The 288,358-nt window shown below is 41.9% G+C and overlaps 3 protein-coding genes across 5 annotated transcripts; 2 read left to right on the top strand and 1 right to left on the bottom strand.

Moving 5' to 3' along the window:
- Positions 1-11,038: 11,038 nt before the first annotated feature.
- On the top strand, positions 11,039-42,441 carry LOC126412677 (DNA repair and recombination protein RAD54-like). The gene is made up of 4 exons (XM_050082381.1): positions 11,039-12,484; positions 19,809-20,147; positions 24,027-24,223; positions 41,856-42,441. The coding sequence occupies exons 1-4, from the start codon at positions 11,177-11,179 to the stop codon at positions 42,226-42,228; spliced, it is 2,217 nt and encodes a 738-aa protein (XP_049938338.1). The 5' UTR covers positions 11,039-11,176; the 3' UTR covers positions 42,229-42,441.
- Positions 42,442-69,889: 27,448 nt separating this feature from the next.
- On the bottom strand, positions 69,890-171,443 carry LOC126412680 (protein lethal(2)k10201). 3 transcript variants are annotated; one of them, XR_007575329.1, is made up of 5 exons: positions 171,342-171,443; positions 135,553-135,704; positions 106,734-106,935; positions 94,708-95,176; positions 70,020-70,035 (listed from the first exon to the last, which is right to left on the bottom strand). XR_007575329.1 is itself a non-coding variant. In XM_050082386.1 (4 exons), exons 2-4 carry the CDS (start codon positions 135,699-135,701, stop codon positions 69,985-69,987), a joined length of 402 nt encoding a protein of 133 aa, XP_049938343.1. In that variant the 5' UTR covers positions 135,702-135,704; positions 171,342-171,443; the 3' UTR covers positions 69,890-69,984. The 3 variants fall into 3 exon arrangements, 2 of the variants coding, with proteins under 2 accessions (XP_049938343.1, XP_049938342.1); XM_050082386.1 differs by lacking the exon at positions 94,708-95,176 and having other exon boundaries at positions 69,890-70,035; XM_050082385.1 differs by lacking the exon at positions 70,020-70,035 and having other exon boundaries at positions 94,534-95,176.
- Positions 171,444-171,457: 14 nt separating this feature from the next.
- LOC126412676 (signal peptidase complex subunit 3) lies at positions 171,458-247,550 on the top strand. The gene is made up of 5 exons (XM_050082380.1): positions 171,458-171,744; positions 171,839-171,913; positions 219,494-219,581; positions 246,495-246,598; positions 247,035-247,550. The coding sequence occupies exons 1-5, from the start codon at positions 171,602-171,604 to the stop codon at positions 247,192-247,194; spliced, it is 570 nt and encodes a 189-aa protein (XP_049938337.1). The 5' UTR covers positions 171,458-171,601; the 3' UTR covers positions 247,195-247,550.
- The last annotated feature ends 40,808 nt before the right edge of the window (positions 247,551-288,358 follow it).

The raw sequence follows: 288,358 nt of genomic DNA, 5'->3' as shown, positions 1-288,358 counted from the left end.
TTGGGTCCCATTTTCCTCTTAGCTGTTTTGGAATATGTGCCATTGCATCACACCCAAAAACCCTTATATTGCTTAGATCAGGATTCTTTCCTATCCATATCTCATAAGGGGTTCTATTCTTTAATGCTTTTGTAGGTGATCTATTGTTCAAATATACAGCTATTGTCACTGCCTCAGCCCAAAAATCTTTGGATAATTCAGCATCAGTCATCATGCTCCTTGCTTTCTCAACAATGGTCTTATTAGTCCTCTCAGCAACCCCATTTTGAGATGGGCTGTACCTTATGGTAGTTTGATGCCTGATTCCCTTTTCTGCTAGAAGTTTCTTCAATTTCTGGTTAATATATTCTCTCCCATTATCAGACCTAATGATCTTGATCTTCTTTCCCGTCCACCTTTCAACCATATTGCAATATTCCTCAAAGATATCTCTCACTTGGTCTTTAGAACTAAGATAATAAACATGAGTATATCGTGAGTAATCATCAATAAACGTAAGAAAATAATTACTCCCACCTATGGATTCACACTCCATCAGGCCACATACATCTGTGCGGATTAACTGTAAGACTTCTGTGGATTTACTCTTACTAGTCTTGAAGGGTAGCCTTGCTTGTTTTCCCTTTATACATGTCTCACAAGGATCCTTGGACACACTAAAATTCTGTATTCCCTTTACCATATCCTTTATTATAGACATACTCTTTCTATTTAGATGTCCAAGCCTCCGGTGCCATAAAAAACCTTCTGCTGAATGTACTGAATCACTAACATTTTTATGATTACTGTCAAAGGTATCCAACTTAAAAATACCCCTTTCGTTACTTGCTGCAGCTATAACTTCACTACTTTCACTGATTACTCTTGCACCCTGCATGTCAAAAGTGACTGTATTTCCTTTCTTGACAATTTCCCCTACAGACAGCAGGTTAGTTGCCACATTTTTCACATAATGAACATTGTGTGCTGTAACCATATCTGATTCACTTACATGTAGATCTAGTTTCCCAGCCAGGTGACACTGGAGCTTGTTGCCATCAACAGTAGATATTCCCATATGAGTCTTATCTTTGATGTCATAAAGAAGTGATTTATCTTTAACAATATGCACAGATGCACCTGAGTCTAAAATCCATTCCATATCACGATTACTCATCCCACCAAAAGAATAAAAACATGAGAGTGCCTTACCTTTGTTATTGGTCCTTCTCTCTGGGCTATCAGTAACATACCTCTTTTGCTGAGTGTCTGATCTTGGGCTTACTTTTTCTTTGCACTGAGACGCAATATGTCCCATCTTCTGACATTTATAGCACCTCACCAGTTTCTTCTTTTTGTTTTTTGAGTAGAGAGCAGACGCACCTTTCTTCTCCAATGTACAACAGCTTGGAGCACTCTTTACGTCCTGCAGGATTTTCACCTTAACACTGTCGCCTGTGATTGGTATACCCAATCTTTCGAGTCCCATAATCATAGGTGCATACCTTTCGGGCAGTCCTGCCAACAGCAATGTTCCTATCCATTCGTCAGCGATCTCGAACCTGATGTTTCTCAGTCGGTTCGACGTGATTATTATTTTGTTAACGTGTTCGTCTACACTCTTACATTTGTCCAGACGAGTGGTAATTAACTCGCATAATAATCCTACTTTTCTCGTAAGACCACCATCCTCGAATGCACTTCGTAAATTGTCCCAGACTTCTTTCGCTGTAGCAGCTTTTTCAACGTGAACATAATTCACCGAATCAATCAGTAATATCAATTTTGATTTTGCTTTCCTATCCTTACTTGAATAATTCTGATCTGTGGATTTCATTGTCCCATCTACCACGTCCCATAGGTCGTCTAAACGTAAATACGCTTCTACTGCGAACTTCCAGGTTGCATAGTTTTCGCGACCTATAAGTCTTTCAATCTGTGGAATTTGTGCCGCACTCATTCTTAACGGTAACTTGCTTTTTATTGCCGTAAAGAACACCGAAAAATAATGCGGAAAAAAATTGCGATCGTCTTGTAACTTGGAACTTTTCCAATACTTTCTCCCTACTATTTTATTGATATACTTATTCCAAATGCAGACTGGGCCCATAACCTATTGGAATTTGCGCAGCTGAATAAGTATTAAGGAGAAAAAAGGACATTTTGCTAATAACTATATTTGCACATTCAAGAACAAAAAAAATTTACAGCGAACACAACAGAATAATTAGCGCACACAAAGAGCGTTAGACAATGCCAAAGAGGTCTACTTCACACAGTGCACTTTGCGCCATCACACACGAAATATATTGTTCACACAATTCCAACAGTAATTTACAAAGCTGAAGACAAATACCATTTTTGCCATGACGCTCGTATTCATATTCATATTTATTTATCAATCATTGAATTTGTACATGACATGGATTTTGTCAGTTTTTTATTTATTTAGTTGTGGCTACATCACAAAAAATATTATTTACGGTTATCTCCCATTAGAAACTGATATGCTGGTCATGTATGCAGTCTATTGATTCCTCTGTCATCATCAGGAACTCTTCTGAAGCGCCATGGAAAGCTCTCAGAGGACATTCTTGAACTACTTGACGAGCAATCTGCTTCTCAGCGCCCAGTCACAACTTGGAGAAATTATTTTCTTCCACTTTTATAGAGAATTGGCACAATCTCTAGTGCTGGTTCTTATTCAGTTAAGAATTTACCAGGTGTTGTGTGACAGCTCAAAGCCAGAAACCTTGTTTGATATGTGTGGCATCAAAATTGTTCATTGTAGCATTAATCTGCCCTGTGCATCTCCAGCAGTCATTCTTATTAAAGCCTTTGCCAAGTAACGTCCTTGTAGGTTCCATGGGTGGGTGATGAGAGCAAAGTTGTCCTTCTCTGATGGTTGGAATGCATGTTTTCTGTCATGTAAGTGCACTTCCCTGCTATAGAGATGAAGGTGTCACAGGGCTAAGTATGGGTAACCAGAAACTAAGTGTAAGTCTTGTTGTGCCAGTTATTAGACACATGGTATGATTGAGTTATGTCTCAAAAAGTCTGTGTGAGTACTATTCATCTAAGTTGGGGAGTAATATTCCACAACAGAATACACTAATCTCAGGACTGCAATTCGAAGTGTCAATGCAGAGGAACCACACGATGTGACATAGAGTTTCTGGAGAATGTTATTTTGTGTTTTGATTTCGACAGGTGTTCTTAAGAGATGCTGTTTGTAATTGACCGTTCCATCAAGAGTGACCCCTATATATTTTATGTTTTTCTTATGTCTGAGTAGCCTTCCTTCAAAGGGATACCGTGAGTTCTCTGTTGCCCAACTTGTTGTTGGGTATATACGTGTAACAAGTAAAGACAGTTGTATAATTCATAAGTGACAAATATATGTAGTGTATAACATAATAAACAATATTAGTAACTAAACAATATTAATAACTAGCCAGAGAAATCAAGGTAATAAAAATATGTGATACATTTTAATTTCTGTCCAATATACAGGTTCCCATTTACCTAAAAAAGTTGCCAGGACTTTAATTTTCCACATTGATGCTAACTACTCATTATAAATCTCTTTATTCATCTGTTAAAAATATACTTCATACAGATGTAGTCAATTACAATATAACTTTTTATATTTAATTTGTTTCAAAAACTTGGACAAAAAATACAAATATTTTATATCAGTACATATAAATAATATTACTTTTTCATATTCTGATATTCTTCAATGCCATAAAAACTATGTTTTAGTAAAAATTGTTTAAGAGCTACCTTGAATTTATGAAATTATTTAATTTTCTTTATTGTAGCAGGCAATGCACTAAAAAGTATTTTGGGCTGGTTGTTTACACTTTTTTGGCAGAGCACTCCTTTGTGGGTATCTCTGCGAAAATCATCTCGTTTCCTTGTTTCATGGTTATGAACCTGATTATTTAGTGTTGAAAATTCCTGGTGAGTTTTCAGAAAGCAGACACATTCATAGATGTATAAGCTAGGAAGAGTCAATATTCTAAATCTTTAAATATTTCCCTGCATGACACTCTACAGGGAACCACTTTCATTATTGTAACAGCCCTTTTTTGAAGTTTGAAAGCTTGTTTTGCCATATCTGTATTTCCCCAGAAGATCACACCATATTTAAGCAAACTATTCATATATGCATAATAGGCACGCTGCAATGATTCAGAGTTGCAACAGTCATGAAGCATTCTTAGCACATAGCAGCATTTGCTTAGTTTTATACTCAAAACTTCTAGATGCTTTTCCAATCTCAAGTGCACATCCAACCATATATCTAGGAATTTTATGTATGGAGCTTGTGCAATAACATAGTTCCCTAACTCAGCTATTACTCGTCTTCTAGCATTACTTTTAATATTACTGAAATTCATCAATACCGTTTTAACCTTATTTATGATCAAAGTATTATCGCTAAACCATTTTCCTGTCTCATTTATCATCCTAGAGACACTCTGCTGTAGATTATCCTCAGCATATACTTTTATGAAAATGATAGTGCCTTCAGCGAACATCACTGCTTCTGCAACTGTCAGATGGTTTGGCAAATCGTTGGTATATACCAGGAACAACAGAGGGCCTAACACGGAACCCAGGGGCACACCATAGCTAGTTTTTTTTTCTTTAATCTGAGAGATAGTCTTTGCTTTCATGACATATTTGTGTTTTTGTTGTCTATCAGAGAGATAAGACTTGAACCATTTGAATGAAAGTCCTCAGACCCCATAAAATTCTACTTTCATAAACAATAAATCATGGATTATTAGACCAAATGCTTTAGATAAATCTAAGAATATCCCACACCTTAATTCATTCTTGTCCAAGGCAATAGGACCATTTTCATGAGTTGAAAGACTGCCATTCCTGTGGATTTATTCTTTCTAAATCCATTTTGAGCATTAGTCAGTATTTTATTTTTATTCAGGAAGTCAGCTAGCCTTTCATTCATTACTCTGTCAATCACTTTACAGAAACGTGACAATAATGACGTTGGCCTACCATTATTTATGTCAGCCATACTATCCTTTTTGTGAAGTGGCTTTATTATGGAGAATTTTAGTTTTGATGTGAACACCCCTGTCCTGAAAGAAGTGTTAATAATGTAAGTTAGTTACTGGTAGAACTATGTTTGATAACCTTGTCTGGAATTCCGTTAATACCACAAGACATTTTATTTTTTAGTTTATTAATAGCATTTCTAACTTCACATTCTGTTACTGGATACAGAAACATTCTCTTTTCACACATTTTACTTTTACGTTTTTGTTGTTTGAATTGCACAGACTTTTAATTAGGTTTGGTACTATGTTCACATAATGTTCATTGAATATATTGGCTATCTGTTGAGCATCTTCTATCACTTTACTCTCACTTTTAATTTTGAAATTATGGGTATTGGTTTTACATTTTCCTATGCTATTGCTTAGAACCTTCCAAATCGATTTTGATTTATTGCTTCTCTTGTTAATGTATGAATCATTGCTTAGCGTTTTTGCCGCCTGTAAAACTTTCCTATATACCCTTCTATATTTCCTATAGTATGGTTTTATTGTTGTATTTATTTTAGCATGTTTGCTGAGGTTTATAAGGGTGATTGCAGATTTTTTAATCCCTTGTGTTACCAACGTGTTAGTCTTATCACTGACTTTAATTCTTTTTAACGGGGATGCCACATCATAGCAATATTTATAATCAGTAAGAAAAGTGTCATACTTTTTGTCTACATCATCAGTTTGTTCTATGCCTTACTGCACCCTTTTTAACATATTTTTAAAACCCCTTATGTTGTTTACATTAATAAGTCTTCTTTGTACATATTTTTCAAATGTTTCAAATGACGCTGAGCACTATGAGACTTAACATCATCAGTCCCCTATACTTACAACTACTTAAACGTAACTAACCTAAGGAGATCACACAAATCCATGCCCGAGGCAGGATTCGAGCCTGTGACCGTAACAGCTGCTTGGTTCCTGGCTGAAGCACCTAGAACCACTCGGCCTCATTGGCCAGCATATTCAGTGACTGTGCATTTCTTATTGTTGTCATTCCTTATCATCATTTTTAAAGCCATATGGTCAGAAAAGCCTCTATCTGCTACTTCAATATTGTACTCACAGCTTTGTTTGTTGGTAAATTTCTGATCATGTGTTGTTTCAGATCCATCCCCATATCTGGTAATTATCTGCACAGTAGGTTGCATGTTGTATGAGTTAAACAGATTTAATAATTGTACCTTGTCTTATTGCTTTTGTTAAAATTAATGTTAAAGTCACCAAGAAGTATTATGCATTTTGACCTGCATCTCAATTCATTTAAAAGATCATCTATATAGTATGAGAATTAGGTACAGTCACCTGACAGGGACCTATAGATGCAAGCAATGATACTTTGACAGTCTGTAAGTTGACAAATACAACATTCAAAGTCTTTTTCTGCACACTTCACCTTGCTAAGTTTTACCTCTTTAGATTTGCCATTACTTCTAACATAGATGCATACACCTCCACATTTATAAGTTTCCCTGCAAAAGCTACTTATTAAGTCAAACTCTGGTATATTTTCTGCATAAATCTAAGTGTCCCAAAGCCATTGTTCATTGATACACAGCACAGAAACCTCCTTAAGATTACAGTTTAAAATTACTTCCAGCTCACACATTTTATTGCGTAGTCCTTGTACCTTCTGATACAGCAAAATCAAGCCATCTAGATTTGGTGCACAGTTCACCTTAATGTGTGAGGGTCTTGTCACTCTTCTTCTGACTGGTACTCTACTAATCGCTTCAACTGGACCGTCTGCTGTTGTTGACGATAGTGGAGTGTCTGTTGCTGCTGCTAAATTTGGCAGATTCTCTGCTGCTATTTCTTTTTCAATACTTCCTACTATAATCGATTCTTTTTGTTCTACTACTGCTGTAGCAGGAATTATTTATAGGGAAGATATTTTGCACATCTCCTTTACAGTTGGCAGTGAAATTTTGTCATATTTCTGACAGTCATAAAAAACACTTTTCACTAAGGCTTTGATTTTCTGGCTGAGTTGCGATTTGCCCCATTTATTTAGATGCATTCTGTGTGTTGTGAAATACTTTCTTTCTAAATCATCAACAGGGAGAAAGAAAGCATTTGAAGTGGTCTTGCAGATCTTTCTGTAGCTCCTGTTTGCTTTTTGAATCTCTTTTTTTACACAAGAAGATTCTATAAGGTCATGCCTGTAAAGTATACTGGTCACAATTGCTTTTTGATCACTTAATTTAAATAGTGCATCTCTTAAGAGTCTGTTTGCTACTTTTAGTTCATTTTTATACATGTAATTTGAGCCACTTAAAATTACAACATACTGATCCTACGGCACACAACTACTGATTTGATACTCTTTTAGAACTTCTTGCAAACCTGCTCCAGGTTTCACAATGCTTGAAACATTTAAATCTGCTGATAATGAAGAATTTGCGCAAGTCCTCTTCCGTGGCTGTCAGCAAGCAAAACTGCACTAATATCGGTATTTTCTCGCTTCTTCCAAGCACTTCTTGGAGATGTGATATCATTTTTCTTATTTCCCTGGTTGACTGTATCTTCATTTTTATCTAGCGGATCATATTTATTCGTTGTTTTCAGTTCGAAACGTTTTTCGTTTTGTTTCACACGCCATCTTTCTTTAGGCCCAAAAACGGCTCATTTTCCACTTTCTGTTCTTGTTTGAGTTCATTTATCGCTGGTTCCAGATCACTAATATATTCCAGAATGAAATTTTCACTCTGCAGCAGAGTGTGCACTGATATGAAACTTCCACCAGCGATGGTGTTCTATAGTTTTCTTTGTTTTCCTTGTTATCCATTTCGTGCACTGGCGAAAGTCTGGCTTGCTTTAAGTATTCAGGAAAGATACCTGGACTGAGTAATTCATTTGCAGAACTTGCTAAGGGCCCCTTTTTGCTGTATTTGGATTCCTTGAGCGCACACATTCGAACTGCAGCTAAGCCTGGAGGTTCTTAATTTTTTTAATCTGCACACCACATTTCTGACTTCCCCCCTCTGTAGTAGGTAACGATGCCACTCAGTCGGTTAAGTAGCTTCTGGTAAGTAGTGTGTATGGTTGGTTCAAATGGCTCTGAGCACTATGGGACTTAACTTCTGAGGTCATCAGTCCCCTAGAACTTAGAAGTACTTAAACCTAACTAACCTAAGGACATCACACACATCCATGCCCGAGGCAGGATTCGAATCCGCGACTGTTGTGGTCGCGCAGTTCCAGATTGTAGCGCCTAGAACCGCTAGGCCTCTCCAGCCGGCGTAGTGTGTATGATTGTGCTGTTTTCCCCCTGAATTCTCCTCCCCTGTTTCCTTTCTTATTACACGTGCAAACAAAGTTGACACTTGGGCGGTGGCCGATGGGAGCGACCGTAAAGCCATTTCCCATTTACAGTTGCGCCCAGGAACCGCTGTGCGAGTGTCAACTTCGTTTGCCCGAATAATACAGCTGCCCTAATTACTTTCCTTTTACAATGTAAACTGCACATGTCGCTGTCATTCATTGCTTCCTTTGCTGCTAGCAACACCTTCCTGTATATTCTTGTATATTTTTACAGTAATCTAGATACTCTGCGTCACTTTGATTTCTCCATTAGGGAGTAAACTTATTTAGGGGTTCAAGAGATTTCATAGTCCTTTTGGGGACATACTTACTAATTTTCTTAAACAGAGCGTAATTCTTTCAGAAAAGTTTCCTCATATTTTAGTTTAAACATTGACGAAAGCTTTCAGTGGTTAGCCTCTACATTTCATTCGCCATACACTTCCTCCTAGGTCTGATGATATAGTTGCTTTACAGAATCACACACTGCTTTCCTTGAAAAAAAAACTCTTTCATAAACCTGCTTCCTGTGATATTCTTCCATGTTTAAATTAATGGCTTGACAGAAATGATTTGAAAGCCCTATATCTTTTGCAATTACATCAGACTTCATGTTTCAGTGTCCGTTATTTAATGACCTACTGTTGACACCACTGTTTTGGTTATTCTTGTAGCACTTTTGAGCAATGATGTAGTACCAAATCCATGCAGAATGTTCAGGAGATTGTTACTAACTTTATTGTTAACACTTGCATCTATATTCTTATCCACATACAAAATAACATTATCCTTAATGATAGAGCTCATATCAAGGGCTTGAATCAATTTACTGAAGAAGACATACAAATTATCACCAAGTGACCTGTATCCACATGGTATGGTTAATTTGTTTCTCTGTCCCTCTGTTACAGAGATTTCAAAATGTTTATCTCCACTGAGTAAGCTAATGCCAGCGCTGACTTTAAACTGTAAAACTTTTTTTTGCACAGATACAAGATGTTCTACGATAACAACACTGTGTTTCATAACAGGTTAAAGCTAGTTCCACTGTCTCTGCTTTCTTATACCAAATATCTGTAATGCATACTACTGAGATATAATTGTTAGAGCAGTAAGCTTTTCATTATTGCTCTCCCAGGAGGTTTCTTTTTTTCTCTTGTCGATAGAAATCCTTTGGTGTACAGTAAACTCTGTTTTCCTTTGCCTTAATGCACTTATTCCTCCATTTTCAGGCACAGCTAAAGTTCTGTGTCTGATTCCCCTACTAATCATTCAATCGATGCTGCCGATTTATCACTACTTTTTCATTTGATCATTTCCTTGCTTAATCCTATTGTATTGATAGCTACATCTGACACCATATGAGTAGGTCCCTCCGGAACTATATTCAGCTCTGCAGAATTAGATTCAGATCTTTTGTCTGCTGTTTTGGTTGATGATTTCTCTGTCCTTTCATGTGCTGCTGATGTTGATTTTTACATTCTGAAAACCATTTTTCTGACTGGTAATGAAACTAGGGTCGACTATGTTTGCAGCTGTAAGGCTTGGGGCGCTTTGATGCTATTTTCGCTGATTACTTTTAGTATTTCTTCACATGTGTACCTCTTTTCTTCCCCACTCCTATGAACCATGAACCACATGCATTGTAAAATGACCTCACTGAATATGTTACTTGCATTATGCTGTATTTGACACACTGCTAAATACGTTCTTGAGTTTTCTGTTAGTTGTAACCGTCTCTGCATTGACACACGAATTTTCCATCACACCATCTTTATGAAACGTTTACTACGAACAAGTTCACCACTGTGTTCCCTGTACCATATCTTTTCGAAGTCTTACTGCTTGTACGCTTTGAGGGCAGAAAAAATTATTTGAATCTTCCATTATTACGCAGTTTCATACTGAGCTGCCTGAGATTTTACAATCCTTTTACATTTCATTTCACATAGGTCCTGATTTCGCAAGTCCACTCACTTTCAATTTGGCATCTTTATTTCACATATTGGCAGCAAGCTCCTTTCCATCGCTCTCTTCAAGTAAGATTATTTCTATCTTGGATTATGTTTTCTTGTTTAAACTTAAGATTTATTTATTTCTTCACTGGTAATTGTAAAAATTCATTTTTTCCTTCTTCCTTTATGATGCGCTCACCTCGCAACAGAGGCCTGAATCTGTTCAAGGTTTTCAGTTCATGGATACGAAGTGATTCAAGTGACGACTATTTTTTTGTCTAACAAAACTGTTGAAAGTTTGTTGCTAATTAACTAACTAACTTAAAAACGATTCAAGACCTGAGCAGTCACCTCTTGGGTCTTACGAACGAAAGCAGAATAGAGAGCATTTCCACATACCTTTGACAATTACTGTCTTGCTTGCTGTCACGCCAGTACACAAGTACGACGTTCCTACAGACAAGCTGAGTTGCACGTGCAAGTTTTCAATGACTCTGGATAAAGGACTTCGGACACACACCACAAGGCATTAAATGTTTTGGCACAGTAGAAAATTCATTAAACTTCGAAAGAGGTGTTAATCTTCACAACATAGCTTGGTTCTCACGTTATTGAGTGCCATCTACCAAACGATTTTTGAAAGTGTCCGCTAGTTGACTTGCCGCAACAAACTCGCAGGAAACGCTTGCTTTTTTTCTGTTGTGGGTGGTAGCACTGTCTCTGTTTGCACTTTCAACATGTTTACGCGCGAAAGTAATGAAGTAGTAATGTTTAGATTCGTAGTTTGACAGTAAAAACGTGTGTGTAATCTGTTGTGTACATAATTCTCAGTCTTAAAGTCTAAGTAATGAAGGCATGCGTCGAAGTCTTGCACCTAGTCAAGCAGCTAAGAGACAGCCTCTCAGCGCAGTTCCCGAGATACTTCAAAACCAGAAGAAAATAAGGTTAGATAAATCGAAAGATGAAACGTTTAGTAGCAAACTAGCACTTAAAAAGACATGTATATCGCAAGAAATCACCCTCGTGACCGTGTCTGCACATGAATCTCTAATCCGTAAGCTACTTTCAAAACCTTTTAAAATACCAATCCCGAATTACCAGGGTTCTAGTCTGTCTCGCGCACTTGGAGTCGGTCGACCAAAATGTCGTAGACCACTGCACGATCCTTTGGAGCCGAATGCTTTAGTTCTCTACGCACCCCCGGAACTTTCGGCTCACGAAAAGCTGAAAACTGATCCAGATAAACAACCTGTCCATGTTGTTGTGGATCCTCTTCTCTCAGCTGTATTAAGACCTCATCAAAGGGAAGGAGTAAAATTCATGTATGAATGTGTTACTGGTAAGCGTATAGATAATGCATACGGTTGCATTATGGCAGACGAAATGGGACTTGGTAAAACCTTACAGTGTATTACACTTATGTGGACTCTTCTGCGACAGGGACCTGATTGTAAACCAACAATTGATAAAGCTATCGTTGTAGCGCCAAGCAGCCTGGTAAAAAATTGGTATAATGAAATAAATAAATGGTTGGGTGGCCGTGTTAATGCACTCGCTATTGACAGTGGAGGCAAAGAACAGATAGATAGAGACCTTAATTCATTTATGCAAACATTTTCAAAAAGACCTGTGAATCCCATATTAATCATATCATATGAAACATTCCGTCTGCATGCTAAAGTATTACATCAGAGTGAAGTGGGACTTGTACTTTGCGATGAAGGACACAGATTGAAGAACTGTGAGAATCAAACTTACCAGGCTCTCATGGGTCTGAGAGCCAAACGAAGAGTATTGCTGTCTGGAACACCTATACAAAATGATCTTCTCGAGTACTTCAGCTTGGTTCATTTTGTGAATGAAGGAATTTTGGGGACAGCACAAGAGTTTCGGCGTAAGTTTGAAAATCCAATCCTGCGAGGTCAAGATGCAGATGCAACACCCGAGGAGCGCCAGAAAGGACAGGAACGTTTAGATGAATTAGTTGCAATTGTGAACCGGTGTCTTATCCGGAGAACATCAGCTCTGCTGTCTAAATATTTGCCTGTTAAGATTGAACAGGTGGTGTGTGTCCGTTTAACTGAACTGCAGCATAAGATCTACAGTGATTTTATTAACAGTGATGCAGTAAAGCGCACTGTTGGAGCTGAATCTTCAAACAAGGTAATAGCTGTAAGCATTTATAATATTTAACTTATGGTACACCATTTGTAATGTATTTTTTTCACTTTGTTAATTATAATGTAAATAAGCCAGTAGACCTGTAATGTAAATAATCCAGTAGACCTGTACTGTACCAATGGCCTTGCCGCAGTGGTAACATCGGTTCCCGTCAGATCACCGAAGTTAAGCGCTGTCGGGCTGGGCTAGCACTTACATGGGTGATCACTCGGTCTGCCGAGCACTGTTGGCAAGTGGGGTGCACTCAGCCCTTGTGAGGTAAACTGAGGAGCTACTTGATTGAGAAGTAGCGGCTCCGGTCTCGGAAACTGACATATGACCGGGAGAGCGGTGTGCTGACCCCATGCCCCTCCATATCTGCATCCAATGGTGCCTATGGGCTGAGGATGACACGGCGGCCGGTCCACACCGTTGGGCCTTCATGGTCTGTTTGGGAGGAGTTTTTTTTTTTCTAGACCTGTACTGTAAATATATGTCGGACTGTAACAAAAGGTCATTCATCTTCATAGTATTTTTTGAAACATTTGTTTGGTGTTTCTTTGGCATTTACATAAATCAAAATGTATGTAATGAATTTGTCCAAGCTTTCTTTGGATGTTATAAAGATCAAAATATTTGTAATGGTTTTGTTGAACACTGCTTCAACATGTTAAAAATTCTTTAAAGACTATCTGTGTCTGTGATTGTAATGCAACAGAAAGGTAAAAGTTATCTATAAAAACTATGATAGGCACGAAAAGCAGCAGAAAACTATGTCTGCAAACTTGAACAGCAAGTGACGTTCCACTTTCAAGTACTATGAGATATACTGTGTTCTTAAACATTAAAATGACCACCACTCCAGACACACATGAACATTCATAAAAAGTGCTCATTGTTTCAAAGGAAGTAGGCTATATGGGATGGATGTATGCAAAATGCTCCGTATATTTTTATGTATAAATGTTTAACTTTTGTTGAAATGAGTTTGGTACTCAGTCTGATTTAACCATTTCAGTTAATTTCTTTCTAAGTGCACATTCTTAAGTAAACATGCAAACATCAACAGCACACTGTTGCCCAGGAAATCTTGTTTGAGGAGGTTAAAGGATTGTGGCATGGGGGTGCACTACAGTTCTGACAGTAGACTTACATCTGAACAGAGTGTATGTCCATTGGAGTCAGACCTCGTAATTCACATTCTGTTGACAAAAATCATAGAAGCCAGTTGTGATCACATTTTGATGCAATACAGCCTTTCATATTTTTCAGTTCCATTGATACTGGAAATGTTTATGTGAAATTCTCTGTGGAACATTTGTGCAACACTGAGAAGTCAAATGAAGTCGTGTTACTAGTTGTTGCCATGTATTGCATACAGTGAAATGTATGTAAATTATCTATTTATCAAACATATGTTAATTCCCTATAATGCTAAATCAAATAAACATGCCAAGCTTCTCCATGCAGTAAACACTGCATTACCCTTTTATAGTGAGTATTACTTATGTTGTCTGTGATACTCCAACTGGAGTCAGACCACAAAGCAAAGATTCCAACAGATAGTGTCCTAGAACAACCTTCTTGTCCTTTGTCACTGCTATTGGTAACTGCATAAGTGACCTTTGTTACTACAAACAATACAGGATAGACTCAGGGACAAGACAGGTATTCGTTTGACAGTAACAAGATATATGTATGGAAAAACATCTTTTAGCTTTAGCAGATGTCAACAACCCATCTAGCTTCTAGCACACTGCACATTCAAGCTAGTATAGTGGAACTTCATCGCAAATGGGTAATCCCCCAGGGTTCTCGCACATCTTTTGTGAGTACTTGCATGGCAAGCATGGGGCTCCAAGACATTGCAGTACTTCATCCTTTCCTGTGCTGCAGTATTGCTCTCCGACTATATCTTTTCTCAGTCTTTGTCAGTAAGACAGATTCCCTGTTGAAAACCTAGCTTATTCATAGGTCAGAGAGTATCTTTTTCCACTTTCTTTTTTTCACAACACGTTCTTCAGTTAATTCATGTTAGCTCCCCTAGCCTGGTTTGACCTCCACTTTTTCGAATTTGCGTTTCATACAGTAGTGCAGGCTGTGTGGGGAAGGTCACCCAATACCCAGACTGGTTGCCAGTACATGTGGAGGGATCACTAGGTGCCTGCAGAGTGGTAGCCTCCTGGCTGACTACACAGGGAACACACTGTTGGTGCCAGAGCTGTAACCTCCCTGTTCATTCCGAGGAGTAGGTGCGTGACAGTTTGGGGGCACCAGGACTCCAAGCAGTAACCATTTAGTAAGGGGCTAGATAATATTGAAAATATATTAGGAGAAATCTTTTCACTCAGTGAACTGTGAAGTGGTTCTGCCTCATCATTACCCAGCTCCAGTTTCCCGAATGTGATTTAAAAGTGCTCACCATCTCCTCCTCTCGTCATAAATCTTCTGTTCCTGGTCCTCTTCCTACTGGAGTCTTCTCTCGTTGAAATCTGATTTCACTGTATCCGTCCAGCATTTCCCAGGTTTTACAGATGGTCTTTTTCCTTTGATATTTCAAAATATTTCTGGCTGGTCTTTTCTCATCCATTCTCATAACATGCGCATACCATTTCAGTCTTCATTTTTTCATTACACTGGTATTGGAAACTTCGATGCTGGTTACATTCCTGTTCACCCCATTTTTAGTGTTCCAAACCACAGTCAGTGAAAGTGGAACCCTTATAGGATAATTTTGTTGTCTGTATGTCTGTCTGTGTTACTGACTGTTAAAAATCAATTTTATTAGGAATGGTTAGACACATCAAGTCATGTGACAGTGTAAAAAAATTAAGCGTGTAAGTCAACACAGTCAACAGATATGGCCATTTGTATCACATATTTTGATACTCGCACTCTCACTCACCAAAACTTGTAGGATACATCCTGTTGTTCTAGAATCATGAAATTTAGTAAGGATTAAGATTTCACAGTACAACAAAAGTAAAAAATTCGAAAATGGTTAATTTTTAATTATATCACAGAAAAAAATTCTCATTTGTTGTCTGTCTGTCCATTTGTCTGTTAAGATCGATTTTTCTCAAGCATGAGTAGACTTATTAAGTTAAAATTTGTCACATACTAAAGTCTGGTCCCCTGCCTGTATATTAAATGTTAACATGTAAGTCAATGCAACCAAAACTTATGGCCATTTACGCCACACATTTCGATCCTTGCAAGCACAGTCATCAAAATCGATATGGTACTTCCCATTGGTCTAGAATCATGAAATTTGGCAAGAACCAAGGCTTGACTGTGCAAATAAAGGGAAAAATCTGAAACTGTTAATTTTTAATAATATCACACAAAAAAATATTATTGTGTCATTTGTGAGGCAATCTATCTTCAGACCCAACTTCAGGTCTTAATAACTTTGGAACTATTCCACATAGTCCAGTTAAATTTTTACAACCCAGTAACATCCCTTTAGAGAACAGACTCCATGAATCAAAACACCAACAACATATTTCTGAGGGGAAAATAAAAAATTCCAAAGTGTTATTTAAAAAATGTAATACGTTAAAAGGTACATATTGTAGGTGCCCTCTATGCCAAATATAATTTACTCAAAAAGGGTATAAATTTTTTTGTGGTAGGCATAATGTGGCCTAAACACACACAGAACTCATGTCCATATCAATCACAAAAACTGAGTTACCTGCACACTTCAAAATGGAAATTGAAACATCTTCGGATGTCTTGGACTCCCTGGGACCGATATCTTGCGATATCAGTGCTGATAATGGGCAAAAATCGTAGAGATTCTTGATTCCCATATTGGATGAACAGTCTACATACATAATTAAGTCTGTACGGAACCATCAGTGTGCGAGTCCTACTCCCATCTGGCCAATTTTTTTACTTTGTCCTTTCTAGTGATTTGGTTCATAGTTCTTATGAATCTCATTTCTGTCATTTGGATTCTGCTGTAGTAGATTATATGTCCCTAAACTGTAAGCAAGAAGTGGCACAAATACGTATGGTGCATGGTTGTTTTTCCTTTTTTCTGGTATTTTGCATGCCCCTGGAAGGTTTGAGACTTGACTGTAAATGTTGGATGCTTTCTGTTTTCTCTGAATATTTCCAGGTTGATACTGTTGTTTTATGAAGTTGTGCTTTTGAGGTGTTTGAAAAGGGAAACTGATTCTGATTTTGTCCTTTCCAAATATTAAATTCAAGCTTTGCCCTTTCCTATTGATGGTCACATGTATGGTCTTGGTGATGCTATCTTCAGTCCAAAATTTTTAAACATACTGCTTCAGCCCACCAGCTTTTTCTGCACCTCAGCTTCTTTTTATCCACCCAGCAAAGTAGGACATTGGATTCATTGATCATTTCTATAGATTTTTATAAGCTTGTCCATCACTATTATGAAAAAGAGTGGCAATAGGGCACCTCCTTAACAGACACTTCTCTTTCTCTCGGACAGATTTTGATCCTCCAGTGCCTATCTGGACACAGCTGTAGCAATTTTAGTATAATGTTCTTACTTTTCCAATTAAATATTTGAGCACTTCAAGGTCTTCCCAGCTATCTCAGCTTGAGCATCGTATAGGGTCTAATTTTTCACTGGAACTTAACACTGCAGATGGATGAGGAATTATACAAAAACTTGGAGAAGTGAGGGGTCTACCTTCATACATTGTGTGATACACGACGGAAACAAAGTGGACACTGGAACTTCCATTCTTGATTTTGAGGATGATTTGGTACTTCAGGGAGGATGTAATGGAAACTGTAAACATTTATTTTTTTTAAAAAAAAGAAACATTACACCCATATTTAGTAATGTACAAATCTAAAATTTTGCATGTGTAAAGCAAAAGAGCTGTGTTTTAATGGAAAAATAAAATATGCAGGATTAATATTTTACCAGATATTTCAATTTTTAATTTTTTTATTGCCGTAATCTAATCATAATTCTAATCATGCAGTTAATCTGAAAATTTTATTGTAGTGTCCTGATAAGGTTACAAGACCATTGAACTACAGTTATTAATTTATGGTGCAAATTGTATCTTTAATAAAGTTTTTATTTTGCACATCCATTTTTTTCCCTACATATAATCATCTAAAAATCAGAATGTAATTGCAGGATCTCGTATTTTATAGTTTCAGGGAGACAGCAACAAGTTGCGAACAGTTCCTGAAAATTTCATAGCATTAGCGCATATACTTTTTGAGAAAAGGCTTCTCATAACGTAAAAAAAATGTAAAACATATAAAATGAGGTTCAAAGATTTTCTTCATACTTGTACATGTAATAGGCTTATCTCAATTTTAAAATCTTTCATACTGATATTCCTCATCCACCAGGTTTCTCTTCTCTCCTCTAACTGTTTACCTTCACTGAAATACGTTACAAGAATTAAATGTAACCTGAGTGTAGTTCATTGTTCATCTGTAGTTTAGTTATTGTCACCAGTTTAATCCTCTGTTGTGCTACAAATATAAAAATGGGTAGATTCTGCCCAGTCTCTTAACAATGACTGCACAGTCCAACCCAGCTAAGAGAAAGTTGACACTAAACAGACTGTTTCGATTGTAATCATTACCCGTTCCTGGGCTGTCTGCATGTGTGCATGTTACTCATACTTGTTAAAAGTTCCCAATATTGAACTATTCATTACGTTAAAAGTTCCTGCACTCTTACATCACTGTTCCAAAAACTATAGGATCCATAAAAAGGACGATGCAGATGAACCATTCTGTATGCATATACAGTTTTCTGCTCTTCTATACAGTGCTGCTGAGAGAGTTATTTAAGATTTGACCAACAGGTTACAGTATTACTGTTCCTCTAAGCATTCTGTATTGGACTGAAATACGTCCCAACTCCTGTGCTTGTTAGAATGTGATTCTTTACTTGTTTGCTTTATCGAATGGGTAAAATGTATCCTTTCCAAAATCTTGTTAAACCTTAATAATGATTCTTGGTTCCATTTTATTATAAACAGCTGTTGTGTCCTGCATGAAAGAAATTGGACCTACTTAAAATTATGGCTGGTTCTTCTCATGACACCTAATTTTCTTGACTGTTTTCATAATTTGTTTCTTAAGTCTTCTGCAAGAGTATAACTGTAAGCTTTTTGTTGCTTGCCAGTTAAAATAACAGTAATTTTTTACATCTTTTACCACATAATGGAAGTGTTCACCTTAGTGCTGAGTCATTAGTGAGAATGTGTGTTAGTGAAATTAAGCTTTTAAATGCATCAGAGGCTGTAAATACACAGTTATAATCTTTATTTGTAGCTTACCTTTCTTATTTCTGATGCTCACACTGTTTCCCATGCAGCCTCAGTTTTAGTTTCAGCATTCTTAATTTTCTTGTCCACTGCAACACGTGCATTGTACTTAAGTTCTAGATACAGTTGAATCCAATATTTAAATGTTATCTGTTTGCTGTTTCAGGCAAGTTTTCATGCCAATTGCTGTGAGAGTCCCACTGACCTCCTTATGCCATTGCTCTATCAGTGTTTTGGTGCTGATTACAAACACAACTAATACAATATTTTAGTGAAATTTATTAGTGTTTAATGTCTATATGTATGAACCATTTGCATTCATTTATGTTAATTAGACAGCACCACAGATTGAAAAGAGAAATACGAGAAAACTGCTGATTCTCCTACAAATTCATAGCTACCTAGATAGTTGACTTTTATGCTTACTGTGTACTCTGTTCATGGAGAGGCAGTCTACAAAAATAAAGCATGAGAAAGCTTATAAAAGTAAGGTTAAATGTGCAGTATTGGGAGGAGAAGAGGGGTTGGGGCGTCTGTCATTTAAATCTGTAAACATTTAAATGTGATCAGTTTGTGACTTTGAAACAACAACAAAAACCACAGTTCCACTGTTTAAAACATAGTTACAGTTCATTACATTTCAGTGAAAAATCCAGTGGAGAGTTTGTGTAGGCGAGGATAGATCACTCCTCACGAAATAGGAATGGCGCTGAGCTGTGCGTAGGTTCTAAGAAAGGACAATGAACTGGAAGGGGAGGGGGGGGGGGGGGAGTATAGTGTTAACACTGAAGAAAATCCAGCAGTTCATGATTGTTTCTGTGTCTCATTTCTATTAGATGAATTGTTTTCTCTCCTCATATACATAGTTATATTTGATTTGATCATTTTGCGTAATTATTGCAGATGGTCATTTTCTTAATTTTAATGAGTTTTTGATTATGATTGTGTAAGATTCCTTGAATCTGTGTGTGTTGTTCAATTATCATATATTAACTGTCACCTGTAAAACAATGCGTATTTTGGGCATTCTTTCTGTTACAAAGGTGAGTCTGTCAGCACTATCTTCGATAACATCACTGAAGAAGTTATGCAATCATCCTGACTTGGTGCTTGACAAAATACAGTCTCAAAGTGAAGGTTTTGAAAAAGCACTTGAGCATATGCCAGCAAAGTATGACGGACGGACTGTAATGCCAGAGTTGTCTGGCAAGCTGATGCTTCTGGATTGTCTTTTAGCTGTTGTGAAGACAACAACTAATGACAAAGTGGTTCTGGTATCCAACTACACACAGACATTAGATGTGTTCGAGAAGCTATGCCGGCTCCGCAATTATCCGTATGTTCGTCTTGATGGGACCATGACAATCAAGAAACGAGCAAAGGTGAGTAAACAGATTTTATTTATGTTCTTATACATATACTTCCATATACAGGGTGTCCCACCACCAATATCTCTGGAACCACAATAGATATTGACAAACGGCTTATGGCAGAGGCTCACGAAAGTAAATACTCTGAGACATTCTAAACCACATGTAAATATTTCTTTCAACACTTTTTTTTTTGGGCACCCCATATTATCCCATACACAATCAATAACATGTGTAATAACAATAATAATAATAATGGCACTGGTTGCATTGCAATACCTCAATTACATCTCGAGAAATTGGAATGTGAAATTGACGCATGAAATGAATGAAATGCACTGCTATTGCACTTCCTACGATCCAAGCGTGACCCACATGTTGCTTGTAATTGCGATGTGGTTGACGCACATATTCTTACTTTCATGTTATCACGAGGGTCGAAAGTAATAATAGGGATTCCTGCCACAAACATTGATATGTACATAATGGTGTCCCTCATGCATGTTGTATTTATCTATGTACAGACCATCAGTTCTAGACATTTGACATGGTATGGAAATGGTTGATATGATATCACTGTATGGAGAATGTCACCAAAATGGCACATGTGCCAGCCCGGTGCTACCCTAATAGACATAATCTGACGCGCCCTGCCTTCATGAATACTGTTAAAGGTCTTCGCATCACAGGGCAGTTGTCTCCACAAACCCGGATCCAAACCAGAGGTGTAACACATGAAGCAGCAGAGGTGGCTGTTGTGTTGGTCGCTGCAATAAACCCTCATGCAAGTATTTGTGATACAGAGATACAGATGGGAATGGTTCGAACAAGTATGATGCATATTGTGTGCAGGCATAGATACCACTCATATCACATGGCGCTACATTAAGGTCTCCATGGCAACGGCGTTCAGTCGTCTGGAATATTGTCAATGAGTTCTGCAGTAAGGCCATGACTTTATGCGTAGGGTACTGTTTAATGTTGAGGCCACATTTACAAACAATGGGAACATCAACTTACACAATATGCACTAATGGCGACCAGAAAACCCACACTGGATTCACCAGGTTGAACATCATTGTCAGTGGAGTGTCATCACATCATTGGCCCACATTTCATTGATGGCACTCTTTAACAGAAGACAGTATGAGCTGTTCCCCAGATGTACCTTATCTGGACTGATGAAAGACCTACCCCTTCATTTGCATCAAACAGTGTTGTATCAACACCGTGAGTCCCCTGCATATAATACCTTGATGGCACAACAGGTGCTAAACCAACAATTCCCTCATCGATGGATTGGACAAAGCAGTCCCATTCAGGTAGTTCCAACACAGTTGCCAGACCTCACCCTCATGGACTATTTCTCTGGGAACATGTGAAAGATGTAGTGTATCAGCAGGTCCCAACAACAATGGCCAACATGAAAGCCTGCATTTCTGCTGCATGCGCTGCAATGACACCACAAATACTGACAGCTGTAAGTGGATCCATGATGGAGAGTGCACTGCGATTTTACCAAGCAAATGGTGATCTCTTCGAGCATACGTTGTAGCGTTTAGGCTACGAGACGTGATTGCACACCAGCGTACATTTTGTCTGTTACAGAGGAGATGTATGTTTGTTTTGTTGGTACTACTGTACATTTATGTATGCATTGCCCCAGCTGCAATGGTCCAGTTGTGTCACAGTCATTAAAGAGTTCAGTGTCATTTCCTGTACGTGGCATGTACCGTTTTGTCATTGATGTACAACTACGTACAAGTAGCATGTATCCCTCTATGGGACCCTTTGATAGCCATTGACTTTTTTTACACTGGCCAGTGGTTATCGGTATTTCGCTACTGTTATGCCCTTTGTAATACTGTCAAAAAGTCCTACTCCAAATCCCATGCCACTTTCCTTGATGTTGACCTCCATCTGTCCAATGGCCAGCTTCACACGTCCGTCCACATCAAACCCACCAATAAGCATCAGTACCTCCATTATGACAGCTGCCACCCATTCCACATCAAACGGTCCCTTCCCTACAGCCTAGGCTTTCGTGGCAAACGAATCTGCTCCAGTCCGGAATCCCTGAACCATTACACCAACAACCTGACAACAGCTTTCGCATCCTGCAACTACCCTCCCGACCTGGTACAGAAGCAAATAACCAGAGCCACTTCCTCATCCTCTCAAACCCAGAACCTCCCACAGAAGAACCACAAAAGTGCCCCACTTGTGACAGGATACTTTCCGGGACTGGATCAGACTCTGAATGTGGCTCTCCAGCAGGGATACAACTTCCTCAAATCCTGCCCTGAAATGAGATCCATCCTTCATGAAATCCTCCCCACTCCACCAAGAGTGTCTTTCCGCCGGCCACCTAACCTTCGTAACCTCTTAGTTCACCCTTATGAAATCCCCAAACCACCTTCCCTACCCTCTGGCTCCTACCCTTGTAACCGCCCCCGGTGTTAAACCTGTCCCATGAACCCTCCCACCACCATCTACTCCAGTCCTGTAACCCGGAAGGCGTACACGATCAAAGGCAGAGCCACGTGTGAAAGCACCCACGTGATTTACCAACTGGCCTGCCTACACTATGACGCATTCTATGTGGGAATGACCAGCAACAAACTGTCCATTCGCATGAATGGACACAGGCAGACAGTGTTTGTTGGTAATGAGAATCACCCTGTGGCTAAACATGCCTTGGTGCACGGCCAGCACATCTTGGCACAGTGTTACACCGTCCGGGTTATCTGGATACTTCCCACTAACACCAACCTATCCGAACTCCGGAGATGGGAACTTGCTCTTCAATATATCCTCTCTTCCCGTTATCCACCAGGCCTCAATCTCCGCTAATTTCAAGTTGCCGCCACTCATACCTCACCTGTCATTCAACAACATCTTTGCCTCTGCACTTCCGCCTCGACTGACATCTCTGCCCAAACTCTTTGCCTCTGTATATGTCTGCTTGTGTCTGTATACGTGTGGATGGATATATATATATATATATATATGTGTGTGTGTGTGTGTGTGTGTGTGTGTGTGTGTGTGTGTGTGTGCACGCGCGCCTGTATACCCGTCCTTTTTTTCCCCTAAGGTAAGTCTTTCCGTTCCCGGGATTGGAATGACTCCTTACCCTCTCCCTTAAAACCCACATCCTTCCGTCTTTCCCTCTCCTTCCCTCTTTCTTGACGAAGCAACCGTTGGTTGCAAAAGCTAGAATTTTGTGTGTATGTTTGTGTTTGTTTGTGTGTCTATCGACGTGCCACCGCTTTCGTTTGGTAAGTCACATCATCTTTGTTTTTAAATATATTTTTCCCACGTGGAATGTTTCCCTCTATTATGAACAAAGTTATCCTCTTTGATAAAGAGCTTATTAGATGTACTGACTGGAAATGATAATGAAGACGAAAACTTCAGCAATTTCTTGGAAGGAAAAGACATTTACGTCATCCTATAACAAATGGAGAGTGGTTGCAAATGTATTCAGTTTTGAAATAAAAAAATTATAAGCCAACAATGAAGTTGATGGGAGTTACATGTTACACTTGACACTGAAAAAAGCTTTCATGGTTGAACAGCAAACACATGCAGTACTACCACAGCACTGTGGTAACAATTTACCCACTAGACTAAAGACAACAAAAGAGTTACATATGTAGATAAGGGCCAAGTAATAAGCACATCAGATACAGTTATTGAAATGTATTTCTCAAAAATTTTTAAACATAAAACTTTCTACAGCTGCTTTAACAAATACTTTGCTATCTTTTATATATTTAGCAGCTGTCTTATTTCATCTCTTTCTATTGACTCTACATTAATTAGAAGACTATTGCGCCCTTCGAATGCTGTGTGATTATGTAACAAATAATAATGTATTTACTGATTCAGGTGGTAGAGAAATTTAATGACCCGCTGAGTCCTGACTTCATATTTATGCTTAGTTCAAAAGCTGGAGGATGTGGGTTGAACTTAATTGGTGCAAATCGCTTGGTAATGTTTGACCCAGATTGGAATCCTGCAAATGACGACCAAGCTATGGCTCGTGTTTGGCGTGATGGGCAACGAAAGCAATGTTTTATATATAGGTATGTGCTACCTAGATAAGTATAAGAATTATAAATATGTCAAAAATCATATAAAATGTACTTTTTTTGTAAGTAATGAGAACTGTCATTGTGTACAAAGAAACTTATATAATTTATTTATTTCTGGATGTTTACCACTTACAAAATATTCACCACTTACAAAATATGAGACTGAAGATAACAAACTGGAGAAATGAAACATGAGCATCAGAAAATTAATACTCTATAACCATTAATGACACTAATTACATTTTGATGAGATCTCTCTTAAGCCGAAAGATGAACTGACGGTACATTAAATACAACTGAGTTGATAGCTTCTTTGCCTTATGAATTCATTAACCCAAGCAATAGCAGTGGGGGTACATTATGCCCACCTTTTGTAAATATTGTAATCTAGTCATAAACTAAAAATTTTGAAAAATATTTCTTTAATGAATTCTTCTACCAGATTCTATCATTGTTTTACGGTTTACAATTAAAATTAATCCAAAGATTGATGTAATTGAGATAGTGCAATGAACGTCTTATTCAATAAATAATAGCACTGAAAGATATTTCCAGGTTCTGAATCTTACTTGCACATCAGTATCTCTTGAAAATGCACGTTGTTAATAACAGTCAGTTACAATTAACAGTTTTTTATGTGCTCCTATTGGTGGTATACATTATTGAAAATGTTTTGGTATTGCTAGGGTTAATGTTTATCAACATTAATTACTGTGTGCCTATATTGTGGTTAATAATAAGACAGTTTCGTTCTGACAACAATCAGTATTCGTGGTATGCAGCAGAGCAGTAATGTTATCTGGTTATTTGCCGCTGCCTCCAAGTAGTTGTCAGGGGCAAGCACCTTGCGAAAATAAGCAACTCTTGGCTGGGTCTAGGTCTAGCAAATAACATTACAAGATTGAGAACTGGTCAGTCCTGTCTCAAAACATTTTCTAGCAACAAAAGTCTTTAGAAGTAGGAACAGGTGGACATTGGAGGATGCAGCAGGATAAATGTTTCAACATTTCACACCTCAAATTCCTCTGTTTTCCTCCTCCAGAAGCATCAGTGAGGGCAGGTGCATTCTTGTGATGAAAAAATTTCAATTCTAGGATCCCTTTTAATGTACTGTTTCATCTAGTTGTCCCAGGAGACTGATGTAGTGTTCACCAGTTATTTTGATCAATAAGACGACTTCCTTTTGTGCCTCGGAAAACACTGACCAGATCCTTTCCAGCCCATGAATGCAACTTCCCCACGTCTTACCCACAATAACAGATTTATGCACAGTCCAAACATACACTATGTGATAAAAAGTATCTGGATCCCCAAAATCATACTGTTTTCATATTAGGTGCATTGTGCTGCCATCTACTGCCAGGTACTCATATCAGTAACCCCTCTAGTCATTAGACATCGTGAGAGAGCAGAATGGGGCACTTCGCAGAACTCACAGACTTTGAATGTGGTCAGGTGATTGGGTGTCATGTGTGTCATACGTCTGTATGCGAGATTTCCACACTCCTAAACATGCCTAGGTCCACTGTTTCCAATGTGATAGTGAAGTGGAAATGTAAAGGGACATGTACAGCACAAGTGTACAAGTCGACCTCGTCTGTTGACTGACAGAGACCGCTGACAGTTGAATAGGCAGATATCTATACAGACCATCACACAGGAATTCCAAACTGCATCAGGATCCACTGCAAGTACTATGACAGTTCGGTGGAAGGTGAGAAAACTTTGATTTCATAGTCAAGTGGCTGCTCGTAAGCCTCACATCATGCCAGTAAATGCCAAACGATGTCTCACTTGGTGTAAGGAGCGTAAACATTGGACAATTGAACTGTGGAAAAACATTGTGTGGAGTGACGAATCACAGTACACAATGTGGCAATCCAATGGCAGGGTGTGGGTATGGCGAATGCCTGGTGAATGTCATCTACCAGTGTGTGTAGTGCCAACAGTAAAATTTGGAGGTGGTGGTGTTATGGTGCGGTCATGTTTTTCATGTAGGGGGCTTGCACCCCTTGGTTTTTTTTGTGTGGCACTATCACAGCACAGGCCTACATTGATGTTTTAAGCACATTCTTGCTTCCCACTGTTCAAGAGCAATTCGGGGATGGCAATTGCATCTTTCAACATGATCGAGCGCCTGTTGATAATGCACGGCCTGTGGTGGAGTCGTTATATGACAATAACATCCCTGTAATGGACAGGCCTGCACAGAGTCCTGACCTGAATCCTGTAGAACACCTTTGGGATGTTTTGGAATGCTGACTTCATGCCAGGCCTTACCGACCGATATCGGTAGCTCTACGCAGTGCAGCACTCCGTGAAGAATGGGCTGCCATTCCCCAAGAAACCTTCCAGCATCTGATTGAATGTATGTCTGCAAGGGTGGAAGCTGCCATCAAGGCTGAGGGTGGGCAAACCCCAGCATTACGAATGGAGGGTGCCATGAACTTGTAGATCATTTTCAGCCAGATGTCTGGATATTTTTGATCACATAGTGTTGCTGAGATACGTGTTTTTCATCTGCTTTTGGTTGGCACAAAGCTCTCTCAAAATTAAACTATTACAGATTGACCCATTCTTCATCTAACGTATGCTTTCTTCAAATAAGACATCACTAAAAAACACAAAATGTTATTGGACACATTCTAGATATCTTCATCTAAGGTTGCACTTTTGGGATGTTCTTCATGCGGATTTTCAGAATGAAAAATATGACCACATTTGAATTCAGTTCCTTTTTCATAACAGTTGGAAATGAAAGGGCAGACTCCTTATACGCCTTCACAAGCCTTAGATGAACTTCCATAATGGGTAAGCCATCTAAAACAAATCATTTTGATAAAAGCATAGTACTCCAAATTATTCAGCTGAAAGAAACACAACATGGTTACTTTTAAAAAACCACATAAAGAAAACTATAATAAAAAGCAATACTTCACCCATGTTAACACTGCCTCTGTGCTAGGGTAAGAACTCTTCACTTTGCCTATAGGACTTAAGTTCTCTGCCACTGTTCGTGGTGAAGGGAGTAAGTTTGCAACAAGTACTTTTAATAACTATCCCATATTTAGTCTTCGGAATCAAGATGGTGAAATGAACTACCAGTTCTGTCTGGTAGTGACAATCTCCTGCATATTGTATTGTTGCTCCCCTTTCAATGAAATTAAGTCATTTGTAACTCATATACTTATACAAAATGTTGTTCCCTTCGGTTTAACTATCCAGAGAGATTTACTTTCACCTTGGAAATTTTAGAGGCCAAGAATAATTTCCCACATGCAAGAACACCGAAGGTACCATAATCCACATCAAATAAGTTATTGGAAAGTCCGTGGTGGAATATAAATAATCTAAGGAGTAACAGTAACAAGTCAACAAATTGTTGATGTGTTGAGTCACTGTCAGGCTCATAAACAAGATGAGGAATCTTGTTAGTTTTCTCCTTCAGAGCCACAGCATACAAATACACACACATACACCTGCATGGCTACATTGATGCAGCTGACTACATTGATCCAGAACTGCAGCTCAGCGGATGTGCAGGGTTTGTGTCAGGTTAAGTGGGTGAGGGGAGAAAGGAGGTGGATGCAGGGTGTGAGAGCTAGAGAAGTGTGGCTGATGGTTGGGAAAGAGAGGCAGTAGGCACCTGAAATAAGAATGTGGCTTCTTATCCCTCTAAAGAGCGGAAGTTGTCTGTGAAGCTCGCTGTGGATTGCGAGCAGAGGGGACATAAAATGTTGGGAGATGCAGACTATTCATATGAGAGTGTGAACGCAGAATGAATTAAATTAGGGTCATAAGATGAGAGGAGGTGGGTGTGGGGCAGGGGCTAACAGAGATCAAGGCCAGGAGGATTACAATATCAAAGTAAATGTTGCAAAGACAACTCCCATCCATGTAACACAGACATGCTTGCTTTGGGACTGAACAGTCCAGATGACAGGTTGTGAAACAGACTTTGAAATCAAGCATGTTATGTTCAGCACTGTGCTTCACCACTAGGTAATCAACTTAGTTCTTGATTTCAGTTGGGCAGTGGCTGTTCATTCTGTTAGACAACTGGTTAGTGATATGCTCACATAAAAAAAATTACATCATATCATGACTGCTGTCACATGTGTCCCTACCTTTGAAGTGATAGGATAGATTGGAGTCAGTTGTATGTATGTATGTATTTATTTATTGGACAGGTCTTGTGCTTGGGTGTTCTGCAGAGGTATGGGTTTGGGAATAAATGTAACATAAGGGTGGAACAGTATATTATTTAGTCTGGGTGAGTTGCAGTATACTGTATTTGCAGGGTTGTGGGTAGGATGTTACACATTTCCTGGCACAACACGTAGGCAAAGCCCCAGCAAAGGATATGGTTAAGTTGTTCCTGTTAGAGATGATATTCGGTGGTGAGGGGATGCTGCTTCACAGTTTCCTACTAGGGTGGTCACAGAATTATGGTCGTATTTAGGTAAAGCCAGTCTGTGAAGGCCGTAGTATGATCTTCAGCATTCTAGGCAAGAGATTACTTATCACTGCAGAATCACATTCACAAGTAGACATTCTATATGGGAGAGACTTTTTAATGTGAGAGGGATGGCAGCAAGTAATGTTGAAAGTGGTCTTAATATGAAAAGTTTGGATGGAGCCACCAGGGGGTGGAGGTAAATGGTATGTGGCACTCCAGGCTTAGAATTACTGCATGAAGTGAGTGGAAGAGGTATTGAGGCCTTGGAGGAGTGAGGGTAGTGCATCTTGGCCCTAGTTCCAAATCATGAATGGACCTGAACCAGACAAGAAGCTTGGGATTTTTATGTGAGTAGGAAGGTTTCTTCTAGATGGCCCATAAATAGGTTGACGTAGAAGTAGTGGTTCTAGGCGCTAAAGTCTGGAGCCGAGCGACCGCTCCGGTCGCAGGTTCGAATCCTGCCTCGGGCATGGATGTGTGTGCTGTCCTTAGGTTAGTTAGTTTTAAGTAGTTCTAAGTTCTAGGGGACTGATGACCTCAGAAGTTAAGTCCCATAGTGCTCAGAGCCATTTGAACCATTTTTTGACATAGAAGTGTGCCATGCAGATTCTCGTGGATGTGCTGCAGATTTCTCAACCTTCACTCCAAGGATGAAGTAGTTACTCATAAGGATGTAGTTTGTAAGGTGTTCAAGGAAAGAGGTGGTGGGTTGGAGTCTGTAGAAAATTGGGAGAGGGCATTTCCAGGGGCAGATGTGGACTCTGACCACAATCTATTGGTTATGAACTGTAGATTAAAACTGAAGAAAGTGCAAAAAGGTGGGAATTAGAGGAGATGGGACCTGGATAAACTGAAAGAACCAGAGGTTGTAGAGAGTTTTAGGGAGAGCATTAGGGAACGATTGTTAAGAATGGGGGAAAGAAATACAGTAGAAGAGGAATGGGTAGTTTTTTGAGATAAAATAGTGCAGGCAGCAGAGGAGCAAGTAGGTAAAAAGACTAGGGCTAATAGAAATCCTTGGGTAACAGAAGAGATATTGAATTTAACTGATGAAAGGAGAAAATACAAAAATGCAGTAAATGAAGCAGGCGAAGAGGAATACAAACGTCTCAAAAATGAGATCGACAGGAAGCGCAAAATGGCTAAGCAGGGAGGGCTACAGGACAAATGTAAGGATGTAGAGGTGCATATCACTAGGAGTAAGATAGATACTGCCTACAGGAAAATTAAAGAGACCCTTGGAGAAAAGAGAACCACTTGCATGAATATCAAGAGCTCTGATGGGAACCCAGTTATAAGCAAAGAAGGGAAAGCAGAAAGGTGGAAGGAGTATATAGAGGGTCTATACAAGGGTGATGTTCTTTAGGACAATATTATGGAATGGAAGAGAATGTAGATGAAAATGAAATAGGAGATATGATCCTGCATGAAGAGTTTGACAGAGCACTGAAAGATCTGAGTCGAAACAAGGCCCCGGGAATAGACAACATTGCATTAGAACTACTGACAGCCTTGGGAGAGCCAGGCCTAACAAAACTCTACCGTCTAGTGAGCAAGATGTATGAGACAGGCGAAATACCCTCAGACTTCAAGAAGAATGTAATAATTCCAATCCCAAAGAAAGCAGGTGTTGATAGATGTGAAAATTACCAAACTATCAGTTTAATAAGCCACGGCTGCAAAATACTAACACACACTCTTTACAGACGAATGGAAAAACTGGTAGAAACCTATCTTGGGGAAGATCAGTTTGGATTCAATAGAAATGTTTGAACACGTGAGGCAATACTGACCCTACGACTTATCTTAGAAGAGACATTAAGGAAAGGCAAACCTACATTCCTAGCATTTGTAGACTTAGAGAAAGCTTCTGACAATGTTGACTGGAATACTCTCTTTCAAATTATGAAGGTGGCAGGGGTAAAATACAGGGAGCAAAAGGCTATTTACAATTTGTATAGAAACCAGATGGCAGTTATAGGAGTCGAGGGGCATGAAAAGGAAGCAGTGGTTGGGAAGGGAGTGAGACAGGGTTGTAGCCTATACCCGATGTTATTCAATCTGTATATTAAGCAAGCAGTAAGGGAAACAAAAGAAAAATGAGGAGTAGGAATTAAAATTCATGGAAAAGAAATAAAAACTTCTGAGGTTCGCCGATGACATTGTAATTCTGTCAAAGACAGCAAAGGACCTGGACAAGCCTGAACGGAATGGACAGTGTGTTGAAAGGAGGATATAAGATGAACATCAACAAAAGCAAAACAAGGATAATGGAATGTAGCCAAATTAAATGGAGTGATGCTGAGGGAATTAGATTAGGAAATTAGACGCTTAAAGTAGTAAATGAGTTTTGCTATTTGGGGAGCAAAATAACTGATGATGGTCGAAGTAGAGAGGCTATAAAATGTAGACTGGCAATGGCAAGGAAAGTGTTTCTGAAGAGGAGAAATTTACTAACATCGAGTATAGATTTAAATGTCAGGAAGTCGTTTCTGAAAGTATTTGTATGGAGTGTAGCCATGTATGGAAATGAAATGGGGACGATAAATAGTATATACAAGAAGAGAATAGAAGCTTTCAAAATGTGGTGCTACAGAAGAACGCTGAAGATTAGATGGGTAGATCACATAACTAATGAGGAAGTATTGAATAGGATTGGGGAGAAGAGAAGTTTGTGGCACAACTTGACCAGAAGAAGGGATCAGTTGGTAGGACATGTTCTGAGGCATCAAGGTATCACCAATTTAGTATTGGAGGGCAGCGTGGAGGGTAAAAATGGAAGAGGGAGACCAAGAGGTGAATACACTAAACAGATTCAGATGGATTTAGGTTGCAGTATGTACTGGGAGATGAAGCAGCTTGCACAGGATAGATTAGCATAGAGAGCTGCATCAAACCAGTCTTTTATTTATTTATTTATCTTACAGCTCGAAACATGTATTTAACATGCATGGGCAATGTTATAATAATTACATTCAGATTATTGATACACAATATAAATACATTACATGCTACTAATTAAAATATCATTGAAGTATATTTAATATAGCATTCCTGAGGTCAAATCATGTCAGCACCATACTGTATGGGCACTTCAATACCAGCCATTTTTTTAACTCGTTTTTAAAAATTCTACCAGAAAGCTGTTTCAGGTTGTTTGGCAGAGAATTATAAAATATTGCTCCCTTAATGAATGGGGTATTTGTTGTTAGATTCAATCGTCTGCTCACCATATGAAAGTCTGATTTTTGTCTTGTATTGTAATCATGGATTTCCATATTCCTGTTTGTCACTTTTTTGTCTTTTTTCACTAATAATATTGATTGAAACATATATACTGCATAGATAGTCATAATATTAAACTTAATAAACAGGTTTTTACATGAAGTTCTGGGTCTTACTTTTGCCGTAGTTCTTATTACTCTTTTCTGCAATACAAATACCCTTTTTATATTGTATTGGCTACACCCACCCCACAATACAATTCCATAAGATAGATGGGGATACACCAACCCAAAATACGCTATTTTTATTGCTTCGATATCTAAACATTGAACTAATCTCCTTAGTAAATACAGACTAGATGTTATTTTACCACAGGCATGATCTATTTGCTGATTCCATGAAAGTCTGTCATCTATATATATCCCCAGAAATTTACATTCTGAACAGGTATTTTCCTGAATGTCCTGATTTAGAACAGTATTTTTATTTGAACTACTTGTCTTAAAATAAATTAAATTAGTTTTGTTAATATTGACCCTCAGGTTTTCTTTTTCAAAATGTGTTTGGGCTTTTTCAACAAAATTCTGTACCACTGAATTTAGGTCATCATTACTACGTGCCCAGCAAACCCCAGAGGTGTCATCAGCATACATAGTAATATGATGACTGGTGTCTAATACTTTTGGGAAATCATTCACGTAGCAAATAAACAAGAAGGGGCCCAAGATAGAGCCTTGTGGCACACCAAAATTTATGTTCCTTATCTTTGATCTTCTTTTTGCAATTACCTCTCCATTATCATACACAACTTCTGTGCATTGTTGTCTATCTTTAAGGTAAGATTCTATTAAAAGCAACAGTTTCCCACTGACACCATTATAAGCAAGTTTACTTAAAAGAGCGCCATGATGGACTCTGTCAAACGCTTTGGAAAGATCTAAAAACACTCCTGCCGTTTCGTATCCCTCATTTATTTTCTCCATCAGACAGTGTACAAACTGTACTGCTGCAGATATGGTGCTCCGACCACTTCTAAAGCCGTGTTGGAAATCTCCTGTTAAGTTATTCATATTATAGTGCTCAATTAGGATTTCTAGCATTATTTTTTCAATTAATTTACCAAACACTGACGTTAAGGCAACTGGTCTGTAGTTCTGTGGTTGTTTTCTTTCCCCTTTTTTATATAAAGGTTTAACTAAAGCAAGTTTCAGTTTCTTCGGAAACACACCTTCTTCAAGCACACAATTTATTAGATGGACTAGCGGTCTGGCTAACTCACCCTTGCATTTTTTCAGTAGAAAAGGAGAGAATTCATCCCATCCAGCTGATCTTTTATTTTTTAGGTTGTCAATTAGCTCTGTTACGTCCTTGATGGTTACTGTAGGTAGCATACAAGAGTCCCTTTCCTTTTCCTTATCATATTTAAACGGCCTCTCCTGTTTCATGCAAGTATCATTTTCAATAGCATCTATAAAGTAATCATTAAATATATTGCTAACTATATAAGGATCAGAAAAATTATCATTATGTATACTTAACTCTATATTATTAATTTTAGTTTTTGAATCAGTGTTCCTCATATCATTAACTACTGCCCAGCACGACTTTGAGACACAGTCAGAATTTCGGATCTGTTTACTAATATGTTCTACTTTCCTTCTCCTTACTTCCTTGCGATACTCATATTTATATTTTTTATAATCCTCTTTATATGAATCAAGACTGGTTTCTCTGTGTAGCTTATACATATACTCCATTCCTTCTTTGAGTATTTTCGTTTTTTCATCAAGTTTTACACGTTTGACTACTGGAGGTTTATTTTTATTTACATTCATCTTCTTTGCCGGGATAGTAATATCAATATGTCTAGTTAAAATTTTTAAAAATACTTCCCATTTGCTGTCAACTCCCCTTTCTCTATAAACTGATTCCCAAGATTCTTGACCCAAAGTATTCTTTAGCAAGGTGATGTATTCAGAAAATAATCTTCTATTCTCAAATTTTTTGTTTTGTTTAAGTTTATTAAGACAACCAATCACTAATAATTGTCCTAGATGATCAGATATGTGCCCGTTTACAGTCTGTGCCGAAACAACATTTTCATAATTGGTCATCACGTGATCTATGGAACTGCTGCTTGACTCAGTTATTCTAGTGGGCACATGACCAAGTAGATCTTTAATATCATAGGATCTTATGCAGTCTTGTAAACCTTTGCATTCCTGGCTGTTGCTTAGTGTGTTTATATTAAAGTCTCCTAACATTACAATATTTACTGTATTGCCACCCTTGCTTAGCTTCCCCAATACACTATCCAGTGCTTCCAGGAAAACCTCGAGATTACCAGAAGGGGCTCGATATATACCTAGCACAGTAAGTGGGACGGATACAATCATTAACTTAATTATCACTGCTTCAAAGTCTTTCTCGATACAATAATCCTTAACCCATGATACTTTTTCTACAGAACTTATTAGGTTACATTTCCTTATGTAAGTAGTAACACCCCCTCCTTTATGTTCTGTTCTACAAAAAAACGATGTAAGATTATACTCCTGTAACTTATAATACTGAATATTATGGTTAGCTTTTTGATGCTCTGTAACCACGATTACATGTGCAGCCAGATCTGTAACTAAGGGCTCAAATACATTGATTTTGTTACCCAAGCCCTCAACATTATAATGTAAAAATGATACATTAGTACAATCATGAGAGGATATATCCTTCTCAAGGTTAACATTATCACACAAATTGATAGTTTCTAAATTGGGAACACTGAGGGACTTTTTTATCCTAAAAAATCAACAGTCTTGACACTGCAGTGAGGAATTATTTCGGTTTGTTTGCTCTGCAGGCATATATAATTATCACTTCCGTCTTTCGTGTGTATGACATCTGAGGTACAAGGTATCACATTTGAATTATCGCATTTTGTTTCCTCAATAGCTCTGTTGATGTCAGTTGCTAGAGTATTCTTGCCCAGACGATTAAGATGTAGTCCATGTACAGAGAAGCTGCTTCTTTGATAACTGTTAAGGTCCAGCAGTCACATTTTTTAACTTGGAGCAGAAGTGTTTTAATTTTTTATTTGTAGATCGGATTTCTCGGTTCACACAGGACCAGTCAGTCTCTGGACTGAAGACCACAATATCAACAACAACAACAACAACAACAAGGAAAAGGAAGCACTTGTAAATTAGTTGTGTATTTTCAGAAGTGCCTGTAGATTGTACATGAGTTTTTGGATTTGATTTAGCTTCATTTGTTTGCTTTTCCATAGAACTTGGCCTTCCTCAGTAATACTAAGCAAAGAAACCACTATGAACTGCCTGACATAAGACGTTTCTCAGTGATCTCTTAGGATTTCACGTGATGGTTGAAAATATTGCTCACTGTCATCTTCTCTAATCCTATCTCTTACATCAGTGGAGTTATGTAAAACACAATGGATTGTTACAATATTGATTGCAGAACTGATTTGTATACCTAGTGAACAATAAATAATCCATCATTTACTAGGTAAAATCTCTAAAGTAAGTTTGGTGAATCATTGAGTATGGTTTAAGCTAAAATTGAACTTATTATATAAAGGATTTGAATTATTTTCAGAATATGGATGCATCAGATATTCTAAAAGGGGAAAAGCCTCAGCTGAGGCTGGGGCCGCAATGAATACATACGGCTATGTGTAGCTCTCGCTATAGAAACTGGAGAGTTATTTTCAGTCCCTCTTCATACAGTTCAAAAATTGAAGAATCACCTGAACTTTTGACAGATCCTCAACACCAACAAAAATTAATTTGTAATTTGTGTCACAAACAGCAAGCAATGCAATTGAATAATATGTTTTGTAATTATAGTGCCGCAAATCACTATGAAGTGGCTGGCTGATACTTACTTGCTTTCTACTTTACTGCACCTGTACAGATTCAGGACTTGTGTGCACATGTCAAATGTTTTTCCATTTTATATCTGTAGGATCCTGTAACCATACATGAGTCACTTCCGTCAATATGGCGTAACAAACTTGCCATATTGTAGTGCAAACAGCATTCCTCCCAATTTTAAAATAGTGCCAAAAATCACAAAATCTGCACCCTAAAACTAGAATCCTGGAAGGAAGAAGTGTTTCCATTACTTGCAGTTGCAACTTGAGAGAAAAAGGCAATTAAAAAATAAACAAAATTGTGCAACCACTCCAAGAAAAATGTTCATATTTCTCGAACAACTCCACTTTCTTAAGATGTCAACAGAAAGTGGCACAATTGCGTCCAATATTGTGTGTCCTACTAAACCACTAACTGTAAAAATACCAGTTTTCAACTCATTGTACTCACAAACCAAAAAATATCTACACACTGAGAATGAAATTGGTGTTGAAGTAGAATCCCACTTAAAGTCAAGAGACGAGAGAGAGTATGTGCACAAAGGTTAGGTGGTTATGTTGCCACCAAAACACGTTAAAGGATGGATAGATTCGGGTAAATTTCGAAAAAACGGCGTGTAAATGTATTAAAAAGAGTGGTTTTGTGGTGGCAGATTATGAAAATGAGGCTAACAATTGTGCACATCGTTGTCTACCAACCCAAGTTCACCACAGGATCAACATAGCCCAGCTTTATCCAACACTTTTTCGCCGTTTTTCACAACAGATCTCCAGTTACTTTCTCCAGTTATTTTCATTTTCATTTCAACCTCATGTTACACTTTCCACCTTCTAATACCATGTCACTCTCACAACATCCCCACAACGACCCCATTAAGTTTTATTTACATTCCCTCCGCAAACATGCCTTCACCCTAGCCAGATTACGCTCACATATTTTATTTTCTCAGGCTTGTCTGACATTTGGCATTACCCCCAAAGACCTCACACTTAAAGTTCCCATCTCTGGCTGCAACCCTTCTTTCCATCAGTCCCTATACCAGTTGCAAACTGAACAATCCATTGCCCTCACCCACCTAATCCTTCACCTACACATCAACTCAGCCAATGAACACACCCGTCAACTCCTATCCTTAATAAAAGTCCTTAATATTTCCTCTCCCACATCCACACCGGCTGTTCAGAGCATCCTCCTACAGGCCAACTGTAAATTAGAACAGCATGCCACCCTCCACCTCAAAAAACTATCCAATCTCCTGGTTTCCCACCGCCGGAAAGGCAACTCACTCACCCTTCACAACCTTTCCAGCAAACCTAAACTTCCTCTCATTGCACACAAACCCAGTCTCTCCCGTCTACTCAACCTCCCACTTCCAGCTCCACTCCCTCCAAAACCTCAAAAATTGAATCAACACAATCTGGAACCACAACACCCTAATTCAGTAGTTAACCTTTCCTCCAAACCTCTCTCCCAATCCGAAACCTCTGTCCCATCCAAAGGCCTCACCTTCAGCCCCACTCCCAGATTCAACCAAACAGCCCTCGTCAAAGATTTACTGTCCTACACTCTTACTCTCTGCTGGAAATATCACTTTGCCACGAAGAAAAATGATCCTAATCCTACTCCTAATGATCCAACTCCCCAAGACACTATCCAAATTGAACCCTGCCTGGAACAGTTCCGTCCTCCGTCACAGCGGGACCCACCTCCTCTTCCTCAAAATCACCCTCTCCAAACCTTCCAGGAATTTCTGACTTCCAGCCTTGCCTCTCAATCCTTCTTAAAAAAAAACCTTAATCCTACTCCCAACATCACCACTGCTGACGCCCAGGCTATCCGTGATCTGAGGGGTGACCGGTCCATCGTCATTCTTCCGGCGGACAAGGGTTCCACGACCGTGGTACTTGATCGTCGGGAGTATGTGGCTGAGAGAATGCGTCAGCTTTCAGACAACACCACATACAAAGTTTGCCAAGGTAATCCCATTCCTGATGTCCAGGCGGAGCTTCAAGGAATCCTCAGAACCTTAGGCGCCCTACAAAACCTTTCACCTGACTCCATCAACCTCCTGACCACACCGACACCCCGCACCCCTACCTTCTTCCTAAAATTCACAAACCCAATCATCCCGGCCGCCGCATTGTAGCTGGTTACCAAGCCCCCACAGAACGTATCTCTGCCTACGTAGATCAACACCTTCAACCCATTACATGCAGTCTCCCATCCTTCATCAGAGACACCAACCACTTTCTCGAACGCCTGGAATCCTTACCCAATCCGTTACCCCCGGAAACCATCCTTGCAACCATTGATGCCACTTCCTTATACACAAATATCCCGCACGTCCAGGGCCTCGCTGCGATGGAGCACTTCCTTTCACGCCGATCACCTGCCACCCTACCTAAAACCTCTTTCCTCATTACCTTAGCCAGCTTCATCCTGACCCACAACTTCTTCACTTTTGAAGGCCAGACATACCAACAATTAAAGGGAACAGCCATGGGTACCAGGATGGCCCCCTCGTATGTCAACCTATTCTGGGTTGCTTAGAGTAAGCCTTCTTGGTTACCCAAGCCTGCCAACCCAAAGTTTGGTACAGATTTATTGATGACATCTTCATGATCTGGACTCACAGTGAAGAAGAACTCCAGATTTTCCTCTCCAACCTCAACTCCTTTGGTTCCATCAGATTCACCTGGTCCTACTCCAAATCCCATGCCACTTTCCTTGATGTTGACCTCCACCTGTCCAATGGCCAGCTTCACATGTCCGTCCACATCAAACCCACCAACAAGCAACAGTACCTCCATTACGACAGCAGCCACCCATTCCACATCAAACGGTCCCTTCCCTACAGCCTAGGTCTTCGTGGCAAACGAATCTGCTCCAGTCCGGAATCCCTGAACCATTACACCAACAACCTGACAACAGCTTTCGCATCCCGCAACTACCCTCCCGACCTGGTACAGAAGCAAATAACCAGAGCCTCATCCCCTCAAACCCAGAACCTCCCACAGGAGAACCCCAAAAGTGCCCCACTTGTGACAGGATACTTTCCGGGACTGGATCAGACTCTGAATGTGGCTCTCCAGCAGGGATAGAACTTCCTCAAATCCTGTCCTGAAATGAGATCCATCCTTCATGAAATCCTCCCCACTCCACCTTTGTAACCTCTTGGTTCATCCCTATGAAATCCCCAAACCACCTTCCCTACCCTCTGACTCCTACCCTTGTAACCGCCTCCGGTGTAAAACCTGTCCCATGCACCGTCCCACCACTACCTACTCCAGTCCTGTGACCCGGAAGGTGTACACGATCAAAGGCGGAGCCACGTGTGAAAGCACCCACGTGATTTACTAACTGACCTACCTACACTGTGAAGCTTTCTATGTGGGAATGACCAGCAAAAAACTGCCCATTTGCATGAACGGACACAGGCAGACAGTGTTTGTTGGTAATGAGGATCACCCTGTGGCTAAACATGCCATGGTGCACGGCCAGCACATCTTGGCACAGTGTTACATCGTCCGGGTTATCTGGATGCTTCCCACTGACACCAACCTATCAGAACTCCGGAGATGGGAACTTGGCCTTCAATATATCCTCTCTTCCCGTTACCCACCAGCCCTCAACCTCCACTAATTTCAAGTTGCTGCCACTCATACCTCACCTGTCATTCAACAACATCTTTGCCTCTGTACTTCCGCCTCGACTGACATCTCTGCCCAAACTCTTTGCCTTTATATATGTCTGCTTGTGTCTGTATATGTGCGGATGGATATGTGTGTGTGTGTGTGCACGAGTGTATACCTCTCCCTTTTTTCCCCTAAGGTAAGTCTTTCCGCTCCCGGGATTGCAGGATTGGAATGACTCTTTACCCTTTCCCTTAAAACCCACATCCTTTCGTCTTTCCCTCTCCTTCCTCTTTCCTGATGAAGCAACCGTGGGTTGAAAAAGCTTGAACTTTGTGTGTGGTTTTTTGTTTCTATTAACGTACCAACACTTTCATTTGGTAAGTTAAAAACAAAGATGATGTAACTTACCAAACGAAAGCGTTGGTATGTTGATAGAGACACAAACAAAAACAAACATTAACACAAAATTCAAGCTTTAACAACCCACGGTTGCTTCATCAGGAAAGAGGCAAGGAGAGGGAGAAATGAAAGGATGTGGGTTTAAGGGAGAGGGTAAGGAGTTATTCCAATCCCGGGAGCGGAAAGACTTACCTTAGGGGGGAAAAAAGGACAGGTATATATATACACACACACACAATAAGTTGTTCCATCTCTGAATGAGCAGATCCATTATTGGCACCTGCAAATCTGCACCTGGGACTGTCAAAGCAAATGTGGGGTGAGTAATTGCTTATCTAGTCCAATAGTTGGCCAGTTAATTCCCTGATATAACCAAATGACCTGGGACCCAGAGAAAGGCAACTGATCACACAGTACAACTAACATTAGAGAGACGGTCATCACCTGCTGTTTTACATTTTTAGTGGAACATTAAAGACTTGAAAAGAGATACATCAGAGATGCAAACTTTGCCAAATCCAGCCACGCCCTCCATTCTCTATTATGTGTAATCTGTGTGGCCACATGTTTCATGCTAGGATTGGTCTGCTAAGTCAGCAAAGACACCTTCACACCTGAACTGTGGTGCAATAAAGAAAATACAGGAGATAAATGAAAACAATGATATGAGTATTAGTCAGTGATGACTTGTGACTTAAGGTCAGTCAGAAAGTTATATGTCATCGTTTTTTCCTCTCTCAAGACAGTGAAAGAATAAGTAGAAATGACTCAAACTCAAAAAAGTAATGAACATACAAAAAATAGTGCCACATACCTGCTGTGTGCCTAAAGGGACCGGCAACCCTCAGACACTGAAGCATCACAGTTTTCCATCTGTACAAGGCCTTGCCTCCCTGGACTGCATTGACCACAACAAGGAAGACAGATGGTAGGACAAGCACTACCAGAGGTCCTCCATGCCAGGGGCTTATTTCCCCTGTCATGTTGTATGAGGAACTGGATCGACATGAATTACTATGCACCCCGGCTATATTGGGCAGCGCAAGCCAACACATCAGCAGTTCACTCCACCGGAGCCCATCAGTCAGGGCCTGGTCAGAAGCCACCACAGTGGGAGCTAAGACTTTCTAGCAAAATTCCGAGACATACCTGTCGGCCAACTACGCCAAATGCTCAAACTCCATTTTTAGGGATTATCAGTGGCATAGTCTTTATGTCCCACTGCTTTATTCACTGTGTGTTCCAGGCTTATGCCTTATTTTTTATTGAGAACAGTTTTCCTTTGTTATTAAATCTCTTTACTGTGGCTGTAATAAGCCCTTGTTTATGTTTACCTGTGCCGTACTATTGCTTATCAAGAGTCTCCTTGTGGGAGATATAGCAGATAGTAAATTGTAGAGAGAGGGAGAGATATGTGACATGAATTGAAGAATGTTCGTTTATGCAAGAAATGTAAATATTGTAGTGTCAGTATGGTAGTGTTCGGTCAAGGTGTTCACACTTTCCATTCCTGTCAGTAAACTTTGAAATGTTCCTGAATCGGCTAACTGTTTCAACGAGAGATGTTTCCTGTATGTGATTTGACTGCCACCATAGCAGACACCAAGATTAGGTTATACTCGACTACTTTGGTTTGTTGTCCTTGGAGTGCTGTATATCACCACTGTTTGACAATTCATTAACATAAATACATATATGCTAACCCTTCCAGAGCAGCTTTTTAATCATCAATCAGACAATTTAATAGTGCTTAAAAAACTAAAGGATTTTCCCAGAGTCAATGTTGCCAACACCAAGGTAGGTCAATAGATTTGAAATTTAGATTTTTGTGCACTCTTTCTTTATTAAATCCATTGTAAATTGTGGCCACCTACATTCTTAACTATTATTATTATTATTATTATTTTTTTTTTTTTTTTTTTTTTTTTTAATAATCTCTATCTCCCTGTTAACAATAATCTAGATCATGAAAATAAAGCACTGTCTTTAAAACCTGCTGAATTATTGTATTTCAGGCTCTTGTGCACAGGTACTATAGAGGAGAAAATATTCCAGCGCCAAGCTCATAAGAAAGCTCTGAGCTCCTGTGTTGTGGACAATGAAGAGGATGTGGCCAGGCACTTCAGTCTTTCGGACCTGCGTGATCTTTTCCGACTTGAAAATGGAACACTCAGTGACACCCATGATAAATTTAAGTGCACACGCTGTGTCAATCGAATTCAAGTGCGGCCTCCACCAGAGGGCACAGACTGCACATCAGATCTTTCACAATGGAATCACTGTGCTGAGAAGCGCACTCTTGTTGACACTGTCCTCAAACAATGTTGGGATGCCGGTGTGTCATTTGTTTTTCATCATCGCTCACATGAGCAAAAAGCTGTTCCTTGATTTTCAGTATTCTTTTAATCTCTACAGAAACCATGTGAAGTCTGCATTGTATGTTAAATGTCTTTATTTGTTTTCACCCCAACTAGTTTAAAATGTTCTGTGCAAATATATTTATTACTTCTTTATGTTGAGAGTGCTGGTGCATGAGAAGCAGCACACCCCTCTACAGAGTGTATGGTTTCTATATAAAGAAATAAATATGATTATGTATTTTGACAAAAACTATTGTACCCATTGGTTCATTAATGCATTAAACTTTCACAAACATAAGTGATAACAAAATGCTTTGCACTCTCTCTCTCTCTCTCTCTCTCTCTCTCTCTCTCTCTCTCTCTCTCTCTCTAGGCAATATTACACAAAGGGAAGAGGACATAGATGAATATGAGATGGGAGATGTGATACTGCAAGAAGTAAGCTGAAACATGGCCTCCTTAGAACAACTGATACCCTTGTAAGAGTGAGCCACGACAAAACTATTCCATCTGGTATGCAAGATGTTTGGGGCAGTGGAAAAACCCCCAGACTTCAAGAATATAAAATAAAGGGCAGTCAAATGAAAGGAAGACAGATAGAAAAAATAAGTAAACTGTTTATTATTCCAAAAGTAACTGCTGTAACTGTTAATACATCAATCCCACTGTCAAACAAGACAGTGACTGCTTTCATGGAAAAATGTTTTTGTCTGTCATGGAAACATGATTGTACCCAGATGTGGACCTCTTCCTGTGAAGCAAATTTATTGCCTCAAATTTTGTTCTTCATGGCTTAGAAATACGCAAATCACATGGAAAGAGATCCAGAGTATATGGAGGATGTGTAAGGGCTTGCCAGCAAAACCTTTGCAGCATAATTGAAACAACAGCACGCCAGCTTCAGGAAAGTCACAACGACCTATTTCTTTGACTGTGAGTGCTCGCGCCCATTAACTTTCCCAAACACAGTGCCACAATTGACACAAAGCAGTACGTGTCCACATTGCAAAAACTGAAGTGCACCATCAAGTCTAAACACTCAGGAATGTTGACAGTCAACATCATTCTGTTGCACGATAATACATGCCCACATGTTGCCAACATTGTTTCAAATACACTGCAGAAGTTTCACTGAGAAGCCATTACGCATCCTCCATACAGTCTCGATCTCTTCCCATATTTTTGGAGCCCTGAAGAAAGACATTCATGGCCTTTGATTTGCTTTGGACAAAGATGTGTTCACCTGGTTAAAACCATGGTTTCATAGGCATTGTCTGTCTTGTCTCACAATAGGATATATGTATTGATAATTATGGTGATAACTTTTGAAATAATTAACAGTTTACTTACTTTTTTTCTCTTCTGTGTCATTTTCATTTGACTACCCCTTATAACTCCAGTTCCAAAGGAAGTACATGCTTAGTGATGGGAATATGATTGAGCTAACAGTTTGTAACTGTAGTCTTGGTTTAGGTGTGGTTGTTCCTTCACATTTCCACTTCACAATCACACCACGAAAAGTCACCTGGGCAGCTTTGAAAGGGTTGAAATATTCCAGATGGAAATGTTACTCGGGTGACACCAGTGACATGTTCATGTTCAAAGTCACTGGGCTGTCCTGACTAGCCAGTTCTGTTGTTTCCGCGCATTTCTGCTGACAACACAATATTCCTCATCTCTCTGGAGGCTATAGCTTAATTGTTTCATAATACAGCAGAAATTATGAAGAGCAACTCTGAAATGGCAACAATAAAAAATGGTCTTGTTTTGCTAAGAGCCTAGTCTAATCAATTAAAATGATTTCACACATTAGTTTTGTTATGGGAACTCACCATTGGTTTTCTCTTTACCTGAGCATTGAAAAGGCAGTTGTGAATTTCTGATACATGGAGATCAAGCAGGTGTAAAGAAGGCAATGACTTTCTGTACACCACTTGGATAGAATTATGAATTGTGCTACAAAGCACATCACATTGTAGCTACAACTCAGACTTTGTGCCAAATACAGGGACTCCAATTCAGGATTCTGAAACACTAACAAAACAAAAAACACAGATAACGCTTATCTTCAACTACCGCAAACTAGCTTCAACTTACTTTTTGTTTGTACAGCAGGCTTAAGTTTTGTCACCAGATAATGAATTTTGTCATGAAAAATATACCAGACCATACACTTCAGATGATAAACTAGAAACTATGTACAATACATATGGTGCTTCACTGCAGGTTTTTAATTCAGTGTACTTAAAATATCATTCACAACCCATCACAGTAAAGCTCATCGTATGACTACTCTAAACTTCCTGCTTTCATACAACTTTTTTTAGAAATTAATATTTGCAGTAGTTTCTGTTCTTATTGATTTGCCCACTTGGAATGATCATTAATAATCTAGTTCCATAACAATGAAAATGAAATGCACCAAAGCATCCACTTCTTGACTGGCTTTGTTTGTGATTTACTCAGTGACCACATTCAAATTATGGAATACTTCTAGATAAGCTCAAGCAGTGTGGTATGAATGGGACAGTGCTCAAATGGTTTAAATCATACCTAACTGGAAGAGTGCAGAAAGTTGAAATAAACAGTTCACATAATATGCAAAAAACTGGTGATTTCTCAAACTGGGGAACAATCAAGAATGGGGTGCCGCAAGGTTCGGTCTTGGGTCCTCTGCTGTTCTTAATATATATTAATGACATTGCCATTCTATGTTCACGAAGATGCAAAGCTGGTACTTTTTCCCGATGATACAAGTATAGCTATCACACCCAACAGACAAGAATTAACTGGTGAAATTGTAAACGATGTCTTTCAGAAAATCATTAAGTGGTTCTCTGCAAATGGGCTCTCATTAAACTTTGACAAAACACAGTATACACAGTTCCACACAGTAAATGGAATGACCCCATTAATAAATATAGACTTCGATCAGAAATTGGTAGCTAAGGTAGGATATTCAAAATTTCTAGGTGTATGCATTGATGAGGGGTTGAACTGGAAAAAACACTGAGGATGTGCTGAAACATTTCAATTCAGATACTTATGCTATTGGGGTTATTGCAAATTTTGGCGATATACATCTGAGTAAATTAGCTTATCACGCCTATTTTCAGTCTCTGCTTTCGTATGGCATCATATTCTGGGGTAACTCATCATTGAGTAAAAGAGTGTTCATTGCACAAAAGCGTGTAATAAGAGTAATTGCTGGAGCTCATCCAAGATCATCCTGCAGACACTTATTTAAAGAGCTAGAAATCTTCACTGTAGCCTCACAATATATATATTCACTTATGAAATTTGTTATTAACAATCCGAACGAATTCAAAAGTAATAGCAGTGTACATGGCTACAACACTAGGAGAAAGGATGATCTTCATTACTCAAGGTTAAATCTAACTTTGGCTCAGAAGGGGGTAAATTATGCCGTCACAAAAGTCTTTGGTCACTTACCTAATAGCATCAAAAGTCCGACAGATAGCCATATAGCATTTAAAAGGAAATTAAAAGAATTTCTTAGTGGCAACTCCTACTCATTAGATGAATTTTTGGATATAGTAAGTGGGTAATTTCCCAATCTCCACAACAACAACAACGAAAAAAAAAAGAAAGAAAGAAATTATTGAGTGTCATGTAATATTTTGTCTAATGTAATATCTTGTACAGGCACCTTTTATTAATCTGACATATTCCACATCATTACGAAGTGTCGTATTCATGATCTATGGAACAAGTACTAACCTAACCTAATCTAATCTCTAATCAATATGGTCCCATGGTGTCCTTTACATGTAGGAGATAGCTACATGCTGTGTCAAGTGGACTGGGTGATTTTTTTGGTTAGAGGGTCGGGGAAGTGCAAAAATGCAGGTCAAACATGGGACCTGGATAGAACTAGCAAACATTCATATTATAGTTGTAAATTGTCATAGCTGTGTTGGGAAAGAACCAGAACTCCAAGCTCTCATAGAAAGCACTGAAGCAGATATCATTAGAGACACTGAAAACTGGGTAAAGCTGGAGATAAGTTCAGTTAAAGTTTACACCAAGGACCTAACAGTGTTCAGAAAGGGTGTACATCTACATCCACACTCTGCAAACCACCATGAAGTGCGTGGCAGAGGGTACGTCCCATTGTACCAGTTATTAAGGTTTCTTCCTGTTACATTCCCATATGGAGCACAGGAAGAATTCATCTGTGTGTGCTGTAATTACTCTGATCTTGTCCTAAGGAAGTGATACATAGGGGGGTTTAATATATTCGTAGAATCACCATTAAAAGCCGGTTCTTGAAACTTTCTTAGCAGACTTTGTCAGAGATGTTTACACCTATCCTCAGCAGTCTGAAGAGTTCAATCCTCCTTTCCATTGCTCAAGTAATAACACGTATGATGACTGACAGATTCAAAAATTATTTGAAGGAGAAGAAGACAATGCAGCTGGAATGAACTATCAGAATCAAGAAGCTATGCACAGGTATTCACAGGTGATGTATTCTAGAATAGTGTCTCACCTTAGCAACAATAATATCATCAGCAAAACACAGTTTGGGTTTCAAAAGGGTTGCTCACTCAGAATGCCATTTACATGTTCACTCATCAGATTTTACAAGCATTAAATAATAAAATAGCTCCAGCTGGTATTTTCTGTTATCTATCTAAGGCATTTGACTGTGTGAATCACAGTATGCCCCTTGATAAATTAAAGTTTTGTGGGACTGATGGAAAAAGCAACCAATGGATAATGTCAAATTTAACCAAAATACTGCATAAAGTTGTACTTAGTAAGCAATATAGTCTGGGGACACAATTCTGACTGTGGAAAAATCATGTATGGAGTTCCATATAAGGCTCAGTCTTAGGTCCACTTATGTTCTTCATACATGTAAACAATGTTCTGTCCAAAATACAACAAGCAGAATTAGTTCTCTTTAGAGATGACACCAGTATTGTAATACATCCAAGTGCACACACAAAAACAGAAGAAATGGTAAATAAAGTAGATAAAGTATCGATGACTAATTTTCTGTGAGTAGTCTTGTCCTCGGTTTTAAAAAGATGCGATATGTTCAGTTCTGCACATCTAGGAGTACTATACCAATGAAAAGTGTAACACATGGCAAGGAAATAATAAATAGGGTGGAAACTAAAAAAATCTTAGGTGTCAATATCGATGAGGATTTAAGTTTGGAAAAAAGCACATTATGGAGCTTGTGACGAAGTAAGATTTAAAAATTTTTTGAAGGAGAAGAAGACAATGTTTTGCCACCTGCCTCCTTCAATACATTTTATTTTCACCTTTGCCTAATTACCATTAACATGTGTGAGTATAATCTGCATTTCCAGAAAAGAAAGGTTGGCCCTCAGTCTTAAGGAATATAGCACCAGGTGTAATTTTGTGCTTAGTTTTGTGTATGTAATTAATTTCCTAATTTATTTTGACTATTCCTAGTTAATATCTCTTGTTCTGGGGTTGAAATCAGTAATTGTTTTGTGACTTAGATTCTATTGTTGATTTGCAAACTAATATAAATTTTGTAATAATTATAAACATTGGAAGAAGAACTGTTAGGATTCTTAAAGTATTTATTTGGCTCTATTCAAAAACATATTAGCAAAGCCAGCTCGTAATTAATTCCAAAATAATTACCAGGTTTGTCAAAAGTATTATTTGGATAACTATATCTGTTAATTTCATTATTTAAACAAATAATTTGGCCTAATCTTTGTGGTAGAAGGAACTGTTAAAAGGAAAGAATTTTTTAATGTATTCAGTTAATTGAATGAGCTATGTTTTAATTGTAATTTGTGTAACTTAAACATTGAACAATGTATAGTTTCAGTGCCTATTATTGGGAGGATATGTAAAGGGCGGATTTTTGGTCCCGAGGCAGTCAGTACACGGCCAATTTTCAGAGAAGAATTATGTACTATTTCAAGTAACAACAATGCATCAACTTAACAGTGCAATAAGTGTAACACAAATAGGCCATGTGTTAGATCAAGTAATGACAATGTCTGTTCAAATTATTTAAGAAATGGTGTCACATGTACCGTATTATTCTGCAAGAACTGTGAATTATGTGGTTAGGTTTTTACTGCTCATAGATGTTCAACAGCAAACTATTGTAGCAGTATGCTGATATTGCCTGCAACTTATTAATGAGGCTTATCAATATTTACCAATAGTGAACAGGTCATATAATTGTGTAGTATTGGGAGGTTGTGAACAGTGAAAGTAAAGAACTGTGAAATGCAACTGTCGGCCAAATCATTTACAGTATTCAGTGTTGAACGTCCACCCCCCCCCCCCCCCCCACCCACCCCATATTTCAGCCAGTATAACAATGCAGTACCAGTACGTCAACACCGAGGACTATCAACAAAGAAAAGAAATAAAGCAGGCGAACGTCACAACTTCCCCTGTATTCTACCAAAAAACCAAATCCTACTACCTGCTGTACCCAAAACTGAACCTAGAAAGATAGATAGATTAAATTCAGTTGGTTGTGGTGGCATGCTTTTTGCTGTTAAAAGTAGCTTATCTTGTAGTAAAACTGAAGTAGATAGTTGCCGAGTCAGTATGGGTAGAGGTTACAGTTGACAACCAAAGTAAATTAATAACTGTTTCCTTTTACCAATCTCCAGACTTGGATATTACAGTTGCAGGACATTTTAAGGAAAATTTGAGACACTCTTTAAACAGGTACCCAACTAACAAGATTTTAGTTGGAGATGACCTCAATCTACCCTTCATATGTTGGTCAAAAGTAAATGTTTAGTCGTTTGTAGACATCTGAAATTGTATAAATGCATTCTCGAAAAATTATTTTTAGCAATTAGTTCAGGAGGCCACACAAAGCATAAATGGTTGCAGTAACCTACTAGACCCCTTGGCAATACAGTCCTGAGCAAATAGGGAGCATCATGATGGTTACAGGGATTAGTGACCTCAATGTGGTAGTACTGACACTGAATACCTTGACAGACAAATTAACCTAAAATAAATGCAAAATATATTTATTTTAAAAAAAGCACATAAAAATTCACCTGAAGAATTCCTAAGAGTGTGTCTCCATTTTTTCCAAATTAACTATGTAAGTGTTTGCCACATGTGTTTTAATTCAAAGAAATAGTATAGACAACAACTGAAAGATTTATATCAAGTAAATTATTAAGAGATTGAACAGATTCCCAATGGTGCACAAAACGATTCAGAACACTGTTGCAAAAGCAACAACAAACCATGCCAGATTTTAAAAAATGCAAAGTCTCCAAGACTGGTGACATTTTACAGAAGTTCAAAATTTAGCACAGACTTCAATGTGAGATGCTTTTAATAGTTCCCAAAATGACACCATCTCTTGAAACTTTGCAGAAAATCCAAAGAGATTCTGGTTGTATGTGAAGCACACCAGTAGCAATCAATAGCTTCACTGTGTAATAGCGATGGTAATGTTACCAATGACTATGCCACTATAGCTGAGCTACTGAATATGGTTTTCTGAAATTCCTTCACCAAATAAGAGGCATTAAATATTCCAGAATTCAAATCAAGAAAGCTGCCAACATGAGTAACTTATAAGTTAATACCTTCGGTGTAGCAAAGCAACCTAAATCACTTAATGAAGGCAAGTCTTCTGGTACAGATTTTATGCCAATTAGATTCCTTTCAGAGCATGCTGATGTAATAGCTCCATACTTAGCAATCACATGCAACCTTTCAGACAATGAAAGATCCATACCTATGGGCTGGAACATATCACATGTCATACCAGTACACAAGAAAAGAAATAAAAGTACTTTGCTGAATTGTAAATTCATATCACAGACCTCAATTTGCAGTAAGATTTTGGAACATATACTGTATCTAAATATTATGGCATACCTGGAATACCTTGAAGATAATGATCTATTGACACCTAGTCGGCACAGATTCAGAAAATGTTGTTCCTGTGAAACACAAGTGGCCCTCTATTCGCACAAAGTAATGAGTGCTATCGACAATGGATCTAGTTGATTACATATTTCAAGATTTCACAAAGGATTTTCAACCCTCCCTCACTTGTGGCTTCTAATGACAATGCATGTCTATGGAATATCATCTCGGCTGTGTGACTAGATTGATTTCCCTTAAGAAACAACGCAATTTGTAGTAACTGACAGGAACTCTCTGAGCATAACAGAAGAGACATCTGGTATTCCTCAGGGAAGTTTCATAGGCCCTTTGGTGTTACTAATCTCTAAAAACAATTTGGCAGACAATGTGAACAGTCCTTCAGATTGTTTGTAGATGATGCTGTAGTTTACCATGTAGTAAAGTCATCAGAAGATCAATACAAATTACAAACTGATTTAGACAAGATATCTGTATGCTGTGAAAAGTAGCAATTGAACATGAATAATAAAAAGTGTGAGGTTCTCCATGAGAGAACTAAAACGGATCCTTTAAATTTTGATTACACAATATGTAACACAAATTTAGAGGTTGTCAATTAAGCTAAATACCCAGGGGTTCCAATTGTGAACAACTAAAGTTAGAACCAACATACAAAATTTGTAAGGAAGGCAACTGTGTTTTATTGGCAGAATGCTTAGAATATGCTACAAATCTATTAAATAGCCTCACTACACTGCACTTGTCCATCCTCTGCTACAGTACTGGTGTGCAGTATGGGATACTCAACAGACAGGATTGACAGAGGACATTGAAAAAGTTCAAAGAAGGCCAGCTCATTTTGTACTATCACAAAATTGGAGAGAGAGTGTCACAGATATGATATGCAAGCTAGGTGGTGATCACTAAAACAAAAGCATTTTTTTGTGTCTGTGAGAACTTTTCATAACATATCAGTCATCATCTTTCTCCTCTGAATGCAATGATTTTGTTGACTCCCACCTACATAGGTAGAAAAGACCACTATAATGAAATAAGATGAATCAAATCTTATGTGTTCATTTTTTCCATGTGCTATTCGAGAGTAGAATGGTATACAAATGGTTCTGTGAACCCTCTGCCATGCACTTCGATGTGAACTGCAGAGTAGTTATGTAGATGCAGATTACAAACAATAATACAAATCTCCCAGCAGAATGGTGTGCAAAGAAGTTCAGTACAGAAACATCTCGAATAAAACCTGGCCCAATTTGGTCAAGCTGTCTTCACCAATGAGTGCAAAATTTGTCTGGTGTTTGACGATCATCATAAAAGCATTTGGAGACAGTGAGGCACCAATGTGCATCTCATGCAAACAGCCCCACAAATACAACAGAAATGTGGGTCGATCATATTTTGAAGCAGTATCAAGTATGGATGTCAGATCTAACCTGCTTGCAGATTAAAGAAGGGGGCCAGAGTACTGGCTAACCTGGATGTGGTTTTTAGGCAGTTTTCCATACACACTTAGATAAATACTGGACTGATTCCCTGATTCCACTTCAGTTATACAACGCATAAATACACTGAAAACTGATACTTGCCAAGTCCTTCCTCCAGGAGACAGGGATCAGCCAAATGAAATGGTTAGATGTATGTGCTGATATGAAACCAATAGAGCAAGCTTGATATTGTTTGAAACTTGCAGTGTATCATAGCAGTAACATTCCTCACACACTGAATTACCTCACAAGGACCCCCATTAAAATGTGGGACAGGCTTGAGGGGCTACAGCATGCCGAGGAGGATTCATCCACATTAAAATCTGCTGGGTGGAGCAACTTGGCATCTAAATGAACAGACTGCCTTGATTTCAAAGTGAAACTAGCGCTTAACAACTATATTATGAAAAGGATAGATTGTTACTATAGAGGAGATGATGAGTCACAGACAGGCACAAGAAAAAGACTGTTATATATTTGAGCTTTCAGCTAAAAGGCCTTCTTCTAAAGTAAAAAATACACACATGCACAACACAGGCACACAAATGACCACTGTCTTTAACTGCTGAGACTGGACTGGCAGGCCAACTTCAGTGGCCAGAGGCAATGTTCATGTGTGCAAGGTTTGTTATTGTGTGTGCATTTTCTACTTTAGAAGGCCTTTTCACTGTAAGCTCAAATGTATAGCAGTCCTTTTGTTGTGTTTGTCTGTGCTTTTTGTTGTGTTTGTCTGTGACTCACTACAAACACCATTAAGGACAAACAGAAGTTGCATGACACTGACAAAATATGACAAATAGCATTAAAGGTGATTCAAATATTACACCAACAACCTGTCACTTTTGCAGCCTTTCTATATATAAAGGATGCATATGGTGATGTGGATATTTCTACATTTTGACAAAACCTATGTGATGTGGGTACAACACCAAAAATATTTAACTGGCGCTTGTATTTACTACAACACAGACTCTTAAAATTAAGCACGACAGACAGATGATTGATTTCCAGTACCATCAATAAAGGTTTATCAAAAGGAGATCCCTTGAGCCTGTTACTTTTTAACATGTGCACCAGGTTGATTGCTCAATGATTATATTATCCTGTCAGATTTTTACAGTGTGTGGATGACTTTGTAATATACACCACACACAAGGACCAGAAACATGCCTTGAACGACCTGAAATGAGATGTCAACACCGTGGTAACTGGGTTACTTGAGATAGGAATAGATGTGGTCCTTAGAAATGCAATGTTTTTCTGTCTTTACCACACACAGAGCAGACAAAGACACAATTTCCTTTCAAACTAATAACCAAACTATTTTAGCATCTACTTGTGTTAAGTTTTTGGGTATGCAGCTAGACATTCAATTGGCATGGCAAAAATGTGCCAACGAACTCCAGGCTAAGGTACATAACAGAATTAACACCCTGAAAGCTTTGGCTTGCACTAACTAGGTAATCGACCCCAGGACTATCTTACATCTGTATAAACAGTCAGTCAGGAGCAAGATGGAATACAGCTGCATGTTGTATCAGTACACTCCCATGTCATGATTGAAGATTCTACACCATATACAATTAGCAGCTCTGCATATTTGTGGAGGCTATATTAAAACTACTCTTATATCTGTCATGTAAGCAGAGCTGGCAATTCCTCCACTCGTTATGAGTGTTATGTTGATGGACATATCTTCTACCAGTCATCCATTACATTGGAAATTACCTCAATTACTGCATCTGATAAAAATTAAGTCACACTGGTCACAGGAACCCAAACCACTCGTACCAATATCATAAAACAGGTGAATATTCATACAGCATAACATTAACATCAGTTTCGCTTAGGTCATGTGGTGTCAAGCAAACAATATCACTTCAAAAATTCAATGAACTTTATACGGTAGTTATATATCTAATCCATATGTAACCCCAAGTGAACAGAGAGCTTTTACACAGTCAAAGTTGGTCATAACTGGCATAAACTGTGCACAAATGGTTCCAAAATGTATGTGTCTGTGGGTGCCACATTCTTTGATGATCAAACTGGGCATGGATACTTTTTCCTACTGTCTTCTGAAGCACTGATATTAACCACAAAGTTGTACACCATTCGTCAAGTTACACTTTACACAGTCGACTTACAAGTTGACAAGGTCCTAGTACATACTGACTTGATGAGGGCCATACACTATGAGGGCAGCCAAAGGAAAAACGTTTAATCCTTTGGCACATGATATAGTGCACAGTCTCAGTTGAGCAAAGGAGCTGTGTCAATAGATACCAGGACATGTTGGAATCTGCACATTTGTTGCCCCTACAACAAACGTGCAGATCAGCTCACAAATATGGTACAGAATCTATTTCCTATTGACATACCCCTACCATACAGTGATTTTTGTATTAAACTCGCCAGACAAGCAAAAACAAAACAGACAACAGTAGTGGACATAGAACGTAACATCAAAGGCACATAGTATTGGGCATTTCAGCAACAGGTTCCACAAAACCCTTGGTTTCTCGACTTGACACTCAAGAGAAGAGAAATGGTTACTCTTAACGTACTAAGATCAGGTCACATGAAAAGCAATAAAACAAGACATCTGTTGAAATTCCTTCCTTCTTCATAACTATGATTCCTCCCTCATTGATGAGGACATTGTATACAGGGTGAGTCACTAACTATTGCCACCTAGAATAACTCTGAAAGTAAGATAGTAGCTGAAAAGTTTGCTGCATGAGACAACAGCGGCCATAACATGATGTTGGTTTTTTGTTGTTAGGTGGGGTTGCACCAGAGATATGAAGGTCAACTTTTTTTTTTTTTTTTTTTTTTTTTTTTTTTTTTTTTTTTTTTTTTTTTTTTTTTTAAATGGGATGCTATAGCTTCGTACTTATTTTCTGATAGCAGCTCTGAAGACAAATCCAATTATGTGTAACAGTAGGGTCTTTCAAGGTCAAAAAGGTGGCATGGACCTCCATTTACAGAAGGTATCAGTGCAGGCTGCAATCTTCTTATCATAGATTGAGTGGTATTCCTTATCACTTCGGCACTTATCGAAGCACATGCTTTGACAATTCTCTCTTGTATATCGTGCAAATAGTAAATATTCACTGAATACCGTGTATCCATCAAACTTGCCATTGACATGTAAACACCATTTGACAGTTTCGCAATGCAACATTAATAGGAACGGTAAGACATATCGTCAAATCAGGTGAATGTGAATTATGTATTCCTGAGAAGAACAAGTCAATATGCTTCTCATTTACGGAGAATGCCAACGAAATTCAGTGAGAGCTACTGACTTACACGCTGAAAGATATTCTCAATGTACTCACCCTGCATGTTGTACATTTAAATATGTGTATGATAAATTGAGAACAATTGGATCTTTGGCGCATCGACAAAGGAAAGTTACTAATGAGGAAACGGAAATTGGTACTCTTGCCAGTCTCGAGATCCTTGTGTTAGTTTGCATCAAATCGCAAGGGAATCTGGCATGAGCCAGTGTAGTGTTGTTTGGTTCTGCATCACCCTAAATACCATCCTTACCATATCAGTCTCCACCAAGAATTAACTGGTATGAATTGTATGTATCACACTGAATTCTGCCGATGGGCTCAACTTCATATTCAGAGGGATGCCACATTTATTAATTTGATTTTATTTACTGATGAGGCTACATTCACAAACCATGGAAATGTTTATTTTCATAACATGAATTATTGGGCAACTGAAAATCCATGCTGGCTGCGGCAAGTTGCACACCAAAAACCGTGGTTGGTGAACGTATGGTGTGGTGATTCTGGAGGACAGAATTACAGGCCCCTATTTCGTCAAAGTACACCACATTCCTGCAAGAAACATTAGGTCTGTTATTGGAAGAAATACCGTTATGAACAAGGAACAGAATGTGGTATCAACAGAATGGTTGTCCAGCACATTTTTTGCTGATGGCTAGAAATGAGTTGCATAGACAATTCCCAAATCGTTGGATTGGATGCAGAGCAGATGTGTCGTGGCTGGCTTCTTTGCCAGACTTGATGCCTCTGGATTTTTTCTTGTGGGGATTCGTAAAAGACATTGTTTATAAAGATGTTCGAGCGAGAATTGTCAGAGCATGTGCTTCGATAAGTGCCGATGTGAAGGAATACCACTCAATCTATGGTAAGAACATTGCAGCACTGCATTGATACCAATGGTCATCACTTTGAACACTTTCTGTAAATGGAGGTTCATGTCACCTTTGTGACCTTCGTTGACCTTCAAAGACCTTACTGTTACACATCATTGGATTCATCTTGATACCCGCTATCACAAAATAAGTACCAAACTATAGCATCGCATTAAAAAAAAAAAAAAAAAAAAAAAAAAAAAAAAAAAAAAAAAAAAAAAAAAAAAAAACAGTCGACCTTCATATCTCTGAAGCAATCCCACATAACAATAAAAAACCAACGTCATATTACGGGCCCCATTGTTCCATGTAACTTTTGTCCCAAAAACTTTTCAGCTCCTGTCATACTTTCAGAGTTATTCTTGGTGGAAATAGTCAGTGACTCACCCTGTATATAAGGTTGGTGCATAAATCTGTAGAATTTTTCCATTTGTTTAACATACACAACGGATACACGAAACAGAGATTTTATTTATCAATAACATATTCTCCTTCACTATTTACAACAGTATGCCAATGCTGAGGTAACTTTTCAATTTCACGACTGTAGAAATCACGTCGTTCTGAGGGGAAGAAGTCATTGAGCCATGTTCAGAGAACGTTTTCATTCATTAAGGAAGCTCCTTGAAAGTTGTTCAATAGAGAGCAGAAAAGGTGAAAATCTAAGGGTGGAAGATCAGGTGAATAAGATGGGTGTAGGATGACATTCCAACCCTACTCCTGTATAGTGTTTTTTGTCAGTCTAGCAGAATGCAGATGGGTGTTATCATGGAGTAGCATCATTTCACACAGTCTTCTAGGCCATTGTTCTTGGACTGTGTCTGCAAGATGTCTCAGTTGTTGACAAAAAATGTCAGCAAAGATAGTTTACCTCTGGGAATCAATTTGTAGTACGCCACATTGTCGCAATTTCACCAGATGCATGACACTATCTTTTGTGGGTGCATGCAGGTCTTTGAACGTGGAGCTGCTACTTTGTTAGGACTCAACCATTCTCTTCTTTTCTTTATGTTAGCATAAAGGCACCATTTCTCATCACCAGTAACAACACAGGATAGGAGTGGTTGAAGTTGCTCACGAGCCACTTGATGATGAGCAAGCTGAATGCATATATGGCCACTCGCTGACTTTTGTGATTTTGGCTTAGAGCATGTGGTACCCCTGCACCCAATTTCTGAACCTCCCCAATCATGTGGAATGATCCTAGTTCATCACATCTGCCTATTCTTGAGTACACTGATGTGAATAATTGTAGATTAAAACATTTAAATGATCTTCATCAAAACCCTTCCTGAATGTGGAGAGTCACTAATGTCAAAAGATTCTCCTTAAAACAAAAACAAAATTTTTTTCTTTGCCATGCTCTGTCCAATGGCATTATCCCCACACATGGTGCAAGTGTTTCTGGCTGCCTCTCTGCTGTCACCCCTCTATTGAATGCAAACAAAATAATATATCAGAAATGTTCCAGTTTCTCCACTTGGCACTCCATTTTCTACAATCCACAGCTGTGGCAATTGATAAATAAACACATAGGATATAGAATATCAACATGCAAAACAAAAATGCTGAGAACTTACGCACCAACCTAACATATTCATAGAGTGTGATAAATACAATCATCCATGAAGAATTACACTGTACAATATTTTAAAAATAAAGGACTGTTTTTCTCTTATGGTAGCTCTTAGTTCCATAAACAGATCTGTTGCTAAATGTGTTTTCCATTTCATTTTTCTTTGTAAAATGGAATTTTAAAATTTGAGGGTATCTTTAATGTTTCATTATTTAGCATGTAACTGGATTTTATGATAAAATTTCGCAGCTTTTATTGTAATAGTGCAGTCAGACTAATGTAGTTGGTTGACTCCTTATTTTGCTTAATTATGTTTTATATTTTGTAATGAAACTGCTTTGTGTTTGTATCGTTATGTGTAATAATTGTATCTGGTGAAATGGGCTCTGTCTGAAATGAAAATAAAATAAGTTATGCAAATGTGGCTTGTATATCCTCGAACAAAAGATGCTCTGTAACTGCTTTTGTTGCAAGTTGTTCACTTCAAGTACTGGCTCTCTCACAAGAAATAATTTAAGAGACTGGCAGAGTTTGTCAAAAATTCTCTGTAACCATGAAGTGTTCTGCAACTATATTATTGAAACGTGCAATTGGAAAGCACTTTCTCACAGAACTAAAAACTAAAAATTAATGGATTATGTAACTTAAGTTCAAAATTATCAAGAACAAAAGAGGTGGAGATTGGTTTTGTTGAGGTCTTCCATTAAGAGCTGACCACAAAATGTTGGAAAATTCAGGTAATGGAAACTTTTTAGGGCAAGTAGAATTAATGACCAAGTTCAATCACGTATTAAATTATTATTAATCGTATGGCTAAACCTGGAAGAGTGGTTACTTGCTTAAGACAGAGCATACAAAATGAAATCATTGCCATAATTTCTGATGAAATTGTATCTATCAAGAAGAATACCATACTGAAAAATAATGTAATTGTATCAACAATGCACGAAAAAACAGACTGCAACCTACTGTAAAGAAGACACATCACATTGTAGACATGCACAATTAAAAGACACTTTTATATTGTTGGGGACAGCAGTCCATTATTCAGTCTTTCCTTCTCATCCTGTCCAGTAAGTTCCCCCTGACCTGGTGTTCTGGGTGACACTTTCGAAGTATACCCCTTTTCCTGAACCTTCCCAGACCTTTTCCTTCACCCCTTTTCCTTCCCCTTCAACTCCTCTGCTGAAAGAAGAAGCCACCTTTTTGTATGTGTGTGTTCTCCTGCCACTGCTTGGTGAGTAGATTTTTTTTTAACCCTTGCGTGCTCATAGCTTGAACTTGGTTGTTAGTGAAAAAGTTAAATTATCTTAATTGCGCTACATTTTCTTCAATGCAGTTCAAAGACTGTTCACATTATTTTCTGCCTCTGTGCAGTTCTGGGAAGCACTCAAGAATCACAGAATTCTAACTCTGAAGCCACTGTGTGGTACAAGATGGGAAGCTAGAATTGAAAGTGTTTGGTTTGTGAGAGCTGAGCCTAGTAACATAAGGCTTGCATTAGCAGAGTTAAAGAACACTTGCAAAAATGATCCAATATGTTCACTGAAATATCTAGTTGCTTTAAGGAAATCACAAAATTTAAGTTTTCTTCGTGTGTTGTGATCTGGCATAGTGTCCCTTACCATAGAGTCAATAAAGCAGTTCAACATGGAAGTGTGCAATCAGACACTACAGTAAAATTAATAAAATCAACACTTGGTGTTTTTGGAGAATATAGAGCCTATGGTTTTGAAGAGACAGAGAAAGAATCAGGGGAATCTGTTGCAGCTTTAGAAAATGTTGCTGAATTGACAGATCCAGATCTGCGACACTTAAAAGGCAGTTTTGTTACTCCAGGGGAAGAGAATCCCTTAAGGGCAAACTACACCTATGCTGTATCAACAACACTGTGAAACAGACAGATTGCTATTCGTCATAAAGATGACAGATTGAGCAGCAGACAAGCACTACGGAAAGGCTGTTACAAAGCCAAGTTATCCAACCTGCTGACATCCTACTGCTGCCTTATGACACCACTATCCAACTCCTATCCTATCCATAGGACTCCTCCTCATCAACCCCTCATAGCAGCCAGTCCCTGCCTAGCTGACCTTTTCAACTTTCCACATGTCTCAAAACTCCCTACCAATGCTCCACTAAATCCAGAGCCAAAACAATCCCAGAGCACTGTTGTTAACCTTTTGTCCAAACTCCTCGGCCCCACAGCAGTTTCAGTCCTATACAGAGAGCTCACCTTGAGTTCTAAGCACATTGGATTTGTCAAAGATATGTGCTCCTTGTCCCAATCCCTGCAGCGGAAACACTTCTTTGCCACTGATTCCTCCAGCCAAAGCCAATCTAATCCCAACACTGAACCCTGTCTCTTCCAGTTCATACCATACATATCACCATCCAACATTGATCTTCCCTCACTTCCTGTCCCATCTAACCACCCCCTGGTCACCTTCCAGGAATTCCTTACCTCTAACTTGGCCTCACCATTCTTCCCCAGATCCCTTCCTAAGAATATCAACCTTTTAGCAGAAGAAAGGACACTCATAAAAAGCCTCAAAACAGATCCTAACCTAATTGTTCCACCTCCAGACAAACATTCCACCACTGTCATGATGAATCACAGTGGCTACCTGGTAGAAGGCCTCTGTCATCAATTGTCTGGTGCCATCTATAAACTCTGCCGGAATGATCCCATCCCAGAAGTCCAACATAATCTCCAATTGCTGCTTAAAGTTTTAGGTCCTCCCCAGAGCCTCTTCCTTGAATCCAGTCCCCTCCTGACCCCTATGATTCTCCATATGCCCACCTCCTACTTGCTCCCCTAAATCCGCAAACCCAACAATCGTGGATGCTTCATTGTAGCTGGTTATTTTTCCACCACTGAAAGAATATCAGCCCTCACTGATCAACACCTCCAACCAATTGTCCAAAATCTAGCCTTCCACATCAAAGACACCAACCACTTCCTTTGCCAACTCCTGGGTCCCTACTCGTCACTGTTGATGGCCAGTTCCCTGTACACCGACATCTCTCATGCCCATGGTCTTGCCACTGTTGAACACTAACTCTCCCAATGTCCTTCAAACTCCGACCCAACTGCCTCATTTCTCAAATACCTTACTAACTTTATCCTAACACAGAACTACTACTCTTTCGAAGCGAAAGTAAAAAAACAAATCCACAGTACAGCCATGGGCACCCACATGGCACCCTCCTATACCAACCTGTTTATGAGCCACCTAGAGGAAACCTTCCAAACCTCCAAAAACCCCAAACCATAATCTGGTTCAGGTTTGCTGATGATATCTTCATGATCTCAGGGCCAAGACATCCTATCTTCTTCCCTTCACAACAACACCTTTTCTCCCACCCACTTCACCTCATCCTCCTGAACCCAGCATGCCATTTTCATGGATGTTGAACTTCTCTGATGCCTCTATCCTCAACTCTGGCCACATAAAACCCACAGTACTGGCATTTCAACAGCTGTCATCCCTTCTGCACCATAAAATCTCTTCCATACAGCCTGGCCACCCAGGGACATTGTACCTCCAGTGTCACAATCATCAGTTTGCTGAAGGCCTCATGAAGGCCTTCACAGACAGGCACTATCTCCCAGATCTAGTCCACATACAGATTTCTCATGCCATATCCTCACACAACCCCAATTTTCCCATCACCTGAAGAACCAGTTACAAAGGAGCACTCCATTCATTACCCAATACCACCCCAGACTGGAAGAACTTCACCACATCCTTCATCAGCACTTTGATTATCTATCATCAGTGCCCTGAAATGAGGGGCATTTTACCCACCATTCTTGCCACACCTCCTAAAGTAGTCCAAACTCCAACCCCTTGCCACAGGCATCATATCCCTGTGGAATACTCAGGTGCAAGACCTACCAAATCCACCCACCCTACATTTCCTACTCCAGTCTTGTCACAGGCTTATCCTACTCCAGCTATGTCATATACCAGATCTACAGCATCCATTGCTCAGCGTTTTATATTGGTATGGAATGAGCCATACTGGCTAGAGCACCCAGAGCTGGTTGGTTGGATGATCAAAGGACAAACTACTATGTCATCAGTCCCTTTTCCCTCGAACAGACAGGTCTACATGACTGTACATGAGAGATGGCCTACCATGCAAAAGCCAGCAGAAAAAAATCCCAAGCTCCACCAAAGGTCAATAAAGGCTGGATAAGGGACAAGAAAGAAGACAGAGAGACACAGGAAGAAAGGCAGGCAAGGTGCTCCATCTAGGGAGCAGCTGGAATCCCCAAAAAGCAGAGTGCTATGAGGGGACATACATCCCTCACCCCAGCCACTTACTGGCCGTACACTACTCAGAAATTGACCAGGAAAGACTAACAACACGGGCAAGGCTAGAGAGGCTCAGATAGGTAAAAGACAAACAAGTTGAACAGACCATGCAGGAAGGGGGAGGAAGAGTAAAAGAGCAGGTAGGGTGAGAGCCAGGATGGACCACCAAGCCCAGACAGCTGCAGTATGGCGTGGGCACAGGAGGAAACAGTGTTCTGCCAACCCCTCAATGGGCCAATAAGGTTAAGTGGCCCTCCCTTAATGAGAGTGGTAAAAGCTCCCTTCGCAAATAAAAGATAAAACTAAGTCAACTGCTGAGGCATTGTCTCCTAACACCAGGGATAGCGAGTCAGGGAGATTAACAGTCCGCCACAGGGCAGCTAGGTTGGGACTGTTCAGCAAATTGTGGACCGTCATCAAATGGGAACCACAACGACAGTGGGTTGGGTCTTCATGATGGAGGAGATGAACAAGAGTCGGCAATTATACCCAAAGCCGGGCTGGCAAAGAATGGTAGAGTCCTTGCAAGAGGCTTGCTTGGAGGACCTCCACAGATTCACAGTCTCCTTTTGTTTCATGAAGTCAAAGTGAGCCATTCCGTATTCCAGATGCCTAAACCTCTATGGCATAATACCAATGTCAAAAGAATCAGCCTACTGGTAGCCACGTTGGCCAGGCTATCAGTGAGTTCACTCCTCAGAATTCCAATGTGGCTCAGGGTCCAGGCAAAGGCCACCGAGTTTCCACATTGTTTGAGGGCATACAAGGAATCCTGGACAGCCATGACCAAGGGATGACAAGGTTAACACTGGTTAGAGCTTGCAAACTGCTCAAGGAGTCACTGCAGATGAGAAAGGACTCATGGGTGCACGAACGGATAAACTCAAGAGTACGAGAGAGGCTACCAACTCCGCAGTGAAGACACTACAGTCATTCAGTAAACAGCTCAGTTAAACATGTCCCGCATGAGTATAAGCAAAGCCTATGTGACCAGCAACCATTGAGCCATGAGTATACACTAATTCTGAACCCCAGGATGCTCCAAGGATGGAGAAAAATTGGTGGTGGTGGGCTTCAGGATGAACTGAGTCTTTCAGACCTTGTAATATGTCAAGACAAAGCACCGGCCAAGGGATGCACTATGGGAATGTACGTAAGTGGGCTCAGAAGAGAGGTAGTAGAGGGAACAACCGGATTTCAAAGAGGAGGGACCAGATGCAGATTGCAGTCATAATCTTTGATTTGGGGTGCAATAGCAGGAGATGGGTTTCCATGTTTTGAAGGAGGAGATGATAGTCCAGATGCTTAGGGAAGCTGCGAATATGTGTAGTGTGATTAAAAAGCTGTTGTTGGCATCAGATCCGCAATGGAGTGACCCCACCCTCCATGATTAAGCTGTTCACAGAGCTAGTTAGAAAGGCTCCTGTCACAAGTAAAACCCCATAGTGGTGGATTGGATCCAGTACCCTCAATGCTGAGGGCAATGCCGAACTGTATGCCAGACTCCCATAATCAAGATACGATTGTATCAGGACTTTGTAAAGCTGCAGAAGGGTATTGCAATCTGCACCCCAGCTGGTGTTACCCAGATAATGACATGTATTAAGGCACAGCCAGTACTTTCACTTAAGCTGGCACAGATGGGGAATCCATATCATCCAACAATTGAAGACCAGTCCTAAAAAGCAATAAGTCTCCACCATACTGAGTAGTTGGTCATCGAGGTAAAGTGCTGGTTGTGGGTGAATGCCACAACATCGACAGAAGTGCATGACGTGAGTCTTGTTGGCTAAAAACCAAAAGCCATGGGTGAGGGCCCATACCAGCACCTTTCATATGGTGCCTTACAGTCAATGTTCAGTGACATCCATACTAGAGAAGCAATAGTAGAGACAAAAGTCGCCAGCATGCATGGAGGGTGATACCGGGGATCCCATAGCTGCTGTTAGACCATTGACAGGTACCAGAAAGAGGAGGACACTCAGCACAGAGCCCTGCGAACCCCTTTCTCTTGGAAATGTGGAGAACTGTGGGAGGTACTAGCTTGAATGTGGAAAATATTCTGAGCCAAGAAGTTATGGATAAAAATCAGGAGCAGACCCTACAGACCCCTCTCGTGTATGGTAACAAGGATGTGGTGTCACAAGCCTTTTGCAGGTCAAAGAAGACAGCTATAAGGTGTTGACATTGGTCAAAAGTTGTTCAGATGGCAGACTCCAGGTAAATCAGATTATCAGTAGTTGAACAGCCTTGGCAAAAACCACCCTAGTACGGAGCCAGAAGACCTCGAGACTCCAAGAGCCAGCACAGCTGCTGCCTCACTATGCGTTCAAGCAACTTATCAAGAACATTGGTAAGACTAATTGAGTGATAACTGTCCATGTCTAGAGAAAGCTTACATGGGTTCAGCACTGGGACAAAGATGCTTTCTTGCCACTGCGATGGGAATTCACCCTCACTCCAGATGTGGTTAAAGATGGCAAGGATATAATGCTGACAATCCAACAATAGGTGTTCCAGAGTTTGGTTGTAGATGCGATCTGCCCCCGGGGCTGTATCAGGGCAGTGGGCTAGGACACTGACGAATTCCTACTCACTGAATGGAGCATTATATGGCTCCAGGTGGCATGTAGTAAATGATAGCTTTCACTCCAGCAGCTGCTTTAGGACATGAAAGGCAGGTTGATAATTGTCAGATGTACAGGCTCGAGCATAACGCAGGGCAAAATTTTCAGCGACGGCATCTGGGTCAGTGTAGACAGCACCATTCAGGGTAATACCAGGTACACCTGCAGATGTCTGATATCCATAGACATGTCTGATCTTTGCCCATATCTGTGAAGGAGAGGTACATACTGTTACTAGCATTCTCACTTCTGTCGTTTCATTAGGTGGTGGACACCGGCATGGGGCCACTTAAAGGCAATGAAGTGTTCCATCAATGTGTGCCACTTATGGCATTGGAGAGCCTGCCTAAGACCTCTAACAGCCCCTGCGATTTCTAATGACCACCAAGGTACGGTCTTCCATTGGATGGGCCCTAGGAACAGAGGATCGCTACAGATCCAGAAAGAATGACTGTAGTTGTATTCTGGAACGCCTCACTGATATCTCCGTGCAGAGAGGAGCCAGGGGCGACAGCAGAGGCAAAATCACTGCAGTCAACACTGTTGAGAGTCCATCTGGGAAGGCGTCCAGGGGAGTGATGCTGATGGAGGGACAGGAAGGTCGGGCAGCGGTCACTACCATGCGGTACATCATGGACTTTACTGTGGATAGATGCGAGATGACAAGGGCTGCAGATGGAAAAGTCATTGGCTGAGAAAGTTCAGTGCACCACACTGAAGCATATGGGGGGCACCACTAATCAAGAGGTAAAGCTCAAGTTGCGCCAGTAAGTTTTTGAGATCTTTACCGCAGCCAGCGATAGTGGTCCCATCCCACAAAGGGTTATGGACATTGAAATCACCTAAGATTAGGAAAGGTGATGGAGCTGAGAAACCAATGCAAACATTAGGAGGGAGGTAAACATTGCAGATGATAATATCCTGCAATGCCCTTATCCAAAGAGCCACAGCCTCCAAAGGTGTATCAAGAGACACAAGTTCACTATGTAGAGTGCCCAACACACTGTCAGAGTTACCACAATTCTTATAATGTCTCCACTATCCACAAAGGGCCAGGGTCCTCATTGCTGGAAATCAAGTCTCCTGAACAGCAATTCAGGAGGCAGGTGAAGTGCTTAAAAGATGTCATAGCTCAACCAGGTGGTGGAAAGAATTGCTACAATTCCACTGGAGAATAATGTTGTCAATGTGCTTTGAGGCCATGAATGGATCAAGGAGGCAGGTTATGCCCTAAGGTCACTTGCTGTCATTGGTTGTGGGGTTATGGCATCACCAACACACATAGGTTCTAGGTTCTGTTGTGTGGTGCAAGATGGGGCCTCAGGGGCCACCAGAAACTCCACCTTGGCCACAGGAGTGGAACAGTTGGGATCTGGTGGTGTGGGGCTACTGGAATCTCCTTCTTCTTGGAGGATTTCTTTTTATCTTTCCTCTCCTTGAAGGATTTGGATGATTGCAAGGGCTTCTCTGAATGAGTTTCAGGCAATGATGATGATCATGAGGCCCTATGACCAACAGCCTGTGGCTACGTCAGCCACTGGCTGGTGACCCGTTACAGATTGGCAGAAACCTTGGAAGAAAGTGTCCTGAGAGACCCCTTTCTGGCGAGGGAAGCCAGAGGAAGGAAGAAGATGATTTGTCTCCAGCTGGGACGTGGGGACCAATGTACTTAGTGGGTGGGAAGCCAACAATCCCAAAGTAGGCGAGGGGGAAGCAGCAAGAGGAGAGTCTCCAATCATCAGGGGGGGAGGCATGGTCAAGCGAACCTGAGAGCCCTCTGCAGAAGGTGTAATGAGTACGAGTACCATTGTCAAAGGGGATGACTTTGTTGTAGCTGTAGCATATGACAATGTTATACATGTTGGGTGCAACCACTCATACTTCTTCTTGGCCTCTTGATAAGTTAGTTTGTCTAGAGACTCATACCCTGAAAATCAGTGCAATCTCGTGAACAGAGAGAATGGTGCTTTCTACAACTTAGAGATGGGGAGGTATAAAAGGAGTGCTCACATGCAGTGGTCGTCCACAATCTCTACAGATGGGGCTATAATTGCAATGTGAAAACATGTGCCCGAATTTCAGACACTTGAAGCACTGCATTGAGGGTGGGGGGTGGGGGGGGGGGGCAGGTATTGGTGGAAAATGTTACCCTGAACCATATTAGAACTATTATGGGGAGTGACAGTCACCAGTATGCCACCCAGCTTGTTATAAGTGAGCAGGAATCGTGACTGGGCAAGGGATGCTGTTTTGACCAAAATGAACTGTTTTTCATTTGAGAGTTGGCTGCCACTTCCCCAAACTTGTCCTCTGTCTACTCCACATATGGGAACATTTTTGGGCCTCTCTATATTAAACAAGGACTTTTCTTCCACAGCAACTGCTGGGGTTGTATGGCCACCAGAGGAAGATAACCTCTTCTGCTTCATTTGCAGCTCATCCACCATGGTTCCACCCACTCTGAATGGGGGCTCCCCCCATGGATGCCACTCACCCTCAGCAATGGCTACCTGGCCAGTAAACCATTGCTCAGAGACCCATGTCCCAGACACGACGGCCACATACTCCTTGGCGCACATGGGGAGTTTTCAGCTCAGGAACCAACAGTGACATCCCTGCATGCTAGGTTTTCGGTGTGCTATCTTATTAAAGGGAAGGGTGCAAAGATGGAAAGGCACAAGGGTGGAGCGTACACTGCACTCGATGACCTTCCTTGCACAATCTGCACTTCTGGAGAATTTTGAAAAGTGTTGGCAGGCCAAACACAACAATGGGGATCATGTATTTATTTAATAAAAAGTTGTGGAAAATGCTGGAATTGGAAACTCGAATCCCTAATCACAAACCAGGTCCACAGGGTCTGTACCAAGAAAACCATCTGAAGGAGAGGCAGAGGGGGAAAGGGATTGTAGAAGTGCAAGCTTGCAGCAAAGAAAGGAAGAAATGCTGCAAAGGCTGCTCCCTTGGCGGGAGAGGTGCAAGTGGCAGCCAGAGCTAGTAGTCATGTGTGCATGAGGTGTGACACTGCTCGTGTAAATATGTGTTGTCTTCCTTTCTTTTCTGAAGAAAGCTTTGGCCAAAAGCTCAGTGTGCAAAAGTCTTTTCATTGTGTCTGTCTGCAACTCAAAGCGTCATATTTATGCTAAGTAGCAATCTATCCCTTCCACAATTGTTGATGCTGTAAGTACATTTTTTAAATACATAACAAAATCGGCATAAGTGAACTTGCTGTTAAACTTCTAAGTTAAAGAAATATTGTATCAGACATTATGATTTCAGATGTAATTTTCAAGGTTTATTTCTATTCATCGAAGACGGAGGCATTGCATTGGACATTGCAACAATGATGTTCTACTTTGTAACCTAATGTGCCCCAGAGAGGACTTTTTTTAAATGTGTAAACTATTCCGACAGATGTAAGGAAGGCCTTTTCAAAAAATTTGGAAAAGTATTTAGTAATTTACTATAACAGACACAACTAAAATTGATTCAGAATTGGTTTAGTATTACTGTAATGTTAGTAATGCCTTATAAATTGTTAGATTCCTATTTTTCCAGTTTTATTTTGTGTTGGTTTTATGTACAGGTTTTTTCATTTTAAGTTCATGTGCATGTATTTTTGATTTTTGTTGCATATTTCCCTTTTTTGTGTATATTTCTGGTCTTTTTGTATATATTTAAAACAAACAGATACACAAAAATGTTTTGAAATCAACACTACTCAGTATTCTTATAACTTGAGCTTAACACATTACACTCCACACGAAACACTGCTGAAGTGATATGTATCTTTATCAACATGTCCTAAGCCCATGTGAAGCTGCTGGTAAGCTAGTACTTAATAGTTTGTTGGCCCATTTGTACATACATTCAAAGAAACCTCAATCCGTCATTTTTATCGAAACTGTTTGAACTGTAAACATGGGCATGTACGCACACATGCACACATACGTAACGATGATTTATAATCATGTAACCGTATAAAGTGTAATCAAAATTACATTGTACAAAAAAGTAGGTGGGCCCCAAAATCAGACTTCGCTGGGGCCCCAAAATTCCTTAAACCAGCCCATAGAAGAAAATGTAACTTAACTTTTCAGTAAATTAGCTGACTGACTTTTGCAAATGCATTATCACTGAACTTCTCAAGACAGTTCTGCGCAGGAAGAACGTGAATTCAATAATAATAATAATAATAATAATAATAATAATAATAATAGAAAATGGAACACAGGCAATATCAAAAATAAAACGAGCAAGATATCTGGGTATGCTAGCTGATAACAACTTCAAATGGAAGATGACTGTACCAACTAATAAGATTTTGAAGAACATTTAAAGGATTTTGATTGTTCTTTGATGATCAATTTGTAAATTCAGACTGCAAGAATACGCAATATCATTCTTTATTGTTGCACACAACACAAGATCCCATATTGCAGACATTATTACACAACACTCAAGTTTAGGAACATTTGCTCTCTGCTTTTTAATTGATTTTTGTGATCAAAATACCAGAAAATTAGTTTTACATGCTTACATTTATTAATGAAAGACAGAATAGTAATATAGGATATTTCTACACTAGACCTAAAGTATATACAGTATAAAATATGCAGTGAAACCAATCAATTATTGACAAAATTATTTAATTGGATAGATAAAAAAGATCTACTCACCAAGCCGCAGCAGAACACACACATAAAAGACAGTTGTAACTGACAAGCTTTCAGAGCCAGTGGCTCCTTCTCCAGGCATAAGCGTTGAAGAGGAAGGAAGAGGGGTGGAGGAAAAGGACTGAAGAGGTCTAGAAAAAGGGGTAGATTTTGGGAAAGTCACCCAGAACCACGCAGGTCAGGGGAGACTTACCATACGGGATGAGAAGGAAAGACTGAGTGAGTAGACTTTTTTTTTATCTATCCAATTAAATAAAATATGCAATGAGGTATATGAGTGTTGTATGGCTTCAAGCTTCCTGAAGATAATTACGCAACAAGGCATGCCAACAACAGATTCACAACATATTTACTCTGTTATCAAGTTTGCCATTCATATCAGCTTAAATTTTGAATTATAACTCTAGGAATAAAAATGCTTTCTACTAATCTGTATTTTACCTGATACTGAAACAGAAAATGCCAACTTACACTGAAGATGTCTGCTTACCTTCATAGTAAATTAAAGGCAATGACAGACTATAAAAACAAACTGATCGTTCCTTGACAACTCCCATTACAGTATTTCACTCAAACTGGTTTGTTGTTACACACATCATCACCATTTTTCTGGTGTGGAGCACACAAATAACTAGCTGATCTTGCCTCAGACAGACCTAATAATTATGTTTAACACAAGCTTTTGATCTAGCCATACATTAACAATTAAAAATTAAAAAAAGAAAAAAGAACTGAATCTCTTCAAGTAATGCAAGAAGGAAAAATTTGATACTTAGTGTGTGTGTTGTTATTTTATCTTAACTTATACTCTGTCAAGAGACTGTTGCCATTTTATGTAATGTTATGTAATGTACTCATGTTTGCATTTATTTCCAAGTTACAGCTGTAAAAATGTCATGTACAAAGGAAGTAAATTACTTACATGCCACGGCAATGTTCTTCACCAACAATGTCACACATACACGGCCTAGTAAATGTATCGCACGCTGCTTCTCCAGGAGATGAGAACGGAACTTTCGAATATCAATGACATGCTTTGATCTGCGACAGTACTTCCAACGTCTTCTCCATTTCCTGTGAGAAGTGGTAGATAGAGCATTACCTAGTACAGACACAGCTCACTGTGTAAATGAAACCACACACTTAAATACTTTGCAACTGATAGTAATGTCAAAATGGTGTTAACATTATCTCAAAAAATTCTTCATAAATAAAGCTGTTTCTCATGGTTAATTTTCATTTTACACTTCAAAGCTACATTTAAATTACTTAAATTTTTTTCTAAATAATTGTCAATCATTAACTATTTTATTAAAAATGTGATTTAGAAATTTCTTAGCCATTAACGTTCTTTGAATTGTAACTGTAACTCACTGATTACCAGAAGCATTAGTTTTAATGACAGATAGTCTCCCTATGTCTTGTCTGCAGTAGCTGCCCTACAGTTGGCAACATTTGGGAGACTACTCCATCAAGTGGGGCTATAAACATAGCAACTGAAAGCACAAAACATACTGTGTTTTCTCGGCTGACACCAGGTATCATTGAAGTATAACCCTGTGTGATTCTAAAAACTACTATCAATAAAGAATATCAGTCCCCACTCCTAGAATCCAGTCAAAAATAGAATGCAATGATGTTCTTGACAAACTGAAATTACACTACATAGGATGTCCCTCGTAAGAGTAATCAGGCACATTTTCTCTGGTGTTGTAGCAGATACCTGCTTTGGCAGACATTTGCAATTATTCTTTTTCTTTTTTTCCTTTTTTGCAATGTATAGCTGGAGTCAGCCCAAACGAATACTACTCAGCTGGTGTTCTCCACCTAAAATTGGTAAAATTTGGTGTTGCTTGAAGTACTAACTGTTTTGGATGTCAGGTTAGAAATACTTATTTTAACATGGGAGATTTTATAAATTACATATGCCATAAAAAAGGCGAACTTACAACAAATTAGTTTTTGTTAATTTTCTGGATACAGAAAATGACATGAATGTAAAAATGTGAACTTGACATGAATATTAAAAAATTTCTGTAATAAAATTCACTAGGTGTTTCTGTCTTCTGCCCAATTTTTCATGCTCATTCATCTCTGTTTATTTTTACTGAATATGCCAATGATATTTTCAGTGTCCACATCTGTTTCTTTATGGATATTTGCAAGAGCCAATCCATTTAGTCTCACCAGCCCCATTGTGTTACACAAATAAGTCTTTATTTGACTCAAAATAGAGAAGCTTAGTTCAGGAGTGCTTGTGGTGACAGGAATAGTCCCGACTATTTGAAGTAAAACTTGTATGTTTGGGGAAAACTGCTTGTCACAGTTCTTTAAAGCTTCAGTTGCTGTTTCAGGTCTTTTACTTTCACCAACCCACTTTTTCTTTCATAGTTTCAGCTCTCCTTTCATTAAAATACATCCAATGCATATTAATAAATAATAAGATGCCCATTTTAAGTTAAATGATATTTATCAGTTTAGATAGTAAGCTATTTGCCACTCTATTGCTATATAATTTTTAAAAAAAATGATTGAATCTGTTGAAGTAAAATATTCGCTGATTTCTGAAGTCATTTTATCCAGTTTAATATGGCCAGCCTTGCCACCACCCCTGCTTATCTTTCAATTGAGTTATTTGGAACACATCAATATTAATAAACTATTGCTTAAAGTTATCACGAATATTTGTGTGGATAATATTATGCTGCAGAGTGAAAAATGTCACAGTTTCCATCTACACAAGTAAGCAGCTAAGACATCCTCTTGATATCCAATAATTTACTACCCTGTCTAATGACCAAGTAGTTTTGGTCCATGTTGTTAAGGGGAAAAATAATCAAATAAAATGGGTTGCTGGGCCATGATTCAAAATAACAGCATCCCATATTGGTAGCATTGTTCTTCTAATTGAAGGAAGTATGGATGAAGTTAAACACCTGGTTGATGACAAGGTCATTACAGATTAATCCTAAATCAATTGAGTTATTTAAAACACATCAGTGTCGATCAATTATTGCTTCAAGTTATCATGAATGTTTGTGTGGATAACACTATTGTTCTTTGTAAACCAAATTTCTGCACTCTTTCTCTGGCAGCATGTCTGTTTTTCTGTCCCCTATTAAGTTCCCACTGATAACGGAAACCTTTAAAGATGTCGACCAGTGACCTATGCTTTGTCTGATCTGAGATGTCTCATCAGTTCAATACAACTCGCGATCTTATCTCACATCCATGAACAATTTGTTGGTAACTGTAGGTCTGCTTTCAAATATCATACTCTCTATTATTCATTCACAATCTTTTGACACATTATCTTGCTGAGGATTTGTCCTTCAAATTTCACAGGTTTAGTCCCAACAGGCCTGTCATTCAGAGCCATTCACTAGCATACACACTGTTTGAATTTCTATTTTGTACTGTCTTAGATTGTCTGCCTTGAGATGACTTCTCTCTTGCATAAAGCAAGTTTCTGCAAAAAGCAGTCGCCTTTTTCTCTCACCTGCTGTTTTCAGCAACTCTTTCAATAGTTTTTAGTTGTGTGATTTCCCCACAATATTTAAAACTGTCAACTGCTTCTGCCTTACCATGCTCTCTTTCTCTCTAGATAATGACGGACTGCTCTGATGTTTGTCACACATGTATCAAAAGAAATTTGGAGTCAGGCTTTTTCTGCTTGTTGTTTTAGTATATTCACAGGGTGGTGCACAAAATGTGTTACTATTTTGTCTTTGAATATAAACTTTATTGTCAATATAATCTGAAAGGAATATATACTACAATGAAGGGCCATCCATGGAGATTTGTTCTAACTCAGCACATGCTCAATATGTCCACCATTTCATTTCCTAACTTCCTTCAAACGAACACTGAAATTAGTGATTACCCTACGGCACATGTCTTCTGTAATTTCATTGCAAGCTTGAAGAATAAGTCTTCTGAGCTCCATTAAATCACGTGGAAATTTTTTTCCTTTAGGTGCCCCCAAAGAAAAAAGTCACATGGATTGAGGTTTGGACTATTGGGGGGCCAATTTTGTCCGTCATTGAAGCGACCTGGAAACCTGAGTGAAATGATCCACATGTCGAAATGCTCGTGTAAAAACTCCAACACAGTGTTTGCAGTATGTGGCCTTGCTCCATCTTGCATGAGCCACTGCGTGTTGAAGGGCAAGGCAGTAGCTAGAAGCTGTGGAATGAAGCTATTGCGATGCATGCTCAAATAACGCTCGCTGTTCGCAGTTTCTTCAAAGAAAAAGGGTCCAATAAGTGCATGACTGGAAACTGCTGCCCACACTGTAATCCTCTGAGCATAATGTTGTCGTTCATGAAGCACTTGTGGGTTTTCAATGGACCAAAAGTGTACATTTTGTTTGTTAACCACACCATCTAAATGAAAATGCGCCTCGTCTGAAAACCTAACGTTGTTGATAGTTTCTTCCCTATCCTCCGCCCATTGAGCAAACAGTAGTCTCTGCTGCTTGTGTTCTTCAGTGAGCTTCTGTGCACAGGTCACCTTGTATGGGTACATATGGAGGTCACTTTTAAGAATGCGATGAACGGAGCGTCTGGATATTTCCAGTTGCACTGCTGCCTTTCTACATGATTTCCCGGGACTTCTCTGTACAGCAACTCATACTGCTTCAATATTCTCCGGCGAACAAACAGGCTTAGGCCGAGGTCACTTCGCTTCCAATACTGTTCCTTCCTGTACAAATTTATCGTACAATGTGTGGATGGTCTTCTTGCAAGGGACCCATCGTGTGTTAAACTGTTGTCGAAAACGCCTGAGTCACAACAAGGCTTTTCGTTTCATGAAAAAGTAACACAATTGCCGATCGTTGCTGTGTCGTCAGTCTTCCATTGTCAGCCATTGCTGCTTACTAGTCTCCTAGTGGCAGTATCGTGAATTACATGTCATTTCGTAACTCATTTGTTTTTCCAAGCTCTGCTGGTACTGCTGTAGAGATCCCAGCGGGATATCTAATGTGCGTCGTAAACTGTGAAAGAAACAGTTGGTAACACATTTAGTGCGCCATCCTGTATATTGTCTGTGGCTGTGTTAGTGTTCCTCAATTAGACCGCGAGATTGTTGGTGAAAGCAGGGCAGTTGCTCTTGATCCTTCATTTAGATACTCCAGTGTCTACGTAGCCGAGCAACCCTTTCCTGCCTAGTTCTTTTTTCCAGTCATGGATGATTTCCAAATCCAAGTTAAAGAGAAATGGTGACAGCTCATCAATCTCTCTCACTCCTGCTTTATTATTAGACTCCTTGGAGAATTGCCCCATAAAATACCTTAAAATGGGCACCTGTTAATGTCAACTAGATCATTTCTGTTGACTTGGTGTCCACTCTGGATTCTAGCAGTATGCCAAATAACACTTCCCTGCCGTCCAAATCGTATACTTTCTGAAGTGTAGAAAGACTACTACCACATCTTTGTAGAAAGTTTCCCAGTACTCTTTCCAACCACCAGTGGTCTTCCTTTTCTGTAGCCTGCTTATTATTCCTCAAGCTGATGATCTATTTGTTCCACTATCTTTGTCTGCAGTGTGTTTGATAGTAATTTATGTGTTATAGGACCAATCAAACAGCACAACAGTTGCTGAGATTGATTCTATCACCTTTTCATGCAAAGGATGAATCAGATCAGTTTTATAATAATCATCAGGGATTAATTCTGATTCCCAGGTGTTTTTCATTTCTTGCATCAATGCTGTAATTGTCATTTCCTCACCACTTTTCAGTATTTCTTCTGTTATAGGGTCTTTCCTTGAGACTTTGTGATTCTTCAGTTTTTTAACTATTTAAAGGTATTTTTCGCCTGGTGGGACCGAATTTTCATTACTTTGTTCTGGAATTATTCCTGACCATTTATCTTCCAGGTCTTCAGAATTTAACAGTTTCTCAAAGTGTCTGGCCAAGAGTCACAATTTTCACTGGCAGTTTCCCATTTTTCTTGGAAAATTTAGGGTTGAAGGTTGCTACCCATTTAAGTGCTTTTTGGTAGTCCTGTAGAAGGTTCAGCTATCTTTGTTCTTAAATTATGTTTTAGTGCTTGAATTTCCCTGGAGATTTGATTTATTTTGGTTTGCTCTATGACCTTCATGTCTGTCAGTACACTTCTTTTAATGTCTCATATTTGCTTTCTATTTTGTCTCCATATCATGCTTTATATCACCAAGGGCATAAAAATGTCGTGCCAGAGAAAAAGAAAACTGTATATAATATCCAGACAATCCAATAATCTCCTCCAGATGAACTATTATAGGACTTAATGTAAATTTTAACTAAAGTCATTTAAAAATCTAAAAGTATGTGCATAGAATCTGAAATTAATTGTTCAAATAATAAAATGAGAACGATTTGGAATGTAATAAAGAGGGAAACAGGTACTGCACCATCTGACAATGTAAAAACTGCTGTCCTAAAAATTAATGATTTGGAAATAACTGATAGTAAACAGATAGCAGACACATTTAATAACCACTTTCTAACTGTCACTTCTCAAATAGGTTGCAGTGGTGACCTAAGAGAAGCTGCAGATGTTCTGAAACTTAACCTTCCACAAAGTTTTAATGATAAAAATGTACCACGCATAACTGTTACTGAAATAAAAAAAAATAATTCACTCATTGAAAAGTAAAGGATCTTCAGGTATAGATAAAATCTCTTGTAAACTGTTGAAAGCCTGCAGTAATGATGTAAGTGTAGTACCTGCTCACATTTGCAACATGTCTCTATGTGAGGGAGTTGTTACAGAGAGAATGAAATATGCCATTGTGAGACCTCTTTTCAAGTCTGACGATGCTACAGATGTCAAAAATTATCGTCCTGACTCTCTCTTAACAACGTTTCCAAAGGTTCTTGAAAAGGCAGTGTATAACAGGATTGTGGCGCATCTTGATGAACTTAATATTATTAACCATAGACAGTTTGGTTTTCAAAAAGGGGTTTCCACAGAACGTGCCATATACTCACTCACAAATGATGTCTTGGAGTCTATTAATAGTAAGAAGTCACCAGTTAGTGTCTTCTGTGATCTTTCCAAGACCTTTGGTTGTGTAAACCACAAGATACTCTTGGAGAAGGCTATCATTACGGAATCAAAGGGCTTATAGGTAACTGGCTAAAAATCATAGCTTGAAGACGGGAAACAAAAGGTGGTTCTAAATGGCTGCAACAAAGGATCTTCTATCTAGTGGATTCTGAAAGGTGCAAAATACAGCATGGAGGTCCCCAGGGATCTTACCTTGGACCCTTGCTGTTTTTAATATATGTTAATGATTTACCCCTGTCCATTAGTAAAAATTGTGAATTCACAATGTTTGCTGATGATTCAAGCATTGTAGTAGATGGTAAGTCTACTGCTGATGTGGAGACTGATGTTAATGATATACTCAGAGAAGTTACAGCTCGGTTTTCAATTAATTCTCTTTCAGTTAATATTAAAAAAACTAATTTTATACAGTTCCACGCAAAAATAAACTTCAGAAAATATAGTAATTGCTCATGACAACCGGGAACTAGAAGAGGTGCACTCCACTAAATTCCTAGGGGTTCACATTGACAGTAGGCTCAACTGGGAACAGCATGTGTTCCTTACTCTAAAAAGGCTTTCATCAGCAACTTTTGCTTTAAGAATCATTACTCATTTTGGGGGCATCAACATTTTGAAATCAGCTTACTTTGGATACTTTCACTAATCAATGAATTATGGAATAATCTTCTAGGGCAATTCACTGGCCTCAAAAAAAAAATCGTAACTGCTCAGAAGAGAGCAGTCAGAATCGTGTGGGGTTCCTCCACAAACCTCATGTAGAGAACTTTTCACTCAGTTAGGTATACTGACTACAACATGTCAGTACATATACTCTCTGATGAATGTTGTTAATAAAGACAAAGAGTATGAAACAAATTATTCATACCATAACTACAATACTAGAGGTAAAGATGATCTACATGTCGAACTAATAAATTTATCACTTGTCCACAAGGGAGTAAAGTATGCTGCTCTAAAGACTTTTAATGCATTGCCTAATTATATTAAATGTACAAGAGAAAATGAAACGCTGTTCAAAGGTACATCAAAAAAATACTTGCTTGACCATCCACTGTACTCTTTAGATGAATTATTTTCCAGAAATAATGCACTACCTTAATAATAGATGTATTTAGTGTCTTAGTTATTAGATGGATGATACTATATTATGTTAATGTTATAGTGTTAATATTATAGTTATAATGTTATAGTGTGAATTGCTATACTAGTTAAATGACAGCTTTTAAATGAGAAAAAGTGATACTTATTAATATCTATATCATTGTATTATATTACTATTCTGTCGCATTAATTGTATTTGTACAATTGTATTGACATGTTCCACATCCAAACAAATCACTCGCATGTACGGATCCATGGAATACACATACCAAATAAAATAAATAAATAAAAAAATAAAAAATAGGCATCTGCTCATAGCACTCTTAAGTCCACTACCAGTGCCTAGGCCTGTGTTGTAATGGTACACTTTCCTTGGCTGTACTTGCCAGATTTTCCTGGATATACTCCCAGGTTTCCATTTTCCTTTTCCATAGAAGTCTTTGAAAGTCATTTCAGTTTTGTTGTATTTTTCAAAGTTTCGCTGCATTATTCAATTTACATGTAGCCTATTCTTATTTAATGGAACAGCCTTGAGGTTTATGTGTGATAAGAAGTGATCTCATTCTAGATTAACTCATTCTGAACTTTCATGTTCATAATTTATCTCATGTTTTGTGCTGAAATGGCAGACTGTCTTTGTAAATAATTATTCTTTCAAGAAAATGGAAACATTATGTTGCCATTGAGTACTGAAGAAAAATTTTTTCATGTCATGTCTCTTTAATAGCAAACAAAGGATTTTAGTTGGATAGATTAATAAATTGAGCTGTCAATCATCGTTTGACTGGTAGATAATTACATAAAATATTCTTCATAGCTGAGTCTCAGAGCAATTCCTTTTAGGCAGGTGCATTAATGACCTAACATCTGTAGCACTATCATGTGCTAAGTTTGTGTTGTCTGCAGCTTACAAATATTGACATAAACAGCAGACCAATTGAGTGTAGTTTTAGAGAGAAATGTTAATAAAACTTTCATCGACATCAACAATAAATTGTTTGCATCCAATTCCCTGTCATCGTCAAACTCTGAAAAGACTCTGAATATGTAGGTCAGAAACTGTAAATGATTCCATCCAGCACATGCTTCAGATATGAGGATGTAGAGACAAAGGAGAACAATATCACATTCTTGGGATTAAACAGTGATCTATTACATTTGAGAGCTCCAAAGTATGATAGCCACTATTACAGAGAAGTGTCACAGAAGAAGACTCTTGACTATGGCCTTAACATATCAATTGCCTACAGTGTGTATGTAACAGTGTGCAAGAAAAATAATTTTACTTCAGAGAACACAGAAAAGAAATGGTTCTACAGGAAAATTTTCACTGAAGAGTTCAGTCCTTCTTTCCATTGCCCAAGCAATAACACATATGATGACAGACAGATTTTAAAAAAAATTTGAAGGAGAAGACAATGCAGCTGGAATGAACTATCATAATCAAGAAGCTATGCACAGGTGATGTATTCTAGAATACTGTCTCATCTTAGCAACAATAATATCGTCAGCAAAACACAATTTGGGTTTCAGAAGGGTTGCTTATTGAGAATGCCATTTACATGTTCACTAATCAGATTTTACAAGCATTAAATAATAAAATAGCTCCAGTTGGTATTTTCTGTTATCTATCTAAGGCATTTGACGGTGTGAATCACAGTATCCCCCTAGATAAATTAAAGTTTTGTGGGACTGATGGCAAAAGCAACCAATGGATAATGTCAAATTTATATACTGCATAAGGTAATTCAGTCAATATAGGCTAGTCTGGGGGGCATAATTCTGACTGTGGAGAAAACATGTATGGGGTTCCACAAGGCTCAGTCTGAGGTCCACTAAAGCTCTTCATATATGTCAACAATGTTCTGTCTAATATACAACAAGCAGAATTAGTTCTCTTTAGAGGTGACACAGTATTGTAATCAATCCAAGCACACACACAGAAATAGAAGAAATGGTAACTAAAGTAGATAAATTATCATTGACTAATTTTCTGTAAATAGTCTTGTCCTCAATTTTAAAAAGTCACGACATATTCAGTTCTGCATGTCCAGGAGTACTACACCAATGATAAGTGTAACACACGGTGAGGAAATAATAAATAGGGTGGAAACTAAAAATATTTTTAGGTGTCAATACTGATGAGGATTTAAGTTGGAAAACAAAACACATTTTCGATCTTGTGACGAAGCAAGCTGGGATCTATTTACTTCCTCTCTTGTTTTGCCATCTGCCTCCTTAAATACATTTTACTTTCATTTTGGCCTAATTACCATTAACACGCGTGAGTATAATCTTCATTTCCATAAAAGAGAAAGGATGGCCCACAGTCTTAAGGAAAATAGGACCAGGTCTAATTTTGTGCTTAGTTTTGTGTATGTAATTAATTTCCTAATTTATTTTGACTATTCCTAGTTAATATCTTTTGTTATGGGGTGAAATCAATAATTGTTTTTTGGCTTGGATTCTACTGTTGACTTATAAACAAATATAAATTCTTTAATAGGTCTAAACATTTGGAAGGGGAACTGCTAGGATTCTTAAAGCATTTATTTGGCTCTATTCAAAAACTTATTAGCAAATCCAGCCCTTAATTAATTCCAAAATAATTACCAGGTTCGTCAAAAGTATTGTTTGTATAACTATATCTGTTAATTTCATTATTTAAACAAATAATTTGGCCTAATCTCTGTGATAGAATAAACTGTTAAAAAGAAGAAACTTTTTGATGTATTCACTTAATCGAATGAGATATGTTTTAATTGTAATTTCTGTAACTTAAAACATCGAACAAAGAGTAGTTTCAGTGCCTATTATTGTGAGGATATGCAGAGGATGGATTTTTGGTTGTGAGACAGTCAGTCCATGGCCGATTTTCAGAAGGGATTTATGTACTGTTTCAAGTAACAACAACACATCAACTTAACAGTGAAATGAGTGCAACACAAATAGGCCATGTGTTAGATCAAGTAATGACAATACCTGTTCAAATTATTTATGAAATAATGTCTCACGTGCCATATTATTCTGCAAAAACTGTGAACTGTGTGGTTAGGTTTTTACTGCTCATGAATGTTCAACAGCAAACTGTTGTCGCACTATGCTGATATTGCCTGCAACCCATTAATGAGTCTTATCAACCGATAGTGAACTGGCCAGATAACTGTGAAATGTGTGTGGGGAGGGGGTTGTGAACAGTGAAAGTAAAGAACTGTGAAACGCAACTGTGTAACTGTCGGCTTCGTCATTTACTGTAGTCAGTGTTGAATTTCTACCCCCCATTTTTCAGCCAGTATAACAATGCAGTATGTCAACACTGAGGGCTATTGCTGAAGGGATAAAGCAGGCGAATGTCACAAGCTCTAAAACAACTTAGGTCAGCCACTTTTGCACTTAGAATCATTGCAAATCTTGGGGAGAGAAAAATTTCATTCAATAATGTCATATGGAATAATGTTCTGGGGCAACTCATCTTTAAGAAACATGGTCTTCATTGCACAAAAATGTTCTGTAAGACGAATATGTGGTGCTCACCCACGATCATCTTGTAGACACCTATTTAAGGAGTTGGGCATTCAGACTACTCCTTCATAGTATATTTACTCTCTCATGAAGTTTGTTGTAAATAATCCACTACAGTTCAACAATGTACATTATTACAACACCGGAAGGAAAACTGACATTCAATACTCCGCATTAAGATCATCTTTAACACAAAAAGGGGTGCAAAGCAAAATTGCAAAACAAACTGAGAAAGTTTTTCTTGGATACTTCTATGCTGTAGAAGAACTTCTATTACTGTACTGTGCAAAAGGTGGTGGGTAGGACTTACTAATCCACAACATCTGTATATATTTTTGCTTTTGGGAAAAAAATACTAATAAAGAAAGAAAGTAAGAAAATCAACTCAGAAATGTTCGAATGTAACCATATGTACAAATTAATTTGCAATGTGAATGCAAAGTAACTCATTCCACATCATTATGATCTATCATGCAAAAGATCTATGGATCAAGAAACTAACTAATGAAGAGACAAAAGGAGATCATATAAATCACCTTGGACCATTAGAAATGTCTTCCAGTGCCACATCTCAACAATGGTCAGTAATTTTATTTGCACAAGCTCTAGACACTTGACTTAGTTATTCATAAAATAGCATGCAACAATGACTACTGAGTGGTTTGAGAGGAACCAATTGATTGACAGGTCAGTAATGACATATATCATGTGAGTTAAAATGGGCTGAAGATCATCTCAAACACAAAACTAGGATTCTGGTCCGATAATTCTGCTAGCCATAACAAACATTCAAATAGCATATACACACAAACACCTTTTTTTCACAAGACAAAAGAAATTTGCCTGAAATAACTCCTCAAAGCCCACACAGCATTCACCATCATAATTACCATAAAAAGGCTAAGCTTTCCAATCAGGAACTCACTGGTCCACAAGAGTGGGATAAAGTTTTTGAACATGTCTATGTATAAGATGCAATCAAAGGATATCAATGACTTCATTTCTTTATTGATGTCATCTTAATATCCTTTCATCCATCATTAAAAACGTAATGACGGTGCAATTTGTCTTATTCCCAAGGTGGCATGGTCCAAATGCTGTACAGACAGACTTGGAGATATATCTTACAAGACAGACATTTCAAATGACAGGTTTCCATGAAATTGACATTTGACAATGCCAGAGAAGGAAAGCTGCTACTCACCATATAGCGGAGATGCTGAGTCGCGATACGCACAACAAAAAGATTCACACAATTATAGCTTTTTGCCATTAAGGCCTTTGTCAGCAGTAGACACACACACACACACACACACACACACACACACACACACACACACAACCACAACTTGCGCACACGTCTGCAGTCTCAGAGAACTGAAACCACACTGCAAGAAGCAGCACCAGTGCATGATGGAAGTGGCGACTGGGTGGGGGTAAAGAGGAGCCTGGGGCGGGGAGGAGGAGGGATAGTATGGTGGGAGTGGCGGACAGTGAAGTGTTGCAGTTTAGACAGAGAGCAGGAGAGAAGGTGCGGAGGGGGAGGGGGTAAGTAGCGGAAAGGAGAGAAATAAAAAGAAATTAAAAGACTGCATATAGCAGTGAAATGACGGCTGTGTAGTGCTGGAATAGGAACAGGGAGGGGGCTGGATGGGTGAGGACAGCGACTAACGAAGGTTAAGGCCAGGAGGGTTATGGGAAGGTAGGATCTATTGCAGGGAAAGTTCCCACCTGCGCAATTCAGAAAAATTGGTGTTGGTGGGAAGGATCCATATGGCACAGGCTGTGAAGCAGTCCTTGAGATGAGGGATATACTGTTTGGCAGCATGTTCAGCAACAGGATTGTCCACTTGTTTTTAGGGCACAGTTTGTCGGTGGCCGTTCATGCGGACAGACAGCTTGCTGGTTGTCATGCCTACATAGAATGCAGCACAGTGGTTGCAGCTTAGCTTGTAGATCACATGACTGGTTTTACAGGTAGCCCTGCCTTTGATGTGATAGGTAATGTTAGTGACCGGACTGGAGTAGGTGGTGGTAGGAGGATGTATGCGACAGGTCTTGCATCTAGGTCTATTACAGGGGTATGAGCCATGAGGTAAGGGATTAGTAGCAGGGGTTGTGTAAGGATGGACAAGTATATTGTATAGGTTCGGTGGACGGCAGAATACCATGGTGGGAGGGGTGGGAAAGATAGTGGGAAGGATATTTCTCATTTCAGGGCACAATGAGAGGTAATCAAAACCCTGGCGGAGAATGTAATTCAGTTGCTCCAGTCCCAGATGGTACTGAGTTATGAGGGGAATGCTCCTCTGTGGCCAGACTGTGGGACTTCGGGAGGTGGTGGGAGACTGGAAAGATATAAAAGATACCAACCATCTCCTCGACCGACTCTCCACAATTCTTGTCCCTTTACCACACGGTGCCCTGCTCGTCACTATTGATGCCACCTCCCTGTACACTGACGTTCCTGATGCCTTACTGCTATCGAACACTACCTTTCCAGATGCCCTATGGATTCCAAATGAACAACCTCCTTTCTGGTCTCCATGACCAACTGTATCCTCACCCACAATTACTTCTCATTTGAAGGCATTGCCTACAAACAAATCCACGGTATGGCTATGGGCACCCACATGGCACCATCCCAGGCTAATCTATTCATGGGCCATCTAGAGGAATTCTTCCTAAAAACCCAGAATCCTAAACCCCTCACCTGGTTCAGATTCATTGATATCATCTTTGCTATCTGGATTGAAGGTGAGGATACCTTATTCACATTCCTCCAGAACCTCAACAACTTCTTCCCCATTTGCTTCACCTGGTCCTACTCAACCCGACAAGCCACCTTCCTAGATGTTGACCTCCGCCTCAGAGATGGCTACCTCAGTACCTCCATCCATATCAAACCTACTAACCACCAGCAATACCTCCACTTCGACAGCTGCCACCCGTTTCATACCAAGAAGTCCCTTCTGTACAGCCTAGCCACCCGTGGTTGCGCATCTACAGTGACGAGCAGTCCCTCTCTAAATATAACGAGGGTCTCACTGAAGCCTTCACTGACCATAATTATCCTCCAGTCCTTGTGCAAAAACAATTCTCCCATACCTTATCTTTCCAATCTCCCACCACCTCCCAAAGTCCCACAGTCCGGCCACAGAGGAGCATTCCCCTCAGAACTCAGTACCATCTGGGACTGGAGCAACTGAATTACATTCTCCGCCAGGGTTTTGATTACCTCTCGTCGTGCCCTGAAATGAGAAATGTCCTTCCCACTATCCTTCCCACCCCTCCCACCGTGGTATTCCGCCGTCCACCTAACCTACACAACATACTCGTCCATCCTTACACAACCCCTGCTCCCAATCCCTTACCTCATGGCTCATACCCCTGTAATAGGCCTAGATGCAAGACCTGTCCCATACATCCTCCTACCCCCACCTACTCCAGTCCAGCCACTAACATTACCATCACATCAAAGGCACGGCTACCTGTGAAACCAGTCATGTGATTTACAAGCTAAGCTGCAACCACTGTGCTGCATTCTATGTAGGCATGACAACCAGCAAGCTGTCTGTCCGCATGCCACCGACAAACTGTGGCCAAAAAACAAGTGGACCACCCTGCAGTTGAATACGCAGCCAAACATGATACCCCTCATCTCAATGACTGCTTCACAGCCTGTTCCATATGGATCCTTCCCACCAACACCAGCTTTTCTGAATTGCGCAGGTGGGAACTTTCCCTGCAATAGATCTTACCTTCCCCTAACCCTCCTGGCCTCAACCTTTGTTAGTCACTGTCCTCACCCATCCAGTCCCCTCCCTGGTCCCATTCCAGCACTACACAGCCGTCATTTCACCGCCACACCCAGTCTTTTAATTTCTTTTATTTTTATTTCTCTCCTTTCCACTACTTACCCCCTCCCCTCTCTGCACCTTCTCTCCTACCCTCAGTCTAAACTGCAACGCTTCACTGTCTGCCACTCCCACCATACTATCCCTTCCCCTCCCCACCCCAGCCTCCTCCTTACCCCCACCCAGTCACCACTCCCATCATGCATTGGTGCTGTTGCTTGCAGTGTGGTTTCAGTTCTCTGAGACTGCAGACGTGTGCAAGTTGTGTTTGCACGCGCGCGTGTTAATTGTGTGAATCTTTTTGTTGTACCTATCGCGACTCACCACCTCCGCTATATGGTGAGGAGAAACTTCCCTTCTCTGGTGTTGTTACATTCCATCCTCGATTTTCCAGTGTTTGAAATTGATATTTGTGGATGATGAAGTGTTGCTCTACAATCACTATTAAAGTACTTCCTGAAGTGAAGGATATAAATCCAATAAGTATGCAGACTTCCGGATCTGAACAGTGTGTCACATAATACTGAGCACAATTTTATAGAGCATACCCAATGAAAAGAAATATGATGATCATTCAAATTGTGTGTGAAACCCGTGAAGATGAAATGTTCAGAGCAGTGCAAGAATTCACATTATTTTGTTTCAGGATGGGGTGTTAATGTATTTTATGCAGTGATGCACATGAAAACTGTGTTGCATATGTAAATAATAACTGTCTGAACTAGTAAATAATTTATTTAACATGCTAAAATTATATAAGGGCTTCCTACAGAGTTTTGTGGAAGATACAGGCTTGCACCCTACTTTCTAGCTCCTGCGCCTAGCAATAACCAACGTTATTGTTCTGAATAATGTTTAGGTTCATAAATACAGTAGTTCCTTATTTCAATTATATTGTTATTCTCAAGGTGTACTTGACCCATTCAAAATAATATGATACACCAAATATTTTATGCTCACCCTGTAAAACTAGCAAAAAGGATTGAGTGTCTTTTTGTTGTGTCTATCTACGACTCAGCATCTCCACTATATGATTCTTTGAAAGATGAGATTTTGGATGCCAAATACAAGTTCTTTTGGAAAGCCCACATCACTTAATCTTTTAAGCACAATCACAATAAGAACATTGGCCCATGTACTCAATGACAAAAACTTATACTTGAAGGTCACATTAGCCACTGCAAGCACAGGGAGTTTTAGGCTGCACACTAGAAAGATTGTCTACAGTTTCTTTCCAAAAACTGAACTGATGCCCTGAAAGTAAATTCTTTAATTCCAGTCACCATTCTAGATGGGGTTTAATTAGCTGTTCTAGAGTTTTTTCAACTACTCCAAAAGAGGATCATCTTCTAAGATAAGTCATAGTGTCTGTGTTACCTCATGTGTTTCTACATTTGTCCAAAAACCAAACTGATCTCCCCCAGTGTCAGTTTCTATTAGTTTGTGCATTTTCTGTAAATTATTTCCATGGGTATTTTTCAACCATTACATTAAATTTATAGTTTGGTAATATCCACACATCAGCACCTTCTTTCTTTGGAACTGGAATTATTCCTTTTTTCTTGCAGTCTGAGGGCATTTTGTCTGTTTCAGCACACCATGGGAAAGAATTCTTACCACAGCACCATGTCTCCCATCTCATCTCCATTTGTTTCTTCTTGCGTTTCTATTATATTATCTGTAAGTTCATTTTACTTGTATAATTATGTCAACTATATATACTTTTGACATGATAAATACATAAATTTTACTTGTATAGCCCTTCTATATATTACTTCCACATTTCAGCTTTCCCTTCTTTGCTTAGTATTGGGCTTGCCATTTGAGCTCTCGATATACACATACATGCTTCTGTTTTCTCTCTTTAATTTTCCTACAAGTAGCATCTGTTTTTCCCTTAGACATGCATTCTTCTTTAGCTTTCTACCAGTTCATCTTCAATAGTATTCCCTTCCTCTGTTTCAGTCAATTATTGCTTAATGCTCCCTCTGTAACCCTCAATAAACTCTGGTTGGTTCAGTTTGTGCAGTACTTACCTCCTTAGGTGCCCATCTTTTGCAATTTACTGGGTTTTAATGTTTGGTTCATGAACACTGGAAATGTTTAAAATCTGGATCAAAATCTGTCTTATCTCTCTACAAGTCTGTTACAAGTATATAACCATTTTTTATTGTTATTCTTAAACCAAGTGTTAGCAACAGTTAAATTACACTCTGTGCAAAATTCTACCAGGTAACTCCCCTTTCCACCAGACTATGTTCTCCTACTATTTTTCCTTCTCTCCCTTTTCCTATTGCCGAATTCTAAGCTGCCATTACAATAAAAATTTCATTCCACTTAATTATCTGAATACTTTATTTTATCCCAACATACATTCTTTCAAACTTGTACTACTGTTGAGGGTGTTGACTTTGTGTCTGTCTTGGCTACTATGCTGCGTTCACTATCCTATTCACACTACCTTACCCACATCCCTTTTTCTTTCTATTCATTATTACACTTACTCCTGCATTACCCCCATTTGATTTTTTTACTCACCTGACCAGCACTTCACTAATTCCCACTGTATCTAACTTCATGCAATCCATTTCCTTTTTTAAATTTAACTTACCTATCTGATTAAGGACTCTGGCACTCTACCCTCCAACCCCTAGAACACAAGTTTTATTTTTCATGATGGGAACATCCTCCTTAGTAGTCGAGGGCCAGAGATAGAAATGGATGACTACTTTATCTCTGGAATATTTTACCCTAGAGGATGTCATCATCACACAGTAAGGCTGATGTCGTCAGAAAAAACAACAGCTGTGTTTTCCTCTTGCTTTCAGCTGTCTGCAGTACCAACACAGTAAGGCTATGCTGACTAATGTTACAAGGTCACATAAATCAATCATATAGACCATTGCCCACACAACTACTGAAAAGGCTGCTCCCCTAGTCAGGAACCTGAGGTTATTCAAGTTTCCCCACTGTGGTTACACCTAAAGTAAGGTTATCTGTATCACTGAGGCATGCAAACCATGCAACTTCAGCTTGGTACATTGTCTGATATACATTTGATAAGCAGAACTCAAGGCTGAGTAACAACTCAGATTCATCCTAGTTAATCTCTTAAGGCTGCTTCGCCTGCTCTTCACTCTCTTTTGCCACCTAGACACTCTGGGTCTTCGTTAAACGTAATAGCATATGTCATAATAAATATTAATATTTCTTGTTTTATGGGCAAAAGGAAACATATGATAGCTAATTTCCCCAGTACTTCCAGCCAGTTATTTTTATTTTATCATATTTCCAACACACAAAAATGAGAAACTAGTTATTACATGATTGTTCTTGCCCATCATGATATTAGCTCCATATTTACACAAATGCCCCCATGATAGACAGAGGTGGAACTGCAGGTGTAAGGCTACATAGCCAACTCTTTCCTCTCCACCATAATCAGATCTGATATTACAGAACCTTCTATGTTGAAATTCAGGCTACGAAGGATGCACTGCACCAACTTTGTGTTTGGAAAAGTAAGTTTACCTTTCATGGTAAGTTTATACATAGCTATCATCTGCAATTTCCAGCCTCCAGCTGGGTCTGTTTAGAACAAAGCTTCTCCATCTTTTCTCATTCATCCAACATGTTTCTCTCTCCATTCTTTCCCAGTCTGCTCCTCTCCTCGTCACACATTTCTTCACTCCAATGATTTATCTGTCTCTCAGTCTTCCTCTAGGTAAGTTGCCTCCTATTGTCATTTCATGGGGCTGCCTTGGTATCCTGTCAGCTCACTTCCTTTTAATATGCCCACACAATCTTAATCTTATCTTTTCTATGGTCTCTTGCATGGGCTTCTCTTTCACTATTTCTCTCACTGTCTCATTCCTTACTCTATCAATTCTAGTAAGTTCTATACAGCTGTCCTGAAATTTCATCTCACAAGACTATATCCTGCTCAACTGCCTTTTTCTTTTTTAGTTATAGTATTTGCTTACTTTTTGCTGGTACATCCACTTACTTTTTGGTGGTCCCCTGTTGCTATTCTCCTCTTATTTCTCATTGCCACCATCACTTAACAATTCTTGACATTTAATTTCAATCCATACTGTTCCACCACTTCCTCCTATGCATTTGCCCTTTCTTGTACCTCTCCTCCTCCATTTACTCACACTTTGGCTCCTACTCACACTGCCATTATCTCATCCATAATGATTATGAAAACTAGAGGGGAAAGTGAACTCCTCTACTTCACCCCATTTTTCTGTTGAATTCAGTTAGTCTTCTCTCCAGCTACTTTTACACAATTTGCAGTTCCTATTATTCTTCTCATAGTCAGCCTCTAAATTCCCCTCATCTTGCTTCTTTTCACATTATCATATGGCTTCTCAGTGTCCCTGAACACTGTTACTAAATTCTCTCATATTCGTAGTGTCTCTCTTGGAGATGCCTTGTGTCAAAAATTAGATCCACTGTCAAGCTTCCTGGTCTAAACTCATATAATTTCTTTCTCAATCCTCCTTCTACTATCTTCTGTACTCTCTATTCCAAAATCTTCGCAAATACCCTCACAGTATAACACATCAATGCAACACCCTTACAATTTTGAAATAGTTTCCTGGAACTCTTCTTAACAATTTGGAGACTGGCCACCCAGAAGAATATTTGGTTTAGGAAATCAGCCATTTATACTGTTGTTTACAGTGTTACTGGTACATATTTAATTGATGTTTCTTCAAGGGTAACACATATTAAAAAAGGGCCAAACTTCAAGATTTATTTTTCATATTGCCTTTAGTTCTTTGACAGATTACAAATTTTAAAATAATGATGATGGAAAGTACAATTATACTTCCCAGAAAAAAAAAGTGAGGTGAGTTATTGAGCAATATCTTCTTCTTGAGCTTCCAAAATTTGTTGTACATTCAACAAATGTGACGTATTTGTAGCAGAATTACAGCAAACCCCAAAAGTTAAAGCATACACACATGGAATTATGTCATTGTGATCAGATTGGCTCAGCCATTTACAACAGCAGCTGTTATGTTCACTAATGTCTCCTTTGAAATAATTCTAGAAACTGACAGCAGAAGGTAGCACCAGTCATGGGGCAGGTTGCGAGATTTCCGTACACTGTTCTCAGATGAAATGAGTCCATTTTTCAAGTGATAGGTGGCTTGTGTGTCAAGAAAACTGTAGCCTGACCTATACTTGGGCACAGTTTTTTAATTTAAAGTTGCAGCCGAAGTTATGCTCAAGCCTGGTCTCTGATGTGTTAAAAATTGGCACTATGACTCCCTTTTTTCCAGTTTTCAGGTCTCCTTTCTTTCCACACTGTTCTCATGACCTGACAGAGCCACTGCACTTCAACAATGGCAGCTGCTCTCACCTTCTCCACACTTACTTCATCCAGTCAAGGTCCTTTTGTGGTCTTTATTTCTTCTTCAACTTCTGTCCCATTTGGTCCATCTTGCTCCTCATTTCCAAAAAATGGCTCTAAGCACTATGGGACTTAACATCTGTGGTCATCAGTCCCCTAGAACTTAGAACTACTTAAACCTAACTAACCCAAGGACATCACACACATCCACGCCCGAGGCAGGATTCGAACCTGCGACCGCAGCGGTCACGCAATTCCAGACTGAAGCGCCTAGAACCACATGGTCACACCAGCCGGCTTCCTCATTTCCCTCTGCCTTATTTCCATTGTTGTTTAGCAACTCTTACAAAAGTATCCCTTCCCTATTTCCATGATTTCCTAAACACCTTCATCTATACCTACATTTTTACATAAACATCCAAAATGATAACCACCATCAAAATAATATACAGTGGAAACTCACTGAGGGAAAAAGTAAGTCTTGGAAGTCATGATAATGATGTGACAGGCCTACTAGCCATGAAAGGCACTTCAATACAATAAACAAAATGTCCAACACTATCACACTACTCTATAAATGAAAATTTTTACTAAATTTGTGGAGCACAGCTTACGTTGCAAAGTCAAAATAAAAAGCAAAAAGATTTGTTACAAAACAAACAAGTTATTCCAGAATATCCACAAAATACATCAGTAGCAACACAACAACTAATTTCAGGTCAAAGTTGCTTTGCTTAGAATTTGCATACCAATGCTAAGAAATTATTATTAGTCTTCTTTTTAAATCTTGGTCACTTCTGCTTCACATCACTATGTAAACCCTCCAATAATGCTCCATAATAAGAGCCAGTCACTGTTGTACCCTTTTCCAAATAGTCAATGATGATTATGCACCACAAGTTCCAAAGACATTTACCATCACTTTTACCAGCAAAAAAAACTACTTCCCATTTTTATCTTTGCCTAACCACTGTTATGGCTGTAGTCTTGTCTCCAGCATCTAATGATGGGCACACATTCCACATAACACCACCAGTAGACCTCCAAATTACACTCTGAGTTTTTCGAACAACATTCTGAAATGCACTTCCTCAAACATTTACGATCTGGAGTCAATATAATAGGCTTCCACTGTGCACTCAGCCTCTCCATGTGCAGAACAAAATTTAGGAAATTATGTAGCTGTTCATATATCAATATAAAAATATATCTTGTCTTCATGTGAGGGTCTTATTTTGTGACACTACAAATTATACAGGAAGTAATTTCTTCAGCAGAAAAGTGAAGGGGTTGTCCATAAAGTGCCAAGGCAATTGTAGAGCTGGGACAATATATCTCTCTGTGTGTGTGTGTGTGTTTTACCTTTCAAGAAGACTAATATTTGAAAACTTAGCTATGAGCTAAATGTTTATGTGACTATATACTGTTCAATGTGCCAACTACATGATAACGGGTTACCTTTAGTCTTTCCATGGTATCCGTTCCATCCAGGACTAACCACTATCATACCAACCATGAATACATTTACTTATCTATCAATAAATAGTCTTGAAAACTGGTGCAGAGTTCTTATAGACTCCCAATTCAGCTTCTATCTTTTTATCACAGTGTAGTACTAATTTTTATCCAATGCTGTTGTTGTTGTGGTCTTCAGTCCTGAGACTGGTTTGATGCAGCTCTCCATGCTACTCTATCCTGTGCAAGCTTCTTCATCTCCCAGTAACTACTGCAACCTACATCTTTCTGAATCTGCTAAGTGTATTCATCCCTTGGTCTCCCTATACGATTTTTACCCTCCACGCTGCCCTCCAATACTAAATTGGTGATCACTTGATGCCTAAGATCATGTCCTACCAACCGATCCCTTCTTCTAGTCAAGTTGTGCCACAAATTTCTCTTCTCCCCAATTCTGTTCAATACCTCCTCATTAGTTATGTGATATACCCATCTAATCTTCAGCATTCTTCTGTAGCATCACATTTCAAAAGCTACTATTCTCTTCTTATCTAAACTATTTATCGTTCATGTTTCACTCCCATACGTGGCTACACTCCATACAAATACTTTCAGAAACGAATTCCTGACACTTAAATCCATACTCAATGTTAACAAATTTCTCTTCTTCAGAAACGCTTTCCTTGCCATTGCCAGTCTAGATTTTATATCCTCTCTACTTCGACCATCATCAGTTATTTTGCTCCCCAAATAGCAAAATTGCTTTACTACTTTAAGTGTCTCATTTCCTAGTCTAATACCCTCAACATCACCCAACTTAATTCGACTACATTCCATTATCCTCGTTTTGCTTTTGTTGATGTTCATCTTATACCCTCCTTTCAAGACACTGTCCATTCCGTTCAACTGCTCTTTAAAGTCTTTTGCTGTCTCTGACAGGATTACAATGTCATCCGCGAACCTCAACGTTTTTATTTTTTCTCCATGGATTTTAATACCTACTCTGAATTTTTCTTTTGTTTCCTTCACTGCTTGCTCAATATACAGATGGAATAACATCGGGGAGAGGCTACAACCCTCTCACACTCCCTTCCCAGCCACTGCTTCCCTTTCATGTCCCTCGACTCTTACAACTGCCATCTGGTTTCTGTACAAATAATAAATAGCCTTTCGCTCCCTGTATTTTACCCCTGCCACCTTCAGAATTTGAAAGAGAGTATTCCAGTCAACATTGTCAAAAGCTTTCTCTAAGTCTACAAATGCTAGGAATGTAGGTTTGCCTTTCCTTAATCTCTCTTCTAAGATAAGTCGTAATGTCAGTATTGCCTCACGTGTTCCAATATTTCTACGGAATACGGAATCCAATCTGATCTTCCCCGAGGTCAGCTTCTACTAGTTTTTCCATTCATCTGTAAAGAATTCGCGTTAGTATTTTGCAGCCGTGACTTACTTACCCCTGGTGAGATAAGCCTCTACATCCTTACATTTGTCCTCTAGCCTTCAATGCTTACCCATTTTGCACTTACTGTCGATCTCATTTTTGAGACATTTGTATTCCTTTTTGCCTGCTTCATTTACTGCATTTTTATATTTTCTCCTTTCATCAATTAAATTCAATATTACTTCTGTTACCCAAGGATTTCTAGTAGCCCTCGTCTTTTTACCTACTTTATCCTCTGCTGCCTTCACTATTTCAACCCTCAAAGCTACCCATTCTTCTTCTACTGTATTTCTTTTCCCCATTCGTGTCAGTTGTTCCCTCATGCTCTCCCTGAAATTCTGCACAACTTCTGGTTTAGTCAGTTTATCCACACCCCATCTCCTTAAATTCCCACCTTTTTTCAATTTCTTCAGTTTTAATCTACAGTTCATAACCAATAGATTGTGGTCAGAATCCACATCTGCCCCTGGAAATGTCTTACAATTTAAAACCTGGTTCCTAAATCTCTGTCTTACCATTATATAATCTATCTGAAACCTGTCAGTATCTCCAGGCTTCTTCCATGTATACAACCTTCTTTTATGATTCTTGAACCAAGTGTTAGCTATGATCAAGTTGTGCTCTGTGCAAAATTCTACCAGGCGGCTTCCTCTGTCATTCCTTACTCCCAATCCATATATCACCTACTATGTTTCCTTCTCTCCCTTTTCCTACTACCGAATTCCAGTCACCCATGAATATTAAATTTTCGTCTCCCTTCACTAGCTGAATAATTTCTTTTATTTAATCATACATTTCTTCAATTTCTTCGTCATCTGCGGAGCTAGTTGGCATATAAACTTGTACTACTGTAGTAGGCGTGGGCTTCGTGTCTATCTTGGCCACAATAATGCGTTCACTATGCTGTTTGTAGTAGCTTACCCGCACTCCTATTTTTTTTATTCATTATTAAACATACTCCTGCATTACCTCTATTTGATTTTGTATTTAGAACCCTGTATTCGCCTGACCAGAAGTCTTGTTCCTCCTGCCACCGAACTTCACTAATTTCCACTATATCTAACTTTAATCTATCCATTTCCCTTCTTAAATTTTCTAATCTACCTGCCTGATTAAGGGATGTGACATTACACGCTCCCATCCATAGAACGCCAGTTTTCTCTCTTCTGATAACAACATCCTCTTGAGTAGTCCCCGTCCGGAGATCCGAATGGGGGATTATTTTACCTCCGGAATATTTTACCCAAGAGGACGCCATCATCAATTAACCATATAGTAAAGCTGCACGCCTTCGGGAAAAATTACGGCTGTAGTTTCCCCTTGCTTTCAGCCGTTCGCAGTACCAGCACAGCAAGGCTGTTTTGGTTAGTGTTACAAGGCCAGATCAGTCAATCATCCACACTGTTGCCCCTGCAACTACTGAAAAGGCTGCTGCCCCTCTTCAGGAACCACACGTTTGTCTGGCCTCTCAGCAGATACCCTCCGTTGTGGTTGCACCTACGGTACGGCTATCTGTATCGCTGAGGCATGCAAGCCTCCCCACCAACGGCAAGGTCCATGATTCATGAGAGAGAGGGGGGGGGGGGGGGGGGTGTTATCCAGTGCTACGAAATGTAAAGTACCGATCACTTAAGATAGTTATCAAGAAAACCATATGCTAAATATATTTGAAATTTTGAACAACGGCCAAACTTTTCATCCTGCACTCAGAATCAAGTTCGTGCACAAAATTATTATTTATTTATTTATTTTCTAATGAAAAATGCCACAATTCTGATATTATATCAGCTGATATTTTTTATTAACAAAGTTTTTATACTGGTAACTGAGTTACATCTGAATACATCATCTCTTAAACAATCACTCCACAACAACATTGAAACAGTACTTCCTCTAAATAACATCATTAAATTAATAATAGCTGTCATGAGAGGTCAGTGCTCACCATAAAGTTGAATACTGAATGGTGGATACACACACAAAACCTATGACAATATTTTAACTGCCTATCTGATGTTCAATACTTTTTCTCTGAAGTATCATTTGCACTTCTCTTCATGTAACTGGGAAAACTAAATTTTATTCACAGGTTATGTTTGATCTGGTAAACTGTCCTGTAGATCTTTCATCACTGTGTCAATATCAGTACTTTTCATTCTACCTCTCCCTTGGTTAAACCAGTTCTTGGAATTCCTTGCTCCTCGCCCAAAACTGAAAGTCTTTGGTTTTAGATGTGATCTATTTGTAGGACGAATATCTGTCTCCATCTGACCTCCTGCAGCTGATGTGTGCTTCTGTTTTTTGGTACTATCAAACCGGAAATCATGAGGGAAATTGTGCTGTGAAATACAATGACTGCGTCGCTCCTGAGGATTGTTGCATAACGTGCTGCACTGTTCTACAAAGCAGCGAAACTGAAATAAATAAATAAAGATATATGTAAAATATAAATAAAAATATATAATATATATGAATGGGTTTTCTGATATTGAACATCATCCACAATGTTACTTTGCTTACAATGGAATACAGATCTTTTTCTCAGTAGCACAAATTTTCACTAATTACATGAATCATTAAGAGATTTTATTCTTTCTTCTCATGATATTTCATTTAGTGTACAGTATACATGACTAACGTCAAACATTTAGACACAAAAAGTAAACTCAATTTTGACTATCAAAAGAATCTGGATTATCCAAAAATAATGCCTAATATACATACAATTTGTACAGCAATTAGGGTTCACTAGCACAAAAATCAAGAAGTAGTGACATTCTGTAATGGGGGATCTGTATATACACCTCTTTTCATCTCTTTGGAGATATTGCATTACCTTCTACAGAACAGGGGAAACTCACTGTCACTGCAATAACTACTCTGTTGTGTATCACTTGTGATAAAGTTGAATCCAAGTGTCAGGCACATAACGTGACTTAAATACAACATAAAAGCAGTTCCAGACAAATGATTTTTATTTGAACTTGAAGAATTTCTTAAGCATATAAAATCAAAGCATTGGTCTGATACAGTACAATTTTGATTGTTTTCTGTAGTTAACAGACTACTGGCAGCTTTAGTCTATAAGTTTAGTCAGTTTAGCAGATCAAGCCTCTTGTCATCAGAAGTTTCATTGTGGTTTTAAAGGGTCTTATTTAACAGATTACTATGCTTTTACTTTCTGTTTATTACTTGTATACTGCCATAACTGCCTTATTGTTGACAGTTAGGCAGAAATATCTTGTAAGGTCTTGCAACTACCCTCTAATGAGAAGAAGGAACCCGTAAATGATAGTGAAATATTCAAATAGTGTTTGTAACCTGTCAATGGTATTTACATCATTAGTGAACTGCTGCCTTACTACCAGCAACTGGCTTCTTCTCACATTATTTAGAAGCAAGTGCAGTAGTGCCTGCCTAACAACACTGTAGATAAGTACTTCAATTTTATAGCTTCTACAGTGTAGGAAGTGGGAATTCAGTTCACTTTATTTCTATGAAGAATGGTAGCCACAGAAACATCTGATTTCTATTATTTGTTGATTTTGGTGACTTATGATCACCAGTGAGAAGTGTCAGGGCTGTGAAGATTTGTGAGTAGTGGGTAACTGTGTAATCATTGGGGGAGGAGAAAGGGGGGGATGAGATTGCTGGTGGTTTTGCAAGGCCCTCTGCTGATTTTTCCGAGTTTTCAGCAAGAATAGGTCAATATAAAAGCTGCCTTGTAAGTGGCTGTAAAAACCATTACGGAAAAATATTTCTTGGTACAAAATTGCTTTATTAGTTGTCAAGTTGTCAAAACATTTTCCTTTATAATTTAAAGATTTTTGGACATATTAGAACCAATAGAGGTTGTTACAGATTATAAATCAGATAAATACAGTTGATGAGACATTAACTTGATGTTCTTCTCTTTCAAATAATGAACAGTTTGACCTGCTGCATGATAGCTGCCATTTATTTTCAAGATGAAAAACAAAGGCATTGATGTCCTATGGCAAACAAATAGTTGTATACCAATCAGAGTTAACTGTTCTTTGGTCCTCTAAAGTATTGATCATGAAATGCCCATTGTCTCTCTTTCCTAACATTTTATCTTATTGTATGGGATGGAATCTTTTTCATGATTTCACATTTTTAGCTTTGCTTTGTAACTGGCTGTCCTTCCTGCCACCCAAGTCATCATTTATCCTAAGAGAGGGAAGTCGTCTGCAACCACTTACCCTATAAATGACACTAACTTCGTTTTGTGTGTTATGATGTTTTAAATATTTGTTAATCATATTTTCTTAGATGTAGACTGGAGGCACTCCCAGAATTTGTCTAAATACGCAGGGAAAAATAGCCTAAAAACCAGAATTTGGCCAGCTGATGTACCACACCAATGATCGTTAATCCACCATGTCCATTTAATCCAGGTGTAGCACACCTCACTGCATTGTGAGCTAACACATTGCATGTTACATTACACAAACAGGTCCATCACTTGTCCAGTGTAACCAATGGGAAAGTAATCATAAGGAAGTGACATCTTTGGTGTGACGTCGTGAGTGCTGGACTGCTGTTGAAATTTCTTGTCAATATTTTATAAAGTTTTAGTCTTCAGTTACTTATTTTAAAGTTTATTTGTGTTAATATTTGCTGTAAAAGTAACTTATCAGTGGATTTTCATCAATCTCAGTCTTTCTTTCTGTGCTACTGACTCAAGTGGTTTGTTATTTGTGAACGTGCTTACGTCATTCATCCAAGTCTCACGCCTCAGTCGTGTGTTTACATTTTGCGGCATGCAGTTGGAGCTTTAGCTGTTATGAAGCCAAGTACTGACCAAGTTGTTTGCGCACTAATATACAGTTATTAAATTTAATAGTTCTCAATGGTGTTTCGCGCTGTTCGTGGTGAAATAACGATTTAATAAACTTTTGGAAACATTTGCTTGCTGTGTTTTATAGAGTTTTATGTGTGTTGATGTCATTTAGAAAATTCGTGCTTTACTTTTCAGCTCATGTTTCTTATTGTTTCTAGTGAAATATTTCGGCCAAATTTTCATTCACTGTTTTAACTTTGTTGAGCATTCCAGTAGCCGCTCGAGTTTTTAGTTTTCGCTAGTACATTTTGTGAAGTTTTGTTGGTACTGGTATTAGTTGTGGTTTAGTAGTTTAATGAAAGTTGTTGCTTTCTTAGTAGAGAGAGAATTTAGAGACTGCTATTGTTAGCCCTATAAATAGTTTACTGGTGAAACTGAACTTAGGTAATGTAGACGTTTAATTTTTTTCAGTAACAGTAAAATTTTACCATGTGTGAGAAGTGTGGGCTCTGTCGTAGGTTTGTGAGTAGTGGGTTACGGTGTAGGATTTATTCAAAGTATTTTCATTTGGGGGAATGCAGTGGGGAAGCCAGTGGGCATTCTAGTGACATCCTCTCCTGGGAATACAGAATCTGTAGCAGAAATACGTTGACAGAGGAGCAAGAGGGTAAGATCTGTGCCCTTCAAGTGCAGTTACAGTATGCTAAGGAGGAGCTAGATAGGTTGAGGAGGGTGAAGGGTGCTGGAGAATGGGAACTCGCAGTTGACAAGAAGGCAGCTACGAGGAGGAGGAGGAGGAGGAGGAGGAGGAGGTGGTGGTGGTGGTGGTATGCAGACAGCTGCACTTTACATATACACAATAGATTTGACCAACTGTCAAGAGTTGAGCGGAGAGGAGCCTCTTGTAGCTGTAGGTGCAGGTGTAGGAAACCTGCAGCAGTCCTTAGCAGTTATGAGACCTAAGTCAGTTGCAAAGCCTAACAGAAAGAAGAAGGTTCTGCTGCTAGGTAGTTCACACAGTAGTGGTGTGGTCCAGCACTGGCAGGGAGTGAGTACCAGGTCACCAGCATTGTGATGTGTAGTGCAGAGTTGGCTCAGGTGACTGACAGCATAGGGGAGTTATGTAGAAATTTTACGAAGGAGGATCAGGTATTCATAGTGGGTGGAGCAGGGAATAGTCTTGATAGGGACAGGGAATATGATGTAGATGGTGACATGGTAAAGATAGCTACTCAAACTAGTGGCACTAACGCGCATTTCGTGCAACTGTTTCAGCGTCATGATCAGCCTCATCTTAATGCCGCTGTTAGGTGCGTTAACATGGGGCTGGAGAAGGCACTGATGGCATAGGACATGGGCCACATTGCAGTGGTGCCAGTTGAGTCTATCAGCAGATCTGGTTTCACTAGGCGTGGCCAGTACCTCAATAGGTATGGGAAAGGGAAGCTGGCAAAGCTTACACAGGTGACAGTGTAGTGTGGGGTGGTGGGATCATTCATGAAAAATTCCTGTAGTAGATGGTGTTAGAGCTGCAGCTTTTTTAGATTGAAGTCAGCTGACAGGTATACCTACTTTAGAGATAAAGTTAGTTGATTCTGACATTATTGGTATATCAGAGCACCAATTAAATAATTTGACAATTCAGAGGCTTCCTTTACCAAGATACAGATTAGCCGGCTGTTTTACAACGAGTTCTTTGCGAGGCCAGATATTTAAATCTTGCGCAGGGACAGTTCAATTTAATGAAAATAAACTTAAAATTTTTGTTGTTTATAGGTCCCCTAACTCTGAATCAAGGGATCACAAATTTAGCATTGGAGGGTAGTGTGGAGGGTAAAAATCGTATAGGGAGACCAAGAGATGAATACATTAAGCAGATTCAGAAGGATGTAGATTGCAGTAAGTACTGGGAGATGAAGAATCTTGCACAGGATACAGTAGCATGGAGAGCTGCATCAAACCAGTCTCAGGACTGAAGACAACAACAACAACAACAACAACAACAACAACAACAACTCTGAATTCAGAGCATTTCTGCTCAAGCTAGAGAGGGTTCTTGATTCAATATGTAGAAAGTACCAGAAATCAGTTATACATTATGACTTCAGTATTAATTTTGTATATCATTGTGCAAGAAAAAAGATGCTGGTAGATCTCCTAAGTTCATATGATCTGATGCAGACAATGATTCTTCCAACTAGGGTGCAGGGGAACAGTAGCACAGCCATAGATAATTCATTCTTCATTACTACATGGGCATTATGTTAGTAAAAGTCTGAATGGCCTTTCAGGCCATGATGCACAGATTTTAACACTAAAGGGCTTTTGTACTCAAACAAATGTCACATATAATTACAAACTACGTGGGAATAGCAAGTTTTTTAAAATTTGTCAAGGAACAAGAGTAGCAGGATATTTGTAGTGCTGATAACATAGATGACAAATATAATGCTTTCCGTAACAGACTTCTCATGCTCTTTGAGAGTTGCTTTCCATTTTAACATTCTAAACAGGGTACTAGCTGTAAAAGGCAGCCTGGGTGGCTGACTAATGGGATAAGGATATCATGTAGAACAAAGCAGGAATGATATCAAAATGTTAGAAGTAGTCACAATCAAGCTACAGTTGCCCATTACAAACAGTATAGTAAGGTGCTTAAAAATGTTATTAGGAAGGCAAAGAGTATGTGGCGCATAAATAGAACAGCTAATTTACAGGATAAAATTAAAACCATATGGTCAGTTGAGAAGAAAGTGTGTGGTCAGTAGCACAAGGTCGATGATATAAAGTCAGTCAGTAGTAAAAGTATTTCTGTTACTGATAAATCAGATATATGTACAGTATTTAACAATCTTTTCTGACCATTGCTGGTGAATTAAATAAAAATTTAGTTTCTATAGGGAATCATAGAACTCTCTTGGCCAATGCCTTTCCGAGATTGATGTCTGAAATACTCCTCTGTGATAGAGACAAGGGGGAGATTGAGTCAATAATTAAATCACTGAAGAATGAGGACTCCCATGGATATGATGGAGTGCCTAGCAGAATATTAAAGTACTGTGCTGCACATGTTAGCCCTGTACTTAGCAATATTTGTAATTTTTCCTGAACGATTAAAGTACTCAGTAGTAAAGCTGCTTTATAAAAAGGGAGAAAAGGGTAATGTAGACAATTTTAGACCTATTTCTATGCCATCAGTGTTTGTTAAAGTTATTGCAAAGGCTGTGTATGTAAGGGTAATTGATCATTTTATATCACATAATTTGCTATCAAATGTACAGTTCAGCTTTAGAACTTGTTTAAAAACTGAGAATGCTATATTCTCTTTTGTCTGTTAGGTACTGGATGGGTTAAACAAAAGATTTCGAACACTAGGCATATTTTTTGATTTAACAAAGGCGTTTGATTGTGTTGATCACAAAATATTGCTCCAGAAGTTGGACCATTACAGAATACGGGGAGTAGCTCACAGTTGGTTCACCTCTTACTTTAACAACAGACAGCAAAAAGTCATTATTCACTGTGTTGAGAATGGCTGTGATGTGGGGTCTGAGTGGGGGATGGTCAAATGGGGGGAGTTCCAGGCATCGGTGTTAGGGCCACTCCTGTTCCTTATTTATACGAGGTGCCCTCCAGTATTAGGGGTAACTCTGAAATATTTCTGTTTGCTGATGACACTAGCTTGTTAGTAAAGGATGTTTCAAATAGTGCAGTTCATGACATAAGTTCATGGCTTGTAGAAAATATTTATCAATTGAAGACATAAAGTCTATATATGAGTCTGCGATCATTTTATTTTTAGCACTTTTGTTTTCACAAGTCCGTCTTGATCACATAGACTTCTTTACACTTTATGACCAGTTTCAGCTTATTGCCATCTTCGGATCATTAATATATTCTGATATAAATCATTGTCGAGTTAAACATGTGCACTCATGTTTAACTTGACAATGATTTATATCAGAATATTTTTAACAATCTGAAGATGGCGATAAGCCGAAACTGGTCATGAAGTGTAAAGAAATCTGTGTGATCAAGACGGATTTGTGAAAATAAAAATAGTTTATTTTCTACAAACACTAAATCGCAGTAAGACTCAGTTTTTACAGTTCCTAACATACAATTCAACAAAACCCTACATTTGAATTTCACAGAGTGGGCATATGATTAGTGAAACTCAACAGTTAAAATTTCTAAGTGTTCAGTTAGATAGTAAACTGTCGTGGAAAGCCCACGTTCAGAATCTTGTTCAAAGACATAATGTTGCCATTTTTACTATTCAAACAGTATCTGAAGTAAGTGATGGTTCAACACAAAAATTAGTCTACTTTGATTATTTTCATTCGCTTATGTCATATGGTATTATATTTTGGGTAACTCTTCCCATTCTAAAAGGATATTTTTGGCTCAGAAATGGGCGGTTCGGGCAATAAGTGGTGTGGTAAGGATCCCACACCACACAGCAGTATTCTAAAAGAGGACGGACAGGCATAGTGAAGGCACCCTCCTTAGTAGGTCTGTTACATTTTCTAAGTGTCCTGCCAATAAAACGCAGCCTTTGGTTAGCCTTCCCCACAACATTTTCTGTGTTCTTTCCAATTTAAGTTGTTCGTAATTGTAATACCTAGGTATTTAGTTGAATTTAAGGCTTTTAGATTAGACTGATTTATTGTGTAACAGAAGTTTAACGAGTTCCTTTTAGTACTCATGTGGATGACCTCACACTTTTCGTTATTTAGGGTTAACTGCCACTTTTCGTACCATTCAGATATTTTTTTAAAATTGTTTTGCAGTTTGTTTTGATCTTCTGATGACTTTATTAGTCAATAAATGACAGCGTCATCTGTAAACAACTAAAGACGGCTGCTCAGATTGTCTCCCAAATCGTTTATATAGATAAGGAACAGCAAAGGGCCTGTAACACTACCTTGGGGAATGCCTGAAATCATTTCTGTTTTACTCTATGACTTTCCGTCAATCACTACAAACTGTGACCTCTCTGACAGGAAATCGCAAATCCAGTCACATAACTGAGACGATATTCCATAAGCATGCAATTTTACTCTGAGCCGCTTGTGTAGTACAGCGTCAAAAGCCTTCCGGAAATCTAGGAATACGGAATCGATCTGAAATCCCTTGTCAATAGCACTGAGTACTGCATGTGAATAAATAGCTAGTTGTGTTTCACAGGAATGATGTTTTCTAAACCCATGTTTATTGTGTGTCAATAGACCTTTTCCTTCGAGGTAATTCATAATGTTCGAACACAATATATGTTCTAAAATCCTGCTGCATATCAACGTTAACGATATGGGCCTATAATTTATTGGATTACTCCTGCTACCTTTCTTGAATATTGGTGTGACCTGTGCAACTTTCCAGTCTTTGGACGCAGATCTTTCTCTGAGCGAACGGTTGTATATGATTGTTAAGTATGGAGCTAATGCATCAGCATACTCTGAAAGGAACCTAATTGGAATACAGTCAGGACCAGGAGACTTGCTTTTATTAAGTGATTTGAGTTGCTTCACTACTCTGAGGATATTTACTTCTACGTTACTCATGTTGGCAGCTGTTCTCGATTCGAATTCTGGAATATTTCCTTAGTCTTCTTCTGTGAAGGCATTTCGGAAGGCAGTGTTTAGTAAATCTGCTTTGGCAGCACTGTCTTCGACAGTATCTCCATTATTATTGCACAGAGAAGGCATTGACTGTTTCTTGCCGTTAACATACTTCACATACGGCCAGAATCTCTTTGGATTTTCTGCCAGGTTTCAAGACAAAGTTTCTTTGTGGAAACTGTTGTAGGCGTCTCACATTGAACTCCACACTAAGAGCTTCTGTAAAGGATTGCCAATCTTGGGGATTTTGTGTCTGTTTAAATTTGGCATGTTTGTTTCATTGTTTCTGCAACAGTGTTCTGACCCGTTGAGTTTACCAAGGAGGATCAGCTCTGTCGTTTGTTAGTTTATTTGGTATAAACTTCTCAATTGCTGCCGATACTATTTCTTTGAATTTAAGCCACATCTGGTCTACACTTATATTATTAATTTGGAATGAGTGGAGATTTCCTCTCAGGAAGGCGTGAAGTGAATTTTTATCTGCTTTTTTGAATAGGTATTTTTTTCACTTATTTTTTGAGGATTTGGGTATTACAATATTGAGTCTCGCTACGACAACCCTGTGTTCACTAATCCCTATATCAGTTTTGATTCTGGTTATTATCTCAGGATTATTTGTTGCTAAGAGGTCAAGTGTGTTTTCACAATGGTTTACTATTCGCGTGGGCTCATGAACTAACTGCTCAAAATAATTTTCAGAGAATGCATTTAGCACAATTTTGGACGATATTTTATGCGTACCTCTGGAATTAAACATGTCTATTCGCCAACATATCGAGGGTAAATTAAAGTCACCACCAACTATTATAGTTCGAGTTGGGTACGTCTTTGAAATCAAACTCAAGTTTTCTTTGAACCTTTCAGCAAGTGCATCATCTGAACTGGGAGGTCGGTAAAAGATCCAATTATTATTTTATTCTGGTTGCCAACAATGACCTCTGCCCATACTAACTCACAGGAAGAGTGTACTTCAATTTCGCGACAAGTTAAACTACTTCTCACAGCAACAAACACGGCACCACCAACTGTGTTTAGCCTATCTTTTCGGAACATCGTTAGATTCTTCGCAAAAATTGCGGCTGAGCTTATATACGGCTTTATCCAGCTTTCAGTGCCTATAATGATTTGAGCATCAGTGCTTTCTATTAGCGCTTGGAGCTCTGGTACTTTCCCAATACAGCTATGACAGTTTACAACTGTTACACCAATGGTTCCTCTATCTATGTTCTTCCTGTGTTCAACCTGCACCCTTTGTGACTGAAGCCCTTCTTATGTTTTCCCGAGACCCTCTAACCTAAAATTCCGCCCAGTCCACACCACACAGCCCCTGCTACCCGTGTAGCTGCCTCCTGCGTATAGTGGAAACCTGACCTATTCAGCGGAACCCAAAACACAACCACCCTTTGGCGCAAGTCGAGGAATCTGCAGCCTACACGGTCGCAGAACCATTTGAGCCTCTGATTCAGACCCTCCACTCGGCTCTGTACCAGAGGTCCGCAATTGGTCCTGTCGACTATGCTGCAAATGGTCAGCTCTGCTTTCATCTTGCAAGCAAGACTGACAGCCTTTACCACTTATGTTAGCCACTCGAAACCAGAGAGAATCTCTTCTGATCCAAAGCGACACACATCATTGGTACCGACGTGAGTGACCACCTACAGTTGGCTGCACCCTGTGCTCTTCATGGCATCCGGGAGTACCCTTTCCACATATGGAAAAATCTAGTTGATCTCTCCATCCAACTCCATACTGTACAGTTATGATTCGTATCAAATACCCTAACCTTAAATACTGTGAAAATTAACTGTGAAAATTATTGACCTGACCTGGATACTCTGTTTCACAGTAAATACATTGACACAAAAAAACTGCAACACCAAAAAAATAATGTAGAGTAATGAAATTAGAGGAATACATTTGTCTAGGCAACATATTTAAGTCACTAACTTTGCAAGATCACAGGTTAATGTATGTGTGAGATCAGCCACTGCAAGTGTGAAATGCTGATACATTAGTAATCGGTGTAACTGCCAGAATGTTGCATGCAGACATGCATGCATTATATTGCATAAGTGCTGGATGTCAGTTTGTGGGATGGAATTCCATGCTAGTTGCACTTAGTCAGTCAATACAGGAATTGTTAATGCTGTTTGTGGACGACACTGGAGTTGTCATCCAATTATGCCCCATATGTGCTGGACATAGGACAGATCTGTTGATTGAGCATGCACTGTGGAGCAAGATGGGTTGCAACAGTGGTATGTGGGTGAGTGTTATCATATTGGAAAACACCCCCAGAATGCTGTTCATGACTGACAGCACAGCAGGTTGATTCGCCAAAATGATGTACAAAATTTGCAATCAGGCTGCATGGGATAGCCACAATAGTGCTCCTGCTGTCACACAAAATTGCATCCTGGGCCGTTGCTCCAGGAGCAGGTCCAGTGTGTCTAGCACACAGACAGGTTGGTTCTTGGCTCTCAATTGGCATTCTTCTAACCAACACACAACCATCACTGGAACTGATGCAAAACCAGCTTTCATCCAAAAACACAACAAACCTTCACTCTTCCCTCCAATGAACTCTCACTTGACAGTACTGAAGTCACAGATGGCAGTGGATTGGGGTCATTGCTTGGTACAGGGGCATCTGGCTCAGAGTTGTCCTTGGAACCAATTTGTAATTTTTGTCTAACAGTCAGCAAGTGATAAGTGAAGTGATAACTGTGCCAAAATCTATGGATATCAGTCATTGAATTCTGGCTCCTATTTTGGCTGGAGCAGAGGTAGAAATCTTTCCTCACGTCAATCAGGGGGCTTGAAGATGGATGTGTCACAGCCATACGCCCAACTCGGTGGTCTTCTCTCTTGGTGGCGTCATGTGGCCATCCACAGCTCTATGTTCCTGCAAAGTCTTTCTGCAATATTGCAGAAGGAACATCCATGTTCTTGCAGGCCTATTACTCAACCTCGTTCAAACTCAGTGAGGTGCTGTTAATGGCGTCCTTGTCACCTTAAAGGCATTCTTGACTGACAACTCACCACATTCCATCTCAAAGGTAATTAATTCTCACAACCGTCACAGTGTGCATTGAAAGCAATCCTTATTTGCATCCTCATAGTGGTATTACCAGCATCACTCATATTGCGAACTGCGCGAAACTGTAACAGATATCAACTTTCAGATGTAGAAATGTGCCCAACAACTTTTTTTAATGTTGGTACGTCTCCTCCCCCCCCCCCTCCCCCCCCCCCCCCCAGTGTAAGTAGCCTCCTGTCAATATTGGGTAGTGAGAAACACTGTATTTAAGCTGTAATTTATTACATCATCATTTATTTTTACTGAAGTATATTGTAAGAGCTTGATGTGCTTATAATTACCCGTTACTTTCTTTGCTGGTTGTAGGCTGTTTATTTCATAATACATCAAAACATATGAATAACATATTCAAAGCAGTAACACTAGAAAAAAGGGCTTGTTTCACCAAGAACCTGTAGTCCCATCAGTTAAAAATGATTACATATTTATTATAATGAGAAACTTACCATTGGTTTCCTCTCCGCTTGAGCACTGAAAAAGGAATCATGACTTTCTGATACATGAAGATCGAGTAGGTGTGGTGATGGCAACGTCTTCCTACATACCACACATATATACCGATGAGCTGTGCTGTAATGCACATCAAATTGTAGAAGAGACTCAAACTTTGCATCACAGCCAGGGACACCACATGGGAATTCTGAAACACTAACAAAAACACAAATAATACTTATCTTCAGCTACTGTAAATTGGTTTCAACAAGCTGCTTAACTATTCAGCATGTTTAAGCTAATAATTTTTATGATGCAAAAGTATTTCAGACTATAAAAATAAGGCTACAATTCTGATGATAAACTAGAAACTGTGTACAATAGATATATACTAGTTCAGGTTTTTAATTCATGTATTTTCAAAATATCAGTTACACCCTCAAAATTGAGGAAGCAGCAGAGTTTTTCAAAGTGGCAGCTTTCTTACTCATTTACCTGATTTAAATTTTGATGATGTGAATAGCATGTGTTCGTATAGTGATAATTTATTGTTATGCAGTCTACTGATTAAGTTTCTATGACTTCCTTGTCTTCTTTTACTGTATATGTTTGAAGGTCCTTCTTCTCTATGGGATCTATGGATCCCAAGGAATGAATGAATGAATTAATTAATTAATTAATTAATTAATTAATTAATTAATTAATTAATTAATTAATTATAACAAAGTTGATAACATCACTGCTACTACTTCTTCCTACCATAGATAAAGTTTAAAGAAATACAATGCTCCATAAAATTTGAGGACAAGAGAGGTAAAGTACCAGAACATATTAACTATTTGGTGCAAATGAATGAAAGTGTGGGACCATATTGCCAGAGGTCTCCCAGTTGTGCAGACAAAGGAGGACATGAAATGGTATGACGACAAGGCGTCTATAGTGCCAAATGGGATTGGCCCTCGAACACAAGTCACCTGAAGGTATGGGAAAAGACAGGATGTTACAGAGCACTGTGGTGGTTGGATTGAGTTGTTTGGGGGAAGAGATCAAACTGTGAGGTCATCGGTCTCATTGGATTAGGGAAGGATGGAGAAGGAAGACGCCGTGCCCTTTCAAAGGAACCATCCCGGCATTTGCCTGGAGCAATTTAGGGAAACCATGGAAAACCTAAATCATGAAGGCCGGACGCGGGATTGAACCGTCGTCCTCCCGAATGTGAGTCCAACTGTGGTGGTGTTCTTCATTACAACATGACCTGAAGACAACATTTGGATGACTTGCACACTTCACGTGAGGAAGAATCACTGGGAAACTGGAAGGAGGACAAAATCTGATGAGTGTAGACCAGGAATTTGGTATAGCTTACAGCACTGTTTCACATGCACGGGGAATGTTCCAACACACAGGCACTGCTCCCTGAAGGAGAGGAGATGGTCAAACGTGGTCAACTACAGCAGCAGATGTCCACTACATTGTGCAACAGGCAAGAAGGGATCCATGTCAAACAGTAGCTGCAGTTGGTACCACAGTTAACAGGACTGAAAGGCACACAATCTCACACTCCACAGTGGTGTGGAACATGCATGGATGTGATCTCTCTGACCAGTACAATGTGCTCTTTAGACACCCACACATCGTCGACACCATTTGCACACAAATTGAACCAATGAAGGGTAGGGCCAAGTGCTCTTCTTGGATGAGACCACATTAAGACTGAGTAGCAATTCAGGATGTTCTCTCATATGCAAGAGGTGTAATCATGTAATGCACACAAGAACACTGTCAAACATAATCATTTTGGTTTGTTCTGAAAGTAGGTTGGTTATACTTAGGATTCCAATACACCACATTATTCCCCACTGCTTTGGCTGAACTGGCTAAAAAACCCTATTTTTAAACACAATACCCATTGAATGGGATGGCCTAACACCACATTAATGGGAGGGCCTACATGCCTGCATGGTATCAATCTACTGGTCAAAGTGAGAGCCACTGTCTTGCTGCATCAACGACCCCCCCTTCAGCCATGTACTACTTTCCATGGAATGCATCCTTCATTAGGCCAAGAAGAAGGTATGAGATCCGGGCTGCAGGGTGGATGAGGAAGAACAGTCCAATAAAGTTCTGTGAGCTCTTCTCATGTGCACAGACTTGTGTGAGGCCTTGCATTGTCAAGGAGATGGAATAGTTCATTTACACTTTTGTGGCGATGAATACGGTGAAGTCGTTTCTTCAGTTTCCTGAGGGTAGCACAGCTGCATGTGGCCAGTCAGCAAGTGGGAGATCGGACAGGTTTGTATGACCTAGTTGCAGTGATGACAGATGCCTTGCCCAATGACTCACTGTGCTTTTGTTCACTGCCAGGTCTCCATACACATTCTGCTAGTGCCTATGAATATATGCAGCACCATGTTTTTCCTCCAAAAGAAACTCCATGATGGTGCTCTGCTTGGACTGCAACTCTGTTACAGATGCCATCTTGGAGGCTACGTATAGCGCCGCCACCAATTGGAACATCATCAAACTACAGGGGCTGAGGCGGAAATATTCCACGATGTCCCACAAAAAATTCTGCACTTTTTCAACTGAAATTACCTCAGTACATTTCTTACTGAAAGTCCCTCATAATCTTCTTAAGTAATGGTTGACATTAGGGACAGTCCAATCGGTGTATATTGTGAACTTAAAATCTTTGAATACATTCTCTTTTTTTCTGTTAAACTTTCTATTGTTTTTTGTGTTGTTACCTGTCCATCCAATCTCCTTCTGTGTCCATACTAAGCAAGGACCCCCTGCAAGTAGGAACATTTCTGACACCTTACTTGGTCAGAGACTGAATAGCTAGGTAATCATCATTAAACTGCAGGCAACCTATTGATATTTATCACCTATGCAAATTGGGGCAAGCTGTTCTCATATCAGCTACCTAGATTGGGAGCACTGTTAACAGCTAGCAAGAGGGAGGGGTGGGGTGGGAGCACAATTTCGAGCTTAGCCCATTTCTGCATTGACACTTTGTGGTAAAAGAAGTTGCAAGCACAGGAAGTTGCCAGCCAAATGGCACAGTGACATTATTCAAACATTCAACCAACACTGAGAGATATAACACAGATCTGCCGCATAGTGGTCGTCCACATTCAACACCACCATCTGATGACTATGACCTATATATTATGGCTCATACGCAACAGAAATGCTCACTACTTTTTTGGAAACAGCCAAGAAAGCATGTGTCAACTAACACAGTATGTTATTGTCTTCACACTATTAATTTTTCCTCTAGACTTTTGTTACAAAAAACAGTAAAAATCCCCCAAAACACTAATGGACAAAGAAGGTGGGCAAGAGAATTTTTATAATGGAAACTTGATCATTTTAATAGAATATAAGACCTGCTTCAGTTGTCAGTGATTTGTTATTTATTTCATGAGAGCTTTTGAAGCCAACGCTTCACCTCCAGGTGCCACCAACAGCCACAAATTTATGTTTTCATAATTATTTGATGGCACATGAAGATGAAGCTTTAGGCTTTGAAATCGGTCATTCAATAAGTTAGAAGTTATTGACAACTGAAGCAGATTTTTTATTCTATTAATATGTTCCTCAGCTGCAGACATTAACTTGATCAAATATTTTGCAGAAACTTGATCAATGGCATTAGAATCTCTTCACCAATGAGTGCAGGATATGTCTGGCACCCTGCAAGTATGAAGGCTGCCAGGTACCAATGCGCTACTACAGCATGCACTCTCATGGGTTCAGTAGGAATGTGGATCAGTCTTTTCTGGGCAGGTTGTAGTGCTTTGAGAATTTCCGTGTAAATTCTAGAACCAATCGTCCTTCTACCGTCTCAAACACATGACATTTTAAATATAAATGGGAGAGTGGAAACGTATCTACTGCGCCACCTGTTTCTGTGTGCAGGTTGGAAGTTCGTTATGAGAAGACTGTAAATGTGGCGGTCGAACCACACCGATAAGTGCTTGCCCCTAGCACCACAGAAGCCGTGATGAAAGAACAAGGAGTAATTATGTAGTATTCTTTGCTGTTTTAGTGACTGTGATTATTGTCAAAGAAAAATGAACAGTTGAATAGAGACTTTTAAGTACTTCACGTATTGGACTCTCTAGAGGCAAGACAGGTTCATAAATTGTGTGGTTGTTAAACCAATTTTATTGCACATGTATTTTATAGAGTCTAAGGCAAGATGAATTGGTTGACTTGTAAACATTCGAATGTTAATGTGAGGAATGGTGAATATGTTATTGGTGGAAGTTGAAATATACCAAGACTGAACTAAAAGTATTCTTCGAGTACTAAATTATTTTGAAAGTAGAGAGAGTGTCTTATAAATTCCTGTAACCAGCGCTATTCCTCAGAGAAGAAGATTTTGGAGGTGACAGAGCCGGCAATCCAGAGAAGAGGATCGGCAGTGCAGATCAAGTAAGTCAACTGATGTGAGAGAGGTGTGAATTCTGCAGTCCAACTTCACATCACTTCAGGTTGTCTAGAGCGTTAGAAGTTATGATGTATGGATGTTAGATGGCTCTAATCACTATAGCAAAGTTGAAAGATGACCATCCCACCTACTGTCTAGCTATGTAGTGTCCAGTTCTTTCAAGATAGCAATGCATTAGAATGTTATGTCTGTATGGTGAAAGCCTTCCTCCATGGTGGCAACAATCAAATGAATTCTGACATGGACCCAACAGAAGTTTCGGACCAGCTGAAACTTGCAGTGTGTCACCACCGGAAATCTCCGCACACACTGGATGATCTCACAATACAGTTAATAGTTTCATTTCATATGGCTATTCTTTCATTCTCTGCTCCCCTTGAGCTTAAGCCCACACATGTTCAGAGATATGCAGATGGCGAAAAACTTTTTTTTAGTGCTTTCTATAGTGGATCCTTTACTGATGTTACAGATGTAGCCTTTCCTGTATTTTCTTAGGAGTATATATTGGTGAAATTTCATGTGTGTTTTTGTGTTTAAGAGGCTGAACCTTGCATATTACAAGAGTATTATGAAAAGAAAAGTTGCCACTCATCATATAGTACAGATGCTGAGTTGCAGACAGGCACAACAAAAAGACTGTCACAAATAAAGCTTTTGGCCAGTAAGGCATTTGTCAAAAATAGAACACACACACACACACACACACACACACACACACACAGAGAGAGAGAGAGAGAGAGAGAGAGAGAGAGAGAGAGAGAGAGTGCAGTGCTGCTGGGAAGGATGCAGGGATGAGGTGGAGAGAGGGTTGGCAGCTATGTGCAGTCGGGAGGTTAGATAATGGGCAGGGGAGAGGTGGGGAGGGGCAGAGGTAGCGGAAAAGGAGAGAAGTAAAAACACTGGGTGCAATGGTGGAATGAGGGCTGTGTAGAGCTGGAATGTGAACAGGGAAGGGGCTGGATGGGTGAGGACTGTGACTAACAAAGGTTGAGGCCAGGAGGGTTACGGGAACATAGGATATATTGCAGGGAAAGTTCCCAACTGCACAATTCAGAAAAGCTGGTATTGGTGGGAAGTAAAGCAGTCACTGAAATGAAGAATGTCATGTTAGGTGGCGTGCTCAACAACAGGGTGGTCCAGTTGTTTCTTGGTCATAGTTTGTCAGTGGCCATTCATGCAGACAGACAGCTTGTTGGTTGTCATGGCCACATAGACTGCAGAACAGTGGTTACAGCTTAGCCTGTAGATCACATGACTGGTTTTACAGGTAGCTCTGCCTTTGATGGGATAGGTGATGTTTGTGACTGGACTGGAGTAGGTGGAGATGGCAGGGTGTATGGGACAGGTCTTGCATCTAGGTCTATTACAGGCGTATGAGCCACGAGATATGGGGTTTCGAGCAGGGTTTGTGCAAGGATGGAAGTGTATATTGTGTAGGTTCGGTGGATGGTGGAATTCCACTGCGGGAGGGGTGGCAAGGATAGTGGGCAGGACATTTCTCATTTCAGGGCATGATGAGAGGTAGTTGAAACCCTGGCAGAGAATGTAATTCAGTTGTTCCAGTCCAGGTGGAAACGAGTTACGAGGGGAATGCTCCTCTGTGGTCAGACAGTGGGACTTTGGGGGATGGTGGAAGAGGGCAAAGATAAGGCAAGGGAGATTTGTTTTTGTACAAGGTTGGGGGGATATTTACAGTCCGTGAAGGCTTCAGTGAGACCCTCGATATATTTCGAGAGGGACCGCTCGTCACGGCAGATGCGATGACCATGGGTGGCTAGGCTGTATGGAAGGGACTTCTTGGTATGGAATGGGTGGCGGCTGTTGAAATGGAGGTTAGAAGATTGGTGGTTAGAAGATTTGATATGGACAGATGTAGTACTGATGTAGTCATCTTTGAGGTGGAGGTCAACATCTAGGAAGGTGGTTTGTTGGGTGGAGTAGGACCAGGTGAAGCAAATGGGGGGGAGAAGTTCTATTGTTTGATATTCTAAGTGTTGTTATGTGAGGAAATGGACTCACATCTTCTAATGAAGAAGTGGAAATACTTTTCTTTGTTGATGAGGCACAATATATAAGTCAAGCAAAAATGTGTCAGTAAAGAAAATGTACATGAGCTTTTAAGTACTATAACTGATTGGCTTTTCAAATGATTATCACTGAACTAATCCTAACAGTTCTTTACAAGGAAGAATGAGAATCCAACAGCAACAGTTAAAAAGACAGACAGACAGAGAGAGAGAGAGAGAGAGAGAGAGAGAGAGAGAGAGAGAGAGAGAGAGAGAGAGATTGATCAAACTGTCTGGGTAGTTACACTGATAAGAACTTAAAACTGAAGATGATTCACAAACTAATAAAATTTTGACCTTCGTTAAAGAATTCAGAGAATCCTTTGGCTACCAAACTTCAATTTCAAACTGCAAGAACACACTAATATCATTCTTTACTAATGCAATGAATCCACCTTCCCACGTTGTATACATTACCACATACTTACATTAAAGATCATTTTCTTTGTGTTTGGTACCTAATTTTGGTTATCAAAACACCGGAAAGTTACATTCTTTTACATATTTAAATTTTTAATGTCATAAGAAGTAATATTCTTGGATATTTCTGCACTTGACCTAAAATATGCACAGCAAAAATGCATACGATGAGATATAGGAATGGTGTTATACACCTATTTCATTAACTATCAAACAATGGACAAACCAGTATGAAATAATGACAATATTATGAAAAGGATGGATTGCTATTCACCATATAAAGGAGACATTGAGTCACAGATAGGCACAACAAAAAGACTGTTAAACAAGTAACCTTCAGGCCAAAAAGGCCTTCACTGGAATTAGTCACACACACACACACACACACACACACACACACACACACACACACACACAAATGCAACTAGCATACAAATGACCACAGTCTCTGGCTGCTGAGGCCATACCAAGGTGTGTGTGTGTGTGTGTGTGTGTGTGTGTGTGTGTGTGTGTGTGTTACAACCAATGAAGGCCGTTTTGACCATAAGCTTATTTATTTGACAGTCTCTTCATTGTGCCTATCTGCAACTTAGCACCTCCGCTGTTTGGTGAGTAGCAATGTATTCTTTTCATAATATTGTATTTCAGCAACTAGACAAACTAAGAACAGCTTCAAAATATATTTAATCTGTTATCCAATTCGTCATACATAGCTTCTCACAATTAAAAATATAACACTAGGAACAAAAATGACCTCTGCTATTCTTGATTTTTACATAATCCTTGTGATGTAACATATCACTTTGGAAAAGTGATGTGTTACTCAACCCATACTTAGCCGACAAACGATGAGCATGATAGTTGTAACTATTTATTGGTTTAATAGTCTGAAACTGAAACCTATTTCAACATTTTTGTCATTGTTTTCAAACAAAAACTGATATGGGTGGACGGTTATTGCATTTTACCAAGGGCTGTGATGCCTGCAGGGCATTACATTTGTTCTGTGCTTCGAGGCCAAGGATTGGACAAGTGGGGTGCAGCACTGAGTAAGAGTGTGCTGCAACAATATGGATGGTGTCATTTTGAATGGAAGATGGTGAATTGTCAGTCAAATTGTACATTTTCATTCAAATGTCAGATCTTGTCCAGTAACATCAAAGTTGAATGTACAAACACAAACTTTACGTGCAATGTTCTTTTAGATTAACTTGTTGTATCAGAAGCTATGCGCTCTCCAGCTTCCATGTACTTAATTTTATTTATCTGACAAACCCTACTCTTAGGGCAATATCTGATTTTGACTAATGGAGCTACGGAGACGTTTGTAAAAATGGCAACGACGTATTACTCCATGTTAATATAATAGTGCCGACTTCTGAAGAAGATAGGTTTAAACTTATCGAAACCTAGGTAAAGATTACTTTATCCTTTGCAACGGGTCGGCTGTTTTTTAATTCTAATTACTTTCTATTCATTTGCAGAATGTTGGAAACAGATCAAGATTTATAGATTTTCAGCATAAGACCCAACTGCAGGGGAAACAATGTCCACTGTGTAGCGCCTGCTTGGTCTATGAAGAAATCATAATTGAAGGTGCTGCAGTTCAGAATATGAAGGTTAGATATAAGCACTTCTAAAACCCAAATGTTGCATTTTGGGGCCCTAATGCAGAACCCAGAATAAACTAATGCTAAAAATTGAAACAAAATTTGAGAAAGAGGACTCATATTAGGTACACATTAAAAAGATATTGATATTTGAAAGTGAAGAATATACAATGGTTATCCCTCTCGTCATTAACAATGACATCAGTAGAAGAAATTCTGTGACAAAATCTTTAAATAATCACATCCAAGGAATATAAAGAAACATCAGAAGAATTAATTTCTTGGTAAGTGATAACTAAATTAATTGGCAATACATGCACCATAGAAGAATGAAAGTCTCCAAGTCAGGAGACTATAAAGACTACAACTTTTCCAGTCGGTCCAACACAAAAACTACACCACAGCAAGATGAGGCAGCTATGGCAATGATGCAACTAACAGCAGCAGTCCAGTTCACCAAGCACAGCTGTCTGGCATTACGTCAGCAACTCGACATGCCATGCTACAAAATCAACTTCGGTTGCTTGGGGGGAGATTTGTTGAAATGAATGACACAATTTGAGACTTTACTCGTCTCGTACAGATATGATTTTATGCATACAGACTGAACTGGCGATAGAAAATTTGTACCAAGGCTGGGAATCGAACACAGGTCTCCTTTATACTAGGCAGGTGCATTAGCCACCTGGCCAACTTAGCACAGTGGTTCACGCAACTGCACGGACGACCCTGGCACACCTCACTCTTTGATCCAAATTCTCACTGCTGCCCCAGTCTATTTTTAATTCCCCCTTACACATGAACAGAGATACGTATAAGTATTGGAAATTGTGTCATTTCATTTGTATAACTACCTGGACCTGAATTTCAGGGTGGATCCCCATTTACATTCAATGCTGAGGTGCTATTCCAGAACATGGGGAGCCTCAGTAGTTCTGTTCATGTGTAAGGGGAATTTCAAGTGGATTGGGGAGGCAATGAGACTTTGGATCGAGGAGGCTAAAGCACCTGCCAAGTAAGCAGGAGACCCGGGTTCGATACCCAGCCTTGGTACAGATTTTCACTCACCACTTCAGTCATTTTCAGAAATTTACATTCCTGATTTGAACTTGGACAAAGTAATTAGGCACTAAATTTTCAGAAGAGTGCTGCTATTAACAAACCAAAAACATGTACTTAGCACTTTTTTTTTTTCAGACACAAATACAGAATTGTAAACAGAGGATGTTAACAATGCCTCATCATTGAAGCAAAGAAAAGGAAGGAAGGAGAAGTTCTACATTTAGACTGTGTTGGATGACATGCTGACATCTAGGTTCAATCAAAATGAGATGATCAAGATGCATAGCAACACAAATGGGGTCAATTTTTGATAAATCACTAGAATTACATAAATGAATAACACATTTTGATCACTCTTAGCATGAGGTAGAGGAGTACTTAGGAGATAGAAAGGAAAATGAACAATTTGACAGCTAACTCATCGTCACCTGTACCCGGTGACGTTACCCACATTGTCACAGCATGGTCATACTCGATGGTGCACCTGCTTCTCCATGCTGAGACCTTGAAGCATGGAATGAACAAACAAACAAATGGATAAATAATGTGTATTGGTCACCCTCAGTGGGAGGTACAGGATTACTTAGGAGACAGAGAGGAAAGAAACCAGGCATGGAGTCATAATCGATTAAGAGTCTGTTAAACTCGAAATACAGAAGAAAAAGGTGAGAAATGTAGAAGATAACGATACGCAGAATGCTGAATCCCTCTATATAAATTGTGTATTGTATGCTGCTCCTAAGGAAGGTTATAATTAGTAAAGGAATATAGAACATATAGCTAAAATGTTACTAGTTATTTGAAAATGTAGCTTCTCCTATTTGGTATTAGTGACCAAAAATGAATAAAGCTTTCATAAAATAGATGCTGTTGTAAGAAATGAAATGTCAGTAGCATAATATGATTAAAGATACTCATGAATGTGCCCAACCACTGACACATTGTGGGTATATATTTTGGAAGTATGTCTCAGTGTATTTTATAAAGTGTTTTGTATTTCAAATTTAGAAAATGGTAAAATCTGGTAAGAGCTTGTACAATTTTCTACTAGGTGGCAGTAATAATAGTTTATACAGGTTTTGTACAAAGGGATTTGGTACTATTTGAAATCTAACAAGTTCTGGTTGGGTTTATACCAATTTCTTAGGGAAGGTTAGCTTAACTTAGTATAAGCAGTCAAACTATTTGCCTCACTTGTCTTACTCGAAAGAATTTAAGAACAAAGTAAAACTTGTAGTGACCAGTCAGAGGTTTCTTTTGTAGCTGAGGTGGTAAACTGGATGGAAGTTGCTATTTTGTTGCTATTCTCTCCATAGGCTTTCAATAGTTTGGTGTTAGAACCAATTTTCAGGGCCTGTGAGGTTGAAGCTGGTGATGTTCATTCTGTAGGATTGGTAAGTTCTACATTCTCTAGCCCATAGTGAAGTACCTCCTATGGAGGGATCCTTTAGTGGGATGTGCAGTAGGCTTCTGTCTTTGGGGTCTATCTTGGAGGGATCCTTTAGTGGGATGTGCAGTAGGCTTCTGTCTTTGGGGTCTATCTTCTTTTTATCATTTGTTTCTAACATTCATAGTCTTACCTTTCCTTTCTTTCTTCTCCGCCAGGATGTAATAGAACTGAAAAATAGCCCATTTTGATATATTATACACTAATTAAAGGTGTTTTGAAAAGCATTTACTTTGTACAATTTTAGGGTAGGTGTTGCAATCCATAATTGATACAGAAAATATATTCTTTGTTGCTATGACTGTGATCTTTGGTGAGCAACGGGATTTCAGCCACTTGAGTTTTGGCCGGAGTGGAGAGTAGTCGTTTTCAGTTCTGGCAATAAATATGTGCTTTTTTTAAACAAACTGTGGAATCCTGCGTCATGATTTCATTAGTCTAGTGATAAAACACGCACCTTTCTTGCACCCAGAGAAGCAGTGGAATCATCGCCTAGACAAAACAAGGAGCCACATGGGCAATGCAGACTCAGCAGCATTAAGAAGGGGACATCATGACCATCTCTATGAAGTAATGTACATCCATTAGCCACACTGTAATGGTATCTGTATGCAGATAACTTTTGCAGTGTAGTAGAAAGGGTCCATGATAACTGGGGGCTCTGTGCCACGGTTAAGACATTTATATGTACACGGATTGATGAAATCTATGTTTTGCAGGAGCCTAAAGAAAAAAAAGGATGATTTTCTTGTGTCTAATAACCACGTGGTGCAAAGATGTACAATACATGAAAATCAAGGGATACGAAACGAAATGGTAAAGTGGACTGACCACATGAGTGGAGACCCACCAAAAAGATAAGTACATTTGTGTAGAGCTTTTTATTCCTTTTATTATTTTGTTTGTGAAATTTTACGAAAATGATCATTGTAAAAGAGGAAAGTGGTGCTGAATCTGAGCAGGAATGTGAAAATTTGTTACTCTCTGGGGACTTAGACATGCCCATAAAAACGCAAAATGAGTCATTCAAAGAAGTGGATCAAAGTCTTCATTTATTAGAACAGGAGATGTCTGACATAAAAGCAATGTAACAAATGATGGAACAATTGTTAGCTTTAAATCAAACAGTTGCAGCACCCTTACAAGCTAATGAGGAACAGTTACACAACATTAATCAGATGGTTGTGGATAGTTTTCAGGTCATAAATCAGAAAGTATCGCATCTCGAGGGAGTGATAAACAAAAAAATTGACAATGTCTTACTTTGGGGTAATAAACTTCACAACGGCATATACAAGATAGACAAGAAACTTAGTAGGGCAGAAACAAAGACTTTGGTGGTAGAATCTGAAGTGGGAGAAACAAAATCTAGTCTGAGTAACCAAATTCAACATGTAAAAAATGAACTAGTCACAGACAGAGAGAAAAATGCAAGTATTTTGTTAATGTCAACAGATAAATAGAATATCAGAGTTAAACCATAAGTTTGAAATACTTAGCAATGATGTAGCTAACAAAAAATTTTCTATGAACACATGTACCTTATTATCCAATATTGCAGTTAAAAACTTTTCTAATGAGTGTAGTTTGCATCCTGTTGACTCTCTGCAGAGTTGTGCAGACAACTTTTTGCCTAATATGAGTGAAAGTTTGAAGATTAAGTTTGTGAAAAAATTTTTGGAGGGGGAATCTAGGTCATGGGCCAATCAAAATTTTTCTGTGTACATGTCTTATGCAGAATATGAAATAGGGTTCTGGTCTGAAACTGAACAAACCAGAATAAAGAGAGAGTTCCTGAATGGACCAAATTATAGGGAAACACAGGGGACTATGAAACAATTTTGTAAAAATCAATTGAAGAAACTTGTACATTTGGGTAAACCCTTTGATGCTTTAAAGAGGTTGTTGCCAACTGATGTGCAATGGGACCTAGTTTATGGACCAGATGACGACACTGAACAATTTCTAAACTATGTGGACAAACTAGATAGAATTATAGACAAAGTGGGGAAACCAAAAGTGGGGAAACCAAAAAACTATTTCAATCACACACAGAGAGGTGGGGATCGTAGTTGGGGAAATTCTAATTTTAACAGAAGGGAAAACAGTAGGTCTAACAACCATAGTTTTCAACACAGGGAACAAAATAGTCACAATAATAATAATTTCCATTCAAGGGAAAACTACAATTTCCATTCAAGAGGGCAATCTGGAAACAACTGGAACAGAAATAATAACAGGGAGTTTAAAAACAGGAACTGGCATGAACATAGTGACACCAGGAGTCAAAATGCTACGGTAAGTCATGAAATAAAAAGTTAGCATGCACTCCATTGTCAGTCCACACGGTAGGGGTGAAAAGTATAGATAATAGATGGGCCGATAACAGTGACTGCACTGTACAAAAATATACACCTGAAGTAATGAGTAGTTATCTTGTGAGTGTGTACTACCCTGTAAACACAGTATCTGTTAAGAATGACACTTGTTCCTCATCTAACACTAAAAATGCAAGTAAGAGGAATGAACATATTGGTTGTAATAAAGAGCCAGAGGAAGTAATTGACTTAGTTGAATTTTAGGAATGGACAGAAACTTTTAGTTTGTCAGAGGACCAGCAGGTTAACAATTTACATGATTTAGGAATTGAAGCACCGATGAGGGAACCAGGTGAGCAAACTGTTGACACTGATTTAATGAGCAAAGAATCAAATACACTTGGGTGTGAAAGCAACATTGTAAGTTTTCAGGAGAGAGAGGTTGATGATTGTAGTATTTGGGAAAATGAAGATTTAATGGTACCTGATGAGGGTGAGAAATATTTTGTTTGTTTGAAAGAGGAAATGGAAGAATTAGGTATTGTGGGAGAAACTGATATTATGCAACTTCCTGGCAGATTAAAACTGTGTGCCCGACCGAGACTCGAACTCGGGACCCCGCTGCAAAGTGAAAATCTCATTCTGATATTATGCATGTTGTAGATATACCAAAGGCTGTTGTTAATTTAAGTGGTGTTAATGTCAGTGTCACAACCAATTGTTCTGTAATCCAACATCTTATGAAGAAACCTGTTGAGATGATAAATATTCTCTTAATAGTAAAACTGACTGTGCAAGTAGGCTACCATTTGTAATGAACAAATGGTGAATTATTTCCTTATAATACGTGGCTAAATAGTGATGCAATTAAAATTATAGCAATTTTAGAAAAATGAGTCTTAATGTGTGTCAAATTTTATAGCCTGATTGGTGGCAAAATACTAAACATATTATTGTTGAACAACTGAAGGATAAGTACCTTAGTGACGAACAATGTTATACTGATGAAAATGTTGGATTAATGAAATTATCAATGCAAGTAACAGCGTTAATGATGTGTATGTTAATGTAATGACAGTTGGTAATACATGTGGCAGTAATATAGGTAATTGTAATTCAGGAAGTCATTGTTTTAGTGAAATCAAAAGTGATTTGCTGTATGAATATGTTCCATCTGAAAAAGGTGATGGCATATGTAGTCTATCCATTACAGTAAAAGTTGGTACCTGAGAAGGCAAGTGCCTTATAGACACAGGGAGTCAAGTGTTGGGAATATCTGAAATATTAAGCAAAAAGCTGAAGTGCAAGAAAGACTACATTTAAATGCCAGTCATTGGGGTGAAAATAAAAGGTGCTACAGGAAAACATAGTAAAACAGTTAAAAGACAAACTTTGTTATCTTTTACAATTTAGAAAGTCACCTTTACGCATGGATGCCTAATTTTATAATATATGTTGACAAAGACGTAACAGAGCTAGACTTAAGTGAAGTAGATTTCAAAACACTTGTAAACACTAAGATTTCAGAAGCTAGTGGTCTAAACAATGGGCAAAAACAGGAAATAGAGTCTTTGTTACAGGAATACAGTGATGTCTTTAGCAACATTCCAGGGAAAGTTAGAGGTTACCAATTTACTTTGCTAGTGAGATGCCATGATCCATTTTTCATAAAACCGTATGGTGTACCCATTGCAAAACGTATAGTGATTGAGAAAGAACTACATAATATTGAAGCGTGTGGCATTATTGAAAGGAGTATCAGCACTTATAATAACCCACTGGTAGTAGTGTCAAAGAGATATGGGAGAGTGGGAATAGTTCTTGACTCCAGGCTTTTAAACAAGATCTTATACAGGGAAACAGACCACCCTGAAAACATCAATGAGGTGTTGCACAAGTTCAAGGATATAAAATTAATGTCAAATCTAGAATTAACCTCAGGCTTTCACCAAGTACCCCTGGCATCCAACTCTAGGAAATACACTGCTTTTATATACAACAGTCATACCTATCAGTATTGTGTAGTCCCTTTTGGCTTGGACTCATCGGTAGCAGAATTCATTAGAGCTTTAGACCATGTGCTTGGGGAGGAACTTGTATCCAAATTAGTGATTTATGTAGAAGACATTTTAGTAACTGTACAAGATTGGAATGAGCATGTTGTGCTTTTAAGACAGGCATGTGAGATATTTAGAAGAGGGGGGAATGACACTAAAACTAAAAAAGTGCAAATCTGCAGTACCCGAGTTAAAATTTTTCGGACATGTCATAACAGAAAAAGGAATTTTGGCAGATCCAAACAGAATTTAAGCTACTTCAGAGTTTCATACACCCCAAACAGAAAACAACTAAAATCATTTTATGGGCTATTTGGATTCTACAGAAAATTTGTAAGTAACCCAAGCTTAAACTCACCCTGTCTAAGTAATTTATTAAAGAAGGACACTATTTGGATATGGGGTAAAGATTGTCAAGAGGCTTTCGACAAAATAAAAAAAGAAGTGAATAACCAGAACCTGTTACACAGACCAGATTTCAATTTACCTTTCTGTTTACATACTGACAGTAGTGATTAGGGGTTAGGTGCCGAATTATTTCAAGAAAAAGAAGTCAATGGGGAAACTGTTCATCCTACAATTGCATTTGCAAGCAGAACGTTATTGAAGTATGAAAAAAAAAACTATACAGTCACAGAAAAAGAGTTACTAGCCATACTGTGGTCATTTTCAAAATTCAAGACCTATTTACTTGGACATAAGGTAATAGTGTACTCTGGTCATAAAGCCTTAACCTATTTACAGGAATGTAAGCTTTATCATGATAAGCTTACAGTATTTACAACAATTCAACTCTGAAATTAAGTATATTAAAGGCACTGACAACATAGGTACAGATACTCTATCAAAGCTACCAGTAGGAGGGGAAACAGAAATTTTTGATCACAATGAAGAAAAACAGTTTAAAATAAGAATATCTTGTAGAACAAAGTGGCAATTATATCAAAACGTTAGAATCAGTCAAAAGCTAAATGCAGCAGCCCATTACAAACAGTATTGTAAGGTGCTTAAAAAAGTTATTAGGAAGGCAAAAAGTATGTGGTATGCAGATAGAATAGCTAAGTCTCAGGATAAAATTAAAACCATATGGTCAGTCGTAAAGGAAGTGGCTGGTCTGCAGAGACAGGTCGAGAATATAGAATCAGTGCGTAGTGGGGATGTCCGTGTTACTGATAAGTCGCATATATGTACAGTACTTAATAATCACTTTCTGAATATAGCAGGTGAACTAAATAGAAACCTAGTCCCAACAGGGAATCATATAGCGCTCTTAGAAAAAAGTGTTCCGAGACTGTTACCTGAAATGCTCCTCCATGATACTGATAAGAGGGAGATTGAGTTAATAATTAAATCACTAAAGACCAAGAACTCTCATGGATATGACGGGGTATCTAGCAGAATACTGAAGTATTGTTCCACGTATGTTAGCTCAGTACTTAGCCATATCTGTAACTTTTCCTTTAGGAGTGGTCGGTTTCCTGACCGGTTAAAGTACTCGGTAGTGAAGCCACTTTATAAAAAGGGAGACAGGGATAATGTTGACAATTATAGACCTATTTCTATGCCATCAGTGTTTGCTAAAGTTATTGAGAGGGTTGTATATACAAGGTTACTGCAGCATTTAAATTCACATAATTTGCTGTCAAATCTACAGTTTGGTTTTAGAAACGGTTTAACAACTGAAAATGCTATAGTCTCTTTTCTCTGCGAGGTTTTGGACGGATTAAATAAAAGGTTGCGAACGTTAGGTGTTTTCTTTGATTTAACGAAGGCTTTTGACTGTGTTGACCACAAAATATTACTGCAGAAGTTGGAACATTATGGAGTAAGGGGAGTAGCTTACAATTGGTTCGCCTCCTACTTTAAGAACAGAAAGCAGAAGGTAATCCTCCGCAATATTGAGAGTGGTAATGATGTTCAGTCCCAATGGGGCACTGTTAAATGGGGCGTTCCCCAAGGGTCGGTGCTGGGGCCACTGCTGTTCCTTATTTATGTAAATGATATGCCTTCTAGTATTACAGGTGATTCAAAAATATTTCTGTTTGCTGATGACACCACCTTGGTAGTGAAGGATCTTGTGTGTAATATTGAAACATTATCAAATAATGTAGTTCATGATATAAGTTCGTGGCTTGTGGAAAATAATTTGATGCTAAATCACAGTAAGACTCAGTTTTTACAGTTTCTAACCCACAATTCAACAAGAACTGACATTTTAATCAGACAGGATGGGCATGTTATAAGCGAGACGGAACAGTTCAAGTTCCTAGGCGTACAGATAGATAGTAAGCTGTTGTGGAAAGCCCATGTTCAGGATCTTGTTCAGAAACTAAATGCCGCTTTATTTACCATTAGAACAGTATCTGAAATAAGTGACATTTCAACACGAAAAGTAGTATACTTCGCATATTTTCATACGCTTATGTCGTATGGTATTATTTTTTGGGGTAATTCTTCTGATTCAAAAAGGGTATTTTTGGCTCAAAAACGGGCTGTTCGAGCTATGTATGGTGTAAGTTCGAAAACCTCTTGTCGACCCCTATTCAATAGTCTGGGAATTTTGACATTGCCCTCACAGTATGTATTTTCTTTAATGTCGTTTGTTGTTAGCAATATTAGCTTATTCCCAAGAGTTAGCAGCTTTCACTCAGTTAATACTCGGCAGAAATCAAATCTGCATGTGGAATGCACTTCCTTGACTCTTGTGCAGAAAGGAGTGCAGTATTCTGCTGCATCCATTTTCAATAAGCTACCACAAGAACTCAAAAATCTTAGCAGTAGCCCAAACACTTTTAAGTCTAAACTGAAGAGTTTCCTCATGGTTCACTCCTTCTATTCTGTCGAGGAGCTCCTGGAAGAGATACAAAATTAAGCAAATTCCAGTGCACATTTTTGATTTTCTTTATTTAAACTAACGACTTGTCGCCTGAATATGTTTCTTATATTTCATTTTATCTGTTTCTACAATCGTGTTATAATTTCATGTATTGACTCGTTCCATGACCATGGAGACTTCTCCTAAATGTGGTCCCACGGAACAATAAATAAATAAATAAATAAATAAATAAATGAAGTATATTAAAGGGGTCACAGATGAAAAAGTTGTAACATCATTGTATGATAAAGTCAGGAGGAACCAGAACCGTGATATAAATTGGAAATTAATAAAGAGTTGTTTAGGGAAAAAGAACTCTGAAAAATTAGACAAGTACTATAAGGTGTTTAAGGGTGCTCTATTTAGGAGAACAGATGAAAGACTCTGACAATTGGAAACCATGCTGGCCTGAAGATGAAGCTGAGAGGTTAATTAGGTATACACATGAGAGACTCATTCAGAAACGTATGCAAAAATTACAAGCAAATATATATTTCTACAATATAGCCAAGAAAGTTAGAAAAGAATTGTCAACTTGTGATAAATGCTGATGAGTCAAAGTAAGTAACAGAAAATGTCAAGGTGAAATGCAAAACATTACTCCTGCACAACCTCTAGACTTAGTCCCCATTGATTTCTACGGGCCTCTTTCAAGGAGTAGGAGTGGCCACTGCTACATTTTTGTCACGGTGGATGTATTTTATAAACTAATCAAGTTGTATCTTGTCGGAAAAACCACATGTAAAGAGATAGTTACAAAAGTTGAAAAATACTATTTCTTAAACGTCGGGAAACCAAAAGTGATCTGTTGGATAGTGGTTCGCAGTTTTTATCAAAAATTTGGAAAGCCTTTGTCCATAAATCGTGAATCAAACATGTTCAAATATCCATGTATAATCCATCGTCAAACCCAGTTGCAAGGCATATGCATGAGATTGGTTGCTTATGTCGTACATATTGCAGTCATAAATATCCTACATGGTACGACTCTGTACTAGAGTTTGAAGATGTCATGAACAGCTCGCAAACATACTTCCACAGGATTTTCACCTTATGAAATTATGTTTCATCTAAAACCAGACAACATTATCACTAAACTCGTAGAATTCCCACCATGCACAATGATGACCATGCGTGAATGTGAAGCCATAGTCAAAGAAACCATGATAAAACAGGAGGAAATTAGAAAAAGACGACATGATAACAACATCAAAGCAACCAAGTTTAAAGTTGGAGATTATGTTTTAGTAAAATCACATGAGAAATCAAAAATGTTAACTTCTGAAATAAAGAAATTCTTTGAAATCCACATGGATCCATTCGAGATTGTGGAGAATCCACACCCTAATGCATACTGGTTGGTGTATCCTAAATCCAGGAAAGTTCTCGGGCTAAGGAATAGTGTTTCATTGAAATTATATAAACTAAAGGGAAAAGACTATTCTGAGAAAGTTAGAAGGTGACTCAACAAAAGTTTATCACTGGAAATTATGAAATGTAGTGTGCAAAAATTGACTGATTTTATGATACAGTTTTGTGTCCTTGAAAATGCTTATTATTTCTTTGAAATGTGTTTGCTGTATGAAGTGTTTGCAGTGAATTTTCTTTGTGTAATATGCTCATCATGTTTGTTCTTGATATATCTATATGTTTATGCAGTTTGAATGATATTTGATAATGTGTGTAGTTTTAGCTTCACACTAATTGAGACATCATTTGAAATGTAAACCACTAATCAGTGCTACATCTGTCTTGCAATAATTAATATTTTTTTAAAAATATTTTTTAATCTTAAAGGCAGAGTCTGAAGGGGAGTCGTACCGCCCAAAATGACAAAATTTGACATTTTAACTTCTATGCAAATTATGAAAATATGGATGTTTATGCTTAATTTGGTGTTCGTTTTATTGAAATATTCGATTATTTACTATTTTAAATAAATATTTGAAAATAATCATGCAATGACGTTTCTGAGAATTTTGTTTTCCATCTTTTTGCATATTGGCATTTTTCTCTGGAACTATGTAGTCTAGAAGGCTGTGGTTTCTTTTGTTTTGCAGGGAACTGACCATTTCATAAGTTGATAATTTTCGTCATGACTAAACCAAAAGGAGTGATTAAAAAAATATGAAACAAACGAAACAGATACTGCAGAACAAATATAGTAGCAGTAAAAAGATTGGTTAGTGCCGAAGGGTGTGATAATTTGGTTGTAAATAGTGACAGTCCTTCTACTCCTCCAAGTGCTTCCAAGAATAAACAGCGGGTAATGATGTAAAATACAACACAGCTTCAGACAGTGAAACAAACTGCAATATCATTATTAATCTCCATATTTCAGCTTTGTGTGAAACAGTGTGTTGTCGTATATGTGGAGGGGAAATTGAAATTTCTGAAAAGCTATCTCAACGCAATGGTCTGGTGTGCACTTTACAAATAATGTATTTGAACTGTAAAAGTGAAAAGACTTTCAAGACTTCAGAAGTAAGTATAAAGAATGGACTTTTTGACACAAATCTAAGATACTTCTATGGACTTACAAGGGGAGGCCGCCAATTGTGAAATTCAGATTTGATTAGTACTGCGCATAATAAAAGCTCATGGCCAGAGGTGTAATGTGGCAAAGCACCAAGATGCACTTCTCAGTCGTTGTCGAGAAAATCGACAGTTAAAAGAAACCGTTCCAGTGAAACACTCTCTACGAATAACAATTTTCTTCAGTGTCGTGGCGCAGCGGTAAGCGCCCGGGTTCGTAATCCGAAGGTCGCCGGATCGAATCTCGCGCCATGCAACTTTTTTTTTATTATTAGTTTTTTGTAATTCATATATATATATATATATATATATATATATATATATATATATATATATATATATATATATATATATATATATATATATATATATATATATATAAAAACTATTAATGAATTGCTTATGTATGTTGGTGGAGGCGGATCGCACTCCAATTGTACCGCCTCCATTTTTCCGTTTGTTTAACAGGGTGTACCAAAGCTCTCACGTCCGCACTGGTTTTCGACGATGTTATAAGTTGCGCTAGGGACTGCATCTACCTTCTTTCGAAGTTAGCAGGCAACTACACTGTTACGCGACGGCTCGTTTCGGCCCATTCAACATCTGTCCTTCAAGTGTAACGAGCGAGTATCGGAGTTTATATTTCATACCAGCCACAGCAAATTTGTGTTCGTGGGATCTCTATTCTAATTCGAATGTTTGACTTACGCTATACGTATTCGTATCGGAATATTGTTTCTATGTCTTCCGTTAACCATACGTGGTTAACATTATGAAGACAATTAATAACATTTGTGAAATACAACTTTGTTTGCGGAAAACATAATGATGTTCGAAGTCGCCAGTTTTTCCACGACAAACAACTTTCAACAACTTATTATATGCATAATTGTTGCAACTGATTGCTGGGAATATATATATCTGTGTGTGTGTGTGTGTGTGTGTGTGTGTGTGTGTGTGTGTGTGTGTGTGTCTACACACATATTTGAATTACAAAAAACAAATACTAAAAAAAAAAAAAGGTTGCATGGCACGAGATTCGATCCGACGACCTTCGGATTACGAACCTGAGCGCTTACCGCTGCGCCACGACGCTGTCGAAAATGATTAATCATAGAGAAAATTTCACCGCAACGGTTTCTTTTAACTGTCGATTTTCTCGACAATGGCTGAGAAGTGCATCTTGGTGCTTTGCCACATTACACCTCTGGCCATGAGCTTTTATTATGCGCAGTACTAATCGAATCTGAATTTCACAATTGGCGGCCTCCCCTTGTTAGATGCATAGGAAAAGGCCATTATGCTGGTAAGGTTCTTTGTGGCTTGCTGAACCTCCCTAGTCCCCCTACAAAATCTATCAAATACAACTCCATAGTAAGAAGTAGTGTCAAGGTGTGTGCTATAGAGTCAATGACTACAGCAGCACAGCAGGCTGTAGCAGAAAATTGTAGTTCTGACATAGCAATATCATTTGATGGATCCTGGCAAAAAAGAGGTTTCCAGTCAAAGAATTCATGTGCATCTTTTATCAGCATCGACAATGGGAAAGTGTTGGATGTTGATGTGTTGACCATGTACTGTCAGGGTTGTAGGCAAGCAAGAGTACTGAAAAGTAAACTAAGCATGAAATGGATTGTCAGAGAAACTATGAAGGAACTAGTGGTAGGATGGAGGTTGCTTCTGCAGTGAAAATATTCCAACGTCCCCAGCATGACCGTGCTGTTTGCTACATGAGTTTTCTTGGGGATGGACACTCACGATCGTATAAGGCAATGGTGGAGAGTAAACCCTATGGTGATTTGTCAATTACAAAACTAGAGTGCATTAATCATATGCAAAAGAGGATGGGCACGAGACTACGTAGACTCAAGCAGCAATTGGGAAGTACCAAGTTATATGATGGTCTAAGTATAAGACGTCGACTGACTGATAAACAAATTGATCAGATTACACAATATTACGATACGGCTATTAGAAGTAACAGAAATAATTTAGATGGAATGAAGAGAGCTGTCTGGGCAATTTATTTTCACAAGCTGTCTACAGATGCTGAACCAATACACAACCTGTATTCCACTGAATGGTGTACATACTTGAGGGCAAAAGAGGAGGGTAAAGTAGACACTTTCTCGCACAAAATTACTATACCAAATGCTGTTATGCTTGCCATGAAACCTGTGTTTCAGGATCTTGCCCAACCAGAGCTGTTGAAGAAGTGTCACAAGGGCAAAACACAAAATGCAAATGAATCATTTAACAATGTTGCATGATCAAGGGTACCAAAAAATTTGTTTGTTGGAAGGTCAGTCTTTGAACTTGGTGTTTTGGGTGCTGTTCTTACTTTTAATGATGGCTATTCTGGAAGACTACAGGTTTTGGAATATCTTGGCATTCACAAATATATTTGTCCAACTTGAAGTTATTACAGTTACAACACCACTAAAAGTGTGATGGACTTGGACCAACTGCGAATCATGAAGGCAGAGATTGCAACAAACAATATGTCAAAAGAAGCCAGATCCAAGAGAAGGAGGGCAGCACTAGGTGAGGAAGATGAAGGAGGAGATTAGGACTACCATCCAGGAAGATTCCAACATATTTTTTATGTATCAGTTGTCTGTATATTAAAATTTTTTCTTTAAACGCAATTTTCCCAACATGACATTTTTCAGTATAAAAGCCCCTTTTTCTCAGAAACTTCTGAATCCACATCAATGAATTATTTACCACATAACATAGATAGTAGAACGATGTTGTAGCTCTACTTTAGTAGTATTTACTATAATAGTTAAAATTCAAGAAATTAAAATTGTGAAAGTTTACACCAAAAAATTATATGTTTAGGGAAAAAAATCATAACTTTTTTCCAGTTATTATTTTAAAGTGATTGTAGAGCAATACAGTTACAAAACATGGGAGAACATGTGATAAAAACACCACATTTATATACTCAACAGTTCCTGAGATAATGGGACATTTATAGAGCCAATTTAACATTGTCGAGACAGGGCGGTACGACTCCCCTTAATTACTACACACATAAGTTGTTGAAATATCCAACTAAACAAGGGGGAGAATCGTTGTAAGTAAACACATGAATTACTGTATATTGTTTCTCAACCACTGCAAAGCACAGGCAGTAATAATTTTCTAATTCTGATGTAAACATATCATCCAAAAACATTCAAACAACCATGATTCTACCCTTGCCCTTTTACTGTGGATATGAACCCCTGTAACAGACTGACTGTAGCTTTACTTTTGAAAACAATTTAATTTTTTGTTTATCCTTGGTGTAAGGGTTATAGTTTGCAATAATACATTTTACATCCAATCTGTTAATGCATTTGTATTACAAGTTTACTAAATTTATTGTTAGTTAAAGGATCCTTCTTGGACCAGTCCATACCTATGTAGTATTACTCAGACACATTCCTGTAAACTTCTCCCACTAGATACACATTACCAGAAGGATAACTACATATTCTAACCATATACTTACATATAAACATTATGTAACCACAAGGTGATCTCTGTATTTGATTTTTACATAACAAGGCATTATAATCACTGAAGCAATACAAACAGCTAAGCTGTGGAAATGGACTTGCTTCAGTACAAGCAGAAATCAAACATATTAAAGGAGGACAGCTAAGTGCAGATGGAAAATGTGGGACATTACTGTGAATAGCCAGTAAAGTGGTCAATAAAAGAAAGTAAGACAAACCAATATTCAAAAACTACAACCTTTCAATGATTCAATGTTAAGTGCTACGACATTATAGACTCATCTAAGTGAAAATTGTAAATCTTCTTTTGTATTTCATTTACCTTAAAATTAACAATTTATGTTTTCTTTCACTTTCTGTAACACAATTTCAGTGTTAAACCTAATGTCATGCCAATTGCTATGGGCAGAAAGTTAGCAAAATTCAAAGAAAACAGTCCTATTAAAAATTTTAATTTATTTAAAATCATTCTTGGCAGTTCCATTATTCTGGTGTCAGAAATTTGTTCGCATGTTCACACTTACAAAATTCTTGGGGGGCTATTGTAATGGAACTGACAAATAGCCCATTTTGTTATGCTATACACTAATTAAAATTGTTTTGAAAAGCATTTACTTTGTATGATTTTAGGGTAGGTGTTGCAATTAATAATCGATACAGAAAATGTATGTTCTTTGTCATTATGACTGTGATCTTTGGTGAGCAACGGGATTTCTGCCACTTGAGTTTTGGCCGCAGTGGAGAGTAGTTGTTTTCAAGTTCTGGCAATAAATATGTGTTTTTTTTAAACAAACCATGGAATCCTGCATCACCATTTTGTTAGTCTAGTGATAATCAACACCCGCACCTTTCTCGCTCCCAGAATAGCAGAGGAATCAATGCCTAGGCAATAAGGAGCCACATGGACAATGCAGACGCGGCAGCATTGAGAAGGGGACATCATGACCATCTCTACGAAGTAATGTACATCCATGAGCCACACCATAGTGGTGTCTTAATGGAGATAACTTTTGCAGTGTAGTAGAAAGGGTCCATGTTAAAGAGTATCATTCTATCCTCCTCCTTTCCAAATCCAACAGTTCCAATGTGCAAACCCTTCTCTTGTCTGTATACTTCCACCTGTTTTCACAGTATCATCCAAGATGTAGTAATACCCCACTAGCTTCCAGACAAAGTTAGCTAACATTACAGTCATAAAAGGAACTGATATTTATTTGACTTCAGTTTGAACAAATAATCAATGTAACACTTTATGATAAAAACACAGTTAATAGAGTAATTTAAAACTGATGAATTAAAAAAATACATGTGTTAATTCAGTTATTTCCTTATTATTTTTATAGATGTGACAGTATCATTTGTCTAAGGGAGGGGACATGTAGTTTAACATACACTACGTGATCAAAAGTATCCTGACACTTAGCTGAAAATGACATACAAGTTCGTGGTGCACTCCATCGGTAATGCTGGAATTCAATATGGTGTTGGCCCAACCTTAGCCCTGATGACAGCTTCCACTCTCACAGGCATACATTCAATCAGGTGCTGGAAGGTTTCTTGGGGAATGGCAGCCCATTCTTCACGTAGTGCTCTATTGAGGAGATGTAGCGATGTTGGTCGGTGAGGCCTGGCAACAAAGTCGGCGTTCCAAAACCTCCCAAAGGTGTTCTATAAGATCAGGTCAGGACTCTGTGCAGGCCAGCCCATTACAGGGATGTTATTGTTGTGTAACCTCTCTGCCACAGGCCGTGCACTATGAACAAGTGCTTGATCGTGTTGAAAGATGCAATCGCCATCCCCAAATTTCTCTTCAACATTGGGAAGCAAGAAGGTGCTTAAAACATCAATGTCGACCTGTGCTGTGATACTGCCATGCAAAACAACAAGGGGTGCAGGCTCCCTTCAATAAAAACATGACCACACCATAACACCACCGCCTCCGAGTTTTACTGTTGGTACTACACACAATGACAGACAACGTTCACCAGGCATTCGCCATACCCACACCCTGCCATTGGATCGCCACATTGTGGACCTCAATAGGTTACTCCACACAACATTTTTCCACTGTTCGATTGTCCAATGTTTACACTCCTTACACCAAGCGAGGCATTGCTTGGCATTTACCAGCGTGATGTGTGGTTTATGAGCAGCTGCTCGACCACGAAACCCAAGTTTTTTCACCTCCCGCCTAACTGTCATAGTACTTGCAGTGTATCCTGATGCAGTTTGGAATTCCTGTGTGATGGTCTGGATAGATATCTGCCTATTACACATTAGGAGCCTCTTCAACCGTCGGTGGTCTCTGTCAGTTAATAGATGAGGTCGACCTGTACACTTTTGTACTGTATGTGTGCCTTCACATTTCCATTTCACTACCACATCGGACACAGTGGATGTAGGGATGTTGAGGAGTGTGGAAATATGGTGAACAGACATATGACACAAGTGACACGCAATCACCTGGCCACGTTCAAAGTCCGTGAGTTCTGCAGAGCATCCCATTCTGCTCTCTCACGACGTCTAATGGCTACTGAGGTCGCTGATGTGGAGTACCTGGCAGTAGGTGGCAGAACAATGCACCTAATATGAAAAACATATGTTTTTAGGGGGTGTCTGGATACTTTTGATCACATAGTGTATCACTCTGGTAAAGTGACGTGTTACCCAACATTTACCTAACTGACAAATGATGATTGAAATAGATGAAATCATTTATCAGTTAAATAGTTTGGAACCAAAAACTGTTTGGAGGTTTTTGTCATTGTTTTTGCATGTAAACTGCTACAGATATGATCACCATGTGTATTCAAGATAGGATGGCTATTCCAGTTTGCCACAAGTTGCATACCTGCACGATATACCATTTGTTCTGTGCTTCAAGTTCTGAGCTTGGAGATGCATGGTGCGCCTACAAGAAAGAGTGTGGTGTGACAATGTGAATGACATCACCACGAACAGAAACAACGAGTTAGCTGTCAAATCGTTCATTCTCATTCAAATATCAGATTTTGTTCATGTAACTTCAAAGTTGAAAGTATGAATGCAAACAGTAAATGCGATGTTCTTTAATGTTAACTACTTTTATCAGAAGATGCCATATACTTGCCAATACAAGAAGAAGAAGTACTTTCTTATCATTGGTAGACAATTGGAAACAGATTAAGATTTAGATTTTCAGCACAAGATCCAACTGCAGAGGAAACCATGTGGTGTCTTCGCGATCTATGAACAAATTACAATTAAAGGTGCTACAGTTCAGAATTTTAAGGTAAATATATACATTTCTACAGAACGAATATTGTATCCTTTTCTCATATTGAAGATGAAACAGTATGAATTCTAGAAAGGATACAAACAACCAGTAAGAGCAGAGGAAGAGCCAAAGAGAATGGGAGTTCAATAAGAAAGCAAGACCGATGAGGTTCTATGGACTAACGAATCCAGCTCAAGTGGAAGGCTGAAAATAATGTGAAGCTTGTGCAATAGGAGTGATGGGACAAGAAATGTGATGGGAATATAAGCAGGGACTAGTGGTAATCATGGCCATGAGTATTGTGGGATTAAAAGACACGTCTTGGGTCGTTCCTATCTGTGTATTTCGTGCAAGCTGCTCCTCAGTGAAAAATCATGGGGATGGGAGGGAGGGAGGGAAGGAGAATATGTGGATGGGGAATGGATGACAGCATATTCAGAAGCCGTGTATGGTGATAATCAGCAACATCAGTAACTGACATGGCTACTTTCACACGTTTATTTTTCAGAGATCAGCTACAGAACTAATGCATAATGGCCTTGATGAATGAGTGGAACAGGTCTTACCTGCACACATCATTAGAAGATGGGCGCAGGACCAGGAAAGAACGAACAAGATTCTTTGTAAGACAGGCTAGTGAGAAATAAAATTCTTGTCCATTATAATTATCCGGGCTGTTATGCCGTGGTCAGTTGATGAATTCTTTAAGCTGTCTCTCTGTTGTTTTCCATTTCAGTTGCCTTTAGTATTTGCTACTTGCTTTAGTTCTCTTTGATGCCTTGTTCTTGTCTCATCCACCCAAGAGCCTATTTACTATTAATTTCTCCTTTCGTTTGACATGAGATGACTTGCTGTATTATTGTTTGTACCCATGTATTGGAACCCTTACATCTATGCTGTTTACATAATTTTACCTATGTACTGTAATGCTTCTCAAAGCATTCTTCTCGTCAAATAACTAGCTTATATTGCTTCGAGTGATGTTGCACTATCAAAACAAATTCTAGAATTCTTCAAGCAATGGAAGAATGAAACAGGAGTCAAAGAAAGTTGAGGGTGTGTGTGTGATAGTTATTTTTTACGTCCTAACTTATATTTCGCCTTGAGACAGCTACTTCTCTATGTATTCACATTGAACATGCCCACATTTGAATTTTTTTTGCCTCACTGCTGTTTAATTGTAAAAATATAATGTATATAAGGAAGGTAAATTACTTACACTTCATGGCACAGGTCTTCATCATCAATATCAAACACACCAAGCCTGTTATATGTTTTGCATACTGCATCTCCTGGTAAGAAGAACGGATCCGCCGGAGATCGTCGACCCACTGCAACCTGTGAAAGTGCTTCAAATGTCTTCTCCATTTCCTGTGAGAAGAGGTACAAAAAATATTACCAATGAAAACACAGTTCACTCTGTGAATGAAGCCATATGGGCGAATAAGCTGTAATGATAATACAAACTGCTTGAATGTGGCCTATCAATAGTAATTTTAATTTTCTTTCACAAATAAAGCGCTAACACTTGTCATGGAATGTGAGCAGCTATTCGCATTATAAATGTTGAGTTTAGATCAGAAGACTGAACAACAGTCAAAGTTTTCAAATCGGTGAAAAGATCCTGGTGATGCTGCAAGTCTACAGCTTCAAGCTATCTATCTAGAGTAACTTCAGTGCTTCAAAGACTGTGGACAAAAGCATGCTAACCCATTAAAGAATCCAGAAGGAGTGAGACAGTATGAGACATAAGATGCAAGCTAAGGGTAGACAAGAATGTGTCAATCTCAGGAAGGTGCTGGGCAGTTGTCGCAAGAGGAGAATCTCAGAATCGGTACAGAACTGTTTGGGTGGCCACCACCAAGTAACTAATATTTTTAACTTAAGTGCAGGACTCATCAATGTCATGCCACTCAATGGATGATAGTTACAACTGACCTGTGGGGAAAAAGCCCATCACTGTCCACTGGTCAAAGTTGTCCTTCAATGTACAGCAGTCAAAACTGCTACCATAAAGGGATTTCTGCCACTCTCCCAGTCAATGAAATAAAAAGAAAACTAAATACACATGACAATACTCCATGGAAAATAGGTGCCACACGTCAGGAAATTACAACAAGACCAACCTGTCCAGACACTAGTTGACTGTAGGGTGTCATTTTCTATGCTAATAGATACTTATTGTCACCAGCTGAAGGAGATTATGTTCCGAGATTTAAATTGCACATTGCTGAAAGACAGAAACAGAAAATACACACAGCTGATGGAAACCTGTGTTGTTTCTGAGATTGATTATGTTCCAAATGGTTCAAATGGCTCTGAGCACTATGGGACTTAACATCTATGGTCATCAGTCCCCTAGAACTTAGAACTACTTAAACCTAACTAACCTAAAGACATCACACAACACCCAGTCATCACGTGGCAGAGAAAAGATTATGTTCCAAGATACACTGTCCAGTCACATCAATGTGATCATCTGTCGAAGGCCTCAATCACCAGCTTTTGCAGTGACAACTGTAAAGCACTCACGAAGAATGTCAATGAGGTTCCGGAAGGTACCGACAGGGAAGTGGAGCCATGCCGAATCCACTGTTGTGGGCAGCTATGGTTTAGGTTCATGGCACATACAGCCTCATCGAGGTGGTCCCACAGATTCTTGACTGGGTTTTAATCTGGGGAGTCTGGTGCCCAGAGAAGTATGGTAAACTCACCCTGGTGCTCTTCAAACCACAGATGTAAACATCCAGCTGTGTAACAAGTTGGATTGTCCTGCTGGTAGATGTCATCGTGCCAAGGAAGAACAAACTGCACACAGGGCTGGACATGGTCCCCACGGGCAGATGCATACTTGTGTTGATCCACTGTACCCTCCAGAATCACAGGATCACCCAGGAAATGCCACACAAACATTTCTCAGATCACAATGCTCCCTCTTCCAGTCTGAATCCTTCCGACAATTGTCACAGGGTGTTTACTTTCAGACATTTCATCTGTCAGATAGAGCATAAAACATGCTTCATCTGAAAAGGCCATCCGTCACCACTCAGTGGACATCCAGTTGCAGTACTGGAGTGCAAATTCCAGCCTTCACTGCTGACAAACAGCAGTCAGCATGGACACATGAACCAGCTGCCTGCTGCCAGGGCCCATACACAGCTACACAGCAATGTTAGCTGAACGGTTGTTGATGATACATTGATGGTAGCTCCTTGGTTCAACTGAGCAGTCAGCTGCTCAACAGTTGCATGTTTATTTGCCTGTACACGTCTCCGCAGCTGTCATTCACCACTGGCATCTATAGCCTAATGCGCACCATAATTACCATGGCGTCGGTTTTGGACAGCTCCATTTTGCCATGCATGATACAATTTAACCATGGCAGCATGTGAATAGTTTACAAACTTAGCCATTTCAGAAATGCTTCCACCCCCCTGTCTGACAGCCAATGATCACCCCCTTTTGGGCATCAGATAAATTTCTCCATTTCCACATTACGACAATGACTGCACTGTTTTCTGGATCCCCCCCCCCCCCCCCCCCCCCGACATGCTTTACACTGAGGTCACAAAAATCATGGGATACCTCCTAATATTTTTCCCAGCATAGTGCAGTAACTCAACGTGGAATGGACTCAACAAATTGTTGGAAGCCCCTGCAGAAATATTGGGCCATGCAGACTCCACAGCCATCCATAATTGCTAAAGTGTTGCTGATGCAGGATTTTGTCCATTAACTGACCCCTCAATTGTGACCTATAAATTTTCGATGGGATTAATGTCGGGCAATGTAGGCCAAATCATTTGCTTGAATTGTCATTAATGTTCTTCAAATCCACCGTGAACAACTGTGGCCTGTGACAAGGCACACTGTCATCCATAAAAATTACATCATTGTCTGGGAATGTGAAGTCCATGAATGGCTGCAAATTGTCTCCAAGTAGCTGAACGTAAACATTTCCAGTTAACCATCAGTCCAGCTAGACCAGAGGACTTAGTCCATTTCATGTAAATGCAGCCCACACCATTATGGAGCCACCATCTGTTTGCTCAGTCCCTTGTTGACAACTTGGATCCATGGCTTCATGGGGTCTGTGGCACACTCGAACCCTATCATCAGCTCTAACCAACTGAAAGTGGGGCTTATCCGACAAAGTCATGGTTTTTCAGTTCTCTAGAGTCCAACTGATATGATCACAAGCCCAGGAGAGGCACTGAAGTTGATGTTATGCTGTTAGGAAAGGTACTTTGTCGGTCATCTGATGCCATAGCCCAATAAAGCAAAATTTCACTGAACTGTCCTAACGGATACATTCATCATACGTTCCACATGGATTTCTGTGGTTATTTCATGCAGTGTTCCTCGCCTATTAGTACTGACAGCTCAACACAAATGCCACTGCTCTCGGTCATTAAGTGAAGGTGCTGACCATTGCATTGTCCATGGTGGAGGTGGAGGTGTTGTTGTTGTTGCTGTTGTTGTCTTCAGTTCTTAAGACTGATTTGATGCAGCTCTCCAAGCTGCTCTATCCTGTGCAAGCCTCTTCATCTCTAAATGACTTCTGCATTCCATATTCTTCTCAATCTGCTTTTTGTATTCATCTCTTGGTCTCCCTCTACGATTTTTTTCACGCACACTTACCTCCAATACTAAACTGGTGAGCCCTTGGTGTCCTATCAACCGATCGCTCCTTTGATAAATTTGTGGGACAAATTTCTTTTCTCCCCAATTATATTCAGTACCTCCTCATTAGTTATGTGATAGACCCACCTAATCTTCTTCAACATTCTTCTGTAGCACATTTTGAAAGCTTCAATTCTCTTTTTGTGTTAAGTGTTTATCGTCTGTGTTTCACTTCCATACATGGCTACACTCCATACAAATACTTTCAGAAAGGACTTCCTAGCACTTAAATCTATATTCAATATTAACAAATGTCTCTTTTTCAGAAATGCTTTTCTTGCCAGTGCCAGTATACATCTTATACCCTCTCTACTTTGGCCATAATCTGTTATTTTACTGCCCAAATAGCAAAACTCATCGACTACTTTAAGTGTCTCATTTCCTAATCTAATTCCCTCAGCTTCACCTGATTTAATTAGGCTACATTCCATTATCCTCATTTTAATTTTGTTGAAGTTCATCTTATATCCATCTTTCAAGATCCTGTTCATTCCATTCAACTGCTCTTCCAATTCCTTTGCTGTCTCCTACAGAATTACAATGTCATTGGCAAACCCCAAGTTTTTGTTTCTTCTCCCTAATCTTCATATTTTTCTTTGGTTTCCTTAACTGCTTGCTCAGTGTACAGATTCAATATCATCGGGGATAGGCTATAACCATGTCTCACTACCTGCTCAATCATTGTTTCCTTTTCATGCCTCTCGACTCTTTATAATTGCTGTCTGGCTTCTGTACACATTGTAAATAGGCTTTTGCTCCCTGCATTTTACCCTTGCTATGCTCAGAATTTCAGAGTTTCCAGTCAACACTGTCCAAAACTTCTGCCAAATCCACAAATGTTATAAATGTAGGTTTGCCTTTCCTTAATTTATGTTTTAAGATAAGTTATAGTGTCAGTATTGCATCACGTGAGCCCACATTTCTCCGCAATCCAAACTGATCTTCCCCAAGGATGGCTTCTATCAATTTTTTCATTCTTCTGTAAAGAATTTGGTGTTAGTATTTTGTAACCATGATTTATTAAACTGATAGTTCAGTAGTATTCACACCTGTCAGCACCAGCTTTCTTTGGAATTGAAATTATTATATTGTTCTTGAAATCTGAGAGTATTTTGCTTGTCTCATATATCTTGTAACCAGGTGAACAAGTTTTGTCATGGCTGGCTCCCCCAAGGCTATCACAGTAGGTCTGAAGGAATGTCATCTACTCCTGGGGCCTTGTTTCCACTTACGTCTTTCAGTGCTCTGTCAACGTCTTCTCCCAGTATCATGAGTCCCGTTTCATCTTAATCTACGTCCTCTTTCATTTTTACTACATTGCTTGCAAGTTCATCTCTCCCTTGTATAGGCCCTTATATATTCCTTCCACCTTTCAGCTTTCCGTTCTTTGCTCAGGACTGGTTATACATCTGAGCTCTTGGTATTCATACCACTACTTCTCTTTTCTTCAAAGACTGCTTTAATTTTTATGTAGATAGGGCCTATCCTTCCCCTAGTTTTATACACTCCTAAACCCTTACATTTGTCCTCTAGCCATTCCTGCTTAGCCATTTCACACGTCCTGTCAATCTCATTTTTTAGACATTTACATTCCTTTTTGCCTGCTGCATTTTCTCCTTTCGCCAGTTAATTTCAATATATCCTATGTCACCCAAAGATTTCTGCCAGGACTTGTCCTTTTACCTATTTGATCCTCAACTGCCTTCAGTATTTCATCTCTCAAAACTACCCATTCGTCTTTTACTGTCTTCCTTTCCCCTGTTCTAGTCAATCGTTCCTTAATGCTCCCTCTGAAACACTCCTACAATCTCCGGTTTTCTCAACTTATCCAGATACCATCTGCTTAATTTCCTACCTTTCTACAATTTCTTTTGTTTTAGTCTACAGTTCATAACCAATAAATTGTGGTCAGAATCCACATCTGCCCCAGGAAATGTCTTACAGTTTAAAATCTTGTTCTGAAATCTCTGTCTTACCATTATATAATCAATCTGAAATCTTCTGGGGTCTCCAGGTATCTTACACATATACAACATACTTTCACTATTTCTAAACCAAGTGTTAGCAATGATTAAATTATGCTCTGTGCAAAATTCAACCAGGTGGCTTTGTCTTTCATTCCTTTCCCCCCAGTCCATATTGACCTACCATTTTTCCCTCTCTTCCCTTCCCTACTATCCAATTCCAGTCCCCCATCACAATTAAATTTTCTTTCATCTACCTTAACTATCTGAATAATTTCTTTTATCTCATTATACATTTCTTCAATCTCTTCATCAACTATGGAGATAGTTGGCACATAAACTCGTACTACTGTGGTGGGTGTGGGCTTTGTGGCTACAATAATGCGTTGACTATGCTAGGTTTTTTTTTTTTTTTTTTTTGTGGTTTTAGGGCGCACAACTTCAATGGTCATTAGCGCCCAGACTACGTTAGGAATGCACCGCGAGGCACAAGTTTAAAACAGCAACTAAAAGGGAAAACACAATAAAAGACAGAATGACCATAGGATTAAAAAAACAGCATAATCAAATGTCCTTAGAGAGGTTTGTCAGGTTGATAAAATGAAGAACGCGAGCAGCTGCTCGTGGGTCATCCGCTAAAATGGCATCTAGAGTACATGGCAGGCCAAGATCAAGACGCAGTGTGTTAAAATCCGGACAGGACGTTAAAATGTGGTGGACCATCGGCAATTGCCCACATGGGCAGAACGGCGCCGGCGCAGCCGTCAGCAGATGGCGATGGCTGAACCGGCAGTGCCCAATTCGTAACCGGGCCAAAAGGACCTCCTCCCGCCGAGAAGGGCGTGAGGAGGACGTCCAAGCCACGGGAAGAGGTTTCAAGGTCCGAAGCTTGTTGTCCGTAAGTGCAGCCCAATCGGCATGCCACAGCGATAAAATGCGCCGACAAATGACCCTGCTACAATCTGATGAAGGGACACAACAATAAGCTGTCCGAGGCTGGAGGACCACAGCCTTGGCCGCGGCATCTGCAGCTTCGTTCCCAGGGATACCGACATGGCCAGGAACCCACATAAAGCTAACCGGAGAACCGTCGTCCACCAGCTGCTGAAGAGAGCATTGGATCCGGTGCACGAAAGGGTGAACCGGATACGGATCACTGAGGCTCTGGACTGCGCTCAGGGAATCGGAGCAGATGACATAAGCAGATTGTCGGTGGCGGTAGATGTAAAGAACAGCCTGGTAGAGGGCAAAGAGCTCAGCTGTAAAGACCGAACAATGGCCATGGAGACGGTATTTGAGCCATCTGTATAAATGAAGGTTATATTAATGAACTTCGAACGAAGTTCGACAAAACGGGAGTGGTATACCGAACCGGGGGTAACCTCCTTTGGGAGCGAGCTGAGGTCAAGGTGAACGCGAGCCTGAGCCTGGAGCCAAGGTGGCGTGTGGCTCTCGCCCACTCGAAAGGTTGCAGGGAGTGAAAAATCAAGGTGTTGAAGGAGGCGACGAAAGCGAACTCCAGGGTGTAGCAGGGCACAGACATACAACCCGTATTGACGGTCGAGAGAGTTGTCAAAAAAGGAACGATAAGATGGGTGGTCGGACATTAACAGTAGCCGACAGGCATACCGACAAAGCAGTATATCGCACCGGTAGGTGAGTGGCAATTCACCAGCTTCAGCATGAAGACTCTCGATGGGACTAGTATAAAACGCTCCGATCGCAAGACGTAAACCCCGATGTTGTATGGAGTTGAGGCGGCGTAAGATGGATGGCCGTGCAGAGGAGTATACGAAGCTCCCATAATCCAGCTTGGAGCGGACGATCGACCGATATAGGCGAAGTAGGACGGTTCGATCCGCTCCTCACGACATACCACTGAGAACACGGAGGACATTTAGAGAACGGGTACAACGGGCAGCCAAATATGACACATGTGGAGACCAGCTAAGTTTCCTGTCAAATGTAAGACCTAAAAATTTTGTTGTCTTCACGAATGGGAGAGCAACGGGACCGAGTCGTAAGGACGGTGGAAGAAACTCTTTGTAGTGCCAGAAGTTAATACAGACCGTCTTCTTGGCAGAAAAACGGAAGCCACTATGCTAGGGGGGAGGGCGAGGGGGGGAAGGGGGGGTGATGAGAGGGGAAAAGACAAATAGGTGCGATGGTGGGATAGAAGACGTGTTTAGTGCAGGAGTGGGAACAGGTAAAGGGATAGGTAGGTAGAGGACAGGGACTAGTGAAGGTTGAGGTCAGGAGGATTATGGGAATGAAGAATATGTTTTAGGAAGAATTCCCGTCTGCTCAGTTCAGAAACACTGGTGTTGATAGGAAGAATTCAGATGGTGCAGGCTGTGAAGTGGTCATTAAAGTGAAACACATTGTGTTGCGCAGCATATTCAGCATGTGCGTGGCCCAGCTGTCCTTTGGTCACAGTTTGGCGGTGGCCATTCACGTGAACAGAAAGCTCCTTAGTTGTCACGTCCATGCAGAAAGTGGCACTGTTAACTTAGTTTGTAGTCATATGGCTGTTTTCACAGGTAGCCCTGTCTTTGATGGGGTAGGAGATGCCTGTGACAAGACAGAAGTATGTGGTGGTAGTGGCAGGATGAATGGAACAGGTCTTCCATCTAAATCTACTGCAGGGATATGAGCCATGGGACAAGGGGTTGGGAGAAGGGGTGGAGTAGGGATGGAGACTGTTATTGTGTAGATTTTTCAGTATGCTACATCGTGCAGCTCTAAAATACTGAAGAAATGGTGTTTTGTAAAATGTTTAAACCAAAACTTCTATTAATTTCCTGAATGACTAGTTTTGGGTTTTGCCCATTTCCACAAGCTACCTGTTACAGAGAACAAAATTTGTTAAGAGTGGACGTGTCAAATGTGGATAATAAACGTATCACCGATAATATGGGTCATATGGTAGCTACTTCTGTAGTTTGTATGTATGATATGTTTGGTGTGGATTGTTCCATTTATATCATCACACTTAAATGTATCTCAAGACATGCATTAAAAATTCATTGGGTGGCAGAATACCGTTGTGGGAGGGCTAGGGAGAATATTCCTCATTTCAGTGCACAACAAGAGGAAGTGGAAACCCTGGCAGAGAATGTGATTAATTTGCTCCAGTCCTGAGTGACACTGAGTGTTGTTATTCCATTGTGAACATTCCACTATTTCATATCACATTTTTTTAACCACTTTTTATTGACATTATCTTCCTTACACAATATGCAGCTCATGGTCTAGTACTTAGCATCACTGCCTTTTCATCACAGGGCCCTCAGTTCGATTCCCAGTCGGATCAGAGATTTTCTTTGCCCTGGGACTGGGTGTTTGTGTTTCATAATCTTTTCATCTCATCTTCATCACGAAGACAGATGAGTTGCCGAAGTGGTGGCAAACAAAAAGACTTGCGCCATGTGGCTCACCCTCCCCTACACTGGATCTCCCCGTCCAATGTCATACAATCATTTTATTTCCTTACACACACTTTAATAAAGTCGTTGATGTCACCACAAACATCACTAACTATCTACTGTACAGCAGCTACTGAAATGCAAACCAATCTTCTTTTTCTAGTGACTTTGGCCCGCATTGGCACATTATCAGTTATTAATGGATTACGACACAATTAATTTAAGGGGTGGCCTGATGCCCATCCTGTTGCCGTCCCCTGCCCCCCCCCTCCCCCCACACCCATGGAATGTGTGTTCCCCAAACTATCTGCAAACATCGTTATTCATGTGAAAGTTTTCTAAGGTTCGTGAGTTGTGTAAGTGAAGTGGGACATACATACTGACTCAGTATTCACATAGTGTGATGTGGGAAACCAGCTAAAACCCATATCCAGGCTGGCCTGCACACCGCTCCTCATCGTTAATCCGCTAGCTGCAATGCAGTGTTACATGCACTACCTCCATGGGATTAACACTTATGTACAAATTGAGAACCTACAGCCTTCCTTTCCTATTTGCTTGCTTAGACAAAAACAGTGCTTTTGCCATTCAAAGTGATCCTCACTTAATATCAGCATTTTGTATCATGGCTCTGACTATGTATTGTTCTATTCTGAGTGGCGACTATTAGTGGAAAAAAAATGAATCATACACAGGCTATGTTCATCATGTCATGTTCCATTCTATTCCTTCTAGAATAAATAAAACAACAGAATTTAGCCATCAATCTTACTGCTGCTAAGATAAATGACCTACTACTTGTGTTGAAAACCACTTAAATCATTGTAACCCAATAAGATCCCATTGTCCAATGGAAGTCCCAGTCAAGTTCTGTATAGAATTTGAGAGTGAGTCAGCTCCGCTCATGATCATTATTTACTGCAGATCCCCTGAGCACCTGAGCGGAGAGATGTTCACTGTGATTTGAAAGTAGCACAGGTCAAACCCATCTACAAAAAGGAAGTACAACCGATCCACAGCATTACCACTGTATACCACTCACATCTGTTTGTAGTAAATTGGAAATATTTCTGAATTCAAACATTATGACCTTCATAGACTAAAATAACCTTCTACATGGAAATCAACATCAGTTCCCAAAACAATGACCACATAAAACTTAATTCAAACTCTTGACATATATTATCCTACATGCTATGGACAGAGAAAATCATGGTGCTTTGATGTTTCTAGAGTTTTTGAAAGCTTCTGATTCGGTGTCACATTGACACCATATAAATAAAAATATGTTCCTACAGGACTGGGTGAAAAATTTCTTGACAGGCGGGATGTAGTACAAATCCTGGATGGTAAGTCATTTAGACACACAAAGTAATATCTGGTGTTCCATTTGGGAGTGTAATAGATCTTCACTGTTCACATTATAGATTAATGAGTTAGGAGATAGAATTAGTTGCAATTTCAAATTTTTCAAACACGCAGTTTTCTACAAGAAAATTGCACCATGTATAAAACTGCAGTAATATCCAGTTAGATTGACAAAATATCAACCTTGTGTAAAGGTTTATATAAAAAACACTCGCAAAGTTGTGGACCTTAGAAAATGCAGAAGCATGGTATCTTTTGACTACCGGATAAATGAATCACAACAAGAGCTAGTCAAGTTACAGAAAATTTTTGAACTAACTATGAGTATAAATATCAAATGGAATAACCATTAAGCTCAGTGGTAGGTAAAGCAAATGGCTAGCTACAATTCATTGGCAAGATACCGAGAAACTGTAGTTTGACCACAAAAGAGATTGCAAGCAAAACACTTCATAGTATATAGTTTAAAACTGTTCAAGTGTATGGATTCCATATCTTGTTGGACTAAAAGGGAACACAGAATATACGTGAAGACAGGTGGTGCAAATACGAAGACAGGTGGCGCAAATGGTCACAAATTTGTTTGACTGATGAGAAAGTGTGACAGAAATGTTGAAAAATCTTAACTGTCAAATGCTCAAAGAAAGATGACGTACACCTCGTCTCGTGAGAGCCCACCCACAGAAAAAAAACCACTTCAGGAGAAGAACTACAACGCCCAGTCACATTAATGTGCCCACCTGTCAAAAGCCTGAATAACCACATTTTGCAGTGAACACCATTGCGAGACCTGCAGGAAGAACGTAAGTCAGGTTCTGGAACGTGCCAAATCCAGTGCCTTGGCCAGATGCACTAGGTTTCCCGGTTGAGGACCCATGGTGAGGAAAAGCCCAATCGAAGTGGTCCCACAGATTCTCGACTGAGTTTAAAGCTGGGGTGTCTGCTGGTTAGAGGAATACAGTAAACTCATTCTGGTGCTCTCCAAACCATGCACATACACTGTGAGCTGTGTGAAATGTTGTACTCTTCTGCAAGTAGATGCCACGGTGCCAAGGAAAAATAGACGGCGTGTAGGGGTGGACACAGTCCCCGAGGACAGATTCATACTTGTGTTAATCCATTGTGCCTTCCAGAATTATGAGATCACCCAGGAAATGCCATGAAAACATTCCCCAGACCATAACTCTACCTCCTTCGGCTTGGACACTTCCAACAATTGTTGCAGACTGTTGGCATTTGGACATTTCACGCCATACACGCCAACAACCATCAATCCAATGGGGCATAAAACGTGATTCATCTGAAAAAGCTACGTGTTGGCACTCAAGTGGATGTGCAGTTGCAGTATCGGCATGCAAATACCATCCTTTGTCGCCGAGGAACAGCAGTCACCGTGGGTGCACAAACCAGGCGCCTGTTGCCACAGTCATTGAGGAGACACTGTTAGTAGCTCTTTGGTTCATCTGGGTAACTGTTGCTCAATAGTTCCATGTCTATTAGCCTGCAGACATCTTCAAGCCTGTCATTCACTCCTGTCACCTATGGACTGTGGTGCCCCACAGTTGCCTCAGTGCTGGTTTTAGGTAGCACGATTTTGTCATGCTCGATATACTTCAACCACGGCAGTACACGAACTGATTAAAAACATTTTGGAACTGCTCCCCCCCCCCCCCCCCCTGCCCCCTCTGGCCTGACAGCCAATGATCATACCCTTTTGGACATCAGATAAATCACTCCGTTTTCACATTATGACAACAACTGCACTGTTTTCTGGATCCCAGTGATACGCTTTGTGTACCCTCCAGTGATAGTGCTGCCACCTGTCATTTTTGAGTGTTTATTGCACCCTGATGTTAAACATAGGTGGTGGTCACATTAATGTGACTGAGCCACGTATAAATATTCCTCAGTCCCCTATGTACCTATCCCGTATAGATTGCGCAGCTCACACAGTCGTTCTTTTCATGCTCCATCCATGAATGGATAAGAATAAACCATAATACAAAGTACACTCAAAAATATGGTAACACACACTTTGTGCAGTGATCTGCAGTTAACTGATGTAGAAGTATCCAAAACCCACTCCTCAGCACAACTTCAGTACCACAAAGTGTTTTGTTGGCTTCTCACTAACTGACCTTAATTGTTTCTTTAGTCCATCCAGTTCTTTGTGACAAATGTTAGTAATTATAAATGTCCTTTGACCTGATATGCAGAGCATATCCAGAAATGGGGCTACCTCCAAGTTAAAATGGTTTGTTTTCAGGGTTTCCTCATATAGGAAAGCAGGCTTTACAACACGTTTAGTGCTATACTTCCCCTACAATGTGGCACACACTTCATTCACTCCTCTGTCAAGACCTGCCTGGTAGCTATGTTATCACCAATAAATGGATGATAATAGATTATTCAAGCAAGTAATGCAACATCATCCAGCATGGAAGATGTCCCATATGTGAAAGGAGCAACCTCTTATAATAAATCACCAAGATACCTGAAGGATCTTGAATGTTCAAAATTTAAAACCAAGCTCAAAAGTTGTCTTATATTAAAATGTTCCTATTGTCTCAATGAGCTCTAATTGCAAGTATTGTTATTAGTTTTCATTTGATACCTTGCATGTCTCGATTGTGAGCACAGTGCAACTCTTTATTTGTATCTTATTTATCTCATATTATGATTCAACTTATCTTATTGTTATCATGACTAATTGTAATGCATGAACTTCATGTTTCCTGCAATAACAAATAAATGAGAATGAAATTATGTTGTATTTCATGTCAGGCAGTCATTGGTTCCTATGATGTGTATTACTTTTCTGAAAGTGTACCAGTTAATGACAATGGTTCAGTTAACTCCCTGCATGGTTCAATTGACCCACAGCAAGATTCAGTTCACCTCCTGTAGGGTGTTAAGTGGACCACTTGCAATTATGTGGCATTTCAGTCTCTTCTTTTGTTAATATTTAGATTAGACTCTTATTACTTTTTTCAAATGCTCATTTATTGCAAACTCTTGCAGTCGAGTAGCTTCGTCTTCCAATCATCTGTGAGTCTAGTGGTGACTGTAAAGTCTGATGCGAGAGGTACACAGTTTGCTGCAGTGGTAACAGATATTCCCAGATGGAGCAGCTTCTATTCTTCCATTTTGTCCTTTCTCTTCTGGACTTCCTCCTACCAATTGCTGTATGTTGGCTGTTTATATGGGGGGCTCAGACAATTCTGCAACCGTGTAGGCTGCAGATACCTCGACTTGCCACAAAGGATGGTTGTGTTTCGGTTTCCGTTGAATAGGTCAGGTGTCCACTTTACGCAAGAGGCGGCTACATGGGTAGCAGGGCTGTGTTGTGTCGACTGGGCGGTTTTTTAGTTTAGAGGGCCTCGAGAAAACACAAGAAGGGCTTCAGTCACAAAGGGTGCAGGCTGAACACAGGAAGAACATAGATACAGGAACAATTGGTATAACGGTTGTAAACTGTCATAGCTTTGTTGGGAAAGTACCAAGAGCTCCAAGCGCTAATAGAAAGCACCGACGCTCAAATCGTTGTAGGCACTGAAAGCTGGCTAAAGCCAGATATAAGCTCAGGCGAAATTTTTGTGAAGATCGTAACGGTGTTCCGCAAGGATAGGCTAAACACGGTTGGCAGTGGCATGTTTGTTGCTGTTAGAAGTAGTTTAACTTGTTAAAAAATTGAAGTAGATACTTCCTGTGAGTTACGAGGGTTGTTTTTTAAGTACGGGCCGTCCGCACGTATAGTCCCGTAGTTAGCGCGGACGCCGCAACAAGCCACTGCGCTACTTGCCGGCATCCTTCCCGCTCACACTGACGCAAGTTGCAGCTCTGTAGCTGACGTGTACGCATTGCTGTGCTACTTTATAATGTTTACGATTATTGAATCGCCTGCCGCGTGTGAGATACGGTCAGTGATACGTTTTTTGACCGCAAGAAGCCTATCAGCTGCAGAAATTCATCGTCAGTTAACAGAAGTTTATGGCTTGAATGCAATGAGTGAAGGTAAAGTGCGTCAATGGGTTAGAGAGCTTAAAAATGGCTGTCAAAACGTCCATGACGAAGAACGCTCAGGCCGGCCCTCTGTGATCACTGATGACTTGGTGGCTGCAGTCGAAACAAAGATTCGTGAGGACAGAAGATTCACAATTTCCACTCTTTCTTTGGAATTTCCACAAGTTTCAAGATCAGTTCTGTACAAAATTGTGTCTGAAAACCTAAACTTTAAAAAACTGTGTTCTCGGTGGGTACCCAGACTCCTCACAGAGGACCACAAAGGGAAGAGATTTGCCACTTCATTGGACTTTTTGATTCGTTACGAGGATAAAGGGGATGACACGTTGAGTCAAATTGTCACTGGAGATGAAACACGAGTAACCCATATCACTCCTGAAAGCAACTGACAATCGATGGAATGTCGACACACAACCTCACCCGTCAAGGTCAAAGCCAAACAGACGCTGTCAAATCGCAAGATTATGGCAACTGTGTTCTGGGACCGGCGCGGTGTTTTGCTAGTGGACTTTATGCCACGAGGAACGACAATCAACTCAGATGCCTATTGTGCAACTCTAAAGAAGCTCCGCAGAGCAATTCAAAACAAAAGGCGCGGCATGCTGACAAAAGGAGTTTTGCTCCTGCATGATAATGCTAGGCCTCACACCTCTCAAAAAACTCAGGATTTGATTGATTCTTTTGGCTGGGAAGTTTTGGACCATGCACCATACGGCCCTGACCTCGTTCCTAGCGATTTTCACCTTTTCCGGTACCTGAAACACCATCTTGGCGGGCAGCGCTTCAATGACGCCGATGAAGTGAAAGCGGCCATGAACTCTTGGCTGTCGGAGCAGGCGGCCGAATTCTTTGAAGAGAGAATTAAAAACTTAGTTGTACGGTATGACAAGTGCTTAAATAAACAAGGCAACTATGTAGAAAAATAGGTAAAAGTGTGTAGAATCAGAAAATAAAAGTTTTTTTACAAAAGTATTTGTATCTTTTTTTAAAAATAAAAACGGCCCTTACTTAAAAAACAACCCTCATAGTATGGGCAGAAGTCATTGTTGGCAACCGGAATAAAATAATAATTGGATCCTTTTACTGACCTCCCAGTTCAGATGATGCACTTGCTGAAAGGTTCAAAGAAAACTTGAGTTTGATTTCAAACACGTACTCGACTCGTACGATAATAGTTGGTGGTGACTTTAATTTACCGTCAATATGTTGGCGAAAATACATGTTTAATTCTGGAGGTACGCATAAAATATCATCAAAAATTTTGCTACATGCATTCTCTGAAAATTATTTGAAGCAGTTAGTTCACGAGCCCACGCGAATAGTAAACCATTGTGAAAACACACTTGAACTCTTAACAACAAATAATCCTGAGTTAATAACAAGCATCAAAACCGATATAGGGATTAGTGAACACAGGGTTGTTGTAGCGAGACTGAATATTGTAATCCCCAAATCCTCGAAAAATAAGCGAAAAAAATACCTATTCAAAAAAGCAGATAAAAATTCACTTGACGCCTTCCCGAGAGACAATCTCCGCTCAATCCAAATCAATAATATAAGTGTAGACCAGATGTGGCTTAAATTCAAAGAAATAGTATCGGCAGCAATTGAGAGATTGATACCAAATAAATTAACAAATGACAAAGCTGATCCACCTTGGTACACAAAACGGGTTAGACAATTGTTGCACAAAGAGATTGGCGATCTTTTACAGAAGCTCGAAATTTAGTGCGGACTTCAATGCAAGATGCTTATAACAGTTTCCACAATGAGACTTTGTCTCAAAACCTGGCAGAAAAGCCAGAGAGATTCTGATCGTATGTGAAGTATGTTAGCAGCAAGAAACAATCAATGCCTTCTCTGAGTGATGGCAATGGAGATACAGTGCTGCCAAAGCAGAGTTACTAAACACTTCCTTCCGAAATGCCTTCACAAAAAAAGACTAGGGAAATATTCCAGAATTCAAATCGAGAACAGCTGCCAACATGAGTAACATAGAAGTAAATATCCTTGGAGTAGTGAAGCAACTCAAATCACTTAATAAAATCAACTCTTCTGGTCCAGACTGTATACCAATTAGGCTCCTTTCAGAGTATGCTGATGCATTAGCTCCATACTTAACAATCATATACAACCATTCGCTCGACGAAAGATCCGTACCCAAAGACTGGAAAGTTGCACAGGTCACACCAATATTCAAGAAAGGCAGTAGGAGTAATCCACTAAATTACATGCCCATATTGTTAACGTCGATATGCAGCAGGATTTTGGAACATACATTGTGTTCAAACATTATGAATTACCTCAAAGAAAATGGTCTATTGACACACAGGCAACATGGGTTTAGAAAACATCATTACTGTGAAACACAACTAGCTCTTTATTTACTTGAAGTGTTGAATGCTATTGACAAGGGATTTCAGATCAATTCCGTATTTCTGGATTTACGGAAGGCTTTTGACACTGTACCACACAAGTGGATCATAGTGAAATTGCATACTTATGGAATACTATCTCAGTTATGTGACTGGGTTTGTGATTTCCTGTTAGAGAGATCATAGTTCGTAGTAATTGACAAAAAGTTATCGAGTAAAACAGAAGTGATTTCTGGCATTCCCCACGGCAGTGTTATAGGCCCTTTGCTGTTCCTTATCTATATAAACAATTTGGTAGACAATCTGAGCAGCCGTATTCGGTTATTTGCAGACAACGCTGTCGTTTATCGACTAATAAAGTCATCAGAACATGAAAACAAACTGCAAAACAATTTAGAAAAGATATCTGAATGGTGCGAAAAGTGTCAATTGACCCTAAATAACAAAAAATTTGAGGTCATCCACATGAGTGCTAAAAGAAACTTGTTAAACTTCGGTTATGTGATAAATCAGTCTAATCTAAAAGCCGTAAATTCAACTAAGTACCTAGGTATTACAATTACGAACAACTTAAATTGGAAGGAACACTTAGATAATGTTGTGGAGAAGGCTAACCGAAGACCTTTTATTGGCAGGACACTTAGAAAATGTAACAGACCTACTAAGGAGACTGCCCACACTACGCTTGTCCTTCCTCTTTTAGAATACTGCTGCACGATGTGGGATCCTTACCAGATAGGACTGACAGAGTACATCGAAAAAGTTCAAAGAAAGGCAGCACATTTTGTATTATCGCGAAATATGGGAGAGAGTGTCACGGAAATGATACAGGATTTGGGCTGGACATCATTAAAAGAAAGGCGTTTAGCGCTGCGATGGAATCTTCTCATGAAATTCTAATCACCAAATTTCTTCTCCGTATGCGAAAATATTTTGTTGACACCGACCTACATAGGGAGGAATGATCACCATGATAAAATAAGGGTCATCGGAGCTCGTACGGAATGATATAGGTGTTCATTCTTTCCACGCGCTATACAATATTGGAATAATAGAGAATTGTGAAGGTGGTTCAATGAACCCTCTGCCAGGCACTTAAATGTGATTTGCAGAGTATCCATGTAGATTTAGATGTAGATGTAGATGTTGATCTTGTCCTCACCGAAGGCCAGCTGCACACTTCCATCCACATTAAACCTACCACAAACAATAGTACTTACATTTTGACAGTTGCCATACATTCCATGTCAAATATTCCCTCCCATACAGCCTTGGCACACGAGACAAACGTATTTGTTTGGGTGGAAACTCTTTACAGCAATACACCACCATTCTGACCTCAGCCTTCACTGCACGTAATTACCCCACCAGCTTAGTTAAAAAGCAGATTTCCCAGGCCATCACAACAAACCCTGGTACTGCTGATCTCTCAAAAAAACAGCTTTGGAGCACATCTCAGTATTATCATGGTCTGAAATGTGTAAATCAGCTATTTCGACAGGGTCATGATTTCCTAAAATCATGCCCTGAAATGAGATCCATTCTGTTTCAAATTTTGCCCACCACACCTAGAATAGCTTTCCATCACCCCCCCAATCTCTGCAATATTCTTGTCAGACCGTATGCTCCTTCTGTACCCAGCTCCCTACCCTATGGCTCCTATTCCTGTGACTGTCCCCGCTGCAGGACTTGCGCTATGCATCCTCCTACCACCACCCACAATAGCCTGTAACTGACAAAACGTATGCTAGCAAAGGCAGAGCCACTTGCGAACAACATATATCATATACCAATTATTATGTAAACACTGTTTAGCCTTCTGCGTCAGCATGACTATCACCATATTATCAATTAGGATGAATGGGCATAGGCAGAGGTATACACTAGCAACTCGTAATATCCTGTCACAGAGCATGCTCTACAACATGACATTTGTGACCTCAGCGTCTGTGTCACCACAGGTGCCATCTGGATTCTTTCTTTCCCCACACACCAGTTTCTCAGAACTCCGCAGGTGGGAACTAGCTCTTCAACATGTCTCGCCACCCACCTGGCCTTAATTTACATTAATTTCTTCTGTCACAGCTTTTCTTCACTGTAACTACTCTTTGCTTCACTCCGTTTTAATTTTGTACATCTTCCATTGTCCCGGCTATTTTTCTCCGCCCCCTCCCGCCTCTGTTATGTACAATGCACTGAGCTTCTCACTCTTATTAACTTGTGCGCGATGTTTTACTAGTAATCTCTTTCTTGCATATTACCCTGTCTTCCATCTTTAAGATCTCAGGTTTTCAAATCTCGTCTGACGCAGTCCCCAACAATCAGTCTTTCCTTCTCATCCAGTACGGTAAGTCTCCCCAGACCCATAGTTCTGAGTGACTTTCCCAAAATCTACCCCTTTTCCTAGACCTCTCCAGTCCTTTTCCTTGACCCTTCTTCCTTCCCCTTTAACCCTTCTGCCTGAAAAATGAGCCACTGGCTCCAAACGTTTGCCAATCACAACAGTCTTTCCTGTTTGTGTTCTCCCACCGCTTGGCGATTAGATTTTTTATCTATCCAATTAAATAATTACATCTTCATTTTAGGTTTAATTATGTCCTTAGATGGTTTCCTACGACCTCCTACTTATATCTCATCTACCCTTAACCCAAAGTAATACACTTGTTTGGGAACACGATTATTTGGCACGGGAACTACATGCCCCGCCCTTAGTAACTGCCATCTTAAAACCATTGCTTCTATATTGGTTATATGTGCCTCTTCAAGGATGCTGACATTTGTGCTTTATCTAGACTTATTTTATGCAGAATCACTGGTGATAGTGCTCCAGCTTTTAGACGCCATCTGTAACATGTCCAGGATTCAAAGCCATAAATGGATGGTGGAAATTACAAATGAATTGTATACGAGGATTTTTCTTGCAGCATTGACATCATAATTATCAAATACTTGACATCTCAGTCTGGGAACAGATGCTCCAACATGAGATTAATTCTATATTGAATTTCCAAATCTATATTTGCACTTGATGACAGGATGCTGCCAAGGTAAGGAAAGGTGTTTAAACATTAATCACGCAGAATCCAAAATAACAATAAGCTCAACACTTACTTACTGTGAAAAATATAAATGCAAAAAGTAAAAAAGTTAAAATTGACTAAGTTTTCCTAACCTTAGACTACTTACAGAACATACAGAACCACAGTCTTACCAAGCTCTACAAATCAAAGCAACAGGAAGAACCCCTAATCTCCGTCAACACTGACATCTATATTTTGCAAACCACCGTGAAGTGCACGGCACAGGATATGTCCCATTGCAGCAGTTATTGTAGTTTCTTCCCATTCCATTCACATATGGAGTGTGGGCAGAATGAGTGTTTAAATACCTATATGCATGCTGTAATTATTCTAATCTTGTTCTCATGACCACGATACATAGGACTGGTTGGCTAAATGAGGGGGAAGGGGGGGGGGGGGGGGGGGGACCAAACTGCAAGGTCATCGGTCCCTTGTTCCCGGTAATATAATTAGACAATGGAAAGAAGAAAGGAAAGGACACATACAGCACAACAACAGGAGAAAGGAAGAACCAGAAGAATGACAAGAGGACAACCAACACTACTATGGACAAAACAGGAAAAGAAAATCACAGAGAGAAGCAAGATACAGGCAGAAGAGGTAATAACAAGAGAGCAGACGACCATGGCTGGCCGACTATGAGAATAAAAAGGAAAAGCCAGCCACTCTGCGACACATTAAAACATCCACCCTTAAAATCATTTGAGTGCAGAACACAAAGGGACAAAGGACATGTGCGAAAACTTATATAGAATGATAAAACCCACCATCACATATAAAACATAAAACTAAATTAGCCAATGAGGCATTGTTCGCTAAAATTAATGGCAACAAGCCGTTAACTGAAGAGTCCATCGCAGGGCAGCTAAAAGAGGACAGCTCACCAAGATATGGGCACCGCACCGACACTTAGATGTGTCATTATGGCAAAGGAGGTAGCCGTGTGTCACTCAAGCGTGACCTATGCGGAGCCAGCAGAGAACCACAGAGTCTCTGCAAGAGGCCCACATGGAGGACTGCCACACATTCGTAGTCTCCTTAATGGCACGCAGTTTGTTGTGTGTGCTGAAGTTATGCCATTTCGTCTCCCGAAGCTGCAAAACCTTGCAGCGTAGTACTGAAGGCAGGTGACTTGCAGACAAGCCGATCTCCAGAAATGGTTTCAGCGTAGCCTATTTGGCCAGCTTGTCAGAAAGTTCGTTGCCTGGGATTCCGACGTGTCCTGGGGTCAACACACACACACAACTGAACGATGTGACTGTTCCAGGGCATAGATGGACTCCTGAAAGGACACTACCATAGGATTATGAGGGTAGCACTGGTCGATAGTTTGTAGGCTGCTCAAGGAGTCAGTACACAGAAGAAACGACTCCCCAGGCCATGAACGTATGTGCTCAAGAACACAAGATATAACCACCAGGTTGGCCATGAAAACACTACAGCCATCTGGCAACGAATGCTATTCAGTATGTCCTCCATGGACATCCCCAATTCTGACATGATCATCAGCCATTGAGCCGTTGTAAATCACTTCGTGGCCTCGGTACACGTCAAGCATCGAGAGGAAGTGGCAGTGGAGAGCCATGGGGTTAACTGAGTCCTTAGGGACATGTGAAAGGTCCAGGCGAAGCCATGGCCTAGGTGTAAACCATGGAGTGTACGTGAATGGACCTCAAGTATAGGTAGTAAAGGCAAGGACTCCAGTTTGGAAAGAAAGGATCAGACACGAACTACAATTGGAAGGCCTGACCTGGGCTGTCGATGCGGGAGATGAGCCATCGTGGGTGGGAAAAGATGACAGTGATTTGGATGCGCAGGAGAACTACGAATGTGTGCAGCATGACTGGCCAGCATTTGTGCTCACCTAATCTGCAATGAAGGGACTCCGGCCTCAACAAGAACGCTGGTCACCGGACTCGTCCTAAAAGCTCCTGTCGCTGGGCGAATGCTGCAGTGGTGCACTGGGCTGAGTAAATGCAATGCTGAGGGTGCCGCCGAACCATAAACCAGACTCCCATAGTCATGGCGGGATTGAACAAGGGCTGCAGCAGCGTAGAGCGATCTGCACCCTAGTTGGTGTTGCTCAGGCAGCGGAAGGCATTGAGGTGCTGCCAGCACTTCCACTTAAGCCGATGAAGGTGAGGAAGCCAAGTGGATGTCAAAAACCAGTCCTAAGTATCGATATGTTTCCACTACAGTGAGTGGATTGTCACTAAGGTAAAGTTCTGTTTCTGGATGAATGGTACGATGCCAACAGAAGTGCATAACGCACGACTTTGTGGCTGAAAACTGGAAACCGTGACCTAGAGCCCATGACTGCGCCTTGTGGATGGCTCCCAGTAGGCGCCGCTCAGCAACACAAGTACTGGTGGAGCAGTACAAAATGCAGATCATCTGCAAACAGAGACGGTGAGATGGATGGTCCTACAGCTGCTGCTAGACCATTAATGGCCACTAAGAACAGAGAGACACTCAATACAGAGCCCTGCGAAAACCCATTCTCCTGTATATGGGGGGAACTATTTGAGGCACCAACTTGGACACGGAAAGTACGAAGCGACAGGAAAGTTTGGATAAAAATCGGGATCAGCCTCAGAGACCCCACTCATATAATGTGGTGAGGATATGATGTCATCAGTTGGTGTCATATGCTTTTCGTAAATCAAAAAAAGATGGCAACCAGGTGTTGTTGTCTGGAAAAGGCTGCTCGGATGGCAGACTCGAGAGACACAAGATTATCATTGGTAGAGCAACCCTGGTGAAAGCCGCCCTGACATGGAGCCAATGGGCCACATGACTCCAAGACCCAACCCAACCCAACCGTCGACACACCACACATTCCAGCAGCTTACAAAGAACATGGTGAGGCAGATGGGCCGATAGCTATCCACATCAATTGGGTTTTTACTGGGTTTGAGCACTGGAATGATGGTGCTCTCCAGCCATTGCGGTGGAAAGACGCCAACGCACCAGATCCAATTCAAGATGATGAGATGTCGCTTGAAGTAAGATGAGAGATGTTTAATCATCTGACTGTGGATCTGACCTGGCCCAGGAGTTGCATCGGGGCAGTGAGCAAGGGTACTGAGAAGCTCCCATTCTGTAAATGGGGCATTATAGGATTCACTGTAGCGCGTAGTAAGCGAGAGGACTTCCCATCCAGCCGCCGTCTGAGAGTGCGAAAGGCTGGAGGGGGGAGGGGGAGGGGGTGGTAATTCTCTGATGCAGAGGCTCAAGCATAGTGCTCAGCAAAGTGCTCGGCAATCGCATTTGCATTGGTAGATAACACGCCATTTACATTAACACCAGGAACACCTGTTGGGGTTTGGTACCTGAAAACACATTTGATCTTTGCCCAGACTCGGGAAGGTGATTTATGGCACCCAATGGTCGAGACATATCTCTGCCAACACTCCTGCTTCCATCGTTTGATAAGCTGGTGAATATGAGATCCATTTAAAGTCTATGAGGTGTTCCAGGGAAGGGTGCTGCTTATGCCACTGTGGAGATCGCTGATGCTCCTTAATTGCTTCAGCGACTTCTGGCGATCACCAAGGGACTGCCTTTCGCCGGGGCACCCTAAAGAGCAAGGGATCGACGCTTTCTGCCACAGAAACAATTTTTGTAGTCACCTATTCAACCATCACATCGATGTTACTGTGTGGGGGAGATTCAATGCTGACAGTAGACGTGAAAGTTTCCCAGTCCACCTTGTTTAGAGCCCATCTGGGCAGGCATTCATGGGCCTGACACAAGGGCAGTGACGGTAAGATGCGGAAGTGGTCATTACCACACAGGTCGTCATGTGCTCTCCAGTGGATAGATGGGAGAAGTCCTGGGTTTGCAAATTGATGAATCAATGGCCGAGTAGCTACCATGAGCCACAATTAAATGTGTGGCGGTCCCAGTTTTTAAGAGGAAGAGGTCGAACTGAGACAGGAAAGTTTCGACATCTCTTCCTGGGCCAGTAAGCACGGTGCCACCCCATGGGTTTTGCAGACAGTGATTTCCTGCATTGTCCTTATTCTGACAGCCACAGCTTCAAGACGGGTTTGAAGGCGCACAGTTTCACTACAGACTGAGTTTAGGACATAAACACAAATTCCACCTGATGCTCGATTATAGTCGCTACAGTTCCTGTAGTATCCCTTATAGCTGCCGAGGGCAGGGGTCCGTATTGCCAGGAACCAGGTTCCCTGGAGGGCATTGCAGAAAGCAGATGTGAAGCTTAACCGCTGCTGTAGCTCAGCCAGGCGGTGGAAAAAAACTGTCGCAATTCCACTGGAGGATGACATCATCATGAGACTGGGAAGGCACGGGACATTCAATGAGGCAGTTTACGCCTCAGGGTCACCTGCTGCCACCAACTTTTTGCCTGAGCAGTCTATATCCATTGTGTCAGAGTGTCCGGTCAGATCTAGGTCCTCAGTGGACGCCAGAATCTCCACCTCACCCGCTGATGCAGAGCTTGTAGGTAGTGGTGGTGTGGGTGCCATCCAAATTCCCTTGGTCTTGGGGACCTTCTTTATGGATTTCTCTCGTTGCTCGTTGGGTTTCCCTGGCTGGGAGGTCTTCACTGATTCAGTCTCCAGGACTGAGGATGAGTGTGAAGCCCTATGACCAACTGCTTTTGGGCTCTTCTGCCACTGGCGGGTGTCATCTTTCCCACTAGCAGAAACCTGGGAGTGACCCAATGGGCTCCTTCCTGGCAAGAGGAGCTGAAGAAGACTTGCGATTCTCCAGCTCAGAAGTGGGGACCGATATCCCCGACGGTTTGGGCGGGGGGAGGGGGTAAGGGCGGGGGGGGGGGGGGGGGGGGCTGCTCCCGAAGTAGGTGGTGCAGCAATAACAGGGAGGGAAGTGCCCCTCACCATCAAGGGGGCAGGTGTAGTCTTCTGGTTCCGAGAGGCGACAGGAATGCGAAAAACTGATGGGGCGACAACTGTTCTCGTAGCAGCGGTGTAAGAGGAGGTCATAGCCACAGGATGTAGGTGCTCAAATTTCCTCTTTGCCTCAGTGTAGGTGTCTGTCCACTGTCTTATATTCCACAATTTTACTCTCTTACTGTAAAATCCTGTAGTCTGGCGAGCAAGGTGAATGATGCTCTCCGCAGTTGACACAGATAAGAGGCGGGGCACATGGAGCATTGGGATGTGATGGACATCCACAATCTTGAAATGTGACACTGGAAGTACAGTGGGAAGATGTATGAACGAACTTCCAGCACTTAAAGCACCACATCGGGGGAGGAATATATGGCTTAACGCAGTGGTAGACCATCACCTTGACCTTCTCGGGCAATGTGTCACCCCAGAAGGCCAAGATGAAGGCACTCGTGGCAACCTGATAATTCCTTGGACCCTGATGGATGTGCCGGATAAAATGAACACCTCACTGCTCTAAACTGGCACGCAGCTCACTGTCAGACTGCAAAAGAAGGTCCCTGTGTAATATAATACCCTGGGCCAAATTTAAGCTCTCATGGGTTGTGATGGTAACAGAAACATCCCTCTACTTGTCACAAGTGAGTAATGCCCATGACTGGGCAGAGGATGCTGTTTTTATCGAGACTGACCCAGAGCACATTTTGGAGAAGCCCTCCTCCTCCCCAAACTTGTCCTCCAAATGCTCCACAAAAAACTGAGGCTTCATGGACATGAAAGATTCCCCATCAACTGTCGTACATACGAGGTACCGGGGCGAATAAGCTTCACTGCCGTCCTTAACATGGCGTTCCTCCCATCGTGTGGCCAGGGAGGGGAACAATTTGGGGTCATATTTCTCAACATTGAAGTTAGACTTTGCCCGCTTGGAGACTGCTGGCAGCGGACCACCAGCAAGAGATGATGTACTATGCTTCATTGCATGTCATTCGCCCTGATGCCACCCACTCCAACCAGGGGCCCTCCCCACGGGCGCCACCCAGCCTCAGCAAGGGCCACGTGGCAAGATGGCCATTGCCGGGAGTCCCATTGCCCCAGGGAGATGGGCATCTACTCCATGGCATACATGGGGAGTTCATGGCGCAGGCATCAGCAGAGCGATCCCTGTATTGTCAGGGGGCTACAACCAACAGGGTACAAGGTGGCCCCACCACAATGGATTGGCTACGTGCTGGATATGAGGTGCAAAGAATTCCATGGTCCTCGTCGGTGCAGAAAATGACACTGCATAGTGGGTAAAGGAAAATGCACCCAGGGAGGTGTCCTCACTCAAGAGATGGAGGATGAGCAGGACTGCAATGCCACAATGAGAGTGTGGGCTAAAGATCTCAATGCATGATGGACATATTGCACCATGAAAGGCACCCTTCCCCAGTTGGCTCACTCTTCGCGAAAATTTTGAAAAATGGAGGTCAAACCCTACAGGGGACCATCACATAAAGGCCAAAAGGTGAGAGACTCCTTTTAGTCGCCTCTTACGACATGAACGGGCACAGACGAACTGTCCACCTAGGAGATGTCCAAAACCCAGTACCAGAGCATGCCCTCCAGCATAATTCTAGGGACCTAGGAACCTGCTACACCATACATGCCATTTGGCTTCTCCCACCCAACACCAGTTCCTCGGAACTGCGGAGATGGGAACTTCCACTCCAACACATCCTTTCATCCCGCCATCCCCCTGGACTGAACCTACGTTAACCAACCTCACTCCCATTTACTCTTCTGTCCTCTCCTTTTTCCATCTCCTCTTTAGCCATTCACGCACCTTTTCTTCCTACATAGTTGTGTTTATCTTTATACTATATACCTCTTTACTTCTGTATGCATCCTCTTTGGTTTGAAGCTGGCACAGTACTTACATTAGAATATCTTTGGCTTCCCTCTGACACCCAATCCGATTGGTACAGATCCCAAACACTCGAGCAGTACTCAAGAATAGATTGCACCAGTGTCCTGTATGCGATCTCCTTTACAGAAAAATCACTCTTTCCTAAAATTCTCCCAATAAACTGAAGTCGACCATTTGCCTTCCCTACCACAGTTTTCACGTGCTTGTTCCACCTCATATCACTTTGGAATGTTATAGCCAGATATTTAAATGACTTGACTGTGTCAAGCTGGACACTAGTAATACTGTATCTGAACATTACAGGTTTGTTCTTCCTAGTCATCCACATTAACTTACATTTGTCCAAATTTAGAGCTAGCTGCCATTCATCACACTAACTGCAAATTTTGTCTTGTATCTTCCTACAGTCACTCAACTTCGACACCTTACCATACACCACAGCATCGTCAGCAAACAACCGCAGATTGCTGCCCACCCTGTCCACCAAATCATTTATGTATACAAGGAACAACAAAGGTCCTATCACACTTCCCTGGAGCACACCTAATGATACCATTGTCTGTGACGGAACACCCATGGTTGAGGACAATGTACTGGGTTCTGTTACTTACGAAGTCTTCGAGCCGCCCACATATCTGTGAACTTATTCCTCATGCCCATATCTTCATTAACAGCCTGCAATGAGGCACTGTGTCAAATGCTTTCTGGAACTCTAGAAATACAGTATCTGCCTGTTGTCCTTCATCTGTTGTTTGCAGTATATCATGTGAGAAAAGGGCAAACCAGGTTTCGTACAAGCAACACTTTCTAAAACCATGCTGATTCGTGGACATAAGCTGCTTACCCTCAAGAAAGTTTATTATATCTGAACATAGAATGTGTTCAAGAATTCTACAGCAGGCAGAAGTTACGGATATTGGTCTGTAATTTTGTGGGTCTGTTGTTTTACCTATCTTACATACTGGACTCACCTGCACTTTTTTCCAGCAGCTTGGGATCTTGTGCTGGGTGAGAGATTCACAATAAATGCAATGCACTGCCATAAAGTACTCTTTGTAAAATCGAACTGGGATTCCATCCGGACCTAGTGATTTATTTGCTTTCAAATCTTTCAGTTGCTTCTTTACGCCAGGTATGCTTATTTCTATGTCGTCCATACGGGAGACTGTCTGAGGTCAAATCACGGTATGTCTGTATGGTTCTCCTGCATGCACGATATCTTGAAGGTAAATTTAAAACTTTGGCTTTCGTTTTGCTCTCTTCAACTGCTCCACCAGGCTGGTCAACGAGGGACTGAATGGAAGCCTTAGACTCGCTTAGAAATTTTACATACACCCAGAATTTTCTTGGGTCCTTTGCCAGATCTTTTGCCGAGATGTGACAGTGGCAGTTGTTGTATGCTAAACACACAGATCTTTTAAGAGATGCACGAATCTCTACTAACCTTTGCTTGTCGTCATTTGTGCATTCCCTTTTGAACCAACAGTGCAACAGCCTCTGGTTCCTCAACATCCTCTGAATTTCTTTATTAAACCATGGTGGCTTTTTTTTCCATCTAGTACCCACTTACTAGGCATATATCTCACCAGACCACAATTTACAATCTGCTTAACATTTGCCCATAATTCCACTACATCCATTTTACTGGAACTAAGTAATGTCAGTTTGCTGTAGAAGTGAGATGCTAACAATTACTTATCTGCTCTATCTAGCAGAAACACTCTCCTAGCCTTCTTTATCGATTTAATTAACTTTTGTAATCATTGTTGCTATAATGACGTCACGATCGCTGACCCCCGTTTCTATACTGACATTGTTGATAAGGTCTGGCCTATTTGTAGCTACAAAGTCTAAGATATTTCCATTGTGTAGTGGCTGCCAAGCTAGCTGCTAAAGACAGATTTTAGAAAACTGTATTCAAAAGTATTTCAGATGACTGTCTGTCTGCACACTCCCCCCCCCCCCCCCCCAATGAATCCATAGACATCCCAGTCTATACTCAGCATATTAAAGTTGCTTCCAACTAGTATTGCATGATCTGGGTATACGTGGTACTGACCTTAGACTTTCTTTGAATGACTCTAGGGGATTACAGAAGCGTCCTATTCCACCATCTGCTTTGACCCATGACTTCATCAATATGGCAGAAATGACCATTTTCAGCGTCTCCAATGACATCACTTCATAAACACAGCAACAAACATTAAAATACATATAAATTCGACAGTAACACCTCCCTCCAAAAATATAATCAAACTAATGAGACAACTGTGGGAAATTGGGGGTTTAAGAGTGAGGACAAGCTAAATATAAACATAAAGAAAACTCTCACCATGATCCCAAACCACAAAAAAGGATGATAAAAAACACAAAATTACCACATTTTACTACACCCACAAAACCCACAGGAATCGGACACTTCCCTTGACTTATATGGCTCAACCGCAACTATCGATACCTCAAAACCGACACCTAAAACAACAAAAATTTGAATTGGACACTTCCCTTCATCTATATAGCTCAACCACAGCTGACAATACCATAACACACACAGCTATGATGACAAAAATTGAGATCGAACGTTTCCCTTGACCTATATACAAGGTGAGTCACCTACTATTACCACTGGAAACACATCCCAAACCACAACAGACATGGAATAACCAATTCTGCAGACCCAAAGGGAGGGGATGGGCTGGTGTAATTGGTTAAGACAAACCATTTATGATTTTCAACACACACTTTTTTTTTTAATGGAAACCTGTTATTATTTTTAGTACAACTGAAAATAGAACAAAATACTTAATCAATGCCATTTCTTACATTGTAAAATGTTAATTACATCCAGAGTAATTTGCAACATAAAGTAGATGCTTGAATAACTCCTCAGCAGTTTAATCGTGTGTATCAGAGAGAACCGAAGTAATTAAGAGATACAAGAAGAACAGCAATGTAACAATTGAAAATGAAAAACAAATTTGTGAGTTTAACTAAATTGTCATGTTAACACACATTTTATTCTAACATATCAGTGCCGTACAGTATTCTTCAGAGAAAAAGACTAATAAAAATGTTAGTATGTGGATGTAATGTGCTGTTCAAGTCTCTTCTGTAATGTGCTGTTCAAGTCTCTTCTGTAATGTGCTGTTCAAGTCTCTTCTGTACAGAGAGCACATTACATCCACATACTAACATTTTTATTAGTCTTTTTCTCTGAAGAATACTGTACGGCACTGATATGTTAGAATAAAATGTGTGTTAACATGACAATTTAGTTAAACTCACAAATTTGTTTTTCATTTTCAATTAGAGGATGGAAAAGTGTGTGTCCTGACATTTCAGGCCAATAAATATTCAGAGTGGTGCCCATCACTCGTTGCACACATTTGCACTCTACCGTGTAATGAATGTCTTACATGACGCAGTACATCTGGTGTAATGTTGCCACAAGCTGCCTCAACATGATGTTTCATTTCCTCTGGGGTTGTAGGCACATAACGGTACACATTCTCCTTTAACGTACCCCACAGAAAGAAGTCTAAAGGTGTAAGATCAGGAGAATGGCCTAGCTGATCTACGCCTCCGCCACGTCCTATGAAACAAATGTCGAACTTTCTGTCAAGGGTCAGCCTAGTGTTCGTTCATTGCACAATGTGCAGAAGCACCATCATGTTGATACCACATACGTCTACATGTTTCCAGTGGGACATGTTGGCAGATCATTTTGCAGAAACTCGATGTATTTTGCAGCTGTTTGGGTGCCTTCAATAAAGTGAGAACCAATGAGACGGTCACCAATTACTTCCCCACCATAGATTTACATTCCACGGTCACTGTCGCTCCACCTGTCAAAGCCAGCGAGGATTGTCCACGGACCAGTAATGCGTGTTTTGTAAATTCACTGCACCATGGTTTGTGAAACCTGCTTCATCAGTAAACAGGTAGAACTTCAATGCATTCTCTGTTGATTCTCACTGACAAAAATTCACTTGATTATTAGTCACCTCCATGTAATTGCTGATGCAATGACACATGATACATGTGAAATTTGTGACGGTGAAGTACGTGCATTACACTACTTTGACTCATTGCACTGCCTCCAGCGATGTCACGTGAACTTCAAGGCAACAGCAGTCAACACAACAACTGCAGCTACTTCTCCTGTGATGGGTTTGTTAGGACCTGTTTGTGTGTTACGGTTATACTTGTTGCATACAATTGTTCATAGACGTTTTCAAATGTGCGGCGCGTTGGATGTTCTCTGTCTGGGTACCTTTCTGTATACAATACGCAAGTTGCAGATGCATTTTGTCTACACTTGCCATAGATGAGTATTATCTCTGCCTTTTCAGAGTTAGAAAACATCATTTTCACAGTTCTTACAACACCGTACACACTGTTGTACTTGCAACCTTCTCACGTTCCTACTGCGCGTACTACTGTTCTTACTTGTGTACGGTACACTATCACAGACGTCCAGTAACACAGTGTACTATAGTTATTCTGAGTACAAGGGCCAATTCAGCAAGCGCGATGTGCAGACACAGAGAGAGCCAAAATCGTAAACGGCGTAGTCTTCATAAACATAGCCCTACAGATATTGTTTGTTACAATACGCGACTGAATGTCTGAGGTTTCAAGTGTCAACCTTACGTTACAAATTGCTCTGGATGTACTTAACATTTTAGAATTGAACAAACAGCATTGTTTCTATTTTCAGTTATGCTAAAAATAGCAACGGGTTTCCACTTACACAAAAAAACACATAGGCCTATATACATGTTGAAAATCAGACTTACGTGTATTTCTCAATGGTTTGTATTAACCAAGTACAACAGCCACTCTCTTCACTTTTGGTCTGTGGAATTGGTTAGTCAGTGTTTTTTGTGGTTTGGGAGGTGTTTCCTGTGGTAATTTTAGGTGACTCACCCTGTATAGGCCACCCACAGCTGACAATACCAAAACACACACGGCTACAATGACAAAAATTGGAACTGAACATTTCCCTTGACCTATAAAGGACAAACACAGCTGATGATACCAAAATACAAACACCTACCACTACAAAAATTGGAAGTGACTGGAATTGAACATTTCTATTGACCTATATAGGTCAACCACAACGGATGATACCAAAAAACGAACACCTACAACTGTGATAAATAAAATGAAACCCACAACACCTCAAAAACCCAAAAATCAAACCACCCCACAGAAATTAAAAAACAATCAATACACCATAAACACACAAAACATTACAACTTGCAAACAATAGACCCAAAAACACGACATCTTACCACCAACAAATTATGGCGCTACACATTAGGTTGGCCAGACACACAGACACACACACAAAAGCAACATAAACACAAACAAAAAACTCCCAAACCACCCCCAACCTACCAATGCCAACCCCAGCTCCCCTCCCTACTTTACCATCCGCCCCCCCCCCTGCCAAAAAAAAAAAAAAAAAAAAAACACCAACAAATAAAAACTACAAAATAAACAAAACTCAATCACACATTACAACTCAAAAACAACTGCAACAAAATAGGTGCTCTCCAACACAGTCATGAAACAACCCCACCCCACCAAGCCACCTAAATCCACAACCATTACCTACAACCCACCACTCCCTCCCCCCCCCCCTCCACACACACACACACACACACACACACACACACACACACACACACACACACACACACCAAAACCCCTAAATTCACCATCCTCGGCCTGTACATATTACTCACTGCCCTCAGAGAAACAAATGGTTCAAATGGCTCTAAGCACTATGGGACTTAACATCTGAGGTCATCAGTCCCCTAGACTTAGAACTACTTGAACCTAACTAACCTAAGGACATCACACACATCCATGCCCAAGGCAGGATTCGAACCTGCGACCGTAGCAGTAGCGCGGTTCCGGACTGAAGCGCCTAGAACCGCTCGGCCACAACAGCCGGCTCAGAGAAACAAGAAAAATACAATGCTCAGAGACACTCTTCTGCCAGCAATACTCATCTAAATGAGATTGCAGATTAGAAGACCACCTCTTCCCTCTCACTATGACTGATATAACTGCCCCCCAAACCCCTCTATTGTATTAGTAGGCTACACCACCCAGTTTTGTAATTTTTAAACTGCAAACTATGGTTTACAACTAAACGATCATAACCCCTCTTCCCCAAACCCCTGTATGACAAAAACCATCTGAAACTAAAGTACTCCCCTCCCCAATATACGCTTCAATTAATCCCACCAGTTGCCTCTCACTACACCTCTCTAAAACCCTGAAAACACTATCACCATAACCCCCCCCCCCCCCCCCCCCCCGAACTAACGACCACCACACCCACAAACCAACTGGAGACTTACCCCTCTCATACTTCCTCTTCCCAGACTATGACTCGTCCATCTCTACCACCATCCCTAGCCTACCAAACTTACCCCTACACTACACTTACTCCGAACACACTTCCCTACAAAAAGAAAACCAGTCTAACACTGTCCTCTCACTCACTCCTGTCTCATGCACACAGGAACTAATAGAGGACCTATAACAGAAACAGTAAATCATCAAAACAATCTCTCTCATGGCCAACCTTGATTTCTCGAACCAGGTATTGCGTCTAATGGAGTACCAAAGGTTATCCTTCCAACACACGTCCCTGGTCCGAGATTCTGGAACTCTCCCTGACCTCATATTCTCTCGGCACACACTACAACTCACAATTTCTGCTGTTAATCCAAACATCTGCAGAAACTTAATCAAGGACAACATGTCCTCCCCATCTCCGCCCGCAACATCACGCTACTGAACTTGATCGTCATATCCTTACCTAAAGATCTACCAACACCAAAGCACAAATGAAACAAATACACCATGTAACACTGTGACACACACACACACAATCAAACAACAACAACAACAACCAATTAAAAAAACTAAAATGCACACTGTACCACAACAAGACGACATCTACAAACAGAACCAACTCAAACTAAACTCCGTGCCGTAATGATGTCACACATCATAACATCCTTACGTCATGGGTCAAAGTAGACGGATGGGATCGGACGCTTCTGTTGACCCAACTCTAGAACTGTCAGTGGAATCGGGTGGCCAGTAAAAACACCCGACAATTAACTTGGCTTCACCTACACATGTTATAAATGACCAAATAACTTTAATGACACACTCAACTTTGATTTCAATCAAGACAATATTTTTGTGAACTGCAATGGACACTCCCTCTTCTATGGCCACTAATCTATCTTTCCAATATACATTCCACAATTCACTAAATATCTCAACGCTTTCTGCTTCAGGTTCAGCCAGCTCTTGCTACCAAGAATAATTTGAGCACAGTAACTTTCTTGGAGGGAAGCAAATTTGGGAACTTTACTACCAATACTTCGTCAGTTTACTGATAAAATTATGACAGTCAAAGTGTCTTTATACTGAATGCTGTTTGACTTCCCTTGCTGCATATCGACTGGCAAGTGTTCATCAGACCAAGTCAAACTACCGCCAAGCCTAAGAAATCCCAAGTGCACTCCACAAGTACTCTGCTATCCAAGTAGCTGCTTGTTTAGTGTAGTGCACCACTGATCTATCACTAGGAGTCCTACAAATGCCCACAGGGTAATGCAGGTCTAGAAACCTGCAGCCAAGACTGTGACAAAGTCAACAAAGCCTTTGGTTGAGACCCTTCACTCGGCTCCAAACCAAATGATCCCAATCAACTCTGGGAACAATGCTGCAAACTGTGAGGCAGCAGTCTAGCTAGTCCATGGTCAACTGTCCTTTTAACATTGAGCCAACTTCCTCTACGTACTTTATTCCTGTGTTTCAAGTTCTTCATTGAGATGTGACACTACTGCTTTTTTCATCTAATTTACTGAATGCGTATATCTTTGTAGCCTTTAGTAATGTTTCACGGGACGTCTTATCATGCTCTCCACTAACAAAACTATAGTTTTCCCCAAGTGACTCTTTGTTGATTAAAGTCTCCACCGATCATTTCAAAATGCTTGGGAAACTTATGTACAAGTGAACTACAGTTTTCTCTAAGGTTTTCAGTTACATCATGAGGTGAGTCCGGTGGGTGATAGAAAGATCCAATTACCATTTTATGCCCACTCCTGATACTGGCTCTTGTCCAAACAGTCTCACATGCAGCTTCAAGTTCTCTCTCAGTTCTTATCTACTGTGACAAATACACCACCCTCACTTCCCATTAGCCTATCCTTTCAGTATACACTTAAATTTTCCTCAAAAAATCTCATTGGTACCAATTTCAGGTTTCAAATAGCTTTCTGTACCTATTGTTGTGTGAGCTTCACTGCTTTTCAGGAAGTTTAGTACTCTCACCTCTGGGGGGCATTCTTACAATTATACTTCTGTGTCTTCTACAGCTATTGTTATCTGGACTGGACGGAGAGTCACCTGATCTAAAAGCCCTTGTGTGCACCTTCACAAAGTCAGCTCCCTTGGTAGCAGACTTTGTTGTGTGGTGCACACCTGACCCATTTAGGGGGACCCTACAGTTCTCAACCCTATTGCCCAAGTCCAGAAAGTTGCAGCCTCGCTTGTAACAGAACCCTCAACGTCTCTGGTTCAGGTCCTTCCACCTGACACAGAACCAAGGGCTGCGGTCAGTTCTGCGGGCAAATGCTGCAAATTGTGAGCTTCAGAAACTCAGTGTGGATGGGTGGCCTTCTCAACCTTCTCTACTGCATGGTATATTGGGGAGTATCCTCTTCCCAGCACTTAACAGTGACTTGTTGGTTGTGGAGGTAAAGGTAGGCAGGAGTGTGAAACAGGTTAATTTCCACTATTTGCTCTCCTCTCGTTACTTGGACTTCAGACAACCAAACTTCTAGAAAAATTACAAACGTAACTTACGTTCTTCATTTTTATTACTCCGTTTGTATTCTTATGAGTAGGTAAACAAGGAAGACTTAAGGATGATAATCTTTTTAAAACAGTTGCATAAATTTCATAAAACGTTCTATTAAATCAACATTTAAAGTGTGTTCCAACGACTTTGTGATCAAAATAACTACAATTAATCAATAATGAGGGCGTTTACAGCGAGAAACTTGGTAAAATATGATGCTTTGTTTTAATTTCTGAAGCAATTGATAAAACGCGAAGTCAAATGTCGAAATTCTGAACTATTGTTACAGACGGACTTTCATAATATTGTTGCCTGAAATAATATTTTGGAATAAACAGCTCACACGCAAATCATAAATATTGCTTATTACAACGTATTTATATTACGTACCTGCGTCGCCGTGCCCACATAAAAGTATTAAGTAACTCTTATAGGTTGGCAGACGAAAAACTATCGACGCACACTTAAATTTACGTTTCGATCAAAGATATTACGTTGTGATAGCATCATCCTTGGTACGCGATTCGCTTGTGCTACACATGTTGTGGTACACGTCAATGATAGTTGTGAACTGTAAATGAGTATTAGAAACAGAGAATTTTTTATTTAAATTCGACAGAAATTGGCTGTAGAGCAGAAAACTTGCAAATATGCATTCTGTACTGGTCAGAGGAAACGCAATACTTGCGTATACTTTGAGCGTCTTAGCTGCCCTTACTTTCTGCTGTTTTCTGTCAACAGTATTTATGGATTACAGAACTAAAGCGACGATGAACACTGTTACGGTTATGGTGTAAGTATGAGCCCTTCACGTGCGTAGTTCTAAGTTCTTGCCTGTTCTAAGGGTAAAGGAAATAAGCGCCATATGTTTAATTGTTATTTTGCAGGAAGAAGCACCCAAGCGACAGTGCAAGACGCGAGCTAAACGATCTGGGAGTACTGACGTTTAATTTACAGACAGATATCCTTTTTGTATACGGCTTTTAAACGTCCAGTGTGTGATACAGAAGCACAGATAGTTTTGTTTATCTAGTACTACGACATTTCTGTATTTGTTCCATAGTTATGATCTTCCAGTGCTTCTGAAATTGTAAGTTACGGAAGTATTTTGCTATGTGCGCTTACTTTTCAGTCGTTAATCTTCCATTTTTTTTTCTTTATTCCTGTGCCAGCAAAATCATCAATGGCCACAGAATAACATTTGCTCAAGTTTAAATTTTCGTTTTTATCTTCTCTATGTTGAATTAATAGTAGAATATGTGTTATCTTAGTATAGTTCGTCTTTTTATTCCACATAAGATATGATGCTTCTGTCATATTTAGTGAGAGTGCTGTTGACAGATTGATTTAAATTGTTATGATAGGGGATGATGCGCAATAATGAGACCATTAATCGTTTTTTTAAACCATTGAAACTCATTGCTGCAGTCACATTTGTTACAATATTAGTTTGCATGCTTCCACCCAGTACTGTCGTTCAATGTTATTTTCTGGAGCGGTGTAGTTGAGGTTAATCAAATAGGTAATAGCTCTACAGACGCAGGCTTAAGAATATTATGTAAAGTTGATAGTCAAACATTTGTTGGGAGCCATTGGAATTCTTGCACAATATATTTATTCATCAAAAGTATTTGTGATGAGCAAATTTAATATTAATTGTGACATTCAGAAACAAAATACTAAAGTAAAAGATACCTTCATATAGACTGTATACATGTCTCAGGTTTATTACAAAGTTTTATACTCGGTTACAAAGGTCTACAGTGGAAATCGGCTTTCTGGACAGAGAGAAGGGAGTGCAAGGGGCATAGCAGCAGATGTTTGTGGTTCGTGCAGTGATAGTGTAGACAGAGTGCAAAACCATTTTTTGTTATAAATCAAGCTATCCTAAGTGGGATGAGAAAAATTATGTAATGTATTTACAATGTAGGAAAAGACAGATTGCTACCTACCATAAAGAAGGCATGTCAAGTTGCAGACAGGCACAATTAAGACACGCACATAAAGCTTTTGGGAACAGCCTTCATCAGTAAAGAGACACACACACACACACACACACACACACACACACACACACACACGCGTGCGCGGTTGCCAACTCCTCCAGCATCTCCGGCTCGAGTCGTTGGAGTTGGTGGTGTGTGTGTGTGTGTGTGTGTGTGTGTGTGTGTGTGTGTGTGTGTGTGTGTGTGGTTTTTTAAATGATGAAGGCTGTGGCTGATAGCTTTATGTAAGTGTCTTTTAATTATGCCTGTCTGCAACTTGACATGTCCTCTTTACAGTAAGTAGCAATTTGTCTTTTCCTACATTGTTGATATTCCTCTCTGGATTTTTCCATTATTTGACAAAATTTATATCATTTTTATGTATTTATTTTTTTCATAGACCATTCAGTATGGTTGTATGACATATCAGGTACATTGCAGAATAATATATGCATATAGAATGTTAATAAAGTAGGTTATGATTAGGTGAGGATAGGGCAGTAAGTGAGCCAAGGCCTAATCAAAGGAACCATTCTAGAATTCACATTAGCAACATGGGGAAACCCTGGAAAACCAAATTCAGGATACTAGTTAGGGAATAACCCACAGCTCTCCCAAATGTGTGCCCAGCACATGAAGACTGGTGTAGCCACCTCAAACAGTACATGATTCAAATGGGAATCATGAATTTACTTTGTGAGCAACATGCACAATAAGTAAATCAATGAATAAAATATTTTGAAAATAAAAACACTTGGCCACATTACATAACACTGCTGAAAAGTAAAACTTGCACAATAAGTAATCAGTGATGTAACCAAATCATGAAACTTTGATATAAAACACACCTGAAAAGATACAAACAAATGGAGCACATTATGTAGCACAGCTGAAAAGTATAACAGCATATATATTCAGCTAGAGCTTTGCTATGGAGTATGGCATCCTTACCAGATAGGACTGATGGAGGATATTGAAAAAGTCCAAAGTAGGGCAGCTCACATTACATTATCATGAAATAGGGAATAGTCATGGACATACAAGGGGTCGACAGAAGCGTCCGCTCCCACGCGTCGGCTTTGACACGTGACGTAAGGGTGTTGTCGTGTGTGACGTCATGACGGCGCGGAGTTTGGTTTGTGGGTGTGGCGTGTTTGTAGATGTCGTCGTGTTGTGGTTTGTTGTGCTCTCTGGTGGTATGTTCAGGGTTTTCGTTTGTGTGGTGTAATGGGCTCAGTTTGCTTTTGCTCATTATCCAGAATTGTTTGAGTGTCGGCTGTGTTTGTAGTGGAATTCGTTTCAGTAAGTTAACGATTTTGTGTGAAGGTTAATTTAGTGTTTTTCGCTGTACATCGTGTGGTATTAGTAAAATTAATCAGTTGTTGTTTTTGTTTAGGAATGGATATGAAGGGTAAAATTAGCAGTACGCAGGTAAAGGGAAGTGTTTGATCCCAACGTGTGGCTGTGTATGTTGGTACTGTTATCGGGAAATATTTTTGAGCTATATAGGCCAAGGAAAGTGTTTGATCCTAATTTATGGTATCGGGATCTGGTGTTGAGCTATATAGGTCAAGGGAAGTGTCCGATTCCAGATGATATTGTGTTTAGTGGTATTTGGGGAGTTTTGTGATGTCTGTTTTTTTCGTCGTTTTGTGTGGTTTCGTATGGGGGTGGGTGTCTAAATTTCTGAATTTTTTTATATTTAGTTTACCCCCACCCAAAAACACCCCATTTCCTGCGCTTGCCCCATTAGTGTCATTAGGCTTTTTGTGGAAAGTGTGTGCGTTTGTTTTTCGATGTATTTACGTCCTCATAATGTGTACGTAACGACTTTATATGCGCCATATTGGATTCGTGGTTTATGGTCGATTCCGCCATATTTGTGACATCATGGGTCAAAGCGGACGGGCGGGATCGGACGCTTCCGTATTTCCCATACGAGAGTGAGTTGTGTTGACAATCATTAAAACAAAGCTGTTTTTCCATTGCGGTGTGTGTAATCACAAAATTGCAATCATCAGCTTTTTTTCTCTGAGTGGGAAAATATTTTGTCGCGAACCAACACAGGGAGGAATGATCATCATAATAAAATAAGAGGCATCAGAGCTTGTGCAGAAAGATTTGTTCATTTTTCCCACATTCTGTTAGAGAATGTAACGGTAGAGAAATAGATTGAAGGTGATTTGATGAACCCTCTACCAGGTACTTAGTTATGAGTTTGCGTAATCGTGTAGATGTAGAGGCTCAACAGTAAATGAGATCCTAGTAATCTTGTAAGCCAGCATTTACATTGTAGAAACACTTCTCTGTAAGAAACAACTGGAATGGAAAGTACTCTTTTCACAGCCCAGAAAAGGTGAATGTGTAATGAGCAGAGCTAGGGATGTAAAAAAAGGGAATTAGTTTTCAGCTTATGTGATAGTTTCAGAGGCACTTAAATCTAAACATCTTGATGTAATCACACTTTTTTACTTGCAAGTATTAGTACCCATATCGTGTAATATAATGTCTCATGTCTAGTAAAGTAATGTGATACATAATGTTATATTGTATAACATGCGGTTATGTCATCCAACATGACACTTGTCATATAATGCAATGTGACAAAATGTGTCATTAAAGTTCCATTCGATGATATTACTGGTTACTATGGCTGGTGAATCTTCTGGATATGGGCAAAAGATCAGGGACTTCAGCCTATAAATTGCAAGATGTGTGTGTGTGCCAACCTAAGAGATCTCACTGTGCTGGGGACGTAGGATTAACTTGTAAGGTGTTTGGATATAAATGTCTTTGAAGCTGCCAGATAAACAGTTAGCTAGTTCGTTTCTTTCACATCCCTAACTCTGCCTGGGACGTATTCATCTTTCTTTGTTCTTTCTGGTTCCCAAATTTAACTCTAGTATATTTCGACATTAGGCTGCCATAGCTTTGCAATTCACGTAGATTTTTGTTGTCTCAGGCAGCAACGAATCTGGTATAGGTTTTTTTATTATTTATTAATAGAGGGAAACATTCCACGTGGGAAAAATATATCTAAAAACAAAGATGACGTGACTTACCAAACGAAAGCCCTGGCATGTCGATAGACACACAAACAAACACAAACATACACACAAAATTCAAGCTTTCGCAACAAACTGTTGCCTCATCAGGAAAGAGGGAAGGAGAGGGAAAGACGAAAGGAAGTGGGTTTTAAGGGAGAGGGTAAGGAGTCATTCCAATCCCGGGAGCGGAAAGACTTACCTTAGGGGGAAAAAAGGACGGGTATACACTCTCGCGCGCGCGCGCGCACACACACACACACACACACACACACACACACACACACACACACACACACATATCCATCCACACATATCCATCCACACATATCCATCCACACATATCCATCCACACATATCCATCCACACATATACAGACATATTTAGACATTTAGCTACCTTAATTTAAGTATTAACTGTATTTTTCTTACTTGTCACTTCTTCTTCCGTGTATATTTGCTTTTAGGAAGCTTTGTCGGGTGCTATTAATAGTGTTCCATAGATTTCGTGTTTGTTTTGAATACAGTCAGAGAGAGTCCCTTTAGTCAGCCATAGTGCCAGTAGAGTCAGTGTCGTCGTAACTGCCGTCTGCTTCACGTCTGCTGTGCAGCGAGCTACCTTAATTTAAGTATTAACTGTATTTTTCTTACTTGTCACTTCTTCTTCCGTGTGTATTTGCTTTTAGGAAGCTTTGTCGGGTGCTATTAATAGTGTTCCATAGATTTCGTGTTTGTTTTGAATACAGTCAGAGAGAGTCCCTTTAGTCAGCCATAGTGCCAGTAGAGTCAGTGTCGTCGTAACTGCCGTCTGCTTCACGTCTGCTGTGCAGCGAGCTACCTTAATTTAAGTATTAACTGTATTTTTCTTACTTGTCACTTCTTCTTCCGTGTGTATTTGCTTTTAGGAAGCTTTGTCGGGTGCTATTAATAGTGTTCCATAGATTTCGTGTTTGTTTTGAATACAGTCAGAGAGAGTCCCTTTAGTCAACCATAGTGCCAGTAGTGCTAGTGTTTGTTTGCAATACAGTCCAGAGACAGGTAGTGCTATTTTCATTGTTTTCTACAAGAAGTGCCTAGCAACCACAGCTTAGTGAATAAACAGCCGCCTTTAGTGAATTAGCAGTCTAGTTAAAGGTTGATTAACTCTCTTCAGTAAATTGATTCCTTAGGATGGATTGGATGTGTGACTGCTGTGTACGGACGCAGGAGGAGCTGGCCACTGTTCGCGAACAGCTGAGCGTGTTGAAGGCCGCGGTCAGCGGTCTTCAGGCTGCTGCCTCGGAGTGTAGCGGCAGTGGGGAGTCTGGTGCGTCGCAAGGTACACCCCAGGTGTTACATGCTTCACCCACTGTCCCTGCTGTCGAGACATCTCCGCGTGTACTGGGCGCGGTTGGGCCACCCTCTCCCCAAGGGGAGTGGCGGGTTCAGCGGCGTTCGCGGCGCACGAGGCGGAGGGTCAATGTGGAAGCTGGCCGTGTGGCATCGCCCGCTCTGCCTGTGAGTGGACATGTGGCTGCTGCTTCAGCAAGGTCCGAGCAGGCACACGGGGGGAGGGGTTTATTAGTTATTGGAAGCTCCAACGTTAGGTGGGTGATGGAGCCCCTTAGGGAAATAGTGGGACGGTCGGGGAAGAAGGCCAGTGTTCACTCTGTCTGCTTGCCGGGGGGTCTCATCCGAGACGTGGAGGAGGCCCTACCGGCGGCGATAGAGAGCACTGGGTGCACCTGACTGCAAATTGTTGCTCATGTCGGCACCAATGACTCCTGCCGTCTGGGTTCAGAGGTCATCCTCAGTTCGTACAGGCGGTTGGCGGAATTGGTGAAGGCGCTAAGCCTCGCTCGCGGGGTGAAATCAGAGCTAACTATTTGTAGTATCGTTCCCAGAACCGATCGCAGTCCTCTGGTTTGGAGCCGAGTGGAAGGCTTAAACCAGAGGCTCAGACGATTCTGCCGAGATCTGGGGTGCAAATTTCTCGACCTCCGCTATCGGGTGGAGAAATGTAGGGTCCCCCTGAATAGGTCAGGCGTGCACTACACGCCGGAAGCGGCTACAAGGGTAGCGGAGTACGTGTGGAGTGCACATGGGGGTTTTTTAGGTTAGAGAATCCCCTCCCTAGGCCCGACAAGATGCCTCCTGAGACGCAGCAAGGTAGGAGTAGGCAAAATGCAACAGGGAATAACAATATTAATGTGCTAATAGTAGACTGCAGGAGCGTCTACAGAAAGGTCCCAGAACTGCTCTCATTAATAAATGGTCACAACGCTCATATAGTACTAGGGACAGAAAGTTGGCTGAAACCAGACGTAAATAGTAACGAAATCCCAAACTCAGATTGGAATGTATACTGCAGAGACAGGCTGGACAGTGAAGGGGGAGGCGTGTTTATAGCAATAAGAAGTGCAATAGTATCGAAGGAAATTGACGGAGATCCGAAATGTGAAATGATTTGGGTGAAGGTCACGGTTAAAGCAGGCTCAGACATGGTGATTGGATGTCTCTATAGGCCCCCTGGCTCAGCAGCTGTTGTGGCTGAGCACCTGAAGGGTAATTTGGAAAATATTTCGAGTAGATTTCCCCACCATGTTATAGTTCTGGGTGGAGATTTTAATTTGCCGGATATAAACTGGGAGACTCAGACATTCATAACGGGTGGCAGGGACAAAGAATCCAGTGAAATTTTTTTAAGTGCTTTGTCTGAAAACTACCTTGAGCAGTTAAACAGAGAACCGACTCGTGGCGATAACAAATTAGACCTTCTGGTGACAAACAGACCCGAACTATTTGAAAAAGTTAACGCAGAACAGGGAATCAGCGATCATAAAGCGGTTACGGCATCGATGATTTCAGCCGTAAATAGGAATATTAAAAGGGGTAGGAAGATTTTTCTGTTTAGAAAAAGTGACAAAAAGCAGATTTCAGAGTACCTGTTGGCTCAACACAAAAGTTTTGTCTCAAGTACAGATAGTGTTGAGGATCAGTGGACAAAGTTCAAAACCGTCGTACATAATGCGTTAGATGAGTATGTGCCAAGCAAGATCGTAAGAGATGGGTAAGAGCCACCATGGTACAACAACCAAGTTTCGAGAACATACCTTCACCGAAGAGTCAAGCAGTATATTGCTCCCTCCTACGTATATCTCGAAGAGACCATGAGGATAAAATCAGAGAGATTAGAGCCCACACAGAGGCATACTGACAATCCTTCTTTCCACGAACAATACGAGACCGGAATAGAAGGGAGAACCGATAGAGGTACTCAAGGTACCCTCCGCCACACACCGTCAGGTGGCTTGTGGAGTATGGATGTAGATGTAGATGCAGATGTAAATTATTTCGCATTTCAGATATCCGTCAATTTCCATCTATACTATCGCACTTTTTATCGCTGTAAACACGCCTCCCCCTTCACTGTCCAGCCTGTCTCTGCGGTATACATTCCAATTTGAGTTTAGAATTTCATTACTGTTTACATCTGGTTTCAGCCAACTTTCTGTCCCAAGTACTATGTGGGCATTGTGACCGTTTATTAATGAGAGCAGTTCTGGGACCTTTCTATAGGTGCTCCTGCAGTTTACTATTACCACATTAATATTGTCATTCCCTGTTGCATTTTGCCTACTGCTACCTTGTCACATCTCAGGAGGTGTCTTGTCGGGCCTAGGGAGGGAATTCTCTAACCTAAAAACCCCACATGTGCACTCCACACGTACGCCGCTACCCTTGTAGCTGCTTCCTGAGTGTAGTGCATGCCTGACCTATTCAGGGGGACTCTACATTTCTCCATCCAATAGCGGAAGTCGAGAAATTTACGCCCCAGATATCTGTAGAATCGTGTGAGCCTCCGGTTTAAGCCTTCCACTCGGCTCCAAACCAGAGGACCGCGATCGGTTCTGGGAACGACACTACCTCAGATTCCACCCCACGAGCGAGGCTTTCCGCCCTCACCAATTCCGCCAACCGCCTGTATGAACTGAGGATGACCTCTGAACCCTGATGGCTGGAGTCATAGGTGCCGACATGAGCAACAATTTGCAGTTGGGTGCACCCAGCGCTCTCTATCGCCACTGGCAGGGCCTCATCCACATCTCGGATGAAACCTCCAGGCAAGCAGAGTGAACACTGGCCTTCTTCCCTGACCTTTCCACTATTTCGCTAAGGGGCTCCATCACCCGCCTAACATTGGAGCTCCCAATCACTAATAAACACCTCCCCCCATGTGCCTGCTCGGACCTTGCTGGAGGAGTGGCCACATGACCACTCACAGGCAGAGCGGGGGATCCACACGGCCATCCTCCACATTGACCCTCCGCCTCATGCGATGCGAACACCGTTGAACCCCCACCCCACCCCCTGTGGGTCCGGGGTAAGAATAGGCCCGAGGTATTCCTGCCTGTCGTAAGAGGCGACTAAAAAGAGTTTCAACCATTTCGGCCTTCCATGTGATGGTCCCCCTTGGGGTTTGACCTCCATTTTTTCAAAATTCTACAGAAGTACGAGCCTTTTGGGGAAGGACACCTTACGTGGTGTACCACTGGTCCTAAGTGCACTAAGACCTTGGCACTCAGCATTGTACCGGCGTTGTAACCATACCCACTATTCCTCAAATTGGGCCTAAACGCCTGATGGGTTGTCCTAGTTACGCCCATAGGGCGTCTCCATCTGCACCAGCGATCATGATGGACTTTCCATGGCACCAGAAATCCAGCACGGTAGCCAGCCCGTTGTGGTGGGGTCGTCGTGTACCCTCTAGGTTGTAGCCCCCTGACAACACAGGGATCGTACTGCCGATACCTGAGCTGCACCCTCTCCACGTCGGCCAAGGAGTAGATGCCAGTCTCCTTGGGGCATCAGGACTCCCACCAACGGTCATCCTGCCAGGTGGCCCTTGCTGAGGCTGGGTGGCGCCCGTGGGGAGAGCCCCTGGTCGGAGTGGGTGGTATCGGGGCGGACGTTTCGCAGATTAAACGTCAACACGTATCAGGTCGCTCTGCGGCCGAGTCTTTCAAAAGAAAAGGTACCGTTTCTAGTTCTGGTTCTCCTGCCCTTTCCCCCTTGGCCACTCCCTGGGAGGAGGGACAGGCCCGCCGGCTTGGGGCGAAGTACTTCCCCCCCGCTATTTGGTCTGTTCTCGAACCGATGGGGGAACGTTCGCCACCTCCAAGCCCATGTTCTTTGTTCAGCACATTGAGGAAATCTTCGGGGAAATTGAGGCTCTCAGCAAGATGCGTTCAGGGTCCGTTCTTATCAAGACCACCTCCGCCACACAGTCGGCAGCGCTCCAGGCGTGCGACCGCCTAGGGGACATCCCAGTGTCCATTGTCCCGCATCTGGCACTAAATAGGACGCAGGGGGTTATTTTTCATCGTGACCTCCTGCTACAATCTGATGAGGAGCTCAGGGCCAACCTGGAGCGCCGAGGCGTGCATTTCGCCCGGCGAGTCCAGCGCGGCCCCAAAGACCATCGCATCGACACCGGGGCCTTTATCCTCGCCTTCGAGGGGGACGTTCTCCCAGAGAAGGTAAAGGTGATGTGCTACCGGTGCGACGTGCGACCTTACGTCCCGCCTCCTATGCGCTGCTTTCGGTGTTTGCGCTTTGGGCACATGTCGTCACGGTGTGAGGCTGAGCCCCTTTGTGGCGATTGCGGACGTCCTCTTCGTGAGGAACATACATGCACCCCACCACCTCGGTGCATTAATTGCCCTGGCCTCCACTCGCCTAGATCCTCAGACTGCCCCGCATATCAGAAGGAGAAGAAGATACAAGAACTCAAAACTTTGGATCGACTCTCTTATTCTGAGGCCAGGAAGAAGTATGACCGCCTCCATCCCGTGCCGTTGACCACTTCGTTTGCCTCAGTTGTGTCCACTCCTTCCGCGGTATCCTCACCCCTATCCTGTCCCCCCTCCGCCTCCTCCGCCCATCAGGGGGCTCTGCCTCCGCCTCCCAAATCCCTCCCTTCCAAATCCTCCTCCCCCGTGGCCCCCGCCCCCTCTGCCCCAGGGGCCACCCTTCCTCCTCTTCCTCTCCCCCCGCCACCTGAGAAGCGATCCTCTTCTCAGGCGTCTATTGGGGAAACGTTCCGGACCCCAGCTTCCGAGGTCCGGCGTTCCAAAACGGACCCCGCGCGTGAGGACCTTCTTCGGGTCCAGCCCACCATCCCTGTGCCTCCTCGGCCTTCCAAGAAGGCCTCAAAGAAGAAGTCTCTATCCCCCTCTCCACCCCGGCGTGTTTCGTCTGACGCTCCATCCGTGAGTCGCTGCTCCCGGCCGTCCTCAGTTTCGCCGGGACGCTCTGCTGCCAGGCGCTCAGCTGGCCTCTCGTCGACAAATGATGCTGCCCCTCCTACACAACCAGGGACAGCGGCCGCAGCTGGCGACGAGTCGATGGAACCGGATCCGCCTCCCGTCGGTTGTAGCGTTGTTCCCTCGCAACCTGGCCCTCCGCGGCCGTCGAGGTGACCAGCTCTTCCCCCGTCTCGTTCCCCCAACTTTTTGACTAGCGATGGCGTTGTTTCATTGGAACATAAGAGGTATTCGATGTAATCGGGAGGAATTACAACTGCTCCTCCGCCTGCACTGTCAGCTCGTCCTTGGTCTCCAGGAAACCAAGTTGCGCCCGACTGACCGTATTGCCTTTACCCACTATACCTCGGAGCGGTATGACCTCACCCCTGTGGACGGTACCCCAGCTCATGGTGGGGTCATGTTGCTCGTTCGGGACGATGTCTATTACCGTCCCATCCAATTGACCACCCCACTCCAAGCAATAGCTGTCGGCAATACTCTTTCTGCTTTTACTTTTTCAGTTTGTACCATCTACACTCCACCGTCATCTGCTGTTAGTCAGGCTGACATGATGCACCTGATCGTTCAGCTTCCCCCGCCGTTTTTATTGTTTGGCGACTTCAATGCCCATCATCCCCTTTGGGGCTCTCCTGCATCCTGTCAAAGAGGCTCACTCTTGGCGGATGTCTTCAACCATCTCAATCTTGTCTGCCTCAATACCGGCACCCCGACTTTCCTCTCGGACTCTACTCATACCTACTCCCACTTGGACCTCTCGATCTGTTCTACCACTCTTGCCCGTCGGTTCGAGTGGTATGTCGTTTCTGACACCTATTTGAGCGACCACTTCCCCTGTGTCGTTCATCTCCTGCACAACACCCCATCCCCACGTCCTTCGCGCTGGAACATACCGAAAGCTGACTGGGGACTTTACTCCTCCCTGGCGACTTTTTCGGACCACGATTTTCTCAGTTGTGACAGTCAGGTCGAATATCTCACGGCTGTTATCATCAATGCTGCCGAACGTTCCATTCCTCGTACTACCTCTTCTTCACGTCGTGTTTCCGTCCCCTGGTGGAACGAGGCTTGTAGGGACGCTATCCGTGCTCGACGACGTGCTTTACGCACCTTTCGCCGCCATCCTACGTTGGCGAAGTGTATTGAATACAAACGACTCCCAGCGCAATGCCGTAGAGTCATCAAAGACAGCAAAAAAGCTTGTTGGGCCTCTTTCACCAGCTCCTTTAACAGTTTTACTCCCTCTTCCGTCGTTTGGGGTGGCCTGCGCCGGCTATCGGGCATTAAGGCCCACTCCTCGGTACCTGGCCTGACCTCAGGTAATGAGGTCCTTGTTGATCCTGTGGCTGTCTCCAACGCCTTTGGCCGCTTTTTCGCGGAGGTTTCAAGCTCCGCCCATTACCACCCTGCCTTCCTTCCCGGGAAAGAGGCTGAAGAGGCTCGGCGACCTTCCTTCCACTCGCTGAATCTGGAAACTTATAATGTCCCCTTTACTATGCGGGATCTCGAACGTGCGCTTGCACTGTCCCGGTCTTCTGCTCCGGGGCCAGATGCCATTCACGTTCAGATGCTGGCACACCTTTCTCTGGCGGGCAAAAGCTTCCTTCTTCGTACCTACAATCGCGTCTGGACCGAAGGTCAGGTCCCCATGCGTTGGCGTGACGCCGTCGTTGTTCCTATACCCAAACCCGGGAAGGATAGACACCATCCTTCTAGTTACCGCCCCATTTCTCTTACAAGCTGTGTCTGTAAGGTGATGGAGCGCATGGTTAATGCTCGGTTAGTCTGGATTCTTGAATCTCGACGACTACTTACTAATGTCCAATGCGGGTTTCGTCGCCGCCGCTCCGCTGTTGACCACCTTGTGACCTTGTCGACATTCATCATGAACAACTTTTTGCAAAGACGCCAAACAGTAGCCGTGTTCTTTGACTTGGAGAAGGCTTATGATACCTGTTGGGGACTCCGGCTGCAGTGTATTGCTCACGGTTTGTCGAACTTCGTGCTCGACTTGCCGGTCACACCTTCATTTACACCGATGGCTCCAAAACTGACGATGGTGTCGGCTGTGCCTTTGTCGTCGGGGCCGCCACCTTTAAATACCGTCTCCTCGAGCAATGTTCGAGCTTTACGGCCGAGCTTTTTGCTCTCCATCAGGCCGTTCAGTATGCCCGCCGCCACCGCCATTCATAGTATGTACTTTGCTCTGACTCACTCAGTGCTCTTCAGAGCCTTGGAGCTCCCCATCCGGTCCATCCCTTGATTCAACGGATACAGCAGTCCCTCCATTCTTTCGCTGATAATGGTGGTTCTGTCAGCTTTCTGTGGGTTCCCGGACATGTAGGAGTGCCTGGGAATGAGGCTGCGGATGCTGCAGCCAAGGCTGCAGTCCTCCTGCCTCGGCCAGCCTCCCATTGTGTCCCGTCATCTGACGTTCGTGGGGATGTATGTATGAGGCTTGTGTCGTTGTGGTGGGATGCTTGGTCATCCCTCCAAGGAAACAAGCTCCGGGCAGTTAAACCGCTCCCAACTGCTTGGACAACTTCCTCCCGACCATCTCAGCGCGAGGAGGTCCTTCTGACCAGGTTGTGGATTGGGCATTGCCGGTTTAGCCACCGCTACCTGCTCTCCGGTGACCCAGCCCTGCAGTGCCCTTGTGGTCAGGCATTAACGGTGCGCCATGTTTTATTGTCGTGTCCCCGTTTTAGTCAATTTCGTGTTGTCCTGTCCCTGCCATCTACCTTACCGGATGTTTTAGCTGATGACGCTCGAGCAGCTGCTCGTATTCTGCGTTTTATAACTTTAACTGGCTTGACCAAAGACATTTAACCTTTTTACTTATTTAATCTGCATCTTTGTCAGGTCCTTCTGATGTCCCCCCATCCCCTTGAGTTTTAGCAGATTCCTTGTGCTCTAACACCAGTGACTGGGCGCTAATGACCTCAGCAGTTGAGCGCCCTTAAACCCTACCAAAAAAAAAATACCTGTTGGAGAGGAGGTATCCTCCGCACTATGCACAGGTGGGGCCTACGCGGTCGCCTGCCCCTTTTTATTGATTCCTTTTTAACAGACCGAAAGTTTAGGGTACATGTGGGTTCCGTATTGTCAGACGTCTTCCTCCAGGAGAACGGAGTGCCTCAGGGCTCCGTCTTGAGCGTAGCCCTTTTTGCCATAGCGATCAATCCAATTATGGATTGTATTCCACCTAACGTCTCAGGCTCTCTCTTTGTCGATGACTTCGCGATCTACTGCAGTGCCCAGAGAACATGCCTCCTGGAGCACTGCCTTCGGCGTTGTCTAGACAGCCTCCACTCATGGAGCGTGGCAAATGGCTTCCGGTTCTCTGAAGAGAAGACGGTTTGTATCAACTTTTGGCGATATAAAGCGTTCCTTCCGCCATCCTTACATCTCGGTCCCGTTGTTCTCCCATTCGTGGAAACAACTAAGTTTCTAGGGCTCACGTTGGACAGGAAACTGTGTTGGTCTCCACATGTCTCTTATTTGGCGGCCTGTTGTTCTCGTTCCCTTAATGTCCTCAGAGTTCTTAGCGGTTCATCTTGGGGAGCGGATCGCACTGTCCTGCTTCGCTTGTATCGGTCCATTGTCCGATCGAAGCTGGATTATGGGAGCTTCGTCTACTCGTCCGCTCGGCCATCCCTCTTACGCCGGCTCAACTCCATCCACCATCGGGGGATACGTCTTGCGACCGGAGCCTTCTACACTAGTCCTGTCGAGAGTCTTTATGCTGAAGCTGCCGAATTACCATTGACCTACCGGCGCGACGTACTGCTGGTCGGTATGCCTGCCGGCTGTTGTCTATGCCCGACCACCCCTCTTACCAGTCCTTCTTCGCCGATTCTCTCGACCATCAGTACGGGTTGTATGTGTCTGCCCTGCTGCCCCCAGGAGTCCGCTTCCATCGCCTGCTTCGAAAATTGGATTTTGGCCTCTCTACCACCTTCAGAGAGGGTGAGAGCCCGATACCACCTTGCCTCCGGGCTCCGGTTCATATTTATCTCGACCTCAGCTCCCTCCCGAAGGAGGGTACTCCGGCTGCAGTGTATTGCTCACGGTTTGTCGAACTTCGTGCTCGACTTGCCGGTCACACCTTTATTTACACCGATGGCTCCAAAACTGACGATGGTGTCGGCTGTGCCTTTGTCGTCGGGGGCGCCACCTTTAAAAACCGGCTCCTCGAGCAATGTTCGAGTTTTACGGCCGAGCTTTTTGCTCTCCATCACCCCGTTCAGTATGCCCGCCGCCACCGCCATTCATAGTATGTACTTTGCTCTGACTCACTCAGTGCTCTTCAGAGCCTTGGAGCTCCCCATCCGGTCCATCCCTTGATTCAACGGATACAGCAGTCCCTCCATTCTTTCGCTGATAATGGTGGTTCTGTCAGCTTTCTGTGGGTTCCCGGACATGTAGGAGTGCCTGGGAATGAGGCTGCGGATGCTGCAGCCAAGGCTGCAGTCCTCCTGCCTCGGCCAGCCTCCCATTGTGTCCCGTCATCTGACGTTCGTGGGGATGTATGTAAGAGGCTTGTGTCGTTGTGGTGGGATGCTTGGTCATCCCTCCAAGGAAACAAGCTCCGGGCAGTTAAACCGCTCCCAACTGCTTGGACAACCTCCTCCTGACCATCTCGGCGAGAGGAGGTCCTTCTGACCAGGTTGCGGATTGGGCATTGCTGGTTTAGCCACCGCTACCTGCTCTCCGGTGACCCAGCCCTGCAGTGCCCTTGTGGTCAGGCATTAACAGTGCGCCATGTTTTATTGTCGTGTCCCCGTTTTAGTCAATTTCGTGCTGTCCTGTCCCTGCCATCTACTTTACCAGATGTTTTAGCTGATGACGCTCGAGCAGCTGCTCGAATTCTGCGTTTTATAACTTTAACTGGTTTGTCCAAAGACATCTAACCTTTTTACTTATTTTATCTGCATCTTTGTCAGGTCCTTCTGGTGTCCCCCCCATCCCCTTGAGTTTTACTAGATTCCATGTGCTCTAACAACAGTGACTGGGCGCTAATGACCTCAGCAGTTGACCGCCCTTAAACCCTATCCAAAAAAAAAAAAATAATAAAACTGTTGAACCCGCCTCTCCCCTCGGGGAGAGGGTGGCCCAACTGCGCCCTGTACCCGCGAAGATGCCTCGACAGCAGGGACCATGGGTGAAACATGTAACACCTGGAGTGTACCATGCAACGCACCAGAGTCCCCACTGCTGCTACACTCTGAGGCAGCAGCCTGAAGACAGCTGACCGCGGCCATCAGCATGTTCAGCTGTTCGCGAACAGTGGCCACCTCCTCTTGCATCGGCACACAGCAGTAATACATTCTGTCCATCCTAAGTAATCAACAATTTACTGTAGAGAGTTAAGTAATCAACTTTTAACTAGAGTGCTAATTCACTAAAGGCAGCTGATAGCTGACTAAACTGTGGTTACTAGACACTTCTTGTTGGAAACAATGAAAATAAACACTGTCTGAACTGAATTCAAAACAAACACGAAATCTATGGAACACTTTGGCTAGTACTTGAAAATTAAATCTCCCTAAAAGCAAAAACACGCGGAAAAAGAAGTGACAAGTAATAAAAACACAGTTAATACAAAAAATTTACATTGCTTGCTGCACAGGAGATGGGAAGCAGATGGCAGTTAAAACGGCAGTTACAGAACGCGCTGCTCTTCTTTGAACTTCCTCGATGTTTTCCATCAAACCTATCTGGTAAGGATCTCGCACCGTGCAGCAGTACTCTGAAAGAGGATGGACAAGTGTAATTTAGGCAGTCTCTTCAGTAGGTCTGTTGCATCTTCTAAATACTCCGCCTATAAATCAGTCTTTGGTTCACCTTCATCTCAACATTTTGTGTGTGTTCTTTCCGATTTAAGTTGTTCATAATTAGAATTTCTAGGTATTTAGTTGAATTTACAGGCTTTAAATTTGATTTATTGTTAATCGTAGTTTAACAGATTCCTTGTAGCAGTCGTGTGGGTGGCCTCACAGTTTTCATTATTTACGGTCCATTGCTAATTTTCGCACCATACAGATATGTTATCAAAATCATTTTGCAATTTGTTTTGATCTTCTGATGATTTTACTTGACAGCAAACAGCAGCATCATTTGAAATCAACCTAAGAGGGCTGTGCACATTGTCTCCTAAGCTATTTGTACAGATACGGAACAGCAGAGGGCCTATAACACTGCAAGAAATCATTTCTGTTTTACACGATGACTTTGTCAGTTACTACGAATTGTCATCTGACAGGAAATCACGAATCCACTCTTAACTGAGATAATATTCCATAAGCACGCAATTTGACTAAAAGCTGCTTTTGAAGTACAGTGTCAGCAACCTCCTGGAAGTCTAGAAATACCGATTCAGTTTGAAATTCCTTGTAGATAGCACTCAACACTTTGTATGAGTAAAGAGCTAGTTGTGTTTCACAAGAGCAATGTTTTCCAAATCCGTGTTAATTGTGTGCCAATAGACTGTCCTCTTCAAGGTAATTCAAAATGTTGAGACACAATATATGTTCTTAAATCCTGCTGCATATTGATGTTAATGATATGGGCCTGTAATATTGTGGATTACTCCTATTGTCTTTCTCATCAATTGGTGTGAACTTTTCAACTTTCCAGTCTTTGGGTATGGATCTTTCGCCGAGCAAGCTGTTGTATGTGATAGTTAAGTATGGAGCTGTGGCATCAGCATACTCTGAAAGGTGCCAAATTGGTACACAGTCTGGACATGAAGACTTGCTTTTATTAAGTGATTTAAGTTGCTTCACTACTTTGAGGATATCTACTTCTAAGTTACTCATGTTGGCAGCTGTCCTTGATTTGAATTCTGGAATATTTATTCATTTTCTTCAGTGAAGGAATTTCAGAAGGCTGTGTTTAGTAACACTCCGTTAGCAGCAATGTCATCAATAGTATTTCCATTGCTATAAGGCAGAGTAGGCATTGATTGTGTCTTGCTGCTAGCATACTTTACATACGACCAGAATCTCTTTGAATTTTCTGCAAGGTTTCGAGACACAGTTTCACTGTGGAAACTGTTATTAACCTCTCACAATGAAGTTCGTGCTAAATTTCAAGCTTCTATTAAAGATCACCAATTTTGGAGATTTTGTATTCATTTAAATTTGGCGGCATTCGTTTTTCTTTGTTTCTGCAACAGTGTTCTGACATGTTTTGTGTGCCATGGGGGATCAGCTCGGTCTTCTGTGAATTTATTTGGTATAAATCTCTCAGTTGCTGCCGGTAGTATTTCTTTGTATTCATGTCACACCTGATATACACTTTCATTGTTAATTTGGAAGGAGTGGAGATTGTCTTGGGAAGGCATCAAGCAATTTTTTTTTCTTCTTTTTTTGAATAGCTATTTTTTTCATGTATTTGTGGAGGATTTGGGAGTTACGGTATTTAGTCTCGTTGCAACCACCCTGTATCTATTTTGATCTTTGTTATTAGCTCAGGATTATTTGTTTGTTAAGAAGTCAAGTATGTTTTCACAACTGTTTACTATTCGAATGGGCTCATTAACAAAATGCTCAAAATAATTTTCAGAGAATGGCTTTAGCACAATTTCAGATGACGTTTTATGCATACCTCCAGTTTTGAACATATATTTTCACCAACATATCGACAATAAATTGAAGTCCCCACAACTATAATTGTGCGAGTCGGGTACATGTAGAAATTAGACTCGTGTTTTCTTTGAACCTTTCAGTAATTGTATCATCTGAGTTGGGAGGTTGGTAAAAGTATCCAATTATTATTTTATTCCTGGTACAAAGAATGACCTGCATCCATACTGAATCACAGGAACTATCTACTTCAGTCCTGCTACAAGATAAACTACTTCTAATAGCAACAAACACACCACTGCCAACTGTGTTTAGTCTATCCTTTCTGAACACCATTAGGTCCATTGCAAAAATTTCAGCTGAACTTATCTTCGGCTTTAGCCAGCTTTCAGTGCCTATAACAATTTGTACATCAATGCTTTCTATTAGCTCTGGTACTTTCCCTACACAGCTACAACAGTTTACAGCACTTATACTGATGGTTCCTGCATGTGCATTCTTCCTGTGTTCGACCTGCACCCTTTGAGACTGAAGCCATTTTTGTGTTTCCCCGAGATCCTGTAACCTAAAAAATTGCCCAGTCCATGCCCTTGCTACCCATGTAGTTGCCTCCCACCGTGTAATGGACTCCTGACCTCCTTAATAGAACCCGAAACCTCACCACCTTATGGCACAAGTCAAGGAATCTGCAGCCTACATGCCCAAAGAACTGCCCGAGCCTCTGATTAAGACTCTCCATTCAGCTCTGTAACAGAGGTCCACACTCGGTCCTGTTGTTTACTCTGCAAATGGTGGGCTCTGCATTCATCTTGCAAACAAGACTGGCAGCCTTTACCACTTCTGATAGTTGTTCAAAACTAGAGAGAATCTCTTCTGATCGAAAGCGACGCGCATTATTGATACTGACGTGAGCCACCACCTGCAGTTGGCTGCACCCTGTGCTCTTCATGGCATCCAAAAGGATCCCGTTCCACGCCTGGAATGACTCCACTCCACCCAGTATACACTCAGAGTGCACATTGGCTCTCTTCCCCTTCTTGGCAGCCATGTCCCTCAGGGTCCCGTAACGCAGCTTACATTGGAGATCACAAATACCAATAATCCCAACTTCTTTAACTGCCCGGATCTTGCAGGCTGAAAGGTTTCTTCTAAAACAGGACAAGTGATTGCATCTGGCTGAGGGACATTGTCAGTTATAGACTGCACGTGGAATCTGTTTGTCAGACTAACTGGGGAGGCCTTACATTTGGCTCCCTGAGAAGTCTTTTGCCGCCTGCCATGCCCTGAGGCAACCTCCCTTTTGACTGCAGGCGAGGGGTCAACCTCGGTGCAGCAGTAACTGGGCTGACCCCCAGTGTAGGCTGATTGCGGACTTCTGGTTCATCCTGGACATCCACTGGATCCCCATGGCTGGCTCACAACAGTGATGCCCATCCACTGCAGCCTCAAGCTGTGTAACCAAAGCCATCATGGCCTGGAGCTGGGAGTGAAGTGTCACCACCTTGGTTTGCATCCGCACAAAGCAATCACAGTCCCTATCCAAACTAAAGACTGTGGAAAACTACGCTGCACAGACAAACAAACAACTATTGACACACTCTATGGAACTCTACTGTAGACACTGACGAAAATGCAAGAACTGGGTGTAGTAAATTAGATTAACACGCAGAGATTCATAAACTAAACTACCAAAGCACTCGGCTGAGAGTAAGTAGTTCTTTCTGATTAGGAACTTCTAATGTTACATTTCGGTTTACTTTCTGTAATGTGTCACACAATTGGTTTACTTCCCATAATATGTCACAGTCAGTTTACTTTGCAACACAAACAAAAATTCAAGAACTGTGTCTATTATATATTAAATTAATATGCTGCTACCAAAGCACACAGGTGTAACTATAAAACTCAATCCTAGTTATGAACTTGTAAAATGTCACAAAATTGGTTGCTCCCCTATTGCTGCTTGTGCCTGTTGGCTGCTGCTACCGGACTAGCTGACTAATGCCAACAAGCAGTAACTAGCATTTGTGTAAGGAACAGGAGGAGATCCAACACACCACCCTGGGGAGCACCTATTCTGACTTTCCTTGCATCAGATACTAATCTGATTTTATGATTAACATAAGCTGATGTAAGCTCCACAACCTGTCATCTGTTTTGCAAATTTTACTGAAACCACTTGCTTTCTTTTCCTTTATTCCCAAAGCTTTCGAAACATCTAAGTTAACTTCTGCAACGCTGTTATTGTTTCCCAAATTTCTAACTGTTTCATCGGTGTAACAACTTATTGCTCTTTCTGTACTTCTACCTGTTCAAAAGTCGTACTGATTATTATTCAGTAGGCTGTGGTTGTCTAAATACTTGGTGATTCATTGTTTCATTAATCTTTAATTACTGATGCAAGGAGGAGTTAAATGGGTTGGTAATTTTCAACTTTATGCTCATTCCCACTCGTGAATAAAGGCACCACTTTCAATATTTTTAATCTTTGTTGAACATTCCCTTCGTGAATGATAACTTTATCATGTGAGTAAAGGGCTTTGCGATTTGTGAAGCAGTACGGGTTATAAGTGACACTGGTACGTCATCTGTGCCAGGTGAAATTTTGCATTTGAGGCTTTTCATTACCTTTACTACTTCATGCTCAGTGGTTGGAACTAACCTTGTGCTGTTCGCTGGTATGCATAACCTAAATTTATCCTGCATATATGAAATTTAAGCTAAGTCTTCGGGAAGCATTTATAAAGTAATCATTTATGTAATTTGTAGGGTCTTTTTTGCCAATATTGATATCATCAGCATTTGTAAGAGTGATTATGTGTCTTCATATATCTTCCCTGTTTCACTTTTTACAATATTCCGTATGGAGTTTTATTTGTTGCCCAATATTTTTTTATGTTATCATTTGCAAGTTGATTTTCCTTTGCAAGTACCTGTCCATATTTATTCTTATAAGTCTTTACGTGTTCTGTTTGTTGTTGTTGTGGTCTTCAGTCCTGAGACTGGTTTGATGCAGCTCTCCATGCTACTCTATCCTGTGCAAGCTTTTTCATCTCCCAGTACCTACTGCAAACTACATCCTTCTGAATCTGCTTAGTGTATTCATCTCTTGGTCTCCCTCTACGATTTTTACCCTCCACGCTGCCCTCCAATATTAAATTTGTGATCTCTTGATGCCTCACAACATGTCCTACCAACCGATCCCTTCTTCTAGTCAAGTTGTGCCACAATCTTCTCTTCTCCCCAATCCTATTCAATACTTCCTCATTAGTTATGTGATCACCCATCTAATCTTCACCGTTCTTCTGTAGCACCACATTTCGAAAGCTTCTATTCTCTTCTTGTCCAAACTATTTATCGCCCATGTTTCACTTCCATACATGGCTACACTCCATACGAATACTTTCAGAAATGACTTCCTGACACCTAAATCAATACTGGATGTTAACAAATTTCTCTTCTTCAGAAACGCTTTCCTTGCCATTGCCAGCCTACATTTTATATCCTCTCTACTTCGACCATCATCAGTTATTTTGCTCCCCAAATAGCAAAACTCCTTTACTACTGTAAGTGCCTCATTTCCTAATCTAATTCCCTCAACATCACCCGACATAATTCGACTACATTCCATTATCCTTGTTTTGCTTTTGTTGATGTTCATCTTATATTCTCCTTTCAAGACACTGTCCATTCCATTCAACTGCTCTTCCAAGTCCTTTGCTGTCTCTGATATAATTACAATGTCATCGGCGAACCTCAAAGTTTTTATTTCTTCTCCATGAATTTTAATACCTACTCCGAATTTTTCTTTTGTTTCCTTTACTGGTTGTTCAATATACAGATTGAACAACATCGGGGAGAGGCTACAACCCTGTCTTACTCCCTTCCCAACCACTGCTTCCCTTTCATGTCCCGCGACTCTTATAACTGCCATCTGGTTTCTGTACAAATTGTAAAAAGCCTTTCGCTCCCTGTATTTTACCCCTGCCACCTTCAGAATTTGAAAGAGATTATTCCAGTCAACATTGTCAAAAGCTTTCTCTAAGTCTACAAATGCTAGAAACGTAGGTTTGCCTTTCCTTAATCTTTCTTCTAAGATAAGTCATAAGGTCAGTATTGCCTCACGTGTTCCAGTGTTTCTACGGAATCCAAACTGATCTTCCCCGAGGTTGGCTTCCACTAGTTTTTCCATTCGTCTGTAAAGAATTCGTGTTAGTATTTTGCAGCTGTGACTTACTAAACTGATAGTTCGGTAATTTTCACATCTGTCAACACCTGCTTTCTTTGGGATTGGAATTATTATATTATTCTTGAAGTCTGAGGGTATTTCGCCTGTTTCATACATTCTGCTCACCAGATGGTAGAGTTTTGTCAGGACTGGCTCTCCCAAGGCCATCAGTAGTTCCAATGGAATGTTGTCTACTCCGGGGGCCTTGTTGTGACTCAGGTTTTTCAGTGCTCTGTCAAACTCTTCACGCAGTATCATATCCCCCATTTCATCTTCATCTACATCCTCTTCCATTTCCATAATATTGTCCTCAAGTACATCGCCCTTGTATAGACCCTCTATATACTCCTTCCACCTTTCTGCTTTCCCTTCTTTGCTTAGAACTGGGTTTCCATCTGAGCTCTTGATATTCATACAAGTCGTTCTCTTATCTCCAAAGGTCTCTTTAATTTTCCTGTAGGCAGTATCTATCTTACCCCTAGTGAGATAGGCCTCTACATCCTTACATTTGTCCTCTACCCATCCCTGCTTAGCCATTTTGCACTTCCTGTCGATCTCATTTTTGAGACGTTTGTATTCCTTTTTGCCTGCTTCATTTACTGCATTTTTATATTTTCTCCTTTCATCAATTAAATTCAATATTTCTTCTGTTATCCAAGGATTTCTACTAGCCCTCATCTTTTTACCTACTTGATCCTCTGCTGCCTTCGCTACTTCATCCCTCAAAGCTACCCATTCTTCTTCTACTGTATTACTTTCCCCCATTCCCGTCAATTGTTCCCTTATGCTCTCCCTGAAACTCTGTACAACCTCTGGTTCTTTCAGTTTATCCAGGTCCCATCTCCTTAAATTCCCACCTTTTTGCAGTTTCTTCAGTTTTAATCTGCAGGTCATAACCAATAGATTGTGGTCAGAGTCCACATCTGCCCCTGGAAATGTCTTGCAATTTAAAACCTGGTTCCTAAATCTCTGTCTTACCATTATATAATCTATCTGATACCTTTTAGTATCTCCAGGGTTCTTCCATGTATACAACCTTCTTTCATGATGATTACGTATTCTATAAAGTGGGAATCTGTGGATACATTCATTTCAGAACTGAACATTTTTAAAGTCCTACAGGAAATCTTAGTGCCTAACGTAATCCAGGAACCAGATTTAGCAATCCGACAAGGACTCAAATCAATTTCTTAGGAAAACACATTACAAAATTTGACATAAATATTGAACAGAAAGCATCATAACTGTTGTTGGTACTTGACTGTGGAAGCATTTCTAACCAGGATTCATTACATACACTAGGAACAAAACTAGCAAAGTTTTCCACAGAACAATTTCTTATTTAGGAAAGAATTTCTGATGTAGGAAAGAACTACATTCTTTCCTTTCTATCACGTGATTTAGTTAGAATTGCAAGGATGAGGGTGTGCTGAGTGCAACATTAAATATGTCAAACACATTAATAAGTGAACAGTACTCAAGTAATGTCAGTACTGTATAATATATCTGTGATTCCATTTATCATCTTTGGAGTTTGTACTAGCGCTTGTTGCTTGGCGCTCTGTCTTGCTATATGCATGTGTTTGGTATAAAGTGTGTTCTAGCATTATCGCCTGGTCCCAAAAGGGGAATACAATCAGATAGTCCTAAGCCAATATTAATAATTTCTATCTCTGTGGTTTCCGCCTTTGAAAGTACATTGTCTAAAAGACTTTCCATCATATTTGTTATTCTTGTTGGTCTACTTGTTGTGTGTTGGAACACTATGAAAAATGTGGTTACAAGAAATCCACAGTTTACTGGGATAGATCACGGAGTGACGGCATACAGAACAGGTACAGATTAGAGATGAGTACAATCTTGTTGACACATACGGACTGCCGTGGCTGCAGGTGATTGAGGCTCCAGACCCTGATCAGTGACCTCTAGTAGAGACCTGGAGCAGCAAGATAGCACACTTCTTAAACTGCATGATGCGCGCCACAGTAAGGGCAGTAAAAGTATAGTAACATACAGGTTACTACACCCTTCCTTCCTTAGGGAGAAGAGTGACCAGGTGGCCGTTCCTCTGTGACATGTTGCAGGTGACATATCCATATTGTCAGAAGCAGTTGTCTTGGACACACACGGTTCTGTTACTGCACGGGCCCGTGAGCCAAGGTGACAGTTAGGCATCGCAGCTCCGCTCCGTCGTAACTCTCCAGGAAAGGACAGTGGATGGCCACAGCACTTCGGAAGCAGGTCCTGGTGATGTTGGATTGTTGCTGGGTACCAGAATCTGGGGAGCTGTGGTGTATTGTGGAAGGGTAGGTGGCACCAGCAGGAATTGTCAGGCTCCCATTTTGATGCAGTGGGCATCTGGGTTGGTGCATGAGGTGCTTGCATCTTTGCAAGAGGCACATGGGTCAGTGGGGGAGGTGTCTGCGTCAGTGCAGGAGGCATTTTCATAGGGTAAAAGTCATCACTGTCTGTGTAGAATGTATCTGCGGAGATGCAGGAGGCACCTGCATCTGGGTAGGAGGTGCCCACATCGGAACTGGATGTGTCGAGATGCCAAACCATGTCCTCCACATGTAGGCTGTCCACTGGTGGTGAGGTGGGCAGGCACAACCTGGGAGTGGTGTGCTGCCAGAGTGAACTGTGATCTCAGTGGATGCCATTGCAGAAGCAAAATCGGGAAAGGAGATGACTCAAAACACCAATGTACAAAGGAGGCCTCCAACAGCAAATAAATGAAGGGCATTGCCACGAGTGTCGTGTCGTCTGCTGTGGTAGATAGACAACAAACCACATAAGGAAACATGGAAAAGGCATCAGTGTGACATAATTATTAGAAAATATGTAAAAGGGGGTTGATATCTATCGTCCCGAGGTAGTGTAAGTTCTGACGAAGAGGGAAAAATGTTACGTGGTGCGACCTTTTGATTTAAACACTTGCGACAGGCCGTGGTCAAGCATTCCACGTTGCATTCAGTGTGATTAATAGTGGTGTCTGCAGCTACAAGGGATATAAGCCAGGAGCAGGCAATGGGGAAAGCAACAATAATCTGTCATGCTTTTGTGGCAATTGGAAAATGATGATTCATCCTGAGCAAACAATGAATTAGGTCCCAGTGGAGAGCCAAGACAGTATGGCATGCTGTGACATAGGGCGAAAAGACAGAGTATGCTAAAATAACAGAAAATTCAAAAGCAACAGAACGTCAAACTCGAACAAATTCTCAGTATAAGATTTGTGAACAACCGAAGTAATGCTAGGACAGACTAGAGATTTGTAAGCCTTTGCAGCAGTAAATTGACAGAGCAGGAATGTGCTGTTTATTGATGCTTACCAGATGGTGTTTGATGGGCATCAATGATGGGAGCCCAGCTGTGCATATGGTTATGAGTTGGGAGCAAAACAACTGCTGAAATGTCCACTTGCAGCTCTCTCATAATGCATGAAACAAGAGCGGTATGACAGAGATCCGCACAGTGCCCTTGTTGTTGCGAAGGGAGTCGTCTGTTGTGGCATGGTTTCCTAGTTGGGGCTGTAGTGGCTTCTTCTTTACACAGAGGGCCTGTTGCATGCTGCGAATGAGTCAATGAATGACAAGGACGCCATACCCCCCTCCCTCCCCCTCCCTTTCCCCACTTCTAGAGGAAAGCATAGAAAATAGCATTCAGGGGTGGATCCCAGCAGTGGAGTGTGAGCTGACAAACACTTTTGTCAGACACAGGTGGAGGATTGCATCCCTAACCACGGAAGCTGCACAGGATTCGGGAGAAGTTATGGGCAGAAAAATGACACGGACTCGTGTGGCTGCTTGCAGCTTGAAGAAAAATTTGATGAGAGCAGAATGGCATGGGTGTGCTAGTGGCGATACAAAGAAAACAAACAACACGAGGCAGCAAAGGAGAGTGAAGCTGGTCCCGAAGCCGGGCAGATCGACACAACAGAGAGAGGCCATTCCTGGAATGGAAGCCAATGAAAAGTACCACGAAGAGGGGAAGGGTGTTCCTGAAAAGGAGCCAACTAACATAACAACAAGAATGTGCAAGGAAGAATCGAAGATGAAACAGCCATACAAGCAGCCATGTCTGTTAACCAAAATACAACAAAGTGCTGACAGAACCCTGATGAAAATTTATATTATTATGTGCAGAAAGAAAGAAATGAATTTCCTAACAGGGAAAATTAATATCATAAGGAAATAAGTTTTAACAATTGTCTTTAAAGTTGGATTTAACACTCCTTTCTGAAATATATCTGGCGTCCAGTAAAGGTTACATTTTGCAAGGTTTCCTTTTCTGTGGAGGTGATAGTTTGCCATTCTTCTAATGACGATTGTATGTCATGTGCAATTCTAATGGAAGGCAATCGGACTTTTTAGCTGTGCTTCCTTCTCTTCTATCACTGATTAATATTCGTGTACTGGTTTTCAAGTAAAAGAGACAATATTTTAAACTTCCTTGGAGTATATTTCAATAAAATACACAAATTTTGTCATGAATTAGTCAGACAGGCACTACTTAACGTGCAGCTCATGCCAGAACACAGAACAGTACACAAGATAAAAGAAGATTGAAAATGTTCATTGTAGTTGAGATCCATTTGACTTCTTCAGTGATATATTAAAACTTTTCTGTACATCTTTATACAACATAATTACAGATTGTCACTAAAAATTTGTTTTCATAATCAGTCATTGTATGATTTATCTTTCAAAATTGCTGTCTCATTTTTCCTGTACATATATTTCATCACACTGAACAGAAGCTTGTCAAACTGTAGCAGAATCATGAGACAGGACAGCCTGTACTGTCAGCATAGCCAGAAGGTAGTCTTTAAGACAGCCAGAGGAAGTTACTGTTGCTGTAGAACTGATTGAAGAACAGGATCCATAAGAAACATGAAAAAATAGTCACTGAAGTTCTGCAGACAAAAGATTCATAACAGGGCACATGAAAGTTCCACAACGGAGCACGCAAATGTTTGACTCACTGACACTTGTGTTGTGACTTGGAACATACAGAAAAATGCAGTTACAAGAAATCCACAGTTTATTGGGTAATGGAGTGACAGCATACAGACAAAGTACAGACTAGAGAAGAATACAGACATGTTGACACACACACAGACTGCTGACTGGAGCTGGTGCACAATAAAATAAAGAAAATTTGCCCACCAGGTACCATTGGCGCTCTGCTGCAGGCGATTCAGGTGCTGGACCCAATCGGTGGCCTCTGGTAGGGGCCTGGAGCACCCATACAGTACACTACTCAAACTGCATGCTGTGCATCATAGTAGGGCCAGTGAAGGTGTAGGAAGGTACAGGCTACTACACTATTTAAAGAGGAAACATGTTGAAGCTGTGCAATACATTAAGAAACAGCTGCTAGGTGCAGAATCATACATAAGGTTTATATTGAAGCCCCACAGAAATTATAATGGTTTTTTCAGTAGACAAAATGGCCAGCAGAGACATTTATTAGTGAAAGTGTCTACCCCCAGTAGGTGCTCTATAAACTGCCATAATTATTACATTACCCAGCTCCCATGCAGTTGAAGAGCAGCAGGTTGAAAGTGCTTTCCAGTACTCATACCTTCTACTTCAAACCCCTTTCATATTCCACAGTAAATTTAAGAAAAATAAAAGCTCCACTACTTTCGCCATGCTTTCTACAAAACTGACCAGCCAAACTGTAATGATTAATGTAAAAAACTCAGTTCGACATCCTTGCACTGGTGCTCCATGATACACGTATGGTCAATATTGATATCCTTAACAGCCACTTAAAGATAAAAAAATATATTTCTCAGACCAACCGAATTAGGCAGTTCAGTTGCTAAGACATTAACCTCACATTTTAGAGGATGGAATCTGCCCTGTCTGACCAACCATATTTAGGTTTTCTGATGTTTTCCTAAATCATTTCAAGCAAATTCGTGGACTTCCTTGAATGAGATCACAGCTGATTGTGCTGACTAGCCTCGTAAAACATTTTTGTTTATCTATATGTCTATGTATTTGAGCTATGTATTTTCATTGTATCATGATGACAAAGCCTGTCTCGGGATGGTTGTCTATCTTCAAGAGCGTACCAGTTCAGTTGACATAAAAGTTTTCTGGGTATGGTAATGCATCATAATGTATAAAACTACTGCTGCTGGAGAAAAAAACCAGTTTTGGCCACGGTTGCAGTGGCCTTTTTCTGGGTCTAATGGTGCATTCTAGCTATGCAGTGTCCCTGATATTTTGTTGTTACTGTTCACTGTGCATGCCATTATGTCATAATTTTCAAAAGGTAGTTTGTTTCATTGGTCACTTGAGGAAGGAGGAGAGGGAACTTTATTTTAATAGGTTATTGTGGTGGAGGGAGAATGTAACCTCTGTTGTCTAGACAACAGAGGTGGTACAATATCCAGAAAACTTTTATGTCTACTGACTGACCATGGAAGCCTGCGCAATTATACCTACCAGTTCAGTTTCTTGAGAGTCTTTGTGGCTCTCTTCCATGGGTCAGAGAAACCTCTGACTATTCGTGCTGCCATTTTTTTTATACTTTCAATATCTCCTGTTAGTCCTATTTGGTACAAGTCCCACACACTTGAGCAATATTCTAGAATGGGTCATACAAATGATTTCTAAGCAATTTCCTTTGTAGATTGATTGCACTTCTCCACTATTCTATTAACAAACTGAAGTGTGTTGCATGCTTAGCCCATGTGATCATTCTATTTAATACCCCTACAAAGTGTTACACTCATGTATTTATAGGAGTTGGCAGATTTTTTAACTGTGACCTATAGATACCACACTCATCGGCTACTACATTCTTTCATTTTGTGAAGCACATAGTTTTATATTTCTGAACATGTAAAGCAAATTGCCAGTCTTTGCATCACTTTGAAAATTTGTCAAGAGCTGACTAAATATGTATGCAGCTTCTTTCAGACAGCACTTCATTATACATAAGTGCATCATCAGCAAGAAGTCTGATGTTACTATTACTATTGTCCACATTGTCATTAATATACAACACAAACACTTAGGGTTCCAACACACTTCCCTGGGGCACATAAAACTTACATCGTATGATGATGATGACTATGATTCTCTATCAAAAATAACTTGCTGCACCCTCAGTCGTGTCACAAAATTTACTTGATATCCCAAATGATTATACTTTCAACAATAAGCATAGATGTGGTACAGGGTCAAAACCTTTTTGAAAATCAAGAAATACTGCATCCTCCTGACTACCTTGATCCAAAGCTTTCAGTATGTTATGTGAGATAAGTGTGGGTTGTTTTTTGCATGATCATAGTTTTGAAATCCATGCTGGTTGACATAGAGGAGATCATTCTGTTCAAGATAGCTCATTGTGTTTGAGCTCACAAGGGGAGGCCACGCCTTAAGTAGGTCATTAAAACAACATAATGTACAAGTAGTAAGGTGCACTACTCTGGCAATTTCGATAAAATCACAAGAGAAGTTTTATGCATCTATTATGTAACTGATGTATGTGTGTGAAGGTGCTGGCTGTGAGAAGTTGGTGTGGTCAACTGGTTAGTGTTCACACCTTAAGGAGGGTCATGCACGAGGTGATTGTTCGAATCCTGCTACAGGGAGTCACCTTCATTTTTGTAGTACAAGAGTAAATTCTGTGAATTTCAAAAAAATTGCACCTGCACCATTCATTCTTGCTACATTAGCAATGTCTCAACACTATGCTGATGAATGGGGTCTGCCTCTGTGTCTGCAGCTCGAAGCATTGAGGTGCAAAGTAGTTCCAGGTATGTCAACAGATTCCATGTATAAGGGATTTCACAAATCATGACAGGCACACATTTTCAGGAAAACTCTACATGTTTTTTCATTTACCTGTTGAGAGTTATAAATATGTTTGTTCTGATAATTAAGTTTAAGTAAAAATGGTAAGTAGTCAAATAACATAAAATTCACAGAAGCATCATGCAAATGTGTGCGGTTTTTTAAAATTATATTACCTCAAATGTCATATAAATTAAATAATATGACCAGTGATGAAAAAATATAGATTCAGAACTAATTTTGAGTGGGAATTGAACCGTCACCTCATACTGAGTCATCTTATGTAGCTCGAACTTTAACCACTTGACCAGCATGCACTCTTAACATCCAGCAACTATACATAGATGTGTAAAACTTCTCTTGCGGTTTTCTAGTAATTATCAGATTAGTTCACCTTACTAATTGCACATTATGTTGTTTTAATGGCCTACTAAAGGTGCACAAAGTTTGAAGTAAACCTGTGATCCCAATGTTGTGGCCTCCCCTTATCAGAATGCATTCTAAGATTCTACAACAAATCAGTCAGTGACAAGGATATTGGATGGTAGTTTTGTGCATCACTGCTACTACCCATCTTGTAGACAGGTGTGACCTGTGCTTTGTACTAACTACTGGGTATGTTTTTTTCCAGAGGGATCCACAATATATTATAAGTAGAAGACAGGCTAACTTAGCTACAAATTAAGTATAGAATCCAATAGGGATTCCATTGGGTGCTGGAGCTTTGTTCAATTTCAATGATTTCAGCTGTTTCCCAAAACCACTAATTCTTATTTCACTCATTTTTAGTGGTACGAGGACTAAATTGGGGCAATTCTCCTGTTTCACCTTTGTAAAGGAACATTGGAAAAGATAGTTAAGTGTTTCAGCGTTTGCTTTACTGCCCTCAACTTCATTTTATCCCTCATTTGCTAGGGACTGGACACAAACTTTGGTCCCACTAACAGCCTTTCCATACGATCAGAATTTCTCTTGTTTTTGTGAAGATCATTTGAAAACCAGTAATCATTGAAGGTTCCACGCATTGTTCTCTAAACAGCCAAGCAATTTATATTCACCACCTTTCTGCACTGAAAATTGCAAATTCATCATTGAGATATGATACTGCTCCTTTTTCCACCTAGTTTGATGAACATGTATATTTATGTGAAATTTAAAATTTTCCCGATGAATTAAATGTTCAAAGAGATTTCAGGATTGCATCCGGTTGTCATAAAATTCATTCCATGATATTTCAACTGGACATCTGCCAGCCATCGAAGATTGATGAGGACGTTTTCCGCTTCGCCTTATACAACTTGCTGATAGTACTGCTGTGCATGCATGAGAGTCATGATGACAGAAGCACCACACTGCCCAGTAGCAGCGCCCTAGCTGGTGGAACTGCAAGGATCAGCATCTTCAGCATTGCCGCTCACCACAGTCATCGGGAGTAGTCTGGCGTCTTCGTCTGGAGTAAATTACAGAGATGACAGGATCCCACACATTACGGTTCATTGCATTTACCACAATCTGTATTTCAATGGATTCTTGTATAATAGAGCCCCAAAAAGACGTTTCTGTTGCCAAAATTAATGTTTTTTCATACTCCGTTGAATGACCATTGGAGATACAATGTTCAACAGCTGCAGACTTGCTGGGTTGCAGAAGGCAAGTGCAACGTTTATGTTCTGCGCAATGTTCTTCCACTGTGCATGTTGTTTGTCCTATATAGGCCATACCACACTGGCAAAGTATTTTGTGAATTCCCGCCTTCTGCAATAACAAATTATCCTTCACTGATCCCAGAAGGTCCAAAATCTTAGATGGTGGGCGGAAAATTGCTTTTACTTGAAAATAGTTCAGGATTCTTGCTATTTTGAAGAAAATATTTCCAACAAAGGGAAGAAAAGCTAGGTACTTTGCTGGAACATTCTCGTATTTATCCACTTCCCGGTTCTTGGTTTTCGCTGAGAATGTCCTGTTAATTTTCTGGGTCGAGTATCCATTCTCTCTGAACACTGTCCTTAGATGTGCATGCTCTTTAGGTAAACTATCTGCATCCAGGACTGTATGGTCACTGTGTACAAGGGTTTTAAGCACACTCGTGGTTTGGGATGGATGATGGCAACTGGAGGAGTGCAAGTACAAATCAGTGTGAATGGGCTTACGGTAAACAGAATGACCCACAGAGCTGTCACTCTTCTGTCCAACCAAAACATCCAGGAATGGGAGACAACTATCTTTCTCTAATTCCATAGTAAATTGAATGTTCTTATGGAGTTACGATGATGTAAAAACTCCATTAATTTATCTTCTCCTTGGGTCTACAGTATGAAAGTATCATCCATATCTCCAAAAAACAGTTGGTTTAGAAACTGCTGATTCAAGTGCTCTTTCCTCAAAATTCTCCATAAAGAAGTTAGCCACCAGGGGAGACAAGGGGCTGTCCATGGCAATGCCATCAGTCCATTCAAAATATTCTTGATTAAATATAAAATACGCTGAGGAAAGAGTGTCGAAACAAAGCAGTGATGTCTGACTAAAACTGTACACAAATTATCATCAAGGGAACAGCAAAAGGTACCATTGTAAAAAGATATTATATCAAAACTCACTAGAAGCTCCAAACTACTTAGTGGAGAGCCCCCAGTCTGTTGATAAAATTGGCAGAGTTCTGTGTATGATATGGACACTCACCAACAAATGGTCTCGGCAAGAAAGTAATATGTTTGGCTAAATCATATGTGGGGTCTTGATATTACTCACTGTAGGCTGTAAAAGAAGACCTTACAATCTTGGTGGTACACTGCCATGTGGTCTTAACTGCTTGATGGTCTCTGGCGGTAACGATGTAGAATACAGGAGTGTACACATCTTCCATTGCACACGTGCTGTAGGGTCATGATCAATCTTCCTGTATATTGTATCACTAACAGACCATACATCTTCTCCAAATACAAACTTTGAGGTAACAGAACAGTTGAGTTACCTTTATTGGCCTTCAGCACCCCTATGTCTGAATCCTCTGAGATTTTGTAGTGCAGCATTTTCTTCAGAGGTTATATTGCTGCATTGAAGAGGATCTTTCAATAGAGCTTGGCAGGTTTCCTTTCTTGTTTCTTTGGCAGCGTCCGTAGGAAAGCATTGTACAGCTTCTTCAACACCACTCATGAAACTTATCAGAGGCACTGCAATTGCTGTAGGTGCTAAACTAAGGCCTTTATCCAAATCAGACAATGTTGCATCGTCCAAATTCTTCTCGCTGAAGTTAACAATGGAACATTGTGCAATTATTCCATGTGGTGACGACTGTTATGGCACCAAGCGATCAAATTTTGATTCCTGCCAAGAGCTTGCATCCTTACATACCCAATCAAACTTGGTTTAAGTCACTTCATCAACCCAGTCACATGATACAGGAGAAAGAAGTGCTGCAATCTTCAGATGTAGGTGGAACAGTTCTGAAATGACATCCAATCCTTCATCTCATACAGGGTGACACAGAATAATGGGAATGTTTGAAATGAGTAGTGGCAGCCTGGGCAGGTGGCAGCACTGCGGGTTCGTGACAATTAGCAAGTAAACAGTCCGCCATTTCAGTAATCGTGGATCAGTGGAATGGACAACAGCATGCCTTAGCCATAAAAATGTTTTATCAAAACAATAATAGCTTGGTAGTGGTACAGACAGAGTTTCAACATTTTTATAATTTAGGACATCATGATGCTGTTCCGTCAAAACACATGATAAAATGTTGGATTAATAACTTCGAAGAGACTGGATCTGCCCTCAAGAAGAAACCAACAGGATGACCAAGTAGTGTGCGTTCTCCAGCGAACATTGATGTTGTATGCAAGTCTGTCTTACGGAGCCCACGGCGTTCAATTCATAAGGAAGCAGTAGTAATTGGAATGTCCCCGGTAGAGTGTTCGCAGAATTCATCTTGATTTAAAATTTCATCCACACAAACTAGATGGTGCAACAATTGAAGGAAAACAATTACCTGTTATGATAGGGATTCTGTCAACAAATGATAATAAAAATAAACATTGTCGAATTTCTAAATAAGTTCTGGATGTTAGATGAGGTACATTTTCATCTCACAGGTTAAGTGAATAAACAGAACTACTGTTACTGGGCAAACACAAATCCTAATGACATTCATGAGCGCCCTTTACACGCTAGTAAAGTGACAGTATGGCGTGGTGTTTTATCACATGGGATTGTCAGACTGTATTTTCTCACAGATGAACAGGGGAAACACAATAACTATCAATGCCGATCGTTATGTGGAGATGTTACAAACTTTCATTACACCTGCATTGAACAACTTTCCAAACATTCAAGAAGCCTGGTTTCAACAGGACAGAGCGACATCACACACTGCACAGCAATCAATGGCCTATGTGCGAGAATTGCTTGGCAACCGAGTGATCTTAAGATTCAGTAACATTCCATGGTCCGGCCCCTCCGATCACCAGATTTATCTGTTTGTGATTTTTTTTCCTTGTGGGGCTACCTCAAGAGCAAAGTCTGCACGACTCAACCAAGAACCTTGGATGAGTTAAAACAGAGAATTTGGGATACAATTCACAGTACCCCAGCTGAGATGTTGCAGCGGTCAGTGAGTAATCTCAACAGTAGATTTCAAGAATGTATTTGTTATAACCTTTAATCACTAATAAATTGCGTGGATACACAAAGTAGGAACAATAGCGGGTTACATGCTATTCACTCCGTCTCTGTCATTAGACTGCCGTGCCATGACATGCGGCCGGCGCCGTTCATAGCCAGGTGGCGCTCCCGCGCTCGGCTGGGCTGCGGAGCGCCTCTATCACCGTGTTCACGTTCTGACGGAGCGGCACTTTTAAATCTCGTGGCAATGTCACAACACTTTTCCCCCCTTGAAAAAAAAACTCACTTCCTTGGAGACACGGACAGTGCAGAGACATCCATGGCCTCTTGGGAGGCCCCGAGAAGATCCCGCGGAGAAACAAGAGAGTATGGTCAAAAATGGCCAGGACGGAAGCTTGCGGGTGGAATGCCCATCCTGGACGAGATGATGGGGGAAAACTCCGGAGCAGCATCCATAGGTGTCATGGACCTGGGGGTGTGCCCCAGCGAGATGGGTCCCGGAGAAGGCGGCGTCGCGACTGGGGCTGGTTCCGGCGTACTCGGAAGCGGTAGCGACGTCGGCTGCAGCAACACGCCCGGAAGATCGGCAGCAGCGAGAGGACTGGCTTCTTGGGCTGGTGGAGACGAAAGAAGGGGCGGTGGCACCGGCGTGGCCACCACTCGTGGGCACATCTGGTCGTAATGGCGAACAACCATGCCGTCGTCCGTACGTATTGCACAAAACCGGCGGCCGCGAAGGGCCTGGACCACCCCTGGAACCCATTTAGGGTGAGATCCATACCCTCGTGCCCACACGTCGGGGCCCACCGGGTATTTTCCCGCACTAGGGGACACCGTACAAGGCCTGACAGGATGAAGCAGGTGCAGTAGAGTGCGCGGTTGGCGGCCATGTAAGAGTTCAGCAGGGCTGCGATCACCCAGAGGCGTGAAGCGATAAGAACTCAGAAATTGGAACAGAGCGTCATCCGTGGAAAAATCGCTAAGGAATTTTTTCATCTGGCTTTTGAAAGTGCGGACAAGGCGCTCGACCTCCCCATTCGATTGCGGATGGAAGGGCAGTGCTGTAACATGATGAATCCCTTGTCCAGTACAAAAATCACGGAAGGCCTGCGAAGAGAACTGAGGGCCATTGTCAGTGACAATCGTGGATGGAAGACCTTCTAGCGCAAAGATTTCGGACAAAGCCAGCGTCGTCGCCGCAGTGGTGGGCGACAGACATCAAACAACAAATGGAAACTTCGAGAAGGCGTCAATCAACAGTAGCCAATAAGTGCCAAGGAAGGGGCCGGCAAAGTCAGCGTGCACCCGTTCCCACGGTTGCGCCGGATCAGGCCACGGAGAGGGCATAGTACGAGGTGCAGCCAGTTGTTGAGCACACTGGCCACACGCAGCGACCATGTGGGCGATGTCCGAATCAATACCGGGCCAATAAACGTGCCTGCGGGCCAGGGACTTAGTCCGAGAAATCCCCCAATGGCCTTCATGCAATAGTTTGAGAACATCTTTGCGAAGAGAGGCTGGCACCACGACCCGTGGAGATGCGCCATCTGTGACCAGAAGAACAACACCCTCACGAACAGACAGACGAAGGTGCAAGGCATGGTAGTTGCGAAGGGGATCCGATGCCCGGGCCTTGGTCCTGTCCGGCCAACCCCGTTGAACAAAACCGATCACCTGACGCAGGACCGGGTCCCGCGCAGTAGCCGACGCAACCTGCGAACCTGTAAGTGGAAAACCCTTGACCGCACGACGTTCTTCCTCATCAATGTGGAAACAGGAGTTCATCTCGATCAAAAACCGGGTCGGGCCCCATCGGCAAACGCGTCAGCGTTGGCGTGCTGGGCTGTGGGGCGATAGTGAATTTCGTAGTGAAAACGAGACAAGTATAAGGCCCAACGTTGCAGGCGGTGAGCTGCCTTATCTGGAAGCGACGCCGAGGGGCTGAACAGAGAGACCAGCAGCTTGTGTTCGGTGATGAGGTGAAACTCATAAATGATAGCGAGCGCCTCCTTTTCGATTTGAGAGTAACGCCATTGGGCATCGTTGAGGGTCTTGGAAGCGTAGGCGATGGGTCGTTCCGACCCATCCTCATACCGATGGGCGAGAACAGCCCCTAGGCCATACTGTGACGCGTCAGTCGCCAGAACCAAGTGCTGACCCGGACGGAATGTGGCAAGACAAGGCGCCGACTGCAAATGAGCCTTCAGGCGGACAAAAGCCTGCTCACACTCGTCGGACCAGCAGAAAGGAACGTTTTTGCGTAACAGCTGATGCAGAGAATGAGCCACCGCCGCCGCGGAGGGAATGAATTTGCGATAATAAGCAATCTTGCCTAGAAACGCCTGAAGTTCTTTGACCGTAGACGGCCGGGGTAGAGCGGTAATGGCCGCAACGTGCTGTCGTAGAGGACGTATACCCTCACGGGACAAGTGGAAACCAAGATAAACAATGGAGGGTTGGAAGAACTGTGACTTGTCCAGATTGCACTTCAACCCAGCCGAATGCAGAACCCGAAACAGTGAACGCAAATTGCGAAGGTGTTCCTCAGTGGAGGCCCCCGTGACAACAATGTCATCCAGATAGTTTATGCAGCCGGGAACGGAAGCCGTGAGCTGTTCCAAAAACCGCTGAAAAATGGCCGGCGCGCTAGCGATGCCAAATGGTAACCGCTGGTACTGATAAAACCCACAAGGAGTGTTGATGACGAGGAATTCCTTGGAAGAAGCATCCAACGGCAACTGATGGTACGCCTCAGATAAGTCGAGTTTGGAAAAGAACTGGCCCCCAGCGAGCTTGGGAAATAACTCCGCAGGACGGGGAAGAGGATAAGTGTCAATGAGGCTCTGAGCATTGACAGTGGCTTTAAAATCATTGCACAATCGCAGACTCCCGTTTGGTTTAGAAACCACCACGATTGGCGATGCCCATTCGCTGGAGGTAACAGGAAGGAGAATCCCTGAAGCTGTTAACCTGTCTATCTCAGCCTTGACAGGCGCACGCAACGCCATCGGAATAGGGCGTGCCCGGAAAAACTTAGGGCGAGCTGTAGGTTTAAGGGTAATGTGGGCTTCAAAATCCTTGGCCCGACCCAGACCAGCAGAGAACACGGACGAGCATTCAGAACACAATCCATCCAGCTGTTGATACGGAATATCCTCAGATATGAGGTGCACATCATCATCAATGGAGAACCCGAACAACTGGAAAGCATCATAACCGAACAGGTTTTCCGTGCCCGCATGATCCACCACATAAAACGTGAGGGGCCGAACAACAGACTTGTAGGCAGTGGAAGCATCAAACTGGCCAACAATAGGAATTTTCTGCTTATTATAAGTTCGCAGATTTCGCGTAACTGGAGACAAGGGAGGGGAGCCCAACTCCAAATACGTGCGAGAATTAATAAGAGTTACTGCAGAGCCAGTGTCCACTTGCATGCGAACGTCTTTATCCAGAACACGAACAGTAACATATAACTTATTTGTTTGAGAAAGCACACAGTTAACATCCGTGTCCGATGCCTCGTCCTCGTCGACAGGAACTTTAGGGGACTGACACACAGAAGCAATGTGGCCTTTTTTCCTACATGAATTACACGTGGCCCAACGTTTTGGACACGCGGCCCTGTCATGCTGTACGAAACAACGCGGACAAGAAGGAAGTGCGGAACGAACCTGCTTCTGTGGTTGCTGTTTTCGCTACGACCGTGGTGGCCCAGCGCGACGTTGTTGACGCGAGTGAACCGCCACCACATCGTCGTTCCCCTGTGAAACAGGCAAATTGTCCGCGTCGAAAGTGGTCTGTACAGCGCCCACATCACACCACGTGTCTATTTGCGCACCAGCAGCGTGAGACACTTCAAAAGATTGAGCGATGCTGAGAACTTCCGACAACGACGGGTTTGGCAGTTGTAAGGCACGTTGCCAAACTTCTTTATCAGGAGCAAGCCGTAGAATAGCGTCCCGAACCATTGAATCAGCATAAGACTCATGATGAGTGTCCGTGACAAACTGACATTTCCTACTCAGACCGTGTAGTTCCGCCGCCCAAGCCCGGTAAGATTGATGGGGCTGTTTACGACACCGGTAGAACGCCACGCGGGCGGCAACGACGTGGGTGTTTTTTCGGTAATAGTTAGACAATAATTCACACATTTCTTGGAAGAACAGAGGCAGGTTCCCGCAGAGGGGCTAACTGAGATAGCAGCTGATAGATCCGTGGGGAAATCCAAGATAGAAATAACGACTTACACATAGGAGCGTCGACAACGCTGAAAGCCCAGAAGTGTTGCCGCAAACGCTTCTCATAATCCTCCCAGCCTTCAGCGGCCTCGTCGTAAGGAGGAAACGGAGGCGGAGAAGAGGAAGACGGATTATGAGTTAGCGACGTCGACAATGCCTGAATAGCAGCCATCAGCTGTGTTTGCTGTGCCTGAATAGCAGCCGTCAGCTGTGTTTGTTGTTCAATGAGCGCTTGCATAAGCTGTTCCATGTCGGCCCCGACACGAACACACAATGCCACAACACAGGAAAAAAAATATCTGACCTTGTCGCCAAAAAGTGTTATAACCTTTAATCACTAATAAATTGCGTGGATACACAAAGTAGGAACAATAGCGGGTTACATGCTATTCACTCTGTATCTGTCATTAGACTGCCGTGCCGTGACATGCGGCCGGTGCCGTTCATAGCCAGGTGGCGCTCCCGCGCTCGGCCGGGCTGCGGAGCGCCTCTATCGCCGTGTTCGCGTACTGACGGAGCGGCACTTTTAAATCTCGTGGCAATGTCACAACAGTATTCGTATGGGAGGATGCCATCTAAAGGAAGTAATTTTTAAAAAAATGGTAAATACCATCAATATTTTGTAAATGGCAAAGTTGTAAGGCTTCAATTACTATGAATGCAATTCCTTCATCACTTCCAATTTTATTGGATTGTAGAAATGTTCCCATTTCTCTGTGTCATCCTTTATAACAAATTCTCTCCTTCACAATAGCATGGCTCGCCTTCTCCATTAACTTCCATGCAGTGACCATCTTAAGAAAATGTGTCACTCTGGCAAACTTTGGTATTACGCCATGGACCCGACATCTCATTAAAAACTTAAAAGTTTTGTGCTCATGTAGCTTGTTGAAATTTCTTACATGTGAGGCCATCTCCTCCCCATAAAGGTGTTTGATGTGAAATTTAAAATTTTCCCAGTGAATTAAGTGTTTGAAGAGATTTCAGTATTGCAGCCGGTCATCGCAAACGTCATTCCATCGTATTTCAACTGGACACCTGCCAGTCATCTTCAGGTGAGCCATCGAAGACTGATGAAGACGTTTCGAACTCTGCCTTATATAGTGCACTGATAGTACTGCCATGCATGTGTGCGAGTCACTGTGTCAGAAGGACCACACCACCTGGTTTTGCAACAACCGCATCATGGTCACTGATGCCAACTTCAGTGTGGACATGCTCAACGAGGTCACGTCTATTTTTTGCCGTCATGAGAGAGTTTCTGAATTATCTGTTCTTGGTAGTTTCCAGAGAAGGCATTTAGTAATGTTTCACAGGATGTCTTATCATGCTCACCACTAACAAAACTATGATTTTTTCCCAATTGATTGTTGGGTGGTTAACGTCTCCATCGGTGAGTACAATATGATTAGGGAACATCTGTGCCAACCTCTGATACTGACTCTTGCCCATACAATCCCGCATGCATCTTTATTTTCGATCTCAATGAATTTGACTTTATCTACTGTGACAAATACATCACTTTCATTTCACATTAGCCTAACCTTTCGATAAACACTGAAATTTCCCCCAAAATCTCTCTGTTATCAATTTCAGGTTTCAACCAGCTTTCTGTACCTAGCTTTAAACTGTGGTACTTTGTAGTGAGTGCTTTGGCAGTTAACTAATAGGATTTTAATACTCTCACCTCTGGGGGCATTCCTAAACTTACAGTTCTAGGTCTTCTACAGCTCGCTGTTTAGCGCCCGAAAACATCAAACCACACACACACTCTTCTACAGCTGTTGTTAACTGGACTGGATGGAGAGCCACCGGATGAAAAAATAATAATAGTAATAATACCCGTGGAGGCCAGGGAAAAGAATAGACCTCCGGTATGTTCTGCCAGTCTTAAAGGCGACGAAAAGAACAAACCACTAATAATAATAATAACCCCCCCTTTTAGTGTGATTAGTTGATTCGGGACAGAACTAATGAAGCCTCGGACAAGCGCTGTTATGGTCGGGGACGACGCTTTAACCCTATGCCCGTCCACAATGGTAACGACACTGCTAGCCACACGGAAAATGATTTAAATCCAAATAGAGGTGTTTTGCAGGATATGCTTCCTGCAACCACTCTAGAAGGAGAACAAAGGCAGAGGATGAGATGGTAAGATGAAGTTAAGACACCTCGTGTTCTGTTATTACCAAGCAACAAACTTAGGAACCAACACAACTGGATGCAGATCACAAGTATACACAACATTTATTACCGGATACCCAGAATTAAAATTTTTAACAGAACAAAGACTAGCTGATCAGATCTGTGTAATAATCAAAAATAACAGGATACCCCAGTCAGAATTGGAAAACATCAAACAACAAGTACAACAAATACTAGAACAAAATAATGTGCAATCAGAAGAAGAAGAAAATACAGTAATGGACTCAAACATCCCAGAGCAAACAATCAAACAACACGCATCAATTAAACAATCAGAGGAAAACGAAATCTTAAGACAGCCACCAGAACAAGCACAAATAGAACACCGAAGTGACACAAATGTTAGATATAGAAGAAAAATTTCAGCTGACATATATAGAATACAAAGACACAAATACAGACATTAGACCATTCTTGCATAGACCACCAAATAACCTACAAGTCGAAACAACAATAACAACTATCAACACAATCATACACAACAAAATAAATGAAAATACAACTATGGAAGAGTTACAACTACTGATTTATATAGGAGCACTCACTCCACTAAATATACACACTAGGCAGAGATCAGAACCAACCAACACTCAGAAGAAACCCACAAAACCAGCATGGCAACACAGGCTACAGATCAGAATAGAAAAACTGAGAAAAGACATCGGACAGCTAACACAATTTATAAGAAATGAAATATCAGACAAAAAACGAAAAAGGTTAGGTAAAATCTCACAACAAGAAGCGATAGAGCAATTAGATGAAAAGAAGCAAAAATTACAAGCATTGGCCAAACAACTTAGAAGATACAAAAAAAGTGAAAATTGAACGAAACAAAACCAAACATTCAACACAAACCAAAAGAAATTTTACCAGACAATAGATAACACACACATTAGAATAGACACTCCACCAAACATAACAGACATGGAACACTTCTGGAGTAACATATGGTCAAACCCAGTACAACATAACAGGCATGCACAGTGGATACAAGCAGAAACAGACACATACAAGATGATACCACAAATGCCTGAAGTGATAATTTTGCAACATGAAGTCACTCAAGCAATTAATTCTACTCACAATTGGAAAGCCCCTGCAAAAGATAAAATAGCAAATTTCTGGCTAAAGAAGTTCACCTCAACACATTCAAATCTAACTAAATTATTTAACAGTTACATTGCAGACCCATACACATTCCCTGATACACTTACACATGGAATAACTTATCTGAAACCTAAAGACCAAGCAGACACAGCAAACCCAGCTAAATATCGTCCCATAACATGCCTACCAACAATATACAAAATATTAACTTCAGTCATTACACAGAATTTAATGACACATACAACACAGAACAAAATTATAAATGAAGAAAAAAAAGCTGTTGCAAAGGAGCACGAGGATGTAAAGAGCAACTGATAATAGATGCAGAGGTGACATATCAAGCTAAAACTAAACAAAGGTCGCTACACTACGCATACATTGATTACCAAAAAGCTTTTGATAGTGTACCCCACTCATGGTTATTGGAAATATACAAAGTACATCCTAAATTGATACAGTTCCTAAACATAGTAATGAAAAACTGGAAAACCACACTTAATATCCAAAAAAATTCAAATAATATCACATCACAGCCAATACAGATTAAGTGTGGAATATACCAAGGAGACTCATTAAGTCCTTTCTGGTTCTGCCTTGCTCTGAACCCACTATCCAACATGCTAAATAATACAAATTACAGATACAATATTACTGGAACATACCAACACAAAATCACACATTTGCTATACATGGATGATCTAAAACTACTGGCAGCAACAGAACAACAACTCAACCAATTACTAAAGATAACAGAAGTATTCAGCAATGATATAAATATGGCTTTTGGATCAGACAAATGTAAGAAAAATAGCATAGTCAAGGGAAAACACACTAAGCAAGAAGATTACATATTGGATAATCACAGCGACTGCATAGCAGCGATGGAAAAAACAGATGCCTATAAATATCTAGGGTACAGACAAAAAATAGGAATACATAATACAAATATTAAAGAAGAACTAAAAGAAAAATATAGACAAAGACTAACAAAAATACTGAAAACAGAATTGACAGCAAGAAACAAGACAAAAGCTATAAATACTTATGCTATACCAATATTGACCAACTCATTTGGAGTAGTGAAATGGAGTAACACAGACCTAGAAGCACTGAATACACTTACACGATCACAATGCCACAAATATAGAATACATCACATATATTCAGCAACTGAAAGATTCACATTAAGCAGAAAGGAAGGAGGAAGGGGATTTATCGACATAAAAAACCTACATTATGGACAGGTAGACAATTTAAGAAAATTCCTTCTAGAACGAGCAGAAACTAGCAAAATACACAAAGCAATCACTCATATAAATACATCGGCTACACCACTGCAATTTCATAACCACTTCTACAACCCTTTAGATCACATAACATCAACAGATACGACGAAAGTAAATTGGAAAAAGAAAACACTACATGGCAAGCACCCGTATCATCTAACACAGCCACACATCGATCAAGACGCATCCAACACATGGCTAAGAAAAGGCAATATATACAGTGAAACAGAAGGATTCATGATTGCAATACAGGATCAAACAATAAACACCAGATATTACAGCAAGCATATTATTAAAGATCCCAATACCACAACAGATAAATGCAGACTTCTCAAACAACAAATAGAAACAGTAGATCACATCACAAGCGGATGTACAATACTAGCAAATACAGAATACACCAGAAGACATGACACTGTAGCAAAAATAATACATCAACAACTCACCATACAACATAAACTAATAAAACAAGAAGTTCCCACATACAAGTATGCACCACAAAATGTACTTGAGAATGATGAATACAAATTATACTGGAACAGAACCATTATAACAGATAAAACAACACCACATAACAAACCTGACATCATACTCACCAATAAAAAGAAGAAATTAACACAACTAATCAAAATATCCATACCCAATACAACAAATATACAGAAGAAAATGGGAGAAAAAATTGATAAATACATCCAACTGGCTGAGGAAGTCAGACATGTGGCATCAGGATAAAGTTGACATCATACCAATTATACTATCAACTACAGGAGTCATACCACACAATATCCACCAGTACATCAAAGCAATACCGCTACATCCAAACGTATATATACAACTACAGAAATCTGTAATTATTGGTACATGTTCAATTACCCGAAAGTTCCTAAATGCAATGTAACATATACCGTACAGTTAAAAGGAAGTCACGCTTGATCAAGGTCCACGTCACTTTCCATTTTTAACCAGACATAACGTCTGAGAAAGAAAAGAAATAATAATTAAAATTAAAAAAAAAAAAAAAAATACCAACTTTGTGTGCAGTCCCACGTAGTCAGCTGCCTGGGTTTACAGCCCTTAACCCTATGGTGCAAGACCAGGAAGTCACAGCCTAACTTGTCGCAGAATTCTCAAAGTCTCCAATTCAATCCTTCCCCCCTTGACTCTGAACCAGTGGGCCACAATCATTGAAGAGATCTTTAATTATTTCGCAGCTGATGTAGTCTCCAAAATCAGGGATGTTATATAAATGCATAGCACTAGATAAGAAAAGACTTCAGCACTTTAGGAGGAAGAGTAGTGTCTTTTGTTTCCAAAGTAGCTGCTTTTGGTCAAAGTTACATAGTAGACCCCCCCTTGAATTTTTTGTGCTTCATGTACAACATGGTTTCTGAATAAGTGTGAGAGTTTACTATGACTTGAGTTGTTCCCAGATTTAATGAAAATTCCTGTCTCTTACTCTGTACTGTGGACTACCACTGTTCATCCACTGGAACAAAGTTACAGATAATTGTCTATGACTTGATTAAATCATTAGTTAATTCCATGTTTCTTACATTATATTTAAACCAACATAATGTGAGTGAATTGCTAATTGAACAAAAAATGTAGTTTATAATTGGCTACTTATTTGTATTCGGAATAAAACACATGATATCTAAAGGCTTAATCTACATAAGAAAAAAAAATTCTGCTGTTTTTCAGACTTTCCATTGACAGATTGGTAAGTTTTAATAGTTGTGTATTTCTCTTCTTTCTAGGCAAAAGTAATATTCATTAAAGGGAGAGTGCAGTTCTCTTTTTTCCATTCTAGAGGTAGGACAGTGTTCCATCTCTAATGGCCTCATTGTTGATAGAACATTGAAACCTGATCTTCCTTCCTGAGTTTTTTCAAACGGTTTGTAAAAATATTCAGTCAGTGCTGTTAGCTGATGAGGGAGATGCTTAAATATTTTTATGAATGTGGCCTCTGTTGTAACAGTTTTTACCTATCATTTTATATATATGAAAGCTGCTGCTGTTTGCGAATTAAGACCCATTTTCAACAAGCAGTTGAGTGATAGACTCCCACACACACATCTCTCTATCTCTCTCTCTCTCTCTCTCTCTCTCTCTCTCTCTCTTTCTCTGCCCAGTTGCCCCAGGACTAAGACTGCTGATTGCGCATTCAGATCGAGAGTGTATGAGACATAACAGCTTGTCATATAGTTGAGCAGGCAATGAAATGTAGTTTCGTAAAAGATGAGCACAACATGTTGCCGAATAGGTGCCAGTGTGCTGAGTGTGTTATATACAAGCAGAAATATTTTATCAAACCACCAGTTTCAGTTTAGTGTGGAGATTGTTGCTTGGCCTTTTGTCTTTTGTGGAACATTGTGCATTCTTTCAGTGAAATTTTAGACTGTAGGGCACAAATATTTATGGTTGGAACGCACACCTCCTTGACAAATACAGTTCAGATTCTTTCAAAATATCAATACAGCTGAACAACTCAGCCCTAAAATTATACTCATTTCATTTAACGTCAAAATACATTCAGTGTTTTCACATTAAAGAATGAAATGGGAAATATTCAGGGATGTTTGCAGGAGATTTTGAATGGATTAGATGGCCAATTACAGGACTTAAGTGAAGATCAGAATGTGGCACTGTCTCTTCTGATAACTACACCGATTCTTTAAAAGTGGACTATTCCTAGGGCTGATGTCTTCTTTGTAGGAGCGGATCTAGGGCATGCTGAAAAGTTTGGAACTAGTTGTTCCTAGGAAGTGTAAGACAATGCCCTCACACGTCAGTCCAAAGTAATTTTCAGGCAGCACATTCAGAATAATCTCAAATGAATCCCTGTCTCTGGCAACAGTTTTGATCACTTGAATCCCACTGTACAGCTGGCAAATTGATTTGTTTCCCTTTTACAATAGCGTAACCAGGGAACTAACTCGCAATAACGCCAAGTTCTCTCTAAAGTGCTTTGCTACTACAGCTCTTGATGCAGGTGGTCTATGAAAGCATTCAGTTACTATGGTTGATCTTTCTGTGATACTTAAATTACACTTTGTTACATTTGGAATCCCTAATAACCACTCCAGATATTATCGAAATCTTAACAGCAATAAATACTTGGCCACCGTTGGCTTCTAACCTATCCTTGCAATATATATTCCAATCCAAATTAAGGATTTCATTGCTATTCACATCCAGTTTCAACTAGCGTTCTGTTCCTAATACTATCTGGCCATTATTACCTTTAATAAATGATACTAATTCTGAAACCTTACCACGGATGCTCCTGCAGTTTAGAAGAAAACATCGTGTTGATCTTTTCTATTTCTGAACAGGCAGGATGAACATTCTCTAAGAATAATATGGATGATCTATATTCAATTGCGGTTTTCCTGGATTTCCTTAAATTTCTTCAGGCAGATGCTGGGATGATTCGGTTGAAAGGGTATGGCAAGTTTCTTTCTCCATGTTGTGCTTATGCTTTAACTAATATGGTCTCATTGATGAGTTGTTTAATTTGAATCTTTCATCTTTTCTTCTCTCCTCTATCCCTCCCCTCTTCTCCCATCCCAGACAAGAGACTGTTGTTCAAATAGCTAGGAATGCTGTCTTATTTGAAGTTTGCTTATTGGCAACAGTGTAATTTGCACTTAATGTTAAAGAGTTAAAAATCAACTAAAACTGAGATTCTGAATAAATACTGAAGAGAAAGGTGGACTTGAAATTTTCATACATGATTTCTTTTTTAAGGAAAGAAAGAAAGAAAGAAAGAAGAGCTCACACCCTACATTTATCAAAATCAGGTTCATAATTGTTTTGCACTTCCATTGTGCCACGTTCTTGTTACTTATTATTTCTGTAGCTGGTATACTCATGTCCTGTCTCAACCATTCTGATGTGCAGCATTTCACATTATTTAGACCAACTGCTCAGGTTGTAGACCAAACTACTGGGCTTTTATCCACACGTCTGACTGTTAGTGTTATGCTTCTGAAACATTTTTGAAACAAACTTAGTTATTATGTACTTGGTATTTGAGCTGTGCATTTGTGTTTATTGTTGTATTTGTTATAAAAATTTTGCAATGGGGAACTGATGTTTTCTTTAATAATAATTAAACTTGACAGACCTGTTCAACTGGAATGTGAAGCAGCTATTCCTGTACCTGACAGCAGAGTACACTACTCCAAATAATCAACTCAATCAGGTGTGTACTACAGAAATTTGATATTTTTATGATTGTTATTATATGCATATTGTACATAGAACAGCTTCTTGAGAAATGGTGACTATTGCTGCAGTGAAATTTACTGATTGCTTAAAAATTTGTAATTGAGCATAACTTGAATCAGAACTTTTGTGCAAGGAATAGAGTACTTTGATTCCTTATCCACTGGTCAGTTTTAATCTCTAAGGACGCTTCATTACTACTCGTACTCTGATGTAAAGCTACATTTCAGAACGGTTCACTAACTCAAAAAATGTGTTGAGTGATCTGATTTGCAATTATACTAATAAGTAACTTTAAAAATTGTATGTATATGAGGTTAGATCACTTCTCAGCAAATAGAAGAGACCTTTAAAAGTACACAGCAGCATAGCAAGGAAGATAAATTTCTTAGATTACGGATAGCTGGTACCCTAGCACCAACACTCTCTCTAGCCACCCTCTCTAGCCCCCCTCGCCCTCCCCCCCCCTCGCCCTCCCCCCCCTCGGCCCTCCCCCCCCTCGGCCCTCCCCCCCTCGGCCCTCCCCCCCCTCGGCCCTCCCCCCCCTCGGCCCTCCCCCCCCTCGGCCCTCCCCCCCTCGCCCCCCCCCCTCGGCCCTCCCCCCCCTCGCCCCCCCCCTCGGCCCTCCCCCCCCCCTCGGCCCCCCCCCTCGGCCCTCCCCCCCCATGATCGGCAGGCTGGTAAAGAAGAACTGAAAAAACTGAGGAAAACTAAATGTGCAAATATAGGACTAAATGCAAAATGGCCAAAACTATATGATGAAGTATTGAAATGGATTCAAGGACACTGTCAAAATGGCATTGGAATTAATACAAAAATGTTTTAAATACAAGCTTGTAAGCTAACACTACAGTGGAACTTACAACTTCAAGGATGGGGTTCATTGGTGACAAAACCAAAGTACCTCAGAAAATGCCACAAGAGTATGAAGAGAGAATATTATCTTCCCATTGCATTATTATTCAACATCGAAAGAAAACCAATGTGGAACTAAGCCAAATAGCAAAAATGGATGAAACTCCTCAGACATTTGATATGCAGAGTTAACAGAACTGTTGCCATGAAAGGTGCTAAAACTGTAACTATAAAAAAAATTGGACATGAAGAAGTGCACTACACTGTTTTCCTTTCATGTTGTGCTGACAGTACTAAACTTAATCCAATAATCATTTTTATGTGCAAAACAATGCCAAAACCTTCTGAAATACTGCCAGATGGTCATGTTCATGTACATGACAGGGGTTGGATGGATGAGGCAGGTATGAAAGTATGGATTAACAGATTGTGAGAAAGAAGGAAAGGTTCTTCATTGAAGAAGTCACTTCTTGTACTAGATCAGTTTAGCAGGCATTTGAAAAATTCTGTGAAAGAGAAACTGAGACAGGGAAATACAGAGCTTGCTGTTAGTCCAGGAGAACTTACTTCATGATTGCAGTGTTTTAAAGTCTCAATAAATAAACCATTTAATGTGTGTATGAGAGAAGAATGGAACAAGTGGGTGGTGAATGAAACTCAACAAAAATTGATGCTGAAGGGAGCTTTAAAATGACCTTCAAACACGTGTGTCAGTGGATAAGAGTCATGGTCTAGAGTGAGAGAAGACATCATTAAATCAAGAAGTGTGGCATAAGTAACACTCTTCATGGCAGTGAAGACCATCTTATAATATATTAAGAGGACAATCATTAATGATGAAGAGGAAGAAGGAGAAGAAAGTTCAGATGACAATTTTCAGGTATTTTAAAGGTCTGTCTAGTTTTATAAACTAAGAATTTTTTTTTTAGTCTGTCTTTGCAATCTAATAATAAAAATGGCAGAAATGTTAAGTTTTTAAAAAATGCTTAAAATTAGGGTGCACCTTATAGTCCATAGTGTCTTATAGTTCGTAAAATACGGCCAGCGCTTTTAGCGCCTGGTATAGGATGTGCCAGTGAGACTACTGTTGCAAGGCAGTCCTTAGAGCAGTTGAATGTTATTTGTATGTTTGCCATCTGTACATATTTTTGTTTCACTTGTGTATGAAGGCTTGCCAGTGTGTTTGTCAGAGGTGCCTGAATTTCCACAAGATGAGGTAAGTATCATTGTTAAAAATTCAGGATACCCGAGAACTGGTGAAGGTTGTGGTAAGTTTGTAATAGTGGCAGATGACGGATGAAATTGGCCCCGTCCGGAGTTGGTTTGATTCTCTTTTTGTTGATTGTGTCCAAGGAATATAACTTCATGCTTCTGCAATTGCAATTTGTCTTCATTGGTTGTCACACCTGCGTCATGGAGGGTAGTGAGAATGAGTTTGAGGTGACGTTTGCGACTGTGGGGATTGGTAGAGAAAATTAAAAAGGCGTCGAGATGCATGTGTTGGCAATCAGTCTTGATAAGTACTCCATTGCTAAAACACTGCCATGTCTGTGCCGCGTTTTTCAGTCCATACAATATTGCTAAGAACCCAAATAAGCCGAAGGGTGTAATAATCCGTGTTTTACTTATGTCATTTGGATACATGGGAATTTGATAATAGGCTTTGTCAGTCACACTAAAAATCAAGCTCCCACAAGTGAATGTGTGAAATCTTGAATGTTTATGATGGGTTGTTGTTGTTGTTGTTGTTGTTGTTGTTGTGGTCTTCAGTCCTGAGACTGGTTTGATGCAGCTCTCCATGCTACTCTATCCTGTGCAAGCTTTTTCATCTCCCAGTACCTACTGCAACCTACATCCTTCTGAATCTGCTTAGTGTATTCATCTCTTGGTCTCCCTCTACGATTTTTACCCTCCACGCTGCCCTCCAATACTAAATTGGTGATACCTTGATGCCTCAGAACATGTCCTACCAACCGATCCCTTCTTCTGGTCAAGTTGTGCCACAAACTTCTCTTCTCCCCAATCCTATTCAATACTTCCTCATTAGTTATGTGATCTACCCATCTAATCTTCAGCATTCTTCTGTAGCACCACATTTCAAAAGCTTCTATTCTCTTCTTGTCCAAACTATTTATCGTCCATGTTTCACTTCCATACATGGCTACACTCCATACGAATACTTTCAGAAATGACTTCCTGACACTTAAATCAATACTGGATGTTAACAAATTTCTCTTCTTCAGAAACGCTTTCCTTGCCATTGCCAGCCTACATTTTATATCCTCTCTACTTCGACCATCATCAGTTATTTTGCTCCCAAAATAGCAAAACTCCTTTACTACTTTAAGTGCCTCATTTCCTAATCTAATTCCCTCAGCATCACCCGACTTAGACTACATTCCATTATCCTTGTTTTGCTTTTGTTGATGTTCATCTTATATTCTCCTTTCAAGACACTGTCCATTCCATTCAACTGCTCTTCCAAGTCCTTTGCTGTCTCTGACAGAATTACAATGTCATCGGCGAACCTCAAAGTTTTTATTTCTTCTCCATGAATTTTAATACCTACTCCGAATTTTTCTTTTGTTTCCTTTACTGCTTGCTCAATATACAGATTGAATAACATCGGGGAGAGGCTACAACCCTGTCTTACTCCCTTCCCAACCACTGCTTCCCTTTCATGTCCCTCGATTCTTATAACTGCCATCTGGTTTCTGTACAAATTGTAAATAGCCTTTCGCTCCCTGTATTTTACCCCCGCCACCTTTAGAATTTGAAAGAGAGTATTCCAGTCAACATTGTCAAAAGCTTTCTCTAAGTCTACAAATGCTAGAAACGTAGGTTTGCCTTTCCTTAATCTATCTTCTAAGATAAGTCGTAAGGTCAGTATTGCCTCACGTGTTCCAGTGTTTCTACGGAATCCAAACTGATCTTCCCCGAGGTTGGCTTCTACTAGTTTTTCCATTCGTCTGTAAAGAATTCGTGTTAGTATTTTGCAGCTGTGACTTATTAAGCTGACAGTTCGGTAATTTTCACATCTGTCAACACCTGCTTTCTTTGGGATTGGAATTATTATATTATTCTTGAAGTCTGAGGGTATTTCGCCTGTTTCATACATCTTGCTCACCAGATGGTAGAGTTTTGTCAGGACTGGCTCTCCCACGGCCGTCAGTAGTTCCAATGGAATATTGTCTACTCCGGGGGCCTTGTTTCGACTCAGGTCTTTCAGTGCTCTGTCAAACTCTTCATGCAGTATCGTATCTCCCATTTCATCTTCATCTACATCCTCTTCCATTTCCATAATATTGTCCTCAAGTACATCGCCCTTGTATAGACCCTCTATATACTCCTTCCACCTTTCTGCTTTCCCTTCTTTGCTTAGAACTGGGTTTCCATCTGAGCTCTTGATATTCATACAAGTCGTTCTCTTATCTCCAAAGGTCTCTTTAATTTTCCTGTAGGCGGTATCTATCTTACCCCTAGTGAGATAGGCCTCTACATCCTTACATTTGTCCTCTAGCCATCGCTGCTTAGCCATTTTGCACTTCCTGTCGATCTCATTTTTGAGACATTTGTATTCATTTTGGCCTGTTTCTCTTACTGCATTTTTGTATTTTCTCCTTTCATCAATTAAATTCAATATTTCTTCTGTTACCCAAGGATTTCTACTAGCCCTCGTCTTTTTACCTACTTGATCCTCTGCTGCCTTCACTACTTCATCCCTCAAAGCTACCCATTCTTCTTCTACTGTATTTATTTCCCCCATTCCTGTCAATTGCTCCCTTATGCTCTCCCTGAATCTCTGTACAACCTCTGGTTCTTTTAGTTTATCCAGGTCCCATCTCCTTAAATTCCCACCTTTTTGCAGTTTCTTCAGTTTTAATCTACAGGTCATAACCACTAGATTGTGGTCAGAGTCCACATCTGCCCCTGGAAATGTCTTGCAATTTAAAACCTGGTTCCTAAATCTCTGTCTTACCATTATATAATCTATCTGATACCTTTTAGTATCTCCAGGGTTCTTCCATGTATACAACCTTCTTTCATGATTCTTAAACCAAGTGTTAGTTATGATTATGTTGTGCTCTGTGCAAAATTCTACCAGGCGGCTTCCTCTTTCATTTCTGTCCCCCAATCCATATTCACCTACTATGTTTCCTTCTCTCCCTTTTCCTACACTCGAATTCCAGTCACCCATGACTATTAAATTTTCGTCTCCCTTCACAATCTGAATAATTTCTTTTATTTCATCATACATTTCTTCAATTTCTTCGTCATCTGCAGAGCTAGTTGGCATATACACTTGTACTACTGTAGTAGGTGTGGGCTTCGTATCTATCTTGGCCACAATAATGCATTCACTATGCTGTTTGTAGTAGCTTACCCACATTCTTATTTTCCTATTCATTATTAAACCTACTCCTGCATTCCCCCTATTTGATTTTGTGTTTATAACCCTGTAGTCACCTGACCAGAAGTCTTGTTCCTCCTGCCACCGAACTTCACTAATTCCCACTATATCTAACTTCAACCTATCCATTTCCCTTTTTCAACTTTCTAACCTACCTGCCCGATTAAGGGATCTGACATTCCACGCTCCGATCCGTAGAACGCCAGTTTTCTTTCTCCTGATAACGACGTCCTCTTGAGTAGTCCCCGCCCGGAGATCCGAATGGGGGACTATTTTACCTCCGGAATATTTTACCCAAGAGGACGCCATCATCATGTAATCATACAGTAAAGCTGCATGCCCTCGGGAAAAATTACGGCTGTAGTTTCCCCTTGCTTTCAGCCGTTCGCAGTACCAGCACAGCAAGGCCGTTGTGATTATTGTTACAAGGCCAGATCAGTCAATCATCCAGACTGTTGCCCTTGCAACTACTGAAAAGGCTGCTGCCCCTCTTCAGGAACCACACGTTTGTCTGGCCTCTCAACAGATACCCCTCCGTTGTGGTTGCACCTACGGTACGGCTATCTGTATCGCTGAGGCATGCAAGCCTCCCCACCAACGGCAAGGTCCATGGTTCATGGGGGGGTTATGATGGGATAATTGTTGTGGAACATGCAGGAATTAAGAAACCTGTAGTCTGCATAGTCTCGTGGAACTAACTTCTTTTTCTAATTTTACGGGAAATTCCTAAGTGCTGTTCAATGGATGGACTATGCCTGCTTGCAACATTTCATCTGTTGCTATCTAAGCTACCTGGGGATGAGCTGGTGCGAGGTGTCATACCTTGTGGCGAGTGGATGAACCAGAGGTCGTGTTGATGCAGTGCATTGTGCCATTTCTAATAGTGCATTGGTAGAGTCTTAACTCGTCGTGAGTTGGGCAAGGAGTCTAATTCAATTGTCAAAGTACAGGTTGCGAGGCAGATAGTGCTGTGGTTGACCTGTTTAGAGTGTTGGCTAGACACAGTGTGTTATGGTGTGTTACGATGTAGACTGGATGCAGCTGTGGGATGTGACTGTCCAGTGAAGGTGTGGCTTCATGTTCTGATGCCACTGTGGTGTAGGACATTTCTCAGAGCTGGTCACTTGCATACACAAGTGCAAGGGACATTTCATTTATTTGCCGAAGCAGGTCGTCGCTGGCACTGCAAAGTCACTAAATTGATGTACATCTGGTGGAGTCGTTCTTGGATTGTGTTGATCGTTTGTATGGTTGTAAAACACTCATGTAGAAATGGGCCAGTGTTGGCCAAGTTTGTGACGTAGATCGCAGATGAGCATGAGCATTAGTTCACAGTCCTTGTGAGATTGGGGCAAAAAAAACCAGGATGGATTGTCATGTGACATGATGGAATAAAGCACCAGGTAAGATGAGAGGCTGAATTTGTGAAGAAAGCTGACCCCTTTCATTGGTTCAGACATGTCAGTTAAGTAAAATGTCCAACTGTGACATAGCTCATCCTTATCTTGTCTGGCTAGCTCCACAGTGCCATGCAAGCAGATGCTGGCACTGTTAGCTGCATGTAGTTGTAGTCACAGGTTTTCAGCATGTGGTTCAAACATTAGATGAGGTGCAGTGTGCATATGACACTGTGTTGATAAGAAAGTGCATGTCTGTGGAATGGTCCTAGATAGATATAGAGATCTTTAGTGAGAAATAACTGTGGTACAAGAGAGACGTCTAGGTGTTGCGGCATGAACTGGTGCGCCAGTTGCAGCTGATGATAGTCACTTGGGTATGAGCAAGGTTGCCAACAGTTTCAGGTGGCTACACCGTACTGCACATGGTACAACCAGTGTTGTAGTCTGGGGGAGGTAAGATCAGCTGGCACAGCATTTACTGTGGACAATGACGTTCTGTGCACAGTCTGCAATTTGGTGCTTGTAGAGGGGCCCATGATGTTAGCTTCACATGAAGTCTGGTTATGTTGAGATGGTTTGGCTTTCATGCTGGCCGACCAGGTGACAACGACAGGTGTGTCCAGGTTGCTGTGCGGCATGTGCTTACCAGTGAATGCAATCTGTCCACTAGGGTCTGTCTCTTATGGGTGGTGTCTTCCAACACATGCGTAGTAATTGTGAGCTGTAGAGGCGGAAGTTTGATGATCTGTAATGCCCAGCAGGCTGGATATGGCATTAACATGGAGTCCATCAGCAAACATAAACAGCATCGTAGCTACGGAGGAGATCCCTCTGAGCTGCGGGTTGTAGGTCACCTGTCGCACTTGCTGCCCAAGGGTGTGAGCAATCCATTGTAGCAATGCTGCTTTTGCAGCATCTTACTTATTATGTGCCAGAGGGATAAGGTAATGTCACTGATTAATTCTGTGAGTTCTGCAAAAAGGAGATCAACATTACAAATTTTGAGTCATTGTTTACAATACCTAACAAAACGAATATGCACATTGCCATGGCAAACCATAATGTCACTTGATCAGACATGAAAGACGGGAGTTTAGGATGTGGTGCAGCTCTACACTCTCCTGTGAAGCAGGTGAATAAGGTAGCTAACCCATTGCAATAAATGGCGGTTTTGCAGCAGGTTGGCTATCATTTTTATCTGTTATTCTGTAACTGTTGTTAAAGTGCAGCCATGTTCAAAATATTGATGTGATGTGAAGTCTGATAAGAGTTGTACTTGCTGAGCCAGATAGTTAAGTATGACTGATAACTAAGCCGTCATTCACAGTGCAAGTAGAGTTGGGAATACGGTGTCAGCATTGCACAGTGGTTGTGCTGTAAAGCATGTGCATCAAATATTGGTGATTGTGGCACAGTAGACACTGAAGATACTGTTGGCACAATATTCGTTTGCACAAAAACTGGACTTGGATTGCCCTTAATGCTGGTCGACAAGGGGTTGGCATGTAAGTTCACTAATAAAAACTCCAATTGTGGTAGTTGTTGAGTCACAGTCAGTGTGTCTTGTTTTGATGAGTTTGGAGCAAAAAAAAAAAAAAAGTTAATGAAGTGCAATAAAGTGGTGCAAGACAGTATTTTGCAATTAACTTGGCATCCATTGCTGTAGTCATTGCCAGTGTAGAGGTCTTCCTATATTTACTGGAAGCGAACACCAGTGACAATTGCACCCAAGTATTTAAAGTTAAAAATTTATTTCTCACCACACATTACAAACCCCCCCCCCCCCCATATCTCTCTCTCTCTCTCTCTCTCTCTCTCTCTCTCTCTCTCTCTCTCTCTCTCTCTCTCTCTCAACTGCTTGTACAAAGCACAGAGGCTCCAAGCCTCCTCTCGTCTGCATTGCTCAGCAATCTTCTTTGCCTTAATATCACCACAACTGTCACCACATACATGATGATGGTTTCTGTTCTTTCGGACATGTCTGAAAGAACAGATGCCATTGGTGATCTTGCAGCTCTCGAAGAATGAAATTATAGTGAAATCCAGACCTTTAGCTGCTTACAGGCATTGTTAGATATAAACAGGGACAGTTGAAAATGTGTGCCCCGACTGGGACTCAAACCCGGGATTTCCTGCTTACATGGCAGATGCTCCATCTGACTGAGCCACTGAGGACACAGACTCCCTAAGGGGCTCACGGTCCTTTCGTGAGTACATGCGTGGCAATCATGAGACCCCAAGATATTGCAGCCTTCCTTCCTTCCCCAGGCTGCATTTCTTTTCCCTTCCCCTCCTTTCCTGTCCTTCCTCCTCTCCCTAGTCCTAGTTTATGTTGGCCCCGCTACCCTCCTGGTTATGTTGGCTTTGTGATTTGGTTTTGTTCCATGATTACCTCATCCTTTTGGCACTCTCTGGTCACCCTCTGGGGTTTGCTCTCCATTACTAAATTTCTATTCCGTAGTGTGAGCCATTTGGGGAAGAGCAACTTACCTAGTGCCTCCGGCGTGTGCCCTCTTAGGTCCTTCCATATTTTTCTTCACATCGTTGTCTGATGCTAGAAAACACAGTGCTTCTGATACCTGAGCTGTGACCACCTCATGTAAGCCTAGGAGTGGTTGCTTGTCATCCTGGAACATCGGAACTCCCAGCAATGGCCGCCGTGCCAGACGGCCCTTGCTATGGCTGGCTGGCACCCGTGGGGAGAGCCCCTGATCGGAGTGGGTGGTATCATGGCGGATGCTATGCAAATGAAATGTATATGGGTTCAGAACTCTAGCCGTTCTTCTACAGCTGTCTCTTTGAATGGAAATGATTCTTTTAGTGCTGCTTCTTCTGCCCCTTCGGCCTTCCCTTCCATGGCTATGCCCTAGGAGGGGGGTCAGGCTCATCGACTAAGGGCGAAACCTTTCCTCCGCTATCTGGTTTGCACCAGGAGTGATGGGGGATACTTTCACCAATACCAAACCTTTATTTTTGTGGAACACATTGAAGACAAGTTTGGCAAAGTGGACTCTCTGAGCAAGATGCGGTCGGGTTCATTGTTGATCAAAACTGATTCAGCTGCTCAGTCTGCAGCTCTACGTGCCTGTGACCATCTTGGCAAAATTCCTGTGTCCATTACCCCTCCCCCCCCCCCCCCACACCAGTCTTTGAATATGGTTCAAGATGTAATTTTTCACAGGGACCTCGTCCTTCAAACGGATGAGGAACTTAGGGATAGTCTAGGATGACGGGGTGTTCACTTACTTTGGTGTGTTCAGAAGGGCCCGAAGGACAATCACAGTGATATTGATGCCTTTATCCTGGTGTTTGAAGGGGATACCCTCCCTGAGAAGGTCAAGATTATGGCTTATCGATGTGCTGTGAAGCCGTACATCCCACCACCTATGAGATGTTTTAAGTGCTTGCATTTTGGAGACATTTCTTCCCACTGTTCGTAGACCCCTCTCTGTCGTGACTGTGGATGTCCACTCCATGAGGGGAGTTCCTGTGTTCCCCTCCTGTGTGTGTTAATTGTCATGGCAGTCCTTCTCCATGTTCACCAAATTGCCCGGCTTATAAGAAGGAAAAGAAGATACAGGCGTATAAGTCCCTCAATCGTCTAACCTACACTGAGGCTCGTAAGAAATATGTATGTCTTCATCCTGTGTCAATGACGTCTAGCTATGCTATAGTTACATCTTCACCCCTTTCTCCCCCCCCCCCAGTGCCAAACCCCTCTCTTCCCCCTCTTCCCTGCAGTTCCCCCCTCCCCTCCGGGTGCTGCTACCCCTCCCCAGCTAGAGAAGTGTCCCACTTCTTCGGTGTCTGCTGGTCAAGGGTACCTCTCCCGAGGACCCCCTTTCCCAGCACCTTCAAGGCCAAAGGTCTGCTGCAACACGACCACCACGAGAACCACGGTCTGTTTGTCCCCCAGGTTGCCCGCTCTCTTTCTGTTCCCAATCTTGCTGCAGCTGGTTCCTTTATGCAGCACGGCCCTCCTCAATCTCAAACAGAAAAGAAGAAGAAACATAAGTCCTGGTACAAGGAGCCTCTGGTGTCGCTAGGGGTCCCGTCCCCAGCTTTGCAACCTGACTGACCTGCTGTTCATGGATGTCACCCCCTCCTTGTCGGTAATGGATGGTGACCTGCGGCATGACTGGCTTTAGCCTGTTCACCCCACATTTGAATCATCGTTCTGTGGTTAGGCAGTGGAATTGTAATGAATATTACTGTCACTTTCTGGAGTTGAAATCCCTTATTTCGTTTCACTCTGCAGCTTGAGTGGTTCCACAGGAATCTCATTTTACTGATGATCACTCACTGACCCTCCATGGTTTCCGTGCTTTCTGTTGAAATAGGGTAGGCCCCCTGTGGGCCTCCGGCGGCATTTATACATTGGTCTGTACGGACATTGCTAACATGTGGATTCCTCTTCAAACTACATTGAAAGCAGTTGCTGTTAGGGTCCACCTGGACTCTGGGGTCATAGTTTGCAATCTTCATCTCCCTCCTGACAGGACTCTTACATCTGCTGCCTTCACTGTCCTTCAGCAACTTCCTCCTCCCTTCCTCCTCCTCGGGGATTTTAATGCTCATCATCCCTTGTGGGGCAGTGCATTCCATCTAGTCAGGGACTTCTCATAGACCACTTTCTTGCGGACCACGACTTGTGCCCCCTTAATGATGGCTCCCCTACCCATTTCAGTGCCGGTCATGGTACCTTTTCTGCCATTGATCTTTCTCTTTCTTCTCCCTCCCTCCTCCTGTCATTACACTGGTCCCCACATGATGACATTTGCGATAGTGACCACTTCCTGTTGATTCTCTCACTCCCCGATGGACAGGTTAATTCGTTGGTCTTTCCAACGCGCCAATTGGCCTCTATATACTGCACAGGTTGTTTTTTCTCCCTCTTTGTCGCGTTGTATTGATGAGTCCTATGTGACCTGTCTGATGCAATTGTTAGTGCTGCTAGCCTTGCTATCCCATGCTCATGTGGACCATTTCACCGCCAGCAAGTCCCGTAGTGGAGTTCAGCCAATGCCATTGTCATCCGTGATCGCCATCGAGCTTTGCAACACCTTAAGAGGCATCCATCCACTGCCAATCTTGTTACCTTTAAATGCCTTCGCGCCAACGCCCGTTACTTAATCAAATGGAGCAAACGGGTGTGTTGGGAATGGTTTGTTTCTTCCCACGGTTCTACTGTCCCTATGTCACGGGTATAGGCTACACATCGCTCTCTCTAAGGTTGCCATTGACAGTCTACCCTCCTGGGCCTTGCCATCCCGGATGTGCTCTGGACAGACGTGTTGATTCTCGCAGAACATCTTGCGATGCATTTTGCAACAGCATCAGCATCAACCTCCTATATGGCTGTTTTCTTCCACCAGAAACAGCGGGCTGAAGCTTCTGCCTTATGTTTTGCCCCTTGTCAGTCAGAATCTTACAACAAACCTTTTACTGAAAGGGACTTCTTTCTGCATTTCCTTCTTCTCATGATAGGGCTCCTGGCCCAGACTCCATTCATAACCAATTGCTTCAACATCTCAGTGCTCCACAACGACAACATCTTCTCTGGGTGCTTAACCGTATTTGGCTCCAGGGTGACTTCCCTACTCAATGGAGGGATAGCATTGTGGTTCCTGTTCTTAAGCCTGGTAAGAAACTCCTGTTTTTTTTTAAAGCTATCAGCCAATTCGTCTGACAAATGTTGTTTGCATGATACTTGAACAAATGGTAGCCCGTTGGCTCAATTGGGTCCTTGAATCTTAGGATCTCTTGTCCCCTTACCAGTGTGGCTTCCGAGAGGGACGGTCTCCGATTGATCATTTACTTCAATTGGAATCTGCAGTTCGGCAGGCTTTTCCCCAGTGCCGCCATTTGGTTCCAGTATTTTTTGACCTTCGCAAAGCCTATGATATGGCTTGGTGCCATCATATCTTACTTGCACTTCATGAGTGGGCTCTTCGGGGCCCACTCCCAATTTTTATCTGCCAGTTCCTGTTCCATCGGTCGTTCTGGGTTCGGGTTGGTACTGTTTTTAGTTCTCCATGGGCCAAGAAGAATGGCATCCCACAGGGTTCCGTCTTGAGTGTACTTCTTTTCCTCATTGCTATAGATGGACTTGGGGCCTCCGTCGGTACTTTGGTCACCCCTTCTCTGTATGTGGATCATTCTGCATTTGGGTTAGTTCCTCTTCGATGGCCTCTGCATTTATCTTTATGTGGATGATTCTGCATTTGGGTTAGTTCCTCTTCGATGGCCTCTGCAGAGCAGCAGCTCCAGGGTGCTATACAGGGTGCCTCTGCATTGACCCTCTCACACGGGTTTCAATTCTCTCCTTTAAAATCGTGGGTGGTCCACTTCTGTCACTGTACTACAGTCCACCCCGATCCAGAGCTTCACCTCGATGCACAATAATTACCTGTGGTCCCACAGTTTCATTTCCTGTGCCTTCTTTTCGACAACAAGCTCACTTGGCTGCCTCATATCAGACTTCTGAAGATGTCCACCATTGTGGTATCCGTTTGGCCACTGATGCCTTAAGTACTAGCCCTGTTGATAGTCTTCTGGTTGAAGCTGGGATTCCCCCCTCCCCCCCATCCTTTCTGTTCGGCGGTCCCAGCTTCTGGTTTCTTATGCAGTCGCTGTCCATTCCTCTCCCACTCAACCTTCCTATTCTATCCCGTTCCCAGACCAAGGACGTCACCCACCTGATTCCCGCCCTTGGGCGGGTTTACCGGTTGGGCTCCACCTTGCATCTCTTCGCCATGATTTTCAGCTTCCTTCTTTGTCCTGTCTCCCATGTTCCCTCTCCATAACCCCCCCCCCCCCCCCCCCTTGCCCCCCTTGGTTAGTTCCTCGGCCCCAGATTCGGATGGATATCCGCCGAAGTCCGAAGGATTCCGTTCCGCCGAATTTTATTGGAGTTTCAGGATGCTGTTGTTTTTTGCATCGATGGTTCTAAATCTGCTGATCGTGTGAGATATGCCTTCCCATTCTCTGTTGGCATGGAAAATCATCTCCTGCCAACTGCATGTGGTGTGTTTACTGCGGAATTGATGGCAATTTCCCAGGCCTTTATCTTCATTGAACAGTCCTAACTCGACCGCATTTTGTTATGCACGGACTCAATGAGTGGCCTTCAGGCCATTGACTGTTGTTTTTCCCACCATCCCTTGGTCTCGGCCATCCGTGACAGTCTCGCTGATCATTCCGTTGACTTCCTTTGCATCCATGGCCATGTGGGTATACTAGGTAATGTGCTTGCTGATCATTTGGCTGGGGGAGCAGTCACTTAACCCCCTTCTGTCACCCTTCCTGTGGCGGATTTACCGCTTCATATCAAATCCCACTTCACACAGTCAGGGCCAACTCTTGGGAGGTTACCTCCCTGTCTAATAAACTTCATGCGATTAAGGTGACGTCTGTCCTGTGGCGTTCTTCCTTCCACTTCTCCCAAAAGGACTTGACCGCCCTATGTTGTCTCTGCATTGGCCATACCAGGCTGACCCATGGTTTTATTTTGCGTAATGAGCCACCCCCACTTTGTGGTTGTGGAGCCTTCCAGTCAGTAGCCCACATTTTGGTGGAATGCCTTCTTCTTTTGGCTCTGCATACTAAGTACAGACTTCCCCGCACTTTACCTTTAATGTTGGCAGACGATTCCCGGATGGTTGAACTGGTTCTCAGTCTCCTCCATGAAAGTGTTTTTTAATCTCCCACTGTAAGCTGTGTTTGGAGAGTCCTGACTCCCCTCCCTGGCCAAGATCCTCTTTTCTCTCTCTTTTACTCTGTTTTTATCTCTTTCTGTTTTTATTGCTTTTTGGATTTGCCTACAGGAAAATTAAAGAGATCTTTGGAGATAAGAGAACCACTTGTATGAACATCAAGAGCTCAGATGGAAACCCAGTTCTAAGCAAAGAAGGGAAACCAGAAAGGTGGAAGGAGTATATAGAGGGTCTATACAAGGGCGATGTACTTGAGGACAATATTATGGAAATGGAAGAGGATGTAGATGAAGATGAAATGGGAGATACGATACTGCGTGACGAGTTTGACTGAAAGACCTGAGTCGAAACAAGGCCCCCGGAGTAGACAATATTCCATTGGAACTACTGACGGCCGTGGGAGAGCCAGTCCTGACAAAACTCTACCACCTGGTGAGCAAGATGTATGAAACAGTTGAAATACCCTCAGACTTCAAGAAAAATATAATAATTCCAATCCCAAAGAAAGCAGGTGTTGACAGATGTGAAAATTACCGAACAATCAGTTTAATAAGCCACAGCTGCAAAATACTAACACGAATTCTTTACAGACGAATGGAAAAACTAGTGGAAGCCGATCTCAGGGAAGATCAGTTTGGATTCCGTAGAAATATGGGAACACGTGAGGCAATACTGACCTTACGACTTATCTTAGAAGAAAGATTAAGGAAAGGCAAACCTACGTTTCTAGCATTTGTAGACTTAGAGAAAGCTTTTGACAATGTTGATTGGAATACTCTCTTTCAAACTCTAAAGGTGGCAAGGGTAAAATACAGAGAGCGAAAGGCTATTTATAATTTGTACAGAAACCAGATGGCAGTTATGAGTCGAGGGACATGAAAGGGAAGCAGTTGTTGGGAACGGAGTAAGACAAGGTTGTAGCCTCTCCCCGATGTTATTCAATATGTATATTGAGCAAGCAGTAAAGGAAACAAAAGAAAAATTCGGAGTAGGTATTAAAATCCATGGAGAAGAAATAAAAACTTTGAGGTTCGCCGATGACATTGTAATTCTGTCAGAGACACCAAAGGACTTGGAAGAGCAGTTGAATGGAATGGATAGCGTCTAGAAAGGAGGATATAAGATGAACATCAACAAAAGCAAAACAAGGATAATGGAATGTAGTCAAATTAAATCAGGTGATGCTGAGGGAATTAGATTAGGAAATGAGACACATAAAGTAGTAAAGGAGTTTTGCTATTTGGGGAGCAAAATAACTGATGATGGTCGAAGTAGAGAGGATATAAAATGTAGACTGGCAATGGCAAGGAAAGCGTTTCTGAAGAAGAGAAATTTGTTAACATCGAGTATAGATTTAAGTGTCAGGAAGTCGTTTCTGAAAGTATTTGTATGGAGTGTGGCCTTGTATGGAAGTGAAACATGGACGATAAATAGTTCGGACAGGAAGAGAATAGAAGCTTTCGAAATGTGGTGCTACAGAAGAATGCTGAAGATTAGATGGGTAGATCACATAACTAATGAGGAGGTATTGAATAGGATTGGGGAGAAGAGAAGTTTGTGGCACAACTTGACCAGAAGAAGGGATCGGTTGGTAGGACATGTTCTGAGGCATCAAGGGATCACCAATTTAGTATTGGAGGGCAGCGTGGAGGGTAAAAATCGTAGAGGGAGACCAAGAGATGAATACACTAAGCAGATTCAGAAGGATGTAGGTTGCAGTAGGCACTGGGAGATGAAGAAGCTTGCACAGGATAGACTAGCATGGAGAGCTGCATCAAACCAGTCTCAGGACTGAAGACCACAACAACAACAACATTGTTTCCTTTTACAGTACACACTTTTACATTCTAGCAGTTTAACGCTTTTGAATAGCAGGTGGTCTTGCCTGTACTGCATCAGAGGTGGGATATTTCCTGCCTCTGGCATGGGCTCGGGGTTGTCCACTTGCTGAATTCCCTCCTTTTGTTTTCACCATTGACAACACGACTGCACTTTTACGGTTTTCAGCTCTTTCTTTTTATCGTTATGACTCTTCTGAGATGTAAATCCGTCCCAATGGGCCACCTTTGAAACAAGGGACTGATAACCCTGCTGTATGGTCCCTTCAACACAACCAACCGAGGACATACAGGGTAGTGCAACTGCTGGGACTTATCTCTGGCATGCTCCCCGTGAGACCCATGCTTCAAACTTACTGTCCACACACTACATTTGTAGTGCCCCTGCCCAGTATACTCATTACTCACGGCAGTCAATCTACTGATTCCTGTAAGAGTTTGGGCAATGTAAGTGCATCTGCACTGAAGATCATTGGCCAGTAAGCCTTATCTATATGATGATGGTATCTGTTCTTTCAGACATGTCCGAACTCTTTCGGGAATCGGTAGATTGACTGCTGTGAGTAATGAGTATAGTGGGCAGGGGCACTACAAATGTAGTGTGTGGACAGTAAGTTGGAAGTATGGGCCTCACAGGGAGCATGCCAGAGATAAGTCGCTGTGGTCGCACCATCCTGTGTGTCCTCAGTTGCTCAGTCGGATAGAGCGTCTGCCATGTAAGCAGGAGATCCCGGGTTCAAGTCCCAGTCGGGGCACACATTTTCAACTGTCCCTGTTGATATTTTTCAATCCTTGTAAGCAGCTAAAGGTCTGGATTTCATTGTCACCATAAGTCATCTTGAGTATGTAATAGAACATTTCTCTCTTCATCTTGTATATTTGTAAAACTTGTCTGGTCATTTCAGTAACTGAGGGAAGAGTGTACAGTGTGTGCTACAGGCGCATTGTTATCCATAAAAAAATCTTGTTGTTCGGGAACATGAAGCCCATGAATGGCTGCAAATTGTTTCTAAGTAGCTGAACATAACCATTTCCAGTCAATTATCAGTTCAGTTCGACCACAAGACCCATCCATAAAGCATAGTCCACACTATTAAGGAGCCACCACCAGCAGCTTGCACATTGCCTTGTTGACAGTTTATGTCCATGGCTTCATGAGGTCTGCATCACATTCAAACTCTACCATACCAACTGAAATTGGGGACTCCTTTGACCAGGCCACAATTTTCCAGTCAGGTATCTAGGGTCTAACTGAGATCATCATGAGCCCAGGAGAGATGCTGCAGGTGTGTTGTGTCATCAGCAAAGGCACTCGAATCCAGACGTGTGCTGCCATAGCTCATTAACACCAAATTTTGCCACACTGTCCTAATGGATATGTTCGTCATACGTCCCACATTGATGTCTCAGTTCATTTCACACAGTGTTGCTTGTGTGTTAGCACTGACAACTCTAAACAAACGCAGCTGTTCTCAGTCATTAAGAGAAGACAGTCGGCCACTGCCTTGACCATGGTGTGAGGTAATGCCTGAAATTTGGTATTCCCAGCACAGTCTTGACACTATGGATCTCTGAATACTAAATTCGCTAGTATTTACTGAAATGGAATGTTCCATGCGTATAGCTCCAACTGTCATTGCATGGTCAGAGTCTTAGTTTCAGTCATGCAGCCATAATCACATCTGACAACTTTCCACACGAATCACCTGAGTACAAATGACATCTCTGCCAATATACTGCCTTTTTATACCTTGTGTATTCGATGTTGTGGCCATTTTTTTATGTGCATATCACCATCCCACGACTTGTCACCCCAGTGAGTGCCACACTGGGCAACCTACCCTGCACAATCCGCAGTTCTGCAAAATTTTTAATGGGAGCACAAAAGGCAGATCCAGCAAAGGGACCATACAATTAAAAGTTGTAGAATGTGGAAGGGAAGAAAACAGTTGCTCAGAATCACCAACCAAATCCAAGCACAATCAGTACCAAGAAGACCACCCAATGGAATGGCAGAGAAGAAAAAAGAAAAGTAAAAGGACAGACTTCCAGTATGGAGAGGGAAGTAGCATTGCGAGGGCTGGGGGCCCCTCGGTGGCCCAGCACATACTCATAAAGGATTTCTACTTTTCCCAAATATTAAAACATCATCAGTGCAACATCGAGTTCCAAAATAGCTGCATACAACAATGAAGCACCCTGAACAACCATACTGTTGAAGCCTCATCAAGTGGCTTAAGATGATGTATTGCTTACGGACAATACTTTCAAAATACGCAAACCTAAGCAGGCACTTTCACAAATTTGTAAGTGACCATCAAATCTACATTACTTCACAACAGCATTATGAAAAGGATACATTACTTCTCACCACATAGAGACATTGAGTCGCACACAGGCACAACAAAAGACTGCTAATACTGTGAGCTTTTGGCCAAAAGGCCTTCGTGTCCACTACGTCTGTCCATCGAGGCAGCCTGAGTGCATCAATAATGTCTCTCAATTTCCCGTTGACATTGGCAGAACATATTGACATTTTGCCTTGCATTTTGCTGTAGTCCATTTTGGTTGCTATGTTCCTAATATCTGTGTTGATAAAATTTTTGTACTTGTCAACAGCCTTTACATTAGGACATTTTCTTTTAGGGATAGGTGGGGGCAGGAACACAGCATAAATGGAACCTTTTTTTATTAGGGAAGCCCAGTGTATGGGAGGTGTCAAGCATTAGCATTATGCATAAATTGCTGTCAAACATTAAGCCTAGTGTCTAGCTTACTATCCTCCTCCCTCTGGTATTTTCATACATCATTAACTACTGAAAAGAGAATATTACTAACTGAAATTAATTGTTTAACAAGCTAGGATGTGTTCAGAGGCACCAATAACATGTGCCAGTGGTCATCCAATAACATCAGCCGACAGCTTGGTCACTGTGTCCAGTCATCAGGTTTTGGTGGGATCAAGGTGGACGAACTCACTCCTAACATACAGTGAGATTATAATTAAACTTTCAAAATGTTGTAGAAAGAACAACACTGGTCAGAATGACGTCAAATTGCAACGGAATATTATTGGAGGAGGAGGAAAACGTATGGCAGAAAAAAAAGTTAAAATTGATCAATAGATGGTACTGCATATGTTGGAATATGTAAATGAAAACACCTGTCATGCGGATGACCTATTAAAGTTGGTATAAACACGCTGGGTACACAGCTTATACTCCTTTTGTGTCTGCGACGTTTGCCATGACTGCCTCAATGCAGGGTCGCGCCCTGCTTGTAAAGCTGTATTACAAGAATGTTGACTGTGCACACGTCGCTCTGCAGAAGTTCTGGGCACTGAAGGATTTGAAAAAAGGCAATGGTCCGATGAATGGAGAAAATTATTTGGAAATTTGAAAAGACTGGTTCTTTTGGGTGCAACCTGGTAGAGCGAAGAAACGAATTGATTAGATGTCAGTGGAAGCAGTGGCCACAGCAATGCTCGAGGAGACGAGTGGTGGTGTGCAAAGTGTAGTGTGCGGAGAGTTGCCCAAACATTGGACATAAGCGGTAGCAAGGTGCGTAAAAGCCTTCAAAACATTCTTCTTTGCTATCCATCCAAAATTACCCATGTGCACGAGTTATTTCATGTTGACCTGCTAGCAAGAGATACCTTTGCTTTTGCCCACATGGAACTGGACAATGATTGGCCGTGGAAGATTTTGTGGACAGACAAAGCCCACTTCCATCTGGCAGAATGTCAATACACAGAATTGTCAAATATGGTTAATGGAAAATCCACACGCAAATCAACCAGTACCACTTCATTCTGAAAAGGTCACTGCGTGGTGCAGGTTTACAGCATCATTTATCATAGGGCCACATTTTTTCGAAGAGACAGGTTTTCAGAAATGCTGGTATTTTCAGCCGCCATTTCCCTACAGCCTGGCCATTGCGATCACCTGACCTTAATCCGTATGACTTCTGGCTGTTGGGCTATCTGAAAGATGTTGTGTTCAGTGTTCGATTGCAAACTTACTACATTAAAGGTAAGCATTGTGCAACACATTCTGAATGTGACCCAGAAACACTTTGATCAGCTGTGGAACATGCTGTTTAAAATTTCAACTTGTTACAGAAAATGGTGGACAGCAGATTGAACTCTTTTTGCACCAGTCACACAGAAATTAATATTCAGATTTGATTTTGATTGATTCTTTTTATGCAGTTTTTGGCCTCAGGATAATTAAAAGCTGGTTTTTCCCACCTGATGTGATATGACCTTGCTGTGGTGGATGGGCTTACGTAACTAACAGTATCACAATTGTACACCCATGCACATTGAGTAGTACAGTTTAACATCAAACGTACACCTTAGGCATTATTTTACGAGTCATTTGTAGTCGACCACTATTAAATAATAACACTTCCAGCACCATCTATTGCTACATTTTATAACAATTTATTGTTCTTCTGCCATACGTTTCCCCCCTTCTCCAATAATATTCTGTTGCAATTTGATGTCATTCTGATCAGTGGTGTTATTTCTTCAGAAAAAAGTTTTAATTATAATCACCCTGTATACCAATATCCCATTAATGGCAATGAAAAAAGTGACACTCAATACCGAGCCGTGTGAGATGGTGTTCTCTTGGACCTGTTGGGCTGCTGGTCACTCCTGCATTGTATGTCGATGAGTTCTGCATTTGGTACAACTCCCATTCTGTAGCCTCCACTAAACGCCAGCCCCAAGAGGCCATCTGGGGACCATGCAGCATAGTCCCATTTCTTGGCCCACGTTTCTGATAAAAAGCTGACTTGGTTGTCACATATTCATCAGTGAGAGATTAGCTGCAAGTGGAAGCTTAATGCTCTCCGCTTCGTTGCCCGCACATCTTGGACATCTTGGGGTGTGTATTGTGCTATTCTTATCCATATTTACTGGGCCTTGGTTTTGTCCCGACTGGACTATGGTTACCAGGTTTCAACTTTAAAACTGTTAGACACAGTCCACCATTGTGGCATACATCTGGCCACTGGTGCCTCTTGGACTAGTCCTATACACACTCTCCTTACCGAAGCGGGGATCTTCCCCTTCAGATTTGATGGAACCAGCTATTGGTCACCTATGCAATCGCCATTTGACCACATATCCTATTCTCTTTACCAGTTGGAATGCACAACACTTCCCTTTGCCAGGATCTCCATCTCCCCTCCCAGGATTGTGCTCCCTGTGTTTGTTTTCTTGTACAGATTAGGACCAATCTCTTCCAAGGTCCTAATGTCTCGGCCACCTATGTGACCTTTCGGCATCTGTTACGTCCAGTTCTCCAAGAGCTCCTGAGTGCTATCATCTTTTACACCGAGAGCTCTGAAACTGTGGATCAGACGAGATGTGCTTTTACATCTGCTGTCAGTATGGAATGCCATTTGCTGCTGGGAACATGTAGTGTGTGTATATGGCAGAGGTGACAGCTGTTGACAGATGACCATGTCTTAATACGTGCTGACTCAATGAGCAAACTCACTAGGCTATTGACCATTGCTATTGCCACCCTTTGGTCTCCACTATTCATGACCTGCCCGCTGACCTTTATTGTGCTACCTGCTCAGTTGTCTTTCTGTGGATCTGAGGCCATGTAGATATATCCTTGGTTGACTGTTTGGCTAGAGGAGCATTTACTCACTCCACGTTCGCTTTGTCGATCCCAGGTGTGGATTTGCAGGTGTACGTGAGACCTCTATTCACTCGGAAATGGAATGACATCTGGAGTGCTACTGCACCATCTAATAAACTCCGCACGATGAAGGAGACTACTGCAATGTGCTCTTCCTTCTGCTTATCCTAGAAGGAATCCCCAGTCCTCTATCATCTCCACATTGGTCATACCAGGTTAACTCATAGCTTTCTTTTGTCTAATGAGTTACCCGTACTTTGGAGTTGTGGAGCCCTAGAGGCAGTATCTCATCTTCGTGGAATGCCCCCTCCTTTTGGCCATCTGCACTAAGTATGAACTTCTGGAGTCTTTGCCTCTAATGTTGGTGGACAATTTGTGGATGGCTGAACTAATTCTTTTTTCTCCATGAAAGTGGTTTTTCTTCTCAGTTATAAGTTTTAATCTGCCACCAGAGCAGGGCCAGGGTGGTTGGGGATGGGGCATCTCCCTCTGAATGTTAGTCTGGAGAATCCCCAACCCTAATTCCTTGGCCAGACTACTCTACCATCCCTCTTTTACTGTTTAATCACTCTCAGAAACTCTTTGCCTCCTTTCTGCCGCACCAAATTTTGTGTTCTGGGTATCGCACTTTACTGAATAGTGGGCAGTCTTGACTGTAATGGATCAAGGGTGGGACATTTCCTGTCGCAAGCGGGACTCCCACCTGCTGACTTCCCTATCTCCTTCATCTTGCTTTTATTATAGACAGTCCAAGAGAGATACATTTCTTTTTTGCCTTTTCGCATTTACTGTTACGAATCTCCTGATTAGACCGTTGAGCGAGGTGGCGCAGTGGTTAGCAAGCTGGTCTTGCATTTGGGAGGATGATGGTTCAAACCCACATCCAGCCATTCTGATTTAGGTTTTGCGTGATTTCCCTAAATCGCTCCAGGCAAGTGCCAGGATGGTTCCTTTGAAAATGCACAGCTGAGTTGCTTCCCCATCCTTCCCTAATCCGATGGGACCGATGACTGCTGTTTGGTACTCTCCCCCAAATCAACCAACCATCTGATCTAATTGGATCAGAAAAAAACATCTCGGTGGGCACCTTTGCTTCCAGATGCACCATTCCTGGATCAAAGTGCTGATGACCTCGTTATTTGGTCACATTCCCTCTCCCTCCAATAAACCAACCAACCAAAAGTAGAAATTGTTTTGTCACATGCAGGCTGCAAGGTGATTCACAGTTTTGTAAGAAATGGTTTAGTTTCTGATTGTGGAGCAAATATATTGTTGTTATGCAACAGGATGCCTTCTCAGATATTTTTTGGAAAACCTTAGAAGGAGTACTCCAGCATATCAGGCTGCAATTACTTGATCTATATTATCCAAGTTTACTGTGTTGATAGATCTGCTGGCAATAAAGTAAGTGCACGTTATTCTGTTGCTCATACTCTTGTATCCCTCTACTTGTTGGCCAAGCATCTTTCAGGGAGTGCTAGACATGTGACTGTCATTCAGTCTCTGAAATCATCTTGGGACAGGCCTCTTTAGTGATTGCTAACAATGTTGGATATAAGATTTGACTTACTAGCGTTGTACCTCTCTCATGCTAGTTGCAGCCCTTTTGAGACTTCACTGTCTTCTTCAATCACTCACATTTCATTGAATATCAATTGTTACTGACTGTCTAGACCAACTTGGAATTTCAAGAGAATTTCTTACCTTTCTGATTTATTAAAGGAATGAAAGACTGTTCCATAGAAGAATCGAGAAGTGCCAAATATGATTACCTAAGGCACTGATTGACACTGAAATGCTCTCTGAAATCATTAAAAGAAAGAAAAAAAAAACATGCAGAAACCTTACATTTTTAACTCTGCAGCTGACAGTGCTGCATATGATGCAAATATCAAAATGGAAACCCTTCCACTAGATTACTTTCAGTAAAACATAGTCCATTCATGTGCAGATAGCTAGGTAAGTGAGTGGATAATGGTAATATTGAGACTTGTGATGTGAGCGGTCACCATGCAGCAGGGAAGTTATAAATTACTCTGATTGTGTCTTCCGACATAAATTTAGTAATGTTATTAACAGTTTGTCCTGCCTGACTATGAAGTAGTCTCTTTACATGTACTGAACTGGTAAGCACATAGAAGTTTGAACAATTCATGCCGTATCTCCTGCCACTGCCAAGCTCTACTAGGCATGGTGGCTGTTGGGAGTGACCAGGTTTGTTCGAATGAAGATATTATGACCAATCACAAACCTTTCCAAACTGTGTCTGCTGAGCAAACACAGTTTCTTGGTTGTTGTGATCATCGTGACATCTTTGTCAAACCATATTTAGCGTCGTTTCGGCATATGGCATTTCGAGCTCTAGTTGACACTGTCATTCACTTTGCGTTGCTCAAATGTTTTTAGTTTAAACGCAGCGCCAGTTATGTATTTTATTCCTGCTGAACAAAACGTGTTTCTTGTGCACGTGTACGTGTGTGTGTGTGTGTGTGTGTGTGTGTGTGTGTGTGTGTGTGTGTGTTTTTACATAACTGATAAGGTACAGAACCTGATAACCTCAAAAAGATGACTACAGTGCAAGAGACACAGAATAACACACATTCAAACACCACAAAAAATTCTTATTTACATATTTGCACTTGACAACGAGGAAAAAGTCTCGAAACATGTCATTCTAAGCACGAAAAAATACGTAACTAGTGCAGTATTTCATTATTTAAATAATGACTGACAGTTGCAGGCTTTCAAAAACATAAATTATGACATACGAGATTGAGTCAAATGTTCCTACTTCCCAGACAGTTATCAGTACCCGTTAAATCAGCAGTTTTAATTAGATAATAAACATTCATTAGATAATAAACAAGTCCCTGACAAGTCTTTTGATGCCTGTTATGTACATATATCATACATAAAGTGCAAGAGGCATCCTGTATGTAACTTTTACAGCTTAAAACATTATTTCCCACATTTTATATTTTCTTGCATTTTACACAGTTTTCTTTCAAGTCCCGTGAAAAGTGTAAAGGTGGTGTTCCACTTGTAGAATCTACATATTATAGTGTTGATGTATCCATCTTTCACTTGATCATCCCAATGATCTGTTTTCGTGGCTGATTTGTGTATACAGGGTGTTACAAAAAGGTACGGCCAAACTTTCAGGAAACATTCCTCACACACAAAGAAAGAAAATATGTTATGTGGACATGTGTCTGGAAACACTTACTTTCCATGTTAGAGCTCATTTTATTACTTCTCTTCAAATCACATTAATCATGGAATGGAAACACACAACAACAGAACGTACCAGCGTGACTTCAAACACTGTTACAGGAAATGTTCAAAATGTCCTCTGTTAGCTAGGATACATGCATCCACCCTCCGTCGCATGGAATCCCTGATGCAGCTCTGGAGAATGGCGTATTGTATCACAGCCGTCTACAATACAAGCATGAAGAGTCTCTACATTTGGTACCGGGGTTGCATAGACGAGAGCTTTCAAATGCCCCCATAAATGAGTCAAGAGGGTTGAGGTCAGGAGAGCGTGGAGGCCATGGAATTGGTCCGCTTCTACCAATCCATCGGTCACCGAATCTGTTGTTGAGAAGCGTACGAACACTTCGACTGAAATGTCCAGGAGCTCCATCGTGCATGAACCACATGTTGTCGTACTTGTAAAGGCACATGTTCTAGCAGCACAGGTAGAGTATCCCGTATGAAATCATGATAACGTGTTCCATTGAGCGTAGTTGGAAGAACATGGGGCCCAATCATGACATCACCAACAATGCCTGCCCGAACGTTCAAAGAAAATCAGTGTTGATGACGTGATTGCACAATTGCGTGCGGATTCTCGTCAGCCCACACATGTTGATTGTGAAAATTTACAATTTGATCACGTTGGAATGAAGCCTCAGCCGTAAAGAGATAATTTGCACTGAAATGAGGATTGACACATTGTTGGATGAACCATTTGCAGAAGTGTACCCGTGGAGGCCAATCAGCTGCTGATAGTGCCTGCACACGCTGTACATGGTACGGAAACAACTGGTTCTCCTGTAGCACTCTCCATACAGTGACGTGGTCAACGTTACCTTGTGCAGCAGCAACTTCTCTGACGCTGACATTAGGGTTATCGTCAACTGCACGAAGAATTGCCTCGTCCATTGCAGGTGTCCTCGTCGTTCTAGGTCTTCCTCAGTCGCTAGTCATAGGCTGGAATGTTCTGTGCTCCCCAAGACGCCAATCAATTGCTTCGAACGTCTTCCTGTCGGGACACCTTCATTCTGGAAATCTGTCTCGATACAAACGTACCGTGCCATGGCTATTGCCCCATGGTAATCCATACATCAAATGGGCATCTGCCAACTCCGCATTTCTAAACATTGCACTGACTGTGAAACCACTTTCGTGATGAACACTAACATGTTGATGCTACGTACTGATGTGCTTGATGCTAGTACTGTAGAGCAATGAGTCGCATGTCAACACAAGCACCGAAGTCAACATTACCTACCTTCAATTGGGCCAACTGGCGGTGAATCGAGTAAGTACAGTACATACTGACGAACCTAAAATGAGCTCTAACATGGAAATTAAGCATTTCCGGACACATGTCCACATAACGTCTTTTCTTTATTTGTGTGTGAGGAATGTTTCCTGAAAGTTTGGCCGTACATTTTTGTAACATCCTGTATATTTTACAGAATGTGAATTTGGTGGATTTTATTTAACTTATTTATTTTGCTCCATAGTCCTGTATACAATCTCCTAGAATTTGTAATTTTTTCCATATTTTTTTCCTTCTGTACATGTGTATCCGTTACCTATTCCGAAAAGCCTAATTTCTGCTGTCCATAGATCTCTCTCTCTCTCTCTCTCTCTCTCTCTCTCTCCCCCCTACTACCCATGACTCAAATGTTTTGTGAAATTAATTTTTCTATAAGGTAAAAATTCCTTTTCTATTTTTTGCTTCATTAAATTCTACCTGTGTATGTGGTCTTTTTTGTAGGTTGTTCTCTGGGACAAAATCATTCTACGAGGTGAGAATGCTAATTTGGATTTTAAAAATATGAATCTGAAATACTATTTCTCAGATGATGGAAATGGACTAAGGTAAGTTGTCTGTGAAGTATCATCTGCAATTTAAAGAGTTATCAGTTCAGTATTCACCATTACTGAATTTCAGTTTTCACAAATATCAGGCCAATATAACTTTAGTTGTGAGATGAGAAACTGTGATTTGTGATTACTAATTTTGTTTCTTAAGACTAATCAAAAGTGAAGGCAAAGATAAGATTAATCTTCTCATATATTGTCTGATTCCTGCAGCTTCATTTTACTTCCTGTTATTGCAGGAGAAAAAATTGTTTATGAAATACTTAGAACTTGATTATCTGCTTTGTATTGCTATGGCTATGTATTGATGTTTGTCTTTTTGAGGACTGAGACTGTATATGAATTTTTGTGATGTCAGAGTGTCTTATTTTAAATTTTCATATACACGTCCATGAGAAATTCTTCCCAGAATGATTTTGTTCATTTCTTGCAGGGGAAACAAGAATGTAACTTTGACGTTATCATGGAATATAATTCCAAATGCTGGTCTGTTGCCTAGTGTATCAGCTATTGGCAACCACACTTTCAGCTTCCCATCGGAGTACACATCGTCGCATGTCTATGGGAAGGAAACTCAGCATGCAGGAATATAGTGTATGATAAATGGGCACCAGTGATTTGCAGCAGTTACACAACTGGTGGTCATTTACAGAAACTGCTGCCTTCCTAAGTGGAAGTACAACTACTGACTGAACTGTGAGGGGTTGTGGAGTTTAAAATGACTAGCTTGTCGAAACGTGTGTGATTTAAAGAGTGCATGTAAGTCAAGTAAATGTCCATTTGCCATTCTCCAGGTGATTGTGATTGAGTGGGTGGCTATTTAAGCATCATTCAACTGTAAAGGGAAATATTTCTAATACTTTATTAAGGATGATAGACTGTTAAGCTGAATGTGTATTTATCATAATGTCATTAAAGTGTGTGATCTCTTTGACTGGAGTGACTGAAACTACATGTATTCATTTGTTTCCTTTAATCAGTGTATTACAAAGCACCTTAAACCACAGTTGTATATTAACCATTCTAGCAATGAAATCTGCAGTTAAGATTTCCTGATAGAGCCATGTATTACAAAGAATTTTCTTTCTAAAAATATACAAATTGATTGTCCTAATTTTTCTTAGGGATGTGTTCTTATTATTTGTTTTTTTAATTTTGGTCTAATGCCATTTGTTGAAAAGCTGTGGCATTCTAATTTTTAAATGTTTTGCTAGTCACCTAAAGATTTCCAACTGTTAACATCATTACATATCTGAACCTACATCTACAACTATATGAATACTCTGCAATTCAGTTTTAAGCACTTGGCGGGGGATATATAATAGAGGGAAACAATCCACGTGGGAGAAATATATCTAAAAACAAAGATGATGTGACTTACCAAACGAAAGCGCTGGCACGTCGATAGACACACACAAAATTCAAGCTTTCGCAACAAACTGTTGCCTCAAGGAAGAGGGTAAGGAGTCATTCCAATCCCGGGAGCGGAAAGACTTACCTTAGGGGGAAAAAAGGATGGGTATACATCGCACGCGCACGCGCACACACACACACACATATCCAGACACAAGCAGACATATTTAAAGACAAAGAGTTTGGGCAGAGATGTCAGTCGAGGCGGAAGTGCAGAGGCAAAGATGATGTTGAATGACAGGTGAGGTATCAGTGGCGGCAACTTGAAATTAGCGGAGATTGAGGCCTGGCGGATGACGAGAAGAGAGGATATACTGAAGGGCAAGTTCCCATCTCCGGAGTTCGGATAGGTTGGTGTTGGTGGGAAGTATCCAGATAACCCGGACGGTGTAACACTGTGCCAAGATGTACTGGCCGTGCACCAAGGCATGTTTAGCCACAGGGTGATCCTCATTACCAACAAACACTGTCTGCCTGTGTCCATTCATGGGAATGGACAGTTTGTTGCTGGTCATTCCCACATAGAATGCATCACAGTGTAGGCAGGTCAGTTGGTAAATCACGTGGGTGCTTTCACATGTGGCTCTGCCTTTGATCGTGTACACCTTCCAGGTTACAGGACTGGAGTAGGTGGTGGTGGGAGGGTGCATGGGACAGGTTTTACACCGGGAGCCAGAGGGTAACACATTGGGTAAGGATTCCAGGCGTTGTATGTGGCTGAGGGACTGCATCAGCTTTCAGACAACACCACATATAAAGTTGGCCAAGGTAACCCCATTCCCGATGTCCAGGCGGAGCTTCAAGGAATCCTCAGAACCTTAGGCCCCCTGCAAAACCTTTCACCTGACTCCATCAACCTCCTGACCCCACCGACACCCCGCACCCCTACCTTCTACCTGCTTCCTAAAATCCACAAACCCAATCATCCCGGCCGCCACATTGTAGATGGTTACCAAGCCCCCACAGAACGTATCTCTGCCTACGTAGATCTACACCTTCAACCCATTACATGCAGTCTCCCATCCTTCATCAAAGACACCAACCACTTTCTCGAATGCCTGGAATCCTTACCCAATGTGTTACCCCCGGAAACCATCCTTTTAACTATTGATGCCACTTCCGTATACACAAATATTCCGCACGTCCAGGGCCTCGCTGCGATGGAGCATTTCTTTTCACGCCGATCACCTGCCACCCTACCTAAAACCTCTTTCCTCATCACCTTAGCCAGCTTCATCCTGACCCACAACTTCTTCACTTTTGAAGGTGCGCACGCACACACACACACGAATGCAGATTACACACACAACTGCAGTCTCGGGCAACTGAAACTTCAATGCGAGCAGCACCACCAGTGCATGATGGTAGTGGCGACTGGGTGGGAATAAGGAGGAGGCTGGGGGGGGAGGGGGAGGGATAGAACAGTGGGGGTGGCGGACAGTGAAGTGCTGTAGGTTAGACAGAGGGCAGGGAAGAGGGGGGGGGGGATGAGCGGAAAAGGAGAGAAATAAAAATACTGGATGTGATGGTGGAATGATAGCTGTGTAGTGCTGGAATGGGAGCAAGAAAGGGGCTGGATGGCTAAGGACAGTGACTAACGAAGGTTGAGGCCAGGAGAGTTACGGGAATGTAGGAGGTATCACAGGGAAAGTTCCCACCTGCGCAATTCAGAAAAGCTGGTGTTGGCGGGAAGGATCCATATGGAACAGCCTGTGAAGCAATTGTTGAAATGAAGAATATCAAGTTTGGCAGTGTGTTCAGCAATAGGGTGGTCCAGTTGTTTCTTGACCACAGTTTGTCGGTGGCCATTAATGAGTACAGACAGCTTGTTGGTTGTCATGCCTACATAGAATGCAACACAGTGGTTGCAGCTTAGCTCATAGATCACATGACTGGTTTCACAGGTAGCCCTGCCTTTGATGGGGTACGTGATGTTAGTGACCGGACTGGAGTAAGTGGTGGTGGGAGGATGTATGCGATAGGTCTTGCATCTGAGTCTATTACATGGGTATGAGCCATGAGGTAAGTGATTGGGTGCAGGGTTGTGTAAGGATGGACGAATATACTGTGTAGGTTCAGTGGACGGCAGAATACCACTGTGGGAGGGGTGGGAAGGATAGTGGGGAGGACATTTCTCATTTTAGGGCACGACAAGAGGTAGTTCCCCCCCCATGAACCATGGACCTTGCCGTTGGTGGGGAGGCTTGCGTGCCTCAGCGATACAGATAGCCGTACCGTAGGTGCAACCACAACGGAGGGGTATCTGTTGAGAGGCCAGACAAACGTGTGGTTCCTGAAGAGGGGCAGCAGCCTTTTCAGTAGTTGCAAGGGCAACAGTCTGGATGATTGACTGATCTGGCCTTGTAACAATAATCACAACGGCCTTGCTGTGCTGGTACTGCGAACGGCTGAAAGCAAGGGGAAACTACAGCCGTAATTTTTCCCGAGGGCATGCAGCTTTACTGTATGATTACATGATGATGGCGTTCTCTTGGGTAAAATATTCCGGAGGTAAAATAGTCCCCCATTCGGATCTCCGGGCGGGGACTACTCAAGAGGATGTCGTTATCAGGAGAAAGAAAACTGGCGTTCTACGGCTCGGAGCGTGGAATGTCAGATCCCTTAATCGGGCAGGTAGGTTAGAAAATTTAAAAAGGGAAATGGATAGGTTGAAGTTAGATATAGTGGGAATTAGTGAAGTTCGGTGGCAGGAGGAACAAGACTTCTGGTCAGGTGACTACAGGGTTATAAACACAAAATCAAATAGGGGTAATGCAGGTGTAGGTTTAATAATGAATAGGAAAATAGGAATGCGGGTAAGCTACTACAAACAGCATAGTGAACGCATTATTGTGGCCAAGATAGATACGAAGCCCACATCTACTACAGTAGTACAAGTTTATATGCCAACTAGCTCTGCGGATGACGAAGAAATTGAAGAAATGTATGATGAAATAAAAGAAATTATTCAGATTGTGAATGGAGAAGAAAATTTAATAGTCATGGGTGACTGGAATTCGAGTGTAGGAAAAGGGAGAGAAGGAAACATAGTAGGTGAATATGGATTGGGGGACAGAAATGAAAGAGGAAGCCGCCTGGTAGAATTTTGCACAGAGCACAACATAATAATAACTAACACTTGGTTTAAGAATCATGAAAGAAGGTTGTATACATGGAAGAACCCTGGAGATACTAAAAGGTATCAGATAGATTATATAATGGTAAGACAGAGATTTAGGAACCAGGTTCTAAATTGTAAGACATTTCCAGGGGCAGATGTGGACTCTGACCACAATCTATTGGTTATGACCTGTAGATTAAAACTGAAGAAATTGCAAAAAGGTGGGAATTTAAGGAGATGGGACCTGGATAAACTAAAAGAACCAGAGGTTGTACAGAGATTCAGGGAGAGCATAAGGGAGCAATTGACAGGAATGGGGGAAATAAATACAGTAGAAGAAGAATGGGTAGCTTTGAGGGATGAAGTAGTGAAGGCAGCAGAGGATCAAGTAGGTAAAAAGACGAGGGCTAGTAGAAATCCTTGGGTAACAGAAGAAATATTGAATTTAATTGATGAAAGGAGAAAATACAAAAATGCAGTAAGTGAAACAGGCAAAAAGGAATACAAACGTCTCAAAAATGAGATCGACAGGAAGTGCAAAATGGCTAAGCAGGGATGGCTAGAGGACAAATGTAAGGATGTAGAGGCCTATCTGACTAGGGGTAAGATAGATACCGCCTACAGGAAAATTAAAGAGACCTTTGGAGATAAGAGAACGACTTGTATGAATATCAAGGGCTCAGATGGAAACCCAGTTCTAAGCAAAGAAGGGAAAGCAGAAAGGTGGAAGGAGTATATAGAGGGTCTATACAAGGGTGATGTACTTGAGGACAATATTATGGAAATGGAAGAGGATGTAGATGAAGATGAAATGGGAGATACGATACTGCGTGAAGAGTTTGACAGAGCACTGAAAGACCTGAGTCGAAACAAGGCCCCCGGAGTAGACAATATTCCATTGGAACTACTGACGGCCGTGGGAGAGCCAGCCCTGACAAAACTCTACCATCTGGTGAGCAAGATGTATGAAACAGGCGAAATACCCTCAGACTTCAAGAAGAATATAATAATTCCAATCCCAAAGAAAGCAGGTGTTGACAGATGTGAAAATTACCGAACTATCAGCTTAATAAGTCACAGCTGCAAAATACTAACACGAATTCTTTACAGACGAATGGAAAAACTAGTAGAAGCCAACCTCGGGGAAGATCAGTTTGGATTCCGTAGAAACACTGGAACACGTGAGGCAATACTGACCTTACGACTTATCTTAGAAGAAAGATTAAGGAAAGGCAAACCTACGTTTCTAGCATTTGTAGACTTAGAGAAAGCTTTTGACAATGTTGACTGGAATACTCTCTTTCAAATTCTAAAGGTGGCAGGGGTAAAATACAGGGAGCGAAAGGCTATTTACAATTTGTACAGAAACCAGATGGCAGTTATAAGAGTCGAGGGACATGAAAGGGAAGCAGTGGTTGGGAAGGGAGTAAGACAGGGTTGTAGCCTGTCCCCGATGTTGTTCAATCTGTATATTGAGCAAGCAGTAAAGGAAACAAAAGAAAAATTCGGAGTAGGTATTAAAATTCATGGAGAAGAAATAAAAACTTTGAGGTTCGCCGATGACATTGTAATTCTGTCAGAGACAGCAAAGGACTTGGAAGAGCAGTTGAATGGAATGGACAGTGTCTTGAAAGGAGGATATAAGATGAACATCAACAAAAGCAAAACAAGGATAATGGAACGTAGTCTAATTAAGTCGGGTGATGCTGAGGGAATTAGATTAGGAAAGGAGGCACTTAAAGTAGTAAAGGAGTTTTGCTATTTGGGGAGCAGAATAACTGATGATGGTCGAAGTAGAGAGGATATAAAATGTAGACTGGCAATGGCAAGGAAAGCGTTTCTGAAGAAGAGAAATTTGTTAACATCCAGTATTGATTTAAGTGTCAGGAAGTCATTTCTGAAAGTATTTGTATGGAGTGTAGCCATGTATGGAAGTGAAACATGGACGATAAATAGTTTGGACAAGAAGAGAATAGAAGCTTTCGAAATGTGGTGCTACAGAAGAATGCTGAAGATTAGATGGGTAGATCACATAACTAATGAGGAAGTATTGAATAGGATTGGGGAGAAGAGAAGTTTGTGGCACAACTTGACCAGAAGAAGGGATCGGTTGGTAGGACATGTTCTGAGGCATCAAGGGATCACCAATTTAGTATTGGAGGGCAGCGTGGAGGGTAAAAATCGTAGGGGAAGACCAAGAGATGACTACACTAAGCAGATTCAGAAGGATGTAGGTTGCAGTAGGTACTGGGAGATGAAAAAGCTTGCACAGGATAGAGTAGCATGGAGAGCTGCATCAAACCAGTCTCAGGACTGAAGACCACAACAACAACAAGAGGTAGTTGAAACCTTGGTGGAGAATGTAATTCAGTTGTTCCAGAAAAGGATATTGTGTAGATTCAGAGAGCAGCACAATACCTTAGGGGAAGGGATGGGGAAGACATAGCTCTTTCCAGGGCATGATGCCAGGCGAAGAATATGATTCAGTTGCTTCAGTCCTAAGTGGTACTGAGTCACAAGAGGATTGCTCCTTTGTCACCAGACAGTTGGTATGTGGAAGGTGGTAGGTGACTGGAGAGACAAGGCACAGGATATCTGCTTCTGGACAAGGCTGGAAGGGTAACTTCAATCAGGGACTGCTTGTCTGTACAGAGGCAAAGGCCACAGGTGGTTACTTCTTGGTCCAATGTGGGTGGCAGTTGTTGAAGTGGAGGTTTTTTGGTGATTAGTAGGTTATTGTGGACAGAGTTACCAATGTAGCCATCTTTGAGGTGAAAGCCAACATTGAGGAAGGTGGTTTGTTAGATTGAAGAGGACTAGGAGAAGAGAACCAGGTAAGGGATTGGGGTTTCTGAGTGGTTAGGTAGGATTCCTCTGGATAGCCCATGAGTAGGTTGGCATAGGATGGCGCCACATGGTTACCCATTGCTGCACCATGGATCTGTTTGTAAGAGGTTCTAGATTTGGATTCAGTAGCGAGTTGGGAAAGGTAATGTTCAATAGCAGCTAGGCCATGGGCATTGGGGGTTTCAGTGTAACGGGATGTGGCATCAGTAGTGACAAGCAGGGTGTCAGTTGTAAAGGCACAAGAACTGTGGGGAGTTAATGGAGGAAATGGTCAGTGTCTTTTATACAGGGTGAGTCACTAACTATTGCCACCAAGAATAACTCCAAAAGTACGATAGGAGTTGAAAAGTTTGTGGGACAAAAGTTGCACGGGACAACGGGGGCCATAATATGACGTTGGTGTTTTTTGTACTTATTTTCTGATAGCGGCTAATGAGACGATGATGTGCAACAGCATGGTCTTTGAAGGTAAACGAAGGTAAAAAGGTGGCATGAACGTCCATTTACAGAAGGTGTTTGAAGTGGTGACTGTTGGTATCAGTGCAGTGCTGCTGCAATCTTATCACAGATTGAGTGATATTCCTTAGCACATGCTCTGACAATTCTCTCTCACATATCTTCAAGTGTAGTTGGAACACCTTTATAAACAATGTCTTTTATGAATCCGCACAAGAAAAAATCCAGAGGCGTCAAGTCTGGTGAAAGAGCCGACCACGACACATCTCCTCCCCGTCCAATCAAACGATATGGGAATTGCCTCTGCAACTCATTTCTAGCCATCAGCAAAAAATGTGCCTGACACCCATTGTGTTGATACCACATTCTGTTCCTTGTTCCTAAAGGTACTTCTTCCAATAGCAGAATTAATGTTTCTTTCAGGAATGTGGTGTACTTCATACCATTAAGATTTCCTTCCATGAAATAGGGGCCTATAATTCTGTCCTCCAGAATCCCACACCATACATTCACTGCCCACAGTTTTTGGTGTGCAACTTGCCGCAGCCAATATGGATTTTCAGTTGCCCAATAATGTGTGTTATGCAAATTAACATTTCCATGGTCTGTGAATGTAGCCTCATCAGTAAATAAAATCAAATTAATAAATGTGTCATCCATCTCAATCTGAAGTTTAGCCTCGGCAGAATTCAATGTGATGCATACAATCCGTACCAGTTAATTCTTGGTGGAGACCGATATGATAAGGATGATATTTATGGTGATGCAGAAGACTAACAACACTACTTTGGCTCATGCCAGATTCCCTTGCGATTTGACGCGAACTAACACAAGGACCTCGAACCACAGTGGCAAGAGTACCAATTTCTGTTCCCTCAATAGTAACTTTCCTTTCGCTGGATGTGTTTGCGGTGCGTTAAAGATTCACTTGTTCTCAGTTTATCATACAAATATTCAAATGTACAACGTGTAGGCCGAGTACAATGAGGATATCTTTCAGAGTATAAGTCACAGAATTTCGTGGGCATTCTCCATAAATGATTTGTTCTTCGGAGGAATAAATTATTCACATTCGCTTGATTCGACGATACTAGTCTTACTGCTCCTATTAGAGTTGTGTTGGAAAACTGTCGAATGGTGTTTACATATCAATGCCACATTAGATGGGTACGCCATATTTAGCAAATATTTACTGTTGCGTGATATATATGAGAGAGAATCGTCAGAGCATGTGTTTTGATAAGTGACTATGTGATAAGGAATACCACTCAATCCATGATAAGAAGATTACAGCATTGCATTGATACCAGTGGTCATCACCTCGAACACCTACTGTAAATGGACATTCAGTGCCACCTTTTTGACCTTCAAAGACCGTACTGTTACATATCACTGGATTTGTATGGATAGCCACTATCAGAAAATAAGTACCGAACCACAGCATCTCATTTAAAGAAAACAAAGTTGACCATATCTCTGAAATGACCCCCATCTAGCAACAAAAAACCAACATCATTTTATGGCCCCCGTTGTCCCATACAACATTTGTCCCACACACTTTTCAGCTACTATCATACTTTCAGAGTTATTCTAGGTGGCAATAGTAGCGACTCACCCTGTATAAGAGGGTAGGTGATGGGTAATAGGCTGGAGGTGTTGGTCCACAAGAGCGGAGTTTCTCTCCTTGGGGCACACTAACTAGCCACAATGGGGTGTCCTTAGTGGTTGGGATTATTAAATTTAGGAAGCATGTAGAAGGTAGGAGTGCAGGGAGTGGTAGGTAAGGGGGGGAGTGGAGAGAGAGAGAGAGAGAGAGACTCCAGGAAGTAGGTCTAGGATGAGGCTAAGGATGTGAGGAGGGACAGAAGACTAAAGATACTGCTGGATTTCTGAAATGGGGTCACTGGCAGGGTTTGTAGGTGGACGTATGTGATAGCTGGCAGAGTCCCTCCACCAGGTAATTTCTGCAGCTCATAATCAAAGTGGTGGTTTGCAAGCCCTTAGAGTTATAATGTCAAGCCAGTTTTTAGGTGCTGGACTGCTGTTCTTTCTGCAGATGTAGAGTTGGATTGCATGTTTGAGAGATTTGGGGAATGATGATGAGGCAAGGTTCAAGGTTAGGAAATTTTGAAAAAGTTAATAGGAGGTGATGGGGGAGATCACAGTTGGCTGGAGGAGTAAACCGAGTCTGGCAGGCAGTTTTGGATTGAGTCTGATTGGTAGGGTTGGTGGCTTAAAAGTGTATCTGCTTTAGGGCTTGGGAGAAGGAGAAATCTTCAACAAGCCCAGCATGTGAGCGAATTTGGGAGTGGGGCGAAATGTAAGGACTTGAGAGAGGACTGATACTTCTGTGGAACTGATACTTTTGGAGAGCAAGTTTATGATTGTTACGGGTCTGTTAGGTTCTGGATTCTGTATGGTTGTTTGGAGAAGTTTCTTACAGTATGATAATTTTAGTAGGTCTGCAAGGTAGGATCTGGTGATTATGGGAGGTGGTTTCATGGAGGCTCTTGTAGAGGTGGTGGAAAGTGCTAGTCCAAGGCAGGAGTATGAGGTGAACAGGTTGTAGAGGTTTTTGAGGTGGCATTGTGTATGCTGTCTAGTTCTTTGAGGGCAAGGGTTTCAATGTGGGAGATGGAATGCCAGAATTTGGGACTGAAGAGCAGGAGAATTTTATAAATAGAGATATTCCAAGGAGTTTTGGACCTGATTTCCGTGGTTTCGCTGGACTAGGTTGGTTGGGACTGTGGACTGATGAAATTTGAGCAGATAGAGCTCATTGTGGGAGGAGGGGCTGAGCCAGAGGTGACTAATTCGGTGCTTAGGCCATTTCGGGAGATTCCTTGAGCTAGGCAACACTGAAGGAACAGTATTTTGGACGGAGTTTGTAGTGCTTCGAGAATTTCCGTGTAAATTCTAAAACCACTTGACCTTCCTCCATCTTGAACCCACGATGTTTAAAACAGAAGTGTGTGTGAGACAAATCCGACCTACTGTTCATTGCATGTTTGTGTGTGCAGGTCTAAAAACAGTCATGAGCAAAATGTGGACGCGGCAGCCGAACGGTGGCCAACAAGTACCCGCTGTACAATCCATAGAGTATGTGTAGAGAAGAGCCTGTGCTATTCTTTGCTGGTTTAGTGACTGTTATGGTTGTTACGAACAAATGAAGTGAGATTAGACTTTTAAGTATTCATGTGTTGAACTTGCTAGAAGCAAGACATGTTCATATTTTCTGGTGGTTATTAAACCAACCCTGTTGTAAATGTATCTTAATAGAGTCTAATGTTTGACGACTTGGTGGTGGATTCGCACGAGTTCGAATATTTATATGAGAAATGGTGAATTTGTTTTTTGTGGAAGTTGAAATACAAGGTGTGTTCCATAAGTAATGCGACCAAATTCATAAAAAATCATTATTGAACATATTCGTGTAAATAATTAAAAAATTTCAAAATAGCACCCTCTCGCGTCAGTAAACGTCTGGAGGCATCCTGGATTGTCTTTTCCGGAATGTCCTTTATAACTGATGAAACATGCACCTGGATGCTTTCAATCGTGTCCCAATGTTTTCCTTTCATGACTCCTTTTAACCAAGGAAACAAAAAAAAAATTCTGCGGGAAACAGGTTAGAACTGTAGGAAGGCTGGGGAACCAGCCTTGCTGACAAAATCCACACAATGTAAATTGTTACATGGATTAATAAAGAAATCAACCAATCAGTGGGGTCTTGGTCCTGGTCAGGAAGTCATTGACGATGAAGGCGCTGTGACTCGGCATGTTGTCGTGCTGAACTTTCCACGTGTCCTTGATGATGTTGCTTTGGCAGCAAGTGCGAGACCCTCCTTTTCAGTCTTTTGAGTACTTCCAAGTAGAAAGCTGAGTTCACTGTAGTCCCAGTAGGTATGAATTCATGGTGGACAGTGCCTTGGACTTCAAAGAAGACAATGAGCTTGGTTTTGATCCTGGACTCGCTCATGTGTGCCTTCTTGAGACGGGGCGACGATGGGGTGTGCCACTCTGAACTCTGCCTTTTTGTCTCTGGGTTGTACTAAAAAATCCACGACTCATCACCAGTGATAACTGAGTTTAAAAAATGAGGATCATTTTCATACATTTCCAACATTTCTCGGCACCGAAGCACTCGCATGTGCTTGTTTTCATCGGTCAACACTTTTGGTAAGAATTTGGCGCACACACCTTTCTCATGTTCAAATCTTCAGTCACAATGCGAAAAATGGTTGTTTTTAACATGTTTAGAGTTTGTGCTGTCAACTGAAGGCCGAGTGGTTCTAGGTGCTACAGTCTGGAACCATGCGACCGCTACGGTCACAGGTTCGAATCCTGCCTTGGGCATGGATGTGTGTGATGTCCTTAGAACTACTTAAAGCTAACTAACCTAAGTTCTAGGGGACTGATGACCTCAGAAGTTAAGTCCCATAGTGCTCAGAGCCTTTTGAACCATTTTTGAAGGCTCGGCTGTCTGTCAGAGTTCAAACAATCGCACACACTAGTCACATTTTTGTCGACTCGTGCAGTTGATGGCCGTCCACTGCGAGGTTCTTCAGTGATCTCCTCTCTGCCGTCCACAAATGATTTGTGCCATTGGAAAACTTGTGATTTGGACAAGCAATCAGTCCCAAAGGCATGCTGAAGTAATGGAAACAATTGGGTGGCAGACTTACCGAATTTAATGCAAAATTTGATAGTGTACTGTTGCTCTACAGAATGATCCATTGTGCCGTGTTATATAAACTCAAAACAGGGTTGATGGAAACGCATGTCCTGACTCTCTGGCAGCTCGCAGCCGAATCAGACTTCTCAGAGAAGTAGTTTTTGGAGATTGACATGGCTGGCTATCCAGAGATGATCAGCTGTACATACCAAGGGAGATGGGAAGGTTGCAAACCAGCTCCACATCGCTACTTGTCATCTAAAGTGTTAGAATGTGGCGATCTGTGAAAAAGGACCTGAAAAAACGGGAATTAGAGACGAAAATGAGAAAAGTTGATGTTGCATGTTGCCATAGCAACCGAGTATAACAAGACAAGAAAACCGTTACGAGAAACTTGATTTAGCTCAGAAATCAAAGGAGAAAAAAAATTTGTGAACGCAGCAAAGGGAAAGATGTAAGGAAGTAATAACATCAAAAGAACGGAAAGAAGACCTCGACATATTAGACTAAGAAGAGATACGATGAGAATAATTCAACTAAGAAGATCTAGTGTGGGGTGTATACAGCACCGCCGACATCACCAGCACCAGTTGCTGTTCTCCGGTGCTGATTCTATATCGCGCAGACGCTGATGCGGAAACCAGCAACTGATGACACCGGCACCAGTTGCTGTTCACCGGTGCCGATTCCACACCTTCTCACCGACTCAGCCTAAAACTCTACCCCGGGTGACCATAAAACAATAATTGTTTGAGTATAAAGTTGAAGAAACTGTTCAATACACTGTATTTGTGTATTTATTATACTTAGAATTATTTTTTTAATGCTTACTAGATCTAAAATTGGTAAAACCATGGAAAACGTACTGTTAGTTGGTGTTAGTTGGAGGAGCTTCAGAACCAGCCATGGCAATGAAAGTGAGTAAGGAGGTGCTAGACTGGTCTGAATTTGATCAAAACTTTAAATGATAAAATAAATGACCATAGGGCAGATTCAACTGCCCAAAATGCTTCTTTAAGAAAGGAACTAAATACACCTTTAAATTCTCAATGTCTTAAATTAGATTCATTGAATACTCAAATAATAAATTGAATGTTCAGAATGAAACTTGAGGATTGTTAAGTGCTAAATTAGATGAACAAAGTAAGAAATTTAGCCATATATGTGAGGGCATGGGAAATTTGGAAACTGAATTTGACGCTTTAACTGCTGAAGTAGAAAATTTCAAAATAGATTTGAAAGGTGAACTAACTAGTTCTTTAAGCGGTCATGTAAATCAACTGTTCACTGACTTTAATTAGAGACAGAATGAACAATTTCAGGATTTGACAAAGAAGTTAGAATATGATACTGAAGATAAATGTAATAATTACATTTGATGCTGTAAAGCAAAGGTTTCACAATTTGAGATAGAGTATTGAAAAGCAGGGTAAGTTAATACCAATAGTCTGATCACAAATTGCAGGCGTTAACACTTGAGTAGATAAAGTGGAAAGAAACTTAAAAAAGAAACTAGCAACCTCAGTCTTAATAAATATAAGTAGTCTGGAGGTAGAGGAAATAATTGACTGAAAAGTTGCCATGAGAGTATTCTCTGAGAACGTATCTCCTGTTTTACCTTCTGAACTCAATGATACCAAGAAAGGTATGGATGAATTATGGAAATAATTCAGGACAAGGCTGATAAGAGGATGACTTCTCCTAATGTGGTACTGACTAGTGAGGTAATGACAAATTTACAATGGGGAGCCAATTCAGGGTTATCTAGGCAATTCCCTAAGTTTAAGCTGGATGGGGAAGTACATCCCACTCGTTTTCTGAAAAGATTTAACCAAGCCTTGCCGAAGAACTGGGTCAGAAAAAGGAAAGTACAATGTCAAGGACATAAAGTTGTCTATCTCCCAGGGACGTTAACGTTCTGTGTTTATAGGCGGAGTGATGACTGTCGGATCCTGAGTTGTTTTCAGTGTTTCTTCTGTAATAAAATTTTCCTGCACCGAATTCCCCCAACTTCTTACACTATTCTATCATCCCCCGCTTAGAGGTTATTAGAGAAACATACCAGTAGAAATTGTGATTAAATCACCCAAAAATTGCTCCTGGCACATGACTGCATCGTCCTCAGTTATTAGTGTTGTGCCCGCTAGGAATCTTGATTGTGTCTTACTTGGTTATTCCAGGGGTGCCCCTACCTGTCCTCATGACTCGCCCCAACTTATCCTGACTTTACTAGGTGGTGACATGAGGTGGGAATTGGTACACATATTATCCCTGAAATTAGATAGATTAAATCTGCCTAGCCAGCCATTCTCTCCCACGGTTTCGATTGTAATGTGGACAGCAGCTGACGCGGCATCCTGGTTTTCTTGAAAGCTGCCTGGTAATCCTTTTTTACTCACATAGTTCAAAGTAGGGAGAACCATACCTGGCATATAAGTTTCAAAATAATTTCTGAAATTGTGAGAGTACCATTCTCACAGTGAATGTAACATAATCAAGTTAGTCATTAAAGCATAATTTTCTTAGTAAACTGAATGAAATATTGCATTTGTGGAAAACATAATATTGTGTGACTAGTTAAATGATTGTGATAATGGAATATATAATTTACCACTTGGTACAGAATATTTCATACCCTTTATAAGATGTGACGTAGATGGGAGGGTTTGTATCAATGTCAAAAGGGGGTAGGTAGTGTAGGAAAAAAAGCATGATTTACCCTAACAGATAAATCATGACTAACACAAAACACACACCACACCTTTCAAGCGACCCTCACAAACAAGTGTGCCTGATTCTTCACCATTTGCCGTTTTCATAGGGTTGCTAAGATTTTCTTCGGGGACCTCAAAGGTGAAGGTGGGAATGTCTGTCCTGTAGGAGATGATTTAACACTATACCTCCTCCGGCTTCCCACTCAAGTACCGGCAAGGTAGGGGTCCTAGGGAAGGGGGGTGGGAAGGATTTCCTGTCTTCTTTCTATTCTTTGGTTTTAGCAACCACATCAACCTTCATTCCTTTCTTACTTCTAATTTAAGGACCTATCTATTTTCCCCTCTTTCCATATTCATCTACTTCTATTGCAGAAGTCCTTCAAAGTTTCTGTGGTTCCCAATAACGTACAACTTATCTTCAGATAAGAAGGCCGAAGAATCAGACTACACGAAAACAATGAAGTTACAGATTAAAAGGATGTAAAAACTGCCAAGGGTTGTAGGTGAAAAAGATGTGTGTGCTACTGGAAAGAAGCACACAGTTTTTTAAGTTACTGTTCTACATTGTTCCTTTTTTTGTGTCTTATCTTGTATATACAGGTATGTATACAGGGTGTTACAAAAAGGTACGGCCAAACTTTCAGGAAACATTCCTCACACACAAATAAAGAAAAGATGTTATGTGGACATGTGTCCCGAAACACTTAATTTCCATGTTAGAGCTCATTTTAGTTTCGTTCTTCCACCTACGCTCAATGGAGCACGTTATCATGACTTCATACGGGATACTCTACCCATGCTGCTAGAACATGTGCCTTTACAAGTACGACACAACATGTGGTTCATGCACATTTCAGTCATAGTGTTCGTACGCTTCTCAACAACAGATTCGGTGACTGATGGATTGGTAGAGGCGGACAAATTCCATGGCCTCCACCCTCTCCTGACCTCAACCCTCTTGACGTTCATTTATGGGGGCATTTGAAAGCTCTTGTTTATGCAACCCCGGTACCAAATGTAGAGACTCTTCGTGCTCGTATTGTGGACGGCTGTGATACAACACGCCATTCTCCAGAGCTGCATCAGCACATCAGGGATTCCATGCGATGGAGGGTGGATGCATGTATCCTCGCTAACGGAGGACATTTTGAACATTTCCTGTAACAGTGTTTGAAGTCACGCTAGTACGTTCTGTTGCTGTGTGTTTCCATTCCATGATTAATGTGATTTGAAGAGAAGTAATAAAATGAGGTCTAACATGGAAAGTAAGCGTTTCTGGACACATGTACACATAACATATTTTCTTTGTTTGTGTGTGAGGAATGTTTCCTGAAAGTTTGGCCGTACCTTTTTGTAACACCCTGTATAGAGGTGTGTGTGTGTGTGTGTGTGTGTGTGTGTGTGTGTGTGTGTGTGTGTGTGTGTTTTAGCAATAAACTCATGTAGGAGAATGAGAGCTTGTGAAATAATTATAAAACAATGATAAGCAAGTTTGGAGTTAATCGTGATAATCATTTAAGAAAAGTCAGGGCAGCAAACACTCTGACGAAGTGATGAGTCATAGAGTAGTGGGACTTAATCATTATGTGTAGACATAGTATCTACTAAGAGTTGATTAATACAGGTAGACAGTGTCTACGATCAGTTGAATAATATGTGTAGACAGATTATGGAAGTTGAGAAGTAGGAGAGGACTCTAGGGTGTTGAAGGAGATACTAAGAAGTGAGAATGAAGTGTAAAATAATTATATTTTTACCAGGAAATATTTGATTATAGTGTACATATAGATGTATACTAGAGAAATGGACCATGAGGCCTACTCATAAAGGATAAGGGGGACGTACCTAACATTTGCTAAGGATATAGGGCAGGAATACCTACATAGAGATAACACGACCTGTGGCCTGATGAATAGGGATGTTTTATAAATGGGCGTACCTACCAGAATGGAAGGAGGAGGTGCACCCGTAGGGTCAACCAACATGTAAGGTATAGGTACTGATCCTAGGGGAAAAGGACAGTATTGTGACAGAAGTCACACATTTAATAGGAATTATTCTGGTAAGTTTGAATTCTATATACCACCAGCTTTATTGTGTTTTATGTGAATTTACAAGGGTCGAAAAGGACACTTACATTTGCCCAGAGTTCCTCCAGACTACAAACTACTATAAATAATGATACTAGTACATACTAAGGAAAAAATAGTGCAAGGAATTAGAATAAAGAATAAAGTAGTCAAGTGTCCTGAACACCAGGAATTTATGATTGGATAAAGAGCAGAAAAAAATTTTGGTCCTCAAGATTTTTAGATATTGAAGGAGCTAACTCGAACATTGATTGAAATATTATAATTGAAGTGAAATGAAAAAAAAAAGGAATAGCTAAATGATAAGAAAAAGGGTATTCATGGTTATTAAAAGAACAAGGTATGCTGTTGAAATATGAATCGTTATTATATGTTATATAAATGTACATAATGATGGTATATAAAATATCGTGTGTTCGATCTGAGGGGAGGGATATGTAATGCATTGAGAATTTCCGCATAAATTCTAGAACCACTTGGCCTTCCTCCGTCTCAAACCCACAATAATTTAAATAGAAGTGTGAGAGAGACGAATCTGACCTACTGCGCATTGCATGTTTGTGTGTGTGCAGGTCTAAAAACAGTCACGAGCAAAATGTGGTCGCGGCAGCCAAACGGTGGCCAAAAAGTACCTGCTGTATGATCCTTTGCTGGTTTAGTGACTGTTGTGGTTGTTAAGTCTAATCTCACTTCTTCATTTGTTCTTAAGTATTCATGTGTTGGACTTGCTAGAAGCAAGACATGTTCGTATTTTCTGGTGGTTGTAAATGTATCCTGACGACTTGGTTGACTCGCACGAGTTCAAATATTTATATGAGAAATGGTGAATTTGTTTTTGTGGAAGTTGAAATATACCATGACTAACCTAAAAGTATTCTTCGAGTACCAGATTATTTCGAGAGTAGAGAGAGAGTCTGATAAATTCCCTTAACCAGCATTATTCTTTGGAGAAGAAGGTTTTGGAGATCAACGTGGCCGGCTATCGAGAGAAGAAGATCGGCTTTGCATACCAAGTAAGTCAACCTATGGGAGAGAGGTGGAAAGTTTGCAAACCAGCTCCACATTGCTTTTTGTCATCTAAAGCATTAGAAGTTCTCGCTAAGGATAGGGAAACTTTCCTGTATTGGCAGGTGGAAAGAGCAAAAATCCTTAGTGGATGATAAAAGTGTGTAAAAATACATGGGAAAAAACCATAAAAAGGGCAAAACAAATGAAGTATAGTGGGAGAGGTGAAACATGAGGGAGTAGGGCCTATGGTAAAAGACAAAAATTAACTAAACGTGATGTGAAGAAACAGATCTTAAAAAAAAAAAAAAAGGAAAAAAAAGAAAAAAAAAGGCAGAAAGACTGTAATCAAGGGAAGCACATTGCAGGCGGGTATATGTAAAGAGAGATGGCAGCAAGTCTAACTGGATGAGGTGTGGCCAACATCTTGTGCACTTGAATAAGGGAAGATAGACCTTTGCAGACCAAAATGATCCTCTCAGCCTTGTCTCTCCAGTCACCTACCACCTCCCATATGCAAACTAACAACAAAGGAGCACTCCTCTCTTGACTCAGTACCACCCAGGGCTGGAGCAACTGAATCTGTCATCATGCCTTGAATCTGCCCACAATCCCCTGGTGTTATTTTGACGCCCAAAAAAACCTACACAGTTCAAAAATGGTTCAAATTGCTCTGAGCACTATGGGACTTAACATCTGAGGTCATCAGTCCCCTAGAACTTAGAACTAAGGACATCACACACATCCATGCCCGAGGCAGGATTCAAACCTGCGACCGTAGCGGTTGCGCGGTTCCAGACTGTAGCGCCTAGAACCACATGACCGCTGCGGCTGGCCAACTACACAGTATCCATGTCTGTCCATACTCTTCCCTTGCTCCTAGCCCTTTTAGCCTCAATCCCTGCAAAAGACTTGTCCCATACATACATCATCCCACTACCACTTACTCCAGTCCTGTCACAGGCATCTCCTACCCCAATCAAAGGCAGGACCACCTGTGCCAGGAACCATCAGCTAAGGTGGAACTACTGTGAGAGTTTCCACGTGGGCATGGCAACTAAAAAGCTGTCTATCTGCATAAGTTGCCACTGCCAAACAATTCCCAAGAAAGAGATGGACCACCCAATGTATGTGCTTCGCTTTACTGACTGCATCACATACCGTGTGAAGTGGACTCTTCCTAAAGAATGCATGCTTTTATGAATTGAGCAGGTGGGAACTCTCCATAAAACATACCTTTTGTCCCAGTATCCACACTCTCCTAAACCTTCGCTAGTCAGTCTCCCGGCTCCCACTTCAGTAGGACACATGTCTTCTATCCTGCCCATGCACCTACATGTTCTTTCTTTCTCTATTCTACTCCTTTCCCTTCCATGCTGCATGTCTATCCTCTTACTATTCCTTTTCCCCTCCCTTGGGGAACATGTCTGGGGTATTATTGGGAATGTTCTCTGCAAACAGTCTCAGCTTTCTTTTTGGCTCCTTTTTCCTTTCTTTGTTTCCCTTCTCCTCTCATTCCTCTGCTTCAGCATTTGAGGATCCTCTTTTTTTCTCCTTCCTCCCTGTGTGCTCCTGAAGTTCAGCCCACGCATCTGACGCGTAAAAGGTGACTGGTTAACATGTAATTCCCAGCCCTGGGTTGACAGCTAAGGTTCGCATGTAACCCCTGGTACAGGCCAGGCCCAGGGAGGGGTGATTGCCTGAGCTATAACCTGCCCAGATTGCCCATTGGTCCCTCCGTCAGGTGTTCAAGAGGCGTGAACAATCACCTAAGGCGGGTCTGCCCCCTTGTGTAGGGGACCCCCAGTTGAAAGGAGATGCTGGCAGTCATGGGGATTTCCTCGCAATGAGTCACTCATCCTTTCCATCAATGTCGACGAAACGTAATCAGGCTACTGATTCAAAGACTCTTCCCAATGCACCGCAGTTCCTTGTGGAATCGCATACTGAAGACTGTCAGTTCTTCGCCATGGTCAATTTGTTTATTATTCAGAAAGGTGTTGATGCAATTGCTGGCCCAGTGAAATCCTGCTCTCATTTACGGAATGCCGTCTTGCTTTTGGAGACGGCTTGTGAGGCTCAAGCACAACTACTACTTGCTGCCTCACTTCTCCACAGCTACCCTGTTTGTGTCAAGACACATACAACTTTGAATTCTTCCCGTGGTGTAATTTACACCAGGCTGCTTGACAGTCTAACCGAGACTGAAATACAATCTTACCCCTCTGATCATCATGTAACGGAAAAGGTCGATTCCTCCTTGGTGCCCACCCGCACTCTTTTCCTCACCTTTGATAGGGTGGTGCTGCCATCCAAGATTAAAGCAGGCTATGAAATCATCACAGTCTGTCCATACATTCCGAATCCGATGCACTGTTATCAATGTCATCAGTTCAATCACACTAGAATGTCTTGTCGACACACAGCCAAATGTGTAAGCTTCGACAGAGATGCACACAAGGGTGAATGTCCACCTCCTCCTCTCCGCTGTATCAACTGCAGTGGCGGCCACGCCACCTCCTCCCAGGATTGTCCCATGTATCTTAGCTGAGCGGGCTGTTCAAGAGATTTGAGTAAAGGAAAAAGTGCCTTACCCAGTAGCTTGCAAGTTACTGGCTAGTCGCAAACCCTGTGTTCTCCTTTCTGGCACTTATAGTTCGGTTCTTGTTACCCCTCGCTCCGTGAAGGACATGGCTACACAGACATGCAACCTCAAATTTGGCTCTGAGGTTGTGAAGTCACCCAGTGTCAAGGTAGCATCACCATCCCCCCCATACTGCTGTGCAACAACCTGTCAAACTCTTGCCTAAAGGGGTGGAGCTACCCACTACAATACCGGCAGGCAGGAAAGGCCAGGAGTACTCCCGAGAAGACTTCCTCCAGCCAGACACCACCCAAGTCTTCCTCTACCCGGAAGGGCTCGAAGAAGTCCGCTAAACACAAACCGTCTTCCTCTTCACCAACTCAAAGACCCTAATAGATGGTGTCGCCACGTGGTCGTTGAGCCTGGCCGGCCTCTGTCTCGGCTGGTGCGCACCACCAACCGTTTTTCGATGCTTGTGTGGACCCCATGGAGCAGGATCCTCCTGCTTCTGTGCCCTGTAGTAGCGACTCTCCACCGGCTGTCCTTCGGCGGACACTGAGTTGACACCCCTACCTCTCTTCCTCCAATGGAGCATTCGCAGCCTTCGGTCCCACAAAGAGGATTTGTGGCTGCTTCTCGCATTGCAGCATCGCCTTGTACTTTGCCATCAGGAAACAAAGTTGCACCCTCAAGACTGCTTTGAGCTTCCACATTACTTCCGATTCGGTTTGACCTTCCACCTGAGGTCGGCGTCCCATCTCAGGGGGCAGTCATGCTGCTTATACGGAATGACCTTCATAGTCAACCCATCTCCCTGACTACCCATCTTCAAGCTGTTGCCGTTCGACTCTTCGTTCCCCACCTGACTTTCTCCCTGTGTACCATTTATGTACCTCTGTCCTTCGATGCCACCAGGGCTGACTTCTTTCAGCTTATTGGGCAGCTACCTCCACCGTTTTTGCTACTCGGTGACTTTAATGTGCATCATCCCCTTTGGGGTTCTCCCAGGACCTGCCAGAGGGGTGCCCTCTTGGCTGACATTCTTAACCAACTCAACCTCTTCTGCCTTAACACTGGTGCACCCACTTCCCTTTCTGACTCCTCGCACACCTATTCCCATTTGGACATATCCTTTTGCACTGCCCAACTTGCCCATCGTCTTGAGTGGTCCGTTGTTTCCAAAACCTACTCGAGCGACCATTTCCCCTGTGCTCTCCGTCTGCTGACTCCTACCCCATCCACATGCATGCCCAAATGGCCGCTTACTCAGGCTGACTGGCAGCTTTACTCCTCCCTGGCGACCTCTGCAGGACAAGATTTCCTCAGTTGTGATGACAAGGTGGTCAATCTCACAAACATTATCCTTAGTGCTGCAGAACATTCCATTCCTTGACTTCCTCTTTACCATGTCGTGTCCCAGTCCCCTGGACTGAGGCATGCTGCAATGCAATTCGTGCATGGAGACATGCTCTCCGCATTTTTAACTCCATTCACTATAAACAGATGTAGGCAAAGTGTCCGAGTTCTTCGGGATAGCAAAAGAGCTAGTTGGATTTTGTTCACTAGTTCTTTTAAGAGTCCCACACCTTCCTTTGTTGTGTGTGCCAACCTCCAATAGCTCTCTGCAACCAAGATCCATTCCCACATTTCCGGCCTGACAGTAGGTGCCGCTGTCATCGTGGATCCTGTTGCTATCTGCAGCACATTGGGCTGCTATTTTGCGGAAGTTTCGAGCTCTTCTCACTATCACCCTACCTTTCTCCATAGGAAATGAGTGGAGGAGGCTTGAGCGATACCCTTCTCTTCTCCGAATCGTGAGTGCTACAATGCCGCCTTCACTATGAGGGAGCTAGATCATGCTCTCAGTTCATCCTGGTCCTCTGCCCCATGGCCAGACGCTATCCACATTCAGATGTTGCAGCACCTCTCTCTCGCGGGCAAGCACTTTCTGCTTAACACATACAACCGCATCTGGGCTGAGGGCACATTTTCTGGATGCTGGCGTGAAGCCACAGTCATACCCATACCTAAGCACAGTAAGGACAAAAACCTTCCTTCTAGCTACTGCCTCACCTCTCTTACCAGCTGCGTTTGCAAGGTGACCGAATGTATGATTCATGCGAGACTGGTGTGGTGGCTCGAATCTCGCCATTTAGTCAAGAATGCACAGGGTGGATTTTGAGTGCAGCAGTCTGCTGTTGACCATGTCGTTACTTTGTCCACGCATATCATGAATGGTTTTCTACGGCAATTACAGACTGTGGCTGTGTTTTTCGATTTGGAGCAGGCCTAAGACACCTACTGGAGACCTGGTATCCTCTATACTCTCCTCCATTTTCTTCAGGAATTATTACAAGACCGAGTTTTCAAGGTACATGTGGGTTTTGCTTTGTCGGACACCTTTATTCAGGAAAATGGTGTGCCTCAGGGTTCCATACTGAGAGTCATCCTCTTTGCTATCGCCATTAACCCTATTACGGCCTGTTTCCCTGTGGGCATCTACGGCTCCCTTTTTGTCGATGATTTTGCCATCTATTGCAGATCTTCAATCCTGGAGCATTGCCAATGGCTTTCACTTTTCCACAGACAAAACTGTCTGTATGAATTTCTGGCAGTGCAACTGGTTTCTCCCACCTTGGGCCTGTTGCCCTCCTGTTCATTGACACTACGAAATTCCTGGGGCTCATGCTTGATAGGAAACACTCTTGGTCCTCCCATGTCTCGTACCTGGCAGCCCACTGTACACAGGCCTTAATGTCCTGTGTGTCCCCAATGGTACTTCTTGGGGTGCCAATCAAACCACCCTCCTTCATTTGTACCGGTCCCTTGTCCGTTTGAAACTCAACTATGGGTGCTTTGCGTATGCATCTACATGCCCATCCCTTTTACGCCGTCTCAACACTGCCCATCATCGTGGCATCCGTTTGGTGACGGGTGCCTTTTACACCAGCCCGGTTGAGAGTCTGTATGCTGAAGCTGCTGAATTACCACTGTCCTACTGCTGGGACTTACTCCTCAGCAGGTATGCATGCCATTTGTCTGCCATGTGGTGCCACCTTTCCTATGACTCCTTCTTTGATGATTCCTTCGATTGTCAGTGTGAGGCTCGTCCCTCTTCTCTGTAACCTCCTGGAGTCCGCTTTCGCCACTAGCTACAGCAGCTTTACTTCACACTGCCTGTAACTTTCGCCGTGGGTGTGAACCTTCCACCGCGTTGGCTTCATGAAGCGGCCCACGTTAACCTTGGCCTTCATTCACTTCCTAAGGACACTACTCCAGCCTTGGTCTATTGCCTTCAGTTTCACGACCTTCGCCTGGAATTTAGCGATAGTACCTTTGTATACACTGATGGCTCTCGGACTGACCATGGGGTTGGGTGTGCATTCGTCATTGGCACCCATGTCTTTCGATATTGGCTTCCGGCCCACTCCTCAGTATTCACAGTCGAGCTTTTCGCCTTGTATCAGGCCGCACAGTACATCTGGCGACACAGCCTTCCCAATTGTGTTCTCTGCTCAGACTCACTCAGTGCACTCCAAAGTCTCTGTGTGCTGTACACTGCTTATCCCCTTAGTGCAGCGAGTACAGGAAAACTGTCACTTGTTCAGTCTTGATGGAGCTAATGTCATGTTTCTGTGGGTCACTGGTCATGTCGGTCTGCCAGGAAACAAGGCTGCGGATGCTGCTGCCACGGTAGCAGTCCTCTTACCTCAGCCCGTGAGTACCTCTATTCCCTCCGATGATCTCTGCGTTGCCATCTTTCAGGAGGTGGTGTCCATTTGGCATCACCAATGGTCCTCGCTTCACGAGAATAAGTTTCGGCATATTAAGCCTCTCCTGGCACCTTGGGTGACCACCTCTTGGCCCTCCCACCGAGAGGAGATTATTTTAACTCGGCTGCGTATTGGGCACTGCCTTTTTAGCCATCATCATTTGCTCAGTGGCGCTGCCCATCACTTTGTAAACATTGCGCCCAAATTTTAACTGTCCGCCACTACCTGCTGGAATGCCCATTTTTTTACTAATTTACATTCCATCTTAGGTTTGCCATCTGATTTATCAGCTGTTTTAGCAAATGATGCGTGGGCTGTCGCCTGCGTTTTACTTTTTTTCCGCCAAAGCAATATGGTGAAGGCCATTTAACTTTTAGTTTTCGATCTCCATTTTTGTATGGTTTTTTAGTCCTTTTTCCACGTACCTTGTTTAGATGTCTCCTAATCTTTCCATTGGGACTGACATATATTCGTTTCCCTTGTGTCTGTGTGTGTGTTCTGTAGTTTTGAGTTGGGCGTGTATGACCTCAGTTGTTTTTTGTGCCCTAAAACAGGAACAAACAAACTCTCCTCCCCACCACCATCCCACTGCCACACACTGCACAGCCAGCTGATTCTGCACCCAACACCTCAATCCTGTTCGTAACAAGTGTCTGCATGCTCTGCCAGGCAGCACTAGCCTCTTCCTTCACCTCTACCCTGCTATCCCCTCCCCCTCCCACCTAACAGTGCCAAGGACATAATCTGAAAGCTTTAATAATTGAGCAGTCTTTTTCACTTTGTCTGTATGAGACTCGGGTGTCTCCTATAGATGACGAGTAGCAATCTATTTTCATATTGTCATCATCTTATACAACATACAGCTAATGATACTTTTCCCCGAGAACATGTATAGCTGTCATAGCTAATTGACAGTGGACTCCAGTGTCTTATGAGCATGAAGGAAAATTGCACATTATGAGGTTAGAGGCTAAGAGCAAAGAGAGAGTTCTGGAGCTGCCAATGTGCCCACATCTCCAAGAATCTCACATGACCATTTTCCCAAACTCCTCATTGGTTGCTCTAGTAAAAACAGTCCTGCAACATACGAATAGAGCATTGGTGGGTTTCAGCCGAACATCTGTGCATAATGTTGCATTGCAGTATGGGATGGAATGAGTGCGTCAGGTTGTTAGTAGGGAAGATGAAAGCTCAGCTCAACTTTGTTTTATTGGGGAATTTTGGCTCAGCCGTTAAGAAGATGGCATGTAGAACACTAGTGTGACCCATTCTTCAGTACTGTCTGAGTGTTTGGGATCCCCACCAAGTTGGATTAAACGAAGACACTGAAGCAACTCAGAGGCAGGCTGATAGATTTGTTACCAGTTGGTTCGACCAACATGCAAGTTTTACAATGGTGCTTCATAAACCCAAATGGGAATTCCTGGAGGGAACGCTGTTTCTGCAAGGCAATATTGCGCACATTTAGAGAACCAGCATTTGAGGCCAACTGCAGAACAGTTCTACTGCCACCAACACACAGTTTGCGTAAGGATCATGAAGATATTTGAGAAATTAGGACTTGTACAGACAATTTTAGACACGTACTTTTCCCTCACTATTCACGAGTGGAGCAGAACAGGAAATTACTAGCCTGGGATAAATTGAAAGAACCAGATTTTGTTGAGAGTATTAACTGACTGAAACAATGTAAAGAAATACAACAGAAGACAAATGTGTACATATTAAAGCCACAGATCAGTACCTGCAGACACTCTTTGTAATGTTTGATTACTTCGCTCGACAGTTATTTCAGAGCTGAATCCAGAAATTGGCAAACACTGCATATCACTAGAGGTTATTGAACTTCCCTATAATGTGTTGCACAAGGTTCTTAGCCAGTTCATATCATCAGAGTAATTCATTGATGGATCATTGAGAATTTCAGCATGCGCCACTTCCCACTGGCTTTTTTTTTTGTGGTTTTAGGGCGCACAACTTCAACGGTCATTAGCGCCCAGACTACATTAGGAATGCACCGCGAGGCACAAGTTTAAAACAGCAACTAAAAGGGAAAACACGATAAAAGATCGACAGGCATAGGATTAAAAAAAACAGCGTAATTGAATGTCCTTAGACAAGTTAGTCAATTTGATAAAATGAAGAACGCGAGCAGCTGCTCCTGGGTCATCCGTTAAAATGGCATCGAGAGTACATGGCAGGCCAAGATCAAGACGCAGTGTGTTAAAATCCGGACAGGACGTTAAAATGTGGCGGACCGTCAGCAAGTGCCCACATGGGCAGAACGGCGCCTGCGCAGCCGTCAGCAGATGGCGATGGCTGAACCGGCAGTGTCCAATTCGTAACCGGGCCAAAACTACCTCCTCCCGCCGAGAGGGGCGTGAGGAGGACGTCCAAGCCGCGGGAAGAGGTTTCAAGTCCCGAAGCTTGTTGTCTGTAAGTGCAGCCCAATCGGCATGCCACAGTGATAAAATGCACCGACAAATGACCCTGCTACAATCTGATGAAGGGACACAACAAGGAGCTGTCCGAGGCTGGAAGACCGTAGCCTTGGCCGCGGCATCTGCAGCTTCGTTCCCAGGGATACCGACATGGCCAGGAACCCACATAAAGCTAACGGGAGAGCTGTCGTCCAGCAGCTGCTGAAGAGAGCGTTGGATCCGGTGCACGAAAGGGTGAACCGGATACAGATCACTGAGGCTCTGAATGGCGCTCAGGGAATCAGAGCAGATGACATAAGCAGAATGTCGGTGGCGGCAGATGTAAAGAACAGCCTGGCAGAGGGCAAAGAGCTCAGCTGTGAAGACCGAACAATGGCCATGGAGCCAGTATTTGAAACTTTGTGCCCCGACAATAAAAGAACAACCGACCCCGTCATTCGTCTTAGAGCCATCTGTATAAATGAAGGTCGTATTAATGAACTTCCAACGAAGTTCGACAAAACGGGAGTGATATACCGAACCCGGGGTAACCTCCTTTGGGAGCGAGCTAAGGTCAAGGTGAATGCGAACCTGAGCCTGGAGCCAAGGTGGCGTGTGGCTCTCGCCAACTCTAAAGGTTGCAGGGAGTGAAAAATCAAGGTGTTGAAGGAGGCGACGAAAGCGAACTCCAGGGGGAAGCAGGGCAGAGACATACAACCCGTATTGACAATCGAGGCAGTCGTCAAAAAAGGAACGATAAGACGGGTGGTCAGGCATTGACTGTAGCCGACAGGCATACCGACAAAGCAGTATATCGCGCTGGTAGGGCAGTGGCAATTCACCGGCTTCAGCATGAAGACTCTCGACGGGACTGGTATAAAATGCTCCGATCGCAAGACGTAAACCCCGATGTTGTATGGAGTTGAGGCGGCGTAAGATGGACGGCCGTGCAGAGGAGTATACGAAGCTCCCATAATCCAGCTTGGAGCAGACGATCGACCGATATAGGCGAAGTAGGACGGTTCGATCCGCTCCCCACGATATACCACTGAGAACACGGAGGACATTTAGAGAACAGGTACAACGGGCAGCCAAATAAGACACATGTGGAGACCAGCTAAGTTTCCTGTCAAATGTAAGACCTAAAAATTTTGTTGTCTCCACGAATGGGAGAGCAACAGGACCGAGTCGTAAGGACGGTGGGAGAAACTCTTTGTAGCGCCAGAAGTTAATACAGACCGTCTTCTTGGCAGAAAAACGGAAGCCATTGGCGACACTCCAGGAGTAAAGATGGTCAAGAGAACGCTGAAGACAGCGCTCCAGGAAACATGTACGCTGCGCGCTGCAATAGATGGTAAAATCGTCCACGAAAAGGGAGCCTGATACATCAGCTGGGAGGCAATCCATTATTGGATTGATTGCTATGGCGAAGAGAGCGACGCTCAAAACTGAGCCCTGTAGCACCCCATTCTCCTGGCGAAAGGTGTCCGACAGGACAGAACCCAAACGTACCCTGAACTGTCGATCCATTAAAAAGGAACGAATAAAAAGAGGGAGGCGACCGCGAAGGCCCCATGTATGCATGGTCCGGAGAATGCCCGCCCTCCAACAGGTGTCGTAAGCCTTCTCCAAATCAAAGAACACAGCCACGGTTGGGCATTTCCACAAGAAGTTATTCATAATGAAGGTTGACAAGGTAACCAGATGGTCAACAGCAGAGCGGCGCCTACGAAATCCACATTGTACATTGGTAAGTAGGCGCCGAGATTCGAGCAGCCAAACCAAACGAGAGTGAACCATGCGCTCCATCACCTTACAGACACAGCTGGTAAGCGAGATGGGTCGATAACTGGAAGGCAAGTGCTTGTCCTTCCCCGGCTTAGGAATCGGTACAACAATAGACTCACGCCAGCATGCGGGAACATGTCCCTCAATCCAGATGCGATTATAAGTACGAAGAAGGAAACCTTTACCCGCAGGAGAAAGGTTCTTCAGCATCTGAATATGAATGGAATCAGGCCCTGGAGCGGAGGACCGTGACCGGGCAAGTGCATTTTCGAGTTCCCGCATGATGAAAGGGGCATTATAACTTTCACGATTCGAGAAGGGGAAGTTAGGTGGCTTAGCCTCCTCTGCCTGTTTTCGGGGGAGGAAGGCAGGGTGGTAATGAGCGGAGCTCGAAACCTCTGCGAAAAAGTGGCCGAAGGCATTGGAGATATCCTCAGGGGCCACAAGGACGTCATTCGCGACCGTCAAGCCAGAAACTGGTGAGTGGACCTTAGTGCCAGATAGACGGCGCAGGCTACCCCAGATAACAGAAGAAGGAGTAAAACTGTTGAAGGTGCTTGTGAAAGCAGCCCAGCTGGCTTTCTTGCTTTCTTTAATAATACGACGGCACTGCGCACGTAATCGTTTATAATTGATACAATTCGCCACTGTAGGGTTGCGTTTAAAGGTGCGTAAAGCACGTCGACGAGCACGTAAAGCGTCTCTATATGCTGCGGTCCACCAGGGGACCGGTACGCGACGTGGAGAAGAAGTGGTGTGAGGGATGGAACATTCAGCAGCAGTGAGAATGACTTCCGTGAGGTGTGCGACGTGACTATCGCAGCTTGTGAAGGTTTGATCCTGAAAGGTCGCCCTGGAAGAGAAGAGCCCCCATTCAGCTTTGGAGATGTTCCAACTAGCTGAGCACGGAGAGGGGGTATGATGCAGGAGATGGATGACACACGGGAAGTGGTCGCTCGAATATGTATCAGAAAGGGCATACCACTCAAACCGGCGTGCAAGTTGGGTAGTACATATAGAGAGGTCTAAATGGGAATAGGTGTGAGATGTGTCCGAAAGAAAAGTAGGGGCGCCAGTATTGAGGCAGACAAGATTGAGCTGGTTGAAAAGGTCTGCTAACAGGGAGCCCCTCGGGCAGGATGCTGGAGAGCCCCAAAGGGGATGGTGGGCATTGAAGTCTCCAGTTAACAAAAATGGTGCAGGTAGCTGAGCAATAAGTTGAATCATGTCTGCCCTGGTAACGGCAGACGACGATGGAGTGTAAACGGTACAAATAGAAAATGTAAAAGTGGGGAGAGTAATTCTGACGGCAACTGCCTGCAGGCCAGTGTGCAATGTGATGGGATCGTAGTAAATATCATCCCGGACCAGCAACATAACCCCTCCATGAGCCGGAATACCTACCACAGGGGGTAGGTCAAAACGCACAGAGGTGTAGGGTGCCAAGGCAATGTGATCGCATGGGCAGAGCTCCGTTTCCTGGAGGGCTACGACGAGCGGACGGTGCAAGCGGAGCAGCAACTTCAAGTCCTCTCGGTTGGAGCGAATGCTGCGAATATTCCAGTGAATAAGTGCCATCGTGAGTAGAAAAGGAAGATGAATGAAGGGGTCACCTCGAAGGCCGCTGAGGGCCTGGCTTCGAGCGAGTACTACCACCGCTATCAGTAGGCGGACAGTCATCGTCCATCGGTTCTATAGGTTCATCGGCCATCTCGTTAAGATGGCCGGGAGGAGGAGCTTCCTCCGCCGGTGAACGGCCAGATGTTTGGCTACCAGCGGTGTGGCCAGGCGAAACGGATGACGGCCTGGAGCGGCAACCGCTGGGTGGCGCAGGAGAAGAAATGCGCCGTGGAGGAGGAGAAGGAGAACTGTGCTTCCTATGAGCCTTCTTGGAAGGTCTTTTAGTGGAAGTACTGGTCGACGGCTGGGAGTGCGAGGTAGGTAAGAAGTCTGCACGGGACGGTTCCTTCTTGAAGGACCGTGCATCTGATTTCTGGGTCTTCGTCTTCGCAGAAGCTGATGAAGGTGCTTGTGTTGGAGGGGTGACGGGAGGAAGAGGAGGCGTCGACCGCGCGATCTTAGCACTGGCCGAACGGACGACCGTGGTGCCGAAGGTCAGATCGTATGTCTGCGTCGCCACCTCCCTGGTAGTCCGAGGAGAGGCGAGGACAGTACTGTACTTTCCCACTGGGAGCAGCGCGGGCTTCCTACTAGCAAATAGCTTGCAAGCAGCCGAGGTGGACACTTTCTCTTTGACCCGAATTTCTTGGATACAGCGTTCTTCCTTGTAGATGGGACAGTCGCGGGAGGACGCTGCATGGTCACCCCGACAGTTCACACAACGAGGAGACGGAGGTGGACAGTCACCCTCATGGGCATCCCTGCCACAAGTGACACATTTAGCTGCATTGGAACAAGACTGGCGAGTGTGATTAAAACGCTGACACTGGTAGCAGCGCGTAGGTGTCGGGACATAGGGGCGAACAGAAATAACCTCGTAGCCCGCTTTGATACGCAACGGCAGCTGAACACTGTCAAAGGTCAAGAAAAGTGTCCGGGTCGGTACAGGGTCATTGTTGACCTTTTTCATGTCCCTATGGACAGTCGTCATGCCCTGCTCAGCGAGGAAAGACTGAATCTCCTCGTCAGTCGATCTGTCAAGTGATCGAGTATAGACCACACCACGAGACGAATTCAAAGTGCGGTCAGCCTCCACCCGGACAGGGAACGTGTACAGGTGTGTGGCCCGAAGCAGTTTTTGTGCCTGAAAGGCGCTCTCAGTTTCTAGTAATGAGGTACCGTTACGCAACCTGGTACAAGATTTGACAGATCCGGCTATGGCATCTACGCCCTTCTGGATAACGAAAGGGTTGACAGAGGAAAAATCCTTTCCGTCCTCAGATCGAGAAACGACGAGGAACTGTGGGGCAGGCGGTAGTACTTTTGTCACTGGTGGCTGGTCAAGTTTCCGTTTTTGGGCAGAAGTCGAGAGAGATGGAGTGAAATCCATTGCGGAGGAATCCCCCATGATTGCCAGCGTCTCCGATGGCGCGCTCCTTCCTTGTGGGGACCCTCTCAGAGGGCACTCCCGCCTTAGGTGAATGTTTACACCTCAGGTCATACCTCCCAAGAAGCAAACGGAGGGACCAATCGGCATGGTCAGAAGGTATCAGCTCAGGCAATCACCCCTCCCTGGGCCTGGCCTTTACGAGGGGGTACGTGCGTGCCTTACATGTCTACCCAGGGCGGGGAATTACGCGTTACCCCGTCACCGGCTACGCATGCGAACGCGTGGGTCGACCTTCAGGCGCGCACAGGGAGGAAGGAAGAAGAGGAAAAAGAAGGGAGAGAGGGAGAGAGAGGACAGACTGTCTCAAACACCGAGGCGGAGACCAGAGAAGGCAATGAGAAGGCAAGGAGAAGAAGACAAGGGAAAGAGTAACTAAGACAGTGAGATGGAGAAGAGCAAAGAAAGGAACCAACCAAAGGAAGGAAGAAACGAGAAGTGAAAAAGCAAAATGACCGCAAATAGAGGTCATGGAACCGTCCGTCTCCGGACGCAGGCGCTAACTACCCCCTTGAGGGGGAGGGACTCCTTTTAGTCGCCTCTTATGACAGGCAGGAATACCTCGGGCCTATTCTAATCCCCGGACCCACAGGGGGGCCACTGGCTCTAACAACCGTGTCTCACATAACTAGCCCATGCACTTGCCACCCTTCCCTCCCACCCACCCATTCATTCATAGCCAGCAAACTGGCTGCCTCCTCCTGAGCTGCTAACCACCCACCCACTCACTCACTTACAGTCTTAAGTTTCCAGCATGAGTTCCTGCCTTGCCTACATAATTAACCAGCTTGTCCCTTGAGGACAGAAGCAGTTCTTTCTGACAAACTGCTGATAGGGTATGCTCTCATCCCTCTGCTAATACACTGAAGTACCCACATCACTGACTAGCCAATAGGAAGTTGTGAGAAAGGACTCATGTTTACTGCAGACTGTGTACTGGTGAGAAGATACTGAAATTACAGACTTGGCTTCCAACTTTCAAATGGAACAGCTGACTTCATTCCATCTGCCTCTGTCCCTTCCCTCTCTGGCCAGCCAATCATTAACAACTTTTCCTGTCCCTTTCTGTCCCTGTATTTCACTAACACAAACAGAAAGAGCCCCCCCCCCCCCCCCCCATCAGCTTAAGAGGAAATGCTTGTAGCACCTTAATGCCCTCCGCTGCCCTGAGCAACACCAATTGGAGTGCAGATTGCTCTACACTGCTGCAGCTCTACAGAGCCCTTTGTTCAATCCCACCGTGACTACGGGAGTCTGGTTTACGGTTCAGCGGCGCCCTCCGTGTTGAGTTTGCTCGTTCCACTGAAGTTTAGGCGTGCACAACTGCTCGCCAGTTATGTTGCATACCTCTGTAGTTCTCCTGCACATCTTAATTACCGTCTCCTTTTCCCAACCACAGTGGTTCATCTCCCACATCGGCAGCCCAGGTCATACCTGGAGTCCTTCCTGTTACTACCTTCCCTTGAGGTCCATTCACATACACCCCCATGGTGTACACAAAGGCCGCAGATTCTTCTGGATCTTTTGCATGGCCCTAAGGACTCCATTAACCCTGTGGGGCTCAATGGCTGATACGCATCTCCGAAACTGACCTGCGTTCTGTCTTATGCCGCAGGGTTTTTCGGCTTTGGGAGACGGAATGGCATCAAATGCGTGTCATTAAGGAGACTACAAATGTGTGGAAGTCGTCCATGTGGTCATCTCGCAGGGAATCAGTTGTCCTTGGCGGTTCTGCAGTAGCCATACACGTCTAATGCATGTTTACCTCCTCCGTCACGAGGACCCACCTCGTTGTCACTGTGGCTCATGAATGATGGTCGTCCACCTCTTGCTGGACTACTCACTTTTAACTGCTCTGCAGCGGACTTTTGACTTTCCCAGCACCTTACCTTCGGTGTTGGGAGACAATGCCTTAACAGCACCTTTATCTTTACATTTTATTCGTGAGGGTGAGTTTTATGATTTGATCTACGTTTTAGTGCATGTCCTGTTTCCCTCTGTGTCCTCCACCCTAGTGCTTTTAGGGTGGAGGTTTTAATGTGTTGCTCAGTGGCTGGCTTCTCCTTTTTATTCTCATGGTCAGCCAGCCATGGTAATCTCTTCTACTTGTTTCTTGTGTCTCTCTGTGGTTTTCTTGTCTGATTTTGTCCATTTTAGTGTCCATGAACCATGGACCTTGCCGTTGGTGGGGAGGTTTGCGTGCCTCAGCAATACAGATAGCCGTACCGTAGGTGCAACCACAACGGAGGGGTATCTGTTGAGAGGCCAGACAAACGTGTGGTTCCTGAAGAGGGGCAGCAGCCTTTTCAGTAGTTGCAAGGGCAACAGTCTGGATGATTGACTGATCTGGCCTTGTAACAATAACCAAAATGGCATTGCCGTGCCGGTACTGCGAACGGCTGAAAGCAAGGGGAAACTACAGCCATAATTTTTCCCGAGGGCATGCAGCTTTACTGTATGATTACATGATGATGGCGTCCTCTTGGGTAAAATATTCCGGAGGTAAAATAGTCCCCCATTCGGATCTCCGGGCGGGGACTACTCAAGAGGATGTCGTTATCAGGAGAAAGAAAACTGGCGTTCTACGGATCGGAGCGTGGAATGTCAGATCCCTTAATCGGGCAGGTAGGTTAGAAAGTTGAAAAAGGGAAATGGATAGGTTGAAGTTAGATATAGTGGGAATTAGTGAAGTTCGGTGGCAGGAGGAACAAGACTTCTGGTCAGGTGACTACAGGGTTATAAACACAAAATCAAATAGGGGGAATGCAGGAGTAGGTTTAATAATGAATAGGAAAATAGGAATGCGGGTAAGCTACTACAAACAGCATAGTGAACGCATTATTGTGGCCAAGATAGATACGAAGCCCACACCTACTACAGTAGTACAAGTTTATATGCCAACTAGCTCTGCAGATGACGAAGAAATTGAAGAAATGTATGATGAAATAAAAGAAATTATTCAGATTGTGAAGGGAGACGAAAATTTAATAGTCATGGGTGACTGGAATTCGAGTGTAGGAAAAGGGAGAGAAGGAAACATAGTAGGTGAATATGGATTGGGGGACAGAAATGAAAGAGGAACCCGCCTGGTAGAATTTTGCACAGAGCACAACATAATCATAACTAACACTTGGTTTAAGAATCATGAAAGAAGGTTGTATACATGGAAGAACCCTGGAGATACTAAAAGGTATCAGATAGATTATATAATGGTAAGACAGAGATTTAGGAACCAGGTTCTAAATTGTAAGACATTTCCAGGGGCAGATGTGGACTCTGACCACAATCTATTGGTTATGACCTGTAGATTAAAACTGAAGAAACTGCAAAAAGGTGGGAATTTAAGGAGATGGGACCTGGATAAACTAAAAGAACCAGAGGTTGTACAGAGATTCAGGGAGAGCATAAGGGAGCAATTGACAGGAATGGGGGAAATAAATACACTAGAAGAAGAATGGGTAGCTTTGAGGGATGAAGTAGTGAAGGCAGCAGAGGATCAAGTAGGTAAAAAGACGAGGGCTAGTAGAAATCCTTGGGTAACAGAAGAAATATTGAATTTAATTGATGAAAGGAGAAAATATAAAAATGCAGTAAGTGAAACAGGCAAAAAGGAATACAAACGTCTCAAAAATGAGATCGACAGGAAGTGCAAAATGGCTAAGCAGCGATGGCTAGAGGACAAATGTAAGGATGTAGAGGCCTATCTGACTAGGGGTAAGATAGATACCGCCTACAGGAAAATTAAAGAGACCTTTGGAGATAAGAGAACGACTTGTATGAATATCAAGAGCTCAGATGGAAACCCAGTTCTAAGCAAAGAAGGGAAAGCAGAAAGGTGGAAGGAGTATATAGAGGGTCTATACAAGGGCGATGTACTTGAGGACAATATTATGGAAATGGAAGAGGATGTAGATGAAGATGAAATGGGAGATACGATACTGCATGAAGAGTTTGACAGAGCACTGAAAGACCTGAGTCGAAACAAGGCCCCCGGAGTAGACAATATTCCATTGGAACTACTGACGGCCGTGGGAGAGCCAGTCCTGACAAAACTTGGTTGGTTGGTTTGGGGGATTAAAGGGACCAGACTGCTATGGTCATCGGTCCCTTTTTCCAAAGACAAAGAACACCCACAGAGAATAAAAACGAGGAACAGAAGAGATCACAGACGATACAGGACAAGAGAAACTGAGAAAAGGACAAGACAAAACGAACTAAAAGCACACAGAGTGTGACGGTGGTTGGCCGACCAGAGAAATAAAAAAGGAAAAGCCAACCACTGAAAACACATTAAAAATCAGTTTAAAACCGGAGGCCAAAGGCCAGAATCAACACAAAACAATAAGATAAAAACAGAAACACTCAGAGTAAAGAATAAAAACCCCCTGCCCGAATAAAACGTAAAACTAAGTCAGCCATAGCCGGGTCATCTGCTAAAAGGGCAGGGAGCGAGTCAGGCAGTGCGAACGACTGCCTGAGCGCAGCTAAAAACGGACACTCCAATAAAACATGAACCACGGATAAAACGGAGCCGCAGCGACATAGAGGCGCATCCTCACGGCGCAATAAGTGGCCGTGGGTAAGCCGAGTGTGCCCAATGCGCAGCCGGCAGAGGACAACAGACTCCTTGCGAGAAACCCGCAAGGAGGAGCGCCACACACCGGTAGCCCCCTTGATGGCCCGAAGTTTGTTGCGTGAAGGCAGGGCGCGCCATTCAGTGTCCCAAAGGTCCAGAATTTTGCGGCGTAGGAACGCCCGCAAATCTGTCTCCGGGAGGCCAACGTCCAGAGATGGTGCACTAGTCGCCTCTTTCGCCAGCCGGTCAACATTCTCGTTGCCGGGGATCCCAACATGGCCTGGGGTCCACACGAAGACCGCAGAGCGGCCGCAACGCGCAAGAGTATGCAGGGACTCATGGATAGCCATCACCAGACGGGAACGAGGAAAACACTGGTCGAGTGCTCGTAAACTGCTCAGGGAATCGCTACAGATAACGAAGGACTCACCTGAGCAGGAGCGGATATACTCTAGGGCTCGAAAGATGGCGACCAGCTCAGCAGTGTAAACGCTGCAGCCAGCCGGCAAGGAACGTTGTTCGGAATGGTCCCCTAGAGTGAGCGCATACCCGACTCGACCAGCAACCATCGAGCCGTCGGTGTAAACAATGCCAGAGCCCTGATACGTGGCCAGGATGGAATAAAAGCGGCGGCGGAAGGCCTCTGGAGGGACTGAGTCCTTCGAGCCCTGTGCCAAGCCTAGCCGAAGGCAAGGGCGAGGAACGCACCACGGGGGTGTACGCACAGGTGCCCGGAAAGGAGGTGGAACAGGGACAAGCCCAAGCCCGGAGAGAAGCTCCTTGACGCGTATGGCGATCGGACAACCCGACTGGGGCCGACGTTCCGGCAGACGGACGACTGACTGCGGGAACAGGAGACGATAGTTAGGATGCCCGGGCGAGCTTAGAACATGGGCAGCATAAGCGGCCAGCAAACGTTGGCGCCGGAACCGCAGTGGAGGGACACCTGCCTCCACGAGTAAGCTGTCCACAGGGCTGGTGCGGAAAGCACCAGTGGCAAGGCGTATCCCGCTGTGGAGGATTGGGTCCAGCACCCGCAACGCAGACGGGGATGCTGAACCATATGCCAGGCACCCATAATCCAGACGGGACTGGATTAACGCCTGGTAGAGCCGTAACAGGGTAGAGCGGTCGGCTCCCCAGCGGGTGTGGCTCAAACATCGCAGTGCATTGAGATGCCGCCAACACGTCTGTTTGAGCTGCCGGATATGAGGCAGCCAAGTCAACCGGGCATCAAAAACCACCCCCAAAAACCTGTGTGATTCCACCACCGAAAGAAGTTCGCCGTTAAGAGAAAGCTGCGGCTCCGGGTGGACAGTACGTCGCCGGCAGAAATGCATAACGCAGGTCTTGGCTGCCGAAAACTGAAACCCATGCGCTACAGCCCAAGACTGCGCCCTACGGATAGCGCCCTGTAGCTGACGTTCAACAGCTGCAATGCCAGTAGAGCTGTAATAAAGGCAGAAGTCGTCAGCATACAGGGAAGCAGAGACAGAATTTCCCACGGCCGCAGCAAGCCCGTTAATGGCTATTAAAAACAGACAGACACTTAAAACGGAGCCCTGTGGCACACCGTTCTCCTGGACGTGGGAGGAACTATACGAGGCCGCGATTTGCACGCGGAAGGTACGACACAACAGAAAATTGCGGATAAAAATCGGCAGAGGACCCCGAAGACCCCATCCATGAAGCGTAGAAAGAATGTGACGACGCCACGTCGTATCGTACGCCTTCCGCATGTCGAAAAAGACAGCGACCAGGTGCTGACGGCGGGAAAAGGCAGTACGGATGGCCGATTCCAGGCTCACCAGATTGTCGGCGGCGGAGCGGCCTTTACGGAACCCACCCTGAGATGGAGCCAGAAGGCCCCGAGACTCCAGTACCCAATTCAAGCGCCGGCTCACCATCCGTTCAAGCAACTTGCAAAGAACGTTGGTGAGGCTAATGGGACGGTAGCTGTCCACCTCCAGAGGGTTCTTTCCAGGCTTCAAAACGGGGATGACAATGCCTTCCCGCCATTGCGACAGAAACTCCCCCTCGACCCAAAGACGGTTGTAAAGATCGAGAAGACGCCGCTGGCAGTCCACTGAAAGGTGTTTCAGCATCTGATAGTGGATGCCATCTGGCCCAGGAGCGGTATCAGGGCAAGCAGCGAGGGCACTGCGAAATTCCCACTCACTGAATGGAGCATTGTAAGATTCTGGGTGGTTGGTGCGAAACGAAAGGCTCCGACGTTCCATCCGCTCTTTAATGGAGCGGAAGGCCTGGGGGTAATTCGCAGAAGCGGAACTCAAAGCAAAATGCTCTGCTAAGCGATTTGCAATGACGTCGGAGTCAGTACAAACTGCTCCATTCAGTGAGAGCGCAGGGACGCTGACAGGTGGCCGATAGCCGTAGACGCGTCGAATCTTGGCCCAGACCTGCGATGGAGAGACATGGAGGCCAATTGTGGACACATACCACTCCCAGCACTCCTTCTTGCCTTGGCGGATAAGGAGGCGGGCCCGCGCACGCAGCCGTTTGAAGGCGATAAGGTGGTCGAGGGAGGGGTGTCGCTTGTGACGCTGGAGCGCCCGCCGGCGATCTTTAATCGCTTCAGCGATCTCAGGCGACCACCAAGGCACAGCCTTCCGCCGAGGGGACCCACAGGAATGGGGAATGGCAGATTCGGCGGCAGTAACGATGCCGGTGGTGACCGATTGAACCACCGCATCAATGTCATCGGTAGAGAGAGGCTCAAAAGCGGCAGTGGAGGAGAACAAGTCCCAGTCAGCCTTATTCATAGCCCATCTGCTAGGGCGCCCAGAAGAGTGGCGCTGTGGTAGTGACAAAAAGATCGGAAAATGGTCACTACCACACAGGTCGTCATGCACACTCCATTGGACAGACGGTAAGAGGCTATGGCTACAGATGGAAAGGTCAATGGCGGAGTAGGTGCCATGCGCCACACTGAAGTGTGTGAAGGCACCATCATTTAACAGCGAGAGATCGAGCTGCGACAATAAATGCTCAACGATGGCGCCTCGACCTGTTGCCACTGACCCACCCCACAGAGGGTTATGAGCGTTGAAGTCGCCCAATAGCAAGAAAGGTGGCGGCAATTGGGCGACCAGTGCAGCCAGGACATGCTGCGAGACATCACCATCCGGTGGAATGTAAAGACTGCAGACGGTAACAGCCTGTGGCGTCCACACGCGTACAGCGACAGCCTCTAAAGGCGTCTGGAGAGGGACAGACTCGCTGTGCAGAGTGTGAAGGACATATATGCAGACGTCACCAGACACCCTTTCATAAGCTGCTCGGTTCTTATAATAACCCCGATAGCCACGGAGGGCGGGGGTTCGCATTGCTGGAAACCAAGTTTCCTGGAGAGCAATGCAGAAGAAAGGGTGAAGGCTGATAAGGTGGCGGAGCTCAGCTAGATTGTGGAAGAAACCGCTGCAGTTCCACTGGAGGATGGTGTTGTCCATGGCTGGGAAAGGCGTGACGGGACTGGGAAGGCAGATTACGCCACTGGGGCACCTGCTGCCTCCGATGGAGCATCCGTGCAAATGCCATCCATTGCGTCCGCGGGACCGGCAAGAGCGAGGTCCTCAGCGGACGCCAGAATCTCCACCTCGTCCTCAGAGGCAGAGCTTGTAGGGAGCGGCGGGATCGGTGCCACCGCATTACCGTTGGTCTTGGGGACTTTCTTCCTTTTCTGCTTATCACGCTGTGCCTTCGGCTCTTCAGGCTGCATGGGCTTCACTGGGTCAGTCTCAGGGACAGACGACGACCGCGAGGCCCGACGACCAGGGACTGGCGGTTGTTTCAACCACTTGCGGGCGTCCGCCTTGCCACTGGTCGGAACTTGCGAAGGGAGGTCCCCAAGGGATCCCTTCCTGGCGAGAGCAGCCGAAGAAGTCTTACGCTTCTCCGGCTGGGAAGGGGGAGCTGATGTCCCCGAAGGTTGGGAGGGTGTTGCTCCTGAAGAAGATGGAGCAGGAGCAACAGGGTGTGAAGTGCCCCCCACAAGCAAGGGGGCCGGTGGATGCTGACCGATCTTAGGGCCGATTCGTGATGACGGGAGAACCGTCGTTGCAGCAGCGGCGTAGGTCGACGGCATTGCCACAGGATGGAGCCTCTCATATTTCCGTCTAGCCTCGGGGTAGGTCAGCCGGTCCAAGGTCTTATATTCCATTATCTTCCGTTCTTTCTGCAATATCCTACAGTCCGGCGAGCAGGGGGAATGGTGTTCTCCGCAGTTAACACAGATAGGAGGCGGGGCACGTGGAGTATCGGGATGCGAAGGACGTCCGCAATCCCGACACGTCATGCTGGAAGTACAGCGAGATGACATGTGCCCGAACTTCCAGCATTTAAAACACCGCATCGGAGGAGGGATATATGGTTTCACATCACAACGATAAACCATCACCTTAACCTTTTCGGGTAAGACATCACCCTCAAAGGCCAAGATGAAGGCACCGGTGGCGACCTGATTATCCCTCGGACCCCTATGGACGCGCCGGACGAAGTGAACACCTCGTCGTTCGAGGTTGGCGCGTAATTCATCGTCGGACTGCAGAAGAAGATCCCGGTGGAATATAATACCCTGGACCATGTTCAGACTCTTACGCGGCGTGATGCTAACGGAAACATCCCCCAACTTGTCACAATTGAGCAACCTCCGTGACTGGGCAGAGGATGCCGTTTTTATCAACACCGATCCAGACCGCATCTTGGACAAGCCCTCCACCTCCCCGAACTTGTCCTCTAAATGCTCTACAAAGAACTGCGGCTTCACGGATAGAAAAGATTCCCCATCAGCTCTGGTACAGACAAGATATCTGGGCGAATACGTCTCAGTGTCACGCAATGCCTGTCGTTCCTCCCATGGTGTGGCGAGGGAGGGGGACGATTTGGGGTCATAAACGTTACCTTTAAAATGAGCTCTCGAACGCTTAGAGACTGCTGACGGCTGGCCGCCAGCGACAGATGATGTACCACGCTTCATTGCGGGTCATCCGCCCTGATGCCACCTACTCCGACCAAGGGCCCTCCCCACGGGCGCCACCCAGCCACAGCAAAGACCACCTGGCAGGATGGCCATTGCCGGGAGTCCTGATGCCCCAGGGAGATGGGCATCTACTCCTTGGCATACGTGGGGAGTGAACGGCGCAGGCATCAGTAGAGCGATCCCTGTGTTGTCAGGGGGCTACAACCAAGAGGGTACATGGCGACCCCAC

Source organism: Schistocerca serialis, chromosome 7 (assembly GCF_023864345.2).
Source record: "Schistocerca serialis cubense isolate TAMUIC-IGC-003099 chromosome 7, iqSchSeri2.2, whole genome shotgun sequence".
NCBI lineage: Eukaryota > Metazoa > Arthropoda > Insecta > Orthoptera > Acrididae > Schistocerca > Schistocerca serialis.
Note: the sequence above shows the minus strand (reverse complement) of the source record. Positions and strands in the feature narration are given on the sequence as shown.

Bases quoted from the DNA above. Each gene is read 5' to 3' on its own strand.
- LOC126412677 (XM_050082381.1), top strand. From the start codon at position 11,177: ATGCGTCGAAGTCTTGCACCTAGTCAAGCAGCTAAGAGACAGCCTCTC. The intron at 12,485-19,808 runs GTAATAGCTGTA...TCTGTTACAAAG, and splicing joins GAGCTGAATCTTCAAACAAG to GTGAGTCTGTCAGCACTATC. The intron at 24,224-41,855 runs GTATGTGCTACC...ATTGTATTTCAG, and splicing joins AAGCAATGTTTTATATATAG to GCTCTTGTGCACAGGTACTA.
- LOC126412680 (XM_050082385.1), bottom strand. From the start codon at position 135,701: ATGGAGAAGACATTTGAAGCACTTTCACAGGTTGCAGTGGGTCGACGA. The intron at 106,936-135,552 runs GTAAGTAATTTA...TGTTTTTGTTAG, and splicing joins GAAGACCTGTGCCATGAAGT to TGTTTCAGAATTCCCATGTG. The intron at 95,177-106,733 runs GTAAGTTTCTCA...TATTTATTTCAG, and splicing joins AAGCGGAGAGGAAACCAATG to TTTCGCTGCTTTGTAGAACA.
- LOC126412676 (XM_050082380.1), top strand. From the start codon at position 171,602: ATGCATTCTGTACTGGTCAGAGGAAACGCAATACTTGCGTATACTTTG. The intron at 171,745-171,838 runs GTAAGTATGAGC...GTTATTTTGCAG, and splicing joins AACACTGTTACGGTTATGGT to GAAGAAGCACCCAAGCGACA. The intron at 246,599-247,034 runs GTAAGTTGTCTG...CATTTCTTGCAG, and splicing joins GATGATGGAAATGGACTAAG to GGGAAACAAGAATGTAACTT.